The 235,441-nt window shown below is 47.6% G+C and overlaps 5 protein-coding genes and 1 long non-coding RNA gene across 24 annotated transcripts; 3 read left to right on the forward strand and 3 right to left on the reverse strand.

Annotated features, from left to right (window-relative positions):
- Positions 1–23,456: 23,456 nt before the first annotated feature.
- ACVRL1 (activin A receptor like type 1) lies at positions 23,457–38,126 on the reverse strand. Of its 3 annotated transcripts, XM_058558211.1 has the most exons (11): positions 37,803–38,126; positions 35,300–35,406; positions 33,339–33,406; positions 32,535–32,786; positions 32,143–32,354; positions 31,800–31,899; positions 31,292–31,438; positions 30,742–31,017; positions 29,678–29,875; positions 26,971–27,101; positions 23,457–25,732 (listed from the first exon to the last, which is right to left on the reverse strand). In XM_058558211.1, exons 3-11 carry the CDS (start codon positions 33,400–33,402, stop codon positions 25,598–25,600), a joined length of 1,515 nt encoding a protein of 504 aa, XP_058414194.1. In that variant the 5' UTR covers positions 33,403–33,406; positions 35,300–35,406; positions 37,803–38,126; the 3' UTR covers positions 23,457–25,597. The 3 variants fall into 3 exon arrangements, with proteins under 3 accessions (XP_058414194.1, XP_058414193.1, XP_058414195.1); XM_058558210.1 differs by lacking the exon at positions 35,300–35,406; XM_058558212.1 differs by lacking the exons at positions 35,300–35,406; positions 37,803–38,126 and having other exon boundaries at positions 32,143–32,351; positions 33,339–33,550.
- Positions 38,127–47,200: 9,074 nt separating this feature from the next.
- Positions 47,201–51,908, reverse strand: ANKRD33 (ankyrin repeat domain 33). 3 transcript variants are annotated; one of them, XM_058558213.1, is made up of 6 exons: positions 51,816–51,908; positions 51,535–51,638; positions 50,954–51,204; positions 50,626–50,755; positions 50,307–50,447; positions 47,201–49,259 (listed from the first exon to the last, which is right to left on the reverse strand). In XM_058558213.1, the coding sequence occupies exons 3-6, from the start codon at positions 51,116–51,118 to the stop codon at positions 48,541–48,543; spliced, it is 1,155 nt and encodes a 384-aa protein (XP_058414196.1). In that variant the 5' UTR covers positions 51,119–51,204; positions 51,535–51,638; positions 51,816–51,908; the 3' UTR covers positions 47,201–48,540. The 3 variants fall into 3 exon arrangements, with proteins under 3 accessions (XP_058414196.1, XP_058414197.1, XP_058414198.1); XM_058558214.1 differs by lacking the exon at positions 50,954–51,204; XM_058558215.1 differs by lacking the exons at positions 51,535–51,638; positions 51,816–51,908 and having other exon boundaries at positions 50,626–50,751; positions 50,954–51,012.
- Positions 51,820–57,671, forward strand: LOC131416080 (uncharacterized). 2 transcript variants are annotated; one of them, XR_009222539.1, is made up of 5 exons: positions 51,820–51,938; positions 52,560–52,601; positions 52,712–52,888; positions 53,578–53,674; positions 57,511–57,671. It is a non-coding gene; the product is annotated as an uncharacterized LOC131416080 (long non-coding RNA). The 2 variants fall into 2 exon arrangements; XR_009222540.1 differs by having other exon boundaries at positions 52,731–52,888.
- Positions 57,672–83,631: 25,960 nt separating this feature from the next.
- Positions 83,632–109,889, forward strand: FIGNL2 (fidgetin like 2). Its single transcript, XM_058558217.1, has 2 exons — positions 83,632–83,794; positions 107,771–109,889. The coding sequence occupies exon 2, from the start codon at positions 107,782–107,784 to the stop codon at positions 109,768–109,770; it is 1,989 nt and encodes a 662-aa protein (XP_058414200.1). The 5' UTR covers positions 83,632–83,794; positions 107,771–107,781; the 3' UTR covers positions 109,771–109,889.
- A 5,059-nt stretch (positions 109,890–114,948) lies between these two features.
- TMDD1 (transmembrane and death domain 1) lies at positions 114,949–115,881 on the forward strand. Its single transcript, XM_058559244.1, has one exon. It carries the CDS (start codon positions 114,949–114,951, stop codon positions 115,783–115,785), a length of 837 nt encoding a protein of 278 aa, XP_058415227.1. The 3' UTR covers positions 115,786–115,881.
- A 3,222-nt stretch (positions 115,882–119,103) lies between these two features.
- Positions 119,104–234,753, reverse strand: SCN8A (sodium voltage-gated channel alpha subunit 8). Of its 14 annotated transcripts, none has more exons than XM_058558229.1 (26): positions 234,386–234,753; positions 212,688–212,806; positions 210,654–210,743; positions 209,870–209,998; positions 207,969–208,060; positions 198,658–198,879; positions 197,505–197,568; positions 195,564–195,705; positions 193,829–194,035; positions 192,680–192,973; positions 182,031–182,393; positions 168,231–168,363; positions 162,666–162,904; positions 154,260–154,433; positions 152,007–152,363; positions 148,710–149,180; positions 148,011–148,128; positions 147,305–147,459; positions 144,221–144,394; positions 138,269–138,391; positions 132,206–132,490; positions 130,371–130,424; positions 129,737–129,874; positions 128,651–128,755; positions 125,930–126,200; positions 119,104–123,181 (listed from the first exon to the last, which is right to left on the reverse strand). In XM_058558229.1, exons 1-26 carry the CDS (start codon positions 234,659–234,661, stop codon positions 122,034–122,036), a joined length of 5,943 nt encoding a protein of 1,980 aa, XP_058414212.1. In that variant the 5' UTR covers positions 234,662–234,753; the 3' UTR covers positions 119,104–122,033. The 14 variants fall into 14 exon arrangements, with proteins under 14 accessions (XP_058414212.1, XP_058414211.1, XP_058414214.1 ...); XM_058558228.1 differs by having other exon boundaries at positions 181,998–182,393; XM_058558231.1 differs by lacking the exon at positions 207,969–208,060 and adding an exon at positions 208,217–208,308 and having other exon boundaries at positions 234,386–234,752.
- Positions 234,754–235,441: the final 688 nt, after the last annotated feature.

Here is a 235,441-nt window from a genome sequence, read left to right on the forward strand (position 1 = left end):
GAGACAAGGACAGATATTTATGAAAAATGTTAACTGTTGCATATTTATTATTGTAAAAAGCTGGAAACTTAAGTAGGCAATAATGGACAACTTAAAATATGGCCCATCCATATGATGATGCATTATTTAGTAATTAAAAATTATGTTTATAAAAACGAAGGACATGAGAAAATGTTCATGAGATAATGTTAAATGAAAAAGCAAAATACAAAACTATGTACGGTATTCTAATTTTGTTGATTATATGTATCTATGTGGAAGGAAAAATGAAAGGAAATGACTCAATATGATCAGTTATCGCCAGATTAATTATTTACTTTTTCTTTAAACATTTCAATATTTTCTAAATATTTTACAAATAAACAAGTGTTACTTTCTATTATAAAAGGTAAACTAAATCACCCGTATCTTTTTGAAAGGAGTTCACTTTCTTTAGCTTGAGAAAGAGCTTGAGATCATGAAAAGGGCAGGTCTGTGGAGCCAGAATTCTGTGGCTGAATTCTCCTTTTCTAACTAACTGGTGTGAAAACTTAGGCAAGTTTTTAACCTCTCTCAGCTGAATTTCCTCATCTGAGATCTATGCGTGGGGAGAATGACCAAAGGCGGGGGAGGATTCTCAAAAGGAATCCTCGCCTTATAAGTTGTCACCAACCTGAAGAAGGCCCATCCTCACATCCAGAGAAAAGACTACGGACACATTCCCCCGACACAACTCACACACAAACACACGTGCCAAGTCATGCAGAGGCACTGTCTACAAGTTCGTCAGTGTGGCTGGATGAGTAAACACCTTATTTTTTACTGCTCTCCCTCATCCCCACAATGGGCACCCCCCCCCCCCCCCCCCCCCCGGTCCCTCTAACTGGTCTCCTAAGCTCCGCTCCACCCACCCTTAGGGCTTCCAGCTGTGGAAGGCAGGGCGCTAGGTTACTGTGTTAGTTTGCTAGGGCTGCCAGAACGAAGTACCGCGAACTGGTGGCTTAAAATAACAGAAATTTATTCTCTCACAGTCCTGGAGGCTAGAAATCTGAAACCAGGGTGTCAGCAGGCCGATGCTCTCTCTGAAGGCTCTAGGGAAGAATCCTTCCTTGTCTCTTCCAGCTTCTTCTGGTGGTTCCCAGAATCCTTGGTGTTCCTTGGCTTGCGGAAGCATAATTTCAATCTCTGTCTCTGTCTTCACGTGGCCGTCCTCCCTCTGTGTTTGTACCTCTGTATCCAAATTTCTCTCTTCTTATGAAGACACCAGTTGTTGGATTAGGGTCCACCCTAATCCAGTATGAATTCAAGTAATTTTAACTTGTTGACATGGAAAGATCCTATTTCTAAATAAGGCCACGTTCACAGGTTCGAGGTGAACATGAATTTTGAGGGGACACTATTCAACACAGTACATTCACCTACCCCTACAGTGGGGAAGGGAAAGCTGACCGCTCAGGAGCACATCTCTGAGGCCAAGGGCAAGTGACTGACCTTCCCTAAACCTTGCTAAGTGCTGCCACTGTGGCTGTGAGACCAGGAATCGCAGAGGGGACCTGTGGTTACTTAACTCCTGGACTGCAAGGTCAGCCACATACCTGAATATAGCCCAGGAAACCAGAATGCTGCGTCCACAGACCAAACACCAGCTCCATCAGCTCACTTGATAGCATTTGACTTTGGGCAAGATGTGTTACCTCCCTAAACCTCGATTCACTCATCTGTAAAACGGAGCTGATGATGGTTCTATCTCATAGAGATGTTGTGAGGATGGATGAAGATACTGTATGTTAAGCCCTTTGCATAGTCTCTGACACATAGGAAGTGATATAAAAAGAATAGCTGTGATGATGATGATGATTTGACCTTTACTACAATCCTATGACGTGGTTGAGGCATGTCAGGGTATGCACAATTTACGGGTGAGGCAGCTGAGACCTAGGGAAGGTAAGCGACTTACCCACGCTCACATATAATTAAGTGTAGAAGCCACAGCCTACTAGACCTGTGCCTCTTCAACATCACAGCATCTCACGCTTTCCCAGGGACTGGTCTTCAAGAGCCAGGTGAAGGTGGGAAATTAGACTTGATGGGGTGTGGGGGATGGGGGGGTAGTAGTATCCCTCACACCCTATTCCTGACAGTTTGGGGCATCTCCTCAAGTCAGAGCTTTCCTAGATGATGCATCTACCTTGCCTTTTAGGTCCCAAGCTGCACCGAGACAGATTGTCCAATCTCCCTCTGCTTCCTCCCACAGCCTGGTTCTCCTACCATCCCTGAAGCCCTCAGCAAAGTGTCCATTTCTGAAAGCCTCCTTAATCTTAGGCCTGGACCCACATCACAGTCTATGAACTACTTGTCCGTCCTGCTGTTACTCCCCAGGCTCCACTGACTAGACCATCCGGTGTTACAGCTGCCATCTTGGTCACAATGCACCAAGAGACCCCACCTCCTGGGGGATTCAGCACAGTTTGCCTTGGCGAGCAGCAGGGTCATTAATCCCAAGAGGGCAGTAGCTCATCTTCATTCATCTATTCTACAAGTACTTATTGAGCACCTACTGGATATCAGGTACAACATACAAACATGGATGAGTCATGGTCCTTGCCCTCATGGAACTTACAATCTAACAGAGATGAGCATGAAAAATAAAAAACCAACAGTGTGTTATATGTATTCTATAGCACACACATGTAAAGGGTAAGTGGGGGCACTCAGGAGGGCATGGATGATTCAACTCTGCAGGGACAAGCTAAGGAGGTGGAAAAGGTTTCATGAAGAGGCCATGCTACAACTGACTATTGGAATATCAAAGAGTGTTGCCTAGATAGACAAGCTTGTTTGGGGCAGGGTACGGCAGGAGATTATTCCCGCCAGAGGGAGCAGTATGGACAAAATACCAAGGTGAAATTGCCTGGCATTTGGGGGAGCCGTAAGCAACATGGCGGCACACCCAGAGGGTGCTCGTTGAAGGAGCCTTGAGCTGAAAGGTAGTGTTGGAGAGATAGACAGACATGGAAGTACGCTTGAAAGTGTACTTTTCTCCAGTATTTTTGGAAGGGTTCTAAGCAAGGAGGTAAAAATCACATTTGTGTTTTAGAAAGACCGCTTTGCTGAACCAAAGGAACTTGAGCTTTGTGCAAATGGTTGGAGGAAGGCAAGACAGGTGGGAAGGAGACAGAGAGGAGGCAATTCCAGTGGCCTAGACAAGATAGGAGGAGGACCCGACCCTAGGCAGCAACAATAGAGATGGGAAAAAGAAACAGGTTGAAGAGATTTTAAGTAGGTAGAAACCACAAGACCGATTGGATGTGGGAGGTGAGGAGGAAAGGGGATGGCCCTCTATGACTCCGGGATAATCTGACTTGAGCGTTTGGCTGCTTGGTGGCTCCATTCAGCAGATTAGCAAGAGCAGGGTTGTGAGACAGATAATGAGCTTCCTGTTGGGCATACTGAGTGTGAAGGGCCTCCTGGAGGTACCTGAAGCCACAGAGATGTGGATTTGGAAGTCAGCGGAATATCACAGTTGTTCAAACAGCTCAGGGGAGTGAGTGAATTCTGGAAGTATAGCAACACCAACAGGAAAGAGAAGACAGAGAAGAAACAGTCAACGAGATAGGAAAAGAACATGGAAAGAATAAAATCATGGAAACCGATGCAGGAGAATGTTTCAAGAGATCAGTAGTGTCTAATGTTGAGAAAGGTCAAGTAAGATGAGGAACAAGAGTGCCTAGGATTTGATAACTTGAAGCCCATCGGGTGATGTTTACCTGAGCAGGTTCAGTGGAAGATGGGGTGGAGGCCTAACTTCAGGGGCCTACAAGTGAATAGAAGGTGAAGGCTTAGAAAGACCGAGTGTCATCTATTCTTTAAAAGAACTTGGCTGTGATGGGAGGGAGAGATTTGGATTTTCTTTAGAACGATCGCCCAGGTTTCCTGAGCAAACTTTCTGCTGAAGAAACAACTGAAAAAGCTTGGTAAACTAGCAAGAAAGCGAAAAATACTCAAGTCAGAAACCGAGGAACAAACAGACGAAAGCAGAGCCCCAAAGCTGGCTTTCACCTTGAGAGTAGTTGCATACCAGGTGAACTTAAACTTTGTTTTTCGAAGGTGAGCAGGATACAGGGAACAGGAGACAAAGCTCAGGCCTGTCCAAGGTGGGGAGTCTAATAAGCAACCCTCTGCACAAAGCAGTGTTTTGCAAAGGGTAATAATACACTTGGTTGAAGGATAAACTAGAAATAGTTCACTCCTCAGGAGATTGCAAGAAAAATTGCCTGACTTGAACCTCGGCTCGGAGTGAGAATGGGGAAAAATACTCCCCGAGAATTCATAGCCACAAGCTAGCCTGCGTGCTTTAATTTCATTCCAAATTCACCCTACCTGGGTGGTCTAAAAAACTACACACTATTTAGATTCAAGTAGTCCTAGGCTGGTAGTACCTCCTGGTAATACCTGGAAGAAAGAAGAGCAAATCAACTCTAGAGGAACCCACCTTCAACTCAGGTTACAAGGAATTCTCACAGACAAAATTCCAAGAAATATAATCTATGTAGTCAAAAATCAAAAAACAATTAAATAGGGCCAAGAGAAAAATAACAGTCAACTTAGAATTGCATACTCATAGAAAATGTCTTTCAAAAGTAAGGGCTAAATAAAAAATGTATAAGTTATGTATGAATTCATGTGTACTTTATTAATTGTCAGATATTCACTAATAGGAGAGAAACAACTATATATCTTCCAGGTTAAGAGACACAATGAAATAGAATGAGAAAAAATAATCCAAAAGAAGACAAGAAAGGAAAGAAAAAGGATAATATTAAGGTGCGGTAAATAGAAAGCACAAAATAAGATGGTGAAAATAAATTCAAATATATCTGTGATTACAATAAATGTGAATGGGCTAAATAATCCAATTTAAAAATACGGATTTCCAGACTGGACAAAAGAAAGACAGAAAAGGGAATTTCCACAAGGATACACAAGGTCACAGAAGTGTTTGCTGTGTTTTGTTCCATTAATAAGAAGGGAGAGATGGCAACTTAGACTGCAATAAAGGAGCCAAGAAGAGTTCAAAGATACAGGATGAAGGAGTAAGTGATGGAGCCAGAACCCAGGGTGAATGAGAGCACAGGATCAAGAACCAGAGGGCCAGCCCCATGGCTTAGCGGTTAGGTGCACGAACTCCACTGCTGGCGGCCCAGGTTCAGATCCCAGGCGTGCACTGATGCACCGCTTCTCCAGCCAGGCTGTGGCCGCGTCCCACATACAGCAACTAGAAGGATGTGCAGCTATGACAAACAACTATCTACTGGGGCTTTGGGGGAAAATAAATAAATAAAAATAAACACTCTCCCTTTCTCTTAAAAAAAAAAAAAAAAGAACCAGAGACATGGGAAGCAGCCTTGGCCTGAAGGAAAATATTGCCTTCCAGGAAGCTAGAGGAAGGAGATGAACAAAGAAAGTTTATAGACATGAGTGGGTCACCCAGGTGTTCTCAGTCAAGTTGCAGGCATGGCCCTCTGTTTTGACACAATATGATCAGGAGGCAGGATGACATTTGATGGTGGATGTGCTTGAAGTGAGTGGTGAGAATTTGTAAAAAACCACCATGGAGAATGGGAGTGGTGTCCAGGGAGATAGAAAAGGATTGCCAGAGTGGCACTGGGGCCCAGCCAGGGTTGCAGAACATAAAGTTGAGGTCATAACAAGCCTCTGATGGTACAGTTCCCTCTGGAAATGCTGAGCACCCGAGGGTGGGAACAGAAGAGGGGATGTTCAGAGGCTGAAGGATTGGTGGGTGCATGTGTAAGGACTGGTAGGAGAACAGATGGGTAAGGGAGCTGAGGGAATTGGAAAGAAGGCAGCTTAAGCAATGGAAGGAACTGGAATGTGATGTGGCTGGTGGCTGAAGATGGGAGCCTGGTTAGAGGGACTGCTATGGGCCTGAGAAGCCCAAAGTCCCCAGTCAATGTCAGAGACATGATTCAGTCAGCAGCATGCAGTCTGTGCTCAGTGGTCCCATGGGATGGTGCCGAGCTGTGGTGTTCTTGAAGAAAACCCTCCCCAGGCTTTTCTCGCTCACTTTCTGCTTCAAAGGCCATTGCATGATTTTAAATTTTGTTTCTTTAACCCCCACACTGACCTCGTTCCACCTCAGTGCCTCCTTGGTAAACAGGCCTGGTACCCTCAGCCTTGATGATTCATACTTCAGTTTGTATCCGGCCATGCCAGTGGCCAAGCAGGACGGCTCTCCCGGTCATTCCCCTTTTGTTGTGGACCTCTGAGCTTTTGCCTAGCTAGCCCCTCTCTTCTCCATGTCCTCAGCGAGTCCAGAGCCTCATAGCACATAGCTATGGTTCTGCTGGTGCTGCAACCTCTTTACCTCCTGGCCACCCTCCCTGCCATCACCAGGCACACCATGGCATACCCATGTTCCGAGAAAGCCCCCTTCATCTTGTCGTCTGTGTCCTTGAGAACATACAGGCTCCCGATTGCCCATAACACCAAGCCAAATACATGGCATTCTAAATCTGGAGGGGATTTTAGGAATTATTTCATCTGACCCCATTGTTTTATAGATGGAGAAACTGAGGTCCAGAGAAGATAAGTGATTTGTCCACGACGGAACCAAAACTGGCAGTCAAGACCTCTACATGATAGGAACTTAATATCCTTCCAGACTTACTTCCCCTACACATAAAAATAGCATGAAGAGACTGACCATTTACCATCCTAAGAGTTTTATGTGGATTATTTAATTAATCTTCACAACAACCCCATGAGAGAGGTACCACTATTCACCCCATGTAGAGACGAGGAATTGAGGCATAAAGAGAGAAAATAACTTGCCCAAGATCACCCAGCTGATCCTAATCCTGCCAGCTCCCATATTGTCCTGACTCCTTTCTCTCTCTCAATCCCTCCCCCTCTTATACACACACAGACACACAGACACAGACACAGACACACACACACACACACACACACACACGCACCAAGTCCTCACTCACAGTCTTCCCCCTGCCTGGACAGCCCCTGCTCCTCTTTTCCATCTGGATTACAAGAGTTTATCACTCTCACCCTGCCTACACCCCCTTCTCCTAGGTGAGTACACGGTCTGCCCTCTGGTCACAGATGATTGCACCAGATTGAGCATCTGAACCAACGGAAAGCAATAAATAGACTGGCTGAGCTATTCAGCTTCTCTCGCATGAGCATTTGAACTAAGAAGGCGTAGAAACAGCTACTCAGATGGTGGCAGGAGCTATAGAGTAGTACTTGGAAGCCACTCCAGGCCATGTGGCATGAGGGTTAGCCAGGAGAGGAGGGTGGAGCAGAGGCAGGGAGAAGGGGAGAGAGAGAGAGATTACCAAGGTGAGCCTGTGGGTGTGTGCGTGTGCACACACGCCTTCCACCCTCACCCAATCAAACAGCCAAGTTGTCCTCAACACACAGCCAGCCTAGTCTCTTCTCAGATCCCATGAGATCTGGCTGTATTTTCCACTACTGGTTTCTCTGAGATTCCCATGTATCTTTCCAGGAAATCCTTTTTTCACCTCCACTGGTTTGAGTGCGTTGGTCTTTGTAGCCTAGGAGCCCTGGCTAGAACACCAGCTCAAGGAATTCTACCCATCCTTCGGAACGAGCTCAGGGCCTGACTTCTCCAGGAAGCCATCCCCGCCTCTGGGGTGTGTTCGTCTCTCCTTCCCCAGAGAGATCATAAACCTTACCACTTCAGTTTCCCTCCCGACTTTCAGTAAATACTTATTGATTGATCAAACCTCTAACTTTGGGGCGCCCATTTCTAATTTTGCCATCTGAAGTTGGACTGTCTTTGTTGCTATCATTTTATGTTCTAGCAAATCCATGCATCCATCCATCATTCATTGATCCTGGGAACATGTATAGAGTGTCTATGGCCCAGGCACCGGACTAGGCCCCGGGAATGATTAAGATGAAGTTCTTAGTTCTTGCCCTACAGAAATTAACAGACCAGAAGGGAAATCCAGATTCCCCTCACCAAATGGGTCACACTAACACAGCCTCTGGTTTCATGATGCCAGATGCACACACACACACACACACACCCCCCAGATGTGGCTATTAGCCCTGTCACATTCTCACACACACCCAGACTCAGGCTCTATCTTGTTTTCTCCTCCGAGTTCCTCCATCCCCTTCCTCACCCCAAGTGCCCACCCCTGCCTCCTGCCTGGTCTCACCACTCACCCTACTCTCTGCTCAGGAAGGTGTCCTGGAGTTCTCGCTCTACCCTCTACTCTCCCTCCTTTTTGATCATTCTGTGGTATGGGAATTGACACTATAGTCTGAGTGTGTGTGTGCCTTTATGCTATTTTAAGACCCTAGCACTTTGCAAAAACCTGGTGGAAGATACTGCCAAAGCCAAAGGGTGGGGGAGGGGAGGCTGAGCAACCTGAGCCCGGGGCCGGCTGGGTGTCTGTGAGCCAGGTTAGTGGAGCCAGCTGCAGAGCCTCTGCTTGAACCTGAACCTACACTGTTAACGGCTGGTTTCCTGCCCCATCCAGCCGGGGCCTCCAGCTTCTCTTTGCGGGGCCCAGCCCTCGTTCCTCCCCATGCCTTGCTTAGGAGTTTGCACACCAGGCAGCATGTAAAATTGTTGTGTTTCTGGAAACACACACACACAGAGAAGCCTTGAAATTCTTCTTGGAACAGGTCCAGGGATTTATTTATGAAATTCCCAGGGGGTGGGAGAGACAGAAGTCTGGACTTTGCAGACTGAGTGCTGTGCCATCATCTCATCAACATAACCACCAGCTCTAGTGTGCACTTACTAAATGCCCCCGGCGTGCCTGGGCCAGGCTGGAGGGGGCCGTGGGGGGTGGGGGGGGCAGGGGAGCATGCACAGGTGCTCAGTAGTCAAGACGACAGGGATGCCCTTTGCTGCCTTCCCCACAAGAGGAGAAAACAAACACGATATTGACACATTTTGGCCACTGTCCCATGCCCTGGTCTCTCTCTCTCCACCAGCCCCTACTTCCTCACTTTTTTGCTCCCCTTCCCCCTGAGCCTGCAGCCTCTCTCCCCCTTGCCCACTCCACTCTGGAGTCCATCATGTGGGTGGACATCTGGGTCCCCTAAAGAAAGTCTTCATGGCTAGTTTCTACACAACTGAGAAACTGGGAGCTGGCTGGAGTAGGTCAAATCTTTTCCTGGATCCTTGGCAGCTTGGCGTGGAACAGAAATGGGGTTTATGCCTGGGCATGGCAGGGTCTGCCAGCTGCTGGACAAAGCTGGGGTGTCCAGGCCTCTTAGGATGGTTTCTAAGTTGTCCCCAAGGATGGACTTTGGGTGCTTCAGAGGGAAACTGGATAGAGGCAGATGGTCAGGCTAACTCTGCTTTCAATGGAAAAGTGGGTAGAAGCTTCCAGCTGCAAGACAGGCCTTCAGGTCTCTGGCCCTTGTCTAGCTCACCATCTGAGAGGCAGCTTGGCAGGACTTGCCTCCCCTGACTCTGTGAAGATGGGAAGGGGTGGGTCTAAATGTGTCTCTAGTTTCCCATGTATACCCTGCCTTTCAGAGGGAAGGCACAGAATCAACAACTGCGCAATGACTGATCTTATGCAAATGTCATGATTTTACTTCAAGACCTTAGAGGTAAGCTCCAAGTTGAAAAATATGGAATAGTCTGTCAGAGATGAGACCGAATGACAGATAGTTAGACAGAAGGCCACTGCATTTACCGCAGGGATTGTGGGACTTTTAAAAATCAAAGGCCACCATCCAGAAAATAATCAAATCAAGGGACAGGTAATTAAATATAGTAAGTAAAAAATGGACACTGGAAGAACAATAGGGACAGTGTCCTTTAGGGACGACAGAACCTTCCCTACCCTAAGCAGCCTAGGCATCAAGCTCTGAAGGTTGGGTTCCCCACTCTGTTTAGGAAAAAATAAATCCCCAAAAGTCCCAGTCGCCTCACAGACCTCTGGAAGTCTCTCCCTCCCTTGGGAAGCCCCAGCCTGGTTACACAGAATGAGTTAGAGTGGGGACATGTGCCTTCTAGCAGCCTCTCCCAGGTGAGGCAAGCAGGTGTGGGCAGGCTCACCTGCCTGGGAAGCCTGTTGTGAGTAGGCGGGCCCATTCCTGGCTGGGAGGAGGACAGCGCCAGCCTGCCAGGGCCTACGTGCATGCATGTGCATGCGTGCATATGTGTGTGGGGGGGTTGGGAAAGGGTTGGTACAGTGCTAAAGGCACAGAAACATGCCCCTCACACATCCTAAGCAATCATGAGCTGCCTCTCCAGGCTTACGGGCAAATGTACCCATGTGAAGATGTGAAGGTCCAGATCTATCTCCAGGCACCTTAGTAGAAGAGAGACTGTGGGCTTGGGGTTCAGAGAGATCTGAGTTCACGTCCCAGCTCTGTTACTTACTAGCGGTGCGATTTGAGGCCCATCACTTAACCTCTGTGACCTTTGAGTTCCTCGTCTGTACTATGGGAATAATAATTTTTATCTTACAAAATTTTTGTGAGGATAGAATGACACTCTCCTTCATCAATTGCCAAAGGCTGTAGAAGAGTTATGATTTTCTAGAGGTCTGTAATGCAGGCACTAAAGTCAGACTGCCAGTTTTTAACCCCTCCGTGCTGGTCTCCTCACCTGTAAAACAGGGATAATAGTGGTTCTACCTCACAGGTTTGTCATGAGGATCAAGCGAATCAACACGTATACAGCACATTTGATGGTACCTGGCCATGGAAGTGCTCAAAACACGTCAGGTGTTGTTCTACAGTTCACCTAGCACAGAGCCTGCGCTCGCCCCTCTGTGGTCTTTGTCTCAGGACCCAGCCCCACCGCAGCCCCTGTCCCAGCTTGCCCTGCCCGTGGCTTCTGGCCAGTTTTTCTTACAGTAAAATCTGGTTTCTCCCTAGGCTGGTCCTTCTCAGGCGTGCTGTTGTCATGGGAACCTACAGGGGCCGCCTGCGTTTGGGGGAGGAAGGGGTTGCGGATTAAAGCCAAAGAATCCCACCACTGCTGTGGCAGCCACGACAACAGTGGACCGGCCACCATTCTAGCCCCCCAGACTGCAGCCAGACAGTGGGGGCCCAGAAGGAGGAGTTTATGGGGGCTTACTTCCCCCCTGCCCTGCGGCTGGCGGGGTGGATGAAGTCCGATGATTCAGCACTCTCTGCCACCATGCCTCCAACACCTTGTCAGAAACAGAGCCCGGGACTGAACACTGTCATTTCCTTGTGGGGCTGAACGAATGCATGGCTTAGAGTGGGGATTTTTTTTTTTTTTTTTTTTTTTTTGTGAGGGAGATCAGCCCTGAGCTAACATCCGTGCTAATTCTCCTCTTTTTGCCGAGGAAGACCAGCTCTGAGCTAACATCTATTGCCAATCCTCCTCCTTTTTTTTTTCTCTTCCCCAAAGCCCCAGTAGATAGTTGTATGTCATAGTTGCACATCCTTCTAGGTGCTGTATGTGGGACGCGGCCTCAGCATGGCCAGAGAAGCGGTGCATCAGTGCGCGCCCGGGATCCGAACCCGGGCCGCCAGCAGCGGAGCGCACGCACTTAACCACTAAGCCACCGGGCCGGCCCAGAGTGGGGATTTTTTTTTTTTTTTTTTTTTTGTGAGGAGATCAGCCCTGAGCTAACATCCGCCAATCCTCCTCTTTTTTTTTTTTTGCTGAGGAAGACGGCCCTGGGCTAACATCTGTGCCTATCTTCCTCCACTTTATATGGGACGCCGCCACAGCATGGCTTACCAAGCAGTGCGTCTGTGCGCGCCCGGGATCCGAACCAGCGAACCCCGGGCCGCCGCAGCGGAGCGCGCGCACTTAACCGCTTGCGCCACCGGGCCGGCCCCCAGAGTGGGGATTTTTAATTGATTTGTTACTCCTGTTCACCTTCGAGCCAAACCACGCGGTCCCAGAGTAGGTATAATTAGCCTCACTTAACAGATGGGGAAACTGAGGCTTCGGAACACCTCTGTGATGTACTTGAATCTTTAGCCAGTAAAATGTGGAACCAGCACCTGGAACCCAAGTCTTTTGATCTTTGCCATTACCCCGAAAAGCCTGGCACTGTAGGGGAGCTTGCCCTGAGTGGGTGCAGGGGAGGGTGGGAGGGAAGAGGGCCAAGAGCTGGTCCCCATAACCCGGTGTACATCGTCTGTCTCTCCTCTGGGAGGTGATTCTGAGAGGACAAAAAAGCATTCCCCTCTCCTCCCCTACTAAAATTCCACCATCGAAAATTAAGGCAGCCTTTTTATAAGAGCAAAAGAGCAACGCATCAAGAACCTTAAAGAAGGGCCTGCCCTGCGGCTTAGCGGTTAAGTGCACGCGCTCCACTGCTGGCAGCCCGGGTTCAGATCCCGGGCGCGCACTGACGTACAGCTTCTCCGGCCATGCTGAGGCCGCGGCCCACATACAGCAACTAGAAGGATGTGCAGCTATGACATACAACTATCTACTGGGGCTTTGGGGGAAAAAATAAATAAATAAAATTATTGAAAAAAAAAAAAACCTTAAAGAATTTCTAAACTTGGAACTCAAAATTCCACTCCTAGAAATGATCCCAAGCATATCCACATACTTCTTGACCCTACAACTCCAGCTGTAGGAATTCATCCTAAAAAAATACTGCAATCAGACACATGCATAAAGATCTGACTCGAGAATATCATCATAGTTTCAGCTGAGATAGTAAAATATTGGTAACAAATGAATATTCAAAAATAGAGAATTGTTCATGTAAGGTACATCTATACAAAGGGTTGTAGAAAAGTATTTAATGACACAAAAAGATGTGTATGATATATAGTTAAAGTGGGGAAAAGCAGGTTACAAAATATGTATAGTGTAATCTAACATTTATTTAAAATTATGCATATAAAAGAGCTGGAAGGATATTTAGCAAAATGTTTACACAAGTTATCTCTGGGTAGTGAAATTACAAATATTTTCTTCTTGATTATCTCCATCATCAACATTTTCAAAGATGACTATGTATTACTTTTGTAATTAACACAATCAATGTAAGCTAGTTTAAAATAGCTTATCCACAAAGATACACATTGCAGCATGATTTATGATAGGAAAAAACCAGAATATATATACATATGGAATGGCTTAATAAATTACATAATACACTGCATTAAATATTATGCAATTATTGAAATGATTATGAAGTCTGTAGAAATATCAAAATGTTTATGATATCTTAAGTGAAAAATACCGGACACAAAATGGAATGTGCTTCATGATTATAAGTATGTAAAGTAAGTATGCTTTCAAAAATGAAAATATATGCTTCAATCTGGTAGGGCAAGATTATGCGTAATTTTTTTCCTTTCTTTCAAAATTATCAAAATATGATACTTTGCCTTTTCAATTAAAAAAAAAACTCATGGGGTGATATAGTGCTGAGCACTGGGCCCTATTTCTGAAACTATTCTAGAGAAACAGGGGAAGAGAATTCTGACGTACCTTCCTCTGTCCTCACCTCATTCATCCATTGAATATGTTAATAACAATATTATTATTATTTATTGAATACCTGCCATATGTATACATATCTCGTTTCTATCTTTCACAATAACTCTGTAAGACAGGTAAATTACTTAGGACTTTATTGGTTCCAAGTAATAGAAATCCAGTCTCACTATTTAAGAAAAAAATTTTTTTTCTTTTTTAGTTTAGGGATGCAAGGGTTTCTCCCAGCAACGTGCAGCCAGTCTCAGTCACTGGGAGCAGGATGTCAAATGTATAAGACTGTCTCTTTCCACGCTCTCTTCCTCTTCGGGCCTTTGCTTCTTCTGTACATCTGCTTTTATCTTCTTTGATGCCAATCAGCTTTCTCTGCTTCCACTCACACAGGAATGCAGGGCTCCTGACAGCTGTTGGGTCAATGCTCAGTCCAGCCACACAGGAAAGACTCCGATGAGACTCTTTCTGTCTGGGTCCCCGCTCCTCATTCAGGAGTTAGGGACTAATGGTCCAGCTTGGGTCAGCTTGCCAACCTCTGGCCCAATTATGTGGGGGGGAGTGGGCTTCGTCATGTTGTATGAACACGGCTGCCAGGAACCACCACCGTTCCTATACAAATAGGGAAGAAGGGGCAATCCCGGAAAAAGTATGTGAAAGTGAGTAGGTGGAGGTGGATCAGGTAGTTGAAAAGAAAAATCAATATATGCCAGATATAGCAGGTTTTATTATTCCTCTTTCTATGGATGAGGACTCAGAGAGGTTAGTTGACACGCTTAAGGTCATACATACAGTTTGAAAACAACAGAGCTGGAATTCAAACCCAGGTCTGCCTCTCTTCAAAGTCCACTCCATCACACCACCACACACATTTACTAATAAACGCAAGTTAATCAGTCTAAGAGTATCCTAGACAGAGGGGACAGTATGTGCAAAGGCCCGGAGGCAAAAAAGAACTGTGGGTCTAAGGAGCTGAAAGGAAGAAGCCCAGTGTGGCGGGAACACGAAGTGGGAGGAGGGCTGTGGAAAGAGGTGTGGCCAGAGTTGTGGGCCGGGTCAGATCAAGCAATAAGGGCCTGTTAATAAGGAGTTTGGACTTTAACCTGAGGGCAGTGACATTCCATGGAGAGCATTATGGACTATTGATTTGTGTTTTAGAGGAACTTCTCCAGCTTCAGTATGAAGGATGAATCGGAGAGGCTAGACGGATGCAGGAAGAGGCTCCACTAACCTAGGAGGGAGATGCTGGTAGCTGGGACCAGGGTAGGGATGGAGGGAGGTGGACGGAGGTGGAGAGATAATTGGGAGGTAGAATGGACAAGACTTTGTGTATGATTGATTGATTGAAGGGGGTGGGTGATAGAGAGAAGGAAGTCATGAACGAATCTCATGCTTTTGCTTGGCTGACAATACCATTCTCTGAACATCAGAGATGGAGCAGGTGTGGGGTGACAGATACTGAGTTCCGTTTTGGACATGATGCATTTGACATGCCTGGGAGATGTCCAAGGAGCCGTCCAGAAGCAGCCGGGGCTTGAGGTCTAGAGCTCAGGAGGGAGGTGTGGGTTGGAGACACAGATCCGAAAGTCCTCAGTGAGCATTAAAGCTCAGGTGTGATGAGTTCCCCCAGGAGGCATGTGTAGATGGAAAGGAGGCCCCGGGACGCAGCGCCAGGAACGCCAGCATTTATGGGAGAGGCAAAGAAGAGAAGCCTGCGAAGAAGTCTGAGAAGGAGCTCTCCAGAGAGGCAGGAGGGAGACCAGCAGCTGTGGCAGAAAAGCCAAGAGGCGGGAGGGGTCAGCAGTGAAACGTTGCCGAGTTAAATAAGGAAGGACTGATAAGGGTCCATTGGATTTAGCAACAAGGAGGCCAGGGGTAACCTCTAAGAGATCAGTTTCCATGGCAGAGCCAGAAGGTAGTGGGCTGAGCAGTGAGTGGGAGGTGAGGAAGCAGAGACTTCTCCAGTAGATGTGACCATGAAGGGGAGGGGAGAGAGACTGGGGTGGTGGGAAGGGGTGGGGTTGAGAGTTTTTGGTTTGCAGCAAGTTTACACCCTAGTGGGAAGGACTGGACACAGAAGGTCAAGTTGAGGATTCATCCAGAAGGGTGAAGGGTCATGAAGAGTGAGGAACCTGAGGAAGGAGAGATGTGTGTGCAGGTGAGCTTGTAGGTTTGGTGTCAGCCGTTGAGAACATTCTGGGGCTTCCATTTTCCATGCAGTAAAAGACAAAATCAGTAGACATCTGAGAGTCACAACCTCCTAATTTAGACAACTGTGATAAATCTGTTTTTTTGTTTTTACCACAATATCATGGGATCAAATTCTCAAGTTCACACTGGAAATATAATAAAAGTGCAAATCTTCCAGAATCGTGGAAAGGCCAAACTGAATGAGTGAATATTGGTTAAAAAAAAAAAATGAGAAGTAATTTTATTCATTTCAGGTACATACAGTAACACAAAATATTACCTAGTGGTTGGGAAAGAATCATTGTAATTAGCATAGAAATTGTTTGGAATGTAAATTAGTTTTTCTGAAGTACTTGACTATGCTTAAAAACAGTACTTTAGTATTTTAAGAATTCCCCTTGTGGGGTGAAACCACTTTATATCTATTTTAAGACCTTGTTAAGTCTGCTTAAATGTAGTTAAAAATTTTTTTTTCTGGAAAAGATACAGGCTACATCAGAAAACAGTTTCTGGCAAAGGTAAGATTGTGCAACCGTGCGCAGCACAGGCAGTTTCCAAAGGCCATTTCCACCAGAGAGCAGATCTGATTGCCGGAGATTGTTACTAAGGGAACAGTGGGGCGTGAATATAAATTTCATTTCACAAAAGATGTAACTAAAGTATTGATCCAAAGGGAGCAGCCAGTGAGTACAGGGTGAGAAGCCTTTTTCTAATTGAAATAAACACACATATACACATATACATATACATATATATATATGTGTGCTATCATAGGCTTTCACCTTGCCCTGCAAATCTCTCCTCTTTAGCTGCTGCCCAGATGAGGAGGCCAGGGGGGTTAGAGAGCCAGGGGCTGGGGAGAGGGTCTGCCTTTCTCGCCTCTCCCTTGAGAGAGGAACAAAGCGAGAGGTATTGACACCAAGCCGGCCCGGAGCTCCGCAGAATGGAAGCTATGAACACTATGGGTGAGGATTGTATACCATCATTGGTATTATTATTTATTGAACAACAATTCTGGCCAGGCCCTTTTCCCAATGTGATCCCGAGTCCTCCCAACCACCTCATGCATTGTCCCCATTTCAGGATGAGGAAGCTGAGTGTTCTGCGCTGTTGCGTGCCCAGGGTCACAAGCTCATAAGCGGCTGAGTCAGGACTTAAACCCTGGGTCACTGGTTTTGTTTTCTTTTCCCCCTGCGTGGGCCTCAGGTTAATCACGCGGCGGCATGTTGTCGGCACTGGCCTGTGCAGGGCAGCAGATTTTATTTTCTACCTCTTTCTCCAATCTGCTTTTCAATCTCCATCCACTTTGCCCCCCTCACCCCACTCTAGTGAGCTTGCTCCCTGTCTTTAAATATGCATGTCTTTGTGAAGGATGTAGTGATGTTTGGAATATGTATGCATTCTACTATTAGTTTGTGTGTGTGTATGTGGTAAGAACACCTGACATAAGGTCTCCCCTCTTAGCATATTTTTAAGTATCCGATACAGCATGCTTAACTATAGGCTCTATGCTGTACAGTACATCTCTAGGACTTACTCTTCTTGTATAAATGAAACTTTGTACCCTTTGACTGCCACCTCCCCATTTCCACCTCACCCCAGCCCTGGTAACCACCATTCTACTCTCTGCCTCTAAGAGTTTGATTATTTTAGATTCCTCAGATAAATGGTACCATGTAGTATTTGTCCTTCTGTATCTGGCTTATTTCACTTGGCATAATGTCTTCCAGGTGCATCTGTGTTGTTGCAAATGGCAGGATTTCCTTGCTTTTGAATATTAATATTAAAATTAATGGCTGACTAATATTCCATCGTATGTATATACCACATCTTCTTTATCCATTTGTCTGTTGATGAACATTTAGTTTGCTTCCATGACTTGGCTATTGTGAATAATGCTGCAATGAACATGAGAGTGCAGATATCTCTTTGGGATCCTGATTTCAATTCCTTTGGATATATACCCAGAAGTGGGATTGCTGGATCATAGGGTAGTTTTATTATGCACTCTAAATTTAAATAAAAGGCATTGTGCTATAACCCTCATTCTCTTTTCATCAATCAGTTCTACATTTTTAAGATCTATCCATGTTGCTGTATGTATATCTGGTCCATTGCTTCTGATGGATGACATAGTATTCCGGAATATTCATCCACAACATTTTACTTATCCATTCCCCCAGGGATGGACACCAAGGTTGGCTCCAGCTCCCCGCTACCACAAGCAGCACTGTGTTGAACTTCCTCATACGTGTCCGCTTGTGGACTTATATGAGAATTTCTCTGAGATATGGACCCAGAAATGGTATCATGAGGTCAAATGGCATAGGCATTCCCACTTTCACTAAGTAATGCTAAAAAGTCTACACCAGTTTATATTTCTGCAAGAACTGCAGAAGGGTTCCTATTTTGCCACATCCTTGCCAACACTTGGCATTACTCACTTTTCTAATTTTGCCATTTTGGTGCATGTCAGTTGTTATGTCATTTAACTGTGCATTTCTCTGATCACTAGTGAGTTTGAGCCTTCCTTTCTATTCTGGTTAGTCATTTGGGCTTCCTTTTTTGTGAATTGACTCTTCATGTCTTTTGCCCATTTTTTAATTGGGTCTTGATTTGCAAGAGTTTCTCATATATTATAGATAGTAATGCCTTAACAGTTTTAGGGATTGTGAATATCTCCTTTTGGTCTACCATTTATTTATTCATTTTATTAACTTATTGATGTTAAATGTATCTATGGTGTATAGTTGAAGAGTGAACTGATATTGTCATATCCACATATTTCTTTATTTTGGAGTTTCTGTTTTAAGGGCCTTGTTTAAGTCTTCCCCACCCTTAGGTCACAAGGATGTTCTCTTACATTTTCTATTATTAGCCTTATGGTTTGGCCTTTCACATTTTGGTCCTTAATCCATTTGGAGTCCATCTTTGTATATGATGTAAGGTAGAGACCCAAGTGCATTTGTCCTCAAAACAATGATCCAGGAGCCAGCCCTGATGGCATAGTGGTTAAAGTTCAGCCCTGTCAGCGCTTCAGCAGCCCGGGTTTGTTTCCCAGTCTCGGAACCACACCACCTGTCTGTCAGTTGCCGTGCTACGGCAGTGGCTCACATAGAAGAACTAGAAGGACTTACAACTAGGGTATACAACCATGCTCAGGGCTTTGGGGAGGAAAAACAAAGAGGAAGGACTGGCAATAGATATTAGTTCAGGGAGAATCCTTCTTTGCAAAAAAAAAAAAAGCCTTAAAAAAAAGAAAAGAAAACAATAGCAATCCAGTATTCCCAACACTATCTAAACAACCTGGCCTTTCTTCACGAATATTTAAGCAGCTTTATTGAGATATAATCCATATACCATACAATTCACCCATTTAAAGTGGCTTTTAGTATATTCACAGAGTTGTACAACCATTACCACAATTAATTTAGAACATTTTCATCACTTCTCCCCAAAAAACAACCTCTGTACCCTTTAGGCATCATCTTCACTAATTTTTGTGGCCATCTTTATCACAAATCAGTTCTCAGGGGGATATGGATCTGTTTCTGAGCTCTTTATTATGTTCCCCTTGTCCATTTGTCTGCTTGTCCACTTGTCTGGTATTATTCTATTTCTATTGCTATGGCTTGTCTGATGTCTTGTTATCTGCTAGGGCAAGTCTCCCCTTTTTGCACTTCTTCACAATTGACTTGGCCAAATTCACATATCTTTTGACCTCGCACTTCCACTTTTTAGAATTTATCCTGCAGATATACTTGAATGAAACAAAATGTGTACATACAAGTTTAGCCATTGCAGCATTATTCGTAAAAGCCAAAAATTGGAAACAACCTGAACTTCCAAAAATAGGTAAGTGGTTTGATTATGGTCCATTCAAACAGCAGAAGACTATGCTGTTGTAAAAAAAAGAAAGAAAAAATGTGAAAGGTCTCCATCTGCTGATATGGAAAGATCTGCAAGATATGTTATTAAGTGAAAAAAGTCAAGTGTAGACTAGTGTACATGATATGCTACTTTTGTATAAAAGGTAGGGAGGGACAAGGATCTAGATACAAATTCACTTATAAAGAACCTCTGAAAGGGCAGAAGCATAAGAAACTAAGACTAGTGGTTTCTTTGGAGGTCAGGGGACTTGGGCAGACGGGAGACGAGGATGTGAGGGAGACATCTCACTGTCTACCTCTTGACCCTTTTGTTTTTGAATCATGTGAATGTATAACCTGTTCAAAAATTAACCTAAAATAAGGAAAAAGATGACTTAGCTCTTCATGAGTTTATTTTCTTCCATATAAAATTTAGAATAAATTTCTTGAATTACTGAAAAAAAAATACAACTGGAGTCTTAAGTAGGATAAAATCCTTTGCTCTTCACTACTCTGCTCCTTCCTTCAGGTGTCAGAAGTGCAATGAAAGAGAGGGCCTGGAGCCAGGAGAAGGCCCTGGTCAGTGGTGACCGGGCCTGGAAACAGGCAAGAATTCAGGAGAAAGTCTCCAACTTGTGTGTAGCTGTTGGTTTTCTTTTAAACACTGGTCATTTAGAACCAGCTATGCTGCTCCTTTATGTTTGCCTAACTGTTTTATTAAGGAATTACGTCTCTGGGGAAGAGGGAAAAAAGAAGTATTGAATATAAATCTTTAAAACCCCTCTTTTCACAAGCGATGACTGCTTGAAGCACAAGTGGCGGGCAAAACCTCATCACCCACCTGGTGGCAGGTTATCTCAACTGCAGGCCGAGGACTTGAGGAAAACTGCCTTTGTGGAGCAGAGCTTACAGATCCAAACCCGAGAAGGGCAGTGGGGCGTGTGTTGTAAACTTGTTTGCTTTGTTTATTTTTCTAAACATCAGTCCAGCTTCTTGTCTTGAAGGATCATAGATTCCAAATTAGTAGAGTCAAAATTAATGAGATTTTCCAGTAATGAGCCTAGGACTAAAAATTATGGAAAATCCACTAATTATAGCCTATGCAGCCACCTAACAGCGACTTGGATTCAGGCCTCTGGGGGAGGGGAGTGGGAAGGTCGTAGATGTAACCTGTGCCTGACCGTCCTTCCTTCCTGCCGCGGCTGCCCTTTTCCCTGGGCTTGGGGACCTCAGAGCACCCAGTGCTTCCTGCCTCCGGGCTCCTGCCCCCCCACCCAGGTCAAGCTAGGCCCTGCTTCTAAGGGCTCTCTAAGGCTAAATTCCTGGAAACTACAAAATCGGGCCCATAGTGGAGGCGGGGGGCATGTTTTCTTCTCAGTTCTGGGAAGCAGTGAGGGAGGGCTGCTGGGAGAAGGAAGAAGGGTAGAAAAAGCAGACGAAATGCCCATTATGCCCAAACCCGTCAATTTCCTTTTTTCATCTCTTTATCAGTGTTTGCGACAGAGCTTCTTATCAACAGGAAACGCCTGCCTAAGGGGACGAGGCAGGTCCAGAGGGACTGGACGCCAGGGACTGGGAATTCTGGGTAGTGCGTTGTTGCTGTCCAGCCTGACTGAGTGGCCTCATGATTCCCAGGACCCGGTAAGGCTCCCAGGCTCTTTGCCTTGGCATCTAGTGAATCCTTGGGTCTAGATAGTAAGACAGCACACCAGACAGGCCCTGAGGCTGAAGGGTCTGCAGGAGGGAGTCCTAGGTGGGGCTCCAGCCCTAGCCCTCTGTGACCAAGGACAGGTTACCAAACAGCTCAAGCTATAAAATGAGAATTGCCCTTGCTCCTAAAGCCCACCAAACCGCCTCCTTCCTAGCTGAGGAGAGGCCAAGTGACTTGCTAAGGTCACAGACAACTTAGTGACAATCACACCAACTGACGCTTCTACTGTGTTTGCCTCGAGCCCTCATAGGATGGTGCCTGTGCTGGGCATCCAGGCCTGGGACAATTAGGTGCCTGGCACAGACTTCTAGATGAAGGAGAGGAGAGGACTGTAGCACTGATTGACCGCCTACTATGTGCCAGGTATTTAAAGACATTGTTCATCAGACTGGGTACTAGCCTCCCAGATAGGCCTCCCAGGAGAGGGACAGACTGAGGGTCAGATTTCACAGGAGGCTGAGATCAAATCTTAGTGCTGAAAATAAATGCCCAAGAGGGATATCTGGGCCAAGCAAGGCTTTATGGGTGGCTGAGAGGAACAGGTTTAACTAGACGTTCTTTCTTCAAACTGGCAGGAGACGGCATCAAGAGTGTGGCACTGGCTGTTCTCCCGGTAGGAGAGGTGGGAAAGGTTGGTGTAGAACAGAGTAGGGGCCACCTTGCTCCCCGCTCCTTGCCCTCTGCCTGTCAGTTGCCCTTGAGCAGCCACACTCTGCCCCTGGCGGTGGCGATAATAAAGGAGATTCTAGTGTACCTCCTGCCCTGCCCCCGTGTCTCCCTGGACAACCCCGCTCTCCCCCCACGGCACCACTTGCTCCTGCAGTTGGGGATCTAGGTCAGTAAGAGTGGGTGAGTGAGAAAGAACAGAGAGGAGACTCATCCAGACGTGACACCCCGCAGGGCAGCAGTGACAACACTTTAACCTGAAAACTGCCTGAAAATAGACTGTGTGTCTATGACATTATGCAAATCATATGCAAAGTCAAGAAGCCCTCTGGCTCTATTTCTAGCAAACTGAATGTGGCCCTGGTGGAAACAGCTCGTTCCAAGAGTCGCCCACCCAGAGTGATGACTGCACAGTTAGCATCAGTCCCCACCCTGGGAGACTGGGCTCAGGACGGGCAACCCACCCCTCGACCCCCAGGGCTGGGTCTTCTCGATTCGAGGACTTTGCCACCTCTTGGTCTGTTGATCTTGATGCGAGTGAGGATACAGAGGAAGCAGAGCACCCTCCTTAAAGGCTGATGTGAGGCAGGACTGAGGGAAAATGGCGACTGGGAGGGTAGAGACAACTGCCCTGGAGGGCCTGGGTACCACGAGGACTTGGCAGGGGAAGGGGTGGTCCTCAGCATCAAAGCTCATGCTCCAGGGACCACCTTCAGCTGCACTTGGGCATGTTATAGACATTCATCACCCCTCAGGAAGGGTCCTTATCATGCAGACGATCCTCTCCCTCTCTGTATATGCAAGGAAGTTGGAGCCTGGGGTCCCCCACGAAAGTAGGGCAAAGCTGCAAAGAAGTCAATGAGTTTTCTTCTTTTAAAGGCAGGCAGGTTCCCTGAGGCTCTACATGGAGGCAGGGGCTTGAACATGGTGAACTCCCAAGGACTCTTCTTTTTTTTTGCTGAGGAAGATTAGCCCTGAGCTACCATCCGTAGGGGTGGGGACGCTAGCTGAGGAGAGAATTGAGGACAGGGAGTTGAGGGGGGCGGGTCCATGCTGCCTCCGAGTGAGGACACCAAAATCTCCTTTCTAGGTGTGGTTTTCGGGGGACAGCCCCCGCAAGCGGAGGCACCGGGAGCGTACGCACGCCGTCGCGGGGCGGGGGGGCCAGGGTGAGGAGGTCCCCGTGCCTGCAAATGCCCAGGGGTTCCTGCGCGCGGCGGGACAGGGAGGCGGTCGCGGGGCAGCCCTTTGGCCAGCAGAGGGCAATGTGACCGCCGTGGCCAGCAGGCTGCTCCCAGTCCAGGTCGGAAACGAGTGAGATTTGGGCGCCGCGGGGTCTAAACAGGGGCTGCGCGAACTTGACTGCCTATTAAGTCACGGGGCATGACACCCTGTCCTCTCAGGTTCCCTCTGCGACGGGCCACCGCAGAGGCACGGGCCTAGGAAGATTCAGCAGGAGCTCGGGATTCAACCGTGGTTTATTGAGGACCTACTATGTGCTAAGCACGTGCCAGGTGCCCCCACAAACAGTATCTGCAAGTAAGAGACGTGTAATTTCCACCCTGGGAGGCCTCCCCGCGCTCCGACAGAAGCATTATGCAGACTGCTCTCACCTCCCTGGCCGCTGGCTGTCCTCCTCCCACCGGCCCCCTTCTCCCCTGTCACCGCACCTCCTGCCTCAGACCTTCTCCTCTTAGGGATTTTCCAGCCTTTGGGGAACTGCTGCTTTCAGTTTCTGGCTGTGGAGTCTCAAGAGGAGACTTTTTGCCCCCAAATCCTGTAGAGATAAAATCCTTCCGGGGGCAGACTGATTCCTGGGCTGGGTGGGTTCCAGTGACCAGAAGATGTGAAACTGCTGGGAAGCATCTGCTGGGAAGCAAGCTGTCCCAGGATGATCTGGGAGCCCAGCAGGTCCATCCAGCTTTCTGTTTTCACCCAGTTTCACTTCCTGGTTCTCCTCCAGGCCTTGCACAATGCTGGGAGCCTGGCCTGGGAAAGTGCCACGCCACAGTGGAAGAAACACACAAGAGCCTGCCCGGGGAGGCTGTGCTGGGTCATTGACAGCAGGAGGGGAGGAGGTTGTTTCCTTCACCTCCTGTGGAGAACGGAGGGTTCCTCTCCACTCTGCCCCAAGGGCTGAGGGCTGTGAGGCCAGGTCTTCCCAAGCTTCGGGCTGTCCTATTCCCTAGAGTGAGCACCACCGCCCCCAACCCGTCAGCCTCTACCTCCTGCCCATCCACCCGCCAGTGTGGTAACCTGGCGGTAACCTCCTCAGTACATGGACTTATACCCTTGATGTTTCCAAAGGCCGAACTTTCTGTGTGCTTCCCTAGAGACACGAGGTTCTTCCTAGACACACTCTAGGGGGCCTGGCCAAGTGTGTGAGGCTGGGCCAGGGGCCAGTGGGGAGCAGGCACCTGGTGCTGGAGGCTTGTTGCCTGGAGCCAAATTTCTTCTGAGCCTTGGAGGCCCTGCAGGAAGCCGGCCCTCAGCCCCTCTCAGCCCTGGGCAGAGACGGGTAAGCCACAGAAGGGGTGAGTGGCTGGCTTGCTGGCCAGAAGGCCCAGGGCTGTCTGAGCCCAGCGATGGTCACTGGCAGGGGTTAAGGCAAGAACTGGAGTCTGCAGAATTAGAGGGTAGGAGGGTTTCTGACACTCCCGGACTCAGATACAGTTATTTTCAAATCCCCATCTTGAGGCAAATTGCCAAGGGCTGGGGCATAAGGAATAGAAGGACTGATGAGCTGAGCTCTGACACAGGCTGACATTTCAAAGAAAATTAGAGCTGAAAAATCCTCAGAGGACATCAGGACCAAATCTTCACTATGTAGATGAAGACACAAAGTTCCTGGAACAGCGAAGGCCTCATGCTCGTACAGAGAGCAAGCATCCAGGACCAGAACCTGGGTCTCCTGCCTCCCAGCTGAGCCTTTCCCCCGCTATGCTTGGCCTCAATGTCCTCTCAGTTATTCTGAAAGTCCTGGGCCTTACGCATTTGACCTACCACCTCTCCACTGGCCTATGACCCTGCCACTTCCTCAGCAGGACTCCTTGGGTTTAATGCCCTAATAAGTCAGCCAAGATGGGGGTGGGGGATGGGCCCAGGATCAGGCCCCAGCTCTCTCAGGCAGCTGGCATTCAGGAGCAGGGGTCTTGTCCGGGAGACAGAGGCCCATGGCATCATGGAGCTGAGATACAAACCCACAGAGAGAAACTGATGGGCCCTGGGTGTCAGGGCTTGTGCCAGAGGCTGAGGCCTGGCAGGGCAGGGTGTCTACTGAAGTGTGGACAGGGCCCTATTCCCCCTGGGCAGCTCTGGCCGGGCAGTGGGGTTAACTGAGGGCAGGGGGTAAAGTGCAGCCTCTGCGCCCAGGACTGGGATTCCCTGGCTTGGCCACCCTGGCTCCGGGGCCTCTTTTGCATCCTGTCCTGGGGGTAGTAGGGGGTGCGCCCAGGGCGTGGGGGTGGGGAGGGAGCCAGGCGTCAGGGAGCCTGCTGCTTTGAGCAGGCTAGACAGCGGGGGATCGGGTTTCAGCCCAGCTGTATTTCTGGCTGGATGGGCTGGGGGCCGGGCCAGCAGGCATAGAGGGGCACTCCCCTCCCCAGCACACACATTTCACACTGCCTCTACCCAGATAGGCCACCATCCACTGCCCCCTCCAGCTCCCCCACTGCAGGCAGAGGGGAGTCAGGCGTCAGGCGCCCGTGGTTAGTGAATCACTTTGGGCTTCTCCAGGCTGTTGCTGAGTTTCTGTAGCGTCTTCTTGATCCGCAGCGCAGTGAGGCGGGCAGAGGGGTTGGGGTACCAGCACTCCCGCATCATCTGAGCCAGGCCTGAGAGGACCTGGGGGAGGGAGAGAGAGGCAGAAGAGAGGAAGCAGAGACGTGGGTCAGGGAAGACGGAAAGGAGGAGGCAGGAGGATGGCCCAGTAAGAGGGAGACATAAGCAAGAGAGAAAGGACGAGAAGAGGGAGATGAGATTGTTGAAAGGAGGGAGAAGCAAAGACAGAAGTGGTAAGAGGGAGAATGGAGGACCAGGCAAGGATGGGAAGAGAAAAATAAAAAATGGAAGAGGAAGAGAGTGGAGTGAGAAGGAGGATGGAGAGAGGTAGACAGGGCAGAGAGAGAGACGTAACTCAGATCTTCAGGAGCACTCAGGCCCCTTGGTGAACACTGTCTGTGGAACACCTTACCCCCATCCCCCACCTCCGCCAAGATCCAAGAAAGGGGAGATCTGCAAGCCGTGGGGCTCCCGCATCCCCATCTGCAGCCGGACCCCCGTGCAGAGGGCAACATCTCCCAGCGCTCCACCAACGCTGGCTGGGCCCGTAGACAGTAGCAGAACGGGTGGTGGGCACTGCCCTAAAAATGCCTGGAAGCTCCGTGGTCCCAGAGTGAGCCAGCTACAGCTCCACCTCAGAACTCAAGCGGGTTCCTGAGAGGGAGTGCATGTGTGTGCACAGGAATGCATGTGTGGCTTTTTGTGGATTGTATGTTGTGTAGAACTGTACATGTGTCTGTATATACATATATGTGTATACATGTGTACATTTATTCAATCTTTCAGTAAACATTCATTGAGCACCTATTGTGTGCCAGGCACTGTGAGAGGTAACAGGGAAATAAGGGTCAGCAAAGGAGACTGCTCTGTGTCTTCAGGGGGCCAAGAGTCTGGCATCCATGTGCACGTGTGCATCTGTGAGTGTATGTTTATGCAGAAGCATGCGCATGCCTATCTGTGTTTATATACACGTGTGTATGTGTCTTGTAAAAGCAAGTGGAATGTTTTGAGAAAAAACAAAAACAAACAACAACAAAAATTTCATGGCAGGAAATGCAGTAGAGAGCCTCTGACTTTCAGGCCAGGTGAAGTGTTCTGAAAATCCCAGAATAACCAGGGGGTCTCTGGGAGTCCACAGGCCAGGGATATGGGAGGGGGTCTAACCAGGGAGGTACCCTGCAATCTATCCCCCAAAATCTATCCAAGGTGAAGCAGAGGGCTCAGACACAAGTTCCTGGGCCTCCCAGAAATCCCAGCTGTGAGCCACCACCCCATCCATCCAGCCCCAGGGGAGGGCTCACCGGGTCTGCAGCCAGCCGGTTGGGGATGGTGGGGGTCCGCTGGTCAACACACACCACCTTCTTCATGTCCTCAAAGCTGGGATCATTGGGCACCAGGTCATAGAAGGGTGGCCTGTAGTCCTCCACAATGCCTGGGGATGGAGGGGGGATGGGACAATCACTGGGGCCAAGAAGGCCCAATGCCACCTAGAGGAGAGCCTTGCCCACCCTCTGTCCCAAGTGCCAGGAAACCAGTGCCTGGCTATGCTACCCCTGAAAGGGACACTATAATATAATAAATATATTTATAAATAATAATTACTGCCATTTATTTTGCACTTACCATGTGCCAGGCATTGTGCTATAAACATTTTACATGCATTATCCTGTGAGTCTCCACAACAACCCTCGAGGTGGGGACAATTATTACCTGCATTTTACAGATGAAGAAACTGATGCTCAGGGAAGTTGAGCCCAGGGTTACACAGCTAGTAATGGCAGAGTCAAGATTTCAACTCATCTCGTTGGATTCCTAGGCCAGATCTTGTTCTAGTCTTTCCCACTGCCTCCCACCCAGGGCCCAGGTACTGCTCCCAGCTCCCAGCTATCACAGATGCTCAGTAATGCCTCAAGCTTACTGAGCACCGACTATGTGCAGGCATGTCCTAAATGCATTGCATTAAATCCTCACAACAACCCTAAGAGGTAAGTAATACTATTAGCTCCGCTCAATAAGCAAGGAAATTAAAGCCAGAGAGGTTAAGAAACTTGTGAAAGATCACACAGGTAGTAAGTGACAGAGCTAGGATTTAAGCCCAGAAAGTCTAACCAAAGTACATGCTCTTGACCTCCAAACTTCCTCGAGGGAGGGTAGCTGGCTGACTGCTGGGCGAGCATGTGGAACAAAGACAAAGGGAAGTAAACACCTCTCCTAAGAGAAAGCGATTTTCACCCCGGTCCAAATTACATCCACTCACCCTCAGGAATAGCACAGGCCTCTGCTGACCCCCTCAGCCAGTAGCACCCTCTCCCCTCGCTTTCCCAAGCGCACAGTCCTTAGCAGGAGCTTTCTGAAAATGATGCCTGTGCAGCTGCAGACAGCTTGGGCAGAAGAGGCCAGACCCTGAAAAAGTGCCTCATGCCCCACCCCACTTCCCAGCCCAAGGCTGGGGGCCCCGGCCACACAGCCCAATGGCAGCAGAGCCTGCGCCAGCTGTTCTCCCCATGGCCAGCATCCAGGCCAGCCCAGTGTCACTCGCGCCCTAATCAGTGCTGTGCAGAGGCCTGAGCGTGTCTAATGGGCCTTTAATCAGCGCCGGGGCTGACACCAGATTACAGTGTTTATAATGCGCCACAAATCTGTGTGGGGCTGACGGAGCTTCCCTCCACCCCAGGAGCCTCTCAGCCTCCCTTCAGCCCCGGCCAGGCCAGCCTTCCTATCCTGCCTGCAGCCTGGTCCTAGGGGGCTCAGTTCCTTCCAGGTGCCTCCTTCCCTGACCCCAAGCTTTAGAGACAACTCTGGGAATCCACGCCCGAAGGGGCAGGAATCTGAGTCCCTCGAGAGTCCCCCGGAGGGACTGGTTACACCTCGGCCTCCACCCATTGATGACCACTGAGGGCAAATGACGCCTGGCATGGGGCTGGCTCCTGGTAGATGCTCAGGAAATGGGACTGGCCCTGTTCCCAAGGAGCAGAGCTCCAGTCACAGCCTGAGGGTTGTCCCCAACCTGTCAGGACTCCAGGCAGCCCCTCCCCATGGACAGCCTCCACAAAGACTGACAAGCCTCTCCACCCAGTCCAGACCACCACCCATCATCCATCCATGCCAGGGCTGGGAGGGCACCAGCCACAGGGCTGCCCCTGTACAAGGCCAGCAGGAATGCAGCCCCTGCACCTGCCCCCAGCCCCTCCAAATCTGAGTCCCCTGTAGATAATGAGGTAGCAACAAGCAGGCAGTGCAGGCATTTTTGTACACAAGGAAACCAAGGACCAGAGGCATTTACATGAGCACAGTGATAAAGAGCACTGGCCCCAGAGTCACACTGCCTGGGTTCAGACCCTGGTGCTGCCTCCAGCCAGCTGTAATTCTGTGCCTCAGTCCCCTCAGATGTAAAAATGGAGATGGTACCGTGTCAGGCGCTAATTATTACAACAATAATTGCCACTAAGATTTCCTGAGCTCCAGAACAGCTCCAGATAGTGTCCTGAATATTTGGATTATCTCAACAACTAAAAACTATTTTTATTCTCACTTTACAAATGAGGAAACTGAGGCAGAGAGAGGTTAAGTAACCTGCCCATGGTCAGTGGTGAAATCAAGAACTGAACCCAGCCTTCAGATTCCCAGCCTACGCTCTTAACCACTGAGCGGTACCACCTCCCTGCCAGCACAGGACGATCAAATAAGATAATGCATATATGTAGCACGGCATCTAGCACACATTGAAGCTCAATAAATGTTAGCCGCTATTATTAACATTTCTGTTATTATCACTTACCCAAGATTTCACAGTCAGAACCACAGACTTGCAGACTCAGATGAACCTTAACAGGTCACTCAGCTGAACCAGCTGGTGAGTGACAATGGAGGGAATCCAGGGAGTCTGGTCACAAGCCCCTCAGGCCATGGGCACCAACTATGGCAGGAAGCCCCCCTCTCCTGCCTGTCTGCCTGTCTATCCACCTGCCCCTTTCCCCTTTCCCCACCCTGCGCAGGGCGGGTCCTCACCATTGACAATGGTCCGGCGGGCGATCTCCCACAGCACCAGGCCAAAGGCCCAGATGTCCGTCCACTTGTAGGACTCGAAGCAGTCAGTGCGGATCTGCTCATCCAGCACCTCAGGGGCCATGTACCGCTTGGTGCCCACTCGTGGGTTGTTGCCAATGTCCAGGTAATCGCTACCCTGGGAGTGCATCACAGCCAGACCTGTGGGTACCGGGCCTGTCACTCCCACTGCTCACCCGAGGGCAGACAGGGTGGCTCCCAGAGGCAAGGGTCCAGGGGGCAAGGTGGGGATGGAGAGACACGGTGGGACACAGAGGGGCAGGCAAATGGAGACCTGCCCTGAGGTGGGCTGGGAGACAGCAGCTACAGGAAGAAAAACTGTCATGGCCTAAGGCAGGCATGTTATGCCCATCTCACAGAGCAGAGCCCCAAGGCCTGGCGAGGGCGGGCCCTGTAGACAGTGAAGCCAGAACCCAGGTTCCTGGCTCCCCGCCCCTTTCACCCAACTCCTGGAGCCGGGGTGGTGTGTTGGAAAGAGTCTGGGCTTGATAAGAGTGTTTAGCAAACTAGTGGGGCTCTTGTGGAGGTGAAATGAGGCAGCAAACATCGCTAAGTTTTAAAGAGCCAATCAGTATCGTCGTCGTCGCCACGCACCCCAAACCAGCAAACACGGAACCAAGCGGAGATAGAGCGCGAGCGACCTCGTCCCTGCGAAGGGCCCGCCCTTGCCCCCAACTCCGCAAGCCCCGCTGCGGAGGGCCCCACTCCACCACCCACCTGCAAAGGGCCTGCCCCTCACCTACGAAGGGCCCGCCCCGCCTCCGCCCCGCCTCCCTGCGGAGGGCCCGCCCCTGCCCCGCCCCGTCCCCCGGCGAGGGGCCCGTCCCACCACCCACCTGCGTAGGGCCCGCCCCTGCCCCGCCTCGTCCCCACCACCCACCTGCGTAGGGCCCGCCCCGTCCCCCCCCCCCCGTGGATGGCCCGCCCCTGCCCCGCCCCGTCCCCTGGCGCGGGGCCCGTCCCACCACCCACCTGCGTAGGGTCCGCCCCTGCCCCTCCCCGCTCACCCAGGTCGGCGATGCAGCACTGCAGGTTGCTCTTGACCAGCACGTTGCGGCTCTTGAGGTCGCGGTGGGCGATGGCCGGTTTGCCCTGCGTGCCGAAGATCTCCACGTGCAGGTGAGCCAGGCCGCAGGCCGCGGACACAGCTAGCCTCAGAGCCAGCTGGGGCTCCAGCGTCTGCCTCTGCAGAAAGTCGTAGAGCGAGCCATGCTCGTGGTAGTGCGTGATGAGCCACAGCTGCGTGCTCGAGTTGCGGGAAGTCATGTCCGAAGCGATAAACCCTGTGAGCAGAGGGTGAGGTGGCTCGGCTGAGGTGCCTAGGGATGAGGCAGGCTGGACTGGTCAGGGCTGGGGCTGGGGCTGGGGTCAGGGAAGGACTGGGTCAGGGCAAAGCTGAGGCTGAGACCGGCTGAGGCTGGTCTGGCTTAGGTCAGAGAGGAAGCTGGAGTCAGAGGTTGAGGTCAGGGTTAGGTCAATGTCCAGAGGCCTGGCAACCCCAGCCCTGAGTGCAGAGGGATGCAAGCCCCCGGCTTGGCATAGCAGCCCCCTGCTTGCCTAGGATGTTGTCATGTCTGAGCAACACCGTGTTGTAGATCTCGGTCTCCCGGAACCAGGACTGTTCATCCCTCGAGGAGAAGATCTTGACGGCCACACTCTCACCATGCCACAGGCCCCGCCATACCTCACCATAGCGACCCTTTCCTGATCCAATGGCCGGAGGAGAGGGTGAGGGTCACACCAAGGCCCTGGGCACAGTAATCCCCAGAAGAGTCCTCCATCTTGATGTGGCACTGATACCATCTGCAGAACCTCCAACACTTATGTTTAACTTAATCCAGACCCAAACCCAGCTGGCAGGCCATCCCCATCTGCCTCTGGTACACCCCAGCTCCTGCAGAAGGATCTAGCCCTGACCTATCTCCAGCCCACTCCTGGCCCAGCAGAATGCCCATTCTGGCTCAGGCCTGGCCCTGCCTGTGACTCCAGAGGCCAAGACCTCCCTCACCCCTCCAAGCTCATGGGAGGCCTTGGTCCCCATCCCCGGGGCTCACCCACTGCTCACCCACACACTCCACCAGGGCAACCTGCCGTGCCACTGTCCTCTGCACCAGGAAGGGGAGCCCCGAGCCACTGCCCGTGGTGCAGTCACTGTCCAAGAGGTCCTAGAGGTACCGAGAGGCCACTGAGAGGCTGCCCCCACCCACCCTAGCCCGTCTCCATCCTCAACCTGATCCTCCTACTGTATCTCTGCATGCTCCTCACTTGCCCAGAGCCCCGCCCACTCGAATCTCTGAGTGTCTGTGATTGTGCCTTTCCTGGCTGCCTGTCACTCTGCATCCCCTCTGATTCTGTGGCTCCTGTCTACCCCCCACCACCCTGTGTCCCAGGTTCCCCAATGCCCGTACCCCCAACATGCTGTCCCCCTGCTCGGATGCCTTCAGGATGAGGCTGGACTCGCCCAGCTCGCTGTGCAGGCCCCGCTGCTTCTCCTGCCTCCGCCGGACGTGCCACAGGCCCAGGGCACCCAGGGCCACCAGGGCCAGCAAGGCCAGCACAGGGCCCAGGATCAGAGGCAGCTGGCCGTCTACTTGCGGCTGCTCCGGAGTTGGGGTGGCTGCTGGAAGGGGGAAACTGAGGCCCAGCTTCCACCAGGCCAGATCCCCCTACCTTGCCACTGTGCCATCAGATCCCAGGGTCCTGCCTCCCCCACCCTCCTGGCTGGAGCGTGAGAAGAGAGGAGGACAGGGAGGGCAGGGTCTGAGAAGATGGGGAAGGGTTGTAGGGCAGCTGGACATACCCTCCAGCACCAGGGACACGTTGTGGTTGCAGAGGGAGCTGTAGCAGCAGTAGTGGTTGACGAACTTGGTGGGGCGCCCCCAGCAAAGCTCCTGGTGCAGGTTCCCGCAGCCCCGATGTTCCTGGGGGTGCCTGCCCTCCTCCCGCACCAGCACTACTGTGCACCAGACCCCCTGGCAGGTGGGCCCCCTGCACTGGGGGTTCTCACATGTGCAGGTCACCAGCGGGCGCCGAGAGGGCTTCACGGGGTCACCTGGGAGACACACCAGAAGCTCAGCCACTCTGGGCCCCACTCCCCAGGCTGAAACCAACACCCATGTCTGTCCCACTGCCCTCTCCCTTGTGACCTCTCAAACCCCTTGAGGCCTTGGTCCCTTAGTTCCATCCTCAGATTATCCTTCCCTCCAGAGCCTTACCCTCAACCAGGGGCAGCTGAGACTATGAGAATCAGACCTCTGTCCCTTCTCTGATCCTAGGACCTCCCCCTCCAGTTCCAGGCCCAGCCCTGGTCCCCAGCCCCAACTCTGAGGGCTCTCCCAAGCCTTCCCTGCCCACATCCCCACGCTCTGCACCTCCAGATAGTGGTTCCCTCCCTGGAGACTGACAAAGCACCAGCCTGCAGGTTTGGATCAAGAAGAGAGCAAAGGAGGATTGGGGTAGCTGGGCTCTTAGTCTAACCAAGCCTGTCTCCCACCCTCCAGCCAAGCTCCTAAATCGCTTCTCCCCAGCTCCTCATACTCAGCTGAGCCCAGTAGCCCTTTCTCCATCCAGGCCCCTATTCCCCACCTGCTCCCCCGGTACTCACCCTGGGTCAGGCCCAAGGCCAGCAGTAGCATCAGAAGGCCTCTCCTAGGGGGGTCCAAGGTCATGATCCTGGAGAGAAGAGCAGGAGGGGGGGTGCAGTAAGATCTGTGAAATGTGATCCCCCTGGTGTTTTCAGCCACTGACCACGGGTCCCTCCCACTCAGAGGAAATCACTGGGAGTATTTTGGGGGGGCAGGGAGGCCTCCTCCCTACTCCCTGCGTCTGGCCTTGGGGCGGGGCCTGCAGGGGAAGTCCTGGTTCACTTCCCCATGGAAACCATCCTGTTAGGGGTAAGGGGTGGGGAGCCATGTTTAAGTGACTGAGAGCTCGTGGGACTCCCAGCTGTGCCCCTCTGCTGCTGAACTCAGACAGGAGGGCGCAGAGGGCACGGGGCTGGGGTGAAGGGGCATCTCTTCAGGACCCCTCCACCCTCTGTCCTCTGCCTCTTGCCCACCCCCTCCCAGCCTCCACCCCTGCCCACCCCCTCCCCAGTGCCCCCCCAGCCCTAGCTGCCTCAAACATAAACAGGCTCCTCTCTCCACTTCCTGCCATTCAGGGTCCCGCCAAGCTGGGAACAGGAATCAAGATTGTTTAGATTGAGGTCTGGATAGAACAGGCAGGAGTCACGCACAGCAGGGAGTCAGGGTGTGTTCTCAGGGCAGGCTGGAGCAGCCACAGGGTCTGGAGGAGCCACGCGGGACTGGAACACCCCCATGACAGAATCCTCGGGGGACACCTGTGCCTCACAAAGCCCAGCTCCTTATTTTAGAGCAGGCGGGATTAAGGCTCAAACAGGGGAGGAGACTTGTCCAAGGTCAGACAGGATTTAGTGGCAGTACCGGAAGTACAACCCAGGTGTCCGGACTCCCAGTCCAGTGCTCTTTCGACTCTGTCTCCCAATCCAGGGGGCAGCTGTGTCTGAGCCCTCAGGGTTATAACAACCATATGAAGCTTCGACAGTGCTGGGTCATGCCAGGGTCATCTGTAACCTCACCAGAGTATAAGATGCCCTCGCTGAGCCATTCCCTGGCCCTTCTCTCTCCTTGCTGTCCTGGGAAAGCATGGGGGTAGGGCCAATGACATGAGAGGGGAAGTGAAACACACTTAGAGACTAAATGTTTGACCTTAGTTCTATGGCTGGCTAAGGTTGAACTTTTCTAGAAGTTTCATGGAGAGTATTAAGGGAAGTAATTCTGATCTATGATAGTCCCCAACCCAGGTCCCAAACCAACTCGTGCTCCAGAAGCCATGCCCTTCTTCATTTCTCAAAGGTTTAGAACAAGAAGATAAGGGCTGAAGCTGCAGCAAGAAGGACTGAGGTCAGATAGCAAGAAGGACTTGCATAATGGTAGAGAGTGTGCAAGTATGTGCCTGGGGACTGGATCCCCAGGCAGGGGCAGCTAACATGAGGGAGGGAGAGTGTCTTCTGGCATCATATGGTGAGGCTGGTAGGGCTAGACATATGGCCACATAAGCCGCAGAAGGCCCACAGTCTAAGAATGGTGCCAAATAAAGATCCATGATGCTGAGGCTCTGATGGCAGGATGGCTGTTGGGGGGGAGCTTCATGGGCCTCTCTGGCTGGTGGCAGCTCTGGCCTTCCTGCCTGGGCTTCCTCTGCCCCAGAGGCCCAGGGCTGGGGGAGGAAATGGAGCCCTGGGCTGCCGCAGCTGTGTCCCCAGCCTCTGCCTGACCTCCTGTCTCTTGCCCCTCCCGGCAGGCAGTGAGGACTTGCAGTAGGACTGGAGGCTGGAGGGGACGCCCCAGACAAGCTGAATTTGTCCACTAGGGTACAGGCAGGAAGCCATCCTTGGCAGCCTTTGCTTGCCCAGAAAGCAGCTAAGGAGAGGGTATGGGAACGGAAGGAAAAAGTGGGTAACAGTAAGGATGAAATCCAGCATCCTTCTAGGATCCTCTACCCATGCTTCCACTTCTCTGGCCAGGCCCCAGCACACCCTCTCACCTATTTTCTTATGCATCAGAATCGCCTGAAGTGCTTCGCCTGAAGTGCTTCGTTAGAAACGCCCATTCTTTGGTCTCACCCCCACTTCAGATTCAGATCCGGCCTATCTGGGACCAGCAAGAAACATGCATTTTTTAAAAGTTCCCGGGGTAATTCTGATAAGTTTGTGTGGGTATCACATTTGGAGAAATGTGTCCTACACAATGCTAAGACTGGGCCCCGTGCTTTCATTTCACTGTGCAGGGCCTACTGGATGAGTGGGTGTGAGGTGCAGAGGGCAGGGCGAGGGTGGGGGCTTTCTTCTTAACATCTCAAGCGTCTGGGCCCAGGAACGGTGCAGGGAGGGCCAGGCAGCATTTGCAGAACCCACCTCCGGTCTAATCCTGTGGATGCGGTTGAGTAAATTGCAACTGTCCAATCTTTAATGGGGCCCCGTGTAGGGCTAAGTACAGGAGGGTGCTGAGTCCTGACTAGTCCAAACTCAGAGTTGACCCTGCTGGATTCGCCCTGAACTCTGACTCCATCGCAGACGGACTCCTGGGGACTGGTGGCATCCTTTCACTTCTAAGCAAAACTTCGTGAAAGATCTCCTGCTGACAGAAGCATCACTGTTGTTGGCCAGAAATCACAAATGCTAGACTAATTTTAAACATTAACTTACCACTGTGAAACCCTTAATAATAAGACTTAACCTCCTCTGAGTGCTACGTATGTGCTAACTACTGAACTTTAACGGTTCATCTCATTTCATCCTCACAACAATCCAATGGGGGAAACTGAGGCTCTGGATGTTACATTTCTTGCTCATAATCACTCCATGTATGTTGATCCATTTAAATTGCTGGTAATAAATCCTCGCTTGGTCATTTTATTCCTCCAATTGTCTGGCGATAGGTAAGTCCCTCAAAGGAGGAAAAAGAACGAATCGGTCTCTCAGGCGTTAAGAGATTGCCTGCTGCTGCTGTCACCAGCGGGTGCCCGATGCGGGTTCGTTTACATGCCAAGACAGAAATCCTCTGTTTGCTATAGGCTTAGTCTTAGGTGGGGAGAACCAGAGTAGGAGTGTGCTTGGAAGGTGGTTGTCAATCTTTTTCTTCCCAGCCCATCAGCAGCAGTGGCTCAGCACAGTGGTGATTATGAAGGGGCTGGAAGCACCCACTCTGCCCATCAGCAGGTCTCACCGAGACAGCACAGGACCAGACTGAGCTGCTCGAACCAGGTTGCCCCTTATATACAAAGCACTTTCATTTGCATCACTGCCTTAGCCCTTCACAGCGTGTGACGTAGCATCAAGCCTGGATTTTAGGGTCTCAGACAGAATGCAGAGGCAGCACAGTGTTGCACAGAAGTTAGGACGTGGGCTCTGGATCATGTAGACCTGGGTTCAAATCCTGCCTCTGCCACTTAGAGCTATGAGATTTGGGGCAAGTTACTTAATCATTTTGAGGCTTAGGCTTCTCCTATGAAAAATGGGAATAATAATAGTGCTCATTTCATAGGTATAATGTAGTAAAATTATTTAGCAGAGTACAAAGTGGTACACAGTAAGCATTTAACAAATGTGACCAAAAGCCCAACCTGCCATTTACACCATCCGTGGAGCTTTGTACAAATGATTCAAGTCTGAATCTGTTTCCTCTTCTGTAGGATGGGCATAATAACACCTCTTCTGCTGGGTTGTGGCCAGGATTACATGAGAAAAATAAATCTAAGTGGCTACATAGTAAGTACTCAATAAATGGTAGCTATTTTTAACCACCTTGATGAGATGGACAGATACTAGAACAAATGGGGCAGTGAGGGATCAGAGAGGACAGACTCTGACCCAGCCAGAAGGGGCCCCTAGAGAGAGAGTGATAGCTATTGTCCACTATGCCCCATCCTTGGAGAAGAAAAGAGAGGGGGTGCAGCCAGCCCAGAGATGGGCTCAACAGCACTGGGCTCCTGGCAGACTGAAAACCTGGGGTCCCAGCCTGGAGGGAGACTGGGATGCTCTCTGGCCTGGATCCTGAAGGAAGGCCACCGCAGGGGAATCATCTGACCATGCAGGGTTGGAGGTGAGGTTTGTGAGATGGAGTTACGGTGTCAGATTCCTGTAGCCTCAGCTGCAAGGGCTGGTCTGGGGAAGGTGGGCTTCAAGGGGAGGCTCGACAGCGTTGGAAGCAGACACTCACTCCCAGGTAAAGCCCGCCGCCTGGAGGGCCATGGGCCCATTTTATGGATGAGGGCGGGAGAACAGAGAAGTTAAGTGACTGGCCCCAGGAGCACAGTTTTCTGATCCCCAGTCCGGGTCAGCCCAGCCCCCTCCCCGTCTCGGGTGGAGGAAAGGGCAGATGTGCGCGGAGGGCGAGGGGCAGCTTGCGCTGCTGATGAGCTGGGACTGACCCTAAGGCGACTTCTTTAAGGGGGTCTCTGGTATCTGCCAAAAGAAAGGGCCCATTCTAGTTGGGGGTCAGGCCGCGCGTTTCCCTCCCCGCCGCCGGGCCCGCGGACCCCAACTCACCTCCGGGCCTGCCCTCGGGCGGTGGGGTGCGGGCGTGCAGCGGGCGGGGCGCCTCCCTTCCCGGCGGCGGCCGCGGTGGCTCGACGAGCGCTGGACGGCGGGCCGGGGTCCGGGCGCGGCCCGCACGAGGCTGGGGCCGGGGCCAGGGAGGGGCTCGCTCGGCGCGGCTGGCGCGGCGGCCTCCCGGGACTGGGAAGGGGGCCGGAGCAAAAATGTTCCTTATTCCAGCGTCTTCCTGCCTGGCCCGGCTCCACCACTCCCTCCTAATAAACCGTTTCCTATTGCCCAGCTTGCAGACGGCCGCCCGTCGCCCCTCGCTGGGGCTGCAGAGCCGGACCCTCCCCCCGCGCGGCTCCCAGACCCCGGGGGCAGCCGTCACCCCAGCCCCCCCAGCGCTGGGATCGCGGCCCCCGCCCCGGCCCCGAGCCTCCCACATCCGCCTCCCCGAGGGGGCGGGCCTTGGACTCGGGCCGCGGGGGTCCTGTGGGGTCCAGGCCGGAGCCATGGGGACCAGAGCAGACACAAGAGGCACCTCCGACGGCCGGGAGTGGGGGGGCGCCCCTCTCGCTAGGAGCCGCTGAGGGGGCGCCCTGGAACCCCGGGATGGGAAGGGGGCATCGAGAGAAGGACATGCAGGGAGGGGGAACGGGAGGGAACTTACCTGCCCTTCTCCCACCCTCAACCCCACCTAGAAGCTCAGAGCAGCAAGGGCAGAGTTTGGGGCTGGCAGGGTCCCAAATATTTTGGCTCCCCCCGCCCCCTCTCCCCCGCCCTTGGGGACTCTCCACTCTGTCCAAATCCTTCAGCCTCCTCCCTCGGGCCCCTTCACCCCCTCTTATCCCCTCCCCTCTTCCGCAGCCTCTCTTCGTTCAGCTAAGCGCAGGGTAAACAGGCCCAGATGAGGCGGCTCGCAGTCAGTGGTGAGGACGGTGAGGACGGGCTGAGGCCCCTCTGCGGAAAGTGACAAGGCCGCCTCTCCCCACCATGGGCAGCCAGAATGGAGAGAGGGGTGGGAACCGCCTTGGATTGCCCCCTTCCAAGCAGACCTCTTGCCCCACCAAATGCAGCTTTAGAGCCAGGGCCGGGAACGTCCTTTGGAACACTGCTGGGACAAGGCACTCTGCGGGGAGCAAAATGGCATCTCCCAGGGAGAAACAAAGTCTTCCTCCTGATGCCGGTGCACAGACTCGGAGCCCTGACATCATTTGCTCCAACCACTGTGAGCACCCTGAAGGCAAGACTCCTGTTTTATGGTTTTATTCCAAGCCTCCTGGTTATCCACAAAGACCCTGTAAGTCAGGGAATCCGGACCAGTTGCCTTAGACAAGTGACACCTCTCCATGCCTCAGTCCCCCATCTGCTAAATGGGCATAATAAACAGAGCCAGCCTCATAAGGTTGGGAGAATGGAGGGAAATGATGCCTATCTCAGTTCATAGCGAAAATGCTGGCTGGCTGAGCCTAACACAGGTAGGCCCTCAATGAAAATGTTTAATTAATAAATGATAAGGCTGGGGAAGGGGTGGCCTCTGAGCCAAGTGGAAAGATGTGGGGGTATTAGGAGCAGGAGCAGACCTCTGAGGTGTCTTGCTCTAATATGGGGATTCTGTAAGATGGGCCAGAGCCCCCCGCCCGTTGACAGGAATAGAGGCTGGGGGAGACAATGGCTAAAGGCTCAGACAGGCATCAATTGTTGACCTCACTTCCTCTGCTGAGATGCTCCCCAGCCCCCACCAGGCAGCTGCTTCACAACTTGTGAGCATTGTGAATTCCAGAACCAGGGCACACCCAACTTTCAGTGTCAGGACAGAACTGTGTCCTGCAGCCAATAGGAAGTACTATGGGATTACAGTATCTGCTCTTTCAGATTATAGCGGCCACTTCGGCACTGTATTAGCTGGAGAACTGGGAGTGTGGCCGCCTGTCCATCGTCCAGACCCACTCTCCCCCCCTCCCGGCCCTGCTATGGCTTCTGATAAACCTCTCCAGCCCGGGGATCTCTGTCCTGGGAGGCGGAAGTGGGGGCTTCCCCAAGGGAAGCATTCAGTCTGAGACACACACTGAGAACAGCAATGACGGGATGGACAAGAGCTGAGCGTCAGTGGGGATGGGGGACTTTATCTGGGAAAGGCTCATGAAACAGATAAAAGAGTAGGGTTTGGAGGAGGAAGACAGGGCCTGGTGAGGGATGGGCTGTTTGTCAATGCTGGGTCTCCTCCACCTCCCGGAGCGCTGAGCCCTCTGGACCCTAACTGGTGCTCTTTGGGGCTTCTTGAACCCCATGCCTTCCACAGCACGAAGAGAATCTCGGGAAGGCCTCCGAGGAGGGACAGAGAGTTGGAGAAAGCCCAATGGAGACGGAACCCAATGAGGAAAGGGAGAAGGAATTACAGACTGTGTCCAAGTTGACAAGAATTAATTACTCAGAAGAACCAGCTGTTCCCCAAAATCAGTGAGGACAGAACAAGAGGAAACAGGCCCAAAGGACTTGAGATTTAGATTTAGATATTCAGAAGGATTTCCCAGCGGCGTATGAAGCAGAGGCCTGGAGATCCTGGGAAGGGTGCGTGTGGTAAACCGCAAGGAGATCTCACTTGTGGAAGGCGGGTGACATGGAGTCTGCATGAAAGCAGGAGAATGGACAACTTGACCTTTCAGAACCAGATATGAATACGGAGTTGAAGCATCGCTCTTGACATGAGGGCGGGGCCAGCTTCATGGGTGTTCGACCTGTGCAGACACACAGGGCTCCTGCTTGGTTTAATGCTCTGCTGTTGCAGAGCATTCTTCATGATGTTTGAACAAAGGACTCAGCATTTTCATTTTGCACTGGGCCCCACAAAGTCTGTAGCTGGTTCTGCATTAGGATGAGTAGGAAGAAACAGCAAGGGAGGAAAATTAGCAGACGGTGAGCTGGGCTTTGCTCCACTAAAATAGCAGAGTGGGAGATTTAGATTAGACAACCTAGGGATTTTTCAGATGTGAGAAACAGGAAGACAGTAGAACAGAGTACCCCAGGAGGAAGAACCGTGGGTCTCCCTTGTGGGAGAAGGACAGATATCCGTGAATTCCGTTTATCCACCTATTCAATACAGAGTCTCAGCTTGGTGGGCTGGATGCAGCCTGAGTTTTGCCTGGAGGAAGAGGGAGAGGAAGTGACCTCTTTAGGTCTCCTTCAGCTCAGGGCAGAAGGCACCCTGGTGTCCCGAGGAGAGCAGTAAACCAGGGGTCGTGGGGCCTGGGTTCCAGCCCTGGATCACCTCTCTGGGCCTCAGTTTCCTCCTCTGTACACTGAGAGGCTTAGACCTGATACTCCCGAAGGTCCCTCCAGGTCTTATATGATCTTCTTTGGCTCTGAGATTCAGGAAACTATCAGGTCCCTAGCCCCAACACCACAGCCCAGGTAAAAAGGCAATTTGGTGATGCCAAGGTTTGGGGAGGGTGGGAGCAGCCAGAGCTCTGCCCAGTACCTCAGGAAGAGGCTGGCAGACGGGAGTCAGCCACCGAGTCACCTTCCTCTTCCTCTCCGGCTCCCCCAGGATGTCCCTGGATGAGTTCATCTGCTCCTTGCTCAAACCTGAGCCCTCAGGATGATTCGTCTCAGGAAAGAAGCTCTTGTGGAAGGGGCATGTTGGAGCAGGAGTCTGAGATGAGACGGTGCCCACACAACACCTCGGGGTAGCCTGGCATGCAACCTGGGCTCTGTGGAGAAGCTGCTTCAGTGCCGCCTCCTCCCCATCAGGCCAGTGACCTCTGGATGGCCCTCCCTACTTGCCTCCTTGAGGCTCTGACTCTCCTCCACCAAACAGGCCCCACCACTGGAGAAAGAGGAGAGAGAGCGGAAAGGGCCCAAGCTTGGAGTCAGAGCCCCTGTGTGTGAGCCTCAGCTGTAAGAAGAGGCTGATGATGCCTTCTCTACCACATTCTCAGAATAAACGCAAAATATCTGTGCGAGTCCTCCACCAGCCGTAAAACCCACACGGATGACTGGTTCGTTTTAAGGGAAGGAGGCCGAGCTGTGGGGTAGGAAAAAGAGGATGAATTGGGCCTCGGGAGACCGGAGGCTCACCTGTGGGACAGCGGCTTCATTTCCTGACTGAGTGCTAAATGGTGACCCTTCTAACAGCCACCGGAGGGGTTGTGATACAGATGAAGGGGCAGCTACTGCAGGGCCTTCAAAGTGTGAGGCAGCCGTTCTGAAAAAAATCAAAGAAATCTCGAATCAGCATGGGATAAAATCAATAAATAAGATTCTGCAGAAGAGTTGATAATGAGAAGGGACTGTACCTCTCTTGCTGAGGCCAACCCACTTCTCAAAGTCTCAGCTATTTGTTCCTCTGACATTGACTTCGACAACTCTAAATAATACGTTTATACTGCTACCTCCAGATTTTTTCAGCTTTATTGAGTATAATTGACAAATAAAATCGTGAGCTATTTAAAGTATACGTCGTGGTGATTTGATATACATATACATTGTGAAAGGATTCCACCATCTCATTAATTAACACATCCATCACCTCACATAGTTACCTTTTTTTTTGGTGAGAACATTTAAGTTCTACTTTCTTAGTGAATTTCGATGATACAATACAGTGTTATCAATATGTAGTCAAATATAGTCACTATGTTTTACATTAGATCCTCAGAACCTATTCATCTTACAGCTGAAAGTTCGTACCCTTTCCCAACCTCTCCATATTTCCTACACCCTCCCAGCCCCTGGCAACCACTTTTCTACTCTGTTCTATGAGTTGGACTTTTTTAGATTCCACATATAAGTGATACCATGCAATATTTGTCTTTCTGCTAACTCTAGATTTAAAAGCTTCAGAATTTAGGTCATTTAGATTCTCTCCCTTCTCTCTCCCTCCTAATTATTGGTCATGATGTTACTATTTTGTAAATTTAAGTAATATACCTTTAGATCCTGTCCTATTAGTATCACACAGTATCTCTTGACTCTTCACTAGTTGAGGATGCTGGCACCCCCACCCTTTGCTAGAGCTGCAGTTTTGCTGCTATAGAGGAATATGTGTCAATTAGCTGAGGTGAACCATCTTGTTATTGGGGGATGCTCAGTTGAGACTCAGGATGGTTGAGATGCCTTGAGGGCCTTGCTGAGCATTTTGGATGGCACAGGAGTTCCTAGAGGCATCCAGACTTTTGCCTACTCTAAAGAACTCAGGACCTGAGTTTGCTGGAGTGAGGGTGGGTGATGTTGGCCCGCAAGGGGATGGGGGGTTGGCAGACTCTTGGGTGGTGCTGAGGGAACTCTTGCTGCCTGGGGAGAGAATCTGAGGGGCTAAGGGCACCATCGCCAATGGGAAAGACTTGGATTTGGACAAGGAGGGGGTCCCCAGGATTTGAGAGTTGGTAATGGCCCGGGCTGGGACAGAGATTGTTTGAAAGAGGGGCTGGGTGGCCGGGTGAGGCCAGAGGCCAGTGGGATTTCCTTCAGCTCCAGCCACCCGGGTGGGTGGGACCGGATTGCTGGAGCTGGACACAGGAATCTGCCTTTGTTTCCAGCTGGAAGGGAAATGCCATAAATCCTGCCCTTTCCTGCCCCTCCGGCATCCGTGCCCAGACTCTGTCCTCCCCAGCACCAGAGCGCCTGGTACAGAGGGCCCTTAGCATGCCCTCGTCTCCAGGACCCCCTGGTCCACAGGCCTCTGCCCCTTGTTCCCCAAGACAGATCCCTGGCGTGGATGTAGGGGATCGGGGTCGGGGGTATCCAAGGCTTGTCTGGAGTAAATAGCCATAGAACAGGATTTAGGTTTCGACCTGCTCATCTCCCTCCTTTCCCTCAGAGGGACCGTGGGTTTTCACAGCGAAGGAAGACACCTAGGTCTAAAAGCAGGACTTGAGGTGAGGCTTGGCCCTCCCTCACCCCCCACCTCCTGTTCCAAATGGTTAGACAGACTCTGCAACTTCCACCCCAGTCACACGGGCAACGTGCGGAGCTGGATGGCTGGGGGAATGCAGAGTGTCAGGGGGTAGAGCCAGATGGGCCAGGAACCCCAGGGCGGGGGGACCTGTCTTTGTTTTTCCTTTGTCAGCGAGTCTGTGTGTTTGTGTCCCTGTGCGATGGGATGTGTTTATGCCTGCTTGTGTGTGGGGCCTCTCTGTATGTGACTAGGAGTTTCTGGGCCAATGGGCCTGTGTGCACTTCTGTGCCTGTGACTCTGAGGGTCCCTGTGGGACCCTGGCTGACCGTGTGTCTGCATGTGACATTGCCTGCGTGCGGCCAAAGCTTCAGAGTCCATCCAACCGCAAGCCTTGCCCTCCAGCCCTCCCTTCAGTTGTGGTGTCTTCCTTAACCATGAAAAGCCACGGTCCCTCTGAGGCAAAGGAGAGAGGTGAGCAGGTCAGATTGTCTGCATGAACCCTGGCTGGACGGGTTCTCAATGTGGCTGGCTGACATCTGACAGGAGAAAAGTCCTGAGAGGTCAGGGCGAGGAGCAGACTGGGGACATTGAGGGGAAAGCTTGAGGAGGGGCACGGCTGGCCTGGTGATAAGTGTGGTGGAAGATGCGTGGATGTTTTCAACCATCTGGAAAAGATGACTGCTGGAGAGGAGGGACTCCTGCCCAGGTGCCCTTGTGGGGAAAAGGAGACATGAACCAATGAGTCCCCACGTGTCCTCCTGTCCTCCCATGTATATTACTCCCTCGCCTTCTCTTGACCTAACAGGGGTTTCCCAGGGCATGCCCTAGAATAACCAGGGACACTGCCACTCCTGGAACCAGGGCAGCCCCCGAGATGAGAAGGAAGACCATAAAGGCCCCTCTAAGCATCCCGGACCTCGGTGGAGCCTGACATCAAGTTCTCTTCTACATACATTTATTGAGCCTGTATCAGCCAGCATGGAGCCAGGGACAGAAGTGAGAGGAGGGTATCCCAGGAGTCCCCACAAGCCTGGCTGACATCTCAGTGTGTATCAGAACAGCCAACCTTGCTGTCCCTTCTCTCAGAGCGCCCTGTCCGCCAGAGTGGGGGGGTGGACACATGCACACACAGGGGACAGGTTGGCCGGCCATGGGTGCTGCAGTGATGGAGAGTGGGCCGGGGGCGTGCCTGGGCTTGGGGGCGCAGAACTGTGCAGGAGCTGGTCTGAAAAGGCTGCCTGAGATATGTGTGTGTTTTCACTTCAGGGTCCACCAGAATAGGATCCTAGAATCACAGGGGAGGCCGTGGGGTTTCAAGGACACGTCTGCTGGCCTCCTCCACAGAGCTGCCCCCTTGGCAGTTTCCTCCCCCCTGCCGCTCAGCGCAGTAACAAAGGCTGCTGTTTACCGGCGCTGACCGCGTGCCAGGCCGGCTCTGCGCCTCACATCCCTCTCACTGCTTAGCTGCACAGCAACCCTGGGAAGTAGCGATTATCTGTTATCACCATTTGATGTTATGAATGGGCTGACGGAGGCTGGGAGAGGTCCCTGGGCACAGAGATGGTAAGAGGCGGGGCTGGGATTCAGCCTAGGTCTGTCGGCTGAGGCAGGGCGGCTTCCCTGTGGCCTGTGTTCTGCACAGCCAGGGGCCTCGTGATGGGTCCCTTGGCTTCTGCTGACAAGAACACAGTTTGGAAGCCTCAGGAGCTGTGGGGACTGGGGAGAAGCCGGGCTGTGAGTAGAGAGGTTGACTTTGGGCAGCACAGGCCGAGTTGCATACACAGGCTCCTCTCCCCTCCGGTGCCTGAAAGGCTGTCAGGAGCTGTTAGAGGATTAGAGGGAGATGGATCGGCCTGGGAGGAGGAATTACTGCACTGCAGACCTGGGACTCTAGCTGCCCTGGAGATGGCCAGGGCTGGAGGGGTGGGTCTTCTCCAGGGTGGAGAGGCTCCCTCTGCTGGAAAGTGTTATCTGACCCGGGCCCCGGTGTTACCACCCATTGAGCCTCCCGGCCTTAGATCCATCCCAACCCAGCTGGAGAGAGAGAGCCACAGAACGCTGGTTCTCTGGCCCTGAAGATGCCCTGGTCACCCCTGCGCCCTTGTAAAACTCAAGCCTTTGGAAGTGGGAGGGAGAGACTCAGAGAACCAGGGAACCAGGCTGTGGGTAGAGCCCATGAGCTGCAGTGGAAAGGATACACGCTGTGGAGGGTCACAGACTTGAGCTCCACGCGTCACTTAGCCACTTTCCAGCTGGCTACTTTGGGCAAGTCGCTTAACCTTCATAGCCCCAGTCTCTTCAGCCATAAAATAGGAAGGTTGTGGATTAAATAGAATAATGATGATATTAACAAAGCCAGGCACTGCGACGTGCAGCATTATCTCACTGAATTCTCACAACAGCCCCATGTGAACATGCTATTATCACCTCCCTTCTCTACATGAGAGCCTTGAGGCTCAGAAAGTTTAAGTAACTTGCCCAAGGTCACAGGCCAACTCCCAGGCCAAAGCATGTGACCACAGTGCTGTTCCAAGTACGTAGTTTCTTGGAACGTGTAGATGTAGTTTCTTTCCCTGTCTGTCATGCCCGATGCCAGGGCTGGGTGGGAAGGAAGGAACTCTAGCTCCGCCCCAGAGGCGCTGAGGCAGCTCAGTCAGACTCGATTCCCCAGGGCCCTTCCATAGCACCTCAACTCTTGCTAGCAGTTTACAGTTTACCAATATTATCTAACGAATCATTCCCCCATTTAACAGAGGAGAAAACGGAGGCACGAGAAACTGGAGAGCCTTATTCAGGATCACACAGGTGGGAAAAGGCAAAGTTAGTCTTGAACCCACTCCGGTCCACCATAGCTGCCTTCAGAACCCTCTGGGAGAAAGGGCACATCGTCAACCCTAATAGTGTTGTCACCTCAGTGTGTGTGTGTGTGATCCCCTATTCAAAGAGCAGATTTATTAATTTTTCAAAATTTGGTAATACATGACTAAAAATTCAAAATATTCTGTACAGAAAAATTCCAAACAATTTATGTGGATACCCCCCCCAAGGAGATGGAGTGTACCTGCCCACTCCTTTAGTGTGGGTTCACAGAGTGACTTCCTTCCAAAGAGTACAATATAGAAACAGGGCACGAGCAACTTACAGAGGAGGAACCTGACAAACACGACCTCCACCAGGTGCTTGAGGTTGACTCAACCGTGATAAGTCACGTTCACAGTACGCACCCTCGAGATGACGTGATGAGAATGGCCGTCACCTCTGTGGTCTTCCTCCTGAAAACCCATAACCCTCATCTTATTGAGAAAAACAGCGGACAAATCCCACTGGAGGGATGTGCTACAAAATACTGACCAGTTCTCAAAACTGTCGAGGCCATCACAAACAAGGAAAATCTGGGAAACTGTCCCAGTCAAGAGGAATCTAGAGGCATGACAACTAAATGTAATGTGGTATCCTGGATGCAATTCTGGACAGAAAAATGACATTAGGTAAAAAACTAAGGAAATCTGAATAAAGTATGGACTTTATTAATAATAATGTATTAATATGGGTTCATTAATTGTTACAAATGTACTATACTCATGTTAATAATAGAGGAAACTAGGGTGTGGGGTATATGGGAGCTCTCTGAACCATCTTCACAACTTTTCTGTAAATCTAAAACTGTTCTAAAAATTAAGTTTATTTTTTTAAAAAGTCAAAAGGTCCAAAAAGATATTCAGTGAACAGTCTGCCTTCCACCCTTGATCTGCTGCATGGTCTTCTTCCAGAGACAACCTCCATGTTTCTTTCCAGGGAGGTTCCAGTGAGGCCGCATGGCTTAGTGTTGAGTCTGGCTCCACAACTGGATGGCTGACTCTCAATCTTGATCTCTGCCAGTTTCTAGCCGTGTGAGCCTCGGCAATTCCTTACCCTCTCTGTGCCCTGTGTCCTCAAAGATCCTCATAGCATTATTGTGAGTGTTGAATGTATTAACGTATATAGCAAGCACCTTATAAGTGGTTGCCTTTATTATTATGAATGAACAAGCAAATATATTTATGCAACAAATGTGTTAAGAAAAAATATCCAAAACCTGGAAATAACGCACACGCAAAAATTACTAAATGGCCTTTCAAAGATATTTTAGACCATTAGCCAATAACCCCACCTATGGGTCATCTAGGGGAAGTAACTTTGCTGACATACTATTTACTATTGATTGGGGCCCAGACGCTATAAAGTTAAGAAGTTAACCTTGAGAAATAGCAAATTATTTTTGTCTGGTTAAAAAAAAAAAAACAGTTACGGTTTTGTTGCCAGGTAGGAATTAACTTTTTTGTACCTAACTTTGCAATCTTATTCCAGCATTCTTTTTTCCACTGACTGTCAATAATGGTTTTTCATTTCTTCCTTTGATCCATCCTGCTGGTTCATTCATTAAGTAGTTAAATAAATCTTGGTACCACTATATATTTGCATTAGTCAAGTTTATCTTGGTGCAAATTTTACTTTGACAAATAGTAGCATGCCATACATACTGTTCCACCCCTTGGTTATTTTCACCTAATTCGTCTCAAAGACAGTTTCATATCAGAACATAAAGAGCTTCCTTACGCTTGTTTTACCACTGTATAGAATACATCATATGGGTATGAAGTAATTATACCCATAATCAATTTAGCCAATCCTCTACTGATGGACACTTAGGTTGTTTCCACTCTTTTACTGTTGCAAACAATGCCGTACGAATAACCTCGTCCATAGGCTGAGAGTAGAGTCACTTAGACAGAGAGGGACAGGAAGGCAGAAGGGGCTCTAGAGGGCAAAGGGGCCCAAGGGAAGGGCCTGATTACCTGCTCCCAGCCCGGCCTAGCCCATCTTCCCCTGGCTGTTCTCCTCCTCCTGCCTCCTTCTCTCCATCCTGAGTTCCTGGTATCTCCAGACAGGAAGGGCCAGCATTCGATGCCCTGAAGGCCTGGGCTTCAGCTTGCACTGCCAGGGAGATGAGGGGGCCTTGGAGAGGAGGATCTTGGGGGCTTGGGGCCTGGAGCTGGTACCGTCCCTGGGCTGTAGCCACTGAGGGCACATGCTTAACACACCCTGAGGGCTCTGGTAGGGGAGGAAGATCCGGGGGCCAGAGACTACCTGGGGGGGTTGGGGCGCTGGAGGAGGGGGCGGGGCGGTGCCCAGCAGCTCTGGCACAGACTTGCTTCGGGTGCCCAGTGTAGGTGGCTGGTCAGGGCACAGGGTGTGGCAGGCCGTGGTGAGGAAGGGACTGGCCAGGCTGGTTGTGACGGTCACAAGGTGGTCCAGGACACCCCCCTCCTGAGGAGACTGGGCAAAGGGGAGGCTCAAGGTGGTCTGTAGTCGCTCCAGGAGAGATGGGGCAGCCTGGGCCTGGGCCTGGGCCTGGGCCACGAGCCCGGGCAAGGCTGGCCACTCGGGCTGGTAATGCTGGCTGAGCTGCTCCACTTGGGGCCGCCGCAGCAGCTGCCGGATCCTCCGCACGGTGTCAAAGCTGTCGGTCAGCACTGCCCACTCCAGGGCTGTCTTGCCTCGAACAGGATCCACCGCTGTCAGGTCAGCACCTGGGGGGGCACAGGGGGTGACGTGGGGTGGGACAAGGATTGGCGACTTGCAGAAGGGCAGGACTGATTGGGTTAGATTCAAAACCATAGAGTCCCATCCTGTTGCGGCTGGAATCTGGGAGCTCTGAGTGGCCACAGCCCAGGGACAGTCCCAGCCCCACATCCCAACCTCCTGTTTAAGATTGAAGAAGAAAACTGAAGTCCAGAGAGAGCAGAAGACTTCAGAGAGACCTCTTGGGGGTCTCCAGACCTGGAGCAGAATAGGGACCTCCTGAACCAAGGAGCTGACCAGAGGGGTGGTGTACAGGTTGCCCAGGACAGGGGGAGACCCGAGCTGCACCCTCTGGGGCAGGTGGGGGGTGGTCCTGCTGGTTCCCACCGGTTCTCTTCATCACCACACCCCTCTAATCCTGGGGGCTGGGGAGTAGCAGTCACTCTGCAATAAAGGAGGGGGTGCAGAGCTCTGCAAACCTAGTCTGCTAGGATGAGGATGGGAAAGGCTGGAGACCAGGACCAACAGAGGGCAGCCCACCTCAGGGAATAATGAGGACCCCTGACTCCAGGGGTGGTGTGGACTTCACCTCAGATCAACTCCACACACCTCAACGACACATCACTGTGTCCCTGGAGCCCTGGCTTGTCAGAGCTGGAGTCATCCCAAAGAAGGCCAACACCCATGGCCTGATGAGGCCCAAGGAGGGAAGCCCTCTGCCCAGGGTCACTCAGCTAGTGCAGAGCAAGGACTAGACCCGAGACTCTGGTTCCAGACACTAGCCTCTTTTGTTTTAGATTTTCCATTTCGTCCAGTTTATCCTCCCAAGCTTTCTTTACTGGGCACGCCATTCACCATGTAAATAGAGCTATCAATAGCTGGACTTTGTTGATTGTGAGAGGCCCAAGCACACTCCCCTCTTCCAGGAAGTCAGCCTAGATTGATCATCCATCTCCACTTCTCTCCTCTCTGCAACTATCACAGCTGACAGTGTCTGGTGGGGAGGCTTGGGGGAGGGACTGGAGGCCACCCATCCCAGTCCAGGCTCTATGCACCTGCCATGAGGAGGGCAGCCACACATTCAGAGCGGTCCCGCATGGCAGCCTTCATCAGCGCAGTTAGCCCCCGCTGGTCCCGGCGCTCCAGGTCCAGGCCCGTGTAGTAGTTGAGCAGGAGACTCACCAGAGGCACGTGGCCTGCAGGGCACCAAGCGTAGAGCTTGGCTCATCAGAAAAGGGTGTGATGAAGCTCCAAACCCACCCTCCACCCAACATGGCAGAGTTGGGGGTGGGAGAACATCAGGCAAAAAGTGGGGGGCTGTGGCCCTGTCTGAAGGGGGGAAGCTGGCGGAGGGTAGGGTCGGCAGCCTCACACCTGCTTGGGCGGCCAGCATGAGGGCTGTGTCCCCTTCTTTGTCCTGCTGGTTCACATCCAGGAAAGGGCAGCGGCTGAGCAGGGCCACAACATTCTCGAAGCCGTGGTAGCATGCGACCATGAGGCCTGTCTAGGGGAGGGGCAGCTCAGCCCCTGTGCCCTCTAAACCCACATCTGTCCCAGAGCTGTCCCACCCACCCCTCTTTCCACCTGAGGACCCAGGCAGTGGGTGTTGACCCTGAAACTCTCTCAGGGAATCAGATCAGGAGGGTGCAGTGGGGACACAGAGCTGCCCCAGCCGTCCTGGGAAGCATCCGGGGTAGCTCACCCTCCCATTGCCGTCCACCTGAGTGGCCTCTTCTGGGGAGACCCCATCATCCAGCATGGCTTGGAGCTGGGCAGGGTCATTGCGGACACAGGCCCAGTACAGGGCCCCCAGTCTGCAGCCTGGGGCAGAGGTCTCATTGCAGGGGCAGGACAGTGCCTCAGACATGTCCAGCCCTCCCCTCAGCAGTGGCAGCTCCTCCTCGTCCACCTGGGGGCAAGAAGGCGAATCCCCCCTCCTCACGCAGTTGGCATCTATAACACAGAATGGAGGGGGGACAGTGTCTCCCTGGATCCCAGGGAGGGGTCCCAGCAGCTGCAATTCTCCCAACCCTTGCCCCGGGGAAAGCCTTTTCCCGGGTGTCCCTCCCCATCCACCTTTGAGAGAGGATGAGCCGCGGAGGGAGGCCGAGTTGCAGGAGCCCTAAGAGGGCAGAGGGGTTCACTGAAGTGAGGATCCAGTGAGACTCAAGGAGAGGGAGGTCTTCTTTTTGCCAGGGACCTTACCTGGCTTTGGAGGGGCCGTAGGAGGCAGTTACTGCTGGGGCCCCACAGCACCCCCCAGACTCCCGGGAGCACACTCACCGGGTCTCCGGGGCGGCCCGACGGGACAATCTCTCCCCAGGCGGAACGCAGGGAACAGATGGCCGGACTTACGGGAGGAGCCGCTGCAAACAGCCGGAGCTGAGCTGGATCAAGCCGGGTTAGTAAGGATGGGGGGCCGGGAGGGGCGGGGGCTCTCCTCTCGGAGCCGCCGAGACCCGCCCCACGATCCTGCCCAGAGTGGGCTGGGCCCGCTGCGGGCGGCTCCGCCCTCGCGGGGGCGGCTCTGAGAGTACGACCCTTCTCTACCCCAACGCGCCCACCTTCCGCCTTCTGGGGAGACCCGCTGCACCAGAAACAGACGCTTGGAGGATGGAAGGATCGTGAGATCTCCGAGCCCAGCGCCGAAAGCCCGAAGTCCCTTCCGTTTGGCGGCGCGGAGCTTGGTGAGGGGGCGGGCGTGGCAGAGGGTGCGAGCGCAGACAGCTCGCTTCCTGGGGGCTGGGACTCAGAACACTGGGGACGGTGCTCCCAGGGGTCACCTGGACCTATTTTTTGAAGTTCTGGGGAAATTAAAACATAAAAAATTGCCTAATTAGGAGTACAGAAATTATGACATATTGAGTTCAATGGACTAGTTTTGGTGTGGTAAATTAAATGTGAAATACTAAATTGCATCAATATCTAAAATAATTTAAATTAAATTATTTGTTTATAATTATTATTAAATAATAAATTATTTTAAATTATTCTTTAAATTAATATTAAATTTAACGGATTGGTTTTGGACCTTAGGTGTAGAAAATTGAACCAATCAAATTCTTGTTTATATCACTCGCGCCGTCAGACAGTACAAGATCTCTCTCGTGCATTATTTTACTTTATTTAGTTTATCTGTTTCATCACTGATCCCTACAGCCCGTTCTCCTGTTTTTCTTTACCAATCAGCAGTTATATATGCTTGAAAATACACGTTTCATTGAAAAAGGTAGTGTTGATTTGTGTATGTTTTAGCTAACACCTTAGAATTGTGTTACAGAGCTCATCTGTTTGTTTTCCGCACTCAGCGCTCTGCTTTGGAGATCTGTCCTTGCTGCTTTGTGTGCGGGGTAGGTGGCTAGGCTGGGAGTGCCTTTGGTTGTCAGTAACCAGAAGCCGACCTCGTGGTTGGTGGCTGGTGTAGACTGGCTGCTCGGCTTCAATCCAAATCCTCTTTTAGTGTTTCTTATGAACTGCAGAAGCTGGAAAGCTAACACGACACTTCCCAGATGCCGTGGAGCTAGGAATCTGTGACCTAGGCTCTGCTCTTGTGCAAGACATAAATTTGGAACAGAGCTGAATAGCACGGGACATCCGTTTTGCTGTCACCGATCATGACAGATGCAGTGGGGCTCTGGTGAGCAGCTTCCTGATTTCTCAGCTTCCTGTAGGAGTGACTGTTGTTTTCCCAATCACGGGGCGGGGTGGGGGTGGGGGGGTCATGTGCCTCTCAAAGCTGGGAGTCGTTCCTGGACCTAGAGCCTGCTTCTCCATCTCCTTGTGTTTGAACTAGACAGATTTATTTCTGCTGTCTGCAAGTGAACCCTAACTGATACATGTGGCTTAAACAAATAAAGTTTATTCTTCACACAAGATAAAAAGTTCAGGGATGAAAAGCTGTTGGTGTTGATGTAACTTGATGACATCAGGGCCTTCTCTGGGAGTCTCCTGACTTCCCCATGGTTACAAGATGGATGCTGAACCTCTAGCTATCACAGTAGAATGTGGTGAATGCACGTATGGAGTTCTGTGCAGCCATTAGAAGAAATCTACTGGATTATGTGTCAAACATTGCTGATTAGATGACACAATCCCTATCTATAACCCCCCTTCTCTCTAGTCACCTTTTAGTTAGGTGTAACCATGTACACAACTTTCGCCAATGAAATGCAAGCAGCAGTGTGATGGGTGAGGCTCCTGGAAAAGTCTTTACTCTCTTGATAAAAGATGTGGGGCGTACTTATTTACCTCTTTCTTTCCTCTTCTTACTGCTGCAGAGAATTCCATAGTGTGCATCCATCACATTTTACTTATCTGCTCTTTCAGTGATGGACACCTAGGTTGCCTCCAACTTCCTGCCACTACAAATAACGCTGTGGTGAACATCCTTGTACATAGCTAGCTGTGGACCTGCGAGAGAGAGGTGGGTCGTAGGGCATAGACATGCTTATTGACCAGGTACTGTCAGATTGTTCTCTATTTTGCAGTATACCCACCAGCAGTGCAGAAAAGTCTCCCTACATCCTGCCAACACTTGTGATTATTCAGCCTTCTAATTTTTGTCAATCTGATGGTCCAGATCTATAAAGTGATATTACTACATTACATTGGATTTTTCTAATTATCAATAAGGTGCGCCTCTCTCCACATACCTGATAGCCGTTCTTGTTTCCCGTGCTTTGAATCACCTTTGTAGCCTTCGTCCAATGCTCTGTTGGATATTCCTCTCTTTTTCTTATTGATTTTTTATGAATTCCTTTTAATGATCTAGATAATAAATAATCTATTATCTAGATTATTTAAAAATATAGATAATAAATCCATTGTTAGATAGGTTTTAGAAATGTCAACTTTATAAACTTTTCTGTTAGCTTTATCTGTGGTGAACCTCATTGAAAGAAATGTTGAATTTTGATGTGGTTAAATTCATCAAAATTTCTCCTTATACTTGGTGCTTTTGGGTCTTGTTTAAAAAGAATTTCCCATTCCAGGATCACAAAGATCTTCATTTCTTTTATTAATCTTGCAATTTTATTTATTTATTTATTTCTGGTGAAGAAGATTAGCCCTGAGCTAACATCTGTTGCCAATTCTCCTCTTTTTGCTGAGGAAGATTGGTCCTGGGCTAACATCCGTGCCCATCTTCCTCTACTTTATATGTGGGATGCCTGCCACAGTGTGGCTTGATAAGCAGTGCGTAGGTCCACACCCGGGATCTGAACCTGCGAACCCCAGGCCGCTGAAGCAAAGCACTCGAACTCAGCCACTACACCACTGAGCTGGCCCCCTGCAGTTTTGTTTTTAATATTTAGTCTTTAATCCATCTGGAACTTACTTTAATATATGGTGTGAGGAAGGGATCTGTTATGGACTGAATTGTGTTCCCCCTAAAAGTCGTATGTTGAAAACCTAACCCCCAATGTGACTGTATTTGGAGATAGGGCATCTATGGAGGTACTTAAGATTAAATGAGGTCATAGGGTGGGGCCCTAATCTGACAGGACTGCTGTCCTTTTGAGAAAAGGAAGAGATGCCAAAGCTTGCTTGCTCTCTCCCCCCTCCTCATGTGAGCACAGTGGAAAGGCCATGTTAGGAAACAGTGAGAAGATGGCCATCTACAAGCCAAAGAGAGAGTCCTTACCAAACCCCAACCCTGCTGGCATCTTGATCTTGGAGTTCTGGCCTCCAGAACTGTGAGAAAATAAATTTCTGTTGTTTAAGCCACCCAGTGTGTGGTATTTTGTTATGGCAGCCCAAGCTGACTAATGCAAGATCCAACCTTGTTTTTCTCCAGTTAATGAGATAACCCCATCTATTAAACAATTCTCTTTCCCCTTATTTGTAGTGTCATCTTTATCTTATGTAAACTTTGAGTTCTCTTCGATGTTTTATGTTGTTTAAGTTCTCTTACATCATTTTATTAGACTGTTCCTGTGCCAGTGCAACACTGATTTTATTACTCCAGCTTTGTAGTCTGTCTGACTACCTGATAGGGTGAGTTCTCCATCTTTGATTTTCTTTTTCAAAATTGATTTTATTCTCTCATGTAAAATGGCAAATAAGTTTGTTGAATTCTTTTTTTTTTTTTTTTTTTTGGTGAGGAAGATCAGCCCTAGCTAACATCCATGCTGATCCTCCTCTTTTTGCTGAGGAAGATTGGCCCTGAGCTAACGTCTGTGCCCATCTTCCTCTACTTTATATGGGACGCCGCCACAGCATGGTCTGACAAGCGGTGCTTTGGTGCATGCCCAGGATCCGAACCCAGGCCGCCAGCAGCGGAGCGCGAGCACTTAACTGCTACCACAGGGCCAGCCCCTGTTGAATAGAAAAAATTTTGCTGGCATTTTCATAAGAATTGCATTGAATTTATAGATTAATTTGGAGAAAATTTACTGCCTCACAATGTTAAATTTTCTCCTCCACGAACATAGTATATTTATCCATTTTTCAAGTTTTCCTTTATGTCCTTCAGTAGTCTTAAAATTTTTTCTCCAGAATGGTCTTATACATTCACTGTTAGGTTGATTTCTAGATTCTTTATAGTTTTTCTTGCTATTATAACTCAAGTCTCTTATTTTTCTTGCTTATTGTTTATGCAGACCCAATTTTTTTCTCTTTCTCTTTCTTAGACCACATATACGCTGAATCAGATTAATGACAACCCCCAGTTCATGACATATTCTCATTTGTCTACTTTTGTTTAGTTTATTAGTTAATTACTTTTAATAAAGCAATATGCACCCATAATACCACCCCCCCAAACAAAAGCTAGAACTTGACAATACACTACATTTTAACATGATTTCCCCAGTGTATCTCCTGCCTCTCCCCACCCAAGGCAGCTACAATCCTGAATCTCATGTCCATTATTTTGTTGCTTTCCTTTATACATTGTTTTATTGCGTCTTTAGATATTACTTCCAAGTGTATCCTTTAGATATTCCTTCCAACATATTATGTATATATGATCTTCCTTGACTTAACGATGTGGTTACATCCCGATAAACTCATGATAAGTTGAAAATATCGAAAGTTGAAAATGCATTTAATACACCTACCCCACCAAACATCATAGCTTAGCCTAGCCTGCCTTAAATGTGCTCAAAACACTTACATTAGCTTACAATTGGGCAAAATCATCTAACACAAAACCTATTTTATAATAAAGCATTGAATATCTCATGTAATTTATTAAATGCTATACTGAAAGTGAAAAACAGAATGGTTGTGTGGGTACAGAATGGGTGTAAGCGTATTGCTTCTTTACCCTCGTGATTGCATGGCCGACCGGGAGCTGCTGCTGCTGCCGCTGCCCAGCATCATGAGAGCATATCATACCGCGTATCATTAACCCAGGAAAAGATCCAAATTCAAAATTCGAAGTACGATTTCCACTGAATGCATATCGCTTTTGCACCATCATAAAGTCGAAAAGTTGTAAGTCGAACCATCATAAGTCAGGGACTGTCTGTATACATCTATAATGCTAGTTATTTTATTTAAAAGGATATAATGCCTTATGTAGTCTTTTGCTGTCTCCTTTCATCACTGAATAGTATATTGCTAAGATTTCATTCATATTGTTGTGTGTTGCTATGGTCCATTCATCTTGGTTGCTTTATAATACTCTATCGTGTGACTATATCACAGTTATCACACTGCCTTATTGATGGATATTTGGGGTGTTTCCAAGTTTCTGCTACTATAAATTGTGCTGCTATGAACACTCTTGCATGATTGTGTATGCAATTGTATATATTCCTTGAGTGTGTACCTAGGAGTGGAATTGCTGAGTCAAAAATCATTTAATTATACAATTTTAGGAGATAATGCAAAACTGTTTTCCAAATTGTTTGTGCCATTTAGACTCCAACCAGTAATGTAAAAGAGACCCCGTGGGTCTAAATCTTCTTCCACACTTATATTGTCAGACTTTTTAATTTTGCCAATTACAAGGATGTAAAGTGGTATCTTATTATGGTCTTGATTTGCATTTCCCTAATAACTAATAATGTTGGATCTCTTCATGTGTTTGTGGGCTATATGTAATAGAACCCCCTTGAGTTCTAGCTGGGCACAGGGTACCCAGCTAGAGAGTACATTTTCCAGCCATCCTTGAAGTAAGTATGACCATGTGACTAAGCTCTGGCCTAAACTGACTCTGTGTAAGTGGAGGTGGTGTGTTCAGTTTCTAGAAGTATCCATAATGCAACAGGAGTGTGCACTTCTCATTTCCACCATCTTTCCTGTTGGCTGCAGAAGTTATGGCTGGCGCTAGAGCAGTCATCTTGGACCATGAGGCAGAAGCCGTGTGTTGAAGATGAAGGAGGCATAGAGAAGGCACCTGGTTTGTCTATACCAAGGCCAAAATCACACTGTCCTAATTACTGTAGCTTTAAAATAAATCATGATATCTGCTGGGGCAAGTACTCCCATTTTATTTTCCTCCTTTAACAGTGTCTTGGCTACTCTCTGTCCTTTGAACTATTGGAATTTTGAATCTGTCAAATGTGGCAGATAGAAGATGGCCATAAGTTCTTTGACACTCCTCCTGCTGAGAGGTGGTCTATTTACCTTTCCCTCAAATCTGGCTGGTCGTAGTGACTTAAGTGATGCTGTGTGACTGCTGAAGCTGGATCAGAAGAAGACTTTCAGCTTCCGTGTTGGTCTCTTGGAAAGCTCAGTCTCCAGACCCTCTCTCAAATTCCTCCCTCTTGGGTTACTCCCTCACCATCCTGTAAGAAGTCCAGGTCACATAGACAGGCCATTTGTAGGCACTATAATTGACAGCTCCAGCTGAGTTTCTCACCTACAGCCAGCATCAACAGCATCAGGTGAGTGAGCCACCTGAGACATCCAGCCTAGTTGACCCTTCAGATGACTCCAGCCCTGTAGTGGACACCTGTCTGCAACCACATTAGAGACTCTGAGAAAGGATTACCCAGCTGACCCCTTCCTGAATTCCTAACCCACAAAACCGTGAGCAAAATCAAAGGATTTTTAAGCCACTAAGTTTTGGGGTAAATTGTTAGGCAGCGATAGGTAACCAGATTATCAAATTTTACTAAAACAATGTATTGGGATTTGGATCAAGATGCCATTGAGGGGCCGGCCTGCTGGCGTAGCAGTTACGTTCACATATTCCACTTTGGTGGCTCAGTGTCCACCAGTTCGGATCCTGGGCACAGACCTACTCACTGCTCATCAAGCCACACTGAGGTCGCATCCCATATAGGAGAACTAGAAGGACCTATAACTAGGATATGCAACTAAGTACTGGGGCTTTGGAGAGAAAAAAGAAAAAAAAGAGGAAGATTGGCAACAGATGTTAGCTCAGGGCCGATCTTCCTCAAAAAAAAAAAAAAGCATATTATTGAGCATTACTTGTATATATTAAAAAAAGACCATTGACTCTATAGATCAATTTGAAGAAAACTGATACCCTTATAATATTGAATCTTCTAATCCTTAAACATCATATATCTTCTGTTTATTTAGATGTTCTTTAATGTCCCCCAGTATGTTATAATTTTCTCTCTAAAAGTCTGTGCTAGAGACTTACTGTGCCCACCCATATCCAATTTTTCTATTTCTTCCAGACACATGGGACGATTGTATTTCCCCGTCTCTCTTGCAACTAGGCAAAGCTGTGTGGCTAACTCTGGCTAATAGGTTGTGAGTGAGATTGACGTGTGTCCCTTCTGAAGCACAGCGCATTCACTGGCTAGTGTAAGACTCTCCAGGAGTTCTTTTCCTGCCTTGGTGATGGTGGAGGATGCCTCTCCTCAAGATAGTGGAGGTATGGGATCAAAACAACCTGGATCAGGGCTGCCCCCGTGGCTTAGCGGTTAAGTGCGCACGCTCTGCTGCTGGCAGCCCCGGGTTCGGATCCCGGGTGCGCACCGACGCACCGCTTCTCCGGCCGTGCTGAGGCCGCGTCCCATGTACAGCAACTAGAAGGACGTGCAACTATGACATACAACTATCTACTGGGGCATTGGGGAAAAAAAAAAAGGGAGGAGGATTGGCTATAGATGTTAGCTCAGAGCCGGTCTTCCTCAGCAAAAAAAAAAAAAAGAGAGAGGAGGATTAGCATGGATGTTAGCTCAGGGCTGAGCTTCCTCACACACACACAAAAATAAGATAGATCCATATGGACTGCTCTGAAAATATCTCCAAGACATGTTAATTGAGGAGAAAAAAGCCCAATGTAATATATATATGGTATGTGAGTGTGTGTGTGATTGACTGCTTACATATATGTAAATACATAGAAAAGGCTGGAACAGTCGTTCTCAACATTGGCTGCACAGTGTAATCACTTAGGAACTTTTTAAAAATAGTGATGCCTTGGGGCCAGCCTGGTGGTGTAGCAGTTAAGTTCACGCTCTCTGCTTTGGGGGACCAGGGTTAGTGGCTTTGGATCCCAGGCACACACCTACACACCACTCATCAAACCACACTGTGGCAGTGTCCCACATACAAAATAGAGGAAGATTGGCACAGATGTAGCTCAGCGACGATTTTTCTCAAGCAAAAAGAGGAAGATTGGCAACAGGTGTTAGCTCAGGGCCAATCTTCCTCACCAAAAAAAAAAAAAATTAGTGATGCCTGGAACCTACCGCAGAGATTCTGAAGTAATTGGTCTGGGGCACAACTTGGGCAACAGGATTTCTTAAATCTCCCATGTGATTCTAATGTGCAGCCAAGGTTGAGGACTACTGTGAAGAAGGATGCTCGTTAAAATGTTGGCAGTGGTGAACTTAAGGAAGGAGAATAGGCATGAGGTGAAAGTGGTCCTTCATATTTTGCTTTTCAAACCTGTATAATGTTTGAATCTTCCACCAAGAAAATTACCACTTGATAACAACAGGAATAAAGAAGGGCCGGCCGAGCGGCGTAGTGGTTGAGTTTGTGTGCTCCACTTCAGTGGCCTGGGGTTCTCGGGTTCAGATCCTGGGCATGGACCTATGTGCCACTCATCAAGCCATGCTGTGGCGGTGTCCCACATACAAAATACAGGAAGATGGGCACAGATGTTAGCTCAGAGCTAATCTCCCTCAGAAAAAAAAAAAAGGAAAAAAGAAAAGAATCAGAAAGACTTCTGTTTCTTCTTCCTCCCCAGCCTCTCCTGTACAGAGGTCATCACTTGTCAGTGCTATCTCTGTACGTCATTCATTCATTCAGTAACTGAATGAATTCATTAATTGAAACCAACTGACTCAGGCACATAGTTCAGCTCTTGTGCTTTTCACACTAGTGATCATTAATCTCGTTCTCGGCTGCTTCCCCCACTTTGGTCTCTGTCTCCTGCATCTCGCACAGTGTCGGCCACTCAGGAAATGTGAGTTCCCAGATGCTTCTCTGGCCTGAAGAGCCCCCAGCACCATTCAGGAATGACTGTGGAAGGATAGGAGACTGTGACCTGTGCCGAGAGGCCCCAAGGACATCTAGCTAGGTAAAAGGCGACTTCACATTTTCTTTTCAAATTCTCTTCCCCCAAGCCTGGAGAAGTTACTCTGGTCCAGTACAGACCACTCCCAGCCTCCACAAGGGTCCTGTTCTGCAAGGCCACCCTCAGCCAGCAGGTGGCAGCCCTGGGCAGGAATTGGAAACCATCCCCACCCCACAGAGTTAAGGCTGTGGGTAGAGGGCTGGGTGATGGATGCAAGGGCAGGGGCTTGCCAGGGCAGGTGCACAGGAGGAGGATGATGGCGTCCCATTTGGGGCCCAAAGCATAAAGGACAGGGGAGTTATTTCTGTAGATCAGCTTTAGCCAACCTGGCTGGGTACCCAGAATGTTCGTGCGGTTTCTTTTGCCTTCCGCCTGCGGTGATGCCCCATTCCAAGGTGCCCTGTCCAGGCCTCCATCCTCGGGAGGACTCTACGCTGGTCCCTTCCCACCCCCTGGCCTGTTCCCCAGGCTGGGTCTTGACCCTCCCCGTGTAGGTTTTTGCTGATAGAGATGATTGTGGTGGGGGAGGTGGGGCGTGGAGGCTGCTGGTTAACGTGTAAAATAATGGATAACATCCTGGGTGATACAGGTACATTTCAGGCAGGGCCTTCAGGAGTCTCTGTGAGGCGGCCTTAAGGATTAACAGCAAAGGAATTGTACAGGTTATCCTCCTTTTGATCTCTTAGCTGCTGGGGTCTGATGGGAGTCCACCAAAATGCTCTGTTCTTGCCACTCCAATTTCTCGTCGCCTTGCTCTCTTCACTGCCTTCCGTGTGTCCGTCTTCTTGCTGTCTGTCTGACTTCACCTTTTCTTCATTTTTTCAACCTCTGATCTTTCTCATCTGTCTGCATCTTTCCGTTTATTCCTCTGACTCTCTCCCTTAAGCCCTGATGACATACAATGTGTGGAGCACCAGCTCAATCCTCTCTATCTTGCTCTCTGACTGTCATGCCATATCTCCAGCCATCTAATCCTTTGGGCTGGGGTTTGCAGGAGTCTTGTGGGATTCAATCCACAAAGAGGTTTGGGGAGAGCGCAGTGGCAGATCTACAGAGAAAGAGATCAGCAAACTCCTGAGTCCGGTTTGGAGCACAGACCAGTCGCCTTTAGGAAACCAAATATACTGTCATCTCATCCTCTGCCTTTCTTCCAGGATTTTTTTCCAGCACAAGCCACCCTACTCCCACCCTACAGGCCTGGTGGCAGGTACAGCTGGGGCCAGCAGTCAGTGGGGAAATAGCCCGACCCAGCTTAAGGACCAGACATGGGATAGGACCCAGTGGGGTGGGGCGGAGAATGGAGGAGGTGGCCTCTGACCCCGGCCCTGGCCCCTTCTGGGGGTCCCGTGTGACCTGCCATAGGTCATGCCCCCTCCTCCCCAACCACAATCTACATCACAAAACCCACAGCTCGTAACTCAATGCCAGCCAGGGAAGTCTGGGATTGATTTAGGGCCCTTTCTGACCAGTTCACCCTCACTGGACTATGGCCCCTGGGGTGAGGGTGGGGATGAAGGTCATGGGTGAAGTTCAGGCAGGGGGGTCCTGACCACCACTACATCATACCTGTTGCATTCTGAGTGGATTTGCGGGGGAGGAGGCCAGGCACAGGGGTTCAAGGTTCTCACTGGCCAGCTCACTCTCTATGGCTCAGCTCAGGGCCATGCTGAGGGAGCAGTGTCCCTGGCCTAGTAGGCATTCAGGGACAGCGTCCTCAGGGTTCAGGCCCAAGGCGTCTTACAAAGCAAAGAGAGCCTCGTTACCCACCAAGAGGGCAGTCAGGTAGGTCCTAAGGAAGCCCATCCACCCATTGCCACCAACCTCAGTTACACTGAACTGCTCAGAGCCAGGTCTCCCCAGCCTGGGGTTACACAGTCCACTGCCCATTACATTTCCCTTTGCCTGGTGAGTTTCATGTTGTTAGTTTCCATCCATCTACCATCCCCTTCTGGAGATATCGCTAAAGATCTTCGTCTCCTTGGAATGTTTCAAACTTTTTTGACCATCACCCACAGTAAATACATCTCCCTCCGGCCCCAGGACATGTGAACACAGTTATAACTAAAAGCAGTTTTATAAAACTTTGTGATGCTCTGTGATGTTTTTGACTCTATGCTATTTTGTTGTAGGAAAAAAAAGTTTTAAAAATGATTTTACAAACAACTAAGGGGCCGGCACTTACCGTTGATAAGTAACCGCTGACATTTTTACACCTTCAAGAGTTGTAAAGCCTAGTTTACAAACAGAAAAACCCACATTATCTTCATAAAAGCCAGTGAGTAGGTAAGGCAGGGTTTATTATTGACCCATTTTATAGATGAGGAAACACAGACTCCAAGAGGTTAGTGGACCTGCTCGAGGTCACCCAGCTGGTGGGTGGCAGAGATGGGACCAAGCCAGGTCTGTGCTGGTTTGGGGTCCTCTGTGCCCTGGAGCTTCTCTCTCTCACCCTGTCCTCCCCGACCCTCCCAATTGACATCATTGTCTCTTTCCAGTTTGAAGGCCATCCCCTTCCATGGGGAAGACGAGGGACAGAGCAGCTCAGTAATTCTGTTCTCCATGTCATCTGTTAACACTGCACCATCTGCCAATGCTGCTCTCAGCCCCCACCCTCCTCCTGAGGGGCCCGAGTCGGGGAGGAAGCTGTTCTCCTGGATCTGGACCTCGGGGACCCCTCACCAAGGGGCAGAAAACCCATAGAAAGCTCATTTTTCTGCTCCGAACCAACAGCAGTGGACTAGAATTACAGGGGCATGGAAGGGAGCAGAGCGAGGTGGAAGGCAGGACTTTCTGACCTCAGAGGGATCAAACAATAGGATTCACCCCTCCCCACGCTAGGGTCTTGTCTTCACACCTCCACCTTGGTGAGGCTCCAGAGCTGCCAAGAGGATGAGAAGGATGATGAGGAAGAGGATGAGGAGGAGGATGAACTAATCTGGCCCTGCGAGCAGCTCGGGGTGAGGGCAAAGTCAGTCCATCTTACAGGGAGCAGGGCAGATTTATGGGGCCTCGGGTGTGGCGGGCTGTTACTCAGCCTCTGACTTTTTAATTCCCCAGACTCCTCACCCACCCCGCCTCCTCCCCAAGAAGGCCTTTGTGCAGGACAATGAGGAATCTATAAATTCCGAGGGACAGGGATGTGGGGGAGGGGAGCACCGGTCACTTCAGCTCTGCATAGATAGCAATGGCGTGGCCTCCGTGGACCTGCCGCATCTCATCTGATCCACACTGGAGCCCAGAGAGAAAGGTGGGCCAAGCCTTACCACTGTCTTTTACAGATGAAGAAACTGAGGCACCGAGGCAGAGGGTGTGTCTAGTCCCTGCTTCATTCACTCCATCTTTCACTCATGTATTTATTCTCCCTCTCACTCATTTGTTGGTCATCCCCTCACTCAGGCACTCAACAAACACATGTGTTCACTCAACAAACACCCACTGAGTATTAACTCTGTGCCAGGTCAAGTACAGAAGATGCGACAATTGGTAGACCCTGGTTGGCCCCGGAGGGGCACACAGCAGTGGGCTGTAACTCAAGGGGCCAAAGCATAGCCCTAACCCCAGCTGTTCAGGCTAGCAACCTGCACCCTCTCCCTGGTCCCTTTCATCAGCAAGCCCTCTGCAGCTGAGGCGGCACTTTGAAGAGCATTTTTGAATTTAATTCTGTTGCTGGCTCTGGGAGTTAGGTATTATGTAAGCCTCCCCCAGCATTTTGCTAATGTGGCCCCAAGAGGGTAGTGATTGCTCCAGAGCACCCTTCCAGTGGGTGGCAGAACACCAGGACCCAGGCCCTTGCCCCTGCACCACAGCTGCACCCCTGTGTGCTGTGGGGACCTAGAGCATGGGCTGTGGCCTGAACTTCCTCTTCTACTTGTCCAAACTGCCCTGTGCCCCCTACACCCCCCAACTGACCCTTCCCTGGTGTTCTGTTCTGTTCCACCTTCCTGCAGTAGTCATGAAGTGCCCCAGGCTCACCCCTGTATTTACTCACCTCCCCGCTCTATCTGTTGTGTGATGATGATGAATTCCATGCTCACGATGCATGTGTGTGTTTGGTGAATGACCACACATTCTTGTGTGTGTCCTGGTGTGTCTCTGCTGGTAAACTGAGGACATTACTATCTACCTCATTGTACAAATTAAATTAGTTAAGCCACGTAAAGCCCTTAGACTAATGCCTGGCACACAGTAAATGCTCAGCTTCTTACTGGAAACCACAGGCCTGTCCATATAGATGAGGCATTTGGGTGAACACAGGAGAATACAGAGGTTTGCAGCTGGCCCCTCCCAGGGAGCAGCCCCTTCGAGGTGACCAGATGGACTAGGGTCCAGTTCGTTCCCCAGGGACTCCTGCATTCCTTATGTGTCTGGAGTATTTGAGCACCTCCTAGGTTTGTGCCAGGCACCGTGCTAGCAGAGCACAAGAAAGAACCCCGCACTCCTGAAGCTGGCATTCCGGTAAGTGAAACAGACCACAAACCAAGGAAGAAGATAATTACAGCAAGTGGCTAGTCCTGTGGAAGAAACAGATCAGGTTAAGTGACAGAGTAGATCAGGCAGGTGGGTGTGGGGCTGCTTTAGTGCTGTGGTCAGGGTTGATGGGAGGTGACATCCCCGTGAACGATCTGCACAGAACATTCTGGGCAAAGGGACCAGCAAAGCCAAGGTGGGGAAAACCTTGTCAAGTTCAAGGAACAGAAAGGCCACCAGTGTGAGCAGCGTCTGGGCAAGGGGGAGAATGATGGAGAAGAGGTCAGTGTAAGCAGGGGCCAGGGTAAGAAACGGCGCTTTCTTCCAGGGGAAGCCAGGGGAGGCTGTTAAGCAGGGAGTGACACACTCTGATTTTTTTTCTGATTTGTGTTTTTAATTGTCCTCCTGGCAGCTGTGTGAACTGACTGTTGGGGAGCCAGGAGAGCAGACAGAAGCCTTTGCAGTTGTGCAAGGAAGTAATAGGGGCCTGGACGCTGGAGTGGGGTCGGGAGTAGGGGCTGATCCAAGATATAGCTTAGAGACAGAAGGGATGAAATTGGCTAACGCACTGGACAACAGGGGATGGGAGAGGAATTCAGGGGGAGAAAGGGGCATGGAAGCCCAGTTGGTACAGCTGCCTCTGTCCTGGGCCGTGAGAGTCCTCCCACCTCTGACCCACAGGGGCCAACTCCAGCCATTTGCTCTGCACCCTCTACAGTGGGCAGCCCTAAATCGGGGGCGGTTCTGGCTTGCTCACTCGGGCCCTTGATGAGAAAAAGTGCCCCTTGCCTTCCTCTAGAAAGAGTCAGCACCTGCCAAGGCCCAAGGCTTGGATTTCAGACCCCATGCACCCCTCCGCTGGGCCCCTGTTTAGATCACAACCTGCACAACCGTACAGCTCCCCTCTCCCCAGCCTGCACCACAGGCCCAGCCTGAAAATCCTCGGAGCTTTGATACCTGCGTGGGCGGGGCTGGTTGGGGCCCGGACCTGAAGCAACTGTGGGGGCGGGAGTAGGAGGGGGGGCTTGGCCTTTCCTAAGGGAATCTCCTAGCCACGTTCCCCAGAGAAGGAAGTCCCCCCCGGACCCGCCCCCCCACCCCGTTCCCGCCCCCGCCGCCGCCCCTCCCGCCCGCGAGAGCGCTAGAAGCCGATCTTCCGGCCTCGGGCTACAGGCGGGGGAGGGTCCGAGCCGTAATTGCTGCCATCTGCTCCCTCCTCCCGCCTCCTCCGCGTCCAGCCTGGGGGAGGGGCTGAGGCGCGCAAGCCCAAGTCTTCCGCGCACCGCCCACGCCGGGGCCGGGGCTCAGGGGCGACGGCGAGCCCGCTTGGGGGCGAGTGCTGGGAAGCACCGAGGGCGCCCCGACCCGCCTCTCTTGGGCGGGGGTGGGGCTCCCTCGCTGGAGTCACGCAGCTTTCCCAAACACAGAATCCGAAGGTTCAGGTTCTGCTCCCCCCGGACCTCTGGAGGATGCTGGGGGCCGTCCCTCCTCCGCACACACACGCTGACGCACGCACTGGTCCGTGGTGAACGCTTGCTTCGGCATATTGACGCATCGATCCGCACGGGACGGATGTGACTGGTGTGTGTGTGTATGGGGGCGGGGGGAACCCAAGGCCGAGCCTGGAACCCAGGGGAGGAGCCAGGGCGGCAGGGGATGGAACTTGGCTCTCAGACCGTCAGGCTGAGCTGAAGTTCCCGCCGGTTACTACACACGGGTGAGGATCTCGACTCTGTTCCTGCACGGCGCAGAGCTGGTTTTCTCATCCGTAAAATGGGGCTACCCCACTACCTCCTTCTTGGGAGATTCCACAGAGGGCGAGTTGCTAGTCCTGGGGAGACCAGGGCCTTCAGGCCTGTCCCGGCCTTGGGGAGCCCCTGGGGCAGGGGGAGTGATGACAGGGGTTGACTGGGCTCTGTGGAAGGTGCTGTGACAAATGGGAAGCCTGAGGAGGCAGGGACTGTGCCGAGAAGAGGGAGGCTGGGCGAGGGGCAGGAGGCCGGGGAACAGCATGGAAGCAGCCTCGCTGGTTTCAGGCCCATCTCCTGGGGTCTCTGCCGCATCAGCTTCAGGAGGTGAGGGTGCTGTCTGACTTCTCCGTCCCAACACTGAGGGGGCTCTGGGGGCACTGGGGTGCTCATGGGGCAAAGGAGAGCACCCACTGCCCTGGGGCAGGGAGCCTTCTCCCAAATGCTTACACATCTTCACACACCCCCTCCCCCGCCCCCAGGGGTCTAAGCAATCTCCCAGGTGCAGAAGCACAGGTGATCCTGAGCCACATTAGGTTCCCTGATACGCCAAGGGCCCGCCCCACCTCCTCATGCCAAGGTCCCCAGGTGACACAGGCATCCTTCCTGCCTAGGATCCAGGACCTCACCCTTCAGCACAGAATGCCTGCTGCCTCCCCCTCCTGCGACCTTGCCAGCTCCAAGGAACCTGTGTTTGCCACAGAGGCCAGCTCCAGAGGGGCTGAGCTACACCCCCTCCCCGCAGCCATCCCCACCACCGACCTGATGGCCTGATTCCTCAACTCAGGAGAGCCCTGGAGGGGCTCCCACGACAGGGAGAGGATGCAGCGTGAGACGTTCTGCAATCCTAGGGACCACTGGACACCTGAGGGTACTGCCTTCTGGAGGGGTCAGGAAGATGCCACAGAGTCAGTGGCTTCCGGGTTGGGGCTTGAAAGAGAAACAGTAGTTCACCAGGGGCAGAAGAGAAGATGTGGTGTTCCAGGCAGAAGGAACAGCGTGTGCTAAGACTTGGGCATGTGAAAGTGTGCCATGTGTCTGGGGAAGAGGGAGAAGTGTGATGTGCCTGGAGCAAGAGTGTTGGAGGGGAGGAGGTGACCGGGATAAGGAGGAGGTAGGGGTGTGAAGGGAGGCTGACGTGACCCACCAGGACAAGGGATTTAGATTTGGTTTTGTTGGAGCAAATTGAAGTGTCTGCACAGGGAGGGACAGACAGGAACATAAACGGCTGGAGGAGTGAAGCTGACAGGAAGTAAGATATAAAGGTCATGCTGGCCCTGTGATAAAAAGGCCTTTCACTCTCTGGGTATCAGGCCTGGGAGACAATAGGAACCAGTGGGGACTGTGGTGCTCATGTCAGCCCCAGGGATCCCTTCTGAAGGCCACTGTTATCGTGCAGCTTCAGCCAGTTGTTGTCAGACTGGACTATGAGTTTAGAGTTGTCAGTTATTTTCAAGAAAAATTAGAAACATGGATTTTGGTGTGCTGCCTCCTGGTTTTCAAATTGTTGGCAACTATTTTTTAAAACTTTAAAATGGCGTGTGTGTCTAGAACACGCACAACACAAATGTATCTATGGATGCAAACAGCCACTGCTCTGGAGTGGCTGGAAAGCTATTGGGAGTTTTGTAAGGAGGGAACTGATCTGAATAACAGGCTTGGGTTTAGGACGCCCACTCAGGGGCAGGGTGGAGGAATGGCTGGGTCAGTGGAGGCAGTTACAGGTGTCCAGACCAGAGCAGCTGAGGGCTAAACAGAGGCAGCTGACCTGGAGAGGAGGGAAGGCTCCCCAGCACAGTGTAGGGGTCTTTAGAGATTCACCCTTCCTGGGGGGGTTAAAGGTTTAAGTCTCCTATCCCTTTATTCCCTTTAAGGGACTGCAGAAACATCATCTAGTGGGTGGGGAGGCCTATTTGGAGTGGGACGTCCTTGAAAATCCCAAGGTTGCACTCTGGCAGGCCACCCCGAAGAACTGGGTGAGACATTCCAAACAGCCCAGAGAGGGAGGGGCCGCGTTGGGGGAGGGGCTCAGGAATCCGCCTGGCCTTCAGGAAGACCCCAGCCAGCCCTAATGGGAACCACACGTCGGGTGAGCTGGAATCCCGGATGGCCTGTGACGTTTGGCTTTGGAACCAGACACTCGGCTTTGGGCACTCCTGACCCGCTGAAGTCTGAGGCCTCCCAGCCCCAGGCTCCCTTCCTAATCGCTGCCAGACACATTCTGCTCTGCACCCAGCTCTGGGGTCTACCTGGGTCCTGGAGAGAGGGTGCTTCTCATCTTCTCGTCCCCCCCCCCCCATTTCCTGCTAGGAGAGCACCTGAGCTCTGGGGGAGTAGGGGTTCTTAGACAAGAATTCTAGCTTCCTGCTGGGCCAAGGGATGCTGTTCTCCGAATAGCAGAACAAGAAGTCCTTACCAGTGTCCCCCAAAAGAGTGTCTTCTGAGCTTCACACCCCTCCTGGAACCCTGAGCTACTTCTGGCCTTGTAGAAGCTGGTGCCCTCGGCATCCTGCAGCATCCGTAGGGCTCTCTGTGACTCTGGCGGTCTTAGCCTGCTCCATGCCCCACAGGGTTAATTTCTTGCAGGATCTCAGGCACCAGGAGCAGGGAGCAGTCCAAAGGGCAGGGGAAGAGCCCTGTGAGCAGGTGGTTTGCTCCTGAGGATTCGCTGTAAAAACAGGGGAGGGGAACAGGTCTCTGCTGGCATATTTCCTGCTGCTTTCTCCTCCCTCTAACTCAAACACCTGCAGGCCCAGGCACTGGAGCTGTGTCACAATACGACATCTCAATACGACATGGAGGGCCTAGAAGAACTCCCAGTTCTTATTTGAGTAGCTCACTCCAGCCTTTGGGCCGTAGCTGTCATCACACCTGCTGAACTCTCTTCATCACCCCCCAACTATAGTGTATATGTATTGGGGGTGGGATACACTTCCTGCTTAAGTCTTGGACACTGCCAGTGGCCCCCTCCAGGCCCTCAGGCCCAGCCCCCTCTCCCTGGGTACCCTCCTTAAGAACTTCCAGGCAGCCTGCTCAGCATCAGGCCAGGGGCCCAGGATCTTGGACAGGCTGCATTCCTGGGGGAAGGGGAGAGGAGAGGAGGACTGCACAGACCCCATGCTGCCCAGCCTGGAGCTCTCTCTAGCCTGCTGAAGATAGACCCCTGGCAAAGGCAGCAGAGCCAGGGACCTAGGGGCCTCTCCGGGCCTCTGCTGAGGATGAAGCCATCTGTGCCTTGGAGCCACTCCTGGTGGGACCTAGGGTTCCAGCACTGATAGGGGCCCACAGTGGGCACTGGGTAGGAGATCCCTGGGGTGAGGTGACCAGGCATGGAGGGCGTGCAGGGCAGAGGACTCAGGCAGCCCCTTGGCATAACTTAACACCACATTCCTGCAGGGCACCTCAATCTCCGAGAAGTCTCTAGAGAGGGCTTAGGGACTTCCAGAGAGAAATCAGGCCCAGCAGAGTGGAAATCAGGCAGCAGTTGTAGGAGATGCGAGAGTGCTGGGGAGGAGCGGGGCCTTCCCGAGCTGGGGATTCGGGTGTTCCCTCAACCCAATCCATCCCCATCCCCCAGCCTGGTTTCGGGAAGCTCTCCCAATGAATATTTAATAGCCCAGCGCTGGGCCTGATTGAATTTTAATGCGGGCGACCCGAGCCCGGAGCCCGAGTCCAGGCAATTAGTCAGGAGCCATTAACGCTGACGGAGCTGATTTATGGGCGGGACCAGGCCGGGTGCGGGGGAGCCCAGGCTGCCGGGAGGCCCCGCATTGGGCGGACCACGTCTCCCGCGTCAGCCAATCCCTACGGCGGTCTCGACTCACTTTGCATTTCATTTGCATAGCACTCCCAGCGCGCCAACCTGGGCGGCGGCGCGTGGGGAGAGGGGAGGCGGGTGTATGGCTGAGAGCTGGACCCAGGCTGGGCCCTCCTCCCGGGGCCTGAGTGGCATTTTTGGTTGGGAACATCCCTCCGTGTTGCACGTGGGATTCCAACGTACACTGCCGCTGTTCGAAGGGCCTACCGCTGTTTCCTAGCGGGGCCCAGTTCTGGAGGGACGTTCCAAAGGAGGAGGAGGGGAGCAGAGACTAGGGCCGACCTGGGAACTCTGGGCAGAGCTGCTGGGTCTCAGGACCTAACAAAGGGCTCTGCGATTAATACAGACAGGAGCCTCATGGAGCCCTTCCTGTGTGCCAGGCACTGATTCCATGCGTCCCGTGGCTCTCCCACCTCCCTGCTCCGCCTCTTTTCCCTGCTGCCACTCCCCGCTTCCCCTCTCAGAGGAGGTTCTGCACTGATGGGGATGGGGGTTGTGGGTTTTCAGGGTGCGGGATTATGCCTCAGAGGGCTAGGAATGGAGCCAAGGGGCTCTTGGAGGAGATGGCCCTCCTCCCCTCCCTTCCACTCGTCCCCCTGACCTGTCTGAATGAGCCGGGACTCCGCCTGGAGTGCTCTATTGAACTATGCCCGACCCCTTAAATCGCAGGTCAAGGATTTAGCTGGCCTGTCTGCTGCCACTCTGGCAGATGGCCGCCTCCTCACCAGCCCCCACCCCTTCTGAGCCTTCATCCCCAGGGGATGTGGTGGAGAGCGGGCATCCTTGCCTTACCAGGCCAGGATCCCCGTGGGTCCAGGTCTTATCTGAGCTGGAGTGGTCTTTACTGGAGCATGGGCAATGGAGGGGAGTGGATAGAGCTCTGGGCTGGGAGCCCAGAGCCCCTACAGGGAGACTGGTGGAGAGGTTGGCTGGGAAGGGGGAGGCATCCTGGAAGGAAGGCTTCCTGGAAGAGGGAGAACAGAATAGAGACTGGAAGAAAGGAAGGGATGGGGCAAAGGAAAAGAAAAGGAGAGGAAATCCTCTGTAGGGGAACATCATGACTGAGGCAGAAGAAGGTGAAGTGGAAGCTCAGAACGCTCTGTGCATGTCAGTTGTGGTTAGGACTGTAGCAGCAGTGGTGGTTGTGAGGCTGCCCGCCTAGGCAGACACAGCAGGGTGTGGAGGATTGATGAAAATTATTACCACTGTTTAACGAGCACCTACCATGTGCCAGGCACTGTGCTAAGCACTTTAAGTATACTGTTACATCCAATCTTTAGAGCACCCTAATGAGGGAAGTATTCTTAGAATTCCCACTTTACAGATGAGAACAGAGAGGTGGTGACTTGCCCAAGATCACACACCTATTTGGTGGCTGAGCCCTTGCTCTGTCCACTGCTCCCTACTGCTCACAGGCACCTCTGACTCAACTTAACACTCTTCTTTTTACTCTCAAAATGCACTCCTCCTCCCACCTCTCTTATCTCCCTTTACCATCTACCTGGTGATAAGAACAGATACTGCATGTGTTCTTTGCCAAAAGCCCGAGAAGCGGTGCTGTCCACACTGTCACCCACGCCTGAGTCCTTGGTGTCATCAATCATTTACAGTCCCCAGGGCCGGCCCCATGGCTTAGCGGTTAAGTGTGCGTGCTCCGCTGCTGGCGGCCTGGGTTTGGATCCCAGGCGCGCACCCACGCACGGCTTCTCCGGCCATGCTGAGGCCGTGTCCCACATATAGCAACTAGAAGGATGTGCAGCTATGACATACAGCTATCTACTGGGGCTTTGGGGGGAAAATAAATAAATAAATAAATAAATAAATAAATAAATAAATAAAATTATTAAAAAAAACGAGGAAGATGGGCAACAGATGTTACCTCAGGGCCAATCTTCCTCACCCCCCAAAAAAAAAAAATCATTTACGGTCCGAGATCTGCTTCCTAAAGTTTTCTGAATTCTGTTCCCTCCTGTCCCTCTCCCTCTGCTTGGTTCAGATCCGGCTCATCCTTGCCAGGGCCAGGTGAGGTAAGCCGGGAACCTGCTAGAGCCCTTACTATGTCCCAGGCACTGCGCTAAGAGCTTTCTTGCGTTTTCTCCTAACCAGTCCTCACCAGAAGCCTGAGACTAGGTCCTGTGATTGCTGGGGTCACCATTTTACAGGTGGAGGTGGGGAAGGCCAGGAGTGGTGAGAAGAAACTCCTAGCTGTACTGGGGTGGCTGTGATGGTGGGCGGGGAGCAGAGCCCTCCAGATCACACGGAGCTTCAGTCTCTTGCTCTTTTCAGCTGGTCCTCAAGCCCACAGTTTCCCAGGCTGGATCTGTGCTCTGACCTCCTGGCTGGCGTCTCTCCCTGCTTTTGACAAGAGGGATTGTATTCATCAGGATGCTTTGGGCTTCAAGTTAGAGAAGATCCAACTTCAAAATGGCTTAAACATGTCAGGACGTTTATTCATTATCTTGCAAACCAAGAAGTCCTGAGGTGAGGCTGTGGGTTAATTCAGTGACTCAACAGTGTTATCAAGGGCCTACATTCCTTCCTTCCTTCCTTCCTTCCTTGTTTCTTTTTTCTTTCTTTCCTTCTTTTAGCAACTTTATTAAAACATAATTTACGTGTGGTAGAATGCACAGATTTTAAAAATACAGTTTTTTGAGTTTTGACAGTCAAACCTGGTGGCCACCATTCTGATGAAGATATCATGCCGGAAAGTTCCCTCATGTCCATATGCGGTCAATCCCTCCCTCACCCCATGCCATAGGCAACCACTGATTTCTACCTCCGTAGATCAGTTTTGCATGTTCTAGACCTTCCTATGAATGGAATCAAATTGTATGTTCTGTCTTGTGTCTAGCCCATTTTGTTGTGTGTCTCAGCAGTTCTTTTTTATTGCTAAGTGGGATTCCATTCTCTGAATCTTTCTTTTTTCTCTGACATCCTTATCATCTTGGTTTTTTGTCCTTGTACCCTGACTTCTCTTAAAGTCACAAGATGGCTGCTACAGCTCCACACATCACATGCAGACAACAACATTCAGAGGCCAAGAGAAGCTATTTCTCTTTTGGCTTCTGATAAATCTTTCCAGAAGTCTCCCAAAAAACATCTTCTCATGTCTCATAGGCCAGAGTCATATTACATTTCCATTCTTAAATCAAGCATTGGCAGAGGGAATGGACTTCCCCAAGGTGCCTCAGACTAATCGAGATTCACCCCTGGGGCTCAGAAGGGGCTCAGCCTCCCCTGAAGAACATGGCAGTCTGGTCCCTGAGCAGAATGAAGGTTCTGTTAGAAGAAAGGAGGGCAATGGTTGTTGGTAAATAACCAGTAACGACTGCTTCCTCGTGAACAGAATTCAGATTTTGTTCAGAGGTCCACCTCTCCAGAAGTGTAACTCCGTGTCTAACCCAGGAGTAAATCCTGATGTGTCTACAACAATCCTAGTAATCCTGACCCCCTGACCAGGGGTTGGTTTCAGCATGAGGACAGTGGAAGACACTGATTGTGGCCCCCTAACATCCATTCTCTTCTCTTCTTCCTTAGCAATAAAGAGTCAAATTGTATTTAGGGTGACACAGTCCCCGCCTAAAAAATGTTTCTAGCTTTTCTTGCAGGTAGGTGTGGCCGTTTGACCAATTATGACCAATAAGATGTGAATAGGAATGTTCCATAGGACATCTGAAAAACAACCTTTTGCTCTTCCGCTGTCGCTCCTTCTGGTCCATAACATGGATCTGATGGCTGGACCACCAGCAGCTGTTTTGGAATGTGAGGTGACTTTGAGAATGAAATCACATGAGATGGGTGGTGCCTGGGTCCCTGATGACACTGAAACTATGGAGCCACCACACTAGCACTGCCTACCTTCAGACTTTTTTTATAGAGAAAGAAGAAACTTCAATCCGATTTAAATCACTCTGAGTTTTGCTAACATATGCAACTGAACCTAGTCCTAACTAACGTAGGCAGTAACAATTTCTGGTCAATGAGGCAAAAGGGAAAGTCTTCCAGATGTCTCCGGGAAAGGTGTCCTTGCTCTTAAAAGGAGGCACCTGAGAGGATTTGTTGGCCCACATAGGATGATTGGAACTGTGTCAGCATTTTGTGACCTGAGGGGAACCATCCTGGGGCACAGTAAATATGCTGAGGGTGTTCGATGCAAATATGGAAGAAACCTGGGTCCCTGAAGAAGGTGTTGAGCCTCTGAATTAATCAGCTCTGGAGCTACCATTTCTCATTCTTATGTGGCACATTATATTTGATCAGTTCTAAAACGCAGATTTTAACATTTCTGAAATCAGTATACTTCTTGTAATCAACAGCATCTTAATCTGCTGTCAACCACACAGCAGTTGTGCTCAGCTGTCCTTCCTGCACATGTGCAGACTTGGTGACTTTCTTGGTGTCATGACAGGATAGCTACAACCCTAAGATGTTTCAGTCCACAAACCACATAAGGATTCTGAGTCCTGACTGATACTTAGAAACTTTTATTGACTGTCTGGCAAGATCATCTGCCAGCATCAAAACTTCCAGAATGGATGTCAGTGGCTTAGAAGGAAACCCCGGAGGTGAAAATGGATGTGCTAGGCAGTGTGCAAAATGGCCCCCCATCGTCCTCACCTCCTGCTAGAAACACTCTGTGTAGCCCCTTCCCACATTGTTCTGGATTGGTCTTCGTGACCAGTAGCAAAGGGCAGAAATTACGATATGTCACTTCCAATGTTAGGTTATACAAAGACCGCGGCTTCTATCTTGAATGCTCTCTTATGTTCTCTCTTGGGTCATTTGTTGTCAGGGGGGTCAGCTGCCTCGTCATGAAGACAGTCAGGTGGCCTATGGAGAGGCCCACCAGAGTGGTGAAGAACTGAGGTATCCAGCCAATACCCGGCTAGGAATGGAATCTACCAACAGCCCTGTGAGTGAACTTGGAAGTGGATTCTCCAGCCCCACATGACTGCAGCCCCAGCCAACAGCTTGAGTGCCGTGTCCTAAGAGACCCTGAGCCAGAATCACCCAGCTAAACCACCCCCAGATTCCTGACCCATAGAAACTATAAGATAATAAGTGTTTGTTGCTTTAAGCTGCTAAGATTTAGGGTAATTTTTTACACAGCCATAGGTAATTAATTCAGTAGAGCAGTCTTTTAAGAAATGCAATACTCATGATGGCGCCGATGATGAGTCTGTGTGGAAAAACAGCTCAAAGTTGAAAAGTGATTCCAAAAATCCGACTCTGAATGTGATAAGTAAAACCTTAACCAATTTATTTCACCCATGTTTTCCTTGTACAAGAGTAATTTATATTAAAAAATATATATATTTCCATGTAAGTCTAAAAGAGCTTTTAAAATAAATATAAAAATTCTAAGTGACAGAATCGTGTCAGTTTAATTGTCAGTGTTTTTTCTTTCTGATGGAACGTAATGTAACAGCACTTCTTAACGTCAGTGGCATCTAAATTGGATGCAATATGACCACGCATTTTCCTTATTGGACAAGCCCTTGTGAAGGGAGCCTTCTGGTCCTTGCAGCAGAGGATCTTATTCCGGGGACGATAGGAGTAGGGTTGAGGAGGTGAGTAAGGAGAAGGAGAGAACAAGTGTCTGAGGGAGAGTGACAGGAGGTTGGGCAGGGGTTTGTGGCAAACAGCTCAAAAATATTTATAGGAAACCCATAGTGTTCACAGTTTAAGTGTGTTAGTCCTAATCCTCCAGTGGGTCATTAAGAGCCGGGAATCCTCTGTCACCCGTGGTTCCTAGCAATTGCTGGCTGCATTGGCAGTGCCTGCATTTCCCAAACAAAAATGAATTCTTGACCTGACACAGGCGTTTTCCTGTATTTTAAGTTTTATTTGCCTCCAAAAGCCGTTACAGTTTTACAGCTTTACGGCTTTCTGGCTCATACAAGGGGGCATGGAAACATGCAAGAGGAAAGCGTCCTTGGGGCATCAGTTGCCCCTCGTCTCCCAGAAGTGTGGCCAATTGTTGGGCAAATGTCCAGGGGCCAAAATCCAGGCTGGGCACGAGAGAGCACTGGGGTTGGGGATCCAGTTAGCCTTGGAGTGAAGCATGAATCACGATTCATAGATTTAGACGATTCAGCCATTTGTCTCATGAGCATCTTCTCATCCTTCCCAGGACAGCCCCGGGAGGGATGGGCATCTATCGTCAACCCACTTTACAGATGGGGAAGCCAGGGTGTTAAGTTCACAGGGTAAAGGGCGGACCAGGATTTGAACTCATGCAATCTGGCTGCAAAGCCTGTGCATGTCTTCGCCACTACATTATGGCATTTTAGATCTGTGGGGAATTTAGGAACTCCTTAACCCAAGCCCCTGATATTACAGTTGAGGAAGCGGGGGCCCACAGAGCAAGCAGGACGTGCCCAGATCCACAGGGCGGGGGTGGCTGGGCGACCCGGGCCCGGGCGCTGTAGATTACTCTTAAAAGGAGGGGGCGGGGGCTGTAGGCGCGGATGCGCCGCCCCTCCCACCCCGCCCCCAATGCAAAGTGCGCCTTCTGTCCGTTTTGGGACCGGGTACCGCTTAGTGGGGGGTGGAGGGGAGGGTGGCTTCGGGAAGCCAGCGGGCCTCCGTCATTCTCGGGATTCCCGAGGCAGCCATTGTCCCGGGAGGAATGTTGGGCCAGTAGCCCCGAGGGGGCGGGGCCTCCTTCCGTGCTCCAGACAAGCCGGCTTTGTGCTCTCCACCCAGGGCCCCTCCGGCCTTCACCAGCAAGGCTTTAGGAGCATTTTTCAGGGCTTCCAGGCCAGGTCGCTAAGGGGTGAAGCTACTGGGAAAGGCGTGAGCTTCGCAAGACGCGCTGGACCTTGGAAGGCCAGTCTGGGAGGGCTGCCTGGAGGAAATGTACAGCACCGCCCAGATGATGCCTGGGCTAGTGGCTCCTCAAAGCTAAAAATATGCATTCCCAGCCTCTCATTACTAGGAATTTATCCTAATCAGACACATGCACAAAGCCGGATGTTACAAGTCTGATCATCAAGTTTTTATTTCTGAAAAAAACCAAAAAATTGACAACAAAGGAAACTTGTTAAATTAATTCTTGCATGTCCATAGGATGGAATATGAAGCTGTCAATACAAATTATGTGGTATAAATATATTTATAGACAGGAAAAGATATTCAAAATATTTGTCCATTGAGAAAAGCAGATTACAGAATAGTGTGGCGATCTCTCTATGTATCACTGTCTAGAATAATATCTGGCTTCTCCAAAGTCTTACCATGGTTATCTCTGGCTGGTGGGATTAAGGATTTTTTATTTCTTTTTAAATTTTTTGGTTTTGTGCTTATCTCTATTTTCTGATTTTTGTAAAAAGGTGTCTCACTTGTGTGACAAAAGTACATGTATGTATGTGGCCCCTAACTGCCTGTTACTCTGGGCAGGGTGTCCCCCACTGCAGAATTTTCTCCAACGTGGCTCCTGCCCTCAGAGGGTAGGCAGAGACAGCTGTTCAGACATCAGAAAAATGAGCAACAAGCGTCAGACAGGCAGTGTTGGAGCCTAATAATAATAGCAACGACTCACTCAGCATTTCACAAAGCGCTTCCACACACATTACCTTATTTGAATCCCACCACCTCCCTCTCAGGTCACATCGTCCCCCTTTTACAGGTGGGGAGACAGGCTCCAGCAGGTTAAGTGTCCCCCCCAGGGGCAGCAGCAGGAAAGTGGGGGGCCGGGATTCAAGCCAGGGTCTCTGATCTTCAACGGCTGCCCCCCACGGCCTCCCCACTCATGTCCATCACAGCCTCTTGCATCTGTTCGTCCACCTGTCCCTCTTCTCCACTGGCTGCGAGTTTCTCTAGAAAGCACTGGGGTCTTATTCAAGTCTCTATTCTCAGAACTTAGTCCACTTAGGCATCAGCACGTGCTCTTGAAGGAAGGAATGAATGAACGAACATTCAGACCTGGAGCCCTGGTGAAGCGGGTCACCGTTGACAGACCTGTTCTTTGTAGCCTGCGTCTTTTTATGCTTGCTGGATTCTCTGTATCTATTTCCCTTTTGTTCTTTAATATTAGCAAAGCCTTTTGGAAAATGGCTGACAGCAGGAGTTGTCTAGGGAAGAGCTCTCTGTCAGGATCTGAACCAAACTTCAAAAATGCAGGAACACTCCCACTACGCACCCCGGAAACTGGAGGCAGCCACTCTGGAGGCCAAGGGTGCAGAGCAGAGGCCCTTGGTCAGCTCCCCTCCTGGCCTCGGGGGAGGGTTTCTATCCAGGACTATCACTTGGAAAGGATGGGGTTCCACACACTGAGCCATGCTGAGTACACACCCCTCCAGACCCCAGACCCAGAGAGATGGAGGTTCAAGGGTGGGCTGCGGTTACAGAGGCTGGGCCAATCAGGGAAGGCATCCTGGAGGAGAGGCCTGGAAGGCTGGTTTAGGAAGGGGAGGAGGCCAGGGCAGGGGGAGAAAGGCGGGGAACATGCCTGGGCAGTTGGGCGCTGGATGATTTAAGTACAACCAGATGTGCTGGGAATCTCCTGTCAGGCCAGCCCTGGTGAGGGCAGAGTGGGGGTGGGGAGACCTCTGGGCCACTTGGATTTCCAGTTCCCCATCTGCCCCGGTCTGTAAGCTTTAGGGAAGGGAGAAGCCCAGTGGGGTTCCAGAGAAGCTGGCGTGTGAGAGAGTGAGCCAGGCAGGCCTGAGTGGAGTCTTCTGCCTTTGGACAGGGTATAGGAAGGGAACGGTTCCTCTGGGAAGCAGGGCATTGGGCTCAACCCCTGAAACCTAGATAAAAGGATTAAGAGAGCTCTGGCATAGGAGCTACCAGCTCTGTCAGGGATGGAGGATAGCTAGGAAAGGCTTTACAGAAGAGGGCATATCTGAGTTGGGTTCTGAAGGATGAATAGGAGTTCCCCAGGCAGAACAGAGGAAATGATGCAACAGAGAGAGAGACTCTGAAGCATTAAAATCTGTGGGTGCTTAGTGAGAGGTTCTGTGGGGCTGTATTATAAAGGTACATGGCGGGATGACAGTGCAGTCTGGGGTGCTGGCCCAAAAGCTGTGCTACAGGATCAGGGGGAAGTGGGTGTGCTTCTGCTCACAGACCAAAAAGCAGAGCCAGATGTGGGGTAAGGATCTGGGTAGTGGGTACCAGGGTCCTCAAGTGTTGGGCCCCAGGGGGAAAGGAGGGAACTGATACCCACTCCAGTTCTTCCTCCCAAGTCTTGTGTGGTCTGGCACAGAGCTGTGTCTGCCCAGAGGAAGGGACTCTTTTTCTAATTCTCACGGAGGCTCTTTTCTAATTCTCCCTGGCTGGCTGCGGGGTGGGGATCAGACCACAAGCACACAAACAGTAAGAGTGTGGGGGGCTGAGCAGAGTTGGGGAGGCCCTGGAACTGGGCCTTGAAGGCCAAACAGCCAGAAAGCAAAGGCTTCTCTTTGTGGGGGGAGCAGCCTGAGCCCCGGGCAAGTGGGGGGTGTGGCAGCCCGCTGGGTGTGGTGTCCTCTGGGCGTGTACCCCACTCCCCCAGCCGGGACACATTTCCTTCCTTTCCTCTCCTTAATGACTCCTGCACGCTGATCCAGAAGACCACAAAGAGAGGTCTCCCCGCCCTTTCCTCTTCCTCTCTTCCATTTCTTTCTCCCTTCCTCCCCCCACCCCCATCCTTCCCTGGGGCCCTTTTCTTTCCTTCCTCCTCACCCTACCTGCTCCTCCCTCCCTCCGCCTCTGGCTTCCACATCTTCCCTCCAACTCGCCTCTCTCCCTTCAAAACCCTTCATGCTGACTCTCCCTGGGCCAGCTGGGTTATTTTCTTGATGTTTTCAGGAAGACCTTGTTGCAAGTCTCTGGACCAGGAAGATCACACACTTACACACACCCCTGCACATATACACATGCCCCACACCCACCCACACGCACGCACACACGCAGGGCACTCAGCAGCACAGCCAAGCAGAGCACCTGCCTCCCCTGGGAGCTGGGTCGGGGGTGGGATTCTCCACCTTCGATGTGATACAAGCAAAAGAACTAGGAAAGAATGAGGGCCCTCTGCAGAAGCCACGCATTACACCATCATTACCACTATTATTATCCAATCCATTGCTGGGCACTTGACCTAGCCCGGGAGGATCACAAGACCAGCCTGCCGCCTGTCCTCAGCAAGTGGCTTTCAGGGCACAGATCCCTTGACTGCGGACAGCCAGGAGAGGGGTCAACAGGGAGCCTTCAGGGAACAGACCCCCAGGGCCCCTCCCAGGATGGCAGAGGGAGAGACATGATGAAGGGCCATTTGCCAGGACTGAGTATTTGTCAGCCCAGGAGGCTGGATGATGTATTAACAGGACTTTAATGAGCTTGGGGAGGGGGAGCCACACTTCATTGCCTGAGCACTGGTGCAGGATGGGGGGCAGAGGGGTGAAGAGACCAACCTCACCCCTACTATACCCCTTAATGTGACCCATGCTAGTTTGCCCATCAGAAGAAATTCAGCACCTCCAAGAGGCAGAACCTTCCCTCGCAGAGTTTGGCCAGGGCCTTCTCTGCACACTGACCTGTCTGTCCTACTGTCTTACTGTGAAGGCTTTCCTGAGGTCTAACCTGTCCTTCCTACCAGCACTGGAGGGTCCTGGGGGATGAAGGAGAACTGGACCCCTGCTCCAGGGGAGCACATTATCAATTCCTTCCTCCTGCCTCATTCCTGTCATCCACCCCCACCCTGGAGCCTGGTGGAGTGTGGCTGCAGTGACACCCAGAAACAATGCCCTGGTGATGCCAGGCTTGGCCTCCTGGCACTAGCCCTGCTGGTCGAGGTCACTCAACTCATGTGGACATTGACCTCTGCCTTCACTCTGCCTCTCAATTGGGGGAGCCTGACAGGTGCGGTGGAAAGACTAAAGTGGATTCTAGATCCAGCTTTGCTGTGTGACCCCCAAGTGTGTCACTTCTCTCTGGGCCTCAGATGCCTCATCATTAAGGAAATATCAACAAGTTCCTTCTACCTCTGCTATCCTGGGAGTGTCTCTTCAGCAAGGGACAGCTCTCAGGGTGGTGGCTGTCGCTCCCTGTACGCTGCCTTTCTGATTCTGAAGCCAGGGTCTGCTTCAGGGACACTAGATCCTGAGCCTTGACACATCCCTCCCCTGGGCCGGAGTGCGGTCCTGGGCCTGTGGAGTGGAGAGGAAGAGGGGATTCTGGGAGTGGAGAAGATCCTGACCTTGGTGAGTTCCAGAACCTGCTTGGGTGCTGGTCTTTTCCATATGTGGGTTGGGAAAAGCATGGGTGCTGTTGAAGGCCGCGCCTTTCCCTTTCCCTGAGTGGCACCTACAGGGGTGCCTTGGGGGGCCAGAACCCGGAGGCTCCAGAAGGGGCCGGTGAGACCCCAGAGCCTCCAGAGTAACCATCATTAGGAGAAGGGAAGGGGAGTGTTTAGAATTCTGCAAAGCACAGAGGATAGAGTGCTACCCTGCAGGCTGGGGCCTAGGGGCACAGCGGCAACCTTGTCCTACTGGCACTCAGAGAGGCTGAGCAGCAACCAAATAGAAAAACACCTCAGACAGGAGGATCCTCAAGCACTGCCCTTGGGTGGGAACACAGCCAGTCTCTGGATCCTCTGAGTGCTCAACATTTCCTCCACTTTGAGACGCGAGAACCCGTATCCAGACCCTCCACCCCAAGCTCAGCCCCGTCTCCTACCACCTCCTGGGGCAGAGTGGGTTCTCCTATGGGCTGCTGGCCCTGCAGTCTTCCTTCCTCGCCCAGATCACCGCTGAAGCCTCGCCTCTGATGGAATTCTGTCTACTGGTGGACTGGGAGCTCTACCAGGACAGGGATGTGCCTTTGGGACTCTCTCAGGTGTCCCGAGCGCCTGGCCCAGTGCTTGGCACAGAGTAGATGCTGATATGTATCTACTGAATGAATGCAGCAATCATTGACCGCCTGCGGACACCTCTAAGCAGACCACAGGTCTGGGATTCGTCCTCCGTCTTCGCCTTCCACCATTCATCCTGCTTGGCCCAGTGGGAATGCCGCCTTCTTGGCGAAGCCCTCCAGAGAAGCCGGCCGTTTATAAGTCACACCCCACCCTCCGCTGTCCATGTCCAGGGGTCGCCCTCCTCCCCCGCACCCACCCCCACTCGGAGTGGCGTTGGGGCAGAGGCTGGACTTGCCCGGCTGTGTGTGTCCCGCCCCTCTGCATCCCGCGTCGGTACGCAGTAGGTGCTCAGTTCACCTGGGGGCGGGGGAGGAAACCGTGAGTCCACAAGGCTTTGGCCAAGGGGCCAAGGCGGTCCTGGGAGATGGGGTCTAGGGCGGCAAGCGGACGCGGCGGGGCCGGGCGGCTGCCTTCCCCTTTGCCCTTCGACCCAGGAAGCCGCTCACACCCAGCGGACACGCTTCGGGCCCCGCTGCTCAATCCCGGCCTACCCCCTCGGGGGCCTGCGCCCCCACCCTCACCGGCCGGCCCGGCCCCCACCCCCACTTCCCGCTCCGACGGCCGAGGAGAGGCGGGGGCGTGCCTGAGAGTGGCGCAAGGACACTGCACACCAAGGGTCATTTGCTCTTTTTTCCCCCACCTCTGTGGCTAATTTATTTTAGAGCTAGGGAAGGGAGAGGGGCGGGGCCGGCCCTGAGGGTGGAGAGGAGGGGTCGGGCGGGCCCAGAGGAGTGGGGGCGGGGCGGGGGCGCGGTGGGGGAGGGCGGGAGGGAGCCGGGGGTGGAGAGGGCCCGAGAAGGGGCGGGAGTTGGAGGAAGGGAGGGGCACCCGGGGAGGGGAGGAGCAGGGAAAGGGGAGGGGAGCAAAGGCCTGCGAGGGAGGGCGCTGGGGGCGGGCGAGGGGAGGCGGGGGCGGGGGCGGGGGTGGGGGTCCTGCCTGCGGGGGGAGCCGGGGCGGCCCCTTGTCCGGCCACCCCCACTGCCCAGTCCCGCTCCCGGCCGCGGCGGCCGCAGCAGCCGCAGCAGTAGCGGCTCCAGGATGGTGAGCGCCGCTGCCCCCCAGCCCCGGCCTGTCGCCCCCTGCCCGCGCCCTGGCCCCGGGGCTGGACGCCCCCCCAGGCCGCGCACACTCACCTAGGACCCGGCCGGGATGCCGAGGTAGAGGGCCGCGGGCCTGGGCGGGGGCAGGCACGGGAGCGCCCGGGCGGGCCGGGGTCAGGGAGTGGTGACCGTTCGGTCGGGGTGTCCGGAGCTTTGTCCGCGGGCGCGGGGCAGTGCGAGGGCCGGAGAGGGCCCTCGGGGCTGCGGGGCGCGGGGCTCAACTAGGTGGAGGTCGAAGGGCAAGGCCAGCGAGAGACCCGGGCGGGTGCGTGGGAGCCGAGGGTCACTTCCCGGGGGGAGGGGGCGGGCAAAGAAGGGGATCTCCTCTCCGCTGCCGACGGGCACCCTCTTCGCCGCCCCCTTTGGTGCGGACGCTGCAGCAATAGCGAGCAGCCGGCTCTGGGGGGAGCCTGCGGGATTGGGGGATGGGGAGCCAGGATTTGCGGGTTCGGGTCCCAGAAGGATCCTGTGACCAGAGCCCGAGGGCCGGCCCGCAGGCCCCTCCCACTCCGTCAGGTCTTTGTCCAGCGGCCCCTGTGTGTGTGGGAGGGGGTTGGGGGCTGGGTTCCTGGCCCAGAGATTCCCCAGCATCGTGACGGGGCAGTGACAGGAGACTGAGGCCACTTTGGGCCCTGCGCCCCTACTGCCCACCCTCTCCTTTCTTCTCTTCTGGCCTGGGAGAGCATAGCTCCCGTCTCAGAGTCAGGGTCCTGCGGGAAGCTGCACTTATCTTCACCCGTGGGCTGTAGGCTACAAGGGAGACCCTCTGAGCTCCCCGCTCTCTAGAGAGAGCCCCTTAAACTTCTCACTCCAAGAGCCCTCTCTTGGTCTACTCAGAAATTCCCTTGCTAGGAACCCGCTCTGTAGAGGGTCCTCCGCAGAGGGTCGGGCACACAGTAGGTGCTCAGCAAATGCAGGCCCCCTTCCCCGGCCCCTCCAGGCCCCGTGCCCCTCCCGGGCGGAGGAGGCCTGGGAAGGGGTCTGCACGGGGGAGAGTGTGAGCGGCCTGGAGCCTGCGCCCAGCGGCAGCCCGGAGCGCAGGGGTGGGTGGACGGGTGGGTGGGCTGTTAAAGGGACGGTCACTAAATCAGGATTAGGCCGTGGGGCTGTCAGGCTGCCTGGCCCTGTCTCCATGGATACCTAATTTGGAGGAGAATAGAGGACGGAAGAATGTTTGTGTTGTCTTGCGCACGGGCTGCCGCGGCTGAGCGGGCTCCTGCCCTAGGCCAGGCAGCGAGGAGTGGGGATCCGGCTGCAACCCACTCTGGGCTTCCGTGGGAGGGGAATTCTCGGTCCCGAGTCTTCCCTGTGGAGTCTTTGGCGTGGCCCCGGTGGTGCCGTGGTCCAAAGAACTCTGACCCTGCGGAGGGAGCCCCAGACCCTCCCAGATTCCAACCAGAAACCCCAGTGCCTCCTCCTGGAAGCGGCCGGGCTGGAGTTCACTCCCCGACCTCCCGGCCGGGAGCACGCGCCAGTCTCCGCTGTGCCTTAGCCCGCCGAGGACGGACGCGCTGGGCACCTCGGAGCCGCCGCGCCGCCCGGAGGCAGCAGCCGCGCGGGTACCCGGTGGCCGCGAGCTGCCGGGCAGGGGGCGGAGCGGGACTTCCTGGGGTGGGCGAGAAAGGGGCGGGGCTTGCCGGCCGGCCGTGCAGGGCCGGGTGACAGGCCTCGTAAATCCCGGTTTCCCATCTTTAACGCCATTTCATTTATTTCCACTTGATTCCTTTGGTGTCCGTAGCAGCCAGCCCTGTCAGGAGCGACCCTCATGCCCTCGCTGTAATATTTTCTGGGGCAAAGTCCTCTCAGGCCAAAGGGAATTTAGCTGTGTCAGGCGGTGGAGTTGCTCCTGGTGAAGCCCAGAAAACCCCCATTCCTCAGGGGACCCCAATGTCCCCAGAAGAAGAAGGAGGCTGAGAGACACAGGGATGAGTTTGGCCTCCGAGGCCCTGCGGCTGCGCTGAGGATCCCCAGAGTGGACAATTGCAGTACACAGATTGGAGGGGGCAGGGAGAGGCGCCAGCCCGGGGTGTGTTGTTCCCAGAGCCCTTTCCTGCCTTCCTCGTGGTCATCCATGGCCACAGCTTTTTATGGAGCAAGAACCCCCTCCCCTCGGCTGCAGCTTTATTGCTGAGATCTCAGACTCCCTCCACGCAATTTCACGCCTCTTTGCCTTTGCTCTTGGTGTCCCTCAGCCAAATGCTTTCGCCATTGTCCTTGTCTTTCCCCAACCTCCTCATTCTTCAGGGCCCAGCTCGGATGCCACACTTCCTCCATGTAAGCTCCCCAGAGCCCCCAGCTCTTGTCACTCCTCCCTCCATGTCCTCCCAGCCCTGCACCTGTGCCTCCTTTCAGCCTTTGTGGCTCAGTCCACACCTGGCTTTGCCTCCTGGAGGACAGTGGTGGGGCATGTACTTCCCTGCACCCCACCCGCACTGGGCTTGGCACAGGGCTTGGCACCTTGTTGGTGCCCCGTAAATATTTGTTGGCTGCATAAAAGGGGTTTCGTAAGGGCAGCCTGCAAAGCACGGAATCTGGACACTTTCAGGCAAATAGCTCTGCGCTCCTGGGTGGGTGGAGACCCCTGGGTGGGTCTCTCTCTCCTCCTCATTGCTGACCCTCCCCCACCCCCCAAGTCTGGGGAGGACTTTGCCCCTTCCTTTCCCCACAGACCAGCATTCTTTCCCTGCCATTATCATCCTGTTAAACAGAGAGGCCAGTCAGGATCCATATGGATCACATTAACAATTGCTTATTATCTGGGCCAAGACTGCCCCCACTCTCCACCCCCAGCTCTACTGCGGCGGTTGGACCCTTAGGAGCCCAGCCTCCCCGCCTCTCCCTCCCCCCACCATGGGTCAGCCAGGGAGGGCGGGGGACAGGCGAGTCTCCCTCACTCTCCTTGTGCCTTCTAGCAGGACTTTGCTTCTTCTTGACTTGGCTGGCAGTTAATGAGTCCTTTACCTGATTTAATGGAAACCAGGTTCCCCACAGGAGCATGGCTCAGTGAGCTTCCAGGGCTGCAGCAGGGAGAGGTGGGCCTGATGCCTGGGTGCACTGGGGTCCGCTGGGGTCCAACACCCAGAGCGCCTGCCTTCCAGTGGACAGAGGCTGTGGGCAGGGGCGAGCCACACTAGGCCGACTATGGGGTGCCCTGGCGTCTTCTGCCATCTCAGCCCTGGGCTGGCCCTCCTCCTTTCTAGGAGCTGGTGGGCTGGTGAGGGAGATCTAGGCAGGAGGGACCCTGCAAGGCTTTGGCCCCCAAGCCTGCAAGTGCTACAGTCAAAGAGGCAAGAAACCAGAGAGTTTCCTGGAGCAGCAAGCTGAGTTGGCCTTGAAGGATGGGGAGTGGCATTTACGTTTAAATGCATATAGCCCAAGAATACTAGTGATGGAAGGAGTCTGCAAGATCACCTAGTCTGGGGGTCCATAACTTTTTTTGATTCACAGATCCCTCACAAGGACTGATGAAAGCCGTCCCCAGAAAAATACATCAATTGACCCAGATTTTGCATTCTGCTTTAGAGGGTTCTTGGGCCCCTGAAGCCCAGGGGCACCCTACATCAAGAAGCCCTCACCCTGGTCCAGCCCCCTCTGTAGTGCTGAGGGCAGAGTCGGGCCTGTAGCCCAGCACTCCTGACCTCCACACTCAGTGCTGTCTCCATGACTTTGTTACTGGCGGATGGACAGGATGAGCAAAGGGACCAAGGGTAGCCGATCGAGGTGCTGGGCCAGCCTTTGAGTGGGAAAGGTTCACACTGCCTGGGTCCCAGTACGGGCTGGTCATCTCATCTCTGAGTGTGTCACCTGGAGAGAGGATGTCCGGGGGTTATTTTGCTTTAGGATCCACTTGTGCCCAGGAACAAGGATGAGTGGCGAGACAGCCTAGCTCTTCTCCGAGCAATTTCATACGTATCTTGATGAATCATAGCGAACATTCATGCAGCACTTATTAAATACTCTATATCTCGTCTGTGAATGGGACAGGAACGGTGCCCACCGCATAAGCATTATCGTGAGGACTAAGTGAGGCGGGAGCTGGGAGTTGGGAGCCCTGAGTTCCAGTCTTGGGTGGCTGTGGGCCCATGAGGGCCTGGGCAGAAATGCAGGCGACAGTGCTCAGGGCTGTAATTGCTGTTGACGCTGCCGTTTCCCCGCTTGGCCCAGCCAAGGAGAGGGGAGTGCAATGGGAACCTTGCTCTCTTTCCCGTTAGGACCGGGGTGTGGACAGTGTCAGCCTTTGTAGTTCATCTTGGGGACTGGAGGTGGGGGGTAAGTTCTCAGTGAATGGGAATGTTGGGCAGTGGCTGTGGGCCAGCCTCCAGAGGACTGTGACCCCGACTCCATTTTATGATGACCAATCATGGCCCCCACCCTAGGGGCCAAGCCCTGGGCTGCAGTGACCCTGCCACTCATCAGGTGCAGTCACCCTGGACAAGTCACTTGCTCTGTTTGGGTCTCAATGTCTTCATCTCCAGAATGGGGATAAGAACACTAGTGAGTGAGTTCACAGGTGACAGAGGCCCTGGTTTCAAATAGTGTGCCCTTTGTCTCTGAAGTACACGCCTGCCTCTGGTGACCTGCTCAGTGACTCGGAACCCAGGGCCTCCAGAGACCCACCTCCCTATAAAGGAGAAAGGAGAAAAAGTGGACACGTGTGAGAACGTCGTGGCCCACAGCAGGGGTCACCCGGGCCATCTTTAAAGCTCCTTCCAAAGCAGAGTCAGGGCACAGGGGGCTCAGGAGGCAGCCGAGAGGAGAGCCAGCTGGGCTACCTCAGGAATCTAGGAGGTGGAAGCATACCGCCCTCTGCCTGCAGGTGGACTCAGGCCACCTGCTCCCCTGCCCAGTGCTGGGATTAATCAGGGATGGATGGGAAGATGTGACCAGGAGGCTGCATTTTCCTCTAACAGACCTGTGTTGAGCACCCAGCACTGTGCAGGCTCCAGAGGGCGCCCAGCCAGGGTCAGATTCCTGGGCCCCTGAGAGTCCCTCACACTCTCCGTGCACCTACGTACCCGGCCCTGAGTGGGGCCTTCTTGCCTCAGATCTCCCGTAACAACCCTCTGCTTCCCACATGGCCGGGAGAGACCAGAGCCTGGTTTGCTTTGCCACACGCACCTGGCATCAAGCGTGGCTACACTCACTGCACACTCGGCAGGGCCCTGTGGCAGGCCCTGGGTATTCTATGCAGGTAGCCATGCATCTGACAGCCATTTTCTGATGCGGTCCCACCTTCAGGGAGCTTACAAGACAGTTGGGAACTAGCAAAGGGGCAAAGGGACAGGCTATGCCTTCAGGACTGCTCTCCTTGTATTCTCTGTGCAGCAGGGAGCCACTGCAGGTGTGTGAGCTGGGGAGAGGCACGCTCGGAGCTGGGAGAGGGCACAGGATGGGCTGGAGTGGGGAGACTCAGGGAAAAGACCAGTGACTTGACAGCATGGCCTGCATCATTGGCAGGGTACCAAGGAGACTGGGTTTCCCCAAGGGAGGCTGTTCATAGGTGACAGAGGCCCTAACGCAGTAGGAATTAGTAGGAAAATTAGTAGGGAATTAGTAGGAATTAGAAGAGTACCCTGCTGCTGACTGCTATTTGGCCCTTGGATGCTCAAGAGTCTGGGAGTGTTTGTTCTTTCCAGGCCAGTAGGGAAAGAAGATTCCCTATCTTCTTCTGGGATTCTTCTGGGATTCAGGTTATGCTGAAGAAAGACCTCCCCGAACTGCATCCTGTGGTTCTGCCCCTTGCCAGTCTGCCTGTTGGTTTCCGCTGGGGCAGAGGGGGCCCCTGCGAACTCTCTGGCCACCAGGGGAAATCACCTTTCCACCACAGTACTCATTAGTGGCCGGACCCTCACTTCTCTAGGAAGGGGCTCCTTTTCCAGATGGACTGTGTTCTATGTGGGATGGCCATTCTTATGTCACCATCTTTCATACTGTAGCCCTCTTCAGGCTGGAGTCTTAGGGTCTGAGCCCCTTGTTGGGAACAAAGGAGCTGCCTCGCCGGGGCGGGGCAGGCAGCTGGAGGATCAGGCTGGGGTGGTCAGGAGTTCAGTTTGGGACTGGCTGGGTTTGCCAGTGCCTGTTAGACGTGCAAGTGGGGATGGCCCAGGAAAGCTGCGGAGGGGAGGGGAAGAGCCCTCCGCCGGGCCGGGAGCGCCCCTCCTGGTAGAGACAGCCTCACGCTGAAGGCCTCTGCTGACGGGGAGCTCATCACTTCTAGAGACAACCCACAGGCTCTCAGACAGCTAACATTAACCCAGAAATTTCCATGGAGGATTTTCCTCTTTCCAGGAGGATGGGGAGCGGCAGGGAGGAGCCGAGGGGCTGTGCAGGGCTGCATACCCACAGTCATTAGGTATTCAGAGATATTCGGTCCTCAGGAGTCTCTTCCTGAGGAAACACTCCCCACTCGCCTAGCCATGGTCTGCAGGCAGCACGCTGCCCTGCCTCTCTTTGCTCTCCCCAGGGTGTGGCAGTGACGTAACCAGGGTCTGGAGTCTCAGACCTGCAAGGACTTGCTTGGTCCTACGAGAACCACTTTGAAATATGCTAGGCTCCAGGGTTTGTGGCTGAGTATGGGGTGGGCGGGGAGGGAAGAGGGCTAAGGGGGCGGGGGAGGCTGATGAGGATGGTGGGAATCCACTGACGCCTCTGTTTTCTCAGCTGATAAATGGGAACAACAAATCTTCTTACGTGAGAGGCAGAAAGGCATCTGGCCCCAGGCTGCCCGGGCAAGTGGCACACCTCTTAGCTTGGTGACTTAGACAAGTTAACTGTGCCTCAGTTTTCTCCTCTGTGACACGAGAATAGCAGTTGTACCTGCTTCCTAGGGGTATTGTGAGGATGAAATGATTTAGAGCGGTGCTTGGCGGGGTGTTGGGATCCCATAGAGGAGCAGACAGACAGAGGGAATTGCTGTGGTTGTTCAGTCTTTGCCTAGCACCTTCCCCCCAGTTCTCTTTCTCTCTCTGTCCCTGTGGGCTGCAGGTGTGGGGGGACCACCCCCTTGAGGACAGCCCTGCCCACTCACGCCCAGGTGGACCGGCCAGGCTGCATAGCTGGAGTTACTCAGCCCAGCACCCCCGGGGCTGGGAAAGGGGCAGGAGGGGGGGGGGGCGGCCACTGGGAAGCCCAGGTGGGCTGCCTGGGTCTGCTTCCTTCCCTCCGCCCAGGCCTGGCCCTGCGGGGCGTGTCTCTCCCCCACCCCACACACAGGGATGGGGCCAGGGAACACAGGATCACCCAGGCCTTAAAGCTTAAGCTTTTCGGAGGTCACGTGCTACCCAAACTGACTCAGGTCAACTTTGGGTCCTAAACCTGGCTGAGGGGAGGGGTGGGGCCTGAGGGGGCTCTAGTCTTTTGGGCTGAGCCCTGTGGTCCATGACCCCTGAGGAGTTCGTGGATAGAATTGTATCCCAATGTTATTAATTCCCTTTGTAGCCTCATGTATTTTTAAAATTTTATTTCCCCCTCCAGCTTTATTGAGGTATAATTGACAAAGTAGTCCCATATATTTTTATCTTATGCACTGAAAAAGTTTTTTTTTGGTGAGGAAGATTGGCCCTGAGCTAACATCTGTGCCAGTCTTCCTCTATTTTGTACGTGGGTCACCACCACAGCATGGCCGCTGTGAGTGGTGTAGGTCTGTTCCTGGGAACCCAACCAGGGCCGCCAAAGCCGAACTTAACCACTAGGCCATGCGCTGCCCCAAGAAAGTATTTTTGAGAACAGGCCACAGGTTTACCAGACTGCAAAAGGGGCCTATGACTAGAAGCTGGTCAAGGCCCTACCTCATCATCCAATCCCACACCCACGTGGGGCCGAGTCCCAGGGCATGAGGAGCCCCAGGTGCAGACCCACGAGGAGACAGGCACTGGGAGGGTCTTCCCCAGCCCTGGAGAGCAGCGTGCCCGAGCTGGGCAGTAGCCACAGCCCCCTCCACCAAGTGCCGGCTGGATGTGCATCCACGTGTCCACGCACTGAAGCCCCTGAAAGCCTTGTGCCTGGCTGTTCCTGTCTCCATACTGTGCTGAGAAGCTGAGCACTTCAGGAAGGGGTTGACTCTAGCTGGGCAGAGCACAGGCTTCAACTGCAAATCTTTGTGCCTCAATGAAAAAGTAAATAATCTTCAAAAAGAGGAATTACTTAGAACAAGTACTATAGCAAGAACTCCAAAGGCCTTGCTCTTCTCACTGCCATTGTACCAGGGAAGGTTATTTGGGGAGGGGACCTTGGGAGGGAAAGGACAGAATGGAAAGGGAACAGACAGGCTACTGGGCTAGGGGACTGCTGTGCAAAGGCCCAGGGGCAGGGCTCGCTGAGCAGGGAGGGAACGGGTGACATCAACTCCAAAGAAGGCCTTTAAATGGCAGGACCGAGGGGCAGGGCACTTGCTCGGGGCACCCCTGAGAGAGCCAGCAACAGCATGAGAGTCATGGTGGCCTAAGAGCGTGGAGCACCCCCGCTGCAGAACTGGGGAGAAGGTGTTCTGGGCAGAGGGACCAGACGGAGCAAAGGCCTGGAAGTGTGACCACGTCTGGCCCAGAGAATGGACTACGTGGCTGGAGGGGTTAGAAGGGGCCACAGTCGCAAGGTCTGAGGCTGGGAGGACAAACTGATCTACTTCTAGTGCCAGGCTAAGGGGTTTGGTGTCCACTCTGAGGTCAGGAGGGGTTGGGTCTATATTTTAGACAGAAGGACCACCCTGGCGGCTGTGCAGAAGAAAGATTAGGAGGGAGAGACAGTGAGTCCAGATGTGGGGCCAGCCCTGGTGGGGGTCATGAGAGCCGTGGGTCGTTTCAGGGACTCAGTGACCAGCTGGATGGGTGGAGGCTGCAAGAGGTAGAGAGCCAGGGCCTCCAGGGTGTCCAGCCTGGGTGAATGCATGGGCTCTGGGGAGAGAAGGCAGAGATGTTTTCCCTGGGGTCTTGGGGGCCATCCAGGGAGTCCTAAAGAATCTCCTCTAGATTCCTGAGCCTCCCCCTAAGATTCCCAGGGACGGTGAAAAGTGTGGCTCAGGAGGAAGTTGGCTCTGGCATGGTGGGCTCTCAAGAGGGCCCTGAAGTGTCTAAATGGCAGAAGGGGGACCCTGGCAGGGCCCTGGGGCTCCTCCCTCAATCTGCCGAGGAGGAGCTGGCGAGAGCTGCCCCAGGACACAGGTCAGAGGAGCCAGGGGGCAGGCTAGGACCTCCTGGGAAGCTGTGGTTTGGGACAGACTGCATTTCCAGTGATGGTGAGCTCAGTTCCCTCACAGCCTCTGCAGAGCCCCCCGGCCGTGGGTCAGGGGCAGGACAGGTATGTCACTCCTGCAGGGCAGTGCTGTCCACTCTGGGCCCCGTGGGCAGCTTGGGAGCTGCGCTTCTCTCCTTGGAGCCCCTCCAGCCCGTTGGGTCCTCCTCCCTTCCCCCCTTTCTCAGGCTGAAGCCCCTAGCCAGCAGCCCTCTTAGGAGCCAGGTCAGAGCCGGTGCTGCTGTCCTGCCCCAGCCCCTGGCCCCCTCCAGCGGGTCTTGGAAGCACCACCTTCCTTCAGTGCCCTCACACCAGCCTGTGAGGGAGATGCTGGGTCCCCCCATTTCACACTGGAGGAAACAGAGACTGAGACACTTGTCCCACATCTCAGAGGCTGACTCACTCCTTGAGCGACAGGAAGGAGGTGGGACTGTGACCTCCAGATGGACCCCGGGCTTGCTAGGGTGGGCTCAGAGACCCCAGCCTTTGTCAATCTTTCAGGCTGGCCTTCAGACACCTGCCTCACTCAAGTTGCTCGTAGGTCCGGGCTGCATTCGAGGGTCCCTGGGAGCAGCCAGTGCAGGTGAGGGAAAGGAGAGGAAAGGAATGTGTCCTGCTGTAGGATGGGCTCCCCCACAGTCCACCACAGTCCCTGCCTAGCAGCCTGCTGTGGGGCCTGAACGAGATCGTGGCGGTCAGGCCCCCAGCCCAGCATGCAGTGGCCTCTGGGAGATATCAGCCTGACCTTGTGAGCCCTCCGTCCCCTTCTGTCCTGTCCCCAGGGCCCAGGAGTTGAAGTCCATCCCTAACCTGCTCCAGCTGAGCTCAGGTAGTGAGAAGAGGCTGTGGCAGGTGCGCTGCCCTTAAAGCAGTTCCCAGCCCCAAAGGCTCGCTGTCCCTGGCCTCCTGATGGAAACTTCTGCCTCCTCGGTGCAGCTCACCTTAAGTGGGCATCAGGGAGAAGCAAATCAGCCTTGCTAACCTTCACTGAGGGGCAAGGGGCTGATGGCCTGGACCCTTCCAGAGGTACACTTGGTTTACAAGAGGATGCTTGTTAACCAGAGTGGTTTTCTGTTGCTGAAATGTCAGGCAGCCTAACTAAGTGAAGCAAACAGAATGTAAGCAGGTGAAGACCAACTGTGTTTTCTTTTGGGGACGGGGCAAGGGAATAACCAGGCTGGTTCTCCCTACCTGATGTCTCCAGGGAGATGGGTGGGGGCTAGAGAGATGGTACCCCCTCCTCGTGTAGCCTAGGGGTGGGGTGAGACGGGTGGTGGAGGGAAAGGGCTCAGAGCGTCCCCAGCAGCTCTAGCACCAGGAGGAGGGTCAAGAGAAAACATGGAGGGGCTGTTGGAAAGAAGGGGGCGGGAGGAGAGGGGGGCTTCAGAGCTGGAAAAGTGATTAGCAGCTTTGAGGAGGCTGAAGTCAGCCCTGGCAGCCCCGGGGCAGGACAGGGGAGGAGAAGAGCTGTTATTCACAGAGGGCAGACAAAGATGGCCACTGGGCCAGCCACCCCCAAAGACAGCCAGATCACGGGGGGTACAGGTAGGTCCCCAAGCTCTGGGGACGGATGCTCCTCATGGGGATTGAGATGAGACTGAGTCTGCAGATAAAACATGGGGATCTGTGTCCTGGGTCGAGCCCCCGGCTCCCCGGGACCTTCTGCAAGAGTAGGGGAAGCCCAGGAGCCACCCCCAGCCCCCCAGGGTAGTTGTGGGCCGTTTGATCAGTGAGTGTGTAAATCAGGATTTTATGGATCGCTTATTCACTGCTGGAGCTGGGGCCCCCAAATTCCTCTGTGCCCCAGAATGCTTAATCTAGTCCTGAGCTTTCCCCTGGGAGGGTATGGAAGACAGCTCCCCCCAGGCCTCCACCCCTCCTGCTGTGTTTCCTCCCAAGGCCCCGGGCTTTGTCACTGCAGGTTGAGCGGTTCAAATGTGCTAATACACTCCCTGGGGGCCGCTGGGCAGTGGGACTTAAACTTCAGTGCTGTGATTGGCCAGAGAGAGCATGGGAGGGGGGGCTGTGGCAGCAGCTGGGGGAGAGAGAGAGAGAGAAAGAGCGTGTGTGTGTGTGTGTGTGTGTGTGTGTGTGTGTGTGTGTGTGTGCATGTGCGCCTGTTTGAGGGGAGGGGGTGGGGGTGTCCATCCTGCTCAGACCACTGCGTAGAGACAAAGGACCTTCATCTAGCCTGGAAAAGGCATTAAGCCCAGAACAAGCCAGGTCCCTACCTGGCCAAGCTGGTTAGGGAGCCCACCTGTCCATCTTTACATCCTCTTGTTACATCTTGACATAGTGGGGACTTATTCGGTATGGGTTGAATGGATGGATGGATGAGTGACCACATGAGTGACGGCACGTTTAACTGGGGTCGTGTCTGCTGGAATAACCCAGCACTTACGAATTCCTAAATCTCCCCCTAAGATTCCTAAGTCTCCCCCCTCCCTCACTGAGACTCGCTTTAGCCCGGGCCTGGCTGACACAAGGCTGGACGTGAGGGACTGGCCAGGCCTCGGGGGACACAGCTGTGACCCCCGGACTCTGTTGCCACTTGAGAGTGCTTTCACTGTGGTCACGTTTCTCCGTGCTGGCCCCCATCTGTCTTTGGGATTTGATGAGGATGAGGATGGTGGGGGGGGGGAGGGGTGTTGAGCAGCTGATGGGGGAGGGAAGGAAGCACAGCCTGAAGGGCCAGATGACAAACTGCCCTGTCCTACCGTCCTCTCCTCCTCTTCAGCCTGCCCCTCCTCTCCTGCGCTGGGCTTGAGGGCAGCAGGCAGGACAGGCTGGGCTGGTGGGGAGGGGGTGCGTCCAGTTAGCCCTCCCTCCCTCCCTCCCTGGCTCCTGGGGAAGCTGGAGCTCAGCCTGGCATAAAACTCCGTAGGAATCCTAAGGAAAGAAGTCTGACTCCAGGGATGTCTACCTGGAGACCCTAAGAAGTGAGGCTCCATTCAAGTTCAAGAGAAAGCTGTAGAGGCTCCCGTGGCAGTGGGGAGCACGCTGGCTGGAAGGAGCCTGCCTGGGGTTTGAGCAGCGCTGTCCAGTAGAACCTTCTGAAATGACGCGAAGGTTCTGCGTCTGCGCTGACCAGTACAGTATCCACTATCCCACGTGACGACTGAGTGCTTGGAGTGAGGCTTGTGCTGCTGGGGAACTGAATTTTAAATTTAATTTAATAATACATTTTAAAAATAATTAATAAATAATTTAAATTTAAAAATAATTGATAAATTTTAATGAATTTAAATTTAGATAGCCACCTGTGGCTAGCAGCTGCGATTGGGACAGCACAGGGTTAGAGGCTGTGTTCAGGGGTGGAAGCCAAGCTCTTGGGTGCAAATCCCTTCCTGGCTGTGTGGCTTGGGGCTGGCCTCTTCCCTCCGCAGTCTGTCGGACCCCCGCCCCAGTGTGGATCATGTGCATTTCGGGACTCATCCGCTCCTGTGGGTGGCTGTGCTGCCCTTAAGAGGTCCTGGATCACCAGGGGGACAAACATCCAGGGACACACCAACCGCCCAGGGTGGGAAAGAGAGGCTGTACAGACTCTAGACTTTGAGGCATCTTAGGAACTTCCTTGGAGGTATCAGTCCTAGAAGGCTTCCTGGAAGAGGGGGCTGTGGGGCAGGCTTGGGCTGGAGCTGAGCAATGAGCCAGGGATGGATGGAAGGGCCATGCCTGAGAGCCCAGCCCAGTGAGGGCCCTGTGTTTGGCACCCGGGCACCTTGGCCACGGCTGGGATGGGGAGGGCTGGCAGAATGGGCTGCGAGTCCCAGCGTCTCCTCTTACTGGCTGTTATGAACTTGAGAGGATCGCTCCCCCTCTCTGAGCCTCCGTTTCCTCTCCTGCCGAATGGGGAGAATATGCTTATCTGGCAGAGAAGTTGTGAGGGTGAAACCAGGTGGTAACTAGGAAAGTTCTTTGCACACACTAGAAGGCGGGGAGAAAGGGAAGGTTTATCCCCAAGGGTGCTGGGCCCCTGGCCTGGCCTCTCAAGACGACAACAGATGGTCGCAGCTTGTCTGTGGCCCTGACCGCGACACAGGCAGGGATTTCTGCACTCTCCCCTCCCCCCAGTGCGTGTGTGCACGCGGCCCAGATGGGGGCCACCTGGCCAGCCTCGCTCAGGCTCACCTCCTGCTGTTTGGCATTTGACATATGAGGAGTCCAGGGCCAGAGCACCCCACTACCCCAGAGAGGAGCCAGGCTGGCGGGGAGGCCTCACTCCCTCGAGGAGGCTGGGTCCCAAGGGTCCTGATCTCTTTACCACGTGTCCGGTGGCCTTTGATGGGAATTCCAGCGCCCCTTTGCCATTTCCCAGAGTCCTGACCAGGGGAAGAGAGAAGGAGGAAGATTAAAAAGAAAGGGAGGCCAGGTGGGGTCCCTGGGGGCTGGGTGGGCAGTTTCCTCTGGTGTTCGCAGACACAAACCCCCCTTCCAGGAGGCACCCTTCCCTGTCCACTCCCGAGGGAAGTCCTGGGCTTTGCCTCTTGTCACCCTTACCATCTCATGTGGGCTCAAATTTAGTCACCCTGACTTTTTTCTTTATTTGGGCACAGAGGCAATTTCAAGCCTCTTTGCTCATCTGTCCATCTACCATCCATCCACCATCCATCCATCCATCCATCCATCCACCCACCATCCATCCACCATCCATCCATCCATCCATCCATCCACCATCCGTCTATCCATCCATCCATCCACCATCCATCTATCCATCCATCCATCCACCATCCATCCATCCACCATCCATCCATCCATCCACCATCCATCCATCCATCCATCCATCCATTCTACAGAGTCCATTAAGAACTTACTGTGTACCAGGCACTGTCCTAGATGCTTGGGATATGACAGTGAACAAGGTCCCTGCTCTCATGGAACTTTCTAGTGGACACAAGACAATAAAGCAACTAGTAGGTCAGATTTATGACAAGTGCTACGGAGAACGTCAGGTTGAGGGGGACACTGTCTGATGGGGTGACAGTTGAGCAGAGACCTGGAGTGAGTGAGGGTGTGAGCTGTGCAGAGAGCTGGGGAAGGAGTGTTGCAGGCAGAGTGCAGCAAGGGCCCCCGAGGTGGGAGCAAGCCTGGTGTGGGGGGAGCAGCGAGGAGGCCATTGTGGCTGGAGGGGAGGCCCAGAGGAAAGAGGAAGCAGATCTTTAGGACCTTATAGGCCACTGTGAGGACTTTGGCTTTTATTCTGAGTGAAATAAGAGCCACTGGAAGCTTCTGGGTAGAAGAATGACATGATCAGACATGTTTTCAAGGGTCCTCGTGGTTCCTGTGTTGAGAATAGATAGTGGGGGCCAAGGGTGGAAGTGGGGAGGCGGGACAGCAGGCTACCACAGTCAGCGGTGAGGGGCTTCGTTGCTGGAGCTGGTGAGAAGTGGTTGCAGTTTGAATAGGTTTTGAAGCCAAGGCCGATTTGATTTGCTGGTCGGAGGTGTGAAGGAGAGAAGTTAGAGATGACCCAAGGTTTCGGGCCTGAGCAACTAGAAAGGATGAAGCTGCCGTTTTCTGAGATGGGGAAGACGGGGAAGAGTAGGTCGGGGGTGAGGAAGTCAGAAGTTTGATTTTTGGACATGTTAATTATGCCAATTAAATATTCCAGTGGAGGTGTCAAGAAGAAGGTTAACTACGCCATCGGGGAGTCAGGGGAGAAGCCCAGGCTGGAGAACCTCGTTCAGGAATCCTTAGTGTACAAACGATGGTCAAGGCCATGAGACTGGATGTGGTCTCCGAGGAGTTAATGTGGAGAGAAGGCTCCAAAGACTGAGCCCCTGGCTCTGCAAGGCTCAGAGGTGAGGGTGTAAAAGGAGGGCAGCAAAAGAGGCTGAGGAGGAGAGGGGGCTGGGAGCCCGGTGAAGAACTTTCCAGAAGGAGGGTGATCAGCTGAGTCCAGTGCTGCTGAACCGTGGATTTAACCCTGTGGTCATGCACGTGGGTGACTGGAGTGCTGTGTGTGAAAGCCTGGCTGGAAGGGCTCACGAGAGATTGGAAGAGGGGAATCAGAAATAGCAGTATAGGCAACTTCTAAACTTCTTGGTTTTTGTTTTGCTAAAAAGCAAGCAGAAAGCAATAGGGTGTAGTTGGAGGGGGATCAAGAGATTATTTCGAGCTTGTTCCCCCGAAGATGGAGAAATAACAGCCTGTTTGTCGGCTGATGAGAATGACCCAGCAGAGAGGGGAAAGCGCTTCTGCAGGAGAGGGGAGACTTGAGGGAGCAGCATCCTCAAGTGTGAAAGGGCACGGAAGCAGTGCACGGGAGGAGGAATGTGCTCTGTCCTTGCTGCCAGGAGGGACTTTCTCCAGTGTGCCCGGGAAGGCAAGGGGTCAGTTAGGGCTGGAGTGGCCGGGGAGGACGCATGAAAAGAGGCAAGACTCACTGTGGCCTTGAAGGATGGGAAAGAGCTGGCCGTGGGAGGGCATTTCCGATGGGCAGAACTGTGTGAGCAAAGCCCTGTGGGCCGAAAACAGCAGGCCTGAGTTTTTCTAGATTTCTTTAGGCCCCATGCATGGAGAGGAAAGCTGACTTGCCTTGTGTGGTCGGAGGGATCAGAGAGGCCTGTGATGTGCACAGACAGTAAACAGAGAGGACAAGCAACTTGCCCTAAGACACGAAGAGAATCACCCCAACAGTGACCACACCTGTCCTGACCATTCCCACTCCTCAGAGCGCATGCCTGCGGCCGTCCTCATCTTCCTGTGCTCCTCCCCTCCCCCTCCCGGCTCCAAGTACTGCATCATTTCTCCAGCCAGAGTGAGGTTAGGGACAGGAAGGGAGACTGTTCAGATCCCGTGGGCAGACTGCTTCTCCCCTCAGGGGTCTGTCCTCAGTTCGTATCCTTGCCCTTACCACAGCCTGTGGAGGTGGGGAAAACACTGGCCAGAGGGAGGAGGCCCGCTTTCTGACCTTGGGCGAGGCGCATCTCCTGTCTGGGCCTCAGTTTTCTCATCTGTAAATAGTAGCTATTAGGTGGGGTGTTGTGGACAGTGAGTGAGTGATGACAGGGACATGCTGGCGCTCCCTGCTCGGCTCGGTCCCTCCTCTTCTCGCCAACCTGGAGTCCATGCACATACCCCAGTGCTTCCCATCCTCATGACTCGTAATAGGTGTTGCCTGATTTCCCACCGAAAATAGCTTCAACTGTCTCCGAACTTCCAGAATTCATTCTTTTCTTCCCTCTGTTTCTTTCTTTCTTTCGGCTGTGACCACTTTTCCCTTATCTTCCCTGTTAGACGATAGCGTCCCTGAGGCCGGGTCACAGTTTGATGCAATTCTGCATCTCTAACAGCTGACACTCAGGATCCGGCACACTAAATGTATCACGAAAGTGTCTGCTGGCTGGAAACCAGAGTGGTATCTGCAGAAAACGGGCTGCAGCCCCTGCAACGTGCAGTTTTGCAGCCACCTCTCTGGCCTCCTTTGGTTCATCCCCTAAACATTTATTGAGCCCTACCCATGCTAGGCCCTGTGCCAGGCCCCAGGGGTCCCCCAGGCAGGGTTCTGGGGGTCCATCTGTGCTGGAGGCTGCTCTCTGGCCTGGACCGAGGGAGGAGGTTCCTGTGTGGTGGGTGCGAGGCTGTGGCAGGTGACTCCTTCTCCGAGTCCTCTCGTCACCCCTCCCTCTCCTCTCCTCTTGCAGTAACCGGGGGCTGGCATGAGGGACACTGCCCAGTGGATGGGGAACAGTCCTGTTCAAGCTCTGCCAGGCGGCCAGAGACCCCCTGGGGCACCAGTTGTGAGCAGTGGACAAAAAGCCTGGGACAAAAGGCCTGTGGGAGCCGCGGTGAATAGATTAATGAGATTTCCATACGAGGCCCAACAATGGGATTCTCCACTCCAGCCCCTTTGTCCGGGTGGAGATAATGGAACCGAGGAGCTGGCCCAGGAGGAGCTGGCCCAGGAGGGCGGCATTGGCCCCTTCTCCACTCAGGCCTGGACCCGCCACACAGCTGCCCCTTCTTCCCTGCCCCACCCCCAGCCCTGTTGGGCCGGGTCCCGTCCCTCCCCTAGGGTAATGGAATTCTGAATCATAGAATTTCTGTGTGATGGAGAAGCGTTGTTAGGGGCCTCCTTAGGGAGTTGAAGGGGGTCGTTGATACTGCATGGCTGGGGTCCCTTCCCACTGCATCCTGTATAAAATTTACTTTAAAGGGTTCCTAGTGAGAGAAAAGTTTGAGGTCCACCATCCACACCAACTGTCTCATTTGACAACTGAAGAAAGTGAAGCTTAGCGAGGTTAGGTGTCTTGCCCATGGTCACCGTGACAGCTCAGGGTGTTTGCTGCCGTGGGACGCTGGGGGGTGGAGGAGGAGTGTCTGAGGCCTGTGTGAGGGGAAAGCACACCCTTCCTGTGTCTCTCTACTTTACTCTCACACTGCTTCACTTCTGATACCAACTGTGTGGGTTCTCCACACATCAGCCAATTCTGACACCAGCTACGTGGAGACAGCGTCAGATCCCACAGGTTAAGGGCTCAGTCCTACGACTGCCCCCCCTTCACAGGCCAATTGCAAGTTCATGTTGTTGTCTGTGCTTCTGACCAATGGGCCATAAATCCGGAGGTTCCCATGACCCCTTCCTCGGGTTCGATTAGTTGGCTAGAGCGGCTCACAGAACTCAAGAAACCAGTTTCCTTACTAGATTACTGGTTTAATATAAAAGGACGTAACTCAGGAAGAGCCAGATGGAAGAGATGCACAGGGCAAGGTATGTGAGAAGGGCACTGGACTTCCACCCCCTCTCCAGGGCACCACCCTCCCAGCACCTCCACGTGTTCACCAACCCAGAAGCTCTCTGAACTCGTCTTTTTAGGTTTTTGTGGAGGCCTCATTACATAGGCATGATTGATTAACTCATTGGCCATTGGGGATTGAACTCAGTCTCGAGCCCCTTCTCCTTTCCCAGGAGGTGGGAGGGAGTGTGGGGTGGGTTAAAAGTTCCAATCCTCTAATCATGGCTGGTTCCCCTGGCAACCAGCCTCCATCTTTAGGTTACCTAGGAGCTTTCCAAAAATCACCTTATCAACATAAACTCAGGTGTGGTTGAAAGTGGCTTGTTATGAATAACAAGACACCCATTTCACCTTTATTGCTCTGAAGCTATTTCAGGAACTGAGGACAAGAAATGAAATTGTAAGGAAAGATGTTCCCATTGCTCTTACTGCTCCGGAAATTCCAAGAGTTTTGGGAGCTGTGAGCCAGGAACAGTGGACCAAGACTAAACATACATTTCTTATTATCAATCACACTGTCCCAGCCTGCGTCAGGCCCCATGCACGCAGTGCCCCGGGCATGGCCCACGGGGGTTGGACAGGTCCACGGGGACCGATCAGCACACTGAGTGTTTTGGCCACTTGTGAAGGCCGAGTGACTTCTCTCGTGGATCCTGGAGGACTTCCTAGAAATGAGGGGAGGGGTTTAAGGAATTCTTTACTCACTCTTCCACCAGGTAATTCTTCCTGTTACTACTTCTCCGGCGCCTGTGGGTTTGAGGGACTGCACTCTGGGGCTGGATTGGAGCGAGTTCCAGCCTCCTGTGTGGGAGGCCCTTGGCCTGTGAGGGTCTGCAGAGAGGGAGCTGCTTTAGGAGCCGACCTGGCTCTCCGGACGGCACAGCTGCCACAGTGGCAGAAAGTTGCCTTTTCTCCCGAGTCCCAGCCACCCCCAGGGAAGGCCACAGACCCAAACAAGGAAGCCTGCCCAGCCTAGGGGTGTGGATGCTTATCAGATGGCAAGTTTGCAGGGAAAGGGACAGCTCTGCTTGTTTTGCAGCGAGAGAACACAAATTCTCTTGCCTGGGGGGGCGTAGGCCACGTGGGACCCCCCCAGGGGGTAGGTGCTCCCAACTGCAGGTTTGAAGGGTAAATATACAGCACTGGAGGCATAGCCACATTCCCAGGCAAATACAGAAACATGTTTCCAGAGGGCCAAGGAAATGAGCACTGGTGTAGGCTGTGTCACGGCCTCAGGCTCTTCTCTGGCTGTGGGAACCAAAGGCTGGACCAGGGAGGCACTGCGGCCAAGAGGGAAGGGCCTGGGCTCTGTCGTTAGACTGCTGGGGTCTGAATCCTGCTCCACTTATGTAACAGCTGGTGGCCTTGGGGATGTATTAATGTCTCTGTACCTCAGTCTCCTCATCTGTAAAATGGGGATGATGACAATGGTGATGATGATCTCCCAGGGCTGTTGTGAGGGCTATGTAGGATCATGCGTGTGGAGCACAGAAAAGGGACCGGCTCTGCCCCTAGTGCTGGGCTGCTGGGGAAATGGCATGAGGACAGGTCTGTCATACCAGAGCTGGAAGGACCCTCACCCACAGAATATTCTCCAAGTTCCCCCAACCCCAAGGGGAAGCGACTTGTCTGAGTCACTCAGCAAGGCTGGGCTGCTGCTTGGGTTCTTAACTGTACCATTCATCATACATACTACTGTGTACCCCACACTGGACTGCATACTTCACATATACTCTTATTTTTTATTTATGTATTTTTGGTGAGGAAGATTAGCCCTGAGCTAACATCTGTGACAATCTTCCTGTATTTTGTATGTGAGATGCTACCGCATGGCTTGATGAGTGGTGTGTAGGTCCGTGCCTGGTATTTGAACCTGCGAACCCCAGCTGCTGAAGCAGAGTGCACCAACTTAACCACTACACCACTGGGCCGGCCCCCATATACTCTCTTTTTAAATCCTCACAGCCACTCTGCAAGGCCTATGTTATGCCCTTTAACTGACAGAGAAATTGAAGTTGAGTGAGGTCAGGCAAGCTGCCCAGGGTCACGTAGTAAGTGTCTGAGCCTGGGTCTCTCTGACTCAAAGCCCACACTTTCCCCCAAGTCCGGGGGGCCTTTCCTCACCTCCAGCTCAGCTGATGGAGTGGACTGGAGGGTGGCCTGTGGACCTGGGAGGGAGGCAGGGGGTCCTTCTGCTGGGGAGATCCCTCCAGGTGTAGGAGGCTGAATGGCAGGAGCTTGTGGGCTAGGCCACAGGCAGGCCCAGGGTCTCTGTGTAGGAGCAAGAGGGCTGTACCTGGCCGGGGTGGGGGGGGCAGGAGACAGCCTGTTCTACCCCCTGACCTCCCCCACCCCAGCCCTTCTGAGTGGGGCAGAGGGGAAGGCAAGGCCATGGTGGGCCTGGGTGTGTCAGGAAGCACAACTGAGACTACACTTAAAGCTCGAGAGAGAGACAGGGTGTATATACGCACGTGCATATGCACATGTGCTTGCAGCTGTGCACATCTGTGCATGTTCCCGGTGGTGCGTGCATGCATGCAGGTGTGTCCTCAGGCTCACGGGCCAGCGTTCTTAGCCTGTGTGTAGCTCAGGCAACCCTCTCCCTCTAATTCTGTCCTCCTCTCGCCCTCCCTGGGGTTGTTTGGTTGAGCTTAATCCTCAGGCAGTTGGGTTCTGGCCAGACCTTTGTTCTTTCCCTTGGAAGAGGTGAGAGGAAGTCTCTAGTGCTATGTGACTAAGTTCAGCAGAACTTGCTGACCTGGTCCCCTGCTCCCCAGTTAGACCACTAAAGGACCTCTAGCAGAGGCCAGATCGTGCAGGAGAAGGGAAGAGAGATGGGCTGCTAACTAGCGGGGGACTTAGGGTCAAGGAGGTCTTTCTGAAGATGGGAAAGAATTAACTTGCTGCAGGGAGGGAGCCAGGACACTGGCGGGGGGGGGGGGCTGGGGAATAGTTAATTGATGGGGCAAGCTCCCAGCCTGGGCCACGAGGGGGTCAAAGGCTGGGGTGGATGGACCCTTAGGCCTCCTGGACCAGATGTAGATGTAGATAAAAGCGAAGACAAAAAGCCAGGGGGCGGGAGATGTGCCGCTGGCTGAAATAGGAAGAGATTCACCTGGAGTAGAAGGGCCAGTATCTGACGGCATTGAGGGTAGAGATCACGTGGGCTGGCTGAGCTTCCGTGGACAGGTCCCCTCCAGGGAGGGGCTCATCCTGGAGTAGAAGCAGGAGAGTGGGTGTGAAGCCAGGAGGACAGGTTTGGAGGGCCGGAGGTGGGTGCCTGGAGGCCGCAATTGCTGAGGTGGGGAGTTTCAGTGATAACCAGAGTGTGTGGTCTTGAGGGTAGGGACTTAAGTGAAGGTTGCTGCAGGCCAGGGCAGGAACTGAGTGGGAGGGGCAGGGAGGACACCACACAACAGCCACGAGGAGGAGCAGAGGGTCTGGCAGCAGGTGAAGGAAGTGGGTGTGGACAAGTCCAGATCCAGAGCCTTCTTTACTGTGTCTGTGTCCTTCTGGGAGGGGTCACTCTTTTTCCCCAGCATGCTCAGTTTAACATGCTCAGGGAAAGTGCTATCATCAAGGTCAAATCTCTTTTTTCTGTATTAAGGATCCAAAGCACAGATAACAGTAAATAGGAAAAAATGGGCTTGGGGTCCGTGTCATAATACGGTACTCGCGTTTGTCTAACGTTGACGTTACCTCCTATGACCCTGCAGCCAGACCACTTGTGGTTTCGGTTGTCCCAGGAAATCAGCCCCTCTGACACCAGGTAATGCCTCTGTTCTGCGCAGACCCCTCAGCAGGAGCTGGAGAGCTGCCTACTTGCCCCACAAACCCCACACTCAGCTCTGCTGTCTCTGCTCTGCCCTCTTGCCACTCTGATGGAGGTGAAACAACCTCACGAACACTACTTTCCTTTTTAAGCTTTAGTGTGTATGGCTCATGCCTTCCCTAGGCAGTGGGGCTGAGAGTAGTTTTATTTTCAAAGAGCATCCTCTCCCTTTGATGTCAGGTCACAGCCATAAGAGGCAGTGAGGTCAACAGAGGTGGTGCTGTCGACATGCTGCCACAAATAAGAGCAACTGTGAACCCAAGAAGCGACTTGATTACTTTCAGCCTCTTCTTCTACCCCTCCCCCCACATACACCCACTTCCAAGGCTCCGGTGACCCAGCATTTCTTGGTGCTGCCTCCAGGCTTGCAATGTATGGTTAGGTGGGTTGTGCACTGCACATGAGCCCTTCTTCTAAAGGGGCACAATTCACCCAATATACATGGTAACTTGTAGACTTATTATGACAATCTTCCAGAAGGTGGCAGTAAAGTGTCTTGAGGAGAGGAACAGGGCATATGAGCTAGCACAGCCCCGGCTTTCTGAATGCATTGTGCTTTGCACCTTCGAAAGTGCTGGAACCCTCTAGACTGTCTGGCCAACTTGGTTTCTCACCCTTCAAAGTCCAGTCAAGACACCACCTCCCTGTGAGGCCTTCTCAACCAGGTGTGGCGTGTTCCTCTGAGCTCTTGGCACACACCTCTCTTTTCCCACCTCACAGAGGATGTTGTCTACCTGTCTCCTCCACAGGGCTGAGCCATCTTATTCACCTTTCAATCTGCCCCCATGCCTAGCACAGCACTTAGTATTGGCTCAATAAAAATTTGTTGGGGAAAGAATACTGAACCTGTAAGTCTGTCTTATCAAAAGCTTAGGCTTGAGAAATAATCATCAGGAAAAACCATGCCCAGCATGCCATAGGCCCATTTAGTCTTTGAGATTTTATCCCTGGATTAGGCCAACCCATTGGAGCCACCTGCCTGGAGAGTGCTGCTCCCTAGGCCCCGAATCCCTCTTACCAGGGTTTAGCTCATGCCTTGACTGGTGCTGAGGGACAGGGTAAGAAACAGCTGTGGATCACTTCTGCAGTGTTGATGGCATGGCTGTCTAAGACGACATTGTTTATTACATCTCACAGGTCTGCTTCTGGAGGTCCATGGAAAAAAGTTCTATGATCTCTATGCCAGGAATATTTTTGCTTCTATTGAGTATGGTGGTGGTTTTCACTTTGCAAAGTGAGTTATTTGGTTACTGGGAAATTTGTGACCCACTTTCTATGATGTGTACTAACTGCAGTGCTGTGTACTAACTTTCTCCCATCTTCTCTGGAATATGATTTGTTTATTCTAAATAACCATTTTTGTGTTGTGGTGACACACCTGTCGGGAAGGCAGCAGGTGGCAGCACCTCCCTGGGCACATGGTCATCATGTGCCAAGTTGGGTCCGGAACCCAGGTGCTCTAACTTCATCAGGCAGAGGCTAAAAGAAACCAAGTGGAAAGGAAGTGAATGCTTCTGGGTCAGCCTCTAGGGTTTCCCAGAGACCATGAGGCACTGCCCAAGACACCAGCATCTCTGACTTCAGGCCCCAAGAGGGCCCTGGGATCTCACGGAAGGCTGGGGTGAACAGAGCAATTAGGACCATCAAACTGCTTGGGGCCCTGGGATCTCACGGAAGGCTGGGGTGAACAGAGCAATTAGGACCATCAAACTGCTGGGCATTAGGCCAGGGGCCCTGGGCAGGCCCCACTCATCTCCGCATAACCCTAGTGTCTCTGTAGTGCCTAGCCCATGCTGGGCATGCAGCAAACATCTGTTGCTGAATGAGCCCGACGTGGGTTTGACTGTTCCTGGGGCTGGGGTGTCACACCCATTGCCTGACCCTTCACTACGTTAGCTCTGAAAGTAAGGACCATGTGTCCTGCAGGGCTGGTGTGGCCAGGACAAAATAATAATCACTGCCTATAAGAAGTTAGGGCCAAATGTGTCATTTCCAGATCCCTCTTGGGTCTGCGTTAAGTATTTTCAGATAACTGTAATCCTGGGCCTTGAAGGGCACGGCAAATATTGTGTATTTGGTGCCTGGAGAAGGATGCCCAGGAGGGTGGAACCGCGGGTGATGGATGCCGGAAACCAGCCTGTCCCAAGCTGCAGGCGAAGTGGGTTAGCCTGTGGCTGGGGTCGGTGGGTTCCGAGGCTCTGCAGGACCTCACTAGCGGCTTCTCTCTCTTGCCTGCAGCTCTGTCGAAGATGCACTGGACACCGGAACACGCCCAGCCCCTCAACCAGTGGCCAGAGCAGCACCTGGACGTTTCCTCCACAACCCCGTCGCCGGCCCACAAGTTGGAGTTGCCCCCTGGGGGTCGCCAGCGCTGCCACTATGCTTGGGCACACGACGACATCTCTGCCCTCACTGCCTCCAACCTCCTCAAGCGCTACGCAGAGAAGTACTCAGGGGTCCTGGACTCGCCCTACGAGCGCCCCGCCCTGGGCGGCTACGGCGACGCCGCCTTCCTCAATGGCGCCAAGGGGGACCCCGAGCCCTGGCCAGGGCCGGAGCCGCCCTACCCCTTGGCCTCACTCCACGAGGGCCTCCCGGGAACCAAGGCGGGCAGCGGGGGCGGCTCCGGGGGCCTCGGGGGCTCCCCGGTTTTAGCCGGGAACCTGCCTGAGCCCCTCTACGCCGGCAATGCGTGCGGGGGCCCGTCGGCGGCGCCCGAATACGCGGCGGGCTACGGCGGGGGCTACCTGGCCCCGGGCTACTGCGCGCAGACGGCCGCCGCGCTGCCCCCGCCGCCTCCGGCCGCGCTCCTGCAGGCCCCGCCGCCGCCGGGCTACGGCCCCTCGGGGCCGCTCTACAACTACCCCGCGGGGGGCTACGCCGCGCAGCCGGGCTACGGGGCTCTCCCACCGCCGCCCCCGGCCCCGGCCCCGGCCCCGGGCCCCTACCTGGCCTCGGGCCTGGCGGCGCCCACGCCGCTGCCCGCGCCAGGCCCGCCCCGGCCGGCGCCCGCCTCCTACACCTTCCCGGCGGCCGCTCCGGGCGTGGAGAGCGGGCTGTCACTGAAGCGCAAGGCCGCCGACGAGGGCGCCGAGGGCCGCTACCGCAAGTACGTCTACGAGCCCACCAAGGCCCCGGCAGCCGACGGCGCCTCCTACCCCGCGGCGGACAACGGCGAGTGTCGGGGCAACGGGTTCCGGGCGAAGCCGCCCGGCGCCGCGGAGGAGGCGTCGGGCAAGTACGGGGGCGGGGTCCCCCTCAAGGTGCTGGGTTCCCCCGTCTACGGCCCGCCGCTCGAGCCCTTTGAGAAGTTCCCGGAGCGCGCCCCGGCGCCGGCTACCCGCGGGGGCTTCGCGCTGCCGTCGGGGGAGCCTCCCAAAGGCGTGGACCCGGGCGCCCTGGAGCTGGCGGCAGGCAAGCTGCTGGAGTGCGGGCCCCCGGTGCAGTGGGCGGACGTGGCAGGCCAGGGCGCGCTCAAGGCGGCGCTGGAGGAGGAGCTGGTGTGGCCCCTGCTGAGGCCGCCCGCCTACCCGGGCAGCCCACGCCCGCCGCGGACCGTGCTGCTCTTCGGGCCGCGCGGCGCCGGCAAAGCGCTGCTGGGCCGCTGCCTGGCCACGCAGCTGGGCGCCACGCTGCTGCGCCTGCGCGGAGCGACGCTGGCCGCGCCGGGCGCCGCCGAGGGCGCGCGCCTCCTCCAGGCGGCCTTCGCGGCTGCGCGCTGCCGCCCCCCCGCCGTGCTCCTCATCAGCGAGCTGGACGCGCTGCTGCCGGCCCGGGACGACGGCGTCGCCGCGGTGGGCGCGCTGCAGGCGCCGCTCCTGGCCTGCCTGGACGGCGGCTGCGGCGCGGGGGCCGACGGCGTGCTGGTCGTGGGCACCACGTCGCGGCCCGCGGCTCTGGACGAGGCCACCCGCCGGCGCTTCGCTCTCCGCTTCTATGTGGCGCTGCCCGACGGTGCGGCCCGCGGGCAGATCCTGCAGCGGGCGCTGGCCCAGCAGGGCTGCGCGCTAAGCGAGCGGGAGTTGGCGGCCCTGGTGCAGGGCACGCAGGGCTTCTCCGGGGGCGAGCTGGGCCAGCTGTGCCAGCAGGCGGCGGCAGGGGCGGGCCTCCCGGGCCTGCAGCGCCCCCTCTCCTACAAGGACTTGGAGGCGGCGCTGGCCAAGGTGGGCCCTAGGGCCTCCCCCAAGGACCTGGACTCGTTCGTGGAGTGGGACAAAATGTACGGCTCCGGCCACTGACGGCGCGCCGGGGAGGCCGCGGGAGCCGCCGCCTCTCCCTCCCCGTGCCCTCCGCGTGGGAGGATGTCTTGAACCAAACCGGGCTGGGAGGGTGCCCGAGTGCGGAATGTGGGGTGGGGGCGGGGAGGGGCTGCCCATGGATTTTTTGTCGTGGAGAGGAAAATGCTTCTGCTAGGCAGATAGATGCCATATGCGCTGTGTACTCAGGTTTTTCCTATTTATTGTGGACGGGAAGCTTGCCATCTCCGCCCCGGCGACGGCAGATCCGGGGCCTAAGGAACTCCTGCTCTCTCGCCACAAGCCTTTTGTCTCCTCGCTGTCTGAACGGCTCCCCCACCCTTCCCCTTTCTCTGCATTCGCGTAGTTTTTTCTCCCCTTCGCTTTATCACTGACTGTCGCCCCCGTAATGCTGACCCTGTTTCTCTTTTGCTCCTCTCTCCCGCATCTCTATCCATCACTCTCTGTCCTTCTGTCTCTATCCCTTGCTCTCCACCCTCTCTGTGTCTTGGTTCCTCTCCCTGCCTTCTGTCCCTCTCATTCAAAGACTGCAGTGTCCCTTTGCAGGAGATCTGGAGGTCCAGGGGCTGAGGAGGAGGGGGTAAGGAGTTCCCTCCCACTCTGTTATCCCTCACCCAGCTGCAACCTTGGGTCTGAGAGGGTCAAGCAAAAAAAACAAACAAAAAAAAGAAAACAAAAAAAACACCCAAAGAAGGGTTTTTTGTTGTTGTTTGTTTTTGAGGGGGAAATCCCAGAAATGTAGCTTGTTTAATATTTTAGGTCTCTTATTTTTGTAAGATGTGTAGAGTTTGCTGTTTTTATTTTGACAACTCAGGAAGAAACTGACCTCAGAAAGAATGTTAGATTTTGGCTGCTCTCCTGTGTCCCCCTACTCTGACTTGTCCCCCAGGGAAGCAGATTCTCCCAGAAGACTCAGAAAGTGAGAGACTGAGGGAAGGGGAGAGGAGGACCCAGAGGCCACGCTTAACCCCCTGCTCTTCCTGGGACAGAAGCAGAATGTATTTCTAGGGCTTCCTCCTCAGGTCCAAGGTTGTAGGCAGGTGTGGGGCGTGGGTTGTGGGATTTGAGAGAAGGTAGGTCTTGCTCTCTTCCTACTGCTCTCCCCGATGGGCCCCACCCTTCAGCTGAGTGTTTTCTGTAAAGGATTGTTTATCCAGAGTTGGAGTGCCCTTGCCCACTTCCTGCCCCAGACCCAGAAAGTAGGCTGAGAAAGCCCAAATGGGAGGATGACCCAGGCAGAAAGAACCGAGAGGTCATCTCACTGGCCCTTGCCTAGGCAGAAGTCTGCTATAACTTATGCTAAGAGGATTCCCTCAGGAGGGCAGACAGTCTGGCCACAAGTCTGGTTGGGCACAAAACTGGCCACAGACTCAGTTTCCCCTGTCTGCTGAACGGCTCTGGGGGGGGGGTGCACATCCATTACAGGAAAAGGTTCTGTGGGGAATATCTCTCCCATTTTCCTAGGGTCCTAGGTCTGAGCTCCAGGGGCTGTGAGAGGGCGAAGGAGATGGGTAGGCTGTTCTCCTTGACATTGGCGGTTTATTCTCCGTCCCACCCAAACTGTCCACCAGAAGCCCAGGCGTGGGGTCCCTTCCTTGTGAGAATCACATTCTTCTTCCCACCGACTTGCCCGTGATGTGATGGGGCTTCAGCGGTTTGCCCTCTTCCCTCTCAGGGAGCCTATTTCACAACTCTGAGCTTTGGTCCAAAGGAGGGGAGGGACCAGCCCTCACCCCTGCCTCTTCTCTCCCACCTCAGCCTCCTTCTCTGTTCCTCGCAGCCCTTACAGCTCCTGCCATCTCTGTACTTCTCCCACTCCCAGTCCCACTGCCAGCTGGAAGGGTGCTCCTGGGGCACGTTTCAGGTGCCAAGGTGCTGAGGGCCTGTGCTGGCCTAGGAGTGCGAACAGGAAAGCTGCTCTTTTTCCCCCTTTTCCCCCTTGGTCTCTGGCCCTCCTCTCCTTGGAGCTGGCTCATTGCATGGCCTCAGTGCCTCAAAAGCAGTGGGCCGCGGAGTCTTGGCTGTGAGAGGCTCTCAGAGGGAGCAGGGAGTGAGGAGGTTGTCTCAGGTGTGTGTATGTATGTGGGGGGTGGCGGAGGGCATCAGGGAAGTGGGGTTGGGATCCCAGCCTTCCCTTCAAGAGGCAGGCAGCTCTGGGGGTGGGGGAAAGAGCTCACTGACTGAGACCCAGGGCCCCCACCGCCGCCTCTGCTGGCCTTGGGGGACTTTGCACAAAGAGACAGCCCCCAGTCTATTAGCACCTACCTCATGAGCACTAGGGCGGGTGGGGGAAGGGCAGGTCCAGCTCTGGCAATGTTGGGGGGGCATACCAAAGAATCCAGGGGCAGGGATTGGGGAGGGCAGACTCGGCAAGCTGGCCCTCTCCTTCCTCTACCCAGATTAGGGTTGGGGTCCTCTCCTCCAGCTGTAACCATTTCTACCTCATTTTGCTGCGTGTTGTACATGGACGTATTTATCTCCTGTCTGACGATGCTCTGCAGTTGTGGTCTGTCTACCTCAGAAGAGACTGTATTTTAAAAGAAAGTATTACACAGTATTAAAGTGATGATGTGTGGTTTCCAGAAGATTTCTTGCGGGCAGCAGGATGTGGGGAGCCCTCTGGGGAATGCTTGGGCATCCCAGTCTGCTGGTGCCATGGGTGTGGCTCTGTGGGTGTTTCTGTTCCTTCAACAAAACATCACGTGGGACTCCTGTCCAGGCGCTGGGCACTGAGGCTAGCAGGTGAGGAGCCCCTGGACAGGGAAGGCCCTCCTGCAATTCTGAGCTCTCAGAGGCTCAGAATTGGGGCTGACTTGTATCCCCAGAGCCCTGAAATAGGAGGAGAAGGAAGAGCTCACATGTTTGCTGAATGAGTGAATGAATGAATAAATGAATGCGTGGAGGAAAGGGAGGCTGAAGAGGAAGGCTCACCCAGAACCTGGACGGCCCTTGTTGGCCAGAGCTAGAGTTGGGACTGTATTGGGCAGGGCGTGGAGACAGTGAGTTCCAGTCTTTAAGGTCACATGGGATCCTTTGTCCGCCACCATCTGTCAGTCCCCAAACTATCTTTGATGGCTCATCATAAACTGGGAAAGATAACTAGGAAAGAGCATCTTGCTGGAAAAGCCTGTGAGAGGTTTGGACCCACAACTTCCTGAGGTCCTTGAATGCTCTGAGCACAATGATTGAAAATGCACCGGAGTGCAAGGGGGGCAGGCCCCCAGGCTGCCACGGGCTCAGGGCTCAGGGCATACCCGGGGTCTCAGGAGGCCAAGCAAGCCCAAGGGGAGACCTTATAGAGCAAATGGTTTCCCCTTGGAGAGAAACAATTGTGTGTGCCTGGATAGGGGAGCTCCAGGGCATTGCCCCAGGCTTCAGTGACCGCAGCCCTCTGCCCTTGGAGGTCCAGACCCCCCTTGCAGGTCCAGACCCCCCTTGCACTCGAGTTGATTTATTGCACACCTACTCTGCAGACACTGTGTAGCACTGAGATACAGAAATGGTTAAACACAGCCACTGTTCTGGTGAGCCAACAATACAGGGTGAGAAAAGCTCAAAAATGGATCATTTGAAAATACTATTGGATAAAGCTGCTTGAGGAGGGACCATATCAAAATTTTCATATTCTCACATCTGGCACAATATTTGGTACATAGAAGACAGTAAATGTTGAATAAATCCTTAATTAATTTCCAGATAAGTGTCCTGATGGAGGATGCACAGACTATCTCAAGAATGCCCATGGGCCGGCCCCATGGCTTAGCGGTTAAGTGCGCGTGCTCCGCTGCTGGCGGCCCTGGTTCGGATCCTGGGCACGCACCGACGCACCGCTTCTCTGGCCATGCTGAGGCCGTGTCCCACATACAGAAACTAGAAGGATGTGCAGCTATGATATACAACTATCTACTGGGGCTTTGGGGGGGAAAAAAAAAGCCCAGAAACGATCCCTGATTGATGCGTGGTGTGGTGGTGGTGGTGTCAGGGAAACTTCCTGGGCAGCGTTGTGTACAGCCTGACAAAGCTATGGAGGCTGGAAACTGCACCAAACGCTTATTTGTCACAAGAGCATAAAGTGAGGGCAGGAGTAGGGGGAAGTGAGGCTGGAGGAATCATTGGGACAGCACCACTGCACCTTCCCTGCCCTGTGAAGAGCTGAGGCTCCATGACGAAGCCTGTGAGCCTGTCGGGTGGAGTGAGTTGGCGGCTTGTGGACAGGGACTGATTTGCAAGCTAAGAATTCACACACTGATTCAACAAGTCTTTATTGAACACCTATTATGTACTAGTTGCTATGGGGACAAGAGATGGACCTTACAGTCCAGTGGGGGAGACAGTAAAAAAAGCAGAGCTGCAGTGTGCTGTGGGAGAAGATAGGAGGGGGCCTAATGGAGACTGGGGCAAAGGATGTGTCCGGGAGTCCGGGAGGGCTTTCCCAAAGGGACCTGTCAGCTGAGGAGTGACCCAGGCAGAGCAGAGAGTGCAGGCCAAGATTCAAAAGAGAGCCAGGACCAGCTTGCTTGGGGAAAGGAAACAAGTTTAGTGAGTGGGGCCCTAGAGTTTGTGTATGGGGGGTGGGGACTGGAGGAGGAGCTAACCTTATCCAGACCGGAGAGGATGAGAGTTTGGATACCCGTGTGGGAGGATGGAAAGTGACACAGGCTATGAATATTTAGTATTTAGTAGGTAAGAAAAGAACTTAGGAATTGATTGGAGCATTATAATGGAGAGTAAGGGGTCAGGGGCTTGTGGTGGAGGGTGAGGGGCCGTAAATGGGTTAGAAGAGATGTCGGAGACTTGCTAAGTTTGAGGCATTAGTGGGACAGCCAGGAGGCCTAGGGCAGGCATTTCAATACAAGGGTGCAGGATCCCAGCCTCCTGGGGGACTGGGTCCCACCCAATCCCTGGGTATTGGGAAACTCTCTCCAATTCCTGGGTTCTGGGAGACTCTCACCTCTCAATTCCTAGTTCTTGGGTGTCGGGAGATCCTCCTTCAACAAGTCGCCTGTGTTGGAGACCGCTCTCCGCGTCCCTGCGTGTCGGTCACCCTCTCCCCTAGTCCCTGAATGTAGGAAGCCCCTCCCCCGGCTCCGCGGGTGTCGGGCGCCCCTCCCCCACCCGCGGGCATTCGGAGCCCCGCCCTACACCCGGTCAACGCCGGCGATGGCGGCGGGGGCCCTGGTCCTGGCGCTCTGGGGCTGGGCGCTGGCTCCGGCGGGCGCCGTGGACGCCATGGGCCCTCACGCGGCCGTCCGTCTGGCCGAGCTGCTGACGCCGGAGGAGTGCGGCCACTTCCAGTCGCTCCTGAAGGCGCCGGAGCCGGACGTCGAGGCCGAGCTGGCCAGGCTCTCGGAGGACCGGCTGGCCCGGGCCGAGCGGCCGGAGCCCCCGGGCCGGCGGCGGCGGCGGGAGGCGGCGGAGGTCTCCGACGGCTGCCGGGAGGGGCTGGCGGCCTGGCTGGCGGCCGAGGCCCCGTCCCTGTCGTGGGACCGCGTGGCCCGGGCCCTGCGGCGCAGCGGCCGCCCCGACGTGGCCCGGGAGTTGGGCAAGAGCCTCCACCAGCAGGCGACGCTGCAGCTGCGCAGGTTCGGGAAGCCCTACCTGCCCGCGCCCGGCGCCCCCGCCGCGCCCGCCGCGCCCCCGCGCCCCCGCCGCGCCGCGGGCCCGGGGCCCGACTGGGACCGGCTGGAGCTGGTCGTGGAGCGCCTGCCGCCGGCGCCCTACGAGCGGAGCCCCTCGGGCTGGGCTGGGCCGCTGGCGCTCGGCCTCCTCTCCGGCTTCGTAGGGGCGCTGGGCGCCGGGGCGCTGCTCGTCCTGCTCACGCTGTGGATCACGGGCGGCGACGGCGACCCGGCGTGGCCCTGCAGCCCCGGCCCGCCCGCCACTGCCGCGCGCAGGCCCGCCGGGAGGCCCGGCCGGGGGGAAGCACAGCCGCTCCTGACTGCGCCCCCTCGGCCTGGGCTGCGGGCCGGCCAGGTCCCCCCTCGCCTCCGCCTGTAAAGTGGGGGCATGGTCGTGGAGGAGCGCTGCCTTCGATGACTATAAAATTTACGAAATGCGCAAAGGAGGGAGCAGTCGGTTTGTCGATTCGTTGGAAGTGGCCCGCATAGCCCGCGGGGTGGGCTGTCAGTGGAAGGACGGGCTGGGGGGCCAGTCTACGGAGGGGGCGCAGAGGCAGGCCCGCCCAATTCTTGTCCCCCTTAAGTTCCTTACTTCGCAATTACTCTTCCGCTAAGAGCCACCATTTATTGAGCACTAACTGGGTGCCAGGCCCTATGCTAAGCAGTTACAAACATTATTTGATATCATTTTCAACACCCAAGAAGGAAGGTATTATTTCCATTACACATAAGGGAACTCTGGCCACAACTAGTTAGTGGCATAGTCAGGGTTTTGAACCCAGAGCTGCCTGAGCTGAGTCGGAGCTCCAGAGGGAATGATGGGTGAGCAGTGAGGGAACTTGGGACTCACGATGGGACCAAAACAAGATGCAGAGCTTCTGTTTATTCTGAGGCCCTGCTTGGAGTGTGCAGGGGGCAGCACAACTAGAGGGATGCCCCCTTCCAGGGGCTGCTGGCCCCAAGCTGCTCTCCTCACTGAGGCCAGGCCTCAGAAGGTCTACCTGGAGCCCCCAACCTTTTCCCCCCAACCTGAGTGGCGGGGGCACTGCCAGCCCCTCCGAGGAGCTGAGCCTGGATGAGCCCTCACAGACTGCTCCGACTGTGTCCCCCGCCACAGGGGCAGGCAAGAGGACAGCGGTGGGGTCCTGCTGGGTGGGAGTGCTTGACTCCCGCCTGCCCTGGGCTGAGGGGCTCTGGGGCAATAGCAAGGACAGAATGACAGGCCAGTCCAAGAGGAGAGTTGAAAACAAGATTGACGTAACCCTTTATTGCAAATTCTAAAGTAAAAAGATGTACAGTACAAAGTAAAATTGAATTTTCAGACTATAAACTTCCAATCCACTAATACATTCTCATTTCTCAAGCATTTCTGCCATTTCCGCATAAACGGAACAGGGAACAAGTCGAGGGGGTGAGGGAAGGAGATACAGCAAGGGAAAAAAATTAAGTGTCTAGAATAATCACAAACCCCAGAAGCAAGTGAAAGGAAAGACATTTTCTCGACCTGCTGTCCTGGTGATGAGAAGCGGGGGTGGTTGGAGCAGTGCAGTTTAAAATGGCTCTCAGAATAGCAGCATTTATGGTACCATTTCATCTTCCTAAGTCCAAACAATACTTTGCCCTTCCCTAGCGCCTTTGCCTCTGTATCTCAAAACATTTTACAAAACATTTAGTTAAAGCCTCACAACACCCCTGTGAGGTAGGTCAGTATTATTATCCCCATTTTACAGATGGGGAAACTGAGGCACAGAGAGGTTAAGTGACTTGCCCAAGGCCACACAGCGAGCCAGCGGTCGAGCTGGGGATGGAACACAGGAGTTCTGTCCCTTTTCTGGAACCACTGGACCACGCTCCCCTTTTACCTATGTACATTCTCCACACACACACACCACACGTGCACACCCGCCCACCCCACCCCACCCCACTTAGCCTCTATGTACAGCAAACAGCAGTGGGGGGTAGTGGCAGGGGGTGCCTCAGGAGCGCTTTAATGGAGGAAATCTTGGAAAGGGAATCCAAGAGCACGGAGCTGAGCTGCAGCACAGACTCTGTGCCAACCTTGGGCCCCTCCCAACCCCGACTTCCTCTTTTCTCCTGATGTCCCCCGGCTGGCTAATTGCAGCCGATTCTTTAGGGGGTAGGGGTACCTGAAAATGAACGAGCTTTTTGCAAAACTTTGGGCAACATCTGAGAAAAGAGAGGCATCGTTACAGAAGATGCCTAGGACTCAAGTCACAAAATCCTAACCCATAGCGATCTCACCTCCATAGCAGGCCTGGAGGCTGGGGGCTGAGGGGAAGAGGACGGGGACTGACCTACCAGCCATCTCTCTCCAGAGTGGAGCTACTGGAGCGGACTAGAGTGGGCACTTCGAAATCCTCCTGAGTGTTCCTGGACCGGGAGACACGGCCTAGAGAGGGATGTCCCCAAAGGGGGGCAGGGTGAGGGAAGGGGGGGCGCCCCTCTCCCGTGCACGAATGTGAATGAGACCAGCCCCAGTCTGCTAGTTTAGCTGTCGGGGTGATGGAGGGCAGGGCCCAGCATTAGCTAGCAGAGTGGAGGCTGTTAGGCATCGTGCTCGCCCGAGCTCTGGGGCACTGGGATAGTTTTTTTCTTAACATACTGGTGAAAAAGACAGAGGTGAGGCCAGCCCAGATGGGCTGGCTGACATCATCTCGGGGGGCTCTGCTGGGTGGACTGGTGAGGAAGGGGTTCCTGCAAGCACAGCCTGGTAGGGAAGGAACGCCACATGCGATGGGTGAGCGGGGATCTGGGGGTCGGGACCTTGCTTCTCTCTCCAGTCTCTACTTCGCAGCCAGAACTCTGTGAGAGGCCCTCTGATTTCTCGCCCTTCCATTCCCCTCCTTTTCCCAAATGTGCTAAGGTCCCAATTCCCAGACCCCTCCCGGGACTCAAGAATTGGGATAGTCAGGCAACAAATGCACACCAAGACAGGCTTCCCTTGTACAGAAAAAAGGGTCATTTTTATTTTGTTTCCTTTTGGCTTATAGTAGTGATTGATGTACTTTTGATCACGTCTCATTTAGAGCAGTGTGGCCTCCGTGCAGTCACTAATACACTAATCTTCCCTATGGGTCTTTACACGTTTACATTGGTTGCAGCAAAAAATAAAAGAACTCTGGGCACTGTCGTTCCGGGGCCTGCCTGGGAGTTTGTTTCTCCCCCCAGTCGACTTCTGGTGCCAAAAGTGGCTCGTTTAGAGAGGAGTGGGAGTGGGGAAGCTGTTCCTGCTCTGGCCCTCTGCTGTAAATCACGGAGTCGGCTCATCCTAAGCAACGAGGAGGTTAAGGAAAGAGGAGGGAAAGTGTTCACACACAAACCAGCAGCCGTGTCAGCTGCTGCTCAGTGGCTTTGGCTCTGCCTGTTAAATGAACAGCATCACACACATCTTTTTGCTTTTTGTCCTTTTTTAAAGGTGGATTGTGGAGTATAAATACCGCACCAAGGACCTGGCTACAAAAAATAAATATTTATATTATATATCTCTATATATCTATGTGCAGTGACACTGTGGCTGCTGCTGCTGCTTTGGGATTGGCTTTGTTAATATTTGGCAAAGCGTCGCCACATACCCACTCAGTGAAGACGTACAGACACGTCATCGCTGACGCTTTCGGTTCAGCGCCTGTTAACTGCGGGTGTAAACTGCTGGTGATGGTGTCACTTACTACCAAAGAAGTGTGGAGCAGGCGGTGAGTGAGCGAGTGAGCCAGTGAGTGGGGGAGGGACGGTGGGCAAGGGAAAAGAAGGTGGGAAAAGTTTAAAAGAAAAAAGTGCAACTTCAGATAGAGTGGAGGTGGCTTCTTGCCTAGGAAGCTGGCTGATGGGTGTCAGATACCAAGGCCCATGTGTGCGTTACTGAGGAGACAGCTTGCTGGGCTGGGATCAGGGTCTGGGGTAGGAAAAAGGTCAGATCTCAGAAAAGTCTCATTAATATGCTCTAGTAGCTTCTTGGCATCACTAGCATGAACGCCTGGAGTACCGAGCGGGATCTTATCGCTTGTTGCCCATCTCAAGAACTAAGAACAATTATGAAGTTTAGCCAAATCTTGCATAGAAGTGGTTAGAATTTATTGCACATTGGAACAAAAATATATATTTTGTTGTTGTTTTGGAAAAGACCATTAGCAATAAAAAATTTTTTGTCTGTCTGTCTGGTTTGGGGATGTACATTGGCTGACAGCATCTAAATTCTAAGAAGAAAGAAAAGTATAAAAAATAAAAATAAACATGACAATGGCATAAGCCAGAAGCCATTTCCTATTTAATAATAATTTGTATTTACAAAAAGGCATGCCAATAAAATAAAATGATATATTACAGTATTTATAATTCTCTTAAAAATAACCACACATGTCAGCTTCTGTTTTGTGCTGTTGACGATGTAGCCTGTACATGTTACTATACATCCATCCTAGCAGTTAGCAGGGTCACTGAAAGGAATGCCTTCCCAGCCTGGTATCGGGTGTAGTACAGAAAGTTCTACGGGTTATGCTGCAGAAGCAGGCTTATGACAGCTGGACCGAGTTTCTAATGGTCCAACAAGATAGAAGGCTCTGCTTACTGACTTGCTGTGGTTTGTTCTATACAAAACTAGTCAGGTGGACTGTGCCATCACATCCAAAGTGCTTCTTCCGCAAGGCAGATCGGTGTGTCTGATTATGGGTGGTATTTTCCCCCCTCTACTGTATGGTTCAGGAAGAATTTATTTTGACTTGGTTTGCATGCTAAAGTCTCTCCTTGTTCTTTGTATAGACTTCCTGACACATTCAACTGCAGCATCTTGGCTTTGAAATCTAGTCATCAGATGAGAAACTCCTGGACTAGGAACTGTCTTCCCTAAAGCAGGAGATGGGATGGAAGATATGACGCTCCCCCCAAAGCCACCCTCCAATGACAATGGGCAGGTCGCTAAGCACAAAGCAAAACTGGCCGAAAGGGAACGCACTGGGGGAAGCTGGAACATCTTAAGAATTAGTATTAAATCACTTTCTCATGAAAACCAGTGCAATAAAGAAACCAAGTGGGCTTGGTTCAGAGGCGGCTCCGTCTCTACCTCAGGTCCCACCAGCGACTGTTTATTCTAATAATAAATGAAAGAAACCACAGCCATAGCCCCAAGGCTGCTGCCCCCACCCACCTCTGCGGGTAAGGGAAGCCCTGCTTGGTGGAAAAATGTGATGGAGGCAAGAGGAATCATGCAGTGTGTGAGCTTGCGACGACCTCTCTGTAGAAGAGAGAGGCCCGTCCAGCATACCTGAACCTCTCTCCATATGGACCCAAGCCCCGAGAAAGCCACAATGCAGAAGGACATGGTACTAATGAAGTGAGCACCCCTTAACCCCCAACGAAAGGTTGTTTTAAGTTCCCCAAATTACCCCCAGAGATAACATGCTACGCTGAATAGCACTTTTATCTCTACCCCAAATAAGTGTCAGTTCTCCAGTATGAAGGCTAAACAATCATCATAAATATTGCAAGATACAAATGAACTTTTTTTTTTGATTTTTGTTTTTAGCCCTAGGATTTGGTTTTACAGTGACATTATTAATACAAGCCATTTGAGATCAAAGTTTCCCCATGTGCGGGACACAGAGCAGCATTAAATAGTTCATCTTTCAAAATGTGCAACAATGGCTGTATGTTAGAGATGTCTGTTAAACACATACACGCAACGGATCCATCTGCTTGTTGGACTGGGTTTGTTTTTTGTTGGTGGTGGTAGTGGTCAATTGGTTGGTTATGTTTCCCTACCCAGAAGGTGTATGAAAGACTTCTAAGAATTCATAAAGAATTGCAGCAGGTATGGAACTCTTACCATTTTTCCTCCAAATACAGTGAACGGTGCAGGGCTGGGTCCTGTCCAAAGGCTGACCCAGTGCAGGGGATAGGATTAGTAGTGTCCTGTGGTGTATGGTTCTCATGCATGACTTCTGATCACGGCATGCCATCATGCAAATCATTTCTACGCATTGAACGAGCACAATGTTTGGAATCAGCCTGAGCAAGTCCTCCTCAGCCTGAAGAAACCTGATTGTTTTCCCCCACCCATCTCCAAACCACGTGAAGCCCATGTGGAGAAGATGTGGCTTATGTCAAAGAAACTGACAATTAAATGACATGGGCTAAATGTGAATGTGTGTGTTTTTTCTTTTTGCTGCTTAGCTTAACTAATGTAAGAATGCAAATATAGTTTGCATGAACAAACAAACTTTTAAAGTGATGCTTTCTGCTTCTGAGAATCAACAAAATGAAAAAATAAAATCCATTTGGCTGCAACGGAAATATGCTGGTCCCGGCAGCCTCTCCTCTGTTTTTTGTATCCTGTTAGTTTTGTCCTAAGTTGCATTGACTGATGTGGAACATGCAGTAACCACCTGCCCAAGCATTAGAAAATCTGTGAGTCTGGGGAGCAGGGTCCTTTGCCCTTGGCAGGTCACTGCTCAAGATGCAACCGTGTGACATGGTAAGCAGACTACGTTTGGTATAGATCTTCGGGATAAAGTGTCTCCACAGCTGTTCTGCATTGATAATATTCAGAAAGTTTGTAAACAATCTTTCACTTGCAAGTTTTAAATCTGTACAATATTTAATTTTTGCTTTCCTCTAACACTTGGATTCTCTGACCTCTTTTTGTCTTTTGGCTCTTTCCCTTCTTCCTTCCTCTGCCCGTTGCTGTTTCTCTTTCTCAGGTTTAGTTACACTGTCATAGGACGGGAGGGAGGCTGTAGACGGCGTGCTCTCTTTTTTCTCCCGGTGTGCACCTCCATTCTCCAGCTTATTAGAAGTTGTCTTTTTGCAAATGAAGCCCCGCCTTGCTAAATGTCCCCGGTAGGCGCGCTGCAGGACCACTGCCGACACCTCTTCCTGCTTGCGCCGCAGTGTGGTCGTGATCGGCTCGTAAGACACTTTGGAAGGATTGGATGCCACGAACCGCTCCTCCATCTGCTGCCGCAGGATGTCCAACTCCCCGCTGTCTCCAAGGACCCGCTTGGTGAAGGCAAAAAGTATGTCCAAGCAGTGGATGCGATCCCCGCTAACCATTGGCAGGTCCATGGCAATGAGCTCAATGGTGTTGGGCTTGGGCACTCGGAGAGGATGCTCCAGGGCATCTGCAAAGTCTGCCAACTTACAGTACTCGATGAACTGGGTGGCATCGGGGTCGAACTTCTCCCAGATCTCATAGAAGGTCTCAAAGTCGTCCTCACTCAGAGGGTCTGCACTCTCCTCTGTGGCTACACTGAAGTTCTCCAAGATGATGGCAATGTACATGTTCACCACAATTAGGAAGGAGATGATGATGTAGCTTACAAAGAAGAAGATGCCCACTGAGGGGTTCCCACAGTCTCCCTTAAAGCCACTCCCTGGGTGTTCCTTATCCAGACTGCAGTCAGGGGGACGGTTGAGGATGGGCAGCAGCAGGCCATCCCAACCAGCTGAGGTTGTGATCTGAAAAAGGCAGATCATGCTGTTGCCAAATGTCTCAAAGTTGAACATGTCATCAATGCCAGCCTCGTGCTTCACATACGCGAAATTGGACATCCCAAAGATGGAGAAGATGAACATGACCAGGAAGAGCAGAAGGCCGATGTTGAACAGAGCAGGCAAGGACATCATTAAGGCAAAGAGCAGGGTACGAATCCCTTTGGCGCCTTTGATCAGACGCAAGATGCGCCCAATACGGGCCAATCGGATGACTCGGAATAGGGTTGGGGAAACAAAGTATTTCTCAATTATATCAGCCAGGAACATTCCTAAGAAGGATAGAAGAAGAAATGTTACTGAGATTGGAGATGCCCTTTCTCTTTACTTATCTCATCTGGCGCTATGGACCCTTAAGTTCAAAGGACTTTATAGAATGAGTGCCTTACTATTTAATCAGAACTTTCATAGTAAAAAAAGAAAATCACATGTTTCAAACATATAGAAAAGCAGAGAAAACAATAAAATAGACACCTATGTACCTAACACCCACAGAAGGAAGAGGAGATGAAAGGGTCAGGAAGCAACAGCTGAAGGGAAGGCAATGACATCTTCTCTCCCTTCTCTTGTTGCAGAGGCCCTGAGGAGATGGCATGAGCTTCAACGACATGAAGGATTTAATTTAAAAAAGGAAATATCTTTCAACCATAAGGATTCATAAATATGGGGTTAGTGAACTGCAGAAGGCTACGGAATACCCTTATTTGAAAGTTTCAAGCCAAGAAAGATTAGCTTTCAGGAAGGGACAAGATGCAGTGAGTTCAGAGAGTAGCCAGGTAACCTCTTGGGGCCTCTTGTGGAGCTGGAATTTCACAGGTTATTTGAGCTTTCAAGAAAATCTCTACTTCAGCCGGGACCCAGGATGATTTTCAGCTCTCTTCTTTTTACTTGTCAATTAAGTTATACCCAGTGACCATAAGAAGTCGGATAATTTATGTAATACTTGCATTCCATATATGGTGGGCTAGTAAGGCTTCAGAGAGGAGATGATGCCTGAGGAAGGTTCTGTAGGATGAACATGTATTTGTCCCCAGAGAACAGGGGAGAGAGAGGCAGACAGCAATTCGGGCAGTTGGAACACCGTTTACGGGGTCCTCCAGGAGCTCCCAGGGCTAGTTTTCTCCCAGCTGCTCTTAATTTAAAGAGATATTTTCTATACTTTTGTTTCTGACCAAATCAGTTTAATAAAAATCCCAATCACCAAAAGCAACTCTATTCTTCCTCTTTATTTTTGAGTACCATGTGAGAAGAGTGGCCATGGTTTGGCCTGTGAGTTTTCCATCCCACTCGATGGATGGGCAGAAAAGGTTCAAGAACAGTGGACAAGGGCAGCAGTGTCTAAAGTGTGTTTTGTGGAAGGTTCGGAGTGTGGACCTGAGGCCAGGGGGCTGGGCCTGAACCCCTGCTCGCTCGCTTACCAGCCACCTGTCTCGGTGATGGCTCTGTGCCTCAGTTCCTCCCTAAACTCAGGAGCTGTTGTGAGGGTTGTACGAATTAAAACATGTAAAGCACATGTGACCAGCACATAATATGTTTCATTAAAATATGAGATATCATTATTATTACTTGAAAAAAGGGTGTAGTGATCAAATGAAGGTGGATGGTGTGTTAAACAGAATTCTTTATTGCAGGACTTCCAAGAGCCTTCTACAGCCCTGTGACCCTCCAAAGGCGAATTCAATGTACAGTGTTGCCCAAAGTCACTTCATTATGGGATTCTTTTCCTGAGGAGAAATGTATGGGATGAGTGTTCCTATATCAACACACTTTTGGACATGCTGCTCCAGAAAAACATAAATGGATCATCTCTTTTTCCTACTGAACACCTTTCAAAGTTTCTCACTGGGCTTGCAGCAAAATTCCTATTGTTAACCTGGCTTAAAAATGCTGTTCACAGTCTGATCCTAGAACTAGAACTAGAAAGTGACACAGGCCAAAGGGAGGGCCAGCTGCCTCCTGGTGCCCAGAGTCACCACTTCGCTAAACCAGCTTGGCCACTGGACTCTCGGACTGGTTCCCATGGGTCTCGGGCACTCTACCTCTGCTGGCATGTCAGTCAAACCTACCCGGAACCAATGCAGTGTTTCACCACTAGACACGCCTTTTAGGAAGGCAAGGAAAAGTTCCGGGAGGGCAGTCAATAGGACATCAGCCCTTCCAGGCATTTAGGTTGAAGCACAAAGCCACACAGTCACTGTTAAAACCAACTTGAGTTCTGCCTCTGCCACCTTCTCGTTGAGTGACTTTGGACATCTTTATGGTGAAGATAATACAACAGCCTGCCTCCTGGGCTGTCATAAGGATCAAGTGAGATAACGCAAGGGAAGGAACTCTCAAACCGTCCCCGGCACACAGTAAATGCGCACTGCCACCATCAGCAGCACTACCACTTACCATCACCACCAGAATCTTCCTAGACCATTTCATTAATATCCAACTTCACGATCTCTTACCATTCCTTTTTCCATTTTGTACTGCTCTTGTAGCCATATTTTTCATACTTTTTTTGGCCTTCTCTGTTAGAATTTAATTTTTTTCAATTTTATTTATTTTTTTCCCCCAAAGCCCCAGTAGATAGTTGTACATCATAGTTGCACATCCTTCTAGTTGCTGTATGTGGGACATGGCCTCAGCATGGCCGGAGAAACGGTGCGTCGGTGCGCGCCCGGGATCCGAACCCGGGCCGCCAGCAGTGGAGCGCGCGCACTTAACCGCTAAGCCACGGGGCTGGCCCTCTGTTAGAATTTAAACTCTTTGAAAGCAAAGACCAAATCTAATCCCTCCCCCGCCGCCTCAACCACAGAATTTACAATCCTAGACTACTATGAACACTCAATAGAAACCCACTGACCCCGTAACCTGCTGGGCAGGCCCATGGGATGACCTGGGGACACATGTGACCCTCAGCTATGAGAGTAACCTGCCTGCACTTCAGACCTGTGTAATTCGTCGCACTCCCGGGAATCTCATCCTCAAGGCCAGTCAGGTCCCTTTCTCCCGTCCCCGCCTGCCCCACTCACCCACAATGGAGAGGATGACTACCACGAAGTCGAAGATGTTCCAGCCGATGGTGAAGTAGTAGTGCCTCAGGGCGAACATTTTGAGCACACACTCACAGGTGAAGAAGATGACGAAGACCAGGTTAATCCAGTAGAGAATGTTCTCCATCTGCTTGCTCTGAGTATCTGTCTCCACCATCATTGTCACCATATTAAGGCAGATGAGCATCATGATAACAATGTCAAAGGCTTGTTGAGTGACAAAATCGAAGATGATACCTTGGATTTTGTTCTGGGGGGAGGAAAGATACAAAGGGATTCATGAAAGCCTTTCCAAGCAGGCTGTGGAAGTTGCCATCCTGTTAATCAAAGCACGCTCTGCTGTCTCTTCTGTAATACTGCCCGGCTCTATCCTGCTGCCTATCAGGGTATCACGAGCATGGATAGAGACCAACATCAAGAGTTTTCTAAAACTGTGCCCCTTCTCTTTTGCTTCTATGACATCACACACTTCTGGATGTCTTCCTACCTCTCCAGCTGCTCCTTTTTAGTCTCATTTGCTGGCCATTTCTTCTCTTACTTAATCCCTTCTTTCTCCCTAGGAGAGCTCATCTATTCCTACTGCCTACATATTATCTATGTACTTACGTTTCTCAAGTTTTTTCTTCTCCAGCCTGTATCTTTCCTCTGAACTCCTGTGTTGCTTGCATGACATCTCTCCTTGATGACTCATAAACACCTCAAGGTTAACAAGTCCAAAGCAGAACTAAGTCCTTTCCCCTGCCCCTCACCCATCTTGTTCCTGTCTCATCTAATTATTCATCCAGTTTCCAAGCCAGAAATCTGAGGGTCATCCTTGTCTCTTTCCTCTCTCTCAGCCTCCATCCAATCCATTGTGGGTCCTGTTGATTCTTCCTCCAAAAATTTAACTTGAATTCATCTACTTCATTCCATTTCTGTTGGCCCTACTCTAGCCTAAGCCACCATCATCTTTCATCTGGATTTCTAGAACAGTCTCCTAATTGGTCTCCCTGCTTCCTCTCTTGCCCTCATCCAGTGTAGTTTCCACACAGTGACAAGTGTGATTATTTAAAAACATAACTAGATCACATCATTCTCCTACTTAAAACCTTTCAATAGTTTCTCGCTGGGCTTGCAACAAAATTCCTACTGTTAACCTGGCTTAAAAATGTTGTTCACAGTCTGATTCTGCTCATCTCATGCCACCTCCTCTAGCTCATCACACCTGGCCACACTCATGTTTCCCGTTGGTAAGGCCTCATTTGCTTTTCTGGGATCTCTTTCTCCAGCATTCTGCCTCCTTCTCATTCACTCAAGTAGACCCTCCTTAGTGAAGATTTCTCTGACTACTGTGTTGAAGTAGATCCCCCACCTCAAGCCTCCATCCTTCTCCGTCATGGCCCTCCAGTTAATTTTTTCTCAGAACATTCCACATTTTATAATAGCTGTTTGCTTACTTTTTAAAAATTGAGATATAATTGACACATGACATTATATTAGTTTCAGGTGTACGACAATGATTCGATATTTGCATATACTGCGAAACGATCACCATAGTAAGTCGCTCTTTATTAATGTTTCCTCCGCACTAAGCTTTTATATTTGAGCGTGGAAGAAAATGCTTTCAGGTTCCCACGTGCAAAGTACTGAACAGACCTTTAGAAATGTTAATCTTCTTCCACTTCTTTTAGTCCCATTTCTATCACAAAAAGGAAACTCTAACATCAAGGAAATATAAAAAACATTCTCTTTTTTAAGATCTCCCTGATTTGTTTTTAAGTACCTAGGCACATGAGCTGGTCCTTATTTTCAGGCTTCTTTACCTTAGTGGTTTTCAAACTGTTCTGGAAAGCCCCAGGGTCTCCTTCCCCTCAGGTGCGGTGGGCAGGCCAGGAACAAGCAGTGGGGCTGAGGAGGGAAATGCTCTGGGACTCCCACTCTTTTTTCAAACAAAGGAGCTCTACTTTTATTTTTACAAATTACATTGCCGGGTAAGGTTCTATTTTAACAGTTCTGCTGTTTTTTAATAAAAAGTGACTTGAAATGGAAGTCAGAGGGGAAGAAACTCCGAGCCTGGCTTTGGGGGTCATGTCCCACCCCGCTGGGTGTGTGGCTTCAGGAGCAGAGCATCTCCTTCTCTGAAGCGCAAGGACAACCACCAACCACGGGGACGTGAAGCAGCCTCTCAGCCCCCAAATCTGCTTTACAAAAGGCTCAGTTCAAGAGAGCAAATCGGGACAGCAGACTCTCCTGGTTTCACCCTCTTCTGCTCCCACAAATAGCCAGAAGCATTATTTTAGCTTCCAGGCACATTCTTGCAAAGACTTACTTGTTGGGTAGAGAGCTGAGAAAATAATGACCAAATCCTATCTTGCACTGGGAGGAAAGAGATCAGCTTTCGTTTTCATTTTCCTTTGTTAGTTTTCAGTTGTCTCTTGAAACATCTCTCTACCAGGGCCAGAGCAATGTGGTTAACGTGCCAATTCTCTGCAGCTGCCCGGGGAAGGCTCAGAGGAAGGTCAGGCACAAATGTAAAAGCCGTCCCATACCTTACTCCCCGTTCTTCTGCGGCCTTCCTCGAGTCTTCTGGAGGATGGCTAGGAGAGGATTCGAGGGCACAGGCAGTTCATCCCCTACCTCATCCTTCCTTCGCAGGAGCCCTACCAGCGTCTTTTCCCACATGGGGTCTCCCTCTGCTCTGGGCCTGCACAGTGCACTCACCAGGGGGCGGGGGATGGGTTTCTGCGGTTTCTTTGAGCCCAGCTTTTTCATAGCATTGTAGTACTTCTTCTGTTCTTCGGTCATGAAGATGTCCTGACCTCCAAAGTAAAGGAAGGAAAAAAAGAGGACGAGCAATTACAACTGGCTCTCACATGCTGCAGGTCTGGGACCTAGGGTTCAGCACTGAGGTCTGAGGGAGGCTTATGCCCTTTCCTTTCCAGAGGTCAGTTTAGCTAATGGTTGTCCCAGAGTGAGGTAGACCTGGGACAACTATTCTAATTCAGATACTTGCCTTTGTTTTCAGCTTGGGATTTCTGAGATCTGCTAGTCGTTAGGAAGAAAGGAAATGGACTATCCAATTACAGACCCTCAGGGAAGGGTTAAATTTGAGAGCAATGACTCTGAAGATAGTCACATCTCACAGGTTCCTAAATATTTTTTGGCCTGCTTTCCTGATAAATTCTAGGAAAAAAACATTTTAAAATAAAAGGATTTTCAACTCCTGGCTGATGGTCCATTTACTTACAATAATATTAAAAACCTGGAAATCCTGGTATAAGAAAATTTGAGGATTTCCTTGGAGTTTATTGGGACAGACTTGATTTATAAACTGTATGACAAGAATAATCTTTTCAATTTGCTCTGGAAAAATTATTAACCATCTGGGACAAGTAAGGAAGTGAACTTTTCAAGGATGGTCTCTCGAATTTCAATTTGCTAGTGGTGCCCAGGGATTAACATGGATAATTACAAGTCTCGACAATTTCTGCTTCTCTCTACAGCTAGTCATCTGCTTCTTTCCTTTTCACTCCTGTCACTAAACCCTCTCTGACAGTACCTCCTTCTAGTGGAAGGCCAAAACCAGTAAAAGGCCTCAGTAAGATTGCTTGTAAATGTGGTAAACCACGTGCTGCGAAATCCAGCCCCTAAAAGAAAGAGTTGGTTGGGGCTAATGTACAGTGGGGCCAAGTGCCCGAGTGAGGTGATAATATGGATTTCAGAGAGGCGTTCTCTCTAGAGGGAGGGACGGAAGTGCCTCTCATTTGGTTGATCTCTGGCCACCGGCAAGGAGGAGAGGAGACCTATCTTTTTCTTTTGTTGATTGAAGTTATCAATGATGACACCAATGAACAGGTTCAGGGTAAAGAACGAGCCGAAGATGATGAAGATGACAAAGTAGATGTACATGTAGATGTTGTCCTCATACTTAGGCTGCTCATCAGGCTGTGAAAGGACAGGAGAAAAAGGGAGAGTCAGCTCCCAGCCTGGGGATCAGGGGGTGATTCTGACATGCCAAGGCCATCAGCCGTAACTGACCACTCGAGCTGCTGAACATGCTGGGGTGGGGGAGCCCTAGATTCTTTCTGCCTGTCTCCTTCCCCACATTGGCATGTCCTGCCCTGAGAAGGCACTATTCCTGCCATGACATATGTGGAGAAAATGCAAATCATGAGGTGAGGGAAGGAGAGGGCTGTTGGCTAGGAGCCACACTTATTTCAAAGCAGCACGGAGCAGACGGCTCCACTGGGGCCCGGCTGAAATCAACAGCCTAATCACCTGGAGCCAGTATGAGCGAGTGATGACTTAACTGAGAAGAGGAAAGTGACCTATCATCAACAAAACAAGCAACACATGCTCTAACCCTCTCTCGACGAGGTCCACCACGCTGCTTGCTCTCTAGCCACCTTGGAAGGTTGTGGTGTCACAGGTACATCCTTACCTTTCGGGAGTCGACAGCTGCGTACATGATGTCCATCCAGCCTTTGAAGGTTGCCTGGCAAACAGAGTCTGTCATTAGACTGTGCCTCTTAGGGGGTGGGTGGGAGTCTAGGCAGGGGTCCCAAAGCCAGGCTAAGGTTCAGCGAGAACACAAGACAGGGAGTTTGGGCGCAGCCTCACGTGGACATGGAATTTCTGTTTGTTAACATGGGTCCCAAGGGAGCTTTGTCTAAGTCCCTGAAAATAACATCAAAGTTTGGCAGAGAAATACGTTGACAATGGTAATTGGATCAATACTTTTACAAAAGGTCTTTAAATGGGCCTGGGAAGGTTGCTTAAGCTAGGGCAAACCCATATTTATGAATGAGTGGCTGGAATCTAGTGAGGGTACTTAGAACTTAATGCTCCACTGAGAAGTCATTTTTTAAAAAGGTATTAAACAAGCAATGGGAGTCTGAAAAATTCATAGGTGCATTAAAAAAAATGCGGTCAGAACTTTTCCCTATTAACATACACGTTTAGCCATGGTAGTGGCAATACTGGCTTCAACCTAGGCAGCCCCTTCCCTAGCCTGATTTTGGAAACAAAGGTGGGTAACCAATTTAATAGTCTCCATGCTTTGTTTATGTTCTATTTACTCAACCAGATTCTAAGATTTTTCAGGGCATGGGCAGTTCTTTACTCATCTGATGGCCCTAGTATCGCCAGCCCAGTGCCCTGCATGTGGTGGGGACTCTGAATACAATGTTTGACTGGCTGGTTGATGTGCACTGGTCTCCTGGAGATGCTCCAATTCAGATTCAATTTGGGGGTCCAATTTCTTGAACTGGGATAGAACAAGAAAAGAGGCTTGGAGTGGGATAAACCACTGCTTATTCCGTTAATGTGCCTCCTACTACTAGCTAACGATTAGTACTTACTACTTGTAAGGTCAAGCTGAGAGCTTCACCTGCATTTAATACTCCCAACAACTACATGATGTAGGCACAGTTGTAATAGTAACAAAAATGCATAATAGCAAATACCATTAATTAACCACTGCTATGTGCCAGGCATTGCACTAAGAAATTTTAATAACTATCATGAATCCTCTTCACAACCATGCAAGATATTATTATCCACATTTAACAGATGACGAAACAGACTCAGGGAGGTTGAGTAATTTGTCCAAGATTACATATCCAATAAATATGTGTGTGGCTCCAAGCTACAGCTGTCTGACTGCAAAGCCTAGGAACTCTCGTTGCACCATACAGTTTTGTCAAACACTCCAAAAAATCAGCAAGAGAGGAAGAGAAAACTAGGCATGATGGAATGCTACATAATTAAAATAAATCCTTTCTTACTGTGACGCATTAATCTGAGACCTTTCTCTTGGGTTGAGCTGACATGAGAGGCAGCACCATAGCACTGCCATATTCCTTTCTTTAGTTAACTTTACTGTAGCTGTCATGTAGGACTGATCTGCTCCAAAAACTGCCATCACTTTGTGGTCTATGTACTTATCTTCTTTATTTTTGTTTCTCTTTAACTACATACTGTGTTCTGGAGACAGGAGGTGACCTCTCTGTGACTCTATTATGCTGCAGGAACTTTATTTGTCGCTGAGTGGAACACTGCTGAGCACGGTGAGAGATGCCCTTTGAGTCAGGTCTTGGAGAAATCTGAGTAGTCGGGAAAGGCGTCTGTCTCCCCAGAACTGGTGTGGGAAATGACGTCATTCTCTGTGACCTATTAAGACTAATGCTGATTCTGGAAGCAGGCTTGACAAGGAACCAAATGAGATTTCTGCCAGCCGCCTGCATTTCGCAGGACTGAAAAGATAACAATACTTACCACTTGAAGAAGCGCCAGATAGCCTGCCCCTACGTTGTCAAAGTTGATCTTCACATTCTTCCATCTGATATCTGTATTGTTCCCCTCCATGAGCTTTTCACACTCAGTTTTATTGTTGACATCTTCAATTTCAAATCGGATTTCAGAGGACTCATTAAAGCAGTAGTGGTACTTTCCCGCAAACAGGTTCACTCCCATGATGCTGAAAATCAGCCAGAAGATGAGACACACCAGCAGCACATTCATGATGGAGGGGATGGCGCCCACCAAGGCATTCACCACCACCTGCATTGGAAGGGGGAGGTTGCTGAGTGTTGGCAAGAGGTGAGGGCAAGCACACTCTTTTGATTTCCAGGAGGGGAATGACATTGTGTGGCTTGTTCCGACTATGGAAACATTATGGTCCCTTTGGAATTAGGGTAACTGGACAGATCCACAAGTAGGACCAACATTTTCTAAATCTATGAAATATTTTTGAGGAATTCTAATAAATTATGTATTTATTTCACCTAACACAAATCCCCCTGCTCCAGTTGATCTAGGTCTCCTCTCCTAGGCAGCAACCTGGACCAAAAAAATTATTTCTTAGTCCAGTCTCCCTCCTCGCCAACTCATAACATATGCCCCTGTGGGAAAACCTGAGCCATTTCAAGCTCACCAGTTACCTTTCAACAGACATTCCCCCTCTGCAAAACAAGGTATGATTGCTCAAAATCACAGAGAACCACCCTGTGGGGTTAGCAGTGAATCAGTCAATGATACATAAATTCTTTTACAACTATGCAAGGCCAGTTATCTTGTTTCAGGCAATAGCTGAGCATGCGTATTTTGCAGGCTCAAGAAAAAAAAAAGCTATATTCCCTCTACCAAACAGTATAAAATAAAATCTGAACAGAGGTGTTTTTCACATTCTTCAGCCTTTTTTTCCTGACTTTGTAGGCTTCTAAATCTACGAGTCGCCCCCTGCTTGGCTAATGCTGATATCTCTGCTCAATTCAGGGCTTGACTCAACTCTTCACGACGTATTAGGAATAGGAATGACAAGTTTTTTGTAGAGTTTTGGGTTAGATCACTGCTCTTGAAACCGAAAATTGGCAAATTGTTAAAATCACTGACTATGGTAAATTGAGGAATAAAAAAAAGCAAAGCAAAAAAACCCCCTCAGGAATCAAAGTTTCTGGGTTGTCTGTAGCTTTGATTTTGCTTCACACTCGAGGTGAGAGGACTAGACAACACTTCCACTGGGGCAGCAGTTTCACTAGAGGAGTTCAAAGTGCTCACAAAAGTAGCATTTCAGGTGGTGGGCCAGAAAACAGGTTGGTGTTCATCTCGGCCCTGAGTCTCACTTGCTGTTGTCTCAAGCAAGACTGCTACGGCCCAGAAAGGTTACCCTAAAATGGGAAGAATGTTTCTTCCTTTTCCTAGTATCTTAGGAGGATTAACGGAATCGAAATAAAGACACAAGATATCAATGAAATCTTCTAATGTTCTGTTAGAATGAGGTGACAAGTATCACCATGTCCCTGCGCCAGTTTTCCACTGCAGGGAAGACAGGACAGGCTGCCAACTAGCACAGCACGGAAAGGGCCGAAGGGGCTGTGCCATCGAGGGAACGCCAGGGGGCAACAACCTGGGTTCGGGTTTCATCTTCTGTTTTTGCCTTAGATTGCAATGTCACTCATCAGAACACGTGGCTAGGAAGAGCTGCCTGTTCTGTCCTGTAAAAAAGGCAATGATATTCTGCTAAGGAGTCACTCTTCCTTAGATTGAAATATTGGTTTTGTGTTTCTCCAATTCACATATGAAGGCCTTTAGCCTGAGAGGCAGTTATTTCTTAATTCTTAGACCAAGAAATCTCTTCATCAAATAGCACTGTCATTAGTATAAAATGATTATTCTTTGATTGTTCATTACTTTCAGCAAGGACAGTCAGAATATCTGAAAACTCCCCAATGTTATTCTGGATAATGATATTCACATTTGTTTCTTTATGTTACCAAATTTGTCAGGTGATCAGATTTGAATTTTACCTCTTCTGCAGTTGCTCCCCCTTTGGTGGGAGCACCAGAAAGCAATGAAATGTGCAAAAGAATAGGTAAAAGGAGGATGATCCACAAATGGAATAATCATTTTCAAACGATGGGAGTAGATTATGTAAAGATTCCAAAGCTCAAGTTTCTGTGACATTTTGTAGCAGAGCTTAGGCGAGAGGTCACAACCTTCTGTTAGATATCAAAAGTCTGCAAGAGGATCTGAAATCCAGAAATGTTGCTTTTTATCTCAGTTCAGAATCTACCTCCTCTAGGAGCTCTTCGGAGGATCTTAAGCCAGTCAAACCTGTCCTACATCGTGTCTCTGTGTTACAGTTAGATATGGGCTAATATTTACAGCAGGGAAGAATAATTAGCTAGCTGACCAAGTGATCTCTTCGCACTTTTGTACTCACAGATCTCATCAAAGGAATCAATACACACAAGTATTTACTGAGCCTTGTTCTCTGATACGTATGACATAAAAATCCTATAAAATCCAATGCACTTATAAGACGTTAAGTGTACTTTCATTTATTAGTCATAACCAAAGAAAAACTTCTTACCCTAGTTTTATGAATAAAACAGTAAACAGTTGATGAAATTTACTAATAATTCTTTCTTGCTGTGAACATTAGCTGATAAGCTGCAATGTTAAACATTAATTATTTAACTGTGCTCCACATATAACTGTCATTATGCTGATATTCTCGGCAACTAAAGGGCAAGAAACCATGCTTTCTTATTTTGAACTCTCATACTATAGCTATATTATAAATGATGATTTGAGTTTCCATGGATAGCCACTTAATAAATTGGATCTCCTCTCCTGCTCTCTAGTAACCCTCGTTACTCTACATTGTCTTTAATTATGATGAAATTCATTATTGTTAAACACCAGGTGTAGAAATGTGACTCAAAAATAGGTCTAGCAATCTATAAAAAGTTACTTTTTCCAACGGAAGTTTATACTTAGTGATTGATACAAATCTCATTTAACTGATGAGAAAATTCCAATGGATACTAATTCTTACAGCACTTGTATCTTCTCTATAATGCCTAGAACGTTATTGTTGCTCATTAAACACTACAGAATCTGTCAAATAGCTTTAAATATCTGGCAGAGGGAACATGGCTTTAATGGACAACTATGTACTGACGATCAACAAAAATGCATGCATGTTTCATAGCATTACTCTTATATACCCTCAAAAATTTAACAGCACAGTAAAATCTTTAAATGAAGATTACTATGGAGGAGAGAAAAGCAAAGAACTACAATAAGTATTCCTTTGCCAATAGCATGAGTGTTTCAATTTTCTGGTCTTTGGTTTGAGGAAGAGAGGAGACTGAAGTCCGTGTTCCAGGACAGGCCAGGGCCATATGTCCCCTCTCAAGCCAAGGTCTGAGGCTGTAACTGGAGTAGCACAGTGACAGTTGGGCGTATCTGCATTGACGGTATTCATATTCAATGTGTGAAAATTTCGTATTTAAAATATTCTAAGGGTAATCTTTCAAGTGTTGGCATACACAAGAATAAAAACACATGACCCCACAGAAAAATAACACAAATAAAATGTATGCGCGTGATTCTGTTTACGACTGGGGAACTTACTATAAGCTGAGGCAAATGCACTCTTTTCTCCTTGCAGTTATTCTTCCACAGAAAGGCTCGGAACCAGGACAGGAATGGACCCTAAGCTCTCTCCACCAGCCCACGCTGTCCTGGTCAGCGCTGTTGGCTGACAGGAGTAACCAAATGAGCTGACACTCCTAAACCGAAGTTTCCCTTACCGAATGTTTATTGTTTGAAATCCCAGCTTTGGGTTCAGACTTGTTCTTGCCCATATTATCTCATTTGAAAAAACCTTGATGTAGAGGTTTCACTTTCTAATGCGTCTCCAATAAAACTTTCTACTGTTCTGATCACCCATTCTGGACCTCTGGGCTCTTAAACTACTTGCAAGTTGACGAGTACAAGTTTTTGGGGAGTGGACACTGAAAGGCGAGGAAAGAAGGAGGAGCTAAAGGGAAGAGCTGTGGCCACCAAAAGGGCCCGTGTCCAGATTATTTACATAATTTCCTTGTGAGCCAACTGGCACCAGCCAGTCACCAAGAGCTACTTCTGCCCCAGGGGTGGGACGGCAGGAATGAGCATCCAGATGGAGAGAGTCTGTACCAAGTGTCAGCTGGGCACTTTTTCTTGGGCTTTCTTCAGGTTTTACCAATCTGGTTTTAAGAGATCCAGGATGACTGTTCAGGGATATAGAGGGTCAAGGCTACTGAGCTCGGGTACAATGTTGCAAGTATTGTCTTCAATGGACTTCCTCTAGTCCTCAGTTTTTCAGTCACTAAAATGATTATCAACTCTATAACAAAACTAGTATGATTTATTTAAAAAATTCAACTAATCTCTTCTAAAAAAAGTGAGAAGATGGGGGAAGAGGGAAGGGCATTTTAATCCCATTTTCAATGGCACCATGGCCATCTACAACACTGAGTCGTCTGCAATATACTCTCTCCCTAAATTTAGCCTGAGTCTAACAATGGCCTTACTGCACACATTCTGAATTCTCTCTTATCTGTGGGAGCAAGACTTAGAATCCCCAGGTTTGTTGTTTTTTAAATTAAAATAAGTTTATGCTGCTGTGGAACTGACCTCAGCAGATGGTTTCAGGTGGGTTGCAGAAAGTTTATATTTAGTAAACCAAACTGTGACTGTGCTACAGAAGAAACACAAATTTGCTGCAAAAAGCATTTGTCTGAATAAACCAAAATAAAATTCGCAAGTCCCAATGAAACTATCATCTTCCTGTACAACTGTGGGTGGCTTCATGGACTCGTGGCAGGGATCACAGATGGGGGTGAAGGAAGCAGCACTGTCCTGGTATCTAGTTTCTCCAGTTAGTCTTGCTTCACGTGGACTACTGTAACAGTTTCATTTTTATTCCTATATTCCGGTATCTGCACATTTAAAAACATAGCCTCTGGTTTGCTCTCCTGCATATATTCAACATCTGAATTGAAATGAGTTTTCTTGGTCTCGTTAAGTATAACAGACCTCTCTGATTACCACAGGACAACTATTACCATCAAAAGCCAGTTGTCCACTTGATTTTAGGAAATTGACTTTTTAGTGTGTCTGTGTGCACGTATGCACACATGCACAATTATTTAAACCAAGAGAGACAGCAAAAAGGCACCAACAAAAAGGAGCCTTATTTCTAAGTTAGCAGGTGACAGCACGCTGCACCTTTAGTTTAAGTGGAGTATCACCAAAGCAGGAATAGCAGGTGTTGAGAAATTTCAGGAGAACTAGCTGATAGTCATCTAGCATCGTACCTGGTGGTTATTTTGACAGTGTTAGGACAGGGGACCATATAGCATGGGCAGAGGGGTGGGGGTGAGGAGGAAAGCTTTGCTATCAGACAGAGGCTGCCAGTCCTTATGGGACTGGGCTGAGAACAACAAGGTGCAATAAGAGGAATCAGAATAGAAAGAAAAGCATTTCTTTTCCCAGGGCCATGCCAAATTCTGCTCCGTCCCCGTTTCCAGGCCCGCCATCAATGTCTTCAAGCTCCTTCTCAGCCACTTTCTCAGTGACTCCAAGGCCACAGTCCCATCCTGGCTGATGCCCCTACGCAGCACTCTCCCTGCCTGCGGCGTCTGCTTTTCAGTGGGTCTGTGCGGTAGAATTCCCCTTCTTTGCACCTGGTGATTCTCCCTATTAAATCAACAGCCCAGAAAGCCGCCCCAAGTGCTACAGGTAAGCCAGGCCAAATGAGAATAGCCAATGTTCACATGTTCTGCGATGGCATATTGTTGGGTGTGGGGCCAATATTAATGTGATGAGGCAGCTTGATGCAACTCCCCTTCACACGGGGCAGGTGCGGGGGAGACAGTGGAGGATCAAAATCAGCAGCTGCATCACACACTTCGTGTTGGAATGATCTTTCCACCATGTGATCAGTTCTAGCATGCTTAAACAGTTTCCACTGGCATGCAGAAGGATCAGCTGCTCTTAGTATCTTACCCTCATCCCTTCAAATCGTGATAAGGCTCTTAAGGGTCTCAAAGCTCTTAGGGTCCTAAGGGACTTTATGGCACCTAGTTCCGAGTAGCCCAGGGCATTAGCTATAAGGCTGACTAAAGAGACCTACACGGAAACAGAAGAGAAAAACAAAAACAAAAAAGGAAACAAACAAACAAACAAAAAGAAAACAGAGGTTCCAGAGTGTTAGAATAAGGCCCCTAGCACTGATTATACAGATGGGCCCCCCCGACCCCGAGTAGAGGAAGTGGGTACCACCAGCTGCCTACTTCAACTTGGACTCAAACGACCTGGAAGGAAAGGTAGTGAGAGAGGCAGAAGAAAAAACACAAAGGGAAGAGAAAATCGAGAGAAGGTGGCAGAACATACACACAAGTTGGAAAAGGGAAGAGGCTGAAGGGAGAGGGAGAGAATGAGGAAGTTCCTTTGGAAGGAGAGGAGCCTGAACAGACGACAAAAACCTTACCCTCGCCCTTTATAGTCTCTGCAGGTCCCCGAAGTTCCCATTAAATTAAGCCAGACAAATTTAATGGTACCTATGGAAAAGAATACAGATAAATTCACACACTCCACACAGGCTGCCCCTCCTCAGCTCATTCACCATGGGTTTCCAAGAGGGACAAGCTCTCTTACTCCTGGTTGACAAGAAACCATTTGTTTGAGAATCTGATGAGTTACATTAACAGAGGAAACATATTCAGCAAGAACCGCAGCTGACTTTGCAGTTCCCAAGAAAGAACCCAATGAAGAAACTTCTTTCAGAATTTTGGCTCCATGAGAACTCACTTAGGTAACTCTTTTCTCTCTCACTTCCCACTATGACCATGTTTCCTTCACGGCCGTGAGAACTTGGGTGGGTCTGGACAACTGAATGCATGCTTTTCCTCATAATTCCCATTCTTTCTCTCCAGAACAGCCCTAAATGAAGTGGCCTCCGATCTGTCATTTCCAGGACAATCTTCTATTACTCTCATATTAGAATAATAGCTGGAAGGATTCTTGGAGGAATTTTTTTTTTTTAATTTTATAGATGAAGAAATTGAGACCCACACACAAGAATTTGCTCAGTGTCACCTCGGCAGTTCTGGAGCCAGGAGTCCTGGTTCCCAGGTCAGTGCTCTTTCTCCAGGGACAGATCAGCTCCCCCACTGGCGGTTAGAGGACAATATCCCAGTAGAGGATTGTCAGCATCTGAACAACCCAGAGTTGAATACACTGCCATACTGGGGCGAAGTCTGCAGGTCTCCAGGCCTAGAGTCACGGTCTAATGCTTTCCTGCTCTTCCAGAGGCAAACTCACCTTGTTCTACGAGAGCTCTCAGAGCAGTTACCGTAATGCTCCCTTAACGCTGGATACTACCTACCTACAGCTGTCTGGGCCTGACCCAAGGGAGATCCGGAGCTCTTCAAGGGGCACCAGACCTGAAAACACCTTTAGTTGATCAAATCCTAGAATGTTTGGGCTCTGGCTTCCTTAGAGCAGTCCTTCTCTTATATCGCACTACAAATTCTGGGATAGGTTCAGATGTTCCCATCAACAATTCTTAAATTCCCTCTATTGGGAAGTGGTGGTTACAGATCTGCTTAGCCTAAATTGATGATATTTTAAAGCAAATTTAGAGGAGGAAAAAAGAAACAGTCCACAACTTAGTTTCATTTGTTGCTTTTTATCTCTATCTTAGAGCTTTAATTCTTTGATTCTGTATCTCTGAACTGTACAACACTTTTTTTTTTTAAATGAAGGCATTTATAATTAACCAGCAGGACTGGGAGGGGGTAGAAGCAGGGGGTCAATGACCTAGTGAGGGTCAGGGATGAGCAGGCTCAAAGGTTTCAGTTTTAAAAAGGGGTGTGAACCTATGCTTGTACTCATAATCCATCAGCGTAGGTATCTTCTCTGGAGGCCTAGGTAGTATCCAAAGCAGATCTGGGATTAAATGCTGCCCCATTAGGTGACCCATGTTCTTCGGAGGGTAGACGGTTCAGAGTTCAATCTCTGCCTAAAACAAGGGCTCAAAAGCCTTATCTAGAACACAATAGCACCAATCAATCATTCTCCCTCCATCCATCATTATCAATAAGAATCTACAAGGAGGTGTCTTTTGCCTACTGTTGCCAAGTGCAGCCAACTCTTAACCACAAATAATCTAAAACTGCCAGATTCTTAGCGAGATCTTAATAGATCCATCTGAAGGAAGCTATCCCATCCCAACCAAGCATCTGAGTTCAAGATACCCGAGTCAGCTTTGTCCTGTGAAACTACGCCAGGTAAAGACGCAAAAAATGAAGTTTTGAGTGGCTATAGGCCCCATACAAGGTAAGAAGACCCCAGCTCTTCGGGGGGGAGTGATTTATCTGATAACAAATAGGTCTAAAGTGGGGAGAAGGGTGGAGGAGGTACAGATGCCAATCCAGGGGTTGGCTCTAAATGTTGCTGAGAAATATTCTGCTGCTCAACTGATCAATCTGGCCAAGATCTCCTAAGACAGATCAGTAAGGGTCCTATCTGGATTATTCCTCAGCAGCTGAGGGCTTTCTTATAATCCTCTGAGTCTCCATGTTAAACTCTCACTGGAGATAATCAGAACATTGCCTAAGGAAAGAATCATGGGGCCGGCCCCGTGGCTTAGCGGTTAAGTGCGCGCGCTCTGCTACTGGTGGCCCGGGTTCAGATCCCAGGCGCGCACCAATGCACTGCTTCTCCAGCCATGCTGAGGCTGCGTCCCACATACAGCAACTAGAAGGATGTGCAACTATGACATACAACTATCTACTGGGGCTTTGGGGAGAAAAAGGGAAAAAAAGGCGGAGGATTGGCAATAGATGTTAGCTCAGGGCCGGTATTCCTCAGCAAAAAAAGAGGAGGATTGGCATGGATGTTAGCTCAGGGCTGATCTTCCTCACAAAAAAAAAAGAAAAAAAAAGGAAAGAATCAAACCTGAAAAAGAAAAAGGAGTCAAAGAGAAGTCAAAATTCATAGTTTCTATGGTTGCAGGCAGGGAAGGAAAGGGAGAGACACTGAGTGACGCTGAAAATGATGTGAATATTTTCAAACAGAATGTTTTCAGTAGTCTGAATTCAGGATGAGGTGAGTGGTCTCTGAAGTTCCATCCCTGGAACTGATATGCTGGCTAACCTTCAGATATGATGGGGCGAATTTCCCTGGGGAAAAGGTGACAAAATTCTTTCACAGGACAAGATCTCCAGGGCAGCCAAGGACCTGAGCAGAACAAAATGTTGTCTCTGGGAACTCACATGGCTCATAAAGAGAATTAACCTTAGAAGGTGTCTGGATTTTCCCCCTGATTCTAAAATGTACTCTTAACGGCTTTAAGGGGCAACAAGGAAGAATGAAGACCCATTAGAGAAACAAACATGGTGATGAATACAGATTCAGACGTTACGCCCCCGGCAGATGAAATGGGAGAAGAGAGTCTCTCAGAGATGGTGCTATACTAGGACCTAAAATTATACCTGCTGGAAGTTCTAAAATGCCAAGGGAGCTAGACATTTTACCCAAAAGGACAGTGAAAACTCTGACAGTTCCAGCTGTCCAGGTGTCAGTCTAAGCCTTATTCTCCATCCACAACTCAAAGGTGGCAACCAGTGCAGCCATAGTACGGACTGGGGCTGCCCCCACTTATACACTCTGCTTCACGCTGTGGTTATTTGTACATGCGTCTCATCTTTTCAGGCCCTGAGAGAGAAGCGCCCATGTCTTCTACTCTCGGTATCCCCCACAACACCTGGCAGGAGGCTTTGTGTGCTGTGGGTGCTTGATAAACATTTGATATGTGAAGACTAAATGCACTGTTTTGTCTGAGAGAAGTCAACAGAAGCGAGGGTCCTGGGAGAGCCTTGTTCCCAGAATGCTGGATTACCACAAGCCTGGTGTCAGGCTCGAGTGCCCCTTTAAGCTAGTGTAAGCTCTCCAGGGCCGGGACCATGCCTGCCCGTCCCTGTGACTCTCTGTGGCTTCTGGGACAATTCTACACCGAGAATGGTATTTGATTTACATTTGTTTACTAAGAACTGGTGCAGAGGGGTTCTCAGGAGCCACTGTCAGGCCGCACGGCAATGTAAGAATCCAGCAACTCCCAAAAGCTACAGGCATTTACGGATTATTGTCAGTCGGCTACATGCCTGTCTCATGCTTTTTATTTTCCTGTCACCTAGTATAAAAAGTGATAAAAATACTTGCTAAATAAATAGTGATGTGCAGGATTGCTAAGGCTTTTAGCGACTTATTTGGGTACCAGAGGAATGTGAGATGCCTGATCGATATCCTTGAATTCTGCGTTTGCTCACCCCAGAGAGAAGAGGAAGAGAGTGGTTCAGGTTAGGTGGACAGTGCAGACAAAAGTCACGGTGGGGAAGATTTGTTTCAATCACAGCTCCCGAGGCTGCTGGGAGTGTGGTGGTAGATGTATCTGTTTGAGTTCTGGGAAGGTCCAGAAGATGAAGGGCTTTTAGGACACCCATGGGCGTCCCACCTGTCTCTAAGTGGTCCTGAGGAATTATAGTGAAATGATGACCCTGTGGCATTTCCCTGTTCTGTAGAAAGAGAGCTGGCCCAGTGCCACTTAGTTCTCTGAGCCTTATCCTAAGCCCGTTCCTTAATTCTCAGAGCTCAAGTCTCCATCTGAGAAGTGGATGCCCCTCCCCCAGCAGGGGCATCAACAGCTGCTGGAGGGAGTGCTGACACCTCCTGCTAGGAGGGTCTCGTGCTGGCACCCTCTGGGGCAGGACCCATTTGGTTCACTTTAAGGGCAGAGGGTGACCTCCTCACCTCATTTAGGCATCCTCCCAAAGGCTCGCTTTCTGAAATGGGGAATGCCAATGGGAGCATGGTGACAGCTCTTGGAAGGAGTCATCACCCACGGGAGTTGCAGACACCGTGTTGGGAAAGGAATGCATTTACAGAGCAGAGATCGTGGCTGGGGCAGAGTGCTGGGCTCCTGCCATCTGAGAGCGAGATTTCCACGCTGCTGTCTTCTAGACCTAGAGGCACTCCACAGGCAGTTCACCATACAGCCCCACAAGACCTATATTCTCAACGACTGAGCCAGCCTCCAAACACTCCACTTCTTGGCACTTCTTGGCCCTCAGCAGGAAGTGATTCTCCACAGGCCCCGGTACTGCAAATTCCCCTTCACCCTTTCAAATGCTGGTTTGGTTGGAAGGAAAAAGCTTTAGTTATTACACAGAATAGGAGACAATCATCACGATGAGAAAAGCCAACGAGGAACAAGCACTGCTGAAGTGAGAAACAGTTACAGACGATGCAGCTTCCACCTGAAAAATAACCCAGGAGGTAATGGCCACCACGCCTTGGAGATGGTCTTGGAACCTGGAGGAAAAAAGGATTTCTTAAGTTTGATCATCACTGTAGAAATGGCAATGTGTGGGAAGAAGAGGTTTTGTTTTGGTGTGAACTTTCCCTCCCCGATAGGCTGACTTGTTCATATGAAGACTTGAGTTGGATGGAAGTGTCCATGGGAACGGTCAGCAGTAGAGTCTTCCTAGATCCCCCCACCTGCATCCCAGCAGCACCCAGCTCATCCTCTCACCCCTCTCCTGGCAGCAGAAAGAGGATATCCTGCTGGTCTGGGGCAAGAACCTTCCTGGTCCCAGCCTAAGAACAAGGGGCTTTGATGTCAATGATTCCACTTCCCATTCCCAATCTCTGACTATTCTAAGCCAAACCACCAAAGTAAAGAGCTGGCTGGTTAGTCCTTGGAGCAGAGGCGGGGACTTCAGAGCTCCCCTTCCCAAAGTTAAGATCAGACTGCCCAGAAGGGAACTTTACCCAGACCTACATCTACGCCTCATCTTATACCCTGGGCCCCGGGCAATTCCAGCCATCAGAGGAAGAAAAACCCCTGGTTTTGTTTTCCTACTAGAAGGGGTGAGAAATAGAAAGCAGGACACGTACAGCCACAATGAGGAAGTCCAGCCAGCACCAGGCATTAGTGAAGAACTTGACGAAGCCGTAGGCTGTCCACTTGAGCAGCATCTCCAGGATGAAGATGTAGGTAAAGACTTTGTCAGCGTATTCCAGGATGGTGCGAATGGTCTTTCTCTGCTCAATGTAGATGTCCTCGAAGGCCTGAAAGAGAGGCAGCGGCTGTCGGTAGCGTCTACAGGTAAACAAGCAACATCAGCAGCACTGCCGACCCTGGTAGCCACCCCTGGGGTGGCCTGTCGTCAACTTCCTGTCTCTTCCACTTTACTCCCTGGCTACACACGGCTTTTCTGAGAAACGGTTTTATTGAGGTTAATTCACATACCATGTAATTCAGCTATTTAAAGTGTACACTTCAACAGCTTTTAGCACATTCAGAGTTGGGCATCTAGCACCACAATCAATTTTAGAATATTTTCATTACCCTAAAAGTAAAGCCCACACTTTCTAGCCTCCGTACCTCCCTCCACTCCTAGGCAACCTCTAATCTACTTTCTATCTCAGATTTGTCTATTCTGGACATTTCATATATCCAGAATCATACAATATGTGGTCCTTTGTGACTGGCTTCTTTAATTTAGCATAGTATTTTCAAAATTCGTCCATGGGGCAGCAAACATCAGTACTTCATTTCTTTTTATTGATGAATAATATTCCAATGTATGGTGATACCACATTTTATTTACCCTTCATCAGTTAATGGATAGCTGTGTTGTCTTCACTTTTTGGCTACTGTGAATAAAACTGCTATGAACATTTGTGTACCAGTTTTTACGTGGACATGTTTTCATTTCTCTAGGGTATATACCTAGCAGTGGAATTGTTGGATCATATGGTAACTCTATGTTTAATTTTCTGAGGAATTGCCAAACCGTTTTCCAAAGTGGTTGCACCATTTTACATTCCTACCAGCAGTATATAAGGGTTCCAACTTCTTCAAGTCCTTGCTAACACTATATATGTTTATATTACAAAATCTTTTCCCCTCCCAGCCCCTGTAACCCTGGAGAGTTACAGGGCTGGGAGACACTCAGATCAAGAAAATGTTAGTACTACTTCCTTTCTCTGTAATTCCTGAATGAGGTAATTCCCTGATAAAAAGGTATGAGCATTCCCATGTTCAGAGTGGTAGACTGTACAAGCCTGGTGCTAAGAGGAGGGAATTCCTAAAGTGTGAAAAAAAAACTGGAGGTGGAAAAAAGTCCCTGTCATGTCCTCCCTGCAATGGGAGGTGCCTGCTTTGAACAGCTCCAGAAGGAAGGACAAAATTGGGCTGTCTGCAGACTCATCTTCCAAAATGGAGGCACATGGACAACAGGTACTCCAGTTTCATCCCTGGGTAGTGGGGACAGAGGTCACGGGTCCACATTCCTTCTCAGGGTCTTGGTACAAATAAATCTCCGCTGCTCAATGAAAATAGCAACAGCTTCCATGTCAAGTTTCTCCTTACCTCCACTTGTAGAAACCCATTCTATACCCCAACATATGTGAGATGCCTAACACCGATCTTTATGCCACTGGGGCTCTAATCCTCTCCCTCTGAGGTCTCACCAGAACCACATTCTAGTCTTTTCTTTGATATTTTAGCTGTGGCTTCACTTTGCTATTCTTAAGTCTCATGGTTACTATGAACAAGGTCTTTATGTACAGAGCCAAGTATCCCCTGTATCCTCTATGATAGATAAAAATGGACAAAGGTGAGCAGTAAAGAAAGTTCAAAACTTCTGTTTCACTGCTGCTTTTATTCTTTTTTGTGGAGATGGGAAAGAGAAGAATCAAAGATGGGACACACGTTCTCTGTTATTTTTAGGTTTTTGTTTACTAGATTTGAAGAATAATGCTGACAACAATAATAAAACACTTTTCTCCAATCACTGGCCCGAGTCTGATCCTCCCTGTTCTGAAGGGCAGAGGCCATGCTGTCAACCTGGCTGCCTCCTCAGCGCCTCAGGAAGCACTGTGTGAACGCCCGTTCATGCCATCAATGACCCAAGGGCAGGCAGAGCAGTCTGGCTCCCCTTCACTCAAGGCTACCAAGCCATCTTTTTTTGCCTCCTGCTTTAGTCCTGCTTTTCTGCATAAACCTGCCCCTGACTTCCCCTGGCCCTCTTCATCCTTGGGCTCTTCTTTACCCGTCTCAGTTTCTCTTATTCTCCTACCTCACAGGTCAGTGAAACTTCTCAAGTCACTGGCGGGACCGTTAACATCGAATTTGGGGTTTCTCCCTTGTTATTTTTTGCTTCCAGATTAAGCTTTGATTCCACACTTACAAGAATGTGCCCACCTTCTTTAAAAACATTTCAAACTTCTGCATTCTTCACCTTTCCCTTAACTAAAGGAAGGAAAATGTGTAGTGTCTCTAGTCCCTGCTGTCCTCAAATCTACCCAACTAGGAAAGAGCTCCCTCACACCAGACCCTGTCCACATCTCCTCAGTTATAATCCCACTAAAAATGAAAGCAAATGCCAAGATGATTAGTCCTAGCAAGGGAAGAGCCTGTGTGTTCAGTGCCCCGTGTGCCTCACTGATTAATGATAGGCACTTACAACCACATGAATATAAATAACCTTTGTACCAGAGTTCTGACTCTCTAAATATTTGCTAAAGCCACGGTGCTCCAAACCCAGCGGGGAGTGAGGGGACAGTGGGTAGAGGAACACCACCTCCTTCCTATCTCGGGCAACTGAAAAGTAAAGAACAAGAGATCTGGGTATTAGGTGAAAAAGGGAAGTCCACTGTAGGATGTAGCTTAGAATGGGGAAAACCAAGCAGTTGAGACACTTGGTAGTTTGTATTCTCATCCTGATGAAAAGGGGGTCTTAGGCTTGAGAGGGATCATGCTGCATCTAAAGATCAGGATGTGGACCAGTGTGGATTCTAATCCCAAAGGCTCAAAACACCGACCCAAAGCACTTTAACAGACCATTACCCTTGGGTTCACAGCCAGCCTGTGCTCTCAGAGAAACTGGGCTTGGGCCCCATCCACCCTTTTTCACTAGTTCCTATAAACCCTTCCCCAGCCAATCCCTCATCACACTCTCCCCTGGATCTCACCAGGGCGCCACTGCTGAGCAGAATCATGAAGATGATGAAGGTCTCAAACCAATTGTGCTCCACGATGAGGAAGCAGGTTTTCCGCAGGATCCACCATGACTTGCCTAGCCCTTCTTCAATGTTGACCTGGCAGCACTTGAATCGCTGGACACAACCTGGCACCAGTGGGAGAGGCAGGTCAGACCGTGGGACCGTGCCCTGCCCAGACCTGCCCTCTCTCCCAGGAGAGGTGGGCCATTTCCCAGGCCCCACCAAGTGCCGCCCCACCACACAGCTGGGAGGACAGAGGCTGAATCAGAATGTCTGACTCAGAAATGGAGGGTGGCAGGGCTGAGGCTATGCTGCAAGGCTACCAGGGCAAGGCCCTCTGGAGTTGGGAAGATGTCCTATAAAGAAGCAGTGAGAGGGAGGAGAGAAGGGTGGTCAGGAGGCAGACACAGCCGTGACAGAATAGGCCTTTCTAATGGAAGTTTTTGGGCTGACGTCAAGAGAAAATGGACAAAGAAAAGTTTGAGAATAGAAACTTGTTATAGGTAAGAATCGAAGACGGAAAATAATTATCAACTTCCCACAAAATGATGAGGTGGGAACAAAGTTCTTGGAGATAGCCACTGAGCACCCTCTCCCCCCCAATCACTGACCCTGGCAGAAACCTGTGAGACATGCAAGTGCCATGTGCCCACCCCTCTCCTTCCCCCCCTTCCACCTTCCGTGAAGCAGGCGTCTGGATCCAAGTATTCCTCAGGCTGTTCCACAGGGACTTCTTCTACTTCCGGTTTGATATCGATGGTGCTTCCTTCAGAGGAGCTAGTGTCATCCAGTTTCTAGATATACAAGGAAAAGGGAGATCAAACAACTCTGTAGGAAATCAAACAACTCTGTAGGAACACGTCCACTCTCCATTGACCACTCTACCTCTGGTATGGATGACGTACCAGCTATAATTCTTCTGTACAATTCTTATTACAAACTTATCATCATCCAACTCATGATGGGCAAGCAATTAGCACAGGGCCCTCAAAACTTGTCAGGATGGAGCATAATATTAAAATGCACTCACAGATGATAGTGACCCACCCTAAACAAAATGTGGCTACAGGTTGGTCTCAGGGATACAGCTCAGACAGATTAACTGCAGGGAAGCACTTGAGGGTTTACTCCAGCCTCTGACCCAGGTGACCCAGGAGCAATGGAGATAGATCAAGGAACATCTTAGGAATCTAGGTCGTCTAGTGAATGCCTAGAATGGCAATGCGGGGGGGCGGGGGGCAGTGTTGGTTCGCAAAGTGAGTTGGCTATTCCAGAACCTCTCTACCAAGCCTACCGCTAAACCAATCCCTGGGGCTGACAGAGCCCTGTTTGTTCTCACACAGGATCAAGGCTGATTTCTAGGCTGGGATCTTACATCTTTGCTGCCTTCAGGATCCGACTCGCTGCTAACGTCCTCTGTGTTGAGGTTCTCAAAATCAGACTCGCCTACAGCAATGGGCACCCGCACGGTCAGGTTGGGATTGTTGATGAAGGACATGTGGTCCTCATCAATGATGTACTTCTCCACGCTGCTGCCAATGCCACTGGTGGTGCCATTGCCATTCTTCTGGAAGTCACCATTCCGGTGGATGTCCGCACCAGTGTGGTTGGCGATGCAGTTGGCCTTCTTTTCATACAGCTCGTCCAAAGGTTTCACCTCATCGGCCTCACGCTGCTTGAAGTGGGCCTGCATGAAGGCACGCACTTTCAGTTTGATCCAAGCCACACCCTTCTTGATACGGATTACTGAGATTTGTAGGTTGTTCATTTCCCCATCATCGTCTGTGGCTGCCAGATTGTCTGCACTGAAGGAGCTCAGGAGCAAGGCCAGAAATAGGTTCAGCACCTGTACCAGGAGCATTAGGAAAAAAGAGAGTGAATACAGACTGGTATTAGGTAAGCTACCCACTAAACTGGATGTAAACAGGAAGCCCACAGACCTATGTAACAGACTCAGAGTTTGTACTGTGCTCTGTGTGGCCCACAGAGTGTTTTAAACGCTCAGGTCCCTAGGTAGACATGTTGTTTGATTTTGGTTGTAATACAAGGAGTTTAGCACCTCTTTTCTTGGTTCTTTTATAGTTTTACATACTTATATGTGTACCCAAAATATATTACTCTTCTTACAATAAGAAAAAGCAAAGGCTGTACTCATTTTGGAAGAAAATTCTCCAAAAATAAAAACAAAAAGGGGGATATGGATTATTGGGGAGGATCGAAAAGTGCATGGATGCCATGTGTTTGTGAGCAGTAGATGTCTTAGAGGACCCATGTTAGAAAAAAATTAGGCTTGGAGAGTCACACTTTCATACAACAAATCAAGAAGGCAGAACTGAAATACATTTCATGTCATCTTATTTTAAGTCTTCCTAGCATTTACCAAAATAAAATAGCTTTAGCAAGACAGTGATGGTAACCTTTGTGTTTTGTTGTACATCTAAGTGTCAAGCCATCAGATACAAGCTTTATTTATTTATTTATTTTTTTGTTTTAATTTCTTATTTTACCACATTGGGTATTAAGATTAATTTATTTATTTTTATTAAGACTTACTTTTGAAAAGTGGGAGAGGTGTTCACTTCTTGATTTACACTTGGCCCTTACTTTGTCACACTTCTGAAGAAGAGTAAGGCATACATTTTAGGTGGAGTTAATAGCATGTGCAGAGTGGGAGGGATGGAAACAATACATGAACTATACGTATTTGGCTTATCTGGGCCATTTATAGGATTACAAAGGAATATGGTTGGTAAAATGAGGGTGAGTTGGAGAGGGCTTTGAAGGCCAGGCTGAGGGATTTGAATTTTATTTAATTGGATCCACTACTGGTTCTTGAGTAAAGGAGTCACAGATGATGAGAGAGATTTGACAAAGTCATTCCTACTAGCTACACAAAGAGGGGGGATCAGGAGTTAGGAGGCTGTTACTTGCATGAGCTGATAAGAGTCTGGGTTAGGCTATAATAATCTCAAACTTTAGCATGCATAAGAATCTCCCGGGGTGGGATGCTTGTTAAAAATACACATTTCCTTGGCATCACCTGAAAGATTATAATTCAGGAGATCTGGTGTAGGGCCTGGGACTTGGCCTTTTTAACGAGTGCAATTTGGGTGACTGTGATGCAGGGATGGCTTAAAGGAATGGAAAGGAAGGAGCAGATCTTTGAAATACTATGAAGAAAGATGTATGTACAGAAATACTCTGAAGAAAGACATATGAAAGACATCAGATGTTTACCAGGAGTGGAGAGAAAAGAGTGGAGAGAAGAGACTTACAGTTACAGATTCCTAGAGACTAGATGGGCAGAAAGACTGAGCAAAGGGGAACCTGGAAAGGGGTCATCAGAAGCAGAAACAATATTTGATTTTGTCATGTGTTCAGGTATCTGTAGACAGTCGTGAGGAGATGTCCTCGAGACAACTGAGAATAGGGGACTGGAGACAGGGGGCAAGGTCAGGGCTGGGAGATGTTGATCACACTGCATACCAGTAGTAGCAATAGCTGTATTCACTGAAGGAGAGGAAAGACTAGAGGGATTAGGACTGAGGGAAAGGTGGTTGGGAATGGAGAATGGGAGGGATTAAAGAAACATTACAGTGTCTATTTTTATAGGTCTAATGAAAGAATAGGGCGGCCACGGCTGGTGGGCCATGGCTGGTTCAGAGGCTGGTGAATAGGAACCCTCTACTGGCATGTTTCTCTACGGCAGAAAAAGGAGGAGAACTAATATAGATGAGCTTACAAGAGATCATCTGAGTTTGCCTTCTTCCAGCCTTCGTTACTCTACACTTACAAGTGGGATTTGGCTTGATCTGAAAGAAGGATACTTCTCAAACCCTAGTGTGCATATTAATCACCTGGGGATCTTGTTCAAGATGCAGATTCTGATTCAGTAATTCAGGGGAGGGGCCTAAGATTCTGCATTTCTAACACACTCTCAAGTGATCTCCTTGCTTCTAGTCCTCAGATCACACTTTGAGAAACAAGGTGTTGAAATCTCTGTTAGTGAATGTTCTATATACAGAGGCAGAAGATAGCAGGTGTGCAGATCAGAGTAAAGCAAGAAAGTGATTTGTCATTTACACCAATTAGATAAAACCCTAAGATGGTTTAGATCAGTGGTTCTCAATGGAGGGCAATTTTGCCCGCTAGGAGACAGTCGGCAATGTCTGGAGACATTTTTGGTTGTCACAACTTGGAGTGGGAGTCACTACTGGCCAGTAAAGGGTAGAGGCCAGGGAAGCTGTTAAATATCCTACAAAGCACAAGACAGTCCCACAACAAAGAATTATGTAGCCCAAAATGTCAATAGTGTCAAGGTTGAGAAATTCTTGATTAGATGAAGGAAACTTTTGTAGCAGAAAGAGCACAGGCTCTGAATTCTAGGATCTGATAAAAGCCCTGACATTTACCAGCTGTGTCACTTAACTTTGCTGAGTTTTGTTTCCATAACTATGAAAAAGGGTGGACAGGTGTGGGGCTCATGACTCAGTAGGCCTCTGTAAATAGCCATCTCCTTTCCTTCATTTGTACCTTAGGGTTCTTGGGCCAAGAAAGAAGAAAAATCTACACAGATATGGAAGGTAGTAGAAGGACTAAGGAGTTTGGGTGTCTGGGTAAAGGGTAAGATGTTCAGGGCAAAGAACAAAAAGATCTACAAGTCAGTACTAACCACCAAGTTGCCAATAACCATGACCATCATGAAGACAATGAGGCACATGGCCTGGCCTGCCACCTCCATGCAGTCCCACATGGTCTCGATCCACTCCCCGCACAACACTCGAAAGACAATGAGGAAGGAATGAAAAAAGTCATGCATGTGCCAGCGAGGGAGTTCACAGTCCTGGTTGATCTTGCAGACACACTCTTTGTAGCTCTTTCCAAAGAGTTGCATCCCCACCACGGCAAAGATGAAGACAATAATGGCCAGCACCAGGGTCAGGTTGCCCAGGGCACCCACTGAATTTCCAATAATCTTGATCAGCATGTTCAGGGTGGGCCAAGATTTGGCTAATTTGAAGACTCGGAGCTAAGGGAAAAAAACCCAAACATAAACCAAATGAGACTCAATCCGTTTTCTTAAAATAAAACATAGAACATTAGTAAAATCAGCTGAAATTTACTGAGCACCCTCGGGAAATTCCCAGGACTTTCTAACAGTATCCTAGACCAAAATGGGAGAAACTGAGGCACAGATAAGGGAAAACTGGTTAGTTTCACAGTAAGTGAAACATTTAGATCTAGGAACCAAGAATACTGCCTCCAGTCCCCCGTATTAGTCCCTGGGTCAATCTACTTTTTAAAAACCCATACACAAACATATCCTTTTCCTATTGAGTTTCCCTTGACTTCTCAAGGGACATATCAAGGAAAATGTGATTGGTAGTGAACCAAAAGATCAGTATGGTAAGGAGAGTGAAAATAAATCATCTGTCTCCTTAAAAAAGCAAGCATTTAAAAATTCCAAGTATCTCTTTTTGCTTGCCAATAAATAATCAATGGCTGATATGAAACTTTGTGATATGCTTGGAATAACCTAGAGGACAAGCATAACTTCCAAGCAGAGGCAGTTCCACATATATCAAACCAAACATTTTATGAAAAGGGACTATAACCGATATTAAATCAGAGGACAGAACTTCTGGTATCTGTCAATGATGAAATTTCCATATTCTGTAATGAACGATTACAAGGTCTTGGCTAAAAGCCCAAGAATTACAATGCATAAAGCCCATAAGGGAATGACAATAATGAGATTGTAATCAGATGTCATAATTTAACAACCAACATACGACGTCATAGGAATTCTGGCAGAAGGCAACAGCACTGATCTGAACATTCTTGTCCTATTGAAAACATGATTCTTATCTGAGAGTTCAAGATTAGCAGGTGCTGCTCTGTGCATGTATCTGGGTCACTCATATTTTTTCCCTTCCTGACTGGCTTTTAATGTATTAAGAACATTAGTGCTAGGGCTTCTATCTCTTAATCCTTCTTCTCATCTTCTAGATAATAGAACTATTCTCAAAAGGTCTACTGTGGGCTGGATCCTAACCAAACACTAGGCAGCAGAGGTTCCAGAAACTTGGCAGATGTTATTTGCAACTTGGACTAAGAGCTCTGTTTTACAAACAGTTTCACTCTATTCTAATTCTCTTTCTTAGATATGTTGAATATCCTGATGAAAAAACCTTTAATCCTTGCAGTTGCAAGTGTTCAGGTAGTTTCCCAATCCGGAGAGAAAAACCTACGCCAGTTCTGATGCTTTGGGTGGGACACCCCCAAGGTGACTCAGCTGCTCAAGGGACTTAACCAGACCTCACTTACGCCTATGCTTATGGGAAGGTTTTCCGAGGATATCGTTAACTATTCTTGCAGAGTCATTTTAGTAATTTAAACACTAACTTCCACAAATACATTAATTAAAAAATCCTTCTTAGCTAATGATATGGAAAACAAAGCCAACGTTTGACAACTAATTTCAATATAACTTTTAAAAACATTACTTTGCTCTCATTTTCGGGAAGGGGTCACCATGATAGAAGAAGTGAGGAGAACCATCTTTGAACAAGGAGAAATTCTTGCCACATTTCAGGGAGATGTTCAGATAAGGAAATGGGCCCACTAGCAAATCCAAATTAGACCTCAGAATAGCACCTGGGAGTCCTTCTTCATCTTTTAACCATTATTTTTTGAGGAACTTCCTAAAATTGATTTCTGTTGACTGATTTTAAAAACTAACTTCTATATTAGGTATTTAGCAGAAAAGTTGTTAAGATTTTAGTAGCTAAGCCAATAAATAGCCAACTGGAATTGGGAGTAGAATACAGCTAAGGATTTTTTTAATCATCACATTAACTTATGCAAAACTTTCTAGTAGCTGCAAGATAGGAAATGAAAAAGAAACGGGAGAAATGTGGAATACCAATCGGAAAGATCGCAGCACCGAAAGCCCCTCCACGTCTGCTAGACTCAGTTCCATTAAACTGAGGGAGACAATAAATCCGTCAAAAATGTTCCAACCTTCTTGGAAATAATAGTAGGGATCCATGGCTATGAGCTTCAGGAACATTTCTGCTGTGAAAATTCCAGTGAACACCTAAAGAGAGGAAGGCAGGGGGTAAGAAAAAAAAAACAATAGAAAGAGAATGCCTTTATCATTATCTTCAAATACAACATGTCCAAGAAGCCCCAAGGCCAGCCTTCCTTACATCCTGCACCTGAGGACACCAACACCTGGAGGTCCCATGACCCCTCCACATGATGCAGGCAAGTCTTATTTTTCTCTTGAATGAAGCACTCAGCCCCAGTGTTCCCATCTTTGTTGCCAGAACAACATTGTTCAAGAATGCAGTTAAAAAATTATTCTAAGCAATGGGAATACCACACAGGTAGCTCCCTCTAAAGGGGCAGCAGTCATTTGAATGTGTATGATTGGGATGTTTGCCTAGAAAAAAAAAATCACTCGTGTTATAACTATACTAGAAAAATACAGCTTTATTCCTAATGTGATCTTATATGTCTTATTAAACTTAGACATACGCTGCAGAGTTTCTTAATTTAAATCATAAAAGCAACAGAACATGGCTAAAAGTGTGCCAAACCCAGGAAAAAACATCTGTAGTCTCACCACCTTGCACACAACCATCATTTTTATGTTCTCCCTTTCTGGGTTTTTTCAAATGCACATATATTTTGACAGAGTTGTAAAGTTATAGAGTACATAATATCTTGGGTCTTATTTTTCACTTATCATGACTCTACCCATGTTGCTACACAGTCTTCCTAATTCCCACTTTTATTGCTTGTATAAAATTCTATTGGGTGAATATATCCTCACAAAATTTTCTTACTGTTGGAGACTCTAGCGCTTCCTCTCAATTTTTTCAATATGATAATCAATGGTGTAATAATTGTTTTAGATTTGGAGCTTACTGGGGACAAGAATGGCTTCTTCCCTGTTACCTGGCTCCCACTTTTCTGTCTTTCCGGGCACTTTGTCTTTCCCAGCGCCTTCTGTATCCCACAGGCCTTAGTAACAGAATGGGCAGTAAGAAAGTAAAATCCCACAAACGCCAGTTTTGACAAGACTGACATCCTCATTCTAGGCTAACCACCAACATCAGACTCTCACGGAATATTATGTTTTAGAGGAGAGGACTTCATGTGCAATAGATTTAAAACTCATAATAAATTAGTACTTGTAACCACCTGGTTACCAAGTTTACATACGAAGGAGTTAAAGTAAAACTTTGAAGATAAGGTCTGAGGACAGAATTAAAAATAGTGAAAACTACTTAGATTACAGACCCTGTTTGGAAATATACTGAATTTAGGTACAGCAATAACAAAACAGAATGACTTGATGGAAATTCATCAAAATGGATAAGTGGGTTGAGGTTTTAGTGTCCATATCCTTTTCTATGGTTTCCCATTTTTCTAAATTGAAGACGCAATATTCTAAAATTGAAAGAAAATAATCCCCGAAGAGATCCAGTTAAGCAAAATCAAAGTTCATAGTGCAAGCTAAGCACCCACAGATCACTCTAAGTGAGGTCAGGGAAGTAGGGGCAGCTAATCAATTCCTGACATACATTTTACCCTTAGCATAAACCCATCAAAGGTTTCTCTACATAGAAAGTTGGCCTGCTTAATGCACACTAAATAGACACTGACTTTGCTGTCCCGTTGGTTCCTGGTGAACACACAGGACGTGCTCAGTAATAAGCATTCGCTGCTTGACCATGGAATATCTATGCTGTGGGAACTCTGGTTCCCAAGAGAAAACCAACAAAGACACAGTTATGTGGTGCTGCCTTTCAATGGGATGAATGGCCCCCAGACGCCTGGTAGGAACGCCTGTGACAGAGGCCAGCCACCACGTCCTCTTCAACACCTAGCGTGCTGCCATCACTTGGGGTTTGGGTGGAAATAAATACAACTATTGGTTGAATAAGGGAATTGCTTTTTTAAAAACGGAGAAGAGTAGATTTAAGGTTATCCCTGAGATGCCACTCTTATTTGCACTGTGACATGCTTCTTGAGGAGGAGAAAAAAGATTTACAAGCAGCGGATCAACAACTGTACATAAATGTCACTCTTGTAAATATCATCAAATACTCACCTAAGAATTTATGTTCTAATACAACAGTTCTCGAAGTGTAGTTGAGGATCCCTGGGGCGCCCAAGACCCTTTTAGGGGGCACGAGGACCTCCCTTTTCCAATTACATCCCTGTGTGAGGCCAGGTTTTCTTCCCGTATTTCAACCAAAACAATATATCACAATGGATTGAATACAGAAGCAGATAAGAAAATCCGGCTATCTTCTATTAAACCAGACATGAAAATGCCATTTTGTTCCCTAAGAAAATACAGTTTTTCCCCATAAAATACATTACTCATGTAATTGTGTAATGAGTATATTATTGCGATTTTTACATAAATATTTAAGATTTTTCTTGGTTTTAACTTCAAATATGGTAAATACCAGTAGATATAACCCTCATAAACAAAAGTTCTTTAGCTCTTTTTAAGAGTGTTAAGGGGTCCGAAGACCAAAAAAAAGACTGAGAACTGCTGTTTTCTCATAGAATGTTCTGAATTCACAGTTGCCGTATCATTCTAGTTTGGACAAGCCCCCGGGCAGAGGCCTGAGACCTTGTGACACCAGGTCACCAAGTAAGGCCTACAATGTCCTAAGATTGGAGTATTTCATTTGGGGGTTGCTCTGGGACTTGGCAAGGTGAGGGAGAAGTGGCACATCTCCTTCTGCCGTAATTGCACCTGCAGACAAAGTTCAGGCTCACTGGGGAGCGACCAGGGTTTGCACGCTCCTGTCTACACTCAGGTGGGGCTAATCGGTTCCTGTTCTACAGTGGGTTCTCTCCCAAAGTTAATGAAATTCAACTGGAGAAAAGCTCTATGTACCATAGTGGAGACATGAAAAGAACACGTGATGGTGAAACAATAGCTCCTTAGGAACTCAGTCACCAGGAGGGAGGGTGACCAACTCGTCTGGGTTTGTCTGAGACTTTCCCCATTTTAATACTGAAAGTCCTGCATCCTGGGTCTCCAGTTAGGGTAATCAACTTGTCCTGATTTGCCCAGGACTGTCCTGATTTTAAAACTGAAAGTTCCTGAAAGTTCCATGTCGTAGGAGCCCCTCAGATCTGTGCAAATTGGAATGGCTGCCGACCCCACTAGGAGGAGGCAGGGCACACGAATGAAAATATCATGTAATAAGTATTTAAAAACAGGTATGCAGAGGGGCTACAAGGACACAGATGAAAGAAACATTAAAATCTGAAAAGAATTCCTGTTGGTTGAAAACTAGTTAAGCTGTAGTTAAGGAATGATAATAATCCTGTGTATTTGGTGAAGGGGGAAAATAACTTTCTGTTTTTCCTTTTTTGCCTACAATCTCAGAAATGAAACTTACCTGTCAGGTTAAGCCTTTGCCCTTCCTTCCACCTGCACTCCCCCGCCAAAAGATTCAGCCCTAAGGCCCTTAACCACATGGAAAGGGGCCTTGTGCCAGGTGCTGGAACCCAGGCAGGGCATCTATGCAGGAGTGCAGCCCAGTAAGGGGAAGGAGACCTTGAGTGGGCTGAGGATGTCTATGCAGGGGGACAGTCCAGTACAGGATGTCAGTCTGAGTGGGATGAGGAGGGTGTTTGTGTAGGATGGCTACCCAGCATGGGGTGTTGCAGCCCAAGCAGGATGGGAGAGTGTCCACACTGGAGCGGGTGGGGGACTTGGCAGAGAGAGTTAGAGCTTAAGCAGGTGGAAACAGCATCCCCAGGGGGAGGACAGCCTGGCGAGGAGTGTCAGAGCCTCAGTGGGCTCAAGCTGCCCGCAGAGAGAGGTGGCCCAGCGAGGGGTGTCAGAGCCTAGCAGGGTGAGGAGGACGTGGCCTGGCATCGGGAGTTAGCTACGGAGCCCGGCGAGGAGAACTTCCAGGTAGAAGGACAGCACAGGGAGTGAGTGCCTGAGTGGGGGAGGAAAGTTTCTGTGCAGATGGGCACACGGAGTGGAGAGTGAGAGCCTGAGTAGGGCAACGAAGGGTGGCCTAGTGTGGAGTGTCAGGGTCCAAGCAGGGCGGAGAGAGCTTCTATGTTGGGGGAAGCTTGGTGTGGGGTGAGGAGGGGTCCATGCAGGGGAAGGCCCACTGTGAGGCTTTCCAGTCCAAGGCGGGTATGGGAAACAAAGATGTGTGGGGTGGCCTGGGGTGTCAGAGTCTGAGAAGTGTGAGGAGGGGGTCCCCATGGAGGACACTGGTGTGGATGCTGGGGGCCCAGCATGGGGAGTCAGAGCCTGAATAGGGTGAGGAGGACATCCATGTTGTAAGAGTAACAGCGGCTTTTTGATCAAATAAGGGAATATACTAAAGACAGTGGCAGTCAGGTTTCTTTTTGTTGGAGAAGGAATTACGAATATAGAAAGGAGAGAACTAGAATGAATCCTGTAATACTGGATTAGAATAAACAGCTAGCCCTGTACTGAGAAGGCCTAGTCATGCATATTGCTCCAACAGATCTTGACTTCTAAATACCGTTTTTCACTAAAACCACCAGGGCTCCTTGAGAAATGGCTGATTCCAGGCCTGAGTCAGGAAAAACGTAAAATTAGCCTGGAATATACTGTGATACCAGAACACAAGGAAGTCATCAGGACATACTGAAAGGACACAGAGGGCAGCTTGAAGGGACTCCCACTGGCCAAATCAGGAATGGCTTAAACATTTAAGTAAATGAGAGTAATGGATTATAACCCACCGGAAAAAACTGAAAACCATGAGTCCACACAGAAATAAATAAAGGAATAAATAAAAGTTTAATGAAAAACAGGAAATTCAGATAGTTTCGAAGGGTTTTCCTCACAAATACTTATTAATTATAAACGGTAAAACGTAACTTCACAGGGGCGAAGCCTGGCAGACACCTCCTTAAATCAAGTGTTCAAATGAACATCACCAGTCACAGGACAAATGGAAATTGTGTGCCACCTGGGAGATGCAATGAGAAGAAGACAGCCTCACACATGTGAGATTCCTGCCAAATGCATAACCTGAGTCTAGTCACGAGGAAGCATCAGACAAACCCAAATTGAGGAGATTCTACAAAATATCTGGTCTGTAGTCTTCAAAGGTGTCAAAGTCATGAAAGTCAAAGAAAGACTAAGGAGTTCTTCAAGGCTGAAGAAGATTAAAGAGATACACAGCTAAATGCAGTGGGTAACTCTGGAACAGCATCCTTTTGTTATAAAGGACATCATTGGGAATACTGGCAAAACTTGAAGGGGCCTGAGAATTAGAAGCTGTAATATATCCATGTTAATTTCCTGATTTTGACAGTATATCATGGTTCTGTAGGAGATTGTTCATAAAAACCCCACACTAAAGTATTCAGGGTGATAGGCTGTGTTAGCAACTTACTCTCAAAAAAAAGTTTTTTATACTGTACTTGAAACTTCTCTGTGAGATTGAGATTGTTTAAAAAACCATTATAAACCCACTGTTGTGCTCAATTGGTTGCAAAAAAGGCAAGAAAAAAATCATTACATTTATCTACTACACAGTACAAAAGCTGTATAAGTCAGCGGGGCCTCCCTGGGCTTCAATTTCCTTCATAAAACACAGGGGTTGGATGGAATTAACTTTAAGATTCCTTCTATTGTTAGCATTTTTCCTTGTGGGGAGGGCAGAAGAGGCAGGGATCTTCAATTTACAGAAGACTGTTCTCCTCTTCCCTCAAAAACATCTATCTGCATGTCTATGGACAAACACAACTTAATTCACTGCCCCGGCCTCGCATTCCATCCATAAGACAAGGTTGTACTCACAGGCTAGTTAACTCCACTTTCTTCCATCCTCTTATTCTCAGGTTCAGTCAAAGGCTCTAGACAAATCTCCAAGCCTTTGAAAATTCTCCTATTGAATTACACTAGTACAGTTCCTAAGATTCGTAGAGTACTTTTCAATACTCCAAAAACTTCTGTATAAGTTCTCATTTTATCCTCCCAAACATGGATGACATGGTATTATCCTCATTTTATAGATCTAAAACATTTCTGGACAGAAATCAATGGCTTATTTAAGGTTAAACGATATCAAATAGGAACCAAAACTCAAATCTTCTGACTTCTGATTCTGTGTTCTTTCTGCCAAACTCAGTAATTGTGTCAACTGGCAGCAAAATATACCTTTGAGCTTCTGTTACTGTTCAGAAAATACTTATGATGTAGGTTTCCCTGAGGTCCAGCACGTATCCAACTGCCTCATTTGGCATCTTCACTCAGTGAACAGAAATCTCACTCTAAATACGTCCAAAACAGAACTCTCGATTTTAAACTCCAAACCTGTTCCTTCTCAGTCATCCCCATTTTCCCCTCAGTTTCTAAACCCCCAAATCTAGGCCCCATTCTTGATTTCTTTTCCTTCACCCTCACATTCACTCCACCGACCAGTCTGAAGTATCCTGAACCATTTACTACTGTCCATTCCCCTTGCTAGTTGTACATTGAGCTTCCCCTTGAAAACTCTTGCCCTCAGAGTGCTTTCTTATTTTAGCTTGGTTCTGGTTGGCTTGCCTCACGGACCCCCTGAATATTAGCTGCTGATATTCTCTTCTCTCCTCTTTCTTCACTGATGGCTCTGAGCACAGTCTTCCAAATGCTCACGACTCTAATTGAGATGTGACCCTAAATCTCTGTAGATTTTTAAGTAAGAGAAAAATAATGCTATTTGCTGGCCTGGTCTGAGGGCAATTCTGCTGGTGGTATGTGAAAAGGCCTCTCAAAACCCCTTGGAAATCAAGGACTGATTCTGTGAAGAGCAAGTAAAAGAAAAGACTTGAGAAAAACAAAATGCTGCAGGGAAAACACTACCACCATTAACAACAAAACTGATCAAGTCCTATTTCTCATTACTTAACCCTTGGCTAATAAAATAAAGCTTAGATCTATACGATATTGTTGATTGGCTCAAAATGCTGCATGATGGTCAAGCCCCTGGATCAGCCAGTCACACAGTGAGCCCACCCTCAGGTACCTTTCAGAGCCAGTCAGCAGATTTCCTGGACAGGCTGTGGGAGGGTCCTGCTTCAAGACTGTGGGTATTTCACTGGGCTGCACAAGAGGGTTTACATTGCAGCAGTGAGCCTGGTGCGTGTCACTAACCCAGACATGGAGACTGGGAAGGTCACAGAATCATCTTGGATATGTCCCAGTGAACACAAATAGGCTACAAGGACTAACCAGAGAAAGGGGCCCTTTGTCACGTGTGTTTTCAGAATCAGAACTCAAGATGATACTATATCACTTTAATGGTGTCTTAGGACTTCTGGGAGAAACTGTGTGTGTGTGTGTGTGAGAGAGAGAGAGAGAGAGAGAGAGAGAGAGAAGAAGGGGGCGGGGGGTGGTGGTGCGGGTGGCAGGAGCTAGGGGAGGAAGTGAAAAAACCAACACGGGGCAGAGATCATGCTCAAATTAAATGGTAACAACTAGATTTGACCTGTCTATGGTCCAACTCCTAAGGAACAATGAGGCCCAGATGACCTAGAGGATTATTTCCAACTAATTCGCTACTCTCTATCAAAATTCAATCAACTCCTGATTTTTGTACCAAAGTAAAACCGATAATCCCCAAATCACGACGACTTGACTTCAGAATACACTGTGTAGCCTATTTTTTAAAAACTGTACACTTATCTTCTAAGTAATATAATAAGTTAAATATATGACTTAAGCTAACTTTAAAATAAATTTGGCACAGATCAACTAATGGTAGAAACTGGAGGATAGCCCAGAAGTTGGACTGGAGGGGGAAATCAGCCTAGAATTAAAAATTTCCCATAGATAGTTCCCATATGGATAATTAAGATAAGACAGTGCAGGCAGATTTAGAGTTACATTTAATGCACTGAAAGAGCTCCCTGATTCTGTGGTGGTTGTTACTGAAGGTGAAAGGGGAAGTGATTTGCTGGAGTGATGCAGGAATCGATGTGAGAAGCAGAAGGAGAAAAAATTCCAGAAGTCCTTGGCTCAGCTGCTGAAAGCAACCCACTGTACCCTGCCTTCCATTCTGTCACCATGGTTGGTTTTCCACCAATAGCTCCTAAATGACGTCTTCAAAGTTCTGCAGAAAGAGGAGACAGCCAAGGGATCCCAGCAGTGAGCAGGAGCGGCTGGTGCCGCGGCATATGTGGAAGCCTTTGTCTTCCAATTAACTAGTGCTTTCTTTTCAACTAAACTCCGCTGTCAGTATCAGAAAAAGATGTGCTATAGGCAAAACACACTCAGATCATAAAATCAGTAGACAGTTCGCCATCTTACCAGATTTCCTACAGCCAAGACGTGTTCAAATTGTGGCGTCATAGGATGGTGCTCCATTGCCATAAACAGCGTATTCAGGACAATACAGATGGTAATGGCCAAGTCCACAAAAGGGTCCATGACGATCAAGTTCACAATCTCTTTCAGTTTTATCCAGTAGGGGTGACACTCCCAGATGAGGAAAGTATTGGCAAATTTATACCAGCATGGCGGGCACTTTCTCTGAGACTCTTCCAGCTCTGCGGTGAGTAAAGAACAAAGATGGCCCCTCAATCACAGCTGGAGAACAAAGGGGACCGCTCCTAATCCTCACTGGATCCTTATCACTGTTATTAACATGAGAATAAAGCTGGCATGGGTGCTGACTTTCCTGCGTCTCCCTTCTCTTCAGGGAGAGAGGAGGCACGATCAGTGCCAGATCACCTTCCTGTTAACATCCATCTACTTACAAACCAAACTCAACTCATTCGTTCTGGGAGCACAGCGTGGTGGTTAGGAGCTTAGCCTCTGCAGTCTGACTCCCTGGTTCACCTGGCTCAATCCTCAAAAGTCTTGTGATCTCAGGCAAGGTACTGACTCCTCCAAGCCTCTGCTGCCTCATCTGGAACAACACTCACTTTCTAGGTTACAGGACTAAACGGGTCCTACAATCCTCATCCACTGATTAAAGATCAAGTGAGTTGATGCATGTAAAGCAGACAGCACAGTGCCTGGCACAAAGTAAGTTCTCAACACATGGTAGGTACTATACTATACTTTGTATATATTATTATATTATATACTTTGCAATATATACTTTAATATATGTATTATATTATATACTTTGCAAATTATTATCAGAGAAGCAGCCAAAAGCAGACTCTGAAGCCAGACATACCTGGGTGCAAATACCAGCTCAGACACTTGCTAACTGTGGGACCCTGAGCAAGTTACTTCATTTTCCTGTGAGAATTAAATGAGTTAAAATATATACAAAGTGCCTCAGAACACCCTAGCGTTTAGTAAGTGCTAGAGAAGAATTTGCTATTATTATTATCTTTACGTCGTCAATCAAGCCCCACACTTTTCTACTGTTCTTAAAGAAGCACAGTGAGTTTACTGTCACAGTTCAGGTAGGAATATCAGTCAGTCCTTTCCCCTTGCTCCCTTCCTTCCTCTTCTCCTCTCTCTTCCTTTCTCCTTCTCTCCTACCCTTTTGCCCTTTTCCACTCTCCTCGTCTTCTCTCTTTATCTTCTTCCTCTCTCCCTCCTTCCGTCTCCTTCTTCTCTCCTTTTTCTTTTTCTCCTTCTTTTGTCTTTTCCACTCTGTCTCTTTCTGTCTGTTTCTCTTTTAGAAGCAGAACTTGTTTTCTTCGAATGAGATCTTATGTGACCCCCAACATGTAAAACAGATAAACCAGGAGCTGCTCTAGTTGAGGAAAGAAGAGGACCTGGGAGCCCAGCCCAACCCTCTCCTTCCCTCCCTGAGGCACCTCCCTGGAATCCTAGGACTGACAAACACAGACCGAAAGTCACTGGACTAGATGATCTCTAGGTCGTTTACAAAGCAAAGACTAAAAAGCATGATTAGACACTAAAGGCAGAGAGCTACTCAGCTGGCAGCTACAACAATCAATGCACGAGGCTCTAGGTAACAAAGCTCTCCTCAAATTGAGTGTGAAATGTAACAGCTAGGACTACAAAAGTCCGAGGATCTGATCTAGGAGGATGTTCTGTAAGAGGTGTAACTTTGAAAACCTCTCTGCGTGATAATCCTTAGAGGCAAGGTACTGGTTCTACAGGGTTGGATATAACTGCACCCCCTCTCCCCAATTCTGCTGACAAAATCAAATCAACCAGGGAATAAAAAAGTTTCCCAACATTTCACTAAGAATAAGATGGCTGCCTTAAATTAGTCTACGTTCCCTTTTCCACCCAGCTGGATGGTACCCATGGTGATGGCTTTATTTTAGATGGGGTGCTTTCGTCGGGTTTCTGATTGGCTTCCTGGTTGCTAAGAAAATGGTTGCCTTGGTTTTTCAGATTTAAGGGCCACAGTAAGCGCCACGTGGGAGTCTGCGTGGGAAAGGAAGTCGGAAGAAAATTTGCTTTGGCTTCTTCCTCATAGAACTCCCTCCCTTCTCAAGGTAAATTTAGTTTTCTTCCCCAAAAAAGAAAATGAAAAGGTTCTCTTATTTCCATAAATTCTTGTCGTACATATTTGGAAATTTGGTTCCGTTCCTTTTTTTATCTTCTCCCTTCTCCAAATGTCTGCTGCTCACCGGCACGTGGAGGCCAAGGCAGCGACTGTGCACATTTTTGACAGCTGACATGACTGTAATGTTTTACAATGAACTAGGCTCCAAGTCTTTGCCAGACAGCAAACAGGGGTTTCCTACCCTCTGATTCCTACAGGGTACTGGTTATCTCTTATCGACATTTCCTGAGAAGGGAAGATCCTCAGGATCTTTTATGTTTCACCAAAAGTAAGCCAATGTGGAGCTTCAGGGACTAGAAAAGATCAACTAGGTGAACAAGGAGGTTTATACAGTGACTCACAGCTGTGTAAACTGTTACTGGCCCCATATGCCTGGAATGGCTAATTTGGTCTGGGGGAATGGGTTAACATATGGTGTGGGGGGCGGGGGGGGGGGGGGGGATGTCCAAAGGTTTGTGGGGTTTCCTTTACTTTGCTCCTGGGCATTGTCAGAGAGGGTACTGTAGGTCTCAACCTCAGGCGTCCTGGGAATTGTTTTCAGAGAGGGCCTCATAATTCCACCAAGATGGCGGTATAGTAGGCCACGAGGTTTCTGAAGGCAGGGGCTTCTCTCAATTCAATCCAACAACTTTTAAGTACCTACAATGTGCTGGGCACTGGGAATACGCTGGACCAGTCTGCATCCTCGCAGAGCTTACAGCCGCACCGGGAAAGGCGGACACCAGATAAGCACCTGTACTGACGCTTGATACTTGTCAGGTGAATAAAAGAATGAATAAATAAACTGTGGCAGCAACAGCTATAGCCAGTTACCTCTAAAGGGGAGTTTCTGAAAGTTTTGAACCTGAGAATCAGAAATGCCAAGTACCGTCCCTGCTTCCTCATTCTTACTTCACCAACTCTCTCCTCTTCTCCCACAGCTTAACTGCTTCAAGGAGAACTGAGACTATGACACTCTCTGCCTCCACCCCGGCCCCAGTCCTCTGAAATATCCCCAAAGCTGACAGGGCTGCTGACTGTGATCTGCTGAGTTTATTGGATCCTGGTGAGCATGTTTGCAACAGGATAGGTGTGAGGCAGAGCAGGCAGGACAGGATTTTCTCATTATTTACAGGATTCTGGAATTCTCCCACTGCGGTTTCTAAAGCATTAGGTAGGCAGGAGCCTGCTTCTTTGGTTTCAAATAATAATTGTTTTACTCATTGGATTAAAATAATGTCAGAGTTTCCTAAATGAGGTCTGGGAAGCAGGAACAATTATTCATTTAACGCTTGTAGCAATCCTTAAACACAGAGGCACCAGTGGTTAAACAGGAATGGATCTTTCTTAATGTCCTTTAATTCCTTCTCACATTATTCAGCTCCAGCCACTCATCGTTCTTTGCTGACAGCAGTTCTGTCTCATCAGCTTTAACCAAGGGAGTCGATCCTAGGAGAGGGGCTAGGAGGAATGTCTGAGCAGAAGGCAGGGAAGTCAGAGGCTCTGTGAACATTAGGGCCTAGAAAAGGGAGAAAGACCTGGAGTGGCTTCCAACTCACGACACAAGTACAGCCTCTCTCTCCCCTGAGCTACCCTTACATTATTTTTTTTTGTGTGTGCTGGTGGGTGGAGGGTGGAGAACGAGTAGAGCAGGACAGAGAGAGAAAGAAGGGGACAGGAAGAAGGAGAAGAAAAGGGAACAGAAAAGAACAAAGTAATGCTCCAGGGGTTTCTATCTAACTCAGAAGAGGGGTGGAGGCACTAAGGCCTCCAAAAGGAACCTGCAGCCATCCAAGCACAGCAGAATTCAGGTCAACAAACCCTTTGTGGGCATCTACTTTTGCCAAACTCTATGCTAGGCCACGTCGTAATCAATCAACAATTGCTGCATCACATCCATAGGTCTCCTGTTCGGACGTCTTTGCCAGTAATAAAATACGCCTGTTGGAAGTTGTTAGCTTTTCCTTCCCAAATACCATAGATACTCAGAGAAATCCTGTCTTGATCTCCAATTGAAGAACAAAATTAGCTAAAGTTCCTAAGCTAGTGTTTCTTAGTTTAAAATTCTTAGGATCTGCAGTTATTTACCTGTAATCACAAAGTATAAGCTACGACGACCTCAATGGGAATAAGAGAAAACAGGAATAAGCGAAGTTGTGCAGGCAGCAGAAAGCAGTTAGTTCAATATTCTTTTTACTTGATACGTTCTCAAGCTTAGTCTAGGTAGAGTCGAACTCCCTGCCCATATGTGGGGGTGCAAACACTCCAGGGAAGCTCCTTTCTAGGGATTCTTCCTCCACCGCAGACGCCCCTGCCCAACACACACAGACACACACACACACGCAGAGTAGAAGTGCTGTTGGGTTTAAATGACTTAAATAGTAACTTGTGCAAAGGACACCAGGACAATTTTGAGTCTCCCTATCTCGGGACTCTGGTTATTGTCGGGTTAGCCTGGGTGTCTGAACTCTGAAGAACAGCAATCTGAGGCCTCAAGAACAGTCTGGATCTACAATGGGACAACTGAGCCAAATCAACATGAATCAAATGAAGAAGATTCACGCAGAAATCAATCAGAGTCTTGTGAGAAAAAATCTATTCACTGAATCTACCTCCAAAGAAAGCTCCTCCAAAGAGGAGCCTGGAATACAGAGCACAATTAGAAAGGCGACACTTGCTAGGGGGACTGGGGTGTAATGGACAATCTTCAGACGTTCCTCAGCATGGCAGGCTGTGTCATGGAGGAGCCACCAAATACCGAGGTCAGGCCCTGACAGCAACACTACTGCAGATATGCTGTGATTCAACAGTGGCTGCTTGTTCTCTGTGGCACAGGGCACCGAAGCAAGAGGGGTTTCAGCTTACCTATTCACACATGAAATATATTTATGGACATGTGGGGGTGTTGGAGGAGAGGCAGAATTAGGTGCAGTCAAAATGCACAATACATTCGCCCTCAAGAGAAAACCAAAAGCGTTGTAAGCAGCTAAAAATGAAAAGGGGAAAGCATGTTTTGGGGTAGAGGGCACGATGGGGATTCCATCATCTTATATCTTCACAGTTCTCCAGCCTACATTCCTTTATGCCTCACACCCCCCACTGGCTCCTCAGGATGACGATTACAGAGACTTCTCGAGACCCTCTAGCTCACTCATGTCGTTCCTTCACACTTCTTACCTATCTGTGGACAATGCGGCAGCAGCCTTGAAGTCCTTACTGGATTCTGTACATGCAGATTTGGGATGCTGGTTTCTATAACCAGTAGACTCTATTCCTAAAGCCCCGAGACAAGTTTTGCAAAGCTCAGGCTGAGGGACAGGGACTATATTTATCATGCACACTACAGACGTGTATCTCAGCAGCTTGGACCGACAGCCCAGGGCACATACCTTCTACTAGTGTATTTGTAACCACACTCAATATACTGTTGATTCTGTCCTTCCGCCCATAGGAGGCCAGCTGGTCCATGGAAACCAAGAGAGATCCAGGGCCTTTCTTCTTTATTTCCACCTCAGTTGTAGCCTGAAAAAAATAGCAAATCAGGTGAGTAAAGTCTTATAAACATTAAAGCTGGCCCTTACTGGATAGATAGTCCAGAGAGTGAGTACAAACATGTGCTCTTCATCACATGTTTTTACTTTGATCCTACAATCCTATTCATCTTAAGAAGTAGAATGAAACAAGTTGGCCATCGATCATCCTTAGATCTTCAGATAATAAGATCAAGTTGTTTAAGTTTGCACAGATCCACAATGAACCCAAGAGTCTGGCTGGGACCGAGACACCTCATCTGCTCAATTCTAAGCAAGAGTAGAAAGACCAGATCCCCTGGGGCAATGTCCCAGAAGCAGACCCTGAATTCTCCTGTCCCAGGCTCATATTCACAGCATTTGACTAGAACTGGACCACATGATAAAATAAGTCAAATTCACCTCTATTTGAAATTTCAGTAAGGGCCAAGTCCCCGATCACAGTGAGTATCATAGACATTGTTTCCTCCACGTGTAGAAGCACCATCAGTCTACCAAACTGTCTTTCCAAATGCCAACCCTGGACCTAACTGAATGTCAGCAAGTTGAAGTTCTACCCTAAATCTCCTCTAAGCCTCTGTAAAGAAGTAGGGTAAGGTTTTGCTATCTTTTTTTTTTTTTTTGGTGAGCAAGATTGGCCATGAGCTAACATCTGTTGCCAATCTTCCTCTTTTTGCTTGAGGAAGGTTAACCCTGAGCTAACATCTGTGCCAATCTTCTTCTATTTTGTATATGGGACACGGCCACAGCATGACTTGGTGAGTGCTGTGTAGGTCCGTGCCCAGGATCTGAACCCATGAACCCTGGGCCACCGAAGTAGAGTGTGCAAACTTAACCACTACACCACTAGGCCAGCTCATGGTTTTGCTATCTTAATTAAATATATTGCATCATATATGTTTGTCCTATCCTTTTAAAATTTTATTTTATGAGTTAACTTGCAATGATCAAATTCTCAACCAAACAGAAAGAGCAGAAAACACCATCAGACTGTTATACAAAATATTTTTTACATGCTCCACCATGGGCAATACTGGTATGGTACATTACAGCAAAAGGTTTCTTAACGTCCCATGCTTGTGCAAGCCTGAATATGCTACATCAGATCAGGCTTAACAGGGTGGCTTTCTGGTAACCATGTTGTCCACTTTAACACGTTACCCATGTAAAGCTGGCTGCCCCTTCCATGGTGGAGGTGAGAGGGCAGAGACAGTCACTATCCCCCAGAGGACTGGGAAAAGGCATGTTTGCATGAAGCTAGAAAAGTATCTGTCTGATCAGCACCAGAATGATCCTAGCTGTTTTGAAAAGAAAATAATTACCTCTGGAGAGCTACAGAAAGCCTTTCTGTCCTTACATATGTTTAGATTTTAAGAACCATACAGAAGAAAGTTCCTGGCAGATGATAATTTATCTTATCACAGTGTTTTATCAAACAGTTTCACTGATTCAGACATTTGGTTCACCTTAGGGTTTTATTTATTTGTTTGTTTGTTTGGCAGAGCTACAGAAGAAATGGAAAGGAAAAAGAAAATGATTTCCTCGGGAATTCCTGGCTGCGTTTTACTACACAAACATCTGTACGTGAAGAACGACTTGTTAACCATTACCTCAGGTCATGATAAAGTATATTTCTTTGAGAAGCCACTTTTTGCTACAATTCTCAGCCTGATATTCATGACATTTAACAAATAAGATTAAACTACTACATTTTTTAAATGACAATCATCTAAAAATGAACACTGGAAGGACCCATATAATGGACACTCTTATTTCTGGTATTTATTGATTCTAGATTTTTACTGAGTTGCCCTTCTGAAAATCTACAGTGCATGGCAGATAGTTTTCATAATGCTGACCCCCAAGGTACTGTGAGATCTAATGAACCAGGGTAATGCATCAAGGAAGGATGAAATTGTATTTAATATGGCTTTGGTACTAAGTATATCTTACTATTTTCTGGGCTTACTGAAAGTAACAAGATATAAATTCTTCAGACTTTAATAACATTAACCTTAAAAAAACAAAATTAATAAAAATGCTGTCTCAAGGACCTAGTCAAATCATTAGATTATCATTTAGTGATACCTATTTGAAAATTAAAATAATTTTTAGCATGGATTTAAAAAAATCCACATAAAGAAAAATTCATCCCAAAATCTAATATTAAGATGGAACGATTATTATGTATACTTTCTATGTAAAATGAAAGTAAACTATAGCAAGGATACGTGGAGATAACTTCTACAATGTTAAAATTTGTTCCATAATTACGTGTTATAGAATATATCTTAGTTTCAAAAAAGAAGTAAATGAAAGAAGATACCAAGAAATGAAAATTTCAAAGCCCATACTTAGGGAATTTTAGAGGGTAAAAAGAAAAAGTCATTATGTTATCTTTTACACAGGCAAGAGGATTTAGCATAGATCCAAATAACTGGTTCCATCAAAAAGTCTTGTAGTAACAATAAGGTATCCAGAAAAATCCCCATATATCTGTAAATTTAACAACAGACTTTTAAAAATCCATGGATCAAAGATGAAGTCACAAGGGAAATTAAAAAAATATTTTGATGATAATTAAAACACAGTACATCAAGATTTATGGAATGCAGCTAAAGCAACAGTTAGAGAAAATTTTATAGCTTTAAATTCTTATACTAGAAAATAGAAAAGATATAAAATCAATGTTCTAAGCTTCCACCTTAAGAAACTAAAAAAAGCAGACCAAATTAAATCTTAGGTAAGTAGATGAAAGGAAATAATAAAAATAGGAGTGGAGATTAATGAATTAGTAACTAGACAAATAGACCATCAAAAAAGTCAAATGTTGGTTTTTTTAAGAAAGATTAATAAAATTGATCATTCCCTTAGTGAGACTGATCAAGAAAAAAAGAGAGAAAACTCAAATTATAATTTTCAGGAATAAAAAAGGGGACATCACTACAAAGCCTAGAGGCATTTAGGCATTAGGATAATAAAGATATATTGTAAACAACTTTATGTAATTTCATCTTGGATGAATGAACAAAATTATCAAAACACAACTTATCAAAACCAACAGAAGAAATAGAAAATCTAAACAGCTCATATTAATTAAAGAAATTATAATAAAAAATCTTACTACAAAGAGAACTCTAGGCCCAGAGGGCTTCACAAGGGAATTCTATCAAACATTTAAGGAAGAAATAATACCAATCTTACACAAATTCTTTCAGAAAACAGAGGATAAAGGAATAGTTTTCAACTTGTTTTATAAAGCTAACATAACCCTGACACTAAACCTGACAGAAACATTACAAGAAAAGAAAATTAGAGACCAATATCCCTCATGAACAGAGATCTGAAACCCTTAACAAAATATGAGCAAACAATCCAGCAATATATACAAGGGATAATACATCAAGACCAACAGGCTTTATCCCAGGAAAGCAAGGTTAGTTTAATATTAGGAAAATGTCAGGTCATTCATCACATTAACAGAATAAAGGAGAAAAACCATATGATCATCTCACAGAAGCAGAAAAAGAACATTTAACAAAATTCAACACCTCCGCATAATAAAATTTCTCAGCAAGCTAGGAACTAAAGGTAGCAGCTTCAATCTGATAAAGAACATCGATAAAAACCTACAGCCAACATTATACTTCTTGGTGAAACATTAAATCCTCTTCCTCTAATACTAGAAACAAGGAAGGATGCCTGCTTTCATCATTTCTATTCAATTTTGTAGCTGAAGGCCTAGCTAGTGCAATAAAGCAATAAAAATAAATAAAAGGTATAAAGATTGCAGTTTATGCTACTCACAGAAAATATTTTTGCACATGTAGAAAACCCTATGGAATTAAAAAAAAAAAAACAACCCAAACCTAATAGAACCAATATGTTAATTTATCAAGGTCATGAGATACAAGGTCAATATACAAAAACCAACTATTTCTAATCCTGGCAAGAAATACTTGAAAATAAAATTTCAAAAGTTATACTGTTTACAACAGTAACAAAAAATATCAAATACCAAGGAATAAATATAATGAAAGATGTGCAAGACCTCCATTACAAACTATATAACTTTGCTGAGAAAAACTTGAGAAGACTTAAATAAATGAAGAAATATACCATATTCATAGATTGGAAGGCTCAATATAATTAAGATGCCAATTCTTCCCAAATTGACTTACAGATTCAGTGCAATCACTATCAAAATTCTAGGCTTTTTTGAAGAAACTGACAAGATGATTCTAAAATATATAAAGACATGCAAAGGATCTAGAATAGCAAAGTAATCTCTTAAAAGATTATTTAGGGCCAGCCCCGGTGGCCTAGTGGTTAAGTTCAGTGCACTCCGCTTTGGCAGCCTGGGTTCAGTTCCTGGGCGCGGACCTACACCACTCATCTATCAGTGGCCATGCTGTGACAGCAGCTCACATACAAAATAGAGGAAGATTGGTAACAGGGGTTAGCTCAGGGCAAATCTTCCTCAGCAAAAAAAGAGGAAGATTGGCAACAGATGTTAGCTCAGGGTGGATCTTCCTCACCAAAAAAAAAAAAAAAAAAGCGGTATGTAATAATCTAAAAAAAAAATTTTTTTTGTGTGAGGAAGATCGGCCCTTAGCTAACATCTGCCAATCCTCCTCTTTTTTTGCTGAGGAAGACTGGCGCTGGACTAACATCCATGCCCATCTTCCTATACTTTATATGGGACGCCGCTGCAGCTCAACAAGTGGTGCGTTGGTGCGCGCCCGGGGTCCGAACCTGCGAACCCTGGGCCGATGCAGTGGAGCGTGCGCACTTAACCGCTTGCGCCACCGGGCCGGCCCCTAAAAAATTTTTTTGTTTGGAGGGCTTACACTATCTCATTTCAAGACTTACAAAACTACAATAATTAAGACAAATGTAGTATTGGTATAAGCATAGACACATAGATCAAGGGAATGATCTTGGGGATCAGCAAAGATTTCTTGGACAAGATGCAAAATACATTATAAAACTGATTTTTGATTAATGCACCAAGTCAATTCAATGGAAAAAGGAAAGTCTTTGTAACAAATGGTGCTGAAAAACCCAGGTCGATTCCTATCTAATTTCATACACAAAAACTAATTTGAGCTGAATCAGAGACCTGAATGTAAAACCGGAGCAGTGAAGCTTATAGAAGAAAAATATCTTCATGATCTTGGCGATTTGCAAAGATTTCTTGGACAGGATACAAAAAGCATCACAAAAGAAAAAAATTGATACACTGGACTTCATCAAAATTAAAAATTTATATATCTGATAAAAGACTTGTATTCATAACATAAAAAACTAACAAATTAATAATAAAAAGAAAGCTAAAAATGGGTAAAAGATTAGAACAAGTGATTAACAAAAGAAGATATATGAGAAGCCAATAAGCAAGTGAAAAGATGCTCATCACCATTAATCATCAAGGAAATGCAAATTAAAAGCACAATAAGATAACATTCTATATCCACTAAAATGCTAAAATCAAAGACTAAAAATACCAAATATTGGCCAGAATGTGGAGCAACTGGAATTCTAATACATTGTTGGCGGCAATATAAAAAAAATGGTGTAACTATTTTGGAGAGCTATTTGGCAGTTTCTTATAAAGTTAAACATATATTTAACATACAACCCAGGAATTTCACTCTGAGATATTTGTCCAGTATAAATGAAAACATTTATCTGCAATAAGAGTTGTACAAGAATGCTCTTGGCAAGCTTGTCTATATTATCGCAAACTGGAAATAACCTGAACGTCCATCAACAGGTAAATGGATAAACAAATTGGAGTATATTTATGCAATGAAATACCACTCATCAATGACAAAGAATGAACTACTGATACACAAAACAACATGAATGTATCTTGTTGAGTGAAAGAAGCCAAATGAAAAATACATATTGTATGAATCCACGAAAATGAAAGAAAATTAATCTATGGTGATACATCTCAGAAGTGGTTGCCTGGAGCAGGGAGGAGATTGACTAGAAAGTATACTTTCTGAGAGAGTCTTGTGGTAAAGAGGGGTTTAGGGGACAATCCTCAACTGGGCAAAGACCTCCTTCTCCACCTCCTTTTTCCCCACATCTTTGGTAACTCTTGAGTGAGGTTACCCAAGGTACGACTGAGATATGGATTATGCAGTGGAATTCCTTTGAGAAGGAATATGGAGTGCAGAGTGTGTAAATATGTATAAAATGTTATCTGTATTGTGGAAATAAATGAAGATTAACCAAGTGAGAAAAGCAAAGGCTATTTATTCTGAGCCTGATAGAGTGAGGCAGTCAGCGGCCACCACGTGCGTTTTGGCAGAGAATCAAAGGCAGGCAGAGGAGCGGGAAAGCTTTACAGTGGAAAGAAGGGAAGGCTTCAGGTGTGCCCTGATTGGAGCGTGCTGACACAGAGAAGCTGTAGGCAGGCTAACTAGGAGTGGGGCATCCTATGTGATTGGTTAGGGGACCATATTTGGCTTTCTCTGATTGGTCATAAGTTGGAAGCAGGGACAAAAATTAGGGAAGTTGTCAGTTATCAATCAAGTCCTGGCCATTTTGGGCTGATTGTTACAGGAGTTATTGTTTTAGCATTCCGGAATGTCACTAGAGATAGCAATCTGGCTTACTGCAAGTTTGCCTGATAGCACCCTGGCTTCCTGGGTTGTTTATTGTAGATAAGGGGTTGGTTTCTTGGCCATGTAGTGGGTCAAAGTTCTATTTTTATATAGGGTCTGGTCATTGTCCGTTTGTATACGCAGTCTCTCAGTATTCATCAGATCAGATTGATTAATGGAGAGAGAGACAGCAAACATATATTCATCACCGTTAACCGCCTAAGATGACATAAACCAAAACTCCCTAAGAAGAACATTCCTTAAAAGTGCTAAGCACCAGTTGGGGGCTCAGACAGTATTCAGAGAAAAATACATCTCTACTATAAGAAAATCTCATCTGTTAAAATCAGGGGACACAGAGGGCTGGCCTGGTGGCACAAGCGGTTAAGTGTGCGTGCTCCACTTCGGCAGCCCGGGGTTCACGGGTTCGGATCCCGGGTGAGCACTGACACACCTCTTGTCATGCCATGCTGTGGCAGCGACCCATGTAAAGTAGAGGAAGATGGGCACGGATGTTAGCTTAGGGCCAATCTTCCTCAGCAAAAAAGAGGAGGATCGGCATCGGATGTTAGCTCAGGGCTGATCTTCCTCACACACACACACACAAAAATCAGGGGACACAGAATACCAAGATGGGTGGGTAGTTTCTGAAGTCCCTCCTCCCTAGGTGAGGGTTCGAAAGCTGGGACTGAAAGTCCAGGTACTTGGCTATTGTTTCTTCCTTTCAATTTTTTAAAAATTGAGATAAAGTGCACATAACATAAAATTATCCATTTTAACCATTTTAACGTGTACAATTCGGTGACTTTTAGTATATTTACAATGTTGTACAACCATCACTACTATCTCATTCTAGAACACTTCCATCACACCAAAGAAAAACACAGTATCTGTCAGCAAACCCATTCCCTGTCTCCACCCAGCCCCTTGCAACCAATCATCTGCTTTCTGTCTCTCTTGATTTGCCGTTCTAGACATCTCATACAAATGAAATCATATATATGTGGCCTTTTGTGCCTGGCTTCTTTCACTTAGCATAATGTTTTCAAAGTTCATCCATGTCATAGCATGTGTCAATACTTCATTCCCTTTTATGGCTGAATAATATTCCATTGTAGGGATGTATCACATTTTGTTTATCCTTTCGTCAGTTGATGGGCACTTGGGTTGTTTCTACTTTTTGGCTATCATGAATAATGCTTTTGAATATTTATGTACAATTTTTTTTTTTTAAGATTTTATTTATTTATTTTTCCCCCAAAGCCCCAGTAGATAGTTGTATGTCACAGCTGCACATCCTTCTAGTTGCTGTATGTGGGACGTGGCCTCAGCATGGCCGGAGAAGCGGTGCGTCGGTGCGTGCCTGGGATCCGGTGCGTGCCCGGGATCTGAACCCGGGCCGCCAGCAGCGGAGTGCGTGCACTTAACTGCTAAGCCACGGGGCCGGCCCTATGTACAAGTTTTTGAATGAACATCTGTATTCAGTTCTCCTGGGTATATACCTAGAAGTAGAATTGCTGGGTCACATGGTAACTCGATGTTTACTTTTTTGAGGAACTGCCAAACTATTTTCCAAGGTGGCTGTACCATTTTATATCCCCACCAGCAAAGTTGGCTATTGCTTTTTTTGTCAGACTACAGCCAATTGAAGGGAACAAAACCTGGAGTAGACCCTCCCACATAAAGCAGCTTCACAGTTACCTTCCAGCTAGTCTTCTCTAGAATTTGGATTCTGTGAGGTATGTCTCTGCTACTGGCTCAGCTGCCCAATTCTAATTACCTGGGAGGTGGGGAGAAGGTGTCTTCCTTCAGCCATGCTGAGACCCAAGGACCAGAGAAAAGATCATGTACCCTTTCCTTCTCTTCAGGTCATTTTTTTGGCAAATGGAGGTGTATATTTTTTGTTTTGTTTTGTTTCGTTTTGTTGGGGAGGGAGGAGAATTAACAATTTTTTTAAAGTCAGGAGCCTCTGCCTTTTTAAAATTCAGCCTCTAAGGAGCCTTGGTGCAAAACGATCAGTAACAGAGGAAGCAACTGAGAACCTTAACTACGTTAAACACAGCACAAATTTGTTTCATTTCTCTTAACCCAAATGCAAAGTTTATTAGGGCATTTAGCCACTGACTTCCAACCTCCTAAACTGTAGCTGTCCTTCTCAAAGAGGTATGCTGCAACATCTGCACATGGCAGATTCTGCCCACATTTCTACAGATCTGCCCAAGGAAGCTCAACTTGTTATTGATTCTAAACTGCTTTCACATGGAAATATATAACTGGAAATTTATCAGACAGTCACCTTTCTTGGAACTAAAATTTAGAGCATTTTAGAAGTGGACTTAGAATCTAGCCCTTTCTCTCCTGTTCAAGCTTTCCTCAAATTTTTGTAGTATTCTGCTTTAAAATAATTGTACAATAATTTCTCCTTCTCAGATGAAGGATCTTTAGAATCTCAGAAGGAATCCAACCCTCTCCAAGTCAAGCAATTCAGTAGAAATCCCACTGTCTACTTCTCAGGGCTAAAAAGGCCAAAAAAGTATAGAGAAAGGAATGGAAACTGGCTTTCTGCATACTAAGAATGGGCCAGGCAACGTGCTTCACACTTTACAAATGCCGTTACATTTAATCTTCACTATAGCTCTGTGAGAAAGGTCCTTTTACCTTTTTCTCACAGATAAGGAAATGCGCTTAGACAGGTTAAGTTAATTTCCCAGGATCACATGAGTAAATAAAGAACTTGAGCTTTAGAGTTAGGATAGTGTAATGGATATGTAATAGGATAGGTTAATGCTCTGGAGTTAGATTGCCTGGATTCAATTCCTAACTCTACTGCTAACTGTACAATCTTGGACAAGTTACTTTATTTCTCTAAGCCTTGGTTTCCTCCTAGGTGAAATGCAGACAACAGTAATATCTATCTCACAGGGTGGGGGCTGTGAGCAGTAAATGAGATGTTTGTTCATGTGCAAGCTAACACAACATGATTTCTGAGTTATGTGTGACTTTTGGATTGTCAGCGGCATCTGCTTTCTTTATGAGTAAAGAACAATGATTCTCACCTACTTTTCCAGCCCAGAGACGAAGACATGGGAAAAGTCCCCTTATCCTCTGCTTTGGCAAAAAGCAAAAGTGAAAATTTCCAAACTATCAAAAAATCATCACCATTCAATCACAGCTGAATAATTAATGAAGATGTGAAATGGTTGTTTTTTTTTTTGTGAGGAGTGAAATCGTTTTTGATGAGGCTCTAATGAGGTGATGTCTGATGTCTTTTCTTCATAGGGAATATTATATTTCTTTTTTTTTTTCCAAAGGCCAGATCATAGGTGCCAACATACTGAGAGGCAGTAGAATGTATTAAGACAGGTTCAATTTTTTTTGTTTGTTTGCTGGGAAAGATTCATTCTGAGCTAACATCTGTTGCCAATCTTCCTCTTTTTTTTTTCCTCCCCAAAGCCCCAGTACACAGTTGTATGTTTTAGTTGTAAGTCCTTCTAGTTCTTCTATGTGAGCCGCCACCACAGCATGGCTACTGACAGATGAGTGGTGTGGTTTCACGCCCAGAAACCGAACCTGGGCCACCGAAGTGGAGCGCACTGAACTTTAACTGCTAGGCCATCAGGGCTGGCTCAGGAACTTAAATTGAGCCTGAAGAAAAAATGCAGATGTGGCAGAACCTAAGCAATAATATTGTGTGAGACCAGCTTGTGGACCATCAGCAGCTCCTACAAAGCATGAGCATCCACCTGGAAGCACTCCAACGGTTCAGGCGAAGACAAGTTAATCCATGGCTGCAGACACATCCAAAATGTTTTGACAGTAAGAACTGCTTCATCCTAGCCCAGAGAGGTATTAATTGCTCTCCTAGCCTGGGCTGCATATAACATTATTAATATATTGCATCCTTCTAAGACGAATGACTGTTTTTTCCCCACTTCCCAAACGAGCTAATATTTAAGCAGTCAGGAAGTCCTCTGGCATCAGGAAGATCTTGCTTCAAGTTCCATTTCCACAAGTCACTAAATCTCTGAGTCTCATCTGTTAATAGGATAAAACCACCTATTGAATAGGGTGGTTATAAGAATTAGATGAGATCATGCAAATAAAGTGCTTAGTATAGTGTAGTAAGAACTGAATATGTGGTAGCTATAATTATTATGCCCATTGTAGAAAACTGGAAAGAACAGAAAAGTGTAAGGGAGAAAAAAAGTCACCAATAATTTCCCCTCCCAAAGGCAACTACTGTTAACATCTAGCCAGTCATCTTTTTTCTGCACGCAGCTTGTCTTTATCGAGATCTGGTATCATACCACCCAAACTGTATGCATTCTGCTTTTGCTTTGTCTTTTTGGCCTATTAATGTAACTTAGATATTTCCTCACAATGTTATCAACTAGGAAGTGCTTCTTTATGGTTTCTAACAAAATAGTTTTTCCTAGTTGTGAAGCCCTTGCGAATGATATAGTCCTGCTACCTCATCTTCCTGCCACTTTGGGATCTGCCTCCAGGTCTTGGGAATCCTTAAGTCTGTCATCATCATCACTTGGGACCACTGCAAAGAATCTCCTGAGCACTTACAGGCCCCCCAACCGAAAGGCAGCACTCTGCAGGCCACAATGTAAGAAGGTGCAGAGAGCCTTCCATTCCACAGCCATCTGCTCAGCTGCCTCTCAGATTTGTCTCCCCCACAGTATAACAGAAGCTGCAAAACGAAACAGAAAGAAACGAAAGCAAAACCCCCAAACCTGCTCATCTGCCTTCAGCTGAAGTTCAAACTCCTTCTTCCCGGACACCTTTCCTAATACCTTCTCTTCAAAGGAAAAGCAAGACGTATTTTTTTTTTTTTTTTTTTTTGGGAGGGAGATCAGCCCTGAGCTAACATCCATGCTAATCCTCCTCTTTTTGCTGAGGAAGACTGGCCCTGAGCTAACATCTATTGCCAATCCTCCTCCTTTTTTTCTTCCCCAAAGCCCCAGTAGGTAGTTGTATGTCATAGTTGCACATCCTTCTAGTTGCTGTATGTGGGACGCAGCCTCAGCATGGCCGGAGAAGCAGTGCATCAGTGCGCGCCTGGGATCCGAACCCGGGCCGCCAGCAGCGGAGCGCGCGCACTTAATCACTAAGCCACTGGGCCGGCCCAGCGAGACGTATTATTTGCCTTAAATATTTTTAAAAACTGCCAGGATATAAAAATTTACTTTGGTTCTCAACATTTGAGTTGCTCTCACTGTACTGTCTATGCTGACCCACCCCTCAATCTCCACTGATATCATCTCTTGTTTTTTCCAAGAATATAATCATCTATCTAATTGTGGAGCACAAAATTTATCTTTAGACATATTTAAAGTCAAGATAATCATCTATAACATTTTTGGCCAACTATCTGGTTTTGGGGGAACTCTGGAACCACTGTTTGTTATAAGTATTGTTCCTATTATTGTTGATCTTAAATTACAGTTCTCCAGAAGAGCAATGGCCACGTGACTATGCAGAAAAGACCTTAAAATTAACTGACAAACAGAAGGTTTCTGAAAGGTCTAAGGTTGTGGCTCTATCATTGATGAGCTGTGTGACTTCAAGGAGCACAAATTCTCCAAGCCTGCATCTCCACCTCAAAAACAGGAATAATAATCTCCACTTTGTCAGCCTTAGGAAATTTGTATTTAGAACAAATTAAATAATGCATGTAAAAATAATTCGTAGTTTGTAAAGAGCTATACAAATGGAAAGGGGAAAGCATTTTGCTTTTAAATAAAAAGTCAGGGAGAGAAAAAAAGATTTCAAACACATCCTAACTGCCTTTTCAAGTTTTATCTGTACAGTCAACAACTGTCCTAAAATGCCAAAAACAGATCATTCTGAATAATCCCACCCTTGATCATCCGGTTTTCCTCCACACATGCATCATGCTAATTAAAGGATTGGCTATCTTCATGCTGTGTTAGAGGAAACTGAAGTGTTAAAACAAAACAGACTGACATGCTATCTCAAGGAGCTTATACCAGCTAAGGAGGAGCTGAGGAAAGTTAAGGAATTAGAGGTAGGAAGGATTAGGATCATTGAGGTTATAAGAATTTAAAACTAGAAAAAAGGTATAAACAGCTTAGAATTTAAAGAAATGTTAAGAGATGGCTTTTCCCAAAGAGGGGAGCCGTTATCCAGACCCCTAGACAAGGGCTTTTGTGAAGCTATTATATGCAACTCCTTCAGAGCCTGACATTTGATTACATTTAAAATTCATCTTTTGCTTCTCTTCTCCTTCCTCCCCCATACACCATGTGTTCCTGCCCCAACCTCCTCTTTTTCTCTCCTTTGATTTATCTCCATTTCATCCTCTTTTGCAGGTCTAGGTCCAGTTTGGCGTTGGTTTCCTTAACCTCTCCGTGCCTGGCTCTCCCTGGTGCATACCTCCCACCCTCAGCATCATGTATGCATGCTCCTCTTTGGAAAAATCACATCTCATTCTTGTAGAGAATTACAAAATTATTCAAAACTAGATTTTTTTTTTAAATAGAAATTTAAGAGCTTTAAATTCCAAGCTGTTTCCCTAAGAGGAGAAGACGTGGGGGGAGAGAAGCAATGGCAGTTCCAAACCCGCTCAGACTTGGTCATTGGTGGTGGCAGGGTGCCATTCCCATTCCATCCGGGTGGGATCCGCTGGCCAGAGGCATTCAGTCAGAGCAGGTGGGTGGAGGGACAGAGAGGCAGACGGACTTGCAAAGATGGCAAGAAAAGAGGTGAAATAAAGGAAGGAGTTGATGAGGGGAAGGGGAAAGTCAGATACAAGGACGGACGATGAGGAAAATGGAGCAGGGAATAAAGTGAAGGGGAAAACAGGGAGAGAGAAACAGACACAAACCGGGAGGGAGGAAATGGAGATGGCTAGGGGGTAGAAACAAGAGTCGGGAGAGACCTGGGAGAGACCAGAAGGACTGGGCAGAGCAGGGAGAGAAGAGGAAGGGAGCGGGCGGACTGCCATGCCTAGCCTTGGTCTACTTGTTTACTTCCTTACACTGTGGTCAGTAGCTGCCTTATCTATTTTCACCTCTGGCAGGAGCCGCCCGCCGATGTGGGAGCCGGGGCCGCCAATGAGGGACACCACGCCGTTGCAGTCCACCGTGCTGTTGCGCTTCACGCTGCGCCGCAGGCTGGGGAAGATGCGCGAGGAGCGGCTGCCCTGGCTGTAGCCGCTGTAGCCGCTGTAGCTGCTGCGGCGCTCGCGGGCCCGGATCGGGATGAAGAGCGAGTCCCGGCGGCCCTCGCTCTCCTCCACCGTGCTGTGCTCGTCGTCCGCAAACTCGTTCTCCGAGCCCGGGTCCCGAAAGCGCCCGGGCCCCCTGAAGCTAAAGATGCTGCTTTTGCTGTTGTGGCGGGAGAGGAATGGGGAGCCCGGGATGCTGAGCAGTGACTGTAGGGGCAGCAAGAGAGAGAGAGAGACGCAGGCGTGAGACGGGAAGCTGACCCCTCACAGGCTGAGCAAAGGCTGTTAGCTTCCCCAACCTGGCCCCATCCTTGCTTTCCCATTATCAGAACATCAGTGTTTCCAAAAAGTACTTCTGGATGCTCAATTTCTACTACTGTTCAACACCCATTATTACTCACTTCTCCCTGCCCCATACCCTTGAGATATACCCGTCTTTGAACAGTTAACCATTCAAAAATTCCACTCACTGTTCACCCGTGCACTGAAACGATGCTTTTATCTCATGCTTATGTGGCCAATCCACTGAGAAACACAGCAGTGTGTCTATTTCTCATTACTATGGGCTCACATGGAGTGTGCCTTTAATTTACTCAAGTTTCTATGCCACACTTGGCAAAAAGGAAAGAATGTGAAAGCGGGTATCACTTGCCATTCTCTTAATGAGAACCTGCCCTGGAGGTCAAGTGCTATGCCAACAGCGGTCTTCAAGCTTTTTTGTTCAGTTGAAAATTATTTATGGCCCCTCCCACTCCATTGTAAAGTGAACATAAAATTTTTTTCATCAAAAGTTTACATATTTGCAAACTATATAATTCTCAGCACTGACATTTTTAAATAAAACTCTCCTTTACCACTTAGAAAATTTTCATTTCTTTTTCTCCTTCAACTCATACTTCCATTCCACATTCCCTAGAGAATTTTATGCTAATGCATATTTTATACTTTAATGTATTTTATTGATCACCTCTGAATACTTTTCTGCAACAAAAATCATAAACTGTACTTGTACAATTTTTAAATTTTCCTGTGACCATGAGTCTCTAAGAAATTTTAAAAACTTTCGTGGATTAAATTTTTATTACAATTCTTATTAATACAATTGATCGAGATTTATAAATATATTATACATTTTATAAGTAATTACTATGCTAAAAAGGAAAATTGTATTAAAATCTCTCTCTTAATGAGATGGATGAGATTCTTTTTTTTCAATTGGGTGTTTTTGGTGTTTAAATATTTGCAGATGATATTGCTTATTAGTAGAATGAGACATGGCTCAACACCAATTTCCCCCTTCTAATATTAGATATTAAGTGCTGAGAAACCTTATTCACATAAATACGTAGTTATCTTGGAACCGAAGAATTTTGTTATAGTAATGTCACTCAATTCTTTGAACTCCTTCCAAATTATATGCCAAAATCACATAGTAAGCTATCAGCAAAATTTATTTTAATGATCTATCAATTAACAATAAAATTAGGTCTGCTTTCAATTTTGTTGAAAGAACCGAAAACCGCCCAATTTGCCAAAGGATATATTGTCTCGTTATTAGAAGCATTTTACTTCCTGATTTCTGTGGATACCAAAAAGGTTTTATTTATTATTTACTAATAATTATATGGGTTACTCTTACAGGGGTTACTCTTTTGCTTAACGGAACCTTATTTAACCAACAGAAAAGGTTGGAATAATAAAAATACTGTTAATTTCTATACATCATTGCCAATATTAATTTTTTTAATAAAATGATTTTATCTTACCACATGCTTTAAAGATATTTTCATCAAAACCTTAACGCCACAGATTTATCTCATTTATGAAAATGTCTAATGTCCTCACTGTTAAAGCAATTGGCCAAATCAGACATTTTCATTGGAAAAAGTATGACTTCATTTTTCATTTTAAATAGATGCATTGATATGCATCTCAGTGACAACCCACCGGCTCCTGAACTTAAAACATCCCAACATCCCTGATTATAATTCTATGTTTCTCTCTTAACAGAAGTATGTAAGAGATCAGTAAATTCAGGAAGACTTACAATGGATTTATGCTTCCTGGATTAAAGAAAACTTCACAGACACTAATATTTTCAATTGTCCCTTTGTTTGGCAGCCCAAAGATTTGTATAGCTTATGGCAGTGCACCACATAAAATTTGGGATGGCAGCGAGGTGTGCCTTCCTTTTGTAAAGTGGGAGAAGGTTGGTTGTGAGAAGGGAAGTGGAAAAGGAGACCTGGTATGAGTCTGGACCACAGGGCTGACCTTGGGCATAGAACGTATAAGTTAAAGAGCTGGGATTCAGGGTCCTTAACACTGTGCTTGGAAACAAGTGCCCAGAAGGGATGCACCCCTAGTTTGTGGGTCACTGCTCTAAGAGAAAGAAACTTGACAAACTGACCTTAGATAATCCTCCTTACCACCCTGAGAGGCTTAGTTTGCCCAATTATGACTTTGACGGAATTTTCAAAATAATTAACTGAGATTTCTGCCTTAGAGTTTGGGCCTTAACCTTCTTGTACAATGATTCCACTGTGAATGCTCTTTGTGGGCTGAGACTCTGCCAATATAGTGCACATATTATAAGTGCTAAATAAACTTTTTAAAATAATACTTTTGACAGTAATGCTGGAAGACCTGTAGGGCTCCTCTTTAACATTTCCGCCCATATCTTTTTGTTACCTAGAACTCCATTTCTGGTTCCAGACTCCAAACGCTTCCAGTTTCAGTCTCTTCCTATAATGTATAAAGCTCCTGTGCCCAGATAGGTACATTTTCTTTGGATATTTCTAGTTCCATCATATTCCACACTCTCACCTGTATTTCCCTTGATATGTGGTCTTTTCCTGCCTTGGCTTGAAGCAACTCACAAATCTCTGAGACAATAAATGGATTTGATCACCAGGGGCCACATCAAGAAAACCACTAATTGCAGATCATTTTATATAAATGTCATTGTTAAATACATACCATACGCTGTATACAGGCCTCTAGAAAAGAGGATGCAGGTATGTAAATCTCTGACCCCTTTCTGACCTCTCTGACTTGTTTTGCTTTTCTGCCCTATCCTTGCACCAGAGAGGAGCCGTACTGGTTAGATTCCAGAAGGTTCCTGGGTCTCATTTACGAGTGGATGGTGTCACTGTGTGTTAAAAGGGCACATACGTGGCCAGCTCTTATACTTCCTTCTTCCACGTTATTGGATTCATAAAAGGATCAGGGCCTCCTCCAGCTCACTGCTTCCTATTCTTCTCCTCACATATATGTTTGGGCACCCCCACTGATTCACAGCCCTGAACCAGTTCTCAAAGTGTGACTCATGGACCACTTCTAGCACATGACCTGCTACTGGTCTGCAATGAGACAAGGAGAAAAACTGAGAGAATCATTTAGAAACTTTTATAGTAACTAGACATTGTCACAATATACAAGAAATGTGATAATTTTTTCTAGAAACTCATTGTTATTATATTTTACAATTGTATCAGTTCATGAAGAATTGGGAAAAATAGAAACTGGTCCTTCACCATAGATGGTTTGAGAAGCACTACTCTAAACAATGTGGCTGGCCAGAAGATGGTCTAAGTGCTGTAAAATGTACCTATGATTCTGTTTTAATCAGGTATGGTACGGTGACAGACACAGAGATAACTGCCTTTGAAAGAAGTTTATTACTTACGGTTCCCAAGAGAAGGGGGCAGCACGGCATGCCATGCAGGCCTCAGGAGGAGGTACTAGGGTGAGTCAGGAGGCAGAAGGAGTGAGGGGAAAGCCTGGCCTAGAGCCTTTCCTGTGGTTTCCAATGGGTGAGGCAGAATAAGCACATTTGAGCAAGTTGAGAATTGGACAGTTCAAGTAACTTCAGGCAGGCTCTGGGCTGTAGGAGTGGTCCTAGTTGCCCAGTACCTGGCCCTGCAGTGACTTAGGGTAGGGGAAATACTGGCTTGGCGTGTGAGAGTTAGATAAAAGGAAAAGGTTGGGGATACGGGTTTTGGATTGGCTGATCTGCATATGAAAGCACACTTCCAGGCAAGTTGTTCGCCATCTCTAGGAATTAAACTAGCACTGGAAGGTAGTCTCTCCTCCGCCAGTAAGGCTCCTAAAATGTCAAAGCATCATAAAATACAGAAAATAAAAAACATGATTAATACGGTAAGATCCCAAGATTGGGCTCAGGGGCGATAGGAAGTATCCTTGAGCTTTTACCCACGTTCAGTTCAGTTTGACATAGAATGCTGAGGTTTAGGGCAAAGCCTAGATGTTAATAAACTGTGCCTTGGGCATATATATCTCCCTTGAGGGCCTCACTGGACAGAAATATGGCTAGGACAAGACACGACTCAGGCGCTCCTGGGTTCCTTTGCTAATCCCATGATCACCCTTAACATCATCACTCCGTGTCCTAAGAATGGCATTCAAGACCCTCTCAGCTTTGACCCTAATTTACTTTTTCCATTTTATTCTTCATTCTTTCCTCCATATTGCCTACCATTCAGCCACACTGCCTTCAGGTCTTTCTTTTCTCCATTTCCAGTGCATACTCCATTTTCAGCTGTGGGAATCCTCTCCATTCTCCACGGTCCAGCCCTTCAGCTTCTTCCTCTTCAAGCTTCCTTAACCCTTCCACAGCATCGAGCTCCTCTTTCAGAGTATTTATGTTCTACTTTTTACTATATACAGTTCTTTGTATACATACTTTATCTCTCCTTTTTAACCAACTTCAAGCTCCTTAAGGGCACACTGCCCGATTCATTTTTCTATCTCCTGGAGTGCTCTGTATATCGTAGGTACAATGCTTATTTAATTAACATGTATTTGGATTATATACTGTAAATGAGCCACCCACATTAGCAGTGTCCCATACCTGCGTTGGGTCACTGCCTCACTTCTCATAGGAAGCTTCCCTGAACTGAATCCATGATTCTTCATGAGGCCAATGCTGGGTGTCGACACTGCCTGGTATATGAGATCCCCATGTTAGGAAGGAGGTTTGATCTATTTGACAAATGATCATTAAATACCTATTGTGCGCTAAGTGATATGGATACAGTGGTAAACAAGAAATACAACACGGTCCCTGCTCTCTCGAAACTTGTAGGCTTCGAGGAAATATCATATACTATATGAGCTCTGATACACAAGACTACTCCTAACCGACAGGAAAGAGATAAGGAAGATGATGACCAATTCAGTGACCCACGAACACTTAGAAATCAGGATCCTGAGACAACATACACTAAAAGGAAACAATTTACCTATTATTCTTTAATTCTTTGTTCTACTCTTGGCAAAAGAGTTGACTGCAATAAATGAAGGGGAAGAGATGACCTGCCCCATTTCTCCTTGTACCCAGTATCCAATCCTGATCTAGCCCAGTCCCTAAGGAGACACATCCTGAGGGTGGCCACCACCGACCCTCCCCAGTCTAAACTTCCCTGGACTGGAGGGTTTCAGTGATGGCTCAGGACCCACGGCTCAATTAACCTGGGGATCTACACTAGCTTATGAGATGGGTAGGCCGTACTTCCTGTTTTCAAAATCTTTCCTGTCAATCAACCAGGAGCTTCTGGTCCTTTTCAGGCAGTCACATCACAGCTAACTAAAAATACTAGCTTAAGTCTAGGTGTTTGCTTGGGAGAATGGCTCTGGGGTGTTCTTGGTTTGAGGGAGCGGCCCTCATTCCATAGAAAAATTAACTGGGGATTTCAGGGCATCCATGTCCGTTGTCTGTTGAGATGAGGCTTAACAATGACTGGGATGTTTAGAAAGTGGTAAATTGGTGATTTAAATGTTCTATTTCCATGCCATATTTCACTTTTTCTTTCCAATACAGCAGTGGTTCTTAAGTGGTCTGGGGACTCCTGGGGGTCCCTGTGATCCTTTTAGCGGGGCTCACAAGGTCAGAACTATTTCATAATAATACTAAGATGACATCTGCCTTTATCACTCTCATTCTTTCACAAGCACACAGTGGACCCTATGAGCCTGACAGTTTCACAGTATTTAAAGACTTTTCTGATGAGATAGGTAGTGATAATAATGTACGTGGTTTTTTAATATTGTGTGTCAGTACTTGGAAGATCTGTATAACTCGGCAACCCAGTATTTCCCAAATGATCAGTGCATGATGCTACAAATCATTCACGAGTTAAAGATCTATGGTGCAAAATACAACAAAGGGTTTTAATGTAACAGAGCACCAAGTTACTGATACAATTTCAGATCCCACATTGCAGCTAACCATTAAAAAACTACCACTGTCGAGTTTTGGAATAGCATCAAAGAAGAAAATTCACAATTATCTGAAAAGGCTATTAAAATATTCCTTCCTTTTCCAACTACGTCTGTATGAAACTAGATTTTCTTCAAATACTTCAATCAAAAAAACATATCGCAACAAATTGAATGCAGAAGCAGGTATATTTCAGTGGTCTTCATTAAACCACAGATTAAAGAGATCTGCAAAAATGTAAACAGTATCATTTTTTCCACTAATTTTTTTTGTTTTGGAAAACAGTTAATTTTTACAAAAATATGTATAATTTGTGTTAAACATGTAATGGCTTTATCACTATTATTTTAAAATAAACCAGTAAATATTTTTAAATTTCTTAATTATAATTTCTAATATGATAAATCAAAAGCACATTTAAAAAAAGCTCTTCAGGATCCTCAATAATTTTTAAGAATATAAGGGGGGAGGGTCCTAAGACCAAAAAATTTGACAACTGCTGCAATAGAATAATTAAAATACTTCACAAAAATGGACTCAACCTAATATTTATAAACGGTGCGAAGCCCTAGAAACACAGCAGTAATTTTATAGAGAAATGGATAGGAGATGGGTTGGGCAGATGTCTCAAGAAGCTCTCAGAAGATTTGGCAGTAAAGGAAACTGACATACACTTGAACTGCACTGTGGGAAAACTGAAGCCACATTCATTGTTAAGCCAACAGAAGAGACGACCACGTATGTGTGGAGGCGAGCGGGCACAGGGTGGCTACAGACTGTAGTGTTTAGCAGTACAAGCTCTGCAGTCAGAGGACTGGGTTTAAATCTTGACTCTAACACCTCCTAGCTATACAACCTTAGATAAGTTAGTTAATCTCTCTAGGCCTCAGTTTCCTCAGTCACTCTTCCAGATAAAATCAGAGAAACTGCAGGACAGTCCTAGGACAAAGCATATTACTACCCTGTGGGGCTTCTGAGCAAGACTTGGCAGTCAGCCATGGCCTCTAGGAATCTACCATTTTTTCAGATGGGGAAATTAGAGGAAGTGAACATTTTCATGCAAAGCAGGACATCTCAGAAGCCCAGTTTTATTTTTTGAGCTAGGGAGCAATCAGTGCAACTCTGTGCTAAAGCCTATGGATTAATCAGAAACCATTCAACAGCAAAGTGTTAACAGCACTAAGGTATTCATTAACTAGCTCAGTGATGGCTCTCAAGACAAGGGCTGGATTACAACAAAGCCGCAATCACACTTTTCCCCAAAAGAGGCTGACCTAGGAGAAAAGCGAGGTGAAGGTGAGACAGAATGGCTCCAGGCCATAAAGAAGCCCCAGAAGGGGTTAAATCAGGTTTATAAAAGTCCTTCATGACCTTGTCCAACAAATAGCTGAATGCTCACCATGTGCAAAGAAGCAGGCCTTGACTTGAGGACTTTCTCTAAGAGAGGAGAGGATATGAACATAAGTAAATATAATACCATAGAGCAAAAAGCAACACATAAAGAGGTAGGTGTAAAACAAAATGGGAAGATGAAATGATGATTTCCATTGGGTGGGGAATGTGGGAGGTCAGGGAAGGTTTCTTGAGAGAAGGATGTGAAGAGTAAGTGTGACGTGGACATTCAGAGAAGGAAAAACAGGGCCTCTTAGAAAGGGAGCAAAACAGAGAGTAGAAAACAAACATCATGTGTGACAAGCACCTAGTAGTTAATTCTGGGTTAAGTACAGGGTGCTTGATGGGGCACAGCGACTGGAGACTGAAGGGTGGGCTGAGTCCAGGGGAGGTGGGAGGGCTTAAATTCCATGCTGAAGGGCTGGGACTTCATTAGTAAGTAGAGTGAATCTGATTAGGGGAATTCCCGCTCTCATTCTTAATAACTCTTCTAAATTGTCCATATTTTCTTTAAACTCCTACTCAATCTCTCACTCCCTTCAATAAGATTTTTAATTTCCTACATTATTGAAAACTAGCATCATCTTCCTCAACTTCCTACTCCCTATCTACAAACTTATCCACACCCACCCTCCCCTATTTTCCTGACGTTTTAGGGGACAAGGTGCCCCTTGCCTGTTAGACACCACATCTATTTTCATATCTTCCTAGATTGTGCCGCCCTATTTTCTTTTCTATCCTACTCCTTTTTCTACCCCTACCTTCTCTTCTGGGCCCCTCCAACCCCCGGATTATAAAAATACTGATTTTCACCCAAAGTTTCTTTAAAGAAGCCTGAATAAGAAGTCTACACTCACTGTCTCCACTTCCCACTCAATATGGCATCCATCCTTACCCTGGACTGAACCGGTCTGTAAGTTCTCAATAACTCATATTGTCAAATCCAAGGACATTTCCAATTCTGATCTCACGAAGCATCTCTGTTAAATTTCAATCTATCGATTACTCCTCTGCCTTCTCTGACGCTTGTGCTCTCTTGGCTTCACTGAACTTGTGTTGACCTCTGATGACCATTCATTTGTTTTCCTTCATGAGCTCCACCTCTGACGCTCATGAACGTCAGTGGTTATGTCCTTGGCCCACTGTTCTTTCACCTGACACAATCTCTTTGAGTACACAATCTCATCAAGTCTCCTGGTTTCAATCACCACCTCTCAGCTCAGGACCTCAGAATCAAATGAGCTGTCATTTGACTATCTGTGTGTCTAAAAGACCTCTCTACTTGGTTATCCAACAAATAATTCAAACTTGGGATGTCCAAACTGGAACGTACGTTTCTTCCATTCTTTTTTTTTTTTTGTGAGGAAGATCAGCTCTGAGCTAACATTCACGCCAATCCTTCTCTTTTTTGCTGAGAAGGATTGGCCCTGGGCTAACATCTGTGCCCATCTTCCTCCACTTTACATGGGACGCTGCCACAGCATGGCCTGACAAGCGGTGTATTGGTGAGCGCCCATACTTTTTTCCCAAACCTGGAACATCCTTTCTTCCGTCTTTCTGCTCCCTCTCCAACACACATATACGTTACCTAACTAATTCCTGTTCATCCTTTATTTACCTTCCCCAGAAAATCTTGGCTGAACCTCCAGGTTGGGATAGATTTGCGCCCTCTGAAACACCCAAGCATATGTCAATTACAGAAAAATATCGTCGATGTTATTACATAAATAATTTTTTAATCTATCTGGCTGCTCCTCTACACTGTAAGCTCCCTAGGGAAGGGACAGTGTTTTAACCATCTTTTAATCTCTAGGACATAGCACAATCGTTGACACATGGCAGGCACTCCATCATTGCTTGGTGATGAATAACAAGAGCTATGTTTTAGGAAGTGATCTGCTGACAGTATATAAAACATAAAGGAGAGGGAGAAACACCAGAGGAACGAAACTGCAGCAGAACAAAAAAATACAAAAGTCTGAATTAAGATAGGATTAAGGGGATGGGTGCAAGAGATTTTGCTGTGATAAAATGAACAGGACTAGCAAAAGACTGAACTAGGAGGTGAAAGATGCAAGGAAGAGGCAAAATGAATCATCTCTGGGAAACAAGAAAAGACACTGGATACACTGCCATAACCTGTAACTATAATTTATTCTATACCTTACAAACTTCTAGCATTTCTTTAAAATGGGGAATTAAATGGCCTAAGAATTGGATTTTGGTGGTGTTTTCTGAAACCTAAAAGTATCTATTATGTGATGATATTTATAATAATAGAATGTTCAATAATTATCTATAAGTCCTCTCCCACTCTTTCTCTTAGTTTCCTCATTTATCAAGGTTGGGTAAAACTGGAGGCTTTTAATCTACCATAGGCTAATTTATCAGCATGACATTATCTATCTAGAATAATTAATTACTAGAACTTGCCACACTCAAATAAGGTGACCTAAAGAGTTTCGTGACTTTTTTTTAATCTACAATTATATGCAATTCCTAAACAGAGGTGTTTCAGCTAAATTCTGATGTTCAGATGCTAAGAGTTCCTCCCGATGTTTTAGAACATAACGCTTGCTGGTGTGACATAGACTTTACTGCTGAAGCAAGTCTGCCAAAGGTGATCCCCTCGTCCTGGGACTGGCGTTAGAGCACAGGAAGGAGGGCAGGGTTAGAGCAGAGGACGGTACTAATAAGCTGGTAACACTTCCTCCCGGAGGAGACAATGTGGAGCACGGACGGGTAGGCTGAGGATGCAGGGAGGGGTCTGGGAAACGTAAAGCCAAATGGGAATGTGAGAACCGAGCGAGATCAGGAAAACCAGAATTTCTTAGGCTTATTTGTCCCAGTGCGAAAAGTTTACCTGATTCATGATGGAAAATTTCCTCCCTATTCTGTTGTCTGGCAGCCGAAAGCCCTTCCTCCTCATGCCATCTTCTGACTCTGACTTAAACACCTTCTCAGGATCCCCTTTCTCCTCTCCTTCAGAGAGCTCCTTTTGCTTCCTCTTCTTTCTCCTGTTACGTCTTTCTTTGGCACTCTTAGAACTAAGTTTAGAAATTTCAGATGAGCTCCGAGGAGAGCCTCCCCCTTCTTCACCTTCTTCCTCTATGGCATCTTCTGAGACAGTGCCTGCTGAAGTGGCCATCGCAGCAGCCTAGGGAAGGAGCCAGAGCAACAGACCAGATCAGAATTAACTGGAGCCACCCAAAGCCAAGCAATTAGTACAGGTCATTTCCTTCCCATAAATGGGAAAAGGTGGGAAAAAAGGAAGAAGGAAAACCAGCCTGTCAGAGGAGACTGTGGCCAGGGCCTGGCTGTCTCCATTTTCTAGTTGAATTTGTATCGTGGCACACAGCCCTACATAATCAGAGCAGAACCCAGTGGTGAGAACTTCGGGATTTATTCTCTTGAGTATCTCAGACAAGAACTTGGCAGCCTTCTTGGTACCAAACGATCCCTTCTGGGCAACTCTGAAAATAAATGCTAAGAAACTCTACTACACATCATGGGCCCAACAATGCAAAAATACATGTATATTTGGATAAGAATTAAAAAGTGAAGTGTTAGGGTGGTGAGATCACAAATTTGTTTTTCAAATTTTACTTTAATATTTTACCTGTATCTTCTTTTCAATTACAATCAATACTTTTTCTGACCAAAGAGAATCTCCAAAGGAGATCCTAATGTTTTCCTCAACAAAAAGGCTATGTTTATATGAAGCACTATATGAATTGCTCTGCCTACTTTTTTCCTCCCCCGCTATCACAGCAATTGAACACTGAACAGTTGAGAAATTCAACAAAAGATCGTATTAACTAACAATTTGGTCATTAAGACAAACAGAATAATTAAACCAACCACCTGCAGTTGTTTCTTGGGTTATTTTAATGAGATCAATGACTTTTATTGGACGATGTGCCTAGAAGAGATCAGTTGGAGTGGCAATCAGACGGGGCCTTAGTCACGGCAATCTGGCAGGAAAGACCGTTGCAAGGAATTGATCACCAACCTGTGCCTCTTCCTGTTGCTTCTTAAGTTGCTCCAACATTGCTTTGAATTCAGCCTCTTTTTGCTCTGCCTCCTCCAGGGTTGCCTGATTCTGCTCTTCATAAGCCATGGCCACCACAGCCAAGATCAAGTTCACCAGATAGAAAGAACCCACAAAGATGACCAAGACAAAGAAGATCATGTACGTTTTCCCAGCTGCTCGTAAGGTCTGTAGACAAAGACCATTTTCTGAGTCACGTGTATCAAATGAACCAGGTTGAAAACAACTCATGGGCTAATGTTCCTCTATAAGGGCACTAATGCCTTTCGAATAGGACAGTCCTTGATCGTGTGGTACTCCTTCATATTGCAGAACATTTGGCATTCCCAGTGGCTGAATGGCCCCCCTTATCCTCAACTCACAGTAAATGTCAGTAGTACCTTCCATTCATTGTGACAAAAAAGGTCCTCTTCCATTTCTAAATACTCCTAATATACTCCTTTCATAGAAAAATGCCTGATTTTTTCTAACGGAAAAAATGCTCTGGGCTAAGAATTATATTTGATTTTGTTAGTTGGTTCTAAAACAAGTATAAAGCAAAGAATACAAGACTTCAGTTCATTTATCTACTGGTCTTCAAAGAGCATTAACAGACAAATTCCATCTTTGGGATCAGGTCCAAGTCACAGGAAGTCACCATCTTGAGTGACATCCTTCCTTATCCTTTAACAATATCCTTAAAGAGAGAGATGACATAAAGGATAGTGGGAGGAAAAGAAAAAGGAAGGCGGATCCTAGGACTATGCCTTTCACTAGGAGCGAGCAAATAGACATCAAAGGACAATTGGGCTTTAGGCTATATAAATGTGACCCACCACTGCTTAATTTTCATCTTTATTCTTTTCAACCACAAATACTTAATGGAACTTAGCATCAACCACAAATATTTCATGAGAAAGCTTTGAACCTGCAGGAATTCTAGGCTGTCCAACAGAAAGTAAGAATTCCTTGGGATTTGAATTAGAAGCTTCCACTAAAGTGGTTGCTTCACGCCTGAGTAGGACCTATTTCTCATTCTCAAACTGGCCTCATCAAATGCTGGTTCAAATAGAAACAGTGGATTACCGTAGAACTTCTAAGCTGGAAGACCCTCAGCAATCACCTAGACTAACCTCTCCACCACAACCAGCAAAGTTAAATGACCTGCCCATAGTCACCACTGTAGCCCAACAGAATGGTATCGACCTCTTTTTTTCATCTGTCACAACCTGCTTGAACAAGTCCAAATGTGTTACAAAGCTCAAACATTTTGATATACTTAAGACGCCCAGCTCCTTGGGGATAGTAATCTCATCTTTATAATTCTAGCACTAGGATAGTGTCTAGCACAATGTTTAATTAATATTTCTTAAAAAGACGCCCTAAACCCAAAAATCCAAAAGGAGAAACACTGCAGATGGGCTGGTGAAACACCAGGAAGTAGGCAGAGAGAGCAGAGTCCCAGGCCAGGCACCAGGCTGTCAAGGCTCTGAGCCTCTACAGCTACACGTGACTGAGCAAGAAAGAAACAGGGACAAGAGCTGGGAGAATTCACTTAATTTTGTAAACCAGCTGCCTCTGAGAAATACCATCCTAACATCCTGTATAATGTCTTCACTAAAGGTCTGACACAGAATGTCCCCAATCCCACATATCCTCACGCAAATTCTTTCACCAAAGAAAAAGAGGTAACACTTGAAAAAGAAGTATTACTTACCAATTGATACAAGTTTTCCCAATAGTCCTGGGTCATAAGGCGAAATAATGCCAAGAAGGCCCAGCTGAAAGTGTCAAAGCTTGTGTAACCATAGTTGGGGTTCCTCCCTGCTTTCATACACTGGTATCCCTCTGGGCATTGCCTGAAGAAAGAAAGGGAAGTTCAGGGCTCTTCAACATAATTCTACCCAGCCATTAGCTGTAAGTCATCTCCATGACCGTGGAGATAATAATAAGCAACTACAGAGCCAGGTCAACAAATGGGAATAAAAAGAAAAAAGAAAGAAAAGAAAAGAAAAAGAGGAAAGAAACAAAGTAGCCAGCTCAATTTTTCAAAAAATGATGTCCTGGGGACAGCCTAGGATCAGAATCACCTGGCATCCTCTTAAAAATGCTGATTCTTCTGTCTTACCCAAGACCTAGGAATATAAGCTCTGGATACAGGATCCATGAATCTGCATTTTTAAGAGGCATGCCAGGTGATTCTTATACATGCCAAAATTTGAGAACCACTATCCTAGATTCATATCAATGTGTAATTCAACCAAATTCAACTCAGCTACTACCCCAAATGACAAATGACTAGAAGTTCCTCTTAATCATCTCTGTTCTCTTAAAACTCACTATGACAACTCTATGTCATACTGGGGATTTCAGTGACCTTGGTTATAACAGTTCTTCTGCTTTTAGACTCACCTGATATTTATTTCAATGTAATTTCTAGTATCTACTTCAATACAGAAATTAAATGAACTTCTAGTTGTCATGGTCATCTTAAAACACCAATTCCCAGTGGACCAACATACTCTGAATAAGTGACACTACACCCTACATTTATATAGCCTTCTGTTTACAAAGCACTTTCGTGTATGTTATCCAATTGGATCCTTACAATAACCCTTTGAGGAAGTGAGAACATGACTTATTAAATCCATATTATAGATGAAGAAATTGAGGCTTACATAAGTTAAACAGCTTGGCAAAAGTCTTAAAGGTAGAAGTAGCAGAATCAAGACTCAAATTACACGGCTGTACACTCACGTTCACAGTAGCATTATTCACAACAGCTAAAACGTGGAAGCAACCCAAGTGTCCCATGACAGATGGATAAACAAAATGTGGTATATACATACAATACGTTATTCAGCCTTAAAAGGAAGGAAATTCTAACATATGCTATAACATGGATGAACCTTGAGGACAGTATGCTAAGTGAAATAAGCCAGTCACAAAAAGACAAATACTCTATGATTCTACTTATATAAGGTACTTAGAATGGTCAAAATCATAGAGAGGGAAAGTAGAATGGTGGTTGCCAAGGTCTGGGGAAAGGGGGGAATGGGGAGTTAGTGTTTAACGGGTACATTAAACTTTCAGTTTGGGAAGATGAAGAGTTCTGGAGACGCATGGTGCTGATGGTTGCATGACAATGTGAATGTACTTAATACCAATGAACTATACATTTAAAAATGGTTAGGAGCCTAAATTTTGTTATGTATATTTTACCACAATTACAAAAAAAGGGAAAAAATATTATGTTGCTACTCTTTTCCCTCATCCATGCTATTAAGCCTTAGAATATTTTGGGTCATTCTTGGGGTTCTAACCTATTACCAAGACAGTGTCCTTAATCTATATTTTGTTAATTGTGTTATGACAGAATGAAGGTAGTCTACAAGAAACAGGCAAGATATCTGCTGTTATACATTCTATCCTTAGCCTTTTACATCTTTGATTTTGGCTTGAGACTATAGGTATGTTCACCTACTAGTGAAATGTCAACTTGGGATGGACAAATATGAAACAGAAAGAAAATGTGAGTCAACCAAAATGTAGATCCAGTTAGGGTACTACATGAGCACAAAGAAAAGTGAAAATATTGCCCATTTTCATCTGACACATTATTTTGAGGGAGAAGAATAAAATTAGGTGAGCTACTTACCCAGCATCAGAACTGTTCCCACAGAGCAAAGGTTCCAGCATGCCAGGAACCGTGTAAAAATTCGCTAGAAAAGTGTGAAGAGGCAGGAAATGAATACAGCAGATTTAAGTGAATGAGAATAAGGTCACACTGTCCCTAACCAGCCCCAGCTGAAAGAGCTATTGATGTTACCTCATATAAATCTTTTCTGACAGCAGTGAAACCCGATAAGAATTCTTTCCCATTAATTATTTTCATATATATATATTTAAAAGTTGAAAGTGCTACCATATAGCCCTTAACGCCACGTTCTTTTCACAGACCCCTGACTTCCACTCATACTCCAAATCTATATGCCAGGTTCTGGTACCTGAATCAAAAGGGTCTAAGAGTGAATTTTCTGAGTTCTTTACTCCTCTCTACAACTTCATCCTTAAAACTTCTCTGTACCAAAGACAAACTAGAAACCCTCCCTGGTCACTAGTTACCACGTCCTGTTTTAAATTAGAAGTCACGTTTCCCTCTCCTGTATGTGTCCCTGAAATCCCCTTTGCCACATTTCTTTATGGCTACTTAACTGCCTGGATTTCCTCAAGAGTGACTAACAGTGATCTTGCTAACTTTTCCCCATTATTTTATGGAAGTACTACCACACCGAATGTCCCTTAGCATAAGACCCAAGTGCTTTGGTTCCTGAAATGAAATGACTAAAACTCCTTAACTGTAACGGGATCAAATGGTTACTCAGAGATTGCCCGACTCCCCAGACCACATCGCTTACTAAGGTCTTAGTAGTACTAAGAAAGCTTACTAGGTATATTCTGAACCAAACGTTTAAACAGCTCAGGTAACCCAGCTGGGGAAAAAAGGATTTTTATCAAGCTTCTAAGCCTGATTTTCAAAGCAAAAGTTTAGGAGTACAGGTGAAGAAGCTACGAAGTTTCATTTTTGGTTTTAAAGGGAGAGAAAAGACAGAGAGGGAGTGAGGACTTGTGTTTGGGAATTTCTGAACACAACTCTACCTTGAGGAAAGGGAATAACTTCAGCAGGCTACCCCAGTGGCACTGGCTCTCCTTTCTGGCCCCAACTACTTTTTAAAGCCCAGTGGTGGCTTCTGACTATGTAAACTGAGATAGACTTTTCCTTCTCCTCTTGCAGAGAAGGGGCCACCTACTTTTATTGTTGATATACTCTTCCCAATCAAAGCCTTTGGTGCCATTTTCAAGATAGCTCTCGTTGAAGTTTATGGGCCACACCACACACTTGTTTCGCAGGTTTCCCATGAATAGCTGTAGTCCGATCAAGGCAAAAACACTCAGGCAGAACACTGTCAGGATCATCACATCTGACAGCTTCTTCACGGACTGAATTAGGGCGCCCACAATGGTCTTCAGGCCTGAGGAGACAGAACCCCCAGAATCAGAGTCACTCCAGCCGCCACCTCCCCCAGCCGCCCTCTTAGCTACTGGCTTCTGCTCCTCCCCACAGCACCACCCCTGAAACATGGCCACTTTACCTTTTATACCATGAGAATAATAATGGGTCAGTGATATTATTCATTTTTCCAGAAGTATCAATTCTTTGTTGTCTGTATGTGTGAGGAAGATCAGCCTTGAACTAACATCCGTTGCCAATCCTCCTCTTTTTGCTGAGGAAGACTGGTCCTGGGCTAACATCTGTGCCCATCTTCCTCTACTTTATATGGGCCGCCACCACAGCATGGCTTGACAAGCGGTGCATCGGTGCGTGCTCGGGATCCAAACCTGCGAACCCCAGGCTGCTGCAGTGGAGCTCGCACGCTTAACTGCTAAGCCACGGGGCCGGCCCCAGAAGTGTCAATTCTTAAGTCAATAATTTTTAAAAAGAAAGTTCCTTCCCCAACATGTGGCTCTTTTCTGCCTGGAAGTACTTTCCTGTCTCTGACTGCTTCTCAGCTCCTCAAATGAGTCAAGCTCTTATTTGCCTCAGAGCCTTCATACACGCTGTTCCCTCTGCTTCCTTCCATTCCCTTGTCCTACCTGTCTAACTCCTATTCGTCCTTCTGGTCTCAGCTTGAATATCAATTCCTCCAGAAAGCCCTTCCCTGACTTCACAACTCTTCTCCCTCCTCCATTATTATTAATATTTTAATAGCACCTTATACTTTCCTCTGCAGCATTTATCATAGGCATAATTAATTATTTATGACTGTCTCGTTCACAGCTGTATCTATACTGCTTAGCCCACAGCGGGTACTCAGTAAATATTAGCTGAATAAACAAATGGAAAAATCAGGGATTGAGGAGGCTTCCCGGTTGGAAAGAGAACTACTGGGAAGTTTAAAAGCCAGTTAAGTGAAAAGGTACTATAATATTTTCCCAAGAGCTCTGGAGATGCCAATGTATTAAAAAGGTTAATTATTATCAATTCAGTCTTTATGCTTTGTCTTTCCATTTAAAAATATACCTTCTCTGTATCACATACATGCCCTGTTCTCTACAACTGACCTTTTTTCTGCCCTAGATTAAAAACAAAATAAAAAAACATTTAACCCACTTGAATTTGAGGTTTAAATGCAAGCCACTGGTCCAAATTTGAACCTGCAGGTAGATTTCTTAACTCCACAGGGAGAGATCAGTGACAGGAGACACAGAAAAATATGGCTGTGGGTTCATGATGTTTGGGTCAAAACTAAGTCTACATGTGGCCCTCCTGGGCATGCCCAGACATCAGGCTATCCACAGGACATGGCCAACGAAGCACCGAGCACTCCTGGGTGCCAATGCACCAGGACAAACGGAAGGCAGACACAGAGCCTTGACACACAAGCCTCAAAGGGATCTCATCCCCGATCCGCTTCTGAAGGCAAGAGTATCGGACTGAAATTCAAGGGAATCCTCATGCTGGCTTTGAAGTGTGAGGCTGGGGAGATAATTACTAATCTTAACCAAGTTATACCAGTTACTTATGTGACCTGAGCAACACACCTAACCCCTTGGAATCTCAGTTTTGTCATCTTTAAAATGGGGATAATTATAGTTGAGTATCATAGGGCTGTTGTGAGGATTAAGTATAACTTATATACACACTTAACAAAGCCCCTGGTACACAGTAAATGACTCAAGTGTTAAGCTTTTTTGTTTACCTCAGTTTACTCATCTATAAAAAGATATTTACAACACCAGCCTCACTGGGTTGTTGTGAGGTTTAAACAAGATCAGGAATGTAAAACACCAAGGACAGTGCCTGGCACTTCACACTCGTCAGCATCACAGCTAAACGTAGGTCGCCCTCCTCCAAGAGAGATGACAGGGTAATGATGCTGCACGGCTAACCTTACATGACAGTGCTCTAATGAGTGACATGGACGTGACTCTTCTTTTGCTGTATTTTGCAAGTAATCACCTAGAAGTTTCAAAGTTGAGTCCAATAGTGGTAACAGAGGCTGTGCCTAACAGGACCTGGCACAAACCAGGCACTCAATATATTTTTATTGAAAGAGTAAATGAATAAGAAATTTTCTTTCCTCTCACACAGATATCCTGAGAGGGATCTAAGAGACATTAAGGGATAAAGAGCCAAGAGTTAGACTGCAGAGACACTAAAGTGTGCAAAGGCCTATGTATTCTTACAGATGGGCCTTCCGTGGAGACTGTGGCCACCAAAGGGATCGGGAAGAGCTTGTCCGGGCTCCAGAACACAAGGCATTTCTAACCCGATTCCTTTTCCCCTCACAGGGCTGTGCAGAAAGAGCACCAGACAGTGAATCAGAAAGCAGGAGTTCTATTCCACGCTCGGCCACTGTTTATGACCCACTGTGTTTCAGAACGCATTTAAGGTTACCTCTCAGTCTCATTTCCTCATGTGCAGAATGCGGATAAACACAGGAGTACATGGCAGTGGGCAGTGGAGGAGAAGCTGAAGGATCTTCTCTAAAAGTCTTTAAAAATAGGGCAGAGATACTTATTTCTTTGAGACTGCTGAAATTTCAATCTTTTATTCCTAAGGCCCTGGGGAAATTGCATCATAGTCACACAGCTAGGTAAGAAAGTATTGACAGTATAAAATAGAAGGCAGTCATAAAGAAGTAAAAACTGCTCCAGTGTTATGGAACTTATTTCCATAAGTTGCTAAGGAATAGAAAAGTCCTTCATTGTATCTGGCTGGGCTGAGGCAGGTCTATATTGGGTCAATAACTCAATTCTAATCTCCTAAAATTATACAGTTCTGTTTTCAAAGTCAAAGGGTGATTTAAAAAAAGAAGAGTTGACTAGGTCATTGAAGATTGGTTGTAAAGTTTCTTTTCCTGGACTTCTTTATGAAGAGCTGATACAGCCATCTCTCCTGAATGGTTCAGACAATCACCTATCTGAACATTGGATGATCGTTCAAGGCCCTTTCTATTTCAAATAAATTGACAAATGAGTTGTAATCTGTCATTTGGATTAGTAACAAGCGTATAATACTACAAAATAGTCAAACCAATGCATTTGTGATATAAATAAATAAATAAAAATTTTAAAAAACATATAATTTTAGCATGCGTCTAATCTGATTTTCCTGGGCTGGGAACTCCCTGGACAGTTCCAAACCCATATAATAGGAAATTCCAGGCCATGAACTCAAACTATCCCCTGTTCCATAAGGGTGGGCTCCCAGCAGCCTTGTTTGTAGGAAGTGACCTTCTCTTAGTAGGTTATAGATGTTAAAGTGGACATCTGACCTAAATTCAGATCCTTTCCTCTAGGAATTTGGAATGGGACAAGAGAGAGTCCAGTATTCTTTTCGTGTGGTGGGAAAGATAATATATAAATTTGGGAGCTAGGTGATTGCCATATTCTGTCATTATATCAGGATGCGTCTGAGACGTAAAGGCAGTTAGTGTGCTAAGAGATAAAGGAAATAGACACATGGAGAGAAGAGAGATGAAGACAAAGTACTTCCTGGTATCTGGGGCTTTCTGGCTCTGCATTCTGGTTTCACTGGCTTCCAGAAACCCAAAAGCATTCCAGTCCTTGGATTCCCTAAAGTAACTCCTGTATCCTTTCAGTTGCAACCAGAGATGCTAAACTAATACACCAACCCTACACGGACCTCATCACTTTGCTGGGGATCAACCCGAACGCTCACAATCAGCTAGTTTAACATCTCTTCTCCATAAACTAGATGTCATCGCTGTAGAAATCTGTAAACATGAGTCCAGAAAGCTAAAAAACAAAAAATAAGATTCTTCAAGTGTTTTGCTTTGAAGTCTGAGGCTTACATCAAATTCTTGGTGAGAGTTCTTTCAGCTTTCAAGAAGTTTAAGTAGAAACTTAAGTTGGAAGTGGTATTCAGCTGCTTATACTTCACAGGAGCTCAGGGAAACAAATCTTAATTAAGCAAGAATAATCACTAAACAACACTAACTATTGCCATCTAAAAAGTTTACTCTCTAAGATTCTCATCCAGATCACTAGGAGAAAATTAGAGGAAGGCACAGGAGGAAGAAAGGTGATGTGGCTTAATGTTTGCAAGTGAAGGTAGGTACAGGATTACACACAATACTAAATGAAAAAGGGCACTGGATTATACATTGGCCTCAGCCAAGACTCCTCTTCCTTCCATTAGGGTTGATAATTATGAAGGACTATACTTGCAGACATCAATGCCAATTTACGGAGATGACACCATCAATGCATTTCTTAAGCTCAAGTTTTAGAGTCTTGCCAGCAGTGGCTGCCACGTACTAGTAAAAGCAGCTAAGCAAAAGTGCTCCCTGCTACCACCAACACAGGTCAATAAAGGTAAGAAGTTGCTGGTAGAATTCCTGACCTGATACGTGCAAGAATGGAGAATGCCACTGTTCTGGCTGTAAGGAGAAGCTGTCTTGCTTCTTCTATTGGCTCACAACACCACATACCAGAACAAGCAAGATACTGACTGAAAACTGATTATCCAAAGCAGAGCAGAATGCTCCTTCAAACGACTCCTACACAACAGAGTGTGCAACAGAAGCCACGTGGGGGCAAATTGGACAGCGAGAACTCTTGGAAAAGGCTAACATTAACTAGCATTGGGATATCTGAGCAGAAGCAGTTAATACATTTACTACAGATCAAGAAAAGACAGCTGGACCCAATGTACAGACAGGTCGGCTACCAGAGAAGAAGTTGGACATTTAAGGAAGTTTGAGAAATAGGTGAAGCTACAGCCACAGAATTTTACTCCACTCTATTTCCAAAGGCACCTCTGAACCTCCTGTCTCCATTCATGACTCCCGGCAAACCCCTGAACAAATGAGCAGAACCTGCTTATGTGCTAAGTCCAGAGAAATCAGCCATGCATACTGGGAGCTTCCACAATGGTGATGTCAGATTATAAATAAATTTATATTTCCTAGTTTGTGGCTCAAGTTGAGAAATCTAACTGGTTTGAAGCAATGTGAGCTAATTCTCCTACAACGTTAACATTGGAACAGGCCTCAATAGCAGTAACAAGCAGTTCTCACCCCAGAGGAAAGAACAGTTCCCCAGTTCCCAGACAAGTCCTGGGGTAAGGTCGTGCCAGGTCAACTTTCCTGCTGCAGATTCAATCCTCACAATGATACTTCTTGAAGGTTCTTCAGATCAAGAGTAATTTGGGAGAGAGTTGGTGGCTGTAGACTTATTTACTCAAGACCAGATTCATATCACAAAGTCTGACCAAAACTAAACTAGCTCTCAAAGGTGCGGCAGCGGGGTCACGTGAGTCTCCAGTGTTTTCCCCTTAGGACCACTGTATTAAACTTCAGTTATCCTTTCTGAGAAGCAAAGTGGGAAAAGGAGAAATACAAAAGCAACTGAATTAATAGCTAGAAAACTTTAAAAGAAACAGTGAGTCTGAATATAGTCTTAAAACACTTTCTATCCTCCTTCACTAGGCAGCAGAAATTGCCATACTCATAATGTATAAATTTAAAGAAAGAGCTTTCTTTGTGAACACTGGGGTGGGAATGAGAAGGGCCCGTCATTTTCCCTGCTTCTTACCTGATACGACAGGTAAAGAGAGAAAGTAACAGAAATGAAAGTAGAGAAATAAAAAATCCAAGAGAAAAATAACCAAGAAATTACAACCCTAAAGAGAGTAAAATGATATTAAATAGGTGTTGACAAATAGAGAAGAAGTAGTGGTTTTGGGCAGCCATCTAAATGATGATGGATATGAAAGGGAACTGACAAGTGAGGCCCTCCCAACTGGTTTTATTTACACCACTACATGCTACTCTCTAAGAAAAACCCGAGTCACCTGCTCTGAGATGTCCACCCAATCTTTGAGCACGTTAGTCCTATGGCACATGGTCAAAGCATGCAGAAGATAAAACTTGTGACAAAGTCACTTACAAATTCATTTTTTTACCTGGGCCCCATAGAAATACAAAGAGAAAACAAATGTTTTAAGACATATGAATTTCAACACAGAATACTTCAATATCAAGTTGAATTCGGCAAATTCCAGTGCAAAGAAAATTTAGAAAGGGTCTCTTCCTACAACTGACCCTGTTAGGACAGAGCTTGCATGCACTGTTCTTCAAGTCAAGCCCTCTGAAGCAAAAGGGAAACCATAAATGATACATATCTAGGTCTTGAGTTAGCAAATAAAGAGGGTCAGAATGTGGGTTTTGTCTTTTCTAAGCTACAAGAAGGCTCTAAATCAAAGCGTCTCTTATACAAAAGCCTGGAGCTAACTGATGTGCTGTAGTCTCCAATCTTCTGGGAGTCCCGGCAGCCCCGACACACTCAGAATATCCACCAAAGGTGCTAAGAGGGAGGGCAGCATCAGCCCAGGGGAGCTGGGTGAGTGCTCTAGGAAAGGGAAAAGTCTCACAAAGGGAGATGAGAGCTTTGTGAAATCTTGCAGACCCCAGTGTCAGTTCTGTGGTTGCTCTCACTTCTCTTTCTGGCAGCTTCGGGAAAGGCTATAATGAAACTGGGAACAGAAGGCAAAAAGAGAAACAATTCCACAGAAGTAATCCATGAGAAAACTTGGTATGCAAAACAATGGTTTTTACTAAGAGGGAACTATGGCCCAGCTCTACAACAGTGGAACCAAAATGATCTAGATTTCCAATCAAGAGACGGCCTCGGCTCTACTGACTCATACACTGGTGCTCCCATCTGGAAGGAGACTTGGGTCACAGGCAGGTAGGAGTAGGACAGCAGTCCTCTATAAGTAGAATGGGGAACAAAAGGACTTGGGATTAAAAGTCACACTTTATTTCAAGTATCAATTATACCACTCACTGATAGTGATCTAATACTGGCTTTATTATCCCTTAAAGTTATTTTTCATCCCAGTTAACCTCCCAAAGCTCAATTTGGGGTGTTTCTAGAAATAGGAACCCAGGAATCTATTTCAAACTGTTAAGCTGATGTCTAAATCTTGATACAAACCCTGTCTTTGGGTTTAGGTTTCTTCTTTGTGATAATAACTGCTACTACTAAAATCATTTATGGAGCACTACTATGGGCCAGGCACCATGTTTATAGAGTTTACATACATATGGTACTGGAGTATTAAGGACAAATAATGTGACATCGGTCAAGAGCTATCTCGCAGAAATGCTGGGGTCAGAAGTTAACCATATAGCAGAGACAGAGACAGAAGCTAAGAGCTAGACCAGAGATAGCATCTGCTGCCCTAGTTAGTGAACAGAACGCAGCTTTCCAATTTAATTCTGGAAGAGAAGTTTTGAGATCACAAGAACATAAAGAGACAGATGCCTTGCAGAGTGCACTGGGGGAAGGGAGCAGAAAACATGGGATCATATTTAAAAGAGGCCAGAGGAGGAGAGCCACCAAAGGAAAAATGAAAGTAAAGACTTGGTGCTCCAGATGCCTTAAAAAATAAGACAAGGCCTAAAGGTTAGGCCACCATCAATGAGCTGTGTGAGGCTGCCTGGAGAATGTGCTCGGTTTTCTGTCATATGGATTTAAAATGCCCGGTAACTAAACCTTGATAAGTCAGAGTTGCAGTCTTTTGCCAAGAATATACTCCAACTGACCCCCAGCCTCTGCTTGATAAGGAGGAAGCTACCAGTGCTAAAAATAAAGGAATTCATTTTTAGTAGGGCCCAAATTACGGGCCCACTTCATGGCCCAAATCTGTAAATGGAGAAACGGAGGTTGACGTTCCTTGAGGTTCTGAGTAGCCACATTCCAAGTCTGCTCTCTCCAGGATTCTGCCTCTGTGCTCCTCTCTCTTGGTATTTGGTATTTAGATAATGTTGAAAGGGGAAGAGAGGAATATTTCTCAGCCACAAGGAGAAGAGCCACATAATGCCAGGAATGGGATGCCTCGTTCTTCACGTCCGTTTCTACAAAACTGCAGTGGAAAGCCCGGTCTCTTGGAAGTCTTCCCTGAAAACCTTTGAACACAACCGAAGTCCAATCAGCAACGACACAGTCTTGACTTCTGCCACATTACTGCCAGTACGTCTCAGGCTCGCAAAACTAAAATACCTTTCCTTCCAGATTTCAAGACTGGTCTTTAAAAAAATAATTAAGTATTACCCAGTAGCAAGGGTTTCAATTAAATTAATAGATCTTAACCTGGGGTCCACAGATGGGCTTCAGGGGGGTCTGTGAATTTTCATCTGATTCTCAAAAGGATCTAAAACCTTCAAACGGTTAAGACTTGGCTTTTGGTTTAAGGTTGGGCTACCTCAACCAGGACCAAAAAGAAAAAGGCAGAAAATTTAAAGAGATTGTCAATCAACTACCTCTCAGCCACCCACTGATTCCTTTTTTTCCTTCTCAAGTTTCTGTACTTTTTGTTTGCCCACACATTTAGATGTATTTTATCTTACCTTTGATTTTTTTAAACAGCACCTGCATAAGCTTTCATTGGGATTTATGTTTGAGAACAGTCTCTGAATATATGGATAGTAGATGTCTACTGGTTCTTATTCCAGTGAAACAGACAGTGACAGAATGTGATAGACAGTGGTTACTAAAGTTTAGTTCATTAACTCCAAGGCTCTTAAATTTGTTTATAACACTGGACTAGTTAAACGGATAGATCTCTTCTGTGATTAAATAATTCCAATGACATAGTAACAATAAAAGTACAATTCTTCAAATAATATCCCATCAGCAAACCATGCCATAGGAAGCCTAGAAACCACAAGCAATGAAATGATGGTGAATGTTAAAATTACTGTAATTCCATGAGGCCAGGAAGCAAATGATTTATATTCAAAGACACAGCTAGCTCTGTGACAATTTTTTCAGGTATTGTAAGATCCAAGTGATTCTTAAGCACGTGCTTTTTCAAAGCATGGATGGAATGGGGGCTGCATGCCTGGCAAGCACTGTCAGAGAAAGTGCCTAAGGACCAAAGGGCCATTCCAGAGAATGTCTCCCAGGAAAAACATGCTGAATGCAAGGCCATGTCAACCGTGCTGACGCCGGTTTAGAATGTAGCGGACAAAATGGATGGAGGGGAAAGAGATGAGGCCAAGTCAGTCTTGTGTTTAAATTTTCTCACCTGGAATTACAGAGATAGTTTTCAAAGCTCGGAGAACCCTGAATGTTCTCAGCGCTGAGACATTGCCCAGGTCCACAAACTCTGTCACATATCTGTAGTAAGGGAGGTCACACACAGACACGAATGACAAACACAGACACAAACACAAACACCAAAGGAAAAAAACAAAACCACAGCAAAACAAAAAGTACAATACGTCACATCAGGGCCCTAACCCAACACCTAACACCAACCCCGGGCCATCTTACCTGGGATTACCGAAATAGTTTTCAAAGCCCTCAGTACCCTGAAAGTGCGTAGAGCTGAAACATTGCCTAGGTTTACAAACTCTGTTATATACCTGCAGAATCAAACCAAAGTTAACTTGTAATGGTACCACTGGGCGAGGGGTTGAGAACGGGGGGGAAGAAAGGGTCTTATATACAAGCTATGATTTCATTTTTTTCCTTGAAAAAGAAAAGTTTCAAAATATAAACATAAGGAACACATCTTTTTTTCAGTTGGGCAAGAAGAATTCAAAAGTATATTTGAAAGAACTGATACAACCAGCAGGCTCCTGGGGCTTACTCTCTTAATCAGCATTGTGATGCGCAGATCCCAATCAGAACAACTACTCTCCGTCCATTCACTTTTTTTAGTAAAAAGGAAGGCCAGGAGGTATCAAAGGCTTATGTCCCCAAGTTTTGTGAACAATTTCTTAGGAAAAAGAGACAAATTTCTGCAGCAGGAGCCCCACAGAAACAAATCTACATTAAAATAACTCCTTAGTTGACAATGGCAAAAATGCCTAAATGTCTGTATATATGACTTATCAAAGAGTTGTCTGCATATCTTTGCAGTCATGCCTACAGATGAAGTTTTAGCTTGTGACATACAAAAGCAGGGCTCAGTAAAATCCAGATCATGGGATCAGAGCAAATATTGTGTTAAGTGCCCATTTTATCACCAGCAAGGACATTAAATTTTCAGTGAACACCAATGTGTATTCATAGTGCTAGAAAGCTAGAAATTGCCTTAATATGACAGAAAGTCAAAGCTCCAGTTTCAAATATTCAATGCATGTCATTCATTCACATTTTACAGTTGAAATACATCTTTATATCTGATTCTCAGAGCCATACATACACAAATGCACTCCATCTCTTATACATCATGCACACACACACACACACACGATCTAGACAACACCGTTACCCCCTACCAAACCACAAAGTATTTTCCCAGTTTAGAAATAAATATAATAAAGTCTGCTATAACCCTTCCATCATCAGCTAAGTTTCCCAGAGACACATCTTCATTGTTCAAACAACACAAATTACCAAGAGCAGCTAACACACCCATGTGGAGTTACACTAGTCTCTAGCAATAGTTTACGGTTCTGGTCAGTAATTCTTTAGGAAGTGACCAGTTTGGATAACTTGGCTCATGTTTTGACTCTAAAATGTGCTCTGAAGTCTGCAACATCTGGCCAGCCTCATGAAATTATATGTGATATAACATACCCAGGAAACAGATGTTCAGCTTAAGGTTTACATTTAAAGGATTTCAAGTCTTCACCAAGGCCGCCTAGTGATAAATGTGCAAACCTTGGTCCAGTTATAAGGGGGAAGAAAGTATGAGGGAGTGTCTGCGCGAAATCTCTTCTTGCTTTCTCTCCCAGCTGAAAGCCTCTGCTTACCTTCTCCCATATGAACACACTATCATTACCTAACCACAAGAGACCTTCACAAGCAAGTTACAGGCATAAGCCCATACGGCCTTACATGGTTATCCATTAATTCCTCATACAACTGTGCCCACAAACTCACACTTACAAACACTGTCATACAAACACACCCAGGAGTGAAACCACACACACATAATCACACTCAGAATACCAATAAAGTAAGCAGAGAACTTACGCCATCATGATGACACTGAAATCTAACCAGTTCCATGGATCCCGTAAAAAGGTAAAGCCATCTATGCAGAAACCTCTTGCAATGATTTTCACTAGTGATTCAAATGTATAAATCCCTGTGAACGTGTACCTGTCAAAGAAATGGATAGCTTGAGGTAATTTCTGAACAGACAGAAACTTTAAACACATCTTTTAAGATAACACTTGCCTGAAGCACGGCTTCAACTAACAGAGACAAAACCAAAAGGGCACAGCCTATGCAGCCGAAAGGAAGTGAGGAAGAGAAATGGAAGCTTTGAATGAAACTTACTGAAATGCACAAACCAAGAACTTTGGAATGCTGTATTGGGTCCTGATGGGTATTGCAAAGAAATAACTCTGTTCTGCCATAGAGTCCGTGATCATTTTGAACCAGGTGAAGAGGCCTCAGAGCTGTTTTTAACTTTAGACAAGTCAAAAAGAAAGGGGAACCTAATATTGGAGAAGGCGGCAGTATCATTAGGACCTGAGGTACAAGATGGTGAGGGGACAGCAAGCCAATTCAGTGGCTAGCACAGGAAAGGGTAGAGGTGAGGGGCGTAGCTTCCAGAACATACTTTCTCTTTCTAGAGTTGATTTATAAGGATATTTCCTAGCTTCCACATGCGTCCTCACCATTTTCAGTGAAATAAAGAGTGGGCAATAACTAATTTTTTCCTTGATGGATAAACTTGTGCAAAGCAAGATTCAGTGACTGAAAATCTTTAAAACAAGCAAGCAGACAAATAAGGAAATGAGCCACTTACTCCACATTCTTCGACCACTCAGGAGGGTTACTAAAAGTCATGAATACACAGTTGGTCAAAATAGTGCACATAATGATCATGCTAAATACTGTAGAAAAGAGTCAAGGGAGAATATACAGAGTATGGCCTGTTTTTTCCCCAGAAAGCAAACATATTTCACATTGGGTGTCATGAGAATTAAATCAGTGAGCTGAAAGGAGACAAAGCACAGAACAGGAGGAAAAGGCAAGGTGATAACGAAAACTGGTCACCGCCATCAACACAGAATGCCCCGCACATATCCACACCTGACCAGAGACCTGTGGGTGGACACAGCAGGGTGGCCACTCTCTCGCTTTCAAGAGGGCTGTCACTGTTCTACTCCTTTTGGATAAAACATTTCCCCCTCTTACCACTTTCACCTCAACTACGGAATAAGCCTCTAAATACTTTTGTGCGTAGTAACCAGAAATCTACCAGGATACCAGACACCAAAGTCATCAGGTGAGAAAATAAATTTAATCTATATTATTTGGTACTCATTTATTGTTAAGCTAATTATCTTGCATAACTAGTTATTTGAAAATCTCCATGTAATTAAGGGTTTACTTTTTTCCCTAGTCCTCCAAAGGGTTGAACAGTCCTTGGGGGGCGAGGCCACAGCCAATGTGTGCTGAATTTGTCCAGTTTGAGAAAGCAGCTGTGGCACGTTGGGTAAGGATTTCAGGACATCTGCACTACCATACTCCTCTAAGAATCGGGTAATGGGGCAAATTCATCTGATCACTCTGAAATGTTTATGGATAGCAAACCGTTTTGTTGCCATTTCAGTTCCATCCAGGATCTTTCTCAGCCCTTTCTGTTCTTGTCTACTGAGAAAAATTAAACTGCTTCAGGTCAGCACGAGTTACTCAAACTGCCACTTTAACAAGCACAGATGCCATATCTCATTCGCTGCTAACTCACTCTCTCTTGCTAATGGCCTTCACCATCTTCATTCTATTAGTGGAGTTTTAAAAAGAAAAAATACTTCTTACAGCTGCATTTTTCTTCACCACAGCCAGATTTTTCTTCAGGGAACAGTAACATGTTCTGGTCAGAAAAGAAAAAACATTATCTTCTGATCCACCAAAAAGAGAAGAAGTCCGTTGTGAATTATTTATTTCCTTGCAAACCTTCAGATTTCAGTATTATGTCGCTTGTAAACCACAGATTTCAGAACCAGGTTGCTAAATTCTTAGGGTTAATAAAATGTGGCAAAGGCTCAGCAAACCAATTTACCAAGTTGCAACTGCTGGTGTCCTCAAGCTACTTGGAGGATAGGATACTCTTTGAAGCACGAGACTAAGTACTGTCAAATTAAATACCAACCATGAAAGTTTAAAGTCACTGAGCAGAGTTGCTAAACCCATCACATAATTTTTCATCTGTCATATGCGCTCTTATATTAATAAGATATAAAAGTCAGGCCACATGAATATATCGGCATTTTCTATTTAAGAGGAGTAAAAATACCAGAAAAGATTCATATCAATCCTACAATCTAGATCTGAACCTCTGTACCAAGGAGGCCATTTAATCTGAGAAACTATGTCAGATACTTTCTGAGCTCACTGCTCAAGAAATCAAAAAAATCCAAGGCAGATCTCTAAAGCATTCATTTAACCACTTGTAACTCAAGAAGTAGCTTTCAAAAAATTCTAATAATGGACTTTCATACATTAAAAAACTGAATAATCTGCCTCAGGATGAAATTAAAAAGTCTGAGCACTTTAAAAAGTAAAACTTCAGTAAAAGGTTACCATTTTAATTTGTCCCTCTTAATGCCACCAACAAAATTCCAGACTCCTGTGATATCATCCTAAGAAAAAAGAATTTGCTGAAGCTCAGCTCCGGATATGGCAGAAGTTCATTCTTAAACTTCTGACCGCTGGAAGTTTACCAACCACGCTACTGGTAAAATACTTAATATACAATTCAGTAGTCAAAATTCAGAAACATGCACCAGCGACCATGCAGTTGCTACGCTCACTCCACATTTGCAGAAAAGGATATGAATGTATCAAAATTTTAATAGCTATTCTTCTTATCAGGTTAAAAGGACTTAAAATGTACAAGGCAGGCGTGGCACTAAATCTGAAGAGAGTTTTCCCTCTGTTTAATACTACAAAGGTCTGTGGAGAAAGAAAAAGAGAAATTATTAAAGCATGGGAATTAATCACTACACGAAACAACATTTTTCTAGGCAAGAAATAAATTCAAACGTACTTAGAATTTTTACTTCCCAATTTGGTTTCTAAGGCAAGAAGCCTTAAGGCAATACATCTCTCTTTCCCTCGCCTCCCTCCCCTGCCCTGCCCCAGATTATATTACAAATACCTGGCACTACTGTAGCAGTTTTACAGAATAAACTCATTTCTTCCAGAAACAAGCCATTTGAATTATACCTAAGCTATCTATGCCAGCTCTAGACAAGATTCTGAAGTTCATTAATTTAGGATTCATTCACTCAACAAACGTTCACTGAGTGCCTACGTGTGCCAGTCAATGCTCTGGGTACTTGGGAACGATCAGCAAACAGGGGTACCCTATGCGGGGATCTTATATTTTAATGAGGAGGGAAGACAATAAATAAAAAACCCTATGAATGTGTAAAGTCTATAGAATGTGGTAAGTGCTATGGAAAAAGGAGGAAGATGAGAGAAAAAGAGGTCCCCAGTGCTGGGCTCAGGGGATGGGTGACCAGTTAAAGGAGGTGGTCAGGGTAAGTCCACTGAGAAGAGAGATTTGAGCAAAGACTTGAAGGAAGTGAGAAGAGTTCTTCATTCCACCAAATTTACTCTATCTCACTTTTAAGAGCCTCCATTATCAGCCTTGCCAAAATCATTCAGCCCTATTTCCCAGCATGAAACTTCCTGTCTTGCCAAACGAGTGCACGTTATAATAATTCGTAATTTTGGCCTTTGCTCACATTGCTCATCCTACCCAGAATGCCTTTTCTTGCCTTAGGAATTCAATTCAATTAAAATATTTTTGAGCAGCTATTTTGTGCCAAGCATTGTGCTGAGCTCCTGGGATACAAAATTGACTAAAATTATACTTTTAGGGAAGACACACATGTGAACTAGCAATTATGATGCAGAGTAAATACAAAGTTCAATAACAAAAATATGCGTAACGTATGAGAGGCAGCAGGAGGAAGGGATATTTTCCCCTTGGGTGGGGAATGAAAGGGAGGAGAATGAGCTGGGAGATGTTCACAAAGGAAGGTGACTAATATTTGGAAGGGGTTTTAAAGGATAAGTAGAGATTAAGAGATATAAATTGGGCAGATAAAGGGGGAAGGGTTGGCAAGGAAAGGGAATAGCATAGAATGTGTAAAGCACAGTGAGTTGCATATAACTGTGGGTTGTTTTCAGGGAACTGACAAGTATTGAGTGTGATAGAGGATAAAATAGAGAAGGGGGAGCAGCAGACTGTGAAGCTGGAGAGATGCAGGGCCTACTAGACTGAGGTCCTAAAGAGACAAGGCCCAGGGCCAGCACCCAGCCCCAGCATCTCCCTGTGAGGGTGAAAGGAAAGGGTCAAATGTTAGCCGTTTTAACTAGGGTTTGTTTGTTTTTTTAATTTTAAGCAATACATGCTCATAATTATTTAAAAAAAAAACAATAGGAATAGAAGACTTCCATCTCATTACCCAAAGGTAACCTTTGCATTACCTTTGTGTATCTTGTGTATCTTTCCAGAACTTTTCTGTGTAAATACAAGCACATGGATATAGCCTTAAGGAGACTCTCTTTGTCTCTCTCTCAAATGGGATTTTACTATACTCTCCTGCACCTTACATTAAAAAAATGAACCCCTACAAAGAAAAGCCCAGGACCAGATGGCTTCACTGATGATTCTTAACAAATGTTTAAAGAAGAATTAACATCAACCCTTCACAAACTCTTCCCGAAGATAGAAGAGAAGGGCCCACTTCCCAACTCATTCTGTAAGGCCAGTATTACCTCGACACAAAACCAGACGAAGACATCACAAGGAAAGAAAACTATAGGCTAATATCTCTTATGAATACAGACACAAAAAGCCTCAACAAAATACCAGCAAACCAAATCCAGTAGCAAATAAAAAGGATTATACACCATGACCAAGTGGCATTTATCCCAGAAATGCAAAGATGGTTTAACATAAGAAAATTAATCAATGTAATACAACATATTAATAAAATAAAGGATAATAACCACATGGTCATCTCATTAGATGCAGAAAAAGCATTTGATAAAATCCAACACTCTTTCATAATAAAAACACTCAACGAACTAGAAATAGAAGGGAACTTCCTTAACCCGATAAAGAGCAACTATGAAAAACCCACAGCTAACATCATATTTAATGATAAAAGACTGAAAGCTTTCTCCCTAAGATCAGGAACAAGACAAAGATGTCCACTCTCACCACTTTATTTGACACTGTACTGGATGTTCTAGACACGGCAATTAAGCAAGTAAAACTATTTCTATCTGCAGATGAAATGATCTTGCATATGGAAAACCCTAAGGAATACATACGCACAAAACTATTAGAACTCATAAACAAATTCAGCAAGGTTTCAAGATACAAAAATCAGTTATATTTCTATACACTATAAATAATCCAAAAATGAAATTAAGAAAACAACTCCATTTACAAGAGCATCCAAAAGATGCTCAAATACCTAGGAATAAATTTCACAAAAGAAGTACAAGACTCGTACATTGAAAACTACAAAACATCATTTAAAGAAATCAAAGATCTAAATAAATGGAAAGACATCTTATGCTCATGGATTAGAAGGCTTAATATTGTTAAGAAGGCAACACTCTCCAAACTGATCTACAGATTCAATGCAATCTCTATCAAAATTTCAACTGCATTTTGGGGCAGAAATTAACAAGCTGATCCTAAAATTCATATAGAAATGCATGGGAACCAAAACAGCCAAAACAATCTTGAAAAATAAGAACACAGTTGAGGACTCACACTTCCCCATTTCAAAGCTTGCTACAAAGATATAGTAATCAAGACTGTGGTACTAACATAAGGATAGCCAGATATATCAATAGAATAGAGAGTCCAGAAATAAACCCATACATCTATGGTGAATTGATTTTTGACAAGGGTGCCAAGACAATTCAACGGGAAAAGAGTAGTCCTCAATAAATGGTGCTGGGACAACTGGATAACTATGGGCAAAAGAATGAATTTGGACCTCGATCTCATACCCTATACAAAAATTAACTCAAAATGGATGAAAGACCTAAATGTAAGAGCTAAAACTATAAAACTCTTCGAAGAAAACTCAGGAGTAAATCTTCACATCTTTGGATTAGGCAATGGCATCATAGATGTGACACCTAAAGCACAAGCAACCAAAGAAAAAACAGATAATTGGACTTCATCAAAATTCAAAACTTTTGTGCAACAAACGACACTATCAAGAAAGTGACAAGGCAACCCACAGAAGGGAGAAAATATCTCCAAATCATATATCTAATAAGGGTCTAGCAGCCAGAATAAAGAACTCTTACAACTCAATAGTAAAAAGACAAGTAATCCAATTTAAAAATGTGCAAGGATTTGAATAGACATTTCTACAAAGCAGATATACAAACGGCCAACAAGCACATGAAAAGATGTTCAACGCCATTAGCGATTAGAGAAATGCAAATAAAACCGCAGTGAGATATCACTTCACATCAACCAGGATGGTTACAACTAAAAAAAAAACCTGGAAAATAACAAATGTTGGTAAGGCTGTAAAGAAATTGGAACCCTCATATATTATTGGTGGGAAAGAAAAACGGTTCAGCCACTTTGGAAAACAGTTTGGCAATTCCTCAAAAGTTAAACAATTATACGACCCAGCAATTGTACTCCTAGGTGTATACCCAGGAGAACTGAAAACAGGTGTTCACACAAAAACATACACGAATGTTCATAAAAGCATTATTCAAAATACTGCAAAAGTGGAAAAAACCCAAATGTCCATCAACTGACAAACGGATAAACAAAATGTGGTATATCCATATAATGGGATATTATTCACTCTTTAAAAGGAATGAAATTCTGACACACGCTACAACATGGATGAACCTTGAAGACATTATGCTAAGTGAAATAACCCAGACACAAAAGAACACATATTATATGATTCCACTTATATGAGGTACCTAGAGTAGTCAAATTCATAGAGACACAAAGTAGAATAAAGCTTACCAGGGGCTGGCGGCAGAAAGAATGGAGAGTTATTGTTTAATGGGTATAAGTTTCTGGTCGGGGTGATGAAAAAGTTCTGGAAATGGATAGTGGTGATGGCTGCACAACAATAGGGTGAATGTATTTAATACCACTGAATTGTGTACTTAAAAATGGTTAAAATGGTAAATTTCGTGTTATGTATATTTTACCACAATAAAAAATACACACATTATTACCCGAAGAGTACCCAGTAAGGTGTTATTGATACATTTTTAAAAATCAGCTTTATTTATTGATAACTTTAAAAAATCAGCTTTATTCCAAGCCAAACAATAGAATTAAAAATAGTAATAGCTAAAAGTGGTTCCTAACCCATTGGGAACTTCAGAATGATTTGAGGAGCTTTTTGAAAAATAAAGACATCTCTATTTCAGAAAAAAAGAGAGAGAAAAATTAAACTAAGTATTTATACATGCTACATGGGTAAACCCTGAAAATCTTGAAAAGAATTCAGACACAAAAGGCTACATATTGTACGATTCCATTTACATGAAATGTCCAGAACAGGCAAATCTATGACAGAAAGTCGGTTAGAGGTTGCCTAGGGCTGGATGGAGAGGGCAATGGGGAATCACCACTAATGGATCTCTTTGGGGTGACAAAAATGTTCTGAAATTAGATGGTGGTGATGGCCGTACAACCTTGTGAACAAAAAAATCAATCAATTTACACTTTGGTGAATTTTCTAGCTTGTGAATTATATCTCAATAAAAAACAAACACTGCAACAACAAACAAAATGAACCCTTTAAGCAGTAGAAGACATACAAAAATGTCTAAAGAATGACACCACCAACATCTATGCACCCATCAGTTAGCCTAAGAAATAATGCCTTACCAATACTGCTCCTCTCTGCACCCCTCTCCAAATACACCCCCTCCGTCCCACGGAGGTCAGCATTAGCTGAATTTGGTACTGAGGTCTCACTTTCTTTATGACGTATTTCCAGTTACTCTGAGCTCTCCCTTTTCTGAACTCCTATTATACTCAGAGCTTGTGCCTTTCATTATCCTCCAAGCTTTTTTTTTTTGTTTTTACCCTTCCTTCCACCCTACCCCCTACCCCTAAAACTAGGATTTAAGCCCTCAGAGGGCAGGACTTAATCTCATAGCGCCTCCCACAGTTCCAGTATAACACTGAACACGTGTGCTCCCAAGACAGCATTGCTAGCAGATTTTTAAAAATTTCTCTCATCTTCTGTTCTTTCCTTTCCTCATCTGGCAGAGTCATGCTATTCTCTCCCCAGCAGAAGGGCAGTGCTGGTATTGAGCCATATACGTTCTGGAAACACTCAGTGCGCCATCCCTAGTGTTTGAGATGGCAGTGCGGTAATGTTCTTCTGTACTCGAGTGTCCTGGCTCTGGGGGGGTGTGCTGCAGGGAAAACCTAACCCTAAACGCAGGAGGAAGTACAGGGTAGACCTGGGTGGGCCTGAGACAGGTCAAGGGCCGAGCTGTGACTCTTTCACATTTTGGCTTCCCAAAGAAACAAAGAGCCCAGGACTTCCCTGAAACCCCCTCTCTGAAGTACTCATACCCCTCTGTGTTTCTATAGCAACCCCCTCTATGAAAATGTCAAGGCTTTTAAATAACCTCCTCATTCAACCTCATAATATTCCTGTGAAGTAGGGGTGAAGGAGGGATTATTATCCTCTATGCATTTTACAAAAGCTCAGGAGAGGGACACCACCTAGCAGAGGTCACGCAGCAAAGAGCAGTATGTTATGCCAAGTTTAGAGTCTCTTTCCAGCTTCTACTGTGCCAGACTGAGAGGCAATTTAGTGGCAATATGGCAGAGAAGGAGATTGGTGTGGGGGACGGATTCTCCGGTGAATGAGAAATTCGACCCCCGGGGCACCCTAAATAAAAGCCTAAGCAACAAGGAAAGAAGCGCTGGCCCCCGTCCCAGCATCTAAAAACCACCCCGCCAGGCCTTTGTGAAATCACCTATCTGCCTTAGAAGAAGACAGGCAACAGGATTTTACAAGTAACATACTCTGCACCTTCCATTTCTCTTGTCTCTTAGTCTGGTCATGATGGAAAGACAGGTCTCGAGGTACCACTGAGAGCGTGCCCTATCCAGAATCAGTGCCCGCCCCGTGCCTGCCACACGGCAGAGGCTCAGTAACTGTTTGCCGCCTGTAGGTCTGAGGGGAGGGAAAAGAAGAAGAGGAAAAAGAAAAGAAAGACACTGGGAAATTGAAATTGTTAGACCTTGGCTGAAGGAAAACTAGGAGGCTGCTGGGATTCTGAATTAGCACAGTGATGGGCTGGCAAGGAGACCAATGATCTGGAGGGAAACTAGGTGTCTTTAGTGAACTAAAAAACTGGTTTTGTAGGTAGAAAGGCTTTACTAAGGATATTTTATGTGTAGAGAAATTTCATAATTAATTTGGGGACTGAATACTGAACACAGAATAAAAACAGTTTATCATCACCCCTTTCTAAATACTTACATCCTATACCTTCACCAAGTATAAAAAGAGGAGACCTTTTTTCCTATTCAAAGAGAAATAAACATCTAGTCCACAAGCCTGAAATGAAGGTGAATCCTCCATACTTCAAGTAGCAAATTGTATTACCAAAAAAATACTTTATTCTTAAAATAATTAGATGTACATATGCTTAATTTATATGCAAGCTTTCATAACTGCACCTTTTGCATAAAGCATGATGGTGTCTGGACCAGCACAAGTACGCAAAGCTTAGGAATCTCCCTTTTAACACTGGTGCTTGCACAGCTTATATGAGAGAGAACAGTATATATGAGGGGTCAGCAAACTTCTGTAAAGGGACAGATGATAAATATTGAAGGCTCTGTGAGCCATACAGTCCCTGTTGCAACAACTCAGCCCTGCCACTGTGGTGCAAAAGTAACCACAGACAACATGGAAACAAGTAAGAGTGGCTGTGTTCCAATAAAACTTTATTTATAGACAAGGAAATTTAAATATCATATAATTTTCACACATCACAAAGTATTATTTTTCTTTTGGCTTTTTCCCAACCATTTAAAAACGTAAAAACCCTTCTTAACTCATGGGTCATACAAGAACAAATGGCAGAGCTGATCTGGCCCGTGGGTCATAGTTGGCTGATTCCGGTTACACACGGATACCAGTTCCTGACCAGGCCAGACTGGCTGCCTAAGAATTATCTGAGTAGCTTTCTTTTTAACAATGCAGATTCATAAGTCCTACCTCAAAAGTTCTGATTAAATAAGCTACAGATGAATCTGTGCTCACCAGGATTTGGAAATCACTAGATCATCTCTCAGGTCGTTAAAACACATGTTTTAAAACACATAGGTTCTCCTTCACCTGCCTCTACCTCGCTTCGCTGTACGGCCTGGGTGAGCCACTGCATCTCTCTGGATCTCATTTTCCTCATCCATAAAATGAGAGGGAGGCTGCCCGATGGGTGTGCCCAGTTCCTTTCCAGCTCTGACATCTATGATTCTACGATTTGGAAAATATGCAGAAGCATCCAGATTAAGGGCAACAAAGCAGCAAACCATACTTCTGGGCAGAAAGCCTGTTATTCTTTCACATTGCGTCTTGGTAGAACTCTCCTGAATTAGTTATTCTGCTCCCTCCAGTGACACTCTGTCACGTGTAGGCTCAACAGTGCTGGATATCACCCTGATACCTATACCTCTGTGGGCAGGGGCAGCTTGGAGCAGTCCCACGACAGGACTGCGCTGCTCCTCCCTGCCCTAGCTCCCCTACTTTTCTCCCCTTTCTTGGCAGAACAGTGAATATGGGAGAGAGAAGGAATAGGGATGACTGGTGATGGGCTGACTTTTAAAAAATATATAACAGCATTTTTAAGCCGTATGCATGGCTGATTAAATCTCGGTAATCATCGTTAAACTGCTGGTGAGAACCCAGAAAAGGAGACTCGTGCCTTGTTCAACACTGCTCGAACACCCAGGAGGAGTGGGAAGGACAGCAAGCTTTGGATTCTTAGGAGAATACTTCTTAAGCAACGATCACTTGGTGCTCATGAAGTCCAATAATATTTTACCTAATCTGTCTTAAATTAGATCTTTGTAAGTAAATGAGTTAAAAGGGAAATTGAAATTGAATTGTGGTTTACTGCCCAAGGGGAACTATCAGTTTATAACAACAGCCATTGAATGTGTTTGAGCACAAGGCCCATTAAGAGCAGTGGAACAGCTCTTAACGAGCTATGGCATGGAGTATTAACAAATGTGTCATGCCGGCATAAAACAAGCCTTCTGAAAAGCACGGGCTTTTCAGTTTTAATTAGCAACGTGGGGCTTGGAGCACACGATGGAGGAGCTTTGCCACTGCTAACTCTGAGTAAGATGTATTCTCTTTGGGCTCTACGACAAGGGGAAGGGACACTGTGCAAGGCCAGGTACAAGCACATTCATATACATACCAAACAAATCCTAGCACACTGCAAATGCAATACAATGTATCACGGTGATATCACATGATACCACAGATATCACAGTGCTGCAGTGCAGCCGACTCAGTAACATCTCCCCACACTCACCCCGGGATTGGATTAATTTTTTTAACCATACAAAAAGCATAAATTACAATAATAAAGGGTGCATAAATATGAAAGGACATTAGAGAGAAGAGTTCTCAATACAGGGGTGGAGTCTATTACAGAACACAAGGCTTCTTAGAGAAAGGTTTATTATCCAGCCCCTGGTTTGCTGCAGGACACATGGCCCAGCAGAGTGACTCCACTCAACCAAGTTCTCCCTCGCCTGAGAGGTCATCATCTCAATAGAGCAAAGGTCACCTGCAGGCATCTGATAACCTTCTGGCTATAATGAACACCTAGGGGCTCAGAGATTGAGCTAATCTACGAGAAGGCAGCTGGGAACCAACACCCTTTGAGTCTATCTGGCTATAACTGTTATTGACACTGACTTATGACTGTCTCCTAGAGTTTGGACCCTAGATCTTAACTGTTTTGACCACTGGAAATGCCTGACCCTCTCGTTTTTAGCTGACTTCTCTAGCCTTACATTCTTGCCTGCCTAAATCTAAGACATATACCTTATTCTCCCAGATCTATGTACCTCTTCTGAACCAGGCAACTGGCCAGTTTGACTTATAAAATAGTTGTTAGCTCTTTCCTGTTTAACTATAAATTCTTAATTCTGGTACCTTCTACCAGGGGCAGATCCTCTCCGCCTATTGGTTTCAGTATGTGCATGCACAGAGAAGTACTCTTCTACCCAATAGAGCAACGATAACAGCAGTAGCCAGTTGTCCACTAATCAACAGCAATTTGGTATTTGCTTCTGAATAGCCAGCCAATGTAGCAGGCAACAAATAAATGTCCTTTCAAAATTCCCCTGTTTTAATGAAGAAAAATATACTGCTGAATCTAAACAGATTCTACTTCAGACTAGGAAGCTGTTCAGAAATAAATGACTCGGACCGTCAAAGCGACCACAGCATGTTGAAGAGTTGCTATGCCTTTCTTAACGCTCATCTGCTCAGTGGGTCCCTCAAGTAAAATCACAATCATGGTCCCAGTGCATCCCAAGAAAGGTGCCAGTAAAGGTACAACTGGCCTGAATTTCCAGAGGACCCGTGTCCTGGTACCCAGCTGCCCTTAGAAATACTGAACTAGAGCAGGACATGAGGATGCGGGTAAGTTTTTCATTTTGAGCTTGTACTTCTGTTTGAACTATCTGAATATTTAGAGCCCTCATCTTTCAAGTCTCTATTCCACTACACTGAGGACTGAGCAAGAGAGACCTCTAAATCCCGTATGTATGTATGTATGTATGTATGTATTTATTTATTTTTGTAAGGAAGATCAGCCCTGAGCTAACATCCGTTGCCAATCTTCCTCTTTTTGCTGAGGAAGATTGGCCCTGGGCTAACATCCATGCCCACCTTCCTCTACTTCATATGGGATGCTGCCACAGCATGGCTTGATAAGCAGTGCGTAGGTCCGCGCCCGGGACCCGAATCTGCAAACCCCGGGCCACCGAAGCGGAGCGCACAAACTTAACCGCTACGCCACCGGGCTGGCCCCTCATATTTATTTTTGTACTCCTTTGAGTCATTGATAATTGTTCCTATGAGTTTATTTGAAGAAATAAGAACACTTAACATGTATTAAGCATTACCATGTGGCAGGCAGCCTACTAAGATGCCTTACACAATAACTGTCTTCCTCATAGCAACCACTCCGTGAGGTAAGTACTATTTTACAGACGATGAAATTGAGGTGGAAAGGTTAAGGAACTTGCCCAAGACCACAAAGTTATTAAGTGGTGAAACTTAGAACTGAACCAAGACAGTCTAACTCCAAAGCCTATACTCTTAATTGTCATACCACACTGCAATTTAAAAAAAGCTTCAAGACTATGTATCAAACTCAACTCCTCACTTCACAGACAAGAAGCCAAGCTAAGACCACAGAGCCGTTGAGAGGAGGAGAGTTATGAGGGTCCAGGTCTCCTGGCTTCCAGTCCTCAACTGTTCTCTCTAGGTCCTCTGGTCCAATCCTCAGATCAAAGAAGGAATCTCTTTTACTTGATATCTTTAACTCTGGCAAAAAGAAAAGCCCCTGCATATGCCTCAGAGATCACAGCAGCTGTTACGGTCTTTTTCCCAAGTTAAGCTGGATGAAGATAATGCTAGCACCACTCTGTATGTGGCCTCACTGTCTTCCAGGCGCTTCTGCATACACGTTCTCATTTGGTTTGACCTTGCCCTCCCACCCACATCTGGAGCAGCTGACACCCTTCCTGCCCATATCCTGGTCGCAGGAAGCCATACCTGGCAGAACAGCAGCGCTGTGCACCTGCCTCAGCGCTGAGCCAGCATGCTCTGCTCCCCAGGGTAGGGCAGCTCTGACCCTCCCCCATGGCTGCTCTTCCCCAGGAGTTTGCCTTGATCTCCTCCCCCTTCTCTCTCTGACTGTGCAGAGACTGCAGCTGCCCCGGGGTAAAGTAGAATGCAGGTTTATTATATAAAGCATACTAACCCCTCTATTTACTGTATTCATATTCTAGAATCTATTCTCACTCTCCTCTCTTAGAAAGCAGCAGAGCAGAGGGGTTTAGAGGCTTTGAGGCCACAAAGACCCGGGTTCAAGACCCAGCTCCGTTGCTTATTAGCTATTATGATCTTACGCAACTTTATTGGGTTATGAGGATTAAATAAAAATTCACAAAAAGTCCTTACTCCAGTGTGTGGCACAGAATGAGCACTCAGTAAATGTGATTACGATGATGCCATTGCTGTCACACAGACTCCTTCTGCTCTCTGGCTGCAAACATGGGTGGCCATTAGGAGACTCTAACAGCTAACACTCACATTAGCTAGTATTCACACACTTGGCACAAGTCAGTAGGACACTTGCGCATAAGCTAGACCAAGAGTCCAGAGTCACTAGGAGGCACCTGTACGGCTGCACTGGCTGAAAATGGGGCCCAGACGTTATTTCAGACCTGAGAACTCTGGGAGTGCGAGAAAATAAAACTGCTTACTATGCACACATTGGGATGCAACCTCCCTCTCTGGCCTTATCTCCTGTCTTTTTTTTTTTTTTTTCTTGAGGAAGATTCTCCCTGAGCTAACATCTGTGCCAGGCTTTCTCTATTTTGTATGTGGGTTGCCGCCACAGCTTGGCCACCGACAAGTGGTGTAGGTCTGTGCCCAGGATCTGAACCCAGGCCGCTGAAGCAGAGTGTGCCAAACTTAACCACTAGGCTACCAGGCTGGCCCCAACTTTATCTCCTGTCTTACCAAACCTCACCCATTGCTCCAGGCACAACTAAACTGTGTTAAACAATTCAACATTTGTCATGTCTCTCTGCCTTTGCATGCACTGTTCTTTATACCTGAACTACTTCCTTCTCTTCTCCAATAAGTGAATTTTTTTTTTTACCATACTTCAATACTTTCAGGTCCAGCTCAAATACCACCTCCTCTCTGAAGACGGCCCCATTCAACTCTCTCAAACAGAATTATCCTTCCTTCCTGTGTGCCCACAATACCTTGTACTTACTTCTTTTAGAGCAGTCAACACAGTATTGTCATTTTTGCTTACATATCAGTATCTCTCACTGGACCTGAGATACTTAAAGGCAGGGGGATATCTTCCAACTACCGTGACTTTCTCAGCTTAGCAAGCAGAGCACATAATATGACGCCCATCTGGCACAAGGCAGACAGCTCAGACATGTTTGTTGAACGTATGAATAGATCCCTTACACTTGAGGAAATGATACAGCTCAAGTCAACTAACCTAAAACTATATCCAACTCTCTGCTAGGTGTGTAAGTGAAACTATATCATCACATTTTCCACCCATAAAAAAATCATTAATTTTAGTTTGAAAAGTCTTCTAATCTTTTCTATGTCTTAGATACCATGCTGAAGATATGGTATGAAACAAATGAACTAAAAAAAAAAAACCATGCTAACTTCATGTTGAGGCAGTGCAAAACGATAGAAAATTACCTAAAAACGATAGTAGAAAACAAAAACAAAACATCATTCTATAAAGACAGCATGGTATGGCAGAAAGACCCTGAGTGTTAAATTCACACATCCCTGGAACTGAAATTCGGCTCTACCACACACTTGTTGAGGGAATCTGAGCAAGTAAATTAACATTTCTGAGCCACTATTTTTTGTTACTTGGAAAAACGTGCAACATTCTACTGAGAGCTCCCTAATGTTGGTGATCCTCAAAGACTGCAGAAAATTGGGCAGTCAGTAATGATATCTAGAATTTGGGAGGTGTCATCAACTAAAATAGCAGACAAAAGAAGATAAGTAGGTTTGAGGAGAGAGAATGAGTTCAGTTTTGAACACACTGAGTTACCTGTGGGAAATCCAAGTTGAGATGCCTGGCAAGGTGTTAAATATTTAAGGAGCGTTCTAGGCTGGAGATACAGATTCAAGAGTACTGAGAAAATGGATAAGATCACCCAGGGAGAGTGCCAAATGAGAGGAATGTGGGCCAAGGACTGAACCCAGGGGAATAGCAACATTTAAGGGAAAGGTGGAGGAAACAAAAGAGAAAGAGAAGGAATAGTCCGAGAAAGGAGAATTAGGCCAAGGAAGTAAAGAGCTGCAAGAATCAGAGAGTAATCAACGGTGCCAAATACACAGAGACGTTCAGTGAGAGAAGAACTGAAAAAAATGTCTGGAATAAGAGTGCCTCTTCACAGCTTGTATCAAAAATTCTACTGCTAGGATCAGAGTTGGCAGAAATTGTCATATAAAGGGCAATCCTAATCTTGAACTGCGTCAAACAGGGCTATATGTCAAGAATTTACAACTCATGTGAATTTGGAAACAATTAGTAAGAGAAGCATCCCTCTCTATAATGATGTTACAGTCTTAATCTCCTTGACTAAGAAAGGATTTTAAATATAGTTAATTATTGTCAGAAGATAATCAATATCATTGTAATCTTGAGACATCATCCAACATTTAAATGGTCATTATTAAATAACCCATCCAACAGATCAATTTTTATTAGAATAAAAAGATTTCATAACCACATCCTGGAGAAACCATCAGAGACTAATTCCTAAAATTACCAATCAGTGGAATTTTATGGCTGAGGTGATTAGCTAATAACACACATCCTAGAATTCAGGTAAAAGTTCTCTCTTATACACCATGTGGCTCAGAACTTTGGAACTGCAACTTAGCACTTAGCTCACATTGCTGCTGAAATGTACTCGACTTCTGCCTGTGTAAAAACCCCAGACTGGCAAATTCTCCCAACAGAGTGACAATCCTGGCTTTTAAACAACTCAGAATATCTGCATTATGGGTCTTTTTAAAGATTATAATTTAGTACTTGCTAAAGGCCTATTTAAGACACTGAATATTTAAGAGAGCATGTAGTGTTTGATTCTTCTGAATTCTCCAAGTTAGTCTCTGTACCAAGTTAGAGCACCACAGCCTCTCAAGTACCTGGACCATATTATATCATCTTCATTAATGCCCTTACCATTACCTGTAACGATTTTATTTCTTGTTTATTATCTGTTTCCCCAACAAAAACTAAGTTCCAAGAGTGGTGTATATATGGAACTTGTCTGTTTTGTTCCCACGGACATAGAACAGAGCCTGAGCATATATAGAAAACGCTCACTGACAATTTATCAAATTATCAAATGAATGACTGAATGCTCAACTCTTTCCTTAGCCCTCCACCATCAGTCACAAAATCCTATCAATTTATCTCTATAACTCTTGACTCCATCCCTTCCACTTACTTTCCACTTCCGCACTATAGTTCAGACCCTCATTACTCCACAGCTGGTCTCTCTGTCCCGCTTCTCTTTCCCTCTGGTCCATCCTACATATCACCGCCACATTCACTTCCCTAAAGCACAGCTTTGACCACATACCCTTACTTTCAATCAAAACCTTCAGTAGTTCTCTATTGCTTATCAAGTAAAGACCAAACTTCTCAGTCTAACACTGTAAGTCCTCCATGATCTGGCTCAGTTCTCCCTTCCCAGCCTTATCTCCCACTGCTCCTAAGTCATTTCCCCACATCCCAACCAAATCAGACTTCTCAGCTTTTTCTTACACTGTCCTATGCCCTTGTCTCTGAGCCTTTGTTCATATTGTTCTTTCCACCTAGAATGTTTCAGTCTATCTCTCTTTTCTAAAATCCAAAGCCTAATTCAAATATCGCTCTTACTATGAAGTAAGGCAGGCCAGGTCTGGGGTCCCCTTGTCAAAAGTGATATCACACTATACACACCATGTTATAAGCTACTTAAGGGTAAACAATGGACTTTATTAATCTTTGCTTCCCCCAAGAGAACCCAATACTCCCAATGCCTCACGTATAGGAAGTACCCAAGAAGTGTTTGTTGAATAAATGTATCATATTTTATACGAGGCAACCCAAACTGGTATATATTCCATGTCAGCCTTGCTCAATTCCTTTATAGTCGGCTAATACAGGGAGGGTAACAGAATTCACACAGTCAAAAAAGAAGCAAAACAGTTAATAAAGGTAGACATGACAGGATGACTTAGAATATTCAGGAAATAATATCCTTTGCATAATACACTTTGATACCAACAAATCAAGAAGAGATTCAAGCAGTAGGCAAAGGCTATTACCTAATGACCTTTGATAAAGTCTCTTCTAATACTAAAGCTCTACAAGAGGAGAGAGAAGACTGGTGGCACTTAACAACAGTTATCCAGTCCTCTGAAAATCTCTAAAACATCAGGAAACCTATTTCCTGATCTACTTCCTCAGCCCCTAAAGGAAAGTAATTCTTTGTGAAAGGAAAAGATATATTGGTAATCAGTCTTTTTCCCCCTAGAGTTCAATTCATCTTGGTAGATGGGAAAACTTTTTTAGAAACTTAGAAAAAAAATTATGTCACTTTTCACATTCAAAGCCCTTAGAAAAGTACATAGTGTTTTCATATGCATTATCTCATAAGATTAACTCACTCATTCAACAAATATGGATTGAGCACTTACTATAGGGCAGGCACTGCTCCAGCTGAGGGGCATACAAAAGGATGAACAATAAACAAATAAATATATTATATGCCAGGTGCTGCTAAGTGCTATGGAGAAAAGGGAAGCAGGGTTGGAGCAATAGGCTGTTTCGTTTTATATAGGGTAGTCAAGAAATGATCTTCACAACACCCTGTAGGACAGATGGGATATTAGCTATTGGCATAATCTTAATTTTCTAGATTAAGGAAACCGAGACCCTGAATGGTTAAGTGACATGCCCAAGATCACCTAGAATTACTTGGGGATGGGACCAGAAACAAATTTCCCAACTCTTCGTCTATTGTGAAGGTTATAAAAGAGGAATCTGACGTGGGAATGTTTAATTAAATTCCTTTCCCTCTAGATAATGATACTTGGAGAAAGGAAAAGAACCCTATACATGCACATCATTAACCCATCACCCTGAGAATGGCCTACCTCTCATTGGCTCACAAGCACTTGCCTCAATTTGATTTGGTGAATAAGATAATGGAAACATCATTCTGTTTTCTCATATTGTTGCAATTTTTTTAACAACAAAATAAAATGAAGTTTTAAAATAGTATGTAGTTTTTATTTAAAACAGAAAGCAGCATCCAGGCTTATTGTGCAAAAGCAGGCAATGCAACATCTCATTAGCAATACTTCAGATCACACCTAATGGACATAAACTTGCCTTTAACAGCCTGTCTCTGCTCTGCACACCTGTTGAAATTGTGTGAAAATGGACTCAGTGAGGATTTTCTTCCAGGAGCTCATGGTACCCGTGTGTGAGTGTGTGTGTGTGTATCACTTAGAGCTCTTCATTTGAGGAAGCTGATGGCACCAACATTAGTGAGGTAAGGAGAAAACTGTCAACATTGCTGGGAACAGGGTGCCCTGCCACACCCAACCTGAGTTAAACCTAAACCCCAGTTCTTATCAAACGTAGGGCTGAAGATCTTAATGTATTCCAGAAATGCAGGAGGAGGAGGAATGAGTTCTGGTGTAGGAGAATCAAGTTAGGCTATAAAGAAGAGGAGGCCTCAAGGCTGGGCCTGGATGAATAGGTAGAGTGTCAAAACGGGAAGCTCAAGGACAGAGTACATTCCAAGAGGCAGGGATGGAGATCAGAAGGCAGGGGACACTAAGGAAACAGAGAGTGGTCTGCCAAAGCTAAAACATGAGATGTGATAGGCATAAGTGTGAAACACAGTTAGAAAGATACAGATATAGGTCCAACTCTGATCTTGCATACATTGTGGATAAGGACATTGAAGCCCAGAGAATTTAAGTGATTTGGCCAAGGGCAAGCAAGAGGCAAAGGCAGAACTAAACTGAAGGTTTTTATATTCCCAGTTAGCTGCTCTTTTCACTACACCATTCTGCTGGTAGGCTGGGGGATTGGGGCGGGTAGGATACGATCTTCCTTTAAAAAGTAACAATATGTGGAGAGGTTAAATCAATTGCGTCCAGATTACACATCGAGCTGAACAGTTTTAGCAGTCCTGAAACTGAGCCCAGGTCTCTGGAATAGCTTGTCAAGGACTGCTAGAGACTCAGGGCTCCTCTACTTGAAGAGATAAAATATTGGAGCTAACACAAATGTCATCCTCTCCCCAAGAAGCACTGCATTTCTTAGGACACAACTCTTAGGAAGGGTTATTAAACCACAGGGATTATCAGGGAGGTGAATGGAAAAGCAGGGTTTCTTCTGTCTCGGGATTCACCTGCCTAGCTTCAAAAGAACTGAGCCAATTGAGGCAGAGGATCATTCAATGAAAAATTAGAGAAGTGGGGAACCAGAAATATGTTGTAATGAACTCAGAGTCAGGAGGCACGAGTTCTAGTCCTGAGTCTACCACAAACCATGGTGTTGGCTTTGACAAAGCACTTCACCTCGTTAAATTTATAAAATGAGGAGGCTGATCTAGATGATGTCTAAGGCTACCATATCCTAATTTTCTATGATTCTCAGTGAACTCCAATTTGCAGGAAAAGGTAGACATGAAAAGGTGAAGGTAGATGAACTTTGGGAAACCCCATATAACATTTTAATGAAACAGGAATGTGCCCTATTTAAAGGCACATCAGTCAATTCTGTAATTTGGATTTTTGTTTATAGGACTTTCTTATAAGAGGGTATACCCATTAAATAAAAAGGACACACATATCAATGATCAGTTTTAAGAAATGGGAAGGGGAGGAGGAGCCAACTCTGAAGGCCTTCTTTCAACTTAATCCATAGACTTTCTTGCTGCCCTACTTAAGACAGTTATTAGGAATGTACGTGGCCATTTAAAATTCAACAAGTTATTATCAAGCATTGGAAAGTATTTTTTGTAGTGAAAATAGAAAGACACTTTGAGCAACAGAGAAAGTCCTTGATTTGATTCACTAAAAAAAGTGTGGGGGAGGGAGAAATGAATTGAGAATTTACACTGATAAAACTTAAGACTCTATAATATGAAAGAAGGGAAAACAAATAAAATTAATACTTCAATAGGCTTAAGAAAATAGTAGAAAGAAAACCAAGAACAAAGGCATTCAGGAAGGTTCAAGTTCCTTAAAATACCTATTTGTTTTTGTACGTTTATAAAGAAACTCTGGAAAATACTACTACCACTGGTGTCTGTGCAGGGAGACAGAAAGTGGACAGATGAGGGAGAGGTGTAAAGGGGAGGCATTTTACTGAATACCTTTTACTGAATTTTCAACCATGTAAATATATTACCTATTTTAAAAATTAAATAAATAATAAATTTGAACGTTCCTTAAATTCAATTATTTGCAGGAAACAGCTGAAAAACAAGAAAGCCAAAGAAAGGAGACATGAAAACAAAGTACCAAGAGGTGACGAAAATGCTGTAGCACTGGCAGGTCTGAGCAATCCAAAGAGAGGATGCTCTGGGCTGTTTTCACGGACCAGGTGGGAAACTCAGCTGAAATGCAACATGGACAACGCTGTTGAGGACCTCAGCAGCTTATGAGAGCGCAAACACGCACCAGCCGGTACAGGAGCAGCTTGAAAATGTGAGACATAAGTTTTATGGCCCTGTGTCCCTGGAGAGTGTAAAATCCACAATGGGATACAACCTCTATATTAATAGAGGATTAGTTTTCTTTCACCTTCTAAAACACAGAGGGAAGGAAATGAGAAACAAGTTTCTATGAGAGTCACAAAAATGATTAATCAGAAAATGAGGCCTATGAGGACAAGATAAAGATATCCCCTTGTATCATTTAGCAAAGGAAAGAAATTCTATTTTGCAAGAATTATTTAAGGCGGCCCTTGAAAAACAAATGGAAGGGAATGTCCTCTTAAAGTCATTTCTACTCTCAGGATTCTTTGATTTGTGGGTTAATTCCCAGTGTGCTTCCTTGTAGGGGAGACCTTGCTAATTCAGCCTAGCAAAAGGCCTAGTTAGTAAGAAGTATTAGTAATGCCAGTGAAGATTTGAAAGTAAACTTCAGCAAGCATATTATTTTTAATCAACTGAAAAATCTCTTCCTGAAAAGTACAATTAATACTTCTGAAGTGCTACTAATGTTCTTTCTTGCCATGGGTGTTAGTTTGCTTTATAATAAGTATTGTTAGGTATTTCTGTTTTATGAACTTTTCTGCATGGTGGTATGTTTCAAAATTCTTCAAAAAGGATTAAAAAAATACATTAAAGTTATTCTGTCCACGAACTATTTACCCTTGTGGTGAGGCCAAATGCTGTAGTCAGACTTTCTATCACAAAAAGCCAGTCCCCTAATGGAACTCCATCAACATCTGGCCTATACCAGGAATGATACCAATCAGGGCCAGAGATCCACTCTCTTTGGGTCCTCACTCCCAAGCCAGGGCCTCTGAAATCTGAGGCATTAGGAAGGAAAGAGGCTGTCTACAGGGCAGGAACCAGGGAAAACGGCATGCAAAGGAAAATTGGGCTCTGACAACCAATAGCTCTGTATATTTTTCCTATGTTAAGTCAGGTTTAAGAAAAGAAAATTTAATTTGTATTTGAGTTGGAAAAATATATAGTTCAAACAAAAGCAAAGAGGTTTTAGCCACCCGAAAGGCCAGAGTCCAAAGGGCTTTACCTATCTGCTTATTGCTATAAGAGTATCTTCTGAAAAAGTTATAACAATTGGCCAAAATCTGAACAACCTAAACCCTGAGATTTGTCAATTCTTTTTACCTCTACTAAGATGACAGATGCAAGGGTAGGAAAGAGGAGAGAAATGTATTTCAAAATTTTACAGTGAATGAAGTATTTTTCTAAAAACAGCCGAAGATTCCATGTTCCCTTATTCACTCACCCATAAAATTAATCCTTGCCTCCTCCCTCACTCACCTACCCCGACTTGGCAAAGGCCCAGGTAAAGAAGTTAGACTTTAAGAAAGGGAAAAGTAAATTGGGAAAGCAGTGACATCCTATGAAAACTGCTTAGCCCCAGAACTTGGTATTTGAAAACACCCTTAGAAATTCTAACTTCTTAGTTTCTAGATGAGAAAATTTAGGCCCAGAGAGGTGAAGTGACCTGCTAACGGACATGAACTAGTTTTGAGAAGGTTTTTCTTCATTGATTACTTTCTTCTCCCATAAATTAGTTGTGGTAGCTTGAACAATACATATACTAAAACAGAAAAATATATATAATAAACATGGTGAATTACGGTAGAGTCAGGATTTCTTACTTCCAGTCTACTGTTCTTTGTATCATATCATATTTTGTTACTTAAACTTTCTAAATTTCCCAGTGGAAGATACAGGCTCCTGGTTCCACTGTATCCTGTTACATAGCTGTTCTGAGATGCAACAGAAGTATATGGTGGAGAGGATCATTTCGTGTAGACAACGTCTTAACCACTTTTGCCATCCTAAACTAAAAATGCCTCCACAACTACAGCTCAGTCAAGAGATACTGTCCTCATCTTACTTCTGTCCCATTATTGAGGCAAAGAACTGAAGTTTCTTCCAAATTGAAAGATTGAAAGGCAATTTAGTTAAGGGCAGTTTATAAGGCAGTTTTGTTAATAAAGGCAGTTTAGTTAAGCTTTGTATTTGTAAATATATAATTACACAAAGCCTTTCCCTCCTAAAGAATTACCTATCGATGTAATTCTTTAAATGACATCTGTCAAATGAGGATCCCCTAAAATGGTGTCTGACGCCAGTCCTCAGTATTCAGTGGCTAATCACTTGGCTGGTGAATCAAGCAGGGGGCTTTGCTTCTTCACTTGTTGCCTTGTTTCAAAAGATATTCGTGAGAAAGAAACCCAAGGTCTGGTCAAGTGTTTGTTAGAGCAGTTTGAAACTCTTAGCCAAACCAAGATTGGTATTTCTTTCACCCATGCTCCTTACTAGCAGGAATAACAGAATTGACTCCAACGCAAGAATCAGTGCTGGCTCAACCCAGACCACTATGCAACAAGGCCAAAGACCTGGCCTCCTCACTGGCCCAGATGGGTTTACTCTATTCTATTCCTGTCCCCAACAGCTATTATCGAAGGTCACAAAGGAGCCAGAAAACAGTAGAAATCTATCATTTCCATTATATTAATGACAGGCTCTGCTGATGTTGCAATAGTTACATCATCTTTACATTTAAAGATAGAATTTTGAACGTGTGTGTGAGAGACAGGGCTATACCATCTTTTCTTATGCCATCTTTCTTGGACTCTATTAAATAGTCCCATTTCACATATTTCTTCTTTTAAATCTGTTTAATCTTTTTCTGATCTGGCCTGGAGCCAAAAACGAAGTCTTATTAACAGAGTTGAGAAGTGCCGAGACCCACAAATGACCCTGAGCAGCAATTAAACTGAAAAATAATCCCCATGAACCAGAAGTGAAACAAAAGGTTAACTACTTATCCAAACTTTGGCAAAGAGACACAGTTCCTTCTCCCCCATCTCCCTAAGTCTGTCGGGAAAGGAGTATCTGGAGCTGTTCCTCCTCCTCCTCCAACTCACTTTCTGCGTCAAATAGTATGGGTCAAAGTCCTCCAGGGGAACCGCGACCAGGCCTTGTGGGATGTCCCCATAGATGAAAGGCAAACTCTTCCCTGCTTCCAGGTCACTGTTCGGCTTGGGCTTGCTGTCCTCATCGTCCTCCCGGTGACTGCTGTCGGCCTTTGGTGGTTTCTTGAGCTTGCTCTCGGCAATGCGCCTCTCGATGTTTGCCAGTGACTCAGGGGTGAAAGGCTTGAAACTATCAGGGCCTGGTGGTGCGAGCAGCCGCGCTGCCATCTTCTCATCCTGCAGCAGCTTCGTTAGTTATGCTGTGTCCAGGACAGGTCAGCTCTGGAAGAAACGGCAACACATACAGCATTCATCAATCACCACTCTGAAAAGAGGCCAGAACAAACCATCTCACTCTCAACCTTCATTCACAACCTTTGCAACGCATAGCTTCTTCCCTGACACGGTTATTTTTCTCTTCGGAAGATGTGAGGCATGAATGGACTAGGTGATGTTCATAACCACCCCTCAGGGGAACGATCAGCCAGGGAGATCGAAAGATGGGAGTCTCCCGAAACGCTAGTTTTTATTACTTACTTAGATGCAACTCACTGCTAGGAACCACATACAACTACCACAATATATTCCATATCCTCAAGCAACTCCTATCCTAAACTAGTAAGGCATAGTTAACATTACCTGGGGGCACATGTTAGCTTCGGAATCCTTATGTGCTCAAGGCACCTTCCTTTCCTGGAACTCTACTCCCTAAAGAAATACTCTTCCTTCCAAGGACAACACAAGGGTAAACTGTCACTCTTTTCAAATTTCAGTTTCTGAAAACACTAAACCCTTCAAAACTTTGGAGGCACAAAATATAGATAAATTAGCTTCCATCTGCTTTGGCTCTTCTGTTTCAAGTTATTTTTCAGGTCACGAAGTTGTGTAAAATCCATCCAGTATAAAAGTCTAGAAGTACCTTCTTTGACGACAAAGCTCCTGCCAGGAATAAACGCAAAGCATTTTTCTCTGTGGAGCGGGCAAATACCTCCCACTCAGCAACGGAGA

The sequence above is a fragment of the Diceros bicornis genome, chromosome 17 (assembly GCF_020826845.1).
Source record: "Diceros bicornis minor isolate mBicDic1 chromosome 17, mDicBic1.mat.cur, whole genome shotgun sequence".
Lineage (NCBI taxonomy): Eukaryota > Metazoa > Chordata > Mammalia > Perissodactyla > Rhinocerotidae > Diceros > Diceros bicornis.

What these genes read in the sequence shown, in the direction of transcription:
- TMDD1 (XM_058559244.1), top strand. Translation starts at nt 114,949, where the DNA reads ATGGCGGCGGGGGCCCTGGTCCTGGCGCTCTGGGGCTGGGCGCTGGCT.
- ACVRL1 (XM_058558210.1), bottom strand. Translation starts at nt 33,402, where the DNA reads ATGACCTTGGACCCCCCTAGGAGAGGCCTTCTGATGCTACTGCTGGCC. An exon ending in AGGGGGACAGCATGTTGGGG is followed by an intron (nt 31,900 to 32,142) that starts GTACGGGCATTG and finishes CGGTACCTCTAG; the next exon opens with GACCTCTTGGACAGTGACTG. An exon ending in CAGACATGACAACATCCTAG is followed by an intron (nt 31,018 to 31,291) that starts GCAAGCAGGGGG and finishes CTCTGCTCACAG; the next exon opens with GGTTTATCGCTTCGGACATG.
- ANKRD33 (XM_058558213.1), bottom strand. Translation starts at nt 51,118, where the DNA reads ATGTCTGAGGCACTGTCCTGCCCCTGCAATGAGACCTCTGCCCCAGGC. An exon ending in AGGTGGACGGCAATGGGAGG is followed by an intron (nt 50,756 to 50,953) that starts GTGAGCTACCCC and finishes CCCCTCCCCTAG; the next exon opens with ACAGGCCTCATGGTCGCATG. An exon ending in CATGCTGGCCGCCCAAGCAG is followed by an intron (nt 50,448 to 50,625) that starts GTGTGAGGCTGC and finishes GGTGCCCTGCAG; the next exon opens with GCCACGTGCCTCTGGTGAGT.
- SCN8A (XM_058558228.1), bottom strand. Translation starts at nt 234,661, where the DNA reads ATGGCAGCGCGGCTGCTCGCACCACCAGGCCCTGATAGTTTCAAGCCT. An exon ending in TTCAGTGTCATCATGATGGC is followed by an intron (nt 208,061 to 209,869) that starts GTAAGTTCTCTG and finishes CCCTTACTACAG; the next exon opens with ATATGTGACAGAGTTTGTGG. An exon ending in TGGTTATTGGCAACTTGGTG is followed by an intron (nt 149,181 to 152,006) that starts GTTAGTACTGAC and finishes CTCCTGGTACAG; the next exon opens with GTGCTGAACCTATTTCTGGC.
- FIGNL2 (XM_058558217.1), top strand. Translation starts at nt 107,782, where the DNA reads ATGCACTGGACACCGGAACACGCCCAGCCCCTCAACCAGTGGCCAGAG.